The 288358-nt window shown below is 38.7% G+C and overlaps 6 protein-coding genes and 1 long non-coding RNA gene across 10 annotated transcripts in view; 4 read left to right on the forward strand and 3 right to left on the reverse strand.

The window, feature by feature from the left end:
* LOC133848143 (farnesol dehydrogenase) overlaps positions 1-1353 on the forward strand; it is a 1637-nt gene extending 284 nt beyond the window's left edge. Inside the window, exons 1-2 of the mRNA XM_062283568.1 lie at positions 1-372; positions 1127-1353. The exon at positions 1-372 is cut by the window's left edge and continues 284 nt beyond it. Coding sequence (XP_062139552.1) covers positions 1-372; positions 1127-1294 — 540 coding nt within the window. The 3' untranslated portion in view covers positions 1295-1353. The remainder of the gene's footprint in view (positions 373-1126) is intronic.
* Positions 1354-52334: 50981 nt separating this feature from the next.
* LOC133847168 (chaoptin) lies at positions 52335-222120 on the reverse strand. Of its 2 annotated transcripts, XM_062281994.1 has the most exons (8): positions 222018-222120; positions 195240-195292; positions 127740-127764; positions 73163-74459; positions 71487-71749; positions 57934-60868; positions 56947-57425; positions 52335-56108 (listed from the first exon to the last, which is right to left on the reverse strand). In XM_062281994.1, exons 4-8 carry the CDS (start codon positions 74193-74195, stop codon positions 54849-54851), a joined length of 5970 nt encoding a protein of 1989 aa, XP_062137978.1. In that variant the 5' UTR covers positions 74196-74459; positions 127740-127764; positions 195240-195292; positions 222018-222120; the 3' UTR covers positions 52335-54848. The 2 variants fall into 2 exon arrangements, with proteins under 2 accessions (XP_062137978.1, XP_062137979.1); XM_062281995.1 differs by lacking the exons at positions 127740-127764; positions 195240-195292; positions 222018-222120 and adding an exon at positions 97585-97624.
* Positions 66357-67161, reverse strand: LOC133849070 (uncharacterized). The gene has a single exon (XM_062284921.1). It carries the CDS (start codon positions 67044-67046, stop codon positions 66507-66509), a length of 540 nt encoding a protein of 179 aa, XP_062140905.1. The 5' UTR covers positions 67047-67161; the 3' UTR covers positions 66357-66506.
* Positions 68264-69339, forward strand: LOC133848832 (integumentary mucin C.1). The gene is made up of 3 exons (XM_062284527.1): positions 68264-68416; positions 68501-68965; positions 69030-69339. The coding sequence occupies exons 1-3, from the start codon at positions 68335-68337 to the stop codon at positions 69257-69259; spliced, it is 777 nt and encodes a 258-aa protein (XP_062140511.1). The 5' UTR covers positions 68264-68334; the 3' UTR covers positions 69260-69339.
* On the reverse strand, positions 69776-70211 carry LOC133848833 (uncharacterized). The gene is made up of 2 exons (XR_009895303.1): positions 70092-70211; positions 69776-70036 (listed from the first exon to the last, which is right to left on the reverse strand). It is a non-coding gene; the product is annotated as an uncharacterized LOC133848833 (long non-coding RNA).
* Positions 92584-136114, forward strand: LOC133847170 (protein folded gastrulation). Of its 2 annotated transcripts, none has more exons than XM_062281996.1 (4): positions 92584-92692; positions 93863-94690; positions 111203-111412; positions 132079-136114. In XM_062281996.1, the coding sequence occupies exon 4, from the start codon at positions 132152-132154 to the stop codon at positions 134813-134815; it is 2664 nt and encodes an 887-aa protein (XP_062137980.1). In that variant the 5' UTR covers positions 92584-92692; positions 93863-94690; positions 111203-111412; positions 132079-132151; the 3' UTR covers positions 134816-136114. The 2 variants fall into 2 exon arrangements, with proteins under 2 accessions (XP_062137980.1, XP_062137981.1); XM_062281997.1 differs by having other exon boundaries at positions 92653-92686.
* LOC133848404 (uncharacterized) lies at positions 145816-148111 on the forward strand. Of its 2 annotated transcripts, XM_062283961.1 has the most exons (2): positions 145816-146288; positions 146319-148111. In XM_062283961.1, the coding sequence occupies exons 1-2, from the start codon at positions 145907-145909 to the stop codon at positions 148025-148027; spliced, it is 2091 nt and encodes a 696-aa protein (XP_062139945.1). In that variant the 5' UTR covers positions 145816-145906; the 3' UTR covers positions 148028-148111. The 2 variants fall into 2 exon arrangements, with proteins under 2 accessions (XP_062139945.1, XP_062139944.1); XM_062283960.1 differs by having other exon boundaries at positions 145816-148111.
* Positions 222121-288358: the final 66238 nt, after the last annotated feature.

The following is a 288358-nucleotide window of genomic DNA, read 5'->3' on the forward strand; positions in this document are numbered from 1 at the left end:
GCGTCAGTGGCCGCCGCCTTCGATTGGATTGAAGCGCAGCTGGGCGGCATCGATATACTGGTGAACAACGCGGGGCTGCTCTACTCTGGCCAATTGCTGACCATGGAGGTGGAACAGCTGCAGCATGTGATGCAGGTGAATCTGATGGGCGTCATCTACTGCACGCAGCGCGCCTTTCGTTCGATGCAACAGCGTGAGGTGGGCGGTCATGTGGTGCTCATCAACAGCCTGACCGGACATCATATCATCAATCCGCCAGGCGATGAACTGCAGTGCCTCAACATGTATCCGATAACGAAGCATGGCATCAGCGCGTTGCTCGAGGTGATGCGACAGGAGCTCAACGGTTTCAAGACGCAGATCAAAGTGACGGTGAGTTGGGATTGTGATTGGGAGAGAGAGAGAATCAGTTTATATCCTCTATTATACCCGCTATCCATAAGGTAGAAGGTTATTATCACTTTGTGCCGCAAGAAAACGTATTTAGCAGGCAGAAGAAAGCATCTCCGACCCCATAAAGTATCTATATTTTTGACCAGCGTCAACAGCCGAAACGATCTTGCCATGTCCGTCTGTCCGTCCGTCCGTCTGTCCGTCCGTCGTAGAAGTCATTTAAGAAATACTTCTTTATTGCAAGTAACGACTACTACTATCGGCTTTTTGCTGATATGGCTGATAATCCGGTATAGTTTGACCTCTATGGTGTATACCAAATGTGGTCATTGGTATATTTTCGGATTTTGCGGTATATTATTCTGTATATTTTCGAATGATACCGCAATATCAATGTATCAATATACAAACTATAGCATTAAGTATATTTAAGTTTTATTTACCGTATATTGTTTAGTATATTTTAAGAAAAATACCGCACTGCTTTGATTTTATTAAAAATGTTGGTATATTTTCGGATTTTGCGGTATATTATTCTGTATATTTTCGAATGATACCGCGATATCAATATATCAATATACAAACTATAGCATTAAGTATATTTAAGTTTTATTTACAGTATATTGTTTAGTATATTTTAAGAAAAATACCGCACTGCTTTGCTTTTATTAAAAATGGCTAGCGGGTATCTCTCAGTCGAGCACACTTTACTCGTTATTCTTTTCCTTTTTAGAGCATCAGTCCTGGCGTCACCAATACCGAGATTCTGCCCGGTGGCTACAATGCGCTGCCCATGCTGCAGCCCGAAGACATTTCGGCGGGCATCTTGTATGCGATTGGCACCCCACCGCATGTCCAAGTGCATCAGCTGACCATCAAGCCCATTGGCGAGCCGTTCTAAGTAGCCTCTATTAAATGCGGGCGTGGTCTCAGTCTCAACTACTAAGAAAATTGTGTTCTTATTTTTATTCTTTTGCAAAGCAAGGGGGAGTTGGGCTTTGGTGTTGGGGTTGGGGGCACTTCCGGCATAGCTGCCAGGCATGCCAAAATACGAAAATAAGTTAACATTAGCTTGACATGCCGTCGCGTCGCAGTAGTTGCAACCGCCCCGAAGCGATCCCGGACCCGGAACAGGTGGCGTCCGCATCCGTTTCCGTGCTCCTCTTGCTTCCAGATGCCGTTGCTGCTGATGCTGCTGCTGCAGCGTCTGTCAATATTGAAAGCGTGCGCATTTGACATGAAATGTAATATAGTCAAAGCCACACACACACACTCGCACACACACACACACACACACACTTGTATACTTGTGCACTGCAGACTGACAAAGATGCTGCAACAGCTCTGGCACTTTTATGCAAAGAAGCTGCTGACTGCTGCCGCATGCCACACGCTGAGAACAGTTGGCGCAACTCAACAGCAATATTTGAAAATTTCTTCTTCTGCTTAAGCCATGAATTTAGTTCAATTTTGAATTTTTAAATATATAATTTTAATTGAATTATTACTAAATATCTTTTAGTCGTTTTAAGTTGAGCTTTATTTATTCTTGTTATTTTTATAAACATATTATATATTGAAGCCATTTTGATCATTGCATTGGAATTTGAAGATTAGTGTGCTACTTAAAGTGGTTTGATAAGATCATTTTATTTTAATTATTATTCAAAATTTTGTAGCCATATTTAGCTTTATTATAAGTAGTTTTGGTTTTGGTCTTTTCTATTGACATATGCGATTTATTATTAAATATACATACATATAGCAGGTATTTTTTTTATATCTATTTTCCATTTTTATTAATGTAGATTTTTGAAAAATCATTTTATTCAATATTTTGTTGCTTTTTATCAGCATTTATTTTCTTAAGTTTATCTATGTTTAATATATTAAACACAATCTGTGCTTATTTATTTTAACATGAATCTGCTTATCACATATGTATGATTTACTATGAGTATTTGGCCGATAGTCCCACATTTTTCATACGAATATGTGTCTCTAGATATTATTAATTATTTTTGTTTATATCATACTTTTTTTTTTAAATTTGCATTTTATTTAATTGCATTTTATTAGTTTTTTTTTAGTATTACAATGATATTTTTATTGTCGGTTTGCTACGCAGTTTGTTCACTGTAATATCAGTATTTATTATTGCTCAGTAATTTTTAATGGGCTTAGATATTATTAATTTTATTGGCCTACTAGCTTGGCTATATTATGCTATTTTTATCGATATTATATTAATTTTTATTTCATTTCTTTTATTTATAAGCAAGTATACATTACCTGTTTTTGTTAATATTTTCTTTTTATATAGTTTTTTTTTTAAATATTAATTATTTCGTATTTAATGTTTTGTTTTGTTAACATTTTTTTAATGTAAGACGTTAATTTATGCTGTCTAATTTTTTTTAATATGTTTTTGTTGCAGTGCATTTTACATTTGCCTCGTATTTTGCATTTCATTTTGGGATTTTTAACTGGCGTACACGTTGCGGCTGCAGTTACTACCTGCATGCCACACCCAGCGACAGTACGACAGTCTAAGCCAGAAAACTTTTATGACTTGCCTGTGAACAGCAGCAGCGAGAACTGCGGCAATATCAGTAATGGGCATGTTGGAGTAACGGGCAACTTGCAACAGCAACTTGCAACAGCAACAGCAACAGCCATAGCAGCGGCTGTGGCAACAAGGAGCTGCGTTGTGGCATCACTCGCGTCACGCCAAGTTGTCAATGTTGCATATAAACACGGCGTTGTCAATGTTGCTGCTGCTGTGCGTGTGTATTTGCAATGGGGGAGGGGGGAGGAGGAGACTGGTGGCAAGTTTGAAGAGCCAAGAGTCGATGCCTTGGCATCCCTGGCGCCGGCAGCTCGTTTACTTGTCTGTTTCAGTGGCAGCTTGAAATAGCTAATAATGTCGCACAACCAAAATGGTTGCCCCTGCAGGCGACACATTTGCAACCAGCACCAGCAACAGCAACAGCGACCAGCCAAGTTGTCGACTGTCAACTCTAGATTTTGCCTCTTTGCACTTGCAGCTTGCAAGGATCGTCGCCAAATAAGGTTAGATGGATAGATGGATGGATGGATTTTGCGTAGCTGCACTTTAAACGTTTAGCCAAAGTGACGCTGCTTTAAAGTTTGCTTGGGTGGCAAGCAGCGAAGCGTTCAGGCGGCAATCGTTTTGACCTTCAGCGTTAAACGTTTCAATAAACACCTTGTATTATTATTTGTTGTGTAGTATTTTCGGGAAAGTGAAGGAAGGCAGCAAACACAACACCGCAGTTCGGACAGCTTCCGTTCATGTTCCATTTCCGTTTCCTCATCAGCGAAAGTTCCTTCCCCCCTCACCCCTCCCCCCTCCCTCTGTTATCGCTGCCGGGCAACTAGCAAAAATTTATTTAGTACTCGACACTTGAACTTTTCCTTTTTATGCGCCACTCTTTGTGGCATCAGCAAGGTGCAGGAGCAGCCGGAGAAAAAGAAAAGAAAGTCTGGGACGGGGGGCAAGTTAACATTTTTGCGTGGATTTATTGCTGGGCAGTTTTGTAAATTTGTTTTAAATTGTTGTTAAATATCCACGCAAAGTTGACGACGAAACGAATTAAACTCGACAGCAGCTGCAGCAGGTACTAAAACCATTTAAGAATTATAATATAAATATTTTTTCCTTATTATTACTTTGGATGCAAGAATTTTTCATCAAATTTCACTAAGCTTATTGCCACTTCAGTTCGAATAGCTGACCTGGCCCATAAGAGCCATAAAGTATGCTACGCAAAAAACGCAAAAATCACCCAAGAGAGTGAGATGGCCAGCAAGGAAAAAAAAAACCTGAGAGAGACAGAAGATGCTCGTGACTGCTGTTGCTTTTAATTTTGTTCGGCAAATGTTGTTGGGCTTGAGGGCGTGGCGTGGCGTGGCGTAACGTGGCGAGGCGCGTTGGCCGCGTGCTCAAAATTTGCATTGAAATTGGCCGCGCTGTCGCCTTTGGCCTGATTACCGCTAATCAGCATGCGTACGATGACCGTGCCATTAATTTGTTTGGCCTTTCGCTACTCTAGCATCTTCGACTGACAGTTATGGGGTATGCCAGACTAAAGCTGAATATTTATGTCAAGTTCACTTGACTTGCTTTAGTATAGAATTTGTTCTAGGATCTGCAATCATTATCAAACATATAGTTATATTTCTGTCGAGTATCGCTTCCATTTGATTTGAAAACTTCTTGAAAATTGCTTTCTTTAAACTATTTTTATACGCCTCGTGTGTGCTCTTCATAGTCTAAATACTTTATTAGGATTCGCAATATTCTGCACATAATAATAATATAAAAATATCTTCTGGTTGTCTTCCATATTCATTATTTCATTGAGATAATGCTTGAATATATATATAAATATTTTTTATAAGTTTTTAATCTTAATATTTCAAATTCTTTAATCTTTTCCCCATATATTATTATTAGATTTCTTCAGAGTGTTCTGCATTTTTTTATTGGAAAACTTGTTGAAGATTGCTGTACTAAATAGCTAATATAAGCTACGATCTTGCATTTTTTTTTTTATAATACAGTATTTTATTTGTTTAATTATTGGGCTCAGAACTTTTTTCAACATTGGATAATAAAACAAATTAATATACAAATTTTAAGTTCAGTTAAACAATCTTTTTTTAAGCTTCAATCTTGCACTTGATTATAAAATATTTCAAAGTGTAATATGCATCTATATCAGATATATAGTATTTAATTATTTTTATTACAAACTATTTGAACTACATTAAGCATGCTGACTCAAGAGAGTCAATAAATAAATCAACTTTCGATAAGTTTATTCATTTATAAGGTGTCGCCGCTAATCTCATTACGAGCTAATTATGTAACTTGAAAGGAGTAAAACCGCGCTTCTTCTGTCTCTCTGTCTCTCTTGCTCTCTGTGTATGTGAATTGCTTGCAAAGAGTATCTCGTTAAGACTCAGCTCGCTTGTTTATGGTAAATCGGGCGGGGGGGGAGTAGGATGGAAGGTGGCGGAAGGTGTCATTGGGGAGCGAATCCTGATTGATTTGCGGCGACGTTTTTCGGTTAGGTTGTCTAATTAGCATAACGCTGACAGCTTTTAATAAGTCGCTGTGAGCAGCAGGTGCTGCAAATGTGTAGCTTAAGCCTCTTGCTACTTGCCGCTTTGCGCCTTTTGCGTCTCGCACCTCGCGAATGCAGTTCGCTGTGTTGTAGTGTAGTTGCTTTTAATTAAAACTTCAATTGGAGCAGGTGAGGCAGCTGCGTGACTCAATCCGCAATCCACAATCCGCAATCCTCAATCACGCGGCGCACATCTCCGCTGAAAATCTAATTAAACAGCCTCGTAGACGTTACGCCCAATAAACATGACTGTGGGAAGAGCGTTCTATTCAAATATACTATATATAGTATATTCTTTATATAGCTTTCACATCAAGCTAGACATTATCCGTATTCGTTCGCTGCACTCTTCTGAGCTTCTCTAAAGGCAACACCTGTTGAGCTTAATGCCAAAAGAGCGCTTCAATTTGAATTCTAATTCGCATTAATTAATGATAGTGTTTAATACGGATGGTCAACAGATGTGATCAGTAGACGCGCAGTGGCTGACAGTGTTAAGATTGATAATTCTAATTAAAGAGAAGTATTAAGTAAGAAAGTAATAAATTTTTAGTGAAAGAGAGGAGCGTACAGTAATTTAGTAAGAAAGCTATAATCAGCTGTAAGGAAAAGCGAAGCAGTGCGGCATTAATATTACAATATACTAGATTAATATACCGAAAAAATATTGAAGATATACCAGATGTATATTCAAAATACACCACAGAGTGCAAAATATACTAGATTGTCACCCAAAGTAATAAGAAACTTACCAGAAGCGAGAGAAAGACATCAAGACACAAAGTCAGCCGTGTTTTGTTTTTCACTCGGAAGTTAATTCGTTTACGGTCGATTTCCTTTTAATAAAACTAAATTTCGCCCTATTTATAAAGGATATTTTATGAAATTTGCATTTGGTCACACAAAATTAGCTGACTGAGTAGAAGCGTTTGCTTTGTCGAAGATGTGAAGTCTTAAGATTGATCAAATCTTGCCCGAAAAGAAGCGTTTGCTCTGACTCTGTTTTGAAACTTTGTTCACATTTTGCACGCAATGAAGAATAAGTGCTAACAATGTTTGTGAGAACAGCAGAGTTGTGTTAAGAAAGGGGCAACAATTTGTCACATTGGCAGCTAATAGTTAACAATCTTGCACCGAATGAAGAGTGACTGCTAACAATATTTGTGAGAACAGAAGAGTTGTGTTAAGAAAGGCCCAACAATTTTTCACATTGGCAATTAATAAACAACAATAATTGAATAACATACATTGTTATGGGACTCGACATGCGAGCACATGCGACACGTAACGTTGCAAAGCTCGAGTTATTCTATGCACTTATCTGCATGCTTTGGCTTATCTGCGGCAAAAAAAAGGGGCAGTGAAATGCTGCAACATTGAGGCGTCACTTTGCTGCGTGCTGTAGAATGCTGCAGACAGCACAGACGAACGGACAGCAGACCGTGGACAACGCGACTTTGTGGCAGCCGCTTAACTTACACAATTTCCGCAGTGCTTTCTCTACGTTTTTCCGCTTCCTGTTGCACCGAGAGTGTGCTAAGCTGAGCTGTGCTGAGCTGTGTGATGTGCTTTCTTTTGCTGCGTCGCCCCCATGCCAACTAATTATAAAGTTGGCAACGGAAACATTTACAAAACATTTAGCGAAAAATGCACATTTACCAGAAACGTGTGCGGACTGCGTAATAGAAGGCGAGAGCAGTTCTCTCCCTCTCTCTCTCTCTCTCTCTCAGTCTCAGTCTCAGTCTCTCACAGTCTCTGTGTTTATGGCCTAGACTCTACACTCAACTAGCTAGCGAAATCAAAAGGGCCAAGGACCCGCCCATTTCGCCCATGGTCTGCTTACAACTCCACCTCGACACCGACACCGACACAGACTCAGACTCAGACTCAGACAGAAGCGGAGACGGAGACACGTTAAATGGCCAGCCGGGCATGCAAATGTCGCCGACGATGTCGACCACAAAACGAGCAGCGACGGGATGTCAGCCAGCTATGTGAGGCCTGCCTTCTCCCCTCTCCCTGTATGTGTGTGTGTGTGTGTACGTGTATGTGGGAGAGTGAGAGAGAGAGAGAGCTTTTTGGGAAAGACGAAAGAGGCCACAACTTCATTTTGGGCCAAACCGGCAGATAATAAATGTCAAGCCTGGAGAGACGTGGCCATTGTGGCTTATGGGCTTGAAACTTTTTAAACTTCATGCATTGCTGAATACGTAATCTCCGCATATACACCATCTCGCTCGCACACACTCTCTTTCTCTCTCGCTCACTCGCTGTCTGGATGGGCACGTATGTAGGTGCAGGAAATGCGGCATTTTGTTGAATTGAGCGGAAAAGTGCCGGTTTTCATTTATCGCTGCGGTTTTAAGCACCAGCTAAAGATCATAAAGCTAACGATCCCCCCTCCCATTACCGTTCCCACTCCTGGTCGCACCCCTTGCGACAGTTCCGATTTAGATTAAAAATCAACAGTTTCGTGTGCGAAATGCACACATCAAGTTGAAGATGCTCAAGCTGTTGCTGTAAGATGTTTGGCATTTGCTTTCATTATTTAATGACTATTGAAAAATATTAAAGTTTTTATAACCTCCACTATCATTTCTCGGACTAGACACAGAGACTACAACAAACAGTTGGTGTATACAAAATTCTTTTTAATTTTAATGTTAGCAGGATTTTTATCTGGTTGAGTTTTCCAATAAGCTTACATAGAGTATACTTGATATTTTTGTGCCAATCGTGATTGTCAATAAAATAGCCTAGATATTGCAATTTTTTTGACTTTTGAAAAATTTGTTGTGTACCAGCTTTTGAGCTAATTTATAGGGCTATACTTAAATTACTTGACTTTGAATTGGTAGAACTAATCCGATGTGGTAAGTATATTAAATGAATGTATAAAATTCATATTGTTTGAATACACATATAACATAATTCTTAAAATTGTAAATACGTAAATTTTATTTTTAATCAATAAGAATGTTTAATGTTTATTTTGCAGTATTTAAATTGATAAGTAAGTCAGCTTATAGTAGACTTTAAATAATAAAGTAATATTTTAAACAATAAAACATTTTTATTTCGATGTTGTCCAAAATATGATTTCTTCATTAATTTAAACATTTTTTGTAATTCTGCTTTCGCAACTGACCAACATTGCTTTACAATGTACATTATTGTACGATAATTTGTCAGCCCAATTATTTAGTTACACAAATGGTTTGCTCTTCGCTGGATGGCGAACTTAAACCTCGCAGATAGAAAGCTCAGTCGTGCATCGACGTTCAAAGTAATATTTCCGCTGTGTAATGAACCCAAGCGAGATTTAAACAACTTTATTCGCAAAGCTATATACGTGCATATTTGTATGTAATAGGGTGGAGAAAGCGAGAGGGACATTTCTCTCGCCCTTGTTACCGACTAAGTTGTCCTTGACTAGAAGTGCTCAGCATAGGAAGTAGATACTAATGCTGCAAACATAGCAACCGGTAACAGTAACAGCAACAGCAACAGCAACAGCAAGAGCAATAACAATATGACCATATTATGGTAACCAGCATTTTTGCACCCATTAAATCTGTCAGGTAGAATCTGTGCAACGCCATGTAGTAGCCAGTTGCCAAATGCAGAAAGACCATTTGCTAAGACAACAACAATAATACTGTAGTAATAACAACAGCTCTTCTCGACAGGAAAAATGGTTATTAAGCGACTATAAAATATGGCCTTGCCATTGCCATATCCAATGAAAAGTGCTGTTTAATCGAGCAGGACATGTGCCGAGAGCAGAATGCGACGCACACACATTTATATGCGCATACCTTAAAGAGAGAAGTTCACAACATTTTCGGCAATATCATTTATATTCAATTTACATTCTAATGCAAGTGCGCTACTTCAAGTCTAAAAGCTTTTTTTATGGTAAAAACTAGCTAATGTATTTCCGGTAGAAATTATCTCGAAAATTATAGAAATCTTTTATTGTCCGTGAGACGTGAAAAAACCTTCAAATATTATTGTGAGTTCTGATATTAGTTTCACTTAGCAATGGCAAATAATTAGGGAAATGGTTTTCAAGTTGTATCTAAGAATAATATTAATTTCTTTATGTAGATGTCTGAAAATCGAACTAAAAATAAAGTATGGGAAAAGGTATTGAGGTTATTATTAATTTATTTATGTAAAAATTTTAAAATCCAACTAGAAATAAAGCATACAAATATAAATCAAATTAAGTTCTAAGAATTTAAAATAAAATGTATTGGAAGTAAAATAATAAGTAACATAAAACAAAAATGAACTAAAGAAACAATTTTTTTTAAATAAAATTTGAGTATAAATTGAAATAATAGAGAAAACTACAAAAAAAAAATGCTAACCTAAAATGAAGCAATTTTTCGGTATCCATTCGGAAAGATCTAATCTATAATCGATTCATTTAGAAAGTGATACAAAAAGAAGAACACGAATGAAATCAACTCCAGCAGCGGACCATCGAAGAGGGAAAGAATAGTACACATCATGCCATAAAGTATCGTTTAATAATAATCAAATTAACGATTGTGGTAACGATTGACATTCGGCTAGCGCGTTGTCGAATGAATATGAGTGTGAATGCGAGTACGAGTACTCAGCATTGGAGTTTATACTGAAGCTGGTTGCGAAGAAAGGAAGGAGAAACAATGGTCGATGATGATGATGACAGTTGGTAAATGGCAGATAGGAGATGGGAGATGTGAGATGAGCAGCTGGGCAGCTGGGTAGATGGGCAGTTGGGTAGATGGTCTGTTGTCGACATCAAAGGCGGGAGCATCGCACTGAGAGACTAATAAAAATGGCAACGAAATTATGCAATTAGTGGCGTAATATGAAGCACTTTACGGGCATTGTGGGCGTTCTCGTTAATAACAGTTGTGACCCGTGTTGTTCTTGCCACTGTTCTGTCAAAGCCTGGGCTATACATAGAAGGAGTCAGCAATTGGGAGTTGCGACGGGGACGGGAACAGGGACGGGAGTTGAGGGCGAGTTGCGGGGCAGTTGGCAGCTACTTCAATGGGCAATAGCAAAGTTGTTGGCCATCCATGACGCTGGGATTCACCAGCAAAACGCTCGAGAGATGCGGATAAAAACGGAACTTGACGGCGATGAGGCGTGGCGATGCCAAAGCCAATGTCCTTGTGAATGTGACCGGCGATTCTCATGTTGATGTTGCTGTTGCTGTTGCTGTTTCTGTTGATGCTGATGTTGCTGTTGATGGGTTAGTGATAGCCTTGTTGCTGATCGGATTTACGCTTTGTTGTTTTGCCTTTAATGACTTTAAAATGCTATGGCACGGCGAATACATTAAGCTATGCTACAAATTGACCCAATATTACGTATACGCACGGAGTCTGTGTTTGGTAATTACTTCCAACAAATTGACGCAACGCAAGCTTCAGTTCTTCGCATAAAGCATTTTAAATCAAAAAAGCAGGAAGCCAGCAAAATGAAAGCAAATTAAATCAGTCTGTCAGTGGCAGTAAGTCGGCGAATTCATTGGAAAGCATAAAAGAAATCCCAATTGAAGCGTTCAATTGAATTTTAAAACTTCAGTAATGTATATGACGACATCAAATACACACAATTTATATACAGCTATTGGCAACTAATTAGAAATTAATTTATAATGCGTAATATATTTACAAAAATATGAATCAGTTATGTGGAGAGTAGCTTCCACTTTGTAAAGGAAGAAGAAGATTTCCCAGTTTTATTTACTTTTACATGGCTAAACTTTGTTCTTTGAATGTTTTGAAAGGTAAATATTTCTCAGAAACTTGCTCGTCGATACTAAAGTTGTCATATTTGGAAAAAAAAAGATAATATTTTTATACAATTATCAGGAAATTAGAGTATATGGATAAAATATTTTCTTACAAACAAAAATGAATAAATAAGTTAGTAATATTACACAATTTATTCATTTACTTAATATATACATATATTAATATATTCTTTATATACTTAATATACTTAATATAATCCGAATTTAAACAATTTTTATATTTCCTATACTTAATTTACCAACAATTTTGCGTATATTTCATATACTAACTACACTGCATATATGCACATATGCACATATATATGTACATATGTGCTTCATATATAGAGTAGAATTAATGTACCATAACTGCGTATATTTTATATACTAAATATTTTATTTTATGTAAATATACTGCGTATACTTGATATACTAAATAAACTGCGAATAATTTATATATCAAATATACTTCATGTATAATATATACTAAAAATGTAATTCATCGACTAAATATACCAAAAATACTGGTTATGTGTGCACTTTCCACTCACTAGCGATACTGCGTATACTTAACGTAATACAACTATTGTGTACCATATACTTCATATAATCAATATACCGCATATACAATATACCATAAATGTATTGCTAATACTTGATATTCACTGACTGCATGTTTATATTTCGTATAAGTTATAAATATACATATTTCGAATATTTCATATTGTCTACGTATACTTAATATACCATACATATTACGAAGTAAGGGTGGATGACTTTTTAGTTGCGGATATATATTGCATCTGCGGTTTAAATGAAGATTCCATGCCATTTGCTGCGTATGCCAAACAATCAGACTGCCAAACAAGTGTCTTGCTATTTTTGGCATTTCCAACAGCAACAGCAGAAGCAACAGCAAATGCAGCAAGGAGACGAGCCTAACGAGCGAACATTATACATATTTTCATATTTCATCTGTGTTTTTGTTTTTCGTTTTCATATTTTTGCATTTCTGCTCGTACTTGTGCAATGTGCAACGTGCAGCGCGCGTGTCTTTTAGTTACGTCTGCCACATGCCACATGGCAGAGCCCTTGGCTAAAGGGCAGCGCTGTTAGCCAAGAAAATGTGAATATTGTCTCATGCTTGCAACGTGTGCGCTGCTGATGCGGAAGCGAGGGCAAGGTGTTTGAGTGTACCTCGAGTGCGCTGCATAAGTATACGTATCTATACGTATGTAAGTATATATTTATGCATGCATATGTCTATGTGTGTGTGTGTGCATGTGTAAGTGCATAGTTATAGCATGTGTATGATATACTTGGTTGGGTTAGCACAGGTAACCTTGACGTCGGTTTCTTTTGCTTCGCATATCGCCAGGCACACGTTGCCTTAGCTGTTGTGTGTGCGCAGTGTGTGTGCGTCGTGTGTGGTGTGTGTTATGTGGGTGTGTGGGTGTGTGTGTGTGCTACCACAGGCAGGCAGCCGCAACATTGCAGCACTAACACAGACAAGCGTATCGGTGTATGTTGCATGTAAATACTTGCGAGGCGTGGCAAGATAATGCACTGCAACAAACTGCAGGTGCAATTCTATTTTAATATTTGTTGGCGATCAATGCGTTGCAGTTTTCATTAGAATATATATTCCTATGATTATCTCTTTCTAATAAATTTAACTGCAACTTGCAATTATAACGAAAGATGAATTGACTTTATTATTTAAATGCTGAGTTTGAATTCTATTATCAGAAAGTAGCGAGTTTTATTAACACAGTTGATTTGAAGGTCTAATTAGTCCCTATTAATGGAATTTAGTATTGTTTTTAGATGTATAGATATTATTTAACATATTTAGTATAGTTTAAAGTATAATGAGTTTCTTCTTTTCTCTTTAATATTTAATATTTGATATCATAGTTTAATTTATATTTTAAATAATGAACTTAGAATTCATGAAATCTGACAGTATATATTAATATAATATTTTGTATTCTTGTAGGATTTTTAATTCATGTATTACCATAATACCTTACAACAGATTTTTTGTCAGTGCACAATTAATTCGCTTTTGGCGAAAAAATGTCATAACATGAAGAGTGATATTCCACGCTCCAATTACGAGCAGCCGTGCAGCAGTGTTGCAAAAGAAAAATGCGCAACATGACGGACGGCAGAGAGGATAGAAGAGAAGAGTAGAGGAAAGGAGAGGAGAGGAGGATGTGGCTCTAGCTGTGGCTATAGCTCCAGCTTCTGCTCCGGCTCTGGCTTCGGCTCAGCTGTGCGTTGGGCTTAGCCCAGCTCAGCTGCCGTTTTGGTTCGCTTCGGTTGGGTTGCGGAGCGGAGCGCGGGTGTTGCATGCATTTGCGCTTATGTAACCAATGTCATCGTTATTTTTAACTTAATTTACATGCTTAACTAAAGTTGTCAGAAAATTATGTTGACGCATGCAGCTTTCAATTATGTTGCATACACGAGAGGCCTCCGACTGCCGCCGCCGCCGCCGCTGCCATGCAACGAAGAGTGGCATGTCCTTGCGGACTGTCAGCTGGAAACGGGGAGTCGCATTCGCTGTCGCTGTCGCAGTCGCAGTCGCTCTACGCGTTCGCCATTTGGGTCCACATGGCGTATGAATTCATCGTCTGTCATGTGCAGCGCACATCACATCGCATTACATTATCATAATTGTAGCAGTCGTGGCGAATTGCACATTGACATCACCTGCAACCAATAATGATCATGCTCGCTAACTAAATGATCCAGGTTGAATATAACATGTGTGATTTTGTAGCATACTTTTTGGGGCACATCTTTAAGTAGTACAATTTCAGATTAGAGTTTGTCTTATTCGAATAATTTTGTACACTTTTAACTTATTCATTTTTCACAATCTGTAATCAATTCTCTTAATTAATTTAATCTTATGTATTTTACTAATAAATTTACGTATGTATATATTATTTAGCCTGGATTTGTTATTATACGAATAATTTTATTTTTATGCATTTTTAATTTGTTCTTTTTTGTAATCTGTGTTACTTATTTGTTTTATTTTATTATTTTATTACATTTTTTATTAAATCCATTTCTCTACAACTTCTCTTCATTTCCATAATCTCAGCACGATTAACTTACATGAAAAATTCTTTTATCGTTTAACCTCTGTATAAGTTTTTTTTACATGAATGATTTTCCATTTCATATGTCTCTATTTACAAAGTACTTTTGCAGCTTTACTTTCACTTTCAATTACGTGAAACTTGCAAAAGGGCCTTCTGCTTTATTGGGGCTGTGTTTTTTTTTTGTTGTTTTTTTTTGTGGAAACTCGAACTAAAGGTCGTTCTTACGATTCATTTGCATTTGTCTGTGAAATTGATACAAAAGTGAAAGCTCTTCTTGTGATTCATTTCGTAGGACGCAGGCAGAGAGGCAGGCGGGCAACACATACTCGTATTGAAAGTTTGTTTTATTGCAATCTTTATACAAGTTGTGTGCTGTAAATAGCATTGAACCTTAATTCGGATTCACGGCTGAATGCTGAATGGATGCAGTGAATGCCTTTGAATGCCATTCATTTCATTTACACTCGGCATACATTCATCTTAATGCCACACAGCGCGGCATTCAGGTTTTCCCCTTCTCTCTCTTCTCATTTTTTTTTTGTGCCCCACAAAGTATACGCTAGTGTGTGTGTGTGTGTGTGTGTGTGTGTGAGTGGTGAACGCAGCGCGACAATTAAATTTAATAGCAACGCAATTAACTCTTAATTTCTATTTGGCCATCGTTTTTGCCTTTGCTCTTTGTATACTTTTTGGCTGCGACCTCTGGCTGTCTCTTTCTCTTCCTTTCCGTCTCTCTCTCTCTCTCACTTTTCTCTCTCTCTCTCTCTCTCTCGCTCTCTTTAAGGCTGCTGGCAACCTGCTGACCCATTGTCTTCAGCTGAATGTGGCGAATTGTGTGTAGCGTGTTTCGGGGGCGTCTGTAAGCCGAAAAGGCGACACTAAAAAAGTGTAGAACTGCGACAGAGGTCATTTTATTAATTAACCAACAGGCTAAAGTTGTGTCTGTCTACCACCACCACCACCGCCATCGCCACCGCCACCGTCAACGCTATTGCCGTGCTGTGAGTTTTGGGATTGGACTCGAGCTTGGTCAACGCGTTGGCCAAAATGTGCGGCAAATTGCGTGAATTATTTCAGCTGTGTCTCTCACTCTCGCTCTCTCTCTCTTTCTGTCTTTCTAGTTCGCTTGCTGTGTGTGAAGGTGTCGAGCAAACAGGGGCTTCTAAATTAAAATGAAATGCTCGCTCTGGCATACTCATGCCATCCCCCCGCTTTTCTTCCCTTTCCACCATTCGGTTTGACCCTTTGAATTACTTCATTAAATTTGCATATTAGGTGAGGATTTGGTTGTTCGTTACCGCACTTTTTCAGCTCTGCTGACCCAGTCTGTGCTACGACCTACCTCACACCCACACACACACACACACACACACATTCAACTGATAACTGCCGCTCGGGGCTAAATGAAAAAGTGCCGCTGCCGCTGCCGCTTCCATTGCCGTTGCCATTGCCATTGCTGTTTGGTGTTTTCAGTGCGAGTGCGAAACGCACTTTGATAAATGCGACGATGGGGCCAGTAATAGCCGGAGTCCCAGCTAATGAGCAGCATTAAGCGCTTGGATCTCACTTTAATAGATTGCCATGGGCATCATGTGTTTAGCTACGATTCAAACAATTTCAGCTATGATTTCCGTTTACCCACCAACAACAAAAACAAAGGCAACTCTATTCAAATTTCGAATCAATGCAAGACTGGATTCAATCTACGAGTATGCAAGGCAAATTCAATTCGTTTCAGTTTTTTTTTGATATGAGCTACAAATAATTTATGGGGTAGCTGGCTTAAATGCTGTTTAAATTTGTTAATTTAAAAGCAAAATACTAAGCTTTAAAATTGTCCAAATATTTTTAATAATAATTTCAAAAATACATTCGGCAGTAAAAATTTATGGATTGATTTAATTTCTACATTTTGAAATGAGAATCCAAATAAAATTTAATATATTATATAATTATTTAGGCTTGCTGCTACGACGTGTATTGCCCCTGAAAGCTGACTGATATGATACTTCAAATGCAATAAAATATAATTTTTGCTATAGCTTAGCTACAACGACTATTACACCTGGAAGCTGACTGCTATGACACTTCGTTGGGTTCTAGTTCAAATATTTAGAGCATTTTATGAAATTGCACGGCAAAATCATTTTGATTTAGCTTATCGTAAAACTAAATGTTAATTTAAAAAATTGATTTAATTTTTACATTTCGAAAAGACCGAAATCTGCAATTTCTTAGTCCGCTCTGCAACAGCGTATGCTACACCGGAAAGCTGGCTGCTTTGAAACTCAACCAACATTCTTTTGATATGTGGCTTCTAGTTCGAATATTTGTATTATTATTATTTAAAGGTTAGTTATAATTAAAATTAATACTATTGCAATGGCAATGTATTTATTTAATATTTAATACGCTCAATTATACAGAAAAAATCAACTATTATTTATTGCAAAATCAAATATTAATTTAAAAATATAACCAAAAACAAAAATTAAAGAAATGATTTAAATTAAAAATTACGAAGTGACTTACAGCATTTGCTACACCTGCAAGCTACGTGCTATGACAGTTAGCTATTGATCTGCATCATCTCGTTCAATTATTTAAATCGCTTGTTGTCACTTTCGCAGTGCAATCGCCTTGGCGACCCGTGCGCTAATCCCCATCAACTGACACGCTGACCCCTAAAGCCGAATGGTAGACCTAGTGCCACTTTTTGTTAGCCTTTGTCATTGTTGTTGCTGTTGTTATTATTATTATCATTGCTGGTAGCTGGTAACTGGTTGCTGGCTGTTGCTGGTTGCTGCTGCCCCTTCCGTTTCCACTTCCACTTCCAGTCGATGCCTGCGGCAGCATATTCGTGCAGCTGTTAAGTTCACGCGGTTAACGGCACAAATGGAAATGGCAGGCGGCTAGACTATCGCCATTTCGCATCGCCATCATCATTTAATCATCATCATGAGCAGCAGCAAAATATCTTCAACAGCAGCAGCAACAGCATCTTCATTTCGAGCAGCAGCAGCAACTTCTTCATCTTCATCATCAGCATTAGCATCATTATAGGCAGCGTCTCTTTCTATTGTCATCATGCAGTAGCAGGCATGGAAAATTCAGCGCTGTTTGCCGCTTACGTTGCTGCTGCTGCTGCTGCTGCTGCTGCTGTTGGTGCTACGGCTGCTATAAATTAGAAAGTGTCAGGTTCGTTACGTAAATTACCTGGCCATAAAAAACGAGCGAGAAAAAGGCGACGGCGTCATTGGCATCGGCGTCGTCGTCGTTGTCGTTGTCGTTGCCGCTGTTGCCGTCGGCGGTGACTGGAACGCCACTTGAGGCAGTGGCAGAGGCAGTGGCAAAGTCAGATTCAGATTCAAAGCGAATGTGGCAGTGGCAGTGGCCCAGTCTGGTTGCTCTGCTCTGCTTGCCAGCTGTGGGAGTTTTGGTAGCGCCTGCGAAAACTGCGCAAAACTCACCCACACAACGACGACGACGACAACGACAACGAATTAATGTCTTTTTATTTGCGCTTCGCGCGCCGAAAGGGCAAAAAGATTTGTCAAGGATATTTACGGCAGGGCAGCAAACGATGGGCGGTCAGGCGGGGAGCGACAGGCTGGAGGATGTGCGACTAGCGAATGCTTTGCATGCGACGATGGGCAACAAGCAAAACTGGCTAAGAGGTAGGCAGAAAGGCAGCTAGAAAGGAAAAGAGTGAGATAGCGATAGAGAAAGAGAGAGAGAGGGAGACAGCCAGTAAGCAGCACAACAAAAACAGAATGAAAAAAAATAAATAAAGATGCTGACCCAGAAATAAAAATGAGATTAAGTGTGATTAACACGCTGTCGAGCTGAGATGCCGCCATCTTCCATAACTTGCTTGGCACTCGGTGTGTGCGTGTGTGTGTGTGTACTGTGTGTGTGTGTGTGTGTGTGTGTGTGTGTGTGTGTGTGTGTGTGTGTGTGTGTTGCTGTCCAGTATTCTGCGTTATTTTCACTTTCAGAGCAGGCCTCAGCGCTCGACTCTCTATCTATGTATCAACTTTGTTTTCGCGGATTTGCTGCTGCTCTCTCTTTCCCTCTCTCTCTCTCTCTCTCTTTCTTTCTCTCTCTCATTCTCGCACTGTCTCGCTCACTGGTGGGTTAATTTATTTGGTTACAACTTGATTTGCATAAAAGAACATTTACTTTTTAATTAGGTGTAAAATTTATGCACTTCACTTTCGCTTCCCCATTTTTTAAATGTTTTTTTTTTTTGTTTGGTTTTGTTTTGTTTTCGTTTTTTTTGCTGGACTTTGGCGGAATGTTGCTTAAGTTGTTGTGGTCCGAAGTGAACGAAGAGTCGTCACCAAAAAGTTTCATTAATGACCTGCCCCGAGTTGCTCTTAAGTTGGTCAACTCAACCAGTTAAGGTCGCCGAGGCCACTTAAACATTACGTGACCTTCGATTGGCTGTCGACGGAGCACAAAAAGGAAGCTTTTCTTTCCATACACTGCAGACTACTGGGTAGATGGAAGAGGTGGGAAAGGGATTAGTTGTTGCTTTTTACTGAAAGAGCTGCTAATAATTATGAAAACATTAAAATGAAATTAACAAAGTGTTGCAGAAGTTAAAGAGAAAAGTTGATAAAGCTAAAGAAGATGAAGTGGATAAAATGAAGCTAATGCGGATGACAAACTGTGAACTTTTAAATAGTTGTCAATGAGGTTAAATGAGCATAAAAAGGAAACATACGAAACCGCGATTTAGTTAGAGTATGATTAAACATGATTATAAATTATATTACTTGAATTGCAATAATATTTTGTTTAAGTGTTTTTAAAATTAAAGATAATGAGACAAAAATTTAGATTTTCTATGAAACCAATTTTATATAATCTACAATATTTTCTTTGTATGTTTGAAACAAGAATAAAGTAAGAATTTTGAGTTTAAACTAAACTCTAGATTACTTTATTTTTGCAATCATTTTTTATGTATATATTCTTTACAGTAATATTAAAGTTATTTTGTTTATAAGTACTATTTAAAATATTTATTATACATTATTGCTGCTTTTTTATGAAAGTTAGTTAAGGTTGTTATTATTATTTTTTATTTACATTAGTTGCATTCAAAAATACGTTCGTAAATATAACAACTGAATTTGATTAGATATCGTTGTAAGCTCAACTATGATTCGGGGCAAACCTCTGACTCCCTTTACTTACTTCACGTTACCTTTTGGCCGCCTCATTTATTTGCACCTCAGTTGCCAGTCCGCAAGTGGCAGTTGCATAAAAATCCTTTAACTATTTCCACTGGCATCAGTCAGGGACTTTCTTTTCTCCCATCTTTTTATTTTGTGTGTGCAGAACTTTCATTGCTGCTCACTGACGGAGCGTTGAGCGAGAAGCGTGGAGCGTGGAGCGGATAACGAGAGCCGCAGCACGTCCAAGATACATTTGCCTCTCTCAACACGTTGCTGCTGGATGATGCTTGCTTCTTGCTGCTGTTTGTTCCTACCTCCTCCCCCCACACACTTCCCTTATCCTCTTCAGCCCCACCCCTCCCGCATTGTCCCTTGGTTGTCCGCATTTATATCGCTGTCGGTATGTGAAAATACTTTCGTGTTGACGTTGACGCTGGCGGGTAGTTAATCGGTCGCTTGCAACGCTGGCAACGGTGACTTACCTGCCACCATCCAACACCCTCGCTCCCCGCTCCCCGCTCCACAATCCCTTGTGCTTCACTAACAGTGCTGTTGTCATGTTACACCCACTCACACACCGACACACACACACACACACACACACACATGCACACAGGTGTACGTGAACGTGCCACAGGCCCACTTAATGCAGCACACTGAGGTGCGATAAGGAATTTCCAGATTTCTTTTGCCTCACATATACATTTCAGTAGTCAGTCAAATACAGGGTGCAACAGTCCAAGCGATCTTAGCGAGCATTCTTTAATAATATTAAGTATACGCACGATTCGCATTTGTGTATTCGGCTTACGTTTAATATTACATATAAAATATTGGGTGTACGATTACGTTTCTATGTTTCTATGTACTAATGTTAAGTATACGTATATCAGACATATGTAAATCATTTGGAGTATGCTGAATATTAAGTATACGTACTCATGTGGGGCATTTTTTTGCTTTCTACCTAATATTAAGTATACGCTTTATGCATTTCTGTATTAGGCTTATGCTTAGTATTACATATACTAATATTAAGTATACGCAAATCATGCATACACAAATCGTTTGGCGTATACTTAATATTAAGTATACGTTCTCTTTGATTTCAGCAAAATGCATTTCTGTATTCGAGTTATACTGTATACTAAGCTTAAGACTTTAATTATGCAACTTCTTTTCTATGTTGCTATACTAATATTAAGTTTACGCAAATCATGCATTCCTTTATTAGACGTCTGTCTAATATTAAGTATACGGACCCATTTATTGCATTTGTTTGGTTTTAACCCAATATTAAGTATACGCAAAGTTGCCATTTCTCACTTTGGTGTTAACTTAATATTAAGTATACGCCAAGCATGCATTTCATTGTTAGTCGTATATATTATCTGACTTTAAAGCTTTAAGCTTTCATCTGCAGAGTTCTCTATATTCTTTTAATAATCTTTAATAAGTTGGATCTAACATCAAAATCGAGAATGTTGAAAATCATGTGTACTCAATACAAAAATATACTTCATTCATAGTTTTACCTTACCTTATAGTAAACTTGTTTCAAATTTGTATTCTAGAAAATAATTTGAAGTGCAAGAAAATTATATTAAAAATAACAAATAAATACAGAATATGATTCACATTCTTTTAATGAACTTTTTAAATATTTATTTATATTACTTATAGAAGTATGTAACTTCATTTGAGCGATCTCTATCACTTCACTTCACGCTCTATTTATTGTCGTTTTACTTATAAGACACCCTGTAAGTCTTGAATGCGCTTCGGTTTTTATTTTTGTGCCTTTATTCGGGCAACTTTTGTTGCTACTTTTGTGTTTTGTTTGCACATTTCTGCGCCAACAACTGTCAATCTTTTTTTCTGTTTTTCTTCTCTTATTTTTTTTTTCTTTGCCTGCTTGCTTGCTTGCTTGTTGCCTGATGAAGCCTCCTCCAATGACATCGTCTCCAGCTTGGAGTCGCCTCGCAGTCAGCTCATGTGTTTTGATACACATATTGTATCGTTTTGTGGCACAGCCAGCGACAGCAACAGAAACAGCAACAGCAAAGGCGACAGCAAAAGGGGCTGTACGTGAGCGGGCGGCATCTCAAGGTGTGTGTGTGTGTCTGAGCGCGAGGCAAGGCAAGGCAACGTTGGTTGGTGTTCGGCATAAGTGCCTGTATAAAAAGAAGTCGACATTTATTTGCGAGCATGCTGTAAATTGTAAATTACATTCCTAATCTTTGCAAGGCGCCGCACTCACTCGCACACACATTTGCACACACACACACACACACACATGGGAAGCTGGGACACAGCACTAACTACACTTTAAGGCCGCTCCAGCCGGTCCAGGCACAATTCAGGATCCCCAGTGACGCTAAGAGACTGCGAGACAGTTGGACGGACAGCGTGAGCGTCACGCACTTTTGCTCATTTGTGTTTTAAATTTCATTTGAGACAACAACAACAACAACAATAACAACAACGGGGACAACAAGAGCAAAGTAATGTTAAGTAAAGAAAGTTACAATTTCGGTTGGCAAGTTGAGAACGAGAATGAGAACAAGAAGAAGAACGAGTCGTCTTCCTCCGTCTTGCTCCATTCCCATTGGGGGACCGACTGCTATTCGTTGTGCCTTTTGTCCTTGCCGTGATTTGTGTCTGTCGCACAGTCTCTTTAACTGTGTCGCAATGTGTGTGTGTGTTTGTGTGTTTGTATGTGCTAGTATTTGTATGTGTGTATGTGTCGCTTAAAAATCTGCGGCAGTGACAATGTCACGTTTTGTGTTAATTTAATTACAAGAAACCATTTGTAAATATCACGACGTGATTTGCAAGGCACGCATGGCCCCCACTCTCACCCCCTCCTCCCACCCATAACTCACACCCCTTCAGCACACACACACACACAGATACACAGATACAGATACAGCGAGTGCTTGCTGGTGGAAATGATATACAATTTTCAGAAGTTTTCATTTGCATTTGCAATTCATACGCAAGCAAATTGTCTTTGCGCATTTTGTTTGCACACACACGACATTCTCGTCCCCTCTCCACCCTCTTGTTCCCTCCCACACATAATACTAACTAACAAGAGGCAGCAACAATAGCATCGCCATCGCTATCGCCACATTCTCAGTGTCGTGCTTGCGTTAACCGCAACGGGCAACGGGCAACGGCCAAAAGAACTCTCGTTCGCTCAACGAAATTATTTCCCTCAACTCAACATGTTGCTCGCTGAGTCTGCGCGCGTCTGTTGAGCAGCGCAGCATGTTGCTAAAGCAGCGCAACATGCACTGGACGCAACATGTTGCTGCTGAATCTGTTTTGGGGCCGGCTAAAAGTGAATTTCACTTTTGTCGAGGTTTGGGGCAAATGTATCACACACACACACACACACACACACACGCATTAAGTGGCAAATCCTCGGCAGAATTGCAATTGCTCTTCAATTATTTCAATAGCTGATAAGCCGCTTAATATCCCCATTTAATTACTGCACAGTTAACATATTCGATAGCTAACAAAAAAACACAAAAGGGTTGAGCACTTATCTGCATTAATTCCCCACACACTCACACTCACACACACACATACACACTTGACCCTTAACCCACAAATTGTGACAACAACAACTACAACGAATGCCAATTAACAGTCAATAAGTTCAGTTGTCTATGTGAAACAAATTGCGTTGATATGGCTAATAAGCTTAAGCCGGATTTAATCAACTGCTTGCCCCAAACATTAGAAGAGCACAAACGTGTGCCTGTGTGTGCGTCGCTCTCGATTGAAATTGAGCACGAAAATCATTGAAAGCACACACACACTCACACATCCAGATAAAGACTTCAGATATGGCCAACCTTAAGTATGAAACATTGTGATTAAACGGGCTAATAGAGAAGTTTCTATTAAAGCCAAGCAGACACGCGATCATCGCTAATTGTAGAGCAGATGCAGACATTGGAATTTCGTGCGTGACACGCAGACGTCTTCGAAAATATATAATTATCTATTTAGAATTCACAATAATACAACAGAAAACATTAGCAACATCAGCCATCAGCTCGATTCATTTATATATTTACATTTGTAATTTGATTATAGCAGAGTCGTGCGCAGAACTTAAAAGAGACAATAACATTATCGATCTATCGATACTTATTGACTGTGCTCCCAGATGAAGACTTCAAATCGAAAAACTTCTTTATATATTGGTATTTGGATTTGTATGTTTATTTTAAGAATTATAAGCATTATCTTAAAAGAAAAGTCAAAACAAAACAAAAATAACAGACTTAATTCAATTGATTTGATTTGTGTCTTAAATTTACGACCATATTATATATACATAAACTACTCTTATATCTTATCTATTAAATTAAAATCATTGCTTTTATTTTAGAAAAAAAAAACTTTAAATTATTTAAGCTTTACTTTTGAAGTCTACACAAAACGCGCTTCCGTCTCTAATTTCAACTTAACTTTGCTTAGCAGCAGAAACTACAAGCCTCGATCTGTAAGAGAAACGGAGATATTAGTGAGAGAGAGAGAGAAAGGACAGAGAGAGCGAGAGCGAAAGAGAGAGAGACTGTTGGCGAAGTCTTGACGCTTTCGTGGCAGCTCAAGCAAAAAGCGGCAGTCATTAAAAGTTGCAATAAGAAACTACTTGGAGTGCACTCCGGGTCGCCTCGCCTATTACTTGTCCTAATGGCGTGCAATTTTAGCTTGGCTCGCACGCCCTGCCCCTGCCCCTGCCCCTGCCTCTGCCCCTAACTGCTGCTCATGCCACATGTGGCACGGGGTCAGGTGTTGCTGCGACTGCAGGCGAGGCAACGTTTGGCTTTTGACGGCAAACGGCTAAATCCACGGCATATATGAAGCAGAAGTGTGTGTGTGTGTGTGTGTGTGTGTGTGTGTGTGTGTGTGGAGGGAGGAAGGGAAACGAGGATTTGCGGCGCGTGGTTGGCGCACACTTAAATTAAACACCCGGCAGCACTTTGGGCAATTCATTTCATTCTGGCCATTCAACAACAACAACGAGACTAACAACAACTTCTTTTGGTAGCAACACGGAAAATCTTCAAATGGAACATCGTGACAGCTTCACTTCACTTCACTCTCCACTCAACTGAACTCAGCTTCACTTCACTTCACTTTTAGCTGTTGCTTTTCCACTTTCTGGGGATTGTCCAAATGAAGTACACACTCACAATCACACACACACACGTACGTAACATACATACACACCTGCAGCTTGCTGCCAACAGATTCCACAGATGTTTTACTAAAATGCCATTCAACTGATACATTTCTTCTACACAGTTCTTTTGCCACACATTTTTGATAGGAAATCGAGTTAAGAGCGAGCATGTGGAGTGCTCTTAATCACCATGAAATAGTGTGATTTTCTAATGCGTTCATTCGAACAGATTGAAAAGCATTTTAGTTGCTCAGATTGAACGAAAAAAACAGCGCAAGTTCATTTCCAATACGGAGAAGTAAATTGGAATAACAACAAATTTTTGTTGACTAACACTTAATTAATTATCTTAAGTTTGCAGTACTGGAAAAGTGTGAATAAATAAAATGAAAAACAAAATACAGTTAGTTAATAAAAATTATATTACAAAATTAAAACAAGTAAGAAAGCTACAGTCGAGTGTACTCGACTGTGAGATACCCGCTACCCAATTTGATTAAAAGCAATATATTTTGCGGTATTATTCTCAAAATATACCGAATATACTGCAAATATACTTAAAAAATACTACGAATATACCAAATGGTATGTTTGGAATATCGATATAGTACACCATTCAAAATATACCATAGACGGCACAATGTGCTAGATTGTCGACCAAAGCAACTCAGACCCCTAGTAAGTAGGCGTTTTTGCCCATACAAAAGTATTTCTTTAATAACTTCCACAATTTTTATCTGATCGCAACCAAATCATAATCATAACTACTATAGTAATTATTGTATATACCAAAATTTGCAGCTTTAGCTTTAAAATTACGCTTGTTATTCGATTTTTTTTGATTTGCGGGGGCGGAAGTGGGCGTGGCAAAAATTTGAAACAAACTTGATCTGCGTCCAAACATAACAAATGCTGTCGAAAAAAAAAATTATAGCTCTATCTCTTATAGTCTCTGAGATCTAGGTGTTCATACGGACGGACGGACAGACACACAGACGGACAGACACACAGACACACAGACGGACAGACGGACATGGCTATATCGTCTCGGCTGTTGACGCTGATCAAGAATATATATACTTTATAGGGTCGGAGATGCCTCCTTCTACCTGTTACATACATTTCCTGTCGGCACAAAGTTATAATACCCTTCTACCCTATGGGTAGCGGGTATAAAAATAATAATAATTAATTAAGTCAATTTACTTACATTATTTATTTGCAATATTAATTTTACTTCATTTTATGTTAATAGCCCATATTTAGCTTCCATTTTGTATAACTTTAACTTTAATACCATTAAAATAAGTTTCACTTTATGGTGAAAGGTCCAGTGAAATTCTGATTTTCTATATGTATATATCTTTCACAATCATACATATTTAGTTGGTATATTTATATCCCCTACATACAATAATAACTACAGTATTTATGATTGTGAAAATTTGGTTGAAATCAGATACAAATTGTACTTGATTATTTTTTTTAAGAACTAACTCTGTGTGGCTAAAAACGTCTACTTTAATTGAGTGTTAGTTGTTTTGTATGATAGAAGTTATATTATATTCTATGGAATATTTTGAACGTAGTACTATATCGATATACCAAATATAGCCTTTAATATATTTTAGTATTTGTGCGGTATGTTTTTGGTAGGTATGTAGAATACAATATCGATATACCATATACAGCTTTCGGTAAATTTGAGTATTTTTGTGGAAAATTGTTGGTATATTTGTTAAATATAATTTTAATGGAATCGAATAGCTGGTAATTCAACAACGTTCCCAGTTGTTTTTAAATCAGTCTCATATCTCTTTAAGTACCTAGAGTGCTTACTCCAACATTTTCGTTTTAATACAAATAGCCAAGACGCAATTGTAGTGTTAAATATCTATTTATATTGCTTTTCTTTATTTCCATTTCTTATTTGTATTTTTTAATTCAACCAACTATTATATTTTCTGAATTTTAATAAATAAAATGTAATGTAATAAAATGTAATATGTAATTGAATCACATAGCTATAGGTATACTTTATAGTATCGTGGGTAGAACGATTAATAAAGTCGTTAGCTCATTACTTTGGTTTGGCTTGCAACTTGCAGCTAATTGTGTGGCTGTGGAATGTGGCAAGTGCCACTGTGTCGAGGTCATTTAATGTGGGGCGACATTTTATCACTTTGGACAACGCGTTCATTACCAAAAAAAAAAGCGAAAAAAAAGCGAAAAAAAAGCGAAAAAAAAGCGAAAAAATAAGAAAAAGGTGCGGCACATTAGCTGCCATCGTTAGCTGCACTTGCCACGCTCCAAGTGCTGTGCAATTGCGTGTGTGTGAGAGTGTGTGTGTGAGTGTGAGTGTGTTTGAGTGTGTGTACTCTAGCCCATTGATTTTCTTGGTTTTCGTAATCAAAAGTTTTGTTCCCCCTGGCGCATTTACTACACTGATTTCCTTGGCACAAGAACACACACATTCATTTGTACACACAGAGTGCTGTGCGCAGTGTATTCGCTGCTTAATTTGCTGCAGTTTGTGAGGACAACGACAACGACAACGACGACAACGACAACGACGACCACGATGATGGCAAGCAAGGACAACGTGCACAGAGATGAGGAGACGTTGGAGTATAATAAATTTTTGTGTGTTACCAACACTCTGACAAATTAATTAAAATGATTGGCCTGCTCTCACTCGCTGGCTGCCGCTGCTTCTTCTGCTTTTCGTCCAGGCCCCACAGGAGCAAGGCACACACACACACATACGCACAACCGCTATGTTATGTAGATAAGCGTGTGAGTGGGTGTGTGTGTGTGTGTGTGAGGGTGGCTTGAAGTGAGTGTTCAATTTTCACATGCGCTTGCACAGCGAGCGGCGACAACGGCGACGACGACGACGACGACGACGTGTCGCTCGCAATTAGCAAGTAAGCTTAATGTGGTTTCACTTGAATTACTTACGAGTGTCGCTGCGGTGCACACACACACACACACACACACACACACACACATAGGGAAAGTGGCGAAGAAAGGCGCAGTGAGGAGGAGAATGTGCTTTCTCTTTAGGCACCTCAACTACTACCAAAAACTGAGCTCATCAATTCCAGTTGCAAGCGAAGCCAAATTCAAGTTCATTTCATTTACACACAATTTTGCCAACTGCAACACACGTAATTATCATCACCATCACCCCTCCCCCCCCTTCACGAAATAAGGATGCTTGAGTGGTTGACTCAGTGGCTGAATGACGCTCTGTAGTTGCTGCCACCAACCATTTGACGTCCTTCTTCTCAACGTAAATGCTGCAGGTGCAATTTCTAGCGACAAGTCTCCGGCCAAGAATATTACGTAAATTATTCACAACTTCTTTGTTACTTCACTTTTACTGCATACAATAATTGAAACCCACTTTAATAATTCATAGTTGGCATTAAGCATTAAACATTAGCGACATTTCAATGTAATCACTCGACATTTGAAAAAAATTATTTTACTTTGAAATAAAACGAGCAGAGAAAAATTGTAGATCGTATTTAAGAAATACTTTTGTATGGCAAAAAACGTCGAATTCAATCGGGTCTGAGTTGCTTTGCCTAACAATTTGGTATATTTTGCACTCTATGGTATTTTTGAATGGAGTATCAAATACATTATGTAGTATACTTTAAATATTTTTGTGCTATATCAACTTGGAATATTTTAAAATTAATACCACACTGTTTTGCTTATATTCGACTTTACTTGTTTTTTAGAAGGTTGAAGAAGAAGGTTGTTCTAGAAGGTTTATGAATATTATTAAGTTTAATATTGGTTGGTTTAATTTAATTTTCTTGAAGAGAATATTGTTACATTATTGTTAGATAAATATTTAAAAGAAGCATTTAGAGGAAAATAGCATCTTGCAAATAAATTCTCATTCGTTATTTAATTAAAAAGCTACGTTTAAATCTTTCCGAAAATGCTTAATTTTTGCAAGTATTTTTATTTGTGAAATGCATAAATGCACAGCAAACAAAAATGTATTGAAAGAGTGCCCTCCTTTCGAGAATTTAAATTTGTGGACTATCATTCTTCAAAAACTCTAAAATATAGTAAGAATAATATAAAGAATTTTATATTTTTTGCAAATAACAAACTGCATTGCCATATTTTTTAACAAAAAAAAAAAAAAAGGTTAAAAGCTTAAAAACTTTTTTTTTTCTTATAAATTTCGCCACAATTAAAATATTTTTTTTTAATCATTTCATACCATAAAATCGAAAGTGACAACACTGACCCGATTGTGCACTGGCTTAAGTAATAATTGAAGTGATTAACGCATTAAATGAATTTCGAAAAGTGATGAGAGAAATGGGTTCGATCAAAAAAGGATTTTTTCGATTTAAATGCAAATGACAAGTGAGAAGACAAGTCCAAGCAAAGCCAACTTCAACCGAGAACTTAACTTTACACACGTGCATGAGTCTATGTAAAGGTGTTAAAAGAGAGAGAGAGAGAGAGAAACGAAAATAGAGGGAGATAGAGAGAGAGTGAGGAATGTGAATGAAACACGTAAGCGGCAAAGTTGTGTATCCAAATTGCAGACGTGCAATCTCCTTGGCCCTGAATCCCAGTTGACACACGGGGCACACGATGAGGCGCCACCTGGCGGCCGTTTAAGAAAAATGTCTGCCCCCTGTCGCTTGGCATTGTTGTTGCATGCATAATGAGCAAAGGCAAAGGCAAAGGCGAGAGACCAACACACACACACACACACAGCTGAGAGAGAGGAAGGAAGGGGGGCAAAAGTCCCAAGTGCACTTTGACGACAATTAGAAAACTTTTTGCTCTCTTTTTTTCCCAGTATATATATTTTTTTTCTTCTGTGTGACAGCATGACTGACTGACTTACTGTCTCGGACTAGCTGAGCGAGTGCAAAGAGACAAATTAGTGTAATTGTGTGTGTCACTTTCGCTTTTGCATCCTGGGATTACAGCAGCAGCAGCAGCAGCATCAACTGCAACAGTGCCAACAATCAGTGCACACTCATAGTTATGTGAATGTCATTCAAACATGCATAAGTCGAGTGCCATTTGTATTGATTGCGAGACGTAGCTCAGCTTACATATGTATATAGTAAACTGCCGTCATACATAGAGACAAAACAAAAGCCATAATTTATAATGGGTTTTAAGGGTTCGCTCAAATTGATATAAAGGTCAAGAGTTTGCACGTGCTCGCATAAGAACAAAACGCTATGCAAAACTAGAAAAGTAGCAGCAACTAAAGCTGAAGCTCAAACTGAAACTGAGGCTGAAGCGTTTCTGAACCGGAAACAAGGCCAGTGTCCAGTTCATGTGTGTGTAGCGCTTTATCTCTGTGTATGTGTGTGTGTGTGTGTGTCTGTCACTGTGCCTACTGCTGCCACGCCACGCACCGACATTCATTACTGACCTCGAGCAGCACCTGAGCATGGGCACGTGCTGCATTTGCAACTCCCTGGCAGCTGCTTAAAAGTTGGTCAACATTTTTGCGAATGAAATTTAGTGTGCTGCTTCTGCTGCAGTTTAAGTACCTGCTGCCTGCCCATTGCCCATTGCACTGCCATTGGATTATGGCCACCATCGCACACACGCTTCCCAAAAAAAAAAACAACTACATCAGAGCAACTTTAATTTGTTGAAAGTGCTTAGAATGCTACAGTGGTCACTCGACAATTAGAACGATTTAACTTTAGATAGTGAAATCCCTTTTAAATCTGTTGAATTTCAGTAAATCGTTTAAATATATTCTGTCATTACTTAACATTTAAATATTATTAAATTAAAGTACATACATTATTGAAATAAAACTAAAAGAAATTGTACAAGTCAATTATAAAATAGTAATAGTAAATAAGAACATCTTAGTACAAAACATATTCCAAGTTATTCAGCTGAAAATGCTGAGGAAACAGTCCTTAAACACTTTAAAGTAAAGTAAAACAGGGCAAGACAAAACAAAAATATGTAAATATTGTAAATACTAGATTTAAATATAGCATAAGGTAACATTAAGAATTAATTGATTAAATATCTTTTGATAGTTAGAAGCCCGATCGAGAGGTGTATCGAGCGGGCACGAGACGAAAGTGCGATCACTATGTAGAGAACGTGAGGAAAAGAACAAGTTGTGAAATAAACCGAAATAAAAAAATATAAAAATCTAATAATTACAAATAAAAACTTTCAGAATTATAAATTTAAATAAACGCCGTTTACTTTTAACATTGAAATTACTTCTAAGGCCAGCGACCGCTCGAAATCATTTTTATTTTAAAAGTATTGAAAAAGTATTTGAAGGGAATATTTATAAAATATTTAAGGACTGTTTTTAGTTAAAGTGTTGTTCACATTTCATTTTAGACTTATATGAGCAAAAGGAAAATTTCAATTTCTAACAAATTTGACACAACAAATATAGCATACTAATAAGGCCAGCGTCTGCTCTAAATCATTTTAATTTTAAAAGAATTCTTTTTAAATATTACAAAACTGTTTTCATCTACAGTTTTATTCAAATTCAAATTCAATTAAGTTTCAGTTGCAAGTGAAATTTAAATTTCCAACAACTGTTATAAGATAAGGTATTAAATCGATAGCTTAAATTAGATCCATATTCAAATGGCTTCTTGCTATTCACCAAATCATTTTGTATGCTATTTGTTTGAATTTGTGAATAGTCTTTAAAGTTAATGATTCTGTATTGTGTTGTGGCGTTTCTTTCGTGCTTACTTCAATGTTCATCATTAAGTAAATGCATTCGCTATGCACTGACTAATATTCCAACACACACACATGCCATAATCATCGCATTATCAGTAATAATAAATGCGGTTTTTGTTATGTGCTCACAGAATTTGCGTATTTCCGTTTGCTGAAAAGTGATTATCACCGCAAAAGTAAACCTCAAATTTATGCAATTGCAATTCAAAGTCTCAGTACTAATCATAATCATGATGTTTGGCAATAGTAATATACAATATAATATATGGTTACTATTAAAGTAAACTTTGCCAAATTTGTTTGCGCAAACTAAGCACATGGCCAGCATCGATTAACTGATTGTGACTCTTTCAGATTTTGGCGGCTTTTGCAATTAGCTAATGGCCAAATGCATCGACTGTTTGGCTGTTAGTTGTTAGTTGTTGGCCCTCGGCTATTGGCCATTGGGTGTTGACTGTTCACTGCTCACTATTGACTTTGTTGTAGTCGTTGTTGTTTTTGTTGTTGCCATTACAAATTTCATTTCATTTACAGTTGGACAGGTGTGTGTGTGTGTGTGTGTGTGTGGAGTCGGTCAATTGGCCTTGTTTGTATGCGGTTGTGTTAGACTCGGTTACGTTTGATTGACAATGCTCACACAAACAAATACACACTGATGGCCACTGCTCTAGATATTCACTTTTACTCGCTGCATTAACTTTAAGTATTCAATTTTATTTAAAAGCTTTTAAGCATTCAAAACAACAATCATTCTATTCATACATTCAAATACATTCAGCTGTGCTTAAAATTGATTTAGCAATTTTATTTCATCATATTTAAGCTTTTATAAAATGTTTTATATTTTCTAGAGCAGAGTTTTTGCCCTTTAAAATGACTTTCGAAATGTTTATAATCTTCCAGTTTTAATTAAATTTGTATAAAGCAGAGTTTTTGCTATTCAAAATTGAGTTTAAAGTGTTTTTATCCTTAAGTTTTAATAACATTATTTTGTACATTTTTTAGAACAGGGTTTTTTTTTTGTATTTTTTATACTTTCAGTATGAGTTTGTAATCTTTCGCATTGAATTTTAAGAGAGGCTTTCTTAATACATTTCTGATGCATTCTTGTTTAAAACATTTCAATAATAATCTAAAATTATCTGAGTCTTAATATCGGCTGTCGCTTAACTTGATAACTGCGAATGCAGGAAATGCCAAAATGATACAATAAACAAAAAAGTAAGAGCCGCAGGAAAGTTCAAATGGAACGAAGACATTAGGTGATATGGCTCTTGTCTAATGTGAAATGTGTGAGTGTGTGTGTGTGTGTGTGAGTGTGTGCATGTGTGTGGCACTCGTGTGTGATGGTCGCTTGTACCTTGTGCAAATGGGGCAGTCAGCGAAATTTTATTTGAATTGAAAAGGCTTCTTCTCCGTGGGGTCAATGTGAGCCAAAAAAAAGAAGCAAAAACAACAGCGGCAGCAGCAGCAGCAGCAGTAGCAACCGAAGTAGCAGTCAAAGTAGCAGCCGCATCACCGCATTTGGGTTAATCTGAATCCGAGACGAGGTTGTAAAAGTCATTCAGTCAGGAAGCAATAAAATGATTTTACGCCAATGCCATGAAAATGCTGAATTTGAATAAAGGTTTGTGGCGCTGTTTTCCACATCCTTCTGCTGCTGCTCTTGCTCTTGCTCTTGCTGTTGATGATGATGATGATGATGATGATGATGATGATATAGCTGATGATCATCGTCAGCAGCATCGATGGCGTCTTGGCGGTTACTATTGCTGTTGCTTCGTCCTGCGGCCACGATGATGATTTTCTGCTGATGCAGCGACCAAAACGTGGCGCAGCTGGCGACAGCTGCAGGACTTTTGCGCCAATTATGCGTGTGAGAGAGCTTGAGTCGTCTTCTCTCTCTCTCACACACTTTCTTTCTCTCTCCTGTGTGTGTATGTGCACATTTACGCAAAACGAGCGCCAGCTAATGCACAACGCATATTGAAGCAATTTGACTTGAAATGCTTATCCATTCCATTGCACAAGAATGCGTACGTGTGTGTGTGTGAGTGTGTGTGTGTATGTATGTTAGTCTACACATACACACATTCACATATTTGTACGTCCTGCCATTTACAGCATCAACTTTCGGCTTACGGGCGAAAGAAACTGCCCAAACTCCTCTACTCGCATTTGCTTGCTCCTGCAACTTCTTCGTCTCTGTCTCTGTCTCCTTCTCCATCATCATCATCATGGCTTAGCTGGCTGTGCTTCTGGTCTGCATTTCCGTTCAGCACTTTGCATTGCACTCGCTTCTGACTGCCATTGTCGTCAATTGCATTGCAATGGTCATTGCCAGGCTGCGGCCCAGACAGTCAGACAGTTAGATGGATAGATAGATGTTGCTTCTGCTTCTGCTGCTGCTGTTGCCTCCAAACCCCAAAAAAGCCCAGTGACAATCAACGGCATAATGTCTTCGTCGTCGTCTCAAACTTCAACTCTATCTGCATCTGCATTGAGAGTTCCTCTTGGTATTATCGCTTTGCTAGTTCTCAATTCACATTCACATTCGTTGCATTTTCGAGCACATCCTTAGCGCGTCAATTTCATTTGCGAAACGATTGAAGGAATCTTGACTTGAGTCATTTATGTAATTCCATCCGAAATGCCAACAGATTTTGCTCAAAATAACTCATATCATACTATTTCCCTCTGTCTCTCTCTCTCTCTCTCTCTCTGTCTCTCTCTTTCTCTGTCTGTCTGCTTCATACAATATTCATATGCGCTACTAATGCATTACCAATTATTCAGCATAATTGTACGCTAATCAGTTAAGTAATCCACTTGCAACGAGTATACGCCCCGTGCTACCGCTCGCTTTTGCCATGATGCCACTTTTAAAAAATGCTTTGTTCGTTGGTAGTCGTTGGTTCCAAAGCGTGGCATTGGCAAAATACTCCCAAAGAACATCAGACAACAAAACAGACAACAGACAGTGAACACCGAATGCCGAATGCCGAACAGAGCACAACAACAGAACTTCACTTCCATGGATACTTGGAATTGGAGTTGCAAAAGAGTTGTCTGGCTTGGCTTGGCTTGGCTTAGCTTTGGGCTTCCCGCTATTGCTCCGACTGGCTGACTTTGATTATGCAAAGTGTTTGTTGCTCTCAGCAGCAGCCAGAGCAGCGGAAAAGTGTGGAAAAAGCCGCGAGAGAGGAGTGCTGGCAAAATAACTACTACTAAATCTAATAGGGATTTGTGCTATGTGCATGTTAACTATCTACTTCTGGCTGCTAAACCAGTTAGTTCTTCCATGATTTCTTTGCCTTTTTTGGCACATAAAAAGAAAGAGCAGAAACACAGTAGAGACAGTGAGCAAGTGAGCAAGTGAACAACAAAATTCATTTCGGTTAAAAAGTACAGTAGTTAAGCATTTAATGAAAAAATCCTGAAAATCCTTGAGTGTCAATCGATAGAGCTAGCTATCCTGATAACGGTAACGGTCTTGGCAAGATTCTAAACATTTTGGTAAAGATATGACAACAAAAAAAAATAAACAAAAATAATAATCCAAACAATTAATTTTGGGTTTTAACGGTTTTCTGCTTTTTCTATCTATCGGTTACTCTGAATTTTCAAATTTGTATAGCATACTTTGGGGGTGCACTAGGGGTCCTTTTTCGAAAATAAGCTGTGTCTCGGTGATAGCCTGCCATATTTTCAAAGTACTTATATTGCTAGCATCACAAGGATCTATCGATTACCATTAAACAATTATGGAATCATCTAAGAATCAATTACTTGTAATTTTCCAGTCTAAGAAAACATGGCAAAATTCAAAATTATAGGATAACTCAAGAACCAACAGACCGATTTGAATGTTCTTTGGCATGATGATAGCTTTCATCATAGGACTTCGTCGGACAAAGGACTTTCAAGGATCAGACAGCATATGGCCGATATATACGCTATTTTTTGTATACGTGAAAGTCTTTTTATTTCTAGTCCTGTAAGGACTTCCGTCCTGTTATGTACACCAATGGACATCCCGATCGTCCTTTAAATGACCGAGATACAGTTTTTTTTTTTTTAAATTTTGGATCACTTTTTTACACATGAAAAATTTTCATGGGTATTTCTTGAAGGTTAAATAAAATTATTAAATGAAAATCGTTAGCGCTAGCTACCCAAAGGATTTGTTAGAGAAATAACAGGAAATCCAATGTCGTTTGTCGAAAAGAACCATAAATAAAATTGTAAAATTAAGATACATATTTTCAAATTTTAGCGAATTGTTTGTCTGTGTGTAGGTTGCATTTGAATTTGAAATCTGAAATAACTATTCAATTTTTATTGCCAATTATGTTGCCAATTAAAAACTTTGTATTATTTCAGTGACCCTAAAATTATTCACCAAAATTATTACAAACAAGAAAGTCAGCCTTCAGTTTAAATTCTATTATTTTGCTGATCCTACAAATATGCCACATAACAGATGAATTTTCATATACTTTCTGTATTTATGTGGTGCATACTTTTAGGATCACATACTTTAATAAATATATCTGAATGTCTGTATTTCCGTGTGCTACTGACTTATGTTCGCCTGGTAAAAACCTGCTGACTCGGCAATTTTTAGCCTTCTATGGCTTGAACAAAACAGTAAGTATATATTCAAGTGAAGCTATTGAATGTCAGATTATTTGACTTGCTACTGACTCATGTTAATGAAATATGATTATTCTGGCTGATTAAAAATCTAACTTAATTACTAAATGAGTTTTTAAAGATGAAAGCTAGGTTACTTATATCTGTATTGAAAACAATAAATTTGAATACGACTTTAGAATCTCGGACTTCAACTTTATGAAAACATTATTGTTATGATTATTTAACCATCAAAAAGCCATAGAACGAGAGTCGAGAGTATCGTGAATATAGTTGAACTATGATTTGGCAGAATATCTGTTGGAAATAGGCAAACATTCGTATTGAGAGAAAGTTCTACTAAGCAAGAGAATTGCTGTAACGTTCTATCCCATTATTGAAGCTGCTGCCGTTGAGCTCATCATCAGGTGTGATAGCAACAGAGCAGTGCTAAAAGTTGAACACGTGCTTTGTGGATGCAACAACAAGCATCAATTTTGGGGGCTACCTTTGAGCTGAAGTCGTTGTTGGTTGTTATTAGCATCGATGCAAATCTCTTTTAGCTGTTTATGTTGGCCGCTTTCACAGGCACGTTTGCATTTCGCAGTTGTTGTAGTTGTAGTTGTAGTTGCAGTTGTTGCTGCCTTTTTGCTTGGCCAAACAATGATTGCATACGGCCAAGAATATTGGCCACAAATTTCTGTTCATTTGTTGCATTTAAGAAAGTGCCAGGCAACAGTTGTTGTTATCGGTTTCGTTCGTTCGCTCGTTCGTTCTGTCTGAGTGAACAACTGGCCAATAAGCTGCTCATATTCGCATGCATTCATTTGGTCCAGGCACAAGTCAAATTTGTGTTGAACACAGAGCCGGCAAACGCTGCGTATGAGTAATATTTGTTGCCACAAACACACACACACACACACACATATTTTTAAAGATGTGAGTTAGAGATATGGCCAACAAGTACAACTGCAAAGATACACACGTTCAAGCTTATTCGCATGTCGTACACGAATATTTGCATGTTCATTGCACATTGTGTGTGTGTGTGTGTGTGTGTGTATGTGTGTGCAACTTGCTACTGCAACTGTATTTATTTCTATTTCTATTTCCAGTCGCATATCAATTTTTACTTACCATTTGTAAGGCAATTTAAGGTTCCGAGTTCAAAATGCACTCAAATCTCCCTTGGTTACCCGACATTGTTCACCAACCAACAACGCACACAAAGAGACCCGAGCAAGCAATGCTCGCATGTGTGAATGGTGTTAATTTTATATTTTCTAGTTATACATCTAATCTCAAATATTATCTTCTTTGCCACTGATATTGTGCAGGCAGAGTTGAAATGCTATTTGAGCTGTATATGTGAAGGGGTATGCTTAAAAGCAAATATTAAGAGTTAAATATTGTAATTGTACTTATCATTATTATTTTATTAAATCCAGTATTAAATACCAAATTTAATTTACAGAAAAATTGATTCTGGTTGGTTAGGCCTTCGATTAATTATACTCGTACTCATTATTTTCATATTTGGCTGTCCGTAGACGCAAATGAGATTTTGCCAATTTAATCATATAACCTTACTTTTTTTTGCTAATTTTACATTATTTCATTTATTTTCTTATTTTTTCTTTAAATAAAATTATTTATTATTTTTGCTTACAATTAATTAAAGTTGATTGAATTGTGTTTTATATGTATATAAAAACATGCTCAATTAAATTTGATATTAATTATATTATTCAGTTTTTTATATTATTACTCTGTCATTTCAAAGAAGCGTATAGGATTATATTATTTCTTTATATATTCAAAGATAAAAGAGAATCTATAAAATACTATAAAATTGTTATAAACTTGTTAAAATTACTAAAGTATTTAAATTTAAAAAAAAAAAAAATGTTAAGTTGTAAATTAAATTAAACTTCGTTTTAATAACTCTCAATCTATGTTAAACATAGAAAACATACTCAAATTATTCTCAGCTGCGTATATACCCCATAATAACTTGGCATTTCCATGTGTCCCATGCAGTTCCTTGGTCGAAAGCGAATCTATTGTGCTTCAATAAATGTCTGTACAGGATATCTGGGCAAATGGTATCCGATTGAGAAGCAGCATTTCCGCATCTGTTAGTGTTTTCAAATGTAAATGATATCAAGATTACATGATTGCCATTTCTTTACCTAGAAAATTATCTATTGTCTTTGCTTAGAGCCCCAAAAATCTCTCTCTGGCCATGCTGAAATACAGCATAGTATTTTCCAAAGACAGAGAGAAAAACGAGAAATTTTATTTCGTTTTATTTTACATTGACCACATTTTGGTTCTGTTTTCTGTGGTTTTTTATGTTTGCAATTTACATAGATCTCTGCTTCATTTACAATATTTTCATATTCCACACAAAAGCGAAAAAGATAGAGAAAGAAAGCGATACACAGAAAGAGAGAGAGAGAGAGAGAGAGAGAGAGAGAGAGAGAGACAGGGCACAAGGCAAGCGTAAGCTAAGGTTGGCTCAGACAACAGGCAGTCAAATGTAATTTGCTTTTTACATCGTTTTCCAGTTTCCGTTTCCGGTTTGCATTTCGTCCTTGCCACGGCGCGTTTCGATTTGCCCTGCAGTGTGGCCAAAACTTTATTGAAATTGTTTCTTTTCATTTATCGTTTATGCGTTTTGCTTAGCTTAACAGCGCACCAGACACAGAAGTTCCCCCTTCCCTTCCCTTCCCTTCCCTTCCTCCTTTCAGGCTACTCTAAAAGGGACAATATTCTATTCCCTTCGCTTCCCTTCTCCCCCTTCCCCATATCTCTGACCATTTTGTTGTGGCAATTCCTTATCATTTGCCATATATACTCATACTTTATACGCTGGCATTTTGTGCATATTTCTTATGAAACTATCAACGCCATAAAAATTGGCAAGGTACAAACAAGACCGACTGCGAATACGAGTTGTGTGTGTGTGTGTGTGTGTATTCGAAGAGGCAAACAAATCTTCGATTAGTATATCCAAATTTATGCATTTTCATTTACATTTGTGGCCAGTCGAGAGCCATAAATAAATGGAATGCTCAGATACAGAGAACACACACATACAATTTAAACAGCCCCCCAAATAAAATATGGAGACAAACTAATACGACATACAGTCAACATTTATTAAAATTGCAATTTTGTGTCCGCACAAGATTTATTATTATTTGATCGGCAGTTTAAATCAGCTTAAATCATCTTCTACGGTTAATTTTTAAGAGCAAATAGCCAGAGAAATGTGTTGTTAGCGATACTTTACGCTTAAATTAAGTCAATAATTTTATATTATATAAATAATAATATAAATTAAAAGAAACCCCACGAATTACTGCTTAAATAGCATAAAAAGTAGTTGGTTTATTTTGTGAATAGACTAAACTTATCTTAACTTTATCACGTAGCGAATAACTCTAATCAAAATTCTTTAAGCTGTAAAAAGGTAACAAAAAAATTGTATTTATTTTGTAAATATTTTTATTTTATTTTATTTTATTTGTTTGTTTCATACATATTTTAAATAAGAATTATATTATTATTTGTTGATAGCTAGATAGACTTTGTTGCAAAACTTGGGACTTATTAAATACTCAGAATATCTTAATCATAGGGAACTTTAATGATATACGATTTGAATTTTGTGGAACATAGTCAAATTTTAGAAATTAGTTAAAGACACTTAACGATTTGTGAAAATTATAAACCTTGTATTGTTGTATAGTCTGTTGGTTTATTTAATGAACTGCATTAAGGGTAGCTCTAAGTGTGCCCATATTATATATATCATACATAATTAGCAAAACAAAAGTGACCGTATTAAGTTTTAAATGTCCTTTACTTAGTTGTATGGTCACACTTGATCCTAACTCTCTTTTTGTTGTGCATTCGATGTGGTTAAATGCGAAAATTCATTATAAATATATATTTAAAACTAAATCGATATTGTTTATTTAATTTGGATATGGATATTGACAATCAAATCAAGATTTAATGTGAACCACTGCAAATTTTGCAGTCTCCACTGTATGGGGTCAATGGGGTCACATGCATCAAGCTGTAAGAATGACAAATGCAACACACTTTAACTTAATTATAATTATGTACGCATTCCTAACCTTACCACACAAAAAGAGATGTCAATTGAGTTATTCTGGCGAAAGGCATTTCGCCAAAGTAGGAAGAGAATTCAAACCCCAATTGATGGCTATGGACAACGCACTAATTCCAATGCCAGCCTTTTGCGATGACGGCACTTAAGTATTTTGAAGAGGTTGAAGGGGCAGAATATATGTGTATATACACAGAGAGAGAGAGAGAGAGAAAGAGTTTGGGGCAAATGCAATAATTTACATGCAAATGCGTTTGGCTATAAATGTGCCACAAGCAGCAGCAGCAGCAGAAGCAACGACAATGGGCGTGTGTGTGGGGGGCGTGGCGGGTGTTTTATCCAAATCGAACTTAAGTATTTGCCATATATATAGAGAAAAAGAGATGCGACTGAAACTGGAAATTCATTCGCGCGCCGCAGCTGTTTTGCCATTTGCCTAAATCTGTAGCAAGCTTTTACTTTTTATCAAATACTACACTCTCTCTGAGTGTGTGTGTGTGTGTGCATGTAAATGTGACACATTGACAAAATGCGAACATGACAGCTCGCTGGTTCTCTCATTCGCTTTTAGCTCCCGCAAGGCACAAGAACACTTTGATAGCAGACACACACACACACACACACACTCCTGAATTTTTGGTCGTTTGCGCGGCAGAACGAAAATCCTTTTGACATTTTATTTACAAAACGCATTTGTCGCCAAACGGAAATTGGCACAGAACACAATAATAAAGCCGCACACACACACACACACAGGAAGAGAGAGCGACAGAGCTGAATGAGATGCCTGCCAATGGAGTTGAAATAGTTGCAGATGCGATGTATATACCTGAAGATCTAATACAGCAAACAAAGTGAATTGAAAATTCAAGAAAATCTGTGACGTAATTTGAAGCAGTTTGAGACGCTGAGACATTGCCACAAGCCGCAAGCAAAGTCGACTGTGTCGCGATAGCAGCTAATGAAGAGCTCGGGTCACCTCAAGGATTGACTGAGTTGGCAGCAAAAAAGGCAGCAACTGGAAATAAAGCCAACGGGAAGTAATACCAATTGATGTAAAGCCACAGCAACAGCAACAGCAACCTGCGCCTGTGGCACTAACCAATCATAAACTAATAAGCAAGCTCAGCTATGCAGACAAAAGCAGGTCGACTGAGAGTTACTCTATATACTAGATACATAATTATACAAAGTAGCTTACTATATATTGTAGATACATTTTAAAGCAGCTCGTCGCCCTGCTGCTGCTGGTGACGCTCTCGATACCTTTGCAACTTGCGCTCATCAAATTGAACGCTGCCAGCAAAAACCGCCAATGGCTGCCGTTGCCGTTGCTGTTGCTGTTGCTGTTGACATTGACACGAAGGCAGCAGCATTAATGTTGCAAGCAACAGAGGGCGAAACGCTACTGAAGTCATGCTGCAAATGTGCAAATCAATGCGGCAAGCAGGGCTTACGACCAGGCCAGCATAATGAGCACACAGCTGAACACTGAAAAAAAATTCCTAAAATCAAAAACATTTGTCTTAAAAAATGTGTTCTTAAAATACGACCATTTAAAGAACAAATTCTTAAAACATTAGTTGAAAAAATGCCAAATTCTCACAATAAGACCAAAAATATATATTAAAAATTTGCCAATTCATTGAAGCTCTTAAAAGGTTTCATCTAGATTTGAATGTTTTCGTTCATAGCTCAGTTGCTGTGTTCAAAGACAGCGCGAATCGATGATAAGTGTTATGTGAGAAAACGATTAACAATCTGGTTTATCTCGAATTATATGAAATATTATTAAAACATAAATATATCTACATACATATATATATACCAAATGTGGCGCTTGATATATTCGAAATATGTCAATTTGGTTTATTTCGGCATATGTATTTGGTATATTTCTATTGTAAATGAATACCGCTCTATTTGACATATATTCACAATATGTAGTAGGTATCTCACATTCGAGCACACTCGACTGTAGCACACTCGTCCTATATCAAATGCACTTCAAATCAAGATGTGTTTTCTAGCATTAAGACCAAAATTCGTAGTATTAAGAACGTAATCTTGATTCCATAACATTTTTCTGCAGTGTAGAATTATACGGCAGAGGGGAAGAACGCAACACGTATGCAAATTTCATTATTGAATTGCATGCAAATAATGCTGCTTAGTTATATATACTATATATGTGGACAAGCAGCACAATCGTGTCGTTAGGCAGTGAAATTCGCCAAGGCAAAAGGCGAAAGGTCAGCAGCGGAACAGCAAACTAATGTGCGACAATGACGATCAATCAAAGGGACAATTCGTCAGGCGGTCAGTCAACCGACTAGCCAGTCAGTCAGTCAATCGATCAATCAATATGGGAAGCCCCAACGGTCTGGTCTAGAAGCCCATGTTAGTTGTTAGTTGGCGGCCAATTCGTGCAACAATCAATAACGCCAAACGAGCCGTTGTCCTCTGCCCAGCAGTTGCAGTTGCTGCTGTTGCCTTTTGTCTGCCGTAATCTCTGCCATAGCATATATGTATGTATGTATATATTTTATTTTTTTGCCTGCTGTAACTGTCGAGTTTGTATATTTAAAGTTTAGCTAAAGGCACTTAAAGTTCTTTTTTGGTTTTTTTGGGCAATGTGTGCACATAGTTTTGGCCTGTACTGTTAAGTCCTTAAATCCGTTGCTGAAGCTCGAGTTGTAGTTGTAGTTGTAGTTGTAGTTGTTGTAGTTAGTGTTGTACTGCTAGCTGCGGCTGCTCAGCAATCACGACGAGGCCTGTGGCTTGCTATCGTAAAGTTCACGTTAACATTTGCCACTTCCTTCCACTTCAACTCTCCCACCACACTCGCTATCTCGCTCGCTCTCGCTCGCTCTCTCGTTCACTCTATCTATCTATCGCTTGCTGACTGGAAAGTATTAAAAAAGTTTTCAAATTTTCGTGAGCCCAAGAAAGTGCAGGTTGCTCTTTATTGCGTTAAAAATTTTCGCTTTCACAAAAGGACCAACGATTTTCCTCACTCACACACACACACACACACACACACACAACTCCACTAACCATTCACACACACACACACACACCTCGGTAGCAGCCACGCCCAGCAACGCCTTATGTCTTACGTCGCTCTTCCCATTTCTACTTTATTTTTTTTTTTAGCTTCCACCGAGCACTGTAATTGATTTATGTGCGCAAACGTGCGTGGAGCGGCTGCTTACAATTTACTCTCAACCTCTCAGCCTCGAACGTTCTCGCTGTACTGAATAATAACAAATACACTCACACTTGCCCAACACGCCCACGCGGACAAAAAAAAAAAAACGAAAATAAAAGCCAAGAGACAACGCGACAATGACCGCAACTTGAAGGTGTCCTTTTGTGTCCTGCCAAGTCGTGCCAGCCTAACTGAACTCAAATGGCCAACGCAAGTCCATTTGGCACAATTCCAAAAAAAAAAACAACGAAAAAACGAAAAAAGACATAAGAAAAAAGAAAGAAACCAAACAGGAAAACGATTTTGTCCGTTAAAAATAAACTGCCGCCAACCAAAAGAAAAAAATAATATATATCTAATATACGGAGCTAATAAATTAGCAGTTAGTATTATTTAATGAGCTCATAAATACTTTCATCTTTAACTTTCGCCACAGCAAAGACAACAACAACATCGAATGGGAAATGTAAGTGAAAAGAGCCTCTTGGTTAATGGAATTGGCTGTTAATTTGTAACTGTTAGCTACAAGGCAAAACATTAAAAAAAAGTAGCAGCAATTCATTAACTATTTATTAAAAAAGAGTAGCTTATTTATTTGGAAGTTTTGTCCTGTGTACACAGGACAAATTGCAACGGGAAATATAGTTATTTAAAAAATTAATGTGGAGTCTATAGAATTCACATGAAATTTTAAGCAAATAGCAAAGTATTTATAGTTACATAGTAAATAAAAATATTTGCCTGAAAATACGACAGAATTACGTGGGAGGCAAATGCCTTTTTCTTTAACAAGCATTCCTTGTATTCAGCTTACCGATCCGGACTGATTCCGCTCGCTCAAAATTATATATTCTGAAGTACAAAGTCGAAGCAGAGATGAGATAGTAATAAAGATAACATAACTAACATCATGAGAGAGTTCTTATATTGTAATACCTGAGTTCTTATATTGTAATACTGAGATTGTGTGAACATGTCGTATACGTAATCTAGTCGGAACTGTAGCTGGCTTCGAAGATGCCGGCATTAATGCACATTTGTTTTACTAAAAACTATAGTCATCGCATAGTTTCTTATAGATATAAAATATATGTAGATATTTTATATACTATAGATATAAAATAGTGATGAAAGTTCTGAAATATCGGTAGTTATATGGTACAATGCCTATGTTTTGTGAATATAAATTTATTTGTTCTTATTAAAGACAATAACTTATTTATTTATTGATTATGATTTATTCTTCTATGTCATACAAAAGCTTGATTATTTTATTTAAATTTGTTGATATTTACTGAACACAGAACTTAAGTTTCAAATATTAGTAAAATTATATTCCAAGTAATATAAAATAATCATGATTTAATATTTGCTGTAACTTTATCTACCTGAAGAAACAAACTACAAAGTGATAACAAAATTACCTAGAAACTGCTGCGTATACTTAATTTTTTTGATATGCTAATAAACCACACTCTTTTGATGTTAACTCCTTTAGCAGCTACTTTTATCAATCGAAAATAATGCTGCCACGCAAAAGTGTTGCCCCAACATGGTGCATGCAAATGCAAGAAAGATTTCTCTTAATTTCGTTTTCGCCTGCAGCAAATTGAAGTCGACAAATGCGGATCGAAGTGGCAAATTGAAATTGCGCCGCAGTCAAAATGAATTTGCAGCTCATCAGCGGCTGCCTTCGATACACACCGATAATCGATATCAACGATGACGATGACAGCGAGAAAAGGGAAAATGGAATGCAATGGAATGAGGACGAAGGATAAGAATGTTGTCGCCTTGCGCTGACAATGCCTTAATTTATTTGTGTCCCACTTGATGACGCCGCCGCCCCTTCTTCGCTACTTATCTATCTACCCCCAAACCAATGTCGCCCTGACTGACTGACTCCCTGACTGGCTCCCTTGGCTGGCTGGCACCCAATCAACCATTCGCTGTAGCTGTTATCTTCACTCCCACCTGGCAATGCAATCAATTTACATGCTTTCCGACTCGTCAGCTGCTTGGATACCACTGGATGCTACCTATCAGAATGGAAGACAAACAATTTTGTAGGGCTTAAGCAGGACTTGGACTGGCTCTGCGGACAGAACTGAACTGAACTGAGCTGAAGTGAGCGTCCGTTGCTTCTCTGTGCTCTGTGCAATCATGGCCCAAAAGAAAAGTGCTTTCCACAGTGGCGGCCATAAAACTGACCAACAGCAGCAACAGCAACATCTGCAACAACAGCAGCAACAACATAAGATTAAGCATGAGATTGAGTTGAGTAGAAATAAAAATTTATGGAGTGGTCATTTATCACAAGACGGGCAGTTTCTGTTTGTCTTCTTGCTGGTTATTGTTGTTGTTTTCTTTTCTTTTTTTTTTTTTTTGTGTTGCTTCCCTTTCTTTTGCCTTGCTGTTTTTTTTTTTGGTTTTGGCCCGTTAAGCGAGCTACCTAGCAACTTTGCTATCAGTGTTGTGAGACTGTTCGCTGTTTTAACCGTAAGCAGCTATAAAAACAGTAGCAACAGCAGCAGCAACATCTCTCCCTAACAGCACTAACAATAACAATAACGAACACGCTGTTGCTGCTCATTTGTTGCTGTTGTCTTTAGCTGTTGTGTGGTTTATTTGCAGTTGTTGTTGATTTACTGCCATTGCTGTCGCTGTTGCTGTTGCTGTTGCTGTTACTGTTGCTATTGCTGGTGCTGTTGTCGCTGCCGTTCTCTGCAAATTTAAAACTTTCATTTTTAATGGAATTTCCTTGTCAAACGCAATGGCAGCGAGCTCCCTCGTTGCGTACATCAGCACCACTGGCGCATTTTCCCTGATAATCCACTAATGTTATTTTTATTTTGATTGTCACACACACCAGCAAAAACAAAACACAAACGCGTTGGCACGTTGACTCCTGCTGCATATGATGAACGGCAACACACAACTAAAAATATATTTACAGTACGAAATAAGACACGAAAAAGTGAATCGCAATCTCGCCTCAACGAGAACATCCGAACATCGAAAAATATAAACTAAGAGACCTTTAACAAAAATATAATACATGTCTTTACAAAATTAAAGAAAACAAATTTTGAATATAATGCAAATAAATCTATATAAAATTATATATGTGTAGTGTATTAATACTCTTTCTCAACACACAAAGACAAATTTGTTTAAATCAAAATAAAATGTTAAAATTGATGCAAGAAGATTTTTTCTTAAATCAATATCAAAAATCTACAAAAATTCTAGATTGTTCAAACTTGTTACAAGAATAAAAAGTTCTTATATTAAAGGAAGTGAGTTCCAACATTTTGAGAAACAAAAACAAAATTCTTGAATTTGAGGTCTTTTCGATAATAAAAGAAGATTTTTTAATCCCAAAATGATAATTGAAGGACAACATCTTTTTTTAAGATTTTTTCAAACTTACAAATCTTATTTCATGGTTATATTTTAAAATCAGAAAGTTCTCAAATCTAGTTTGCAATCTTGTTTTTAATTTAAATATTTTTCTCACCTTATAGATTTGCCATACATTGCCATGAAATATTTGGCAATAGAAAATAATATGGCATGGAAAGCAATCTTAAATAATGACCAGACAAAGCTAGGAAAATGACGCAACAAACGTATTAAACGAGCTTTCAACAAATATATATGTTACTATATATATATTAAGTATAGAAAAAATATGAAAATAGGAAACACATTAAAAGCGAAAGGAGATTAGAAATTAAACCAAAGAGGATGAAACTTGCAATTGCAAATAAAATTCAGCCTTTATTTAATGTGAAATTTTGCTGCTCTCTTGCCTTCAAATTTTGACGCATTCTTCTCTGCATTGTTAAATATGAAAATTTAATTTGGCAATATTTGCCTGACTTGAGTAAATTGCGCAATTAGTTTATGCGAATTTCAATTAATAATTCCCATTTTCAACAACACTTTCAACAGCGGGCGAATGCGACACAAAGTGGCCAACAACAAGTGCAAATACACACACGAACACAACCGTAACATACACAAAAAAAAAATAAAAATAATGAAAATAGAGAAAAAAATCCAGTAAAATATGAAAAATTATATAAAAAATTGCCCAAAGCCTCCAAACGAAATTTATGACAAAAATTTTTACACGAAACGTATGTTTTGTCATATGACCATTCATTGTCCTCGCGTCGCCGCTGTCAGTGTCCATCGTCGTCGTCCCTCCTGTCTATCTTTGTCCACAGCGCTTTCCCTTCTCCTATATATATATGTACTATATATGGTATGTCTCCCTTGCTGACAACTCTCTCTCGCATCTCTTTCCCCCTGTCATAACCATTGTTCCTCTTTGGGCCATCCCTTACCGTTGCAACTTTCAATTGGCTTTTTGTTCACTTTTTTGTTCCAAATGTTTTCCGCAACTTTTGGTGCATTTCATCTCTTTTTTATTTCATGTTTTTCCTAGTGTTGGTAAAAAACGTGGCAAAACTAGAAAAAATCGAGCTGTCAACACACACATAACAAGTGCAAATTTGAGAAGCGAATGTGCTCAACTTTCAAGTACTTCGTCTCTTGAGCTTAAGTCGACCTACTAACACATGTTTGTGCTTATTTCATTTTGCAGCAGTTGAACAAATTAAATCGAGACACCATTGCATTATCTATAAGGATTTGCACTGTATACTTACATTATTATTGAATGGATTTAATAAACTAACGTAATAACATGATAGCAATGTATAATCAATATAATTCAAAATTAAAATTCTTACGTTTCTTATTGCCTTATTATATGAAGGTACAAGAGTATAATAATAATATTTGAATATAATTAAACTAATATGAATTCATTTTGTAGAGATCCCAAATTAAGGTAGCAAAGGTATCAGAGTTCAGAATGATTGTCCTTTAAAGTCCTTTAATGGTCTGTGGCAATTATATCGGACATGAATTTGACTAGGGACTCTTCTATCTCATCTAGGAATAAAATATTGACTTACCCAAAATGATAAAATTGTTGAATAATTCAAAAGTAAGTTTACAAATAAATTTTCTATCGAAGATGCGTTTATAAGATCAGTTTTGAATTTGAAACACGTAAGTCGTAAGAACTGCTATTTCAATATACAGCTTACATTTATATGCATTATTATAAGTATTTAAAGCTGACATCCGAAGGAAGCAAAAAAAAACCATCTATGCATTTTGCTTGCAGCTGGCAACAGTTTCCTCCTCTCAATGCAGCATTTGTCAGGTAAATCGGATGAATGTCTGTGCAGCCATGTGAATAAAGATTGTGTCTTTGAACGCAACCGCACAGAATTCACTTCATTCATTTTGCTTATTTCGTTTTTATATATCCATCATTATGCGATATTTTATGAATACACCTGTACCTAAAAGGAAAAACTGACCCAAACACACAGCAAATCAAAAGTTTTGACTACTTTCGGATCAGGCGTGCAACAGTAACACAGTTCTCCATGACTTATAGATACAGTTCCACACAAACATATGTATTTTATATATAGTTACTATACATCTATATATATACTATGCTGCTGACTTAATGCTGTCGTTTGGCGCGAATATTTTGTACGCTTCATTGATTTAATGGGAAAACTTTTCGGTCAGTTTGTTTGTTTGCCTGCCATTCTTTTTTTTTCGCCTTTGCTTTTTCTTTATTTCGATGTGTGTGCGTGTATGTGTGTGTGTGTTTGCTTTGGTTGTTTTGTCGACACACAAATCGACGGCCATAAATCGAATGGGTGGTGGCGGTCAGTTTCATGGCAGTATCTTCTCTCTCTCTATTGTTATTGTCGTTGTCGTTGTCGACTCCATAACATACGCTCGCCGTAGTAGATGTTTATAGTAATTTTCAATAGTTTTCAATAGTTTTGCGGTGCTCGGTGTGAAAAATATGTTACAATTTTTCCACTCGCACACAGCACACGTATTCGTTTTTTTCCCTTTTTTTTTTCTTTTTGTTGTCATTGTGTTTGCGATACTCGTACTCTCGATACTCGTAACTTAAGTTTTAGTTTGCAGCGACATTGATTCATGGCTGGTTTACACACAGTCCACAGTCAACTCTCGTTGGCCGCAAAACAAGTTTTGCTTAATTGCCCAAAGATTTTCGGCGATTTCTAATTGTGCAGTGTCTTCACGTGGAAATCATAAAATATGCCATCAAGAGAGCCAAGCAGTCATGTAATCGCTTTCAATTTGGACTACATTGTTGCAAGAACGATAGAGAAAAAAAATTAGAACAAAGGCAACAGTCTGTGTAGCAGGTGGCTGCTGGTAGAAGTGCATTCATGTCCTTGTCCTTGCCATGCAATTAAGTCGCAGCCACAGCGAGACAGGCGAAGGAAAGGCAAACCATTGACGTGCCAAGATGACGACAATGACAATGATGACGATGACGATGACGAGGACGGGAACGATGATGACGACGATGATGATGATGATTGTGATGATTGTGACTCTGACATGGCTTGACTTGTGGTCGTTGCCACTTGCTCCAGCAATTGCTATAGCTGTTTCAGTTGCTGTTGCAATTTGCGCTAGAAACCGGCAAACTGTTTTAGTAGCTAAGTGGAGCGGCAATTCATTGGGCCGTCAATATTGTCGTGTATCTTTTTCTCGACAAAACATACACACACATAGTACTATATAAGATACACGAAATGCAGACATTAGTAGACCCAAGCTCCAAGAATGAGAGCAACGTCTCCTTTTTTCTCTCTCTCTCTCTCTCTCTCTCTCTCTGTCTCTTGCTTGCGACACGAGAAAATTTTGCCAATTAAAGTTTGTTTTAATTAAGTAACTTATTTAGTTACCTACTTATTGTTGCAAGTAATCCATGTGCAGTAGACGGCATCTGCATGCACTCAGCATCAGCATCAGCTTCAGCTTAAGTTGCAACTCCTTCAGTTCCTGATGCAGCCGCTTCTCCTGCTGCTTCACCTTGTGCTAACTGCAAACATACTTGTGAAAGCATCTCAGTTTACTAGCCAATTTGAATTGGAAGCGACGCACCAAATGCCTACCGCTACTCCAAAAACAACAATCTGCCTTAAAAGATGTTTAGATGAAAATATAATATTATATATACCACAAAAATGTGTTTGGGAAACAAAGAACACATTTGATTTATATTAAATTCACCTGTTTTTCACTGAGCAACTTATTGATAAGTCAACATTAAATGTAAATATAATATATTATAGTTTTAAGCTAAGAATGTGCTTGTAAGTTAAATATACTTTAAATAATAATAAAAAGTTACAAAATAAATGTAGAAAATGTAAATAATAAACATAAAGTTAATAGATTAAAGCTTTAATTTACCCATTTGGGTGAAAGCTTATAATTTTGTGTTTAGAATGTATTAATAAATGCTTAAAGCTCTTTTAAAACATAAAGTTAATTGGTTAACGCTTTCAGTTGATAATATGTTTTTACACTCCTAAAAGTTAAGTCGAGTTACTCAGCATAAAGTTGAGTGATTAAAGCATTAATTTACCAATATGCTTACATTTCTATAGTTCACATTTTAAATAATGCTAAAAGTAAGCTAAAGACACTACAGTTAAATCATTAAGTTCATTGTTTAAAGCTCTCAGTTAGTTGTGTGCTTGTAAGATTACATTACTAAAAGTTAAGTACTATTTAAAAGGAAAACAAAATTAATAATAATTAACTCAAAGCTAATAGATTAAAGCTTTAAGTTACCAATGTGCTTACATGTCTATTGATTTAAATGTAACTACTTTAACACATAAGCTCTATAGTGAAATAATAAAATACATTTATTAAAGCTTTCAGTAATATGCTTGTATGTTAATATTTTGAAAAGTTAAGTTTAAATAAAAAGACTAAAAAAAAATACTAAAAATCCAAAAAGGCTTAAGGCTTTTATGTACCAATGTAACCTTTAAGCTCTGCTATCTATGCATCAAGTTCATTAATGAGTTAATAATGTACTTACAATATATGTATTCTTGAAAGTTAAATGCATAAGCAATACATTTAAATGTAAGCTTTAATTAATGGAGCTTTCGGCTGAAAGCTTTATTCCAGATTATACTGTTATATTTCTTCGCGCAGACTACAGAGTATGTGTAACATATGTATGTGTGCTGAAGTCGCCATATATGGTATGTTGATGTGCTCGACTCGATTGCAATTGTACTGCAAATCCTGTTGCACATATACACACACACATATACACTGACAAGCATTACACAAACACGTCGCGTTGGGTCGCATCACGTGGCGTCGTCCCCTTGTTTCAGGTGTGTGCGAGTGTATCCATGTTATGTGGCACGCTCTTAATGCGAGTGTGTAGTATGTGTACTTGCCACAACTTTCCCCGTGGTCGCTGGCTGCGTGTGTGAAGTACGTGAAGTGTGGCTGTGGGTGTGGGTGTGTGTGTGTGTATTTGCAAGCCTAATTAAAATTCCGCATTGCATTTAATGCCGTTGATGAGAATACGTGCTCAAGACAGCGGAAATTTCCATTTAATTAAAATTTTCTAAATAAAAAGAATCAATTTAAAATAACACAGCTAAGGAAAATACTCAGTTTGTCTTATAGCAAACTGCAGATCATCGATCAGTCAAAGTCGAAATTAAACAACATTTATTTTTGTAGTTTGTCATTTATTTATATTTAGTTTTTGTTTGCTTTCCATACAATATTTATTAGTAATAATTTTCCTTTTATTGTATTTGTTTAAGTGTGTTTATTTTCTTCGCTCTCGCTGCTTCTTAAATATTTTGCATTTGCCTTGAGACTAAAACTAGTTTAGCAGAAGGGGGAGACAGAGTCCTTCCACAATAGACACTGTATAGAGCATTGAAAGCTTTCCTAATTCGGCATATTCTTCTTATATTTATTATTTCATTTTTGGTTGTTTTATTCCTGTTTTTTTTTTTGTTTGCTTTGGCAAAATAATTAATGCTCTGTTTATTTGCTTTTTGTATTTTAAGTTCGATTTTTGATTTTGATTTGCATTTGCATCTGCAACATGTGCAGCTATTATTTTTTCTTTTTCGTTTTTTGGTTTGCTCTTTCCATTTGTGTGTTTCGTGTGTGTATTTCTCTATGTTGAAACGTTTGCCCCTTCATCGCAGTTATTATTTTTAACTTGCTGTGTCTATATAGTTGTGCCTTTGCTTGATCAATTTATTATTGATGCCCCTGCAGACGATATTATAATTATTAAAATAAATTTCAGATGTATGCTAAGCTAATATACATATCTTGAAGAATATTGAAGAATAGTTCTATTAGTGTATATCAAAATTTGTTCTACTTGAAATAATATTTGCACTAGCTACAGACAAAAAAAAAATAATAATTGCATTTGCATTTATACAATAGATTCGCACATCGTCTGCAAGGGAATTGCAGATTCGGTATGCCGAAGATTTTTAGTTTACTGCATTGTTATCGCTTTTTGTTTGATTTGATTTAAACAAATGTCCAAGCTGTGTGAATAAATAAAAGAAACACAACTCGGTCTATATTCGAGTGGGGAAAGCGGAAGTGGAACTGAAACTGGAAGTGGAACTGGAAGTGGAGGAAGTTGAGTGTATGCATAACATTTTTTGGGGGCAGCAACATTTCTTATGATTTGATTTGTTGTTTGTGTCTCTCTCTTGCTTTTTTTTTTTAGCTTACGAGTAGTTTTCTAACAAAATTCTTGAGCAATATTTGCATTTGTGTTGTTTTTTTGTTTTTTCATTTGCATGTTGTTGTTGTTGTTGTTGATTTTGTCATTATTTAAATTGTTGCAGTGTGCCTTAAATTGGTTTTGACTGTTTGTATGTTGTGTATAGTACGTTAGCAGCTCGTTTCACTTAGTTATCGCATTCCCAGCTGACTATAAAGTAATTGTTATACTCATTCTCGAACTACATGACATTTTATTATTTTCCTTTTTGTTTCTTTATTTGCCATATATATAAGTAAATATGTTTATTTCTTATTTCGATAAGATGCCGTTCAATTGTAGTTGCATTTATTTCTCTCTTTTTTATAGCTAATTCTTTGTGACTAAAGCTAGAAATTATGTATTTAATAATCAGTATTTATTTATAAAACCCAAATGAAACGAGTCGAGATTAAAGTTAAATACGAAGACAAAAAAACCATTAAGAAAACATTATGCATTTTACAAATGAAACTCTTTGAGTTTTGCTAACATTTACTGCATGTTGCACGCTTAATTAATTTAATTTAATTTAATTTAATTGTATTTATTATTATTATTATTTGTTAATTAGTTAGTTAATATGTTTCTCTTTCAATCTTTTATGCTACTATTTTTATTTGTTTACTCTTCTTCTTCTTCGCATCTTTGCTATTTACTTAGTATTTTTCACTTACCGCGCTTCACTTCTAGAAAAAAATTTCGATTAACTCTAAGTATAGTATCTCATTTTGTTTTTGTGGCAAAAAAAAAGTCATTACCTTGATTACAAGTGTGTGTTTATATGTCATATGTGTTAGTGTGTGTCCATGTGTGTGTTTTTATATCCTACATATTCAAATTTAGCTGTAATAACTGGCATCTGGTTTGATTTATCTGTCATATCCGACATTTCGCATAGTAATCGGTATTTATATTGTGTATTTTCCATATATGTATTTATTAATGTAAGTTATTTATCATTAATCTAAAAACGGATTTATATTTATTAATTCATTTGTCGATTTCTTCCTCTCTTCTCTCTTTTTGGTTTTGTTTCCTTTCTCGCGCTGAGTTTTCAATTCGATTCAACTTTTATTTACATTGAATAAAAAAAAAAGGTTTTTCGGTTTTTAAATTGTTTCATAACTAAACGAACGTTGAACGCAACATGATGATTATCACTAACCTAGTTTATGTTTTTCCTTTTTTTTTTTGTGGTTTTAGTTTTTGGTTTGTTAGTTGGGATTTTTACTCATAAATTAAATGCATTTTTGGGCCACATTGGAAAACATAAAAATGCTTTTGCATTTTCTCTATCTCTCTCTGATTGAAAAAGTTATGCTAAATGAATGAATTGAATGCCATTTGAAAGATGAAATATATGTACGAGAGTTTACAGATCAGTTTTTTGGACACGTTTTTCTTTTTTTTTCTTTTTTGTGAGGGGGAATGGTGGGGGGAGGTCAAACACGTTACGACTGTGTATGATAAACGCATTCTCATATTTCATTTGATTTGAAAGCAATCGAATAAATTGAATAACTTTTTGAATGCGAGAGACTACTAACAGACACTCAAGTGATTCGTATTGAGCACAACACCAGCTGCCATATAACCGCCGACAACTCCGCCGTTGTTGTTGTTCTGCTGTCGATGCGCCGCTGCAGCCGCCGCCGCCGCTGCCTGCTGATGATTGTGGCTATGATGATTGTGATTGTGATTGTGTGCGTGTGTGTGACTGTGATTGTGTGTGTGTGTGTGACTGTGAGCATGTCCACCATTGCTACTGTTGGCCGGCGATGCTGTGGAGACGGCAACAACATTGCCCGCTCCATCGGCAACAATGTTGTCGGCAACAACCAATCCCGCAATGCCCGCAATGGGACTGCGACTGCCGCTCTTCACCATCGGCAGCGGCACTCCGCCAATGGGTGTTGTGGCCGCTGTGGTTGTTGTTGTGCCGGTGCTCAAGCTGGTCCCGCTGATGTGCCCACTGATGCCACTCGGCACACTCGACATGGTTGTTGCCGCTGTCGTTGATGTTGCAGCTGCCGCTGAAGATGCTGCTGCGGCTGCTGCTGCTGCAGCCTGAGCTGCTTGTGCCGCAGCAGCGGCTGCTGCTGCCGCATTGCCAACGTTCGCTGCGGTGCGTGTGAGCTCCTCGTTGGGTATGCTGAAGTGACGATAGGAAATGTATTCGGGCGGCATTGCAGCCTGCCGCTTGGCGTTCTCGATGCGCTGCTTCTTCAGCTTCACGTAGCTGAGCACCGAGATCATCACAATGAACACAATAATGCCCAAACAGCAGCCAACAATCAGACCCAAGCGACGTGTCAATATCGAGTGTATGAATCCATTGCTCGACAGTCCGTTCTCATCCGTAATCAAACTGGGCGTCGAGTCGAGTGTCTGCACATCGGTGCAGGCTGAGAAATGTGAATTTTTGAGCACCTCGTGCAGTACATTGTCCGTCACAATGCTGTTCTCGATGAGTGCTTGCTGCTGTTGATGCTGCTGTAGATGCTGCTGTCCGCTGTCGTTGTCCGCTTCGTTGAGATGGAGATACGGTGAGTAGGCTTCCGGCAGCGGTTGTGAGGCAGCTGCCAATGAGACATCATTGGAGCTAGAAGCTGAAGCTGAGACTGAACCAGACAGCAGCAAGTCGTCCCTTGAGTCGTTGTAGTGCAACCTTTGCAGCGCATTGGCCAAAGGCTCCGAGAGCCAATTACCGGTGCCGATGACGCAGATGTGATAGCGCGTGTTCGGGCTCAATTTCGTTAGCTTTGTCGAGCTGGCCGTGCCGTTTAGACGCTTGCCGTGTATCTGTGGAATAAATTAACCAAGTTGTGCAAGATTGTTATTGTCGTTTTTCGCTTCTCTCGCTCAACGTTCACGTCAAGCTACCTCAACGGGCAACGGGCACGGGCAACGGACAACCTTATACCCAATTCATAAACCTCAATCCCCAATTTTCACGTTCCCCATCACCGTCACCGTCATCATCATCATCATCATCATCATCTTCGTGTCGTTTTATTAAAATTGTCTCTTGCATGGCCTGCGGCCTTGTGTCCTTTTCACTAACTGGACAGCACAATGGCTAAAGTCTAACTAAAGCTGACTTATTGAGTCTGATGTTAACTTGTCATTGACGCCAGTAGCTGAAGACATAAATGCTGTTAATTAACAACATCGATAGCATATCAAAAAGACTTTCGCTTCTAAAGGAAGCAAACTTGTAAATTTATAAATGAGTTGTTATTAATTAAAAAAAAAATGTTTTATTTATGTTTGCTTATTTGTAGTAGTAATTGAATTGTAAATACTTCATCGAGTTTATTGGGCTTTTAAACGGCAACTTTGCCCACTGTGCCTGGCATCTTCTAGTCAATGAGAACCCGGGGCAACGTGAAGCTTAAATTAAATTTTGTATGCACAAAGTTGCGCCAGTTTATCGCCGATCGAACGAATGAACCTTTCCGTCCCCCTCCCTTCCTTTCCTTCCCCCTAAGCGTTGATTAAGCGTTTATTAAAGGAAAATTACGGCCCCAACACGACAGGCAACTTGCGACTGCGACTGAGACTGAGGCTGCGACTGAGACTCGGCATTGGAGTATTTACCATCAAATTACTTTCAAATTTGGGCGGGGCTGAAACTCACCTCATCCGTGGCAGCAAATTGGGCCAGACGTTCACGTTCTCCTCGCTCCCTATCCCGGTCGCTGCTCTGATGCAGTCGCTCGTAGTCTCTATCGACATCCTGGTCGCGTTCCCAATCGCGATGAATATCATGATGATGACCTTTGGCCTGGTCGCGCTCGGTTGGCCCAGAGCCGAGTCCATCGCCGGTGGCATGGTAAACAATTTCGAATCCAGTGAGACCCAAATGTTCGCGACTCTGCCAGGAGACGACCACCGAATAGGGCTGAATGTCCTGTATGGCCATTTTGGGTATTAATGGGGCATCGCAAAATTGCTGCGGCTCCATGCGGCCAAACACCTTGCCACGCAGCTCCGTTGGGTGTTCGCACCTCAGATAATTAATGTTATCGCCGCCCGTTGGCGATAGCGACCATTTGCGATGATCCCGCAGCCATTCCCACAGCTTTTGCGCATCGCAGCTGCAATGCAGTGGATTCTCTGCAATGCACAAAAATAATTAAATAAATGAAATACCATTAACATAAAATGACAAAATGTCAGCAAATTCATCAAGCAACCGAACAGAAAAAAATGAAATAAAAAATTCAATAAAAACAAACAAAAATAAATAATAAACAGATGCTGGATACAAATTACTAATAAAATAAATAAAAATATAAACTAAAATTAGCTAAAATAAAATAGATTCTATGAAAATGGTGAAGTAAATAAATGCAAAATATATGTTATACAAATTAAAAACAAAGACTAACAATTGCTAACAATAATCACTGAAACTTGGCAAACAATGTAATTTAAATAATATAACAATTGGAAAAAAGCAAAATAAAATAAACCGAACTCAAATAAAATATATGAATTCTTAAAAGATGCTCAAGAAAAGGTATAATTCATATTAATTAAAAGTAGTTTCTCAAATAAAACCAATTAAATACAATAGAGTAAAATTAGTAAATAAATAAGATAAGATACTATGACAACTCACCTTCTAGCTTGAGCGTACGTAAATTGGTTTCCAGCGGCTTCAGCGGATCCAACGGCACCAGCTCGAAGTAATTCTTGCGAAGATCCAGCAGATGCAATTTGCGCAGATAGCGGAAACCATCGTGGGACAACGCCGTCATCCGATTGCCCATTAGCAGCAGCTCCACCAAGCCATGAAGATTGCGGAACGATTTCTTGGAGATGCGATCCAGCTGATTGAAGCTCAAGTCAAGCGTTTGCAACTGCGCCAAATCGCCGCTAAACTCATCGAGATCCTTGAGTGTATTGTGTGAGATATTGAGTAATCGCAGCAAACGCAATCCCTGCAAACGCTCTTTGGGCAGCATTTCCAACTCGTTGACACTTATGTCTAGAGTCAACAGATTGGTCAACGACTTGAAGGCACCGGGCGAAATGCGTGTGATGCGATTGTTGATCAAGTGCAGATGTTGCAGTGCCTGGAATGCCTCGAAATCCTTCGAGGTGAGTATGGAGAGATTCGTCTGGCAGATGTACAACTCCTTCAGATACAGATAACGCTCCTCCTTGACCGTATAGATCTTGTTGATGGGATTCCCGGTCAAGTTGAGCCACGACAAACGCGGTATGGAGACATCGGACAAAGCAGAACTGGGAATTTGCAGAAAGCGATTGCTGGACAAGTCGACGCGTTGCAAATTGATCGAGTGCCGCAAAAAGTTGGCGGGCAGCGACAACAACAGATTCCCACTGAGATCCACATTATCGAGTTGCGTGAGGTTCACCGCATTGAAGCCACTTAACGAGTTGATCTTGTTGTCACGCAAAATGAGTTGACGCAAATTAAGTGTGCCACTCAGCTTGAAGAAGTCAATGGAGATCAGTTGATTACGCGCCAAATCCAAGGTCTCCAATGTACTCAAATTGTACAGAGCAATGTGCGGGAATTCGACGAGATTATTGCGACACAAACGCAACTCCTTGAACACATTTAAGCCGCTGAAAATGTTGCGATTCATTTCGGTCAATTGATTGTCACACAAATCGATGCGCACGAGGTTTGTGTTCTTGGCAAAGAGTTGGTCCGGAATGCTCGTCAGACTGCAGTTGGCCATAGACAACTGTTGCAGCGAGCGCAGCTTATCGAACATGCCCGACATGATGCCACCCATGGTGCCGCCCATGCCCACATGACTGAAGTTGTTGTGCGATAAATGCAAACGCCGCAAACTCTGTACATCCAGTTTCTGTATGTCCGCCGGATTCAGTTGATTGCGCTCTAGATTCAATTCGTTCAGGTTCTGCAGCGACTTAAACGTGTGTAGTTCAAGCTTACGCAGCGAAGTGTTGCGCAAATTGAGCGTGATCAGCGGAAGTTCCTCCAGAAAGATGTCACGCGTTAATTGCACAAGCGGATTGTGGGACAAGTCCAGTGATTTAAGTTGCTTTAGGCGACTGAACGCATAACCCTCAATGGCCTCAATGTGATTGTGTGCCAGACTCAGCTCCTCAAGGTTCTGCAGGGCCGCAAAGTAATCGCGACGCAGTTGCCGCAATTGATTTCCGCTCAGGTCGAGAAACTTCAACGCCCCCAGACTGCCAAACGTGTCCTTCTCGATCTCACGTATGAGATTGTTGCTCAGGTACAGCCTGCCCAGCTGTGGGGTGTCCACGAACAGCGATCGATCGATCTTCAGCAGCTTATTGTCGCGCAGCCACATGATCTGTATGCGTTGCTGCTGGCGAAACGTGCGCTGATGTATCTTGTTCAGATAGTTCGATTCCAGTTGAATCGACAGCAGCGATGAGTTCTGCTCTGGGAAGATGTCCTCCAGCACGGTCAATTGATTGTCCTGCAGATTGATGTGTTGCATGTTACGCAACGTGTGAAATGCTCCTGGTTCAATGTCCTCGATGTTGTTCTTCTGGATGTGCAGCTCCTGCAACGAGGGCAACGGCTCAAAGACGCCCTTGCGCACCCGGCGTATGCGATTGTTATGCAGTCGCACCTCACGCAACTGCTCCAGCTTGCGAAACATGCCAATCTCCAGATCCTGTATCTCATTATTGTCCAGCGACAGCGACGAGAGCTTGATACACTTGTCGAAGAGCGTGACGGGCACCAAGGGAATGAAATTCGAGCGCAAATACAAATGATCCAGGTTAGCCAACGTGCTAAACACATTCGGATCGATGTGTGCAATGCCATTCGACTCCAAATAGATGACATCGACCAGCGTCGAGTTGGTGAACGCATCCGCCGGCAACTCGAGTATATTGTTCTCGGAGAGAAACACCTCACGCAACTGCGGCAGATTAGAGAAAACGCCGCTGATGGCGTGAATGTGATTGTGACTCAAGTCGACAGTCTGCAGTCGCTTGTTCTTATCGAAGACCTTGGGATCGAGTGCAATGATGCGATTGTGTGACATATCCAATGACATCAGCTCCTTGAGACTCTTGAATGCCTCCGGCTGCACCAGTTCAATTTGATTCGCATAGAATGAGAGCGTCTGCAGTTGGGGAAAGGCGCGAAAGCAATCGTGGACAATCTCGCTGAATTGATTCGAACTCAAATCGAGTAAAATGAGGGAAGGCAACTGCAATGCCGCTGCTGTGGCCACCGCAGCCGAAGCATTGTTCGTGGCCAGCTGTATGTCGCCATAGAAGGTTGAGATCTTGTTGTTCGACAATCGGAGTATACGCAAATGTCCGAGTTTGCGCAGTGCGAGCATGGGAAAGGTGCGCAGTCCGTTCTCGGAGACATCGATCTCTTGCATGCAGTCCTCGAGACCGGTGAAACCATTCTCTGGTATGCTCTGCAGGCGATTGCCTTTGATGTTCAGCTTGGACACGCGCAGGCCATAGAAACTGTAGTCGTCGATGCGCACGATCTCGTTGTAGTCAAAGTCCAGAGCTGTCAGCTTTTGCAAGGAGCTCAGGGCACGTGACGGCAGCTGCAAGAAAGTGGAAGAACACGTATTATTATGTGACAATTGCTGACTGCTATGAAACTTCCTCTGCGTTGAAATTGCCTTAAAACATCAGTTTTTTTACTTTATTTGCGCGTTCATTGTAATTAATGCCAGCGTCAACAATTGTGTACTCGAAAAAATAAATATACGCATCACTCTGCGGTTGCGTCATTCAATATTGCATTTAAACAGAGCTCTCCTTCCGCACCTACACCCTGTGACTATCAATTAGTGGATGCAGACGTTACACTTCTAAAGATGTACATATGTATGTTCATATTGCCTAAAATACATACATACATACATACATGTACATATGTATGTTGTCCTTTTCAGGCACACAAACAAATTTTTCATTATTTTCCCAAGTTGTTGACTTTGTTTTGGGGGGGCAGAGCAACAGCACTTCAACCAGCTATACATTGTCTATCAAAGCTCTTGCTTTCTTTCTGGTCTTCCCACACATAAAACACAATTGTTATTGTTGAATGACCAGATTAAACAAAATATTTCGGAGTCCCCTGATACTCCTACCCCTAGCCAATTGCTAACAAAAGTTAAAATAAACAACACAAAAAAAAAACGCGTTGAAATAGCTAATAAAATTAAGTGTCTAAAAATAAGGAAATTTAATTCCGAGCTAAGAATATTATAAATAAATTTAATAACAAGAAATAATTAAATAATCTATGTAAACATTTTGTACAGGCAGAATACAGGGAATCTCTTAGCTAATCATTGTTTGTTGTTCTGCATTTATTGCTTTATTTGTACACCTGTTTCGGTCTGCATTACCTGCTGCCTGGCTATAAAATATTTAAATTCTTTTTGATAGCAATTAATTGAAAAGTTCGTACATTTTTCATGCATTCTACTAAAATGGTTCAAGCACAACAATTACAACTACAACGACAACCAAATTGCAGAACAATAAATTGTGACGAAAGCTTCAGACCCTTTCCCTACTCTCTCTCTCTTGCTGTCTCTAGGAACAATAGAACACTGTCAAATGAAAGCAGCAATGCAACACAACTCGCTTCGTGAATTTGCAGTTGTTTACATATGTATTTTTTCATATATTTCACATGCAGTTCATAAACTGAATTCACACAAAAATTCAATAAAACGGGATAAAAGCGGAACGCTACAATAAAAAATAATGCTGTCATTCAGTTGTTGCCCTTTTTGACAACTCTCAACAAAAAACAAAAAAAAACAAAGAACAGAAAGGGATGACAACTTGCCAAAGATTGTTGAGAACTTATTGAAAATACATCACAATATTTAATGTGGGTTCGACAATTGCTTAATTGTATGATAACTCTAAAACTTGAAATGTTTTATTAGCTTAGTTTCATTTGAAGACATTATGTTTCTGCTTAGGTTTTATTTTGTAGAAATTTCAGTCTTCAGCATTTGGTTAATATGGTTTATGGTTAATTGATTCATAGTCGCATATTTGTTTCTGTTCTAATAGCGATAATTTGTGTACGGCGATGGCCTACGTCGGCGCAAGGACAAATTCAACTTTCGGGCTTGAAATGGGACGACAATAATGTGCTTGCCATCGATCTTGCCGCCGTTCATGTGGCGGCGAGCACGCGCACAATCCCTAGGATTTTGGAACTCGCAAAATGCATAGCCACGTCCGGTCTTCCTATTGACGCCCTGTCCGTAATTCTCGATGGGAAAATCGACATTGGTCAGGGGGCCAAAGCTGCCAAAGATTTCCACGATATGCGCCTTGGTTACCTGCGGACTCAGTCCCTTGATGTACAGACGCACTTTGCGCAAGTGTTGCTCATTGGGGTGATAAATATTCCTGCCATTATTCGAAAAGGACGCGCGTCTATAACGAGATCTGGCACGATGCGAACGTTGTGACATCGAACGGCTCGATGCCGAGCTTCTCTCTCGCTCTCGATCACGATCACGGTCTCGATCACGATCTCCTTTGCGCTCTCTGTCGCGATCTTTGTCTCTCGGATTCTTAGTGCCCTGTGCTGCTGAACTGCGTTCCATCATGTTCATAGCTCGCTCTTTAAAGACCTCGGACTTTAACTTAACCTCATCTAACTTCACTGCTTTCACTGCCTGCTCTTGATCCTTTGGATTGGAGTGCTTCTCCTGCTCCTTGGCTGGCTGATCGCTGCCATCTGCGTCAGTTAGCGACTTGCCACTGGAGACCGCATGGGAAATGATGCGATGCTTGTTCTCCTCCGATGAGCGACGACTCGACGACTTGTGTTCATGGTGACGATGACTGCTCGACTTCATCTGCTGCTGCTGCTTTTCGCCGTCAACTGGCGAAATGCTAGGATGCTTGTTCTCCTCCGATGAGCGACGACTCGACGACTTGTGTCCATGGTGACGATGACTGCTCGACTTCCTCTGCTTCTGCTGCTTTTCGCCGTCAACTGGCGACCAAATCTCAAATGTTGGCTGCTTTGGCGATGCTGCCAATTCCGCTGATGGAGCTGGCACTGGCAACGGCATTGACAACGCTGGAGTTCGCGAGGCGGACGCTTTTCGACTCTGCTTCGCCAAGGATTTGGACTTGATTTTTGACTTTTGACGTTGGCGCTTCTTCTTCTTCTTGCGCTCGACATCACTTGACGAGAATGATGAGCTGCTGGCGGAGGAACCAGAGGATCGGCTCGATGAATCGCTGCTGCTGGAATCGCTTTCGCTGTCGCCAGAGCTGGATGAAAAGTAGCGTTTCGACTTCTTCCTCTTGGGCGCCCTTGAAGCACTCGACTTGGCGGAGAGATGCTCGCCCTTGTCTTTCTTTTCCGGCTTGACCTTTTCTTCTTTATTCAACACAGTTCGCGGCATTTTCAAAAAAAATTATTTTAGTTTTTTAATTTTACGAAAATCAAATACTTTGGTGACTGACGAGCGACTGTGCGACGTTGAATGCCAACTGAATAGACTGCGAGCTTTGCTAAGTAAAATGCACTGCCTACTGTTTTCTTTAACATTTGTTGACAGTTGGAAGTAATCGCCACAACTTCTACTATATGGCATCCTTAAGGCACGTGATATACCGACTCTTTCGTTTCAAGGTGCAACCATGTGTATGTTAGAGACGGTCAATGCAGCAATCGATAAGAATCTGTGCTGGATATCGATAGTCGTAATAAGAATAGAATCAATTTATCGCGCTAAAAAATCCAGTTTTCCATTTATATTATTAAATTAAATTCATAATATTTATATATAGATTTATATATAAAAACCAGTGCTGGCTATCGATAACTAGGCGTGATGAAAATGGAGTCAATTAATCGTGTTAAAAAAGTTAGTTTTGAATTTTTGTCTACAATTCTATATTTAATCAAATTTATCTATTTATATATATTATGCGCAGAAGAAAAACACTTTAATCATTTAATCATTTATACAAATAATACATTTTGAGATAGGGAATTCGGATGTTTCTCTCGTTCAATATGTGAAAGGAGTAGAGAGAGTTTGAAAAATCATCATTACTAACGGTAGATTCCAAGCTTTGAATATTGACGGTATTAGCGAACGCAACTATTAAATTTACATTAATAATAATTATAGTGTATTTAGCTTAAAATTAATGACAAGGTTGGCAAAATTACTATCTGTAATATCAGAACACGAAATTGCCATTGAATGAATGAGTTTTGGCTTTTCAATTCCCATTGCATTACAACTGCTGCACACTGGCCGCGGCTGAGGAGGCAGCAGGTGGCTGTGGAACGATGATTGGACATTATAAATAGTGGAGGATGAGAGTCCGAAGTCGTGGAGCCTGGAGTCCAGAGTCTGGGGATGTGCCGTGTGACATGGGCCAGCGAATTACGGCCTTTTAATTAATGTACTGACATCGAAATTTATGGCAGTCGATTTTAATTTATTGAACATTTGGCGATGTCGCACCGCCGTTTTGGGTTCTCGACAGTGCTGCCGCTTTCTACTTGGCGCCCTGGTGTAAATTTATGGCCAAGTCATGCGAGGCTGCAAAATGGAAAATATCGGATGGGATAGAAGAGGGGCGAGAACAACAACAACGGACAGAGAAATCGCCTGCGATAAAATGATATTTATTTTTATTGTCGGCAAACAATATGAAATATTTGTGCATATTTGGAATTTGTTGTCAGCCTTAGATGACACGCCCATTAGTGCATCATCAGGTGATTCACCTGTTATTGAAGCGATAAGAAGCCAGCGTGACTCCTAAGAACAATATACAACATAGTACATAATAAGCATTGCTGCAATGCCAAAGATTTTAAAATTAAGTCTATGTGGATTCCTTTTTGCCTAAATGAAATGGAAAAATATCGTTGAGAAAAAACCATGATACAATTATAGAAGGTAGTCTCGTCGGAAAAAGCTTTCGTCAGTACGCATTCGTTTTTCGACGCAAGAGGTTGTCTGGGGACGATTTTTTTTCTGCAATTAACCCTTGTGCCAAATGACATTTTGCAATGTATGCCGTAGACACGGATAGAATAAAAACATTTAGAGAATTAGAGAATTCTCATATATATTATTAATATTGTTCATAAACAATTTCCATTTTAAAAATATGTCAAGGAGACATTAATATTAGCTTCAAAATACGTAAATATTAATATCATCATCTAAGGGTTAATGCGCATTTCATTGTCGTCTCGCTCACACTGCTGTGCTGAGACTCTTTCACTCGCACTCATTGGTATGATTATGGAGGTTGTGCTTTTTCCGACGAGACTACCTTGTATTATTGTATCATGGAAAAAACGAATCTCACCTACAATCGAACACCTAGTCATGATACAATTATACAAGGTAGTCCCGTCGGAAAAAGCTTTCGTCAGTACGCATTCGTTTTTCGACGCAAGAGGTTGTCTGCGGACGATTTTTTTTCTGCAATTAACCCTTGTGCCAAATGACATTTTGCAATGTATGCCGTAGATACGGATAGAATTAAAACATTTCGAGAATTAGAGAATTCTCATATATATTGTTAATATTATTCATAAACAACATACATTTTAGAAATATGTCAAAAAGACATTAATATTAGCTTCAAAATATGTAAATATTAATATCATCGTCTAAGGGTTAATGCGCATTTCATTGTCGTCTCGCTCACACTGCTGTGCTGAGACTCTTTCACTCGCACTCATTGTTATGTTTAAAGACGGACAGCTTTTTCCGACGGGACTACCTTGTATTATTGTATCATGCACCTAGTTAAGTTGGCTGCGTTTAATCGATACTTATCGATACTTACCGAACACTTGTTCGGAGTTGCATAACCACAAAAAAAGCCTTTATTTTATTTATCAACCCAGTTTCAATGTGTAAAATAAAATATTTTTAATTTTCACTGCATATGAATATTATTTTTAAACGTCTCTTTCAATTTTAGTATTCGAATTTCTAGTGTTGTAAAATGTGCCTTCAAAGCACGTCATTTTTATCGATAGTCGATATATCAAGCAAGTTAGTTATAAAATGTATTTTTTATTGACTTTAAACGAAATATAGAAGAATTTTGCTGAAGAATTATAAACTATGAAAAAAAAAGATTCTTATATACTAAAAGTTGCATTCGGTCGTCTAGATTGCCGGTTGATCGCATTTGTCGCTGCCCTTAAACCTTGTTGATGACGATGATGTCCTTGTCCTTCTTGGGGCCACGGCACACCCAGTCAGCGGTGCGTGCCAACTGAAGGTCTGGACGCCTCTTGTTGCGGCAGTTGCGCTCCCGAGCACTGCAGTCGCTGATCCACTCGCTGCGACCACTCTTTGTGCGCCAGCAGCTGTTGGGCTTCTGGCGTCTGCAGTTGGCAATCGCACAGCCTCTGGTGGGGCGAACGGTGCGACGACGACGAACTGCCGCACAGCGAGCACTGCCAGTGTTGCCCTTGACACGGCCGCAGCGAGCGAGCGATGTCTGGCGCAGCTGGGGCAGGCCGAGATCCCTCAAGGAGCAGTTGCGTTGGCGCAGCTCGCAGGCACGCAGCTTGGTGCAGATGTTCGTCCTGGCATTGCGTATGCAGACTGTGCCTCGGCCAGCCAAATCCTTGCGAGTGCAACGTCCTGCACAAGGTGGTGTCGTTGGCTTCTTGCTCGCCTCGGCGATGGCCACAAGGGCGACGAGTAGTAAACAACAAGTGGTAAGCTTGAACATGATTGCTTCTTCGCTTTTTTCGGACTGACTTGAGTGGATCTGTAGCTGTAGCTGTTGCTGTTGCTGTTGCTCTAGCTGTTGCTGTTGCTGTTTGCAGTTGCTGCTGATGATGATTACTGAGAATTGCGATTGGGTATTTATACTCACAACGAGTGACGAGTGCCACATTGTTTTTGTGTGGCATATGTTTTGCATGGGTCAACAATTGAATATGCTCGCATTCATTCGACGCATTCATGTATTCACTCATTCATTCATTCTGTGCGAATTTGAGTTTAGTTCGTAAACATCAAAACCGAGTAATTGTTGTTGTTTACATGATTATTCCTAATGGATTTGGGGCACTGCAACTGCTGCAAAATCTTGCCTTCAAATGACCCCCAAAAATTCTCATGGGTAGATATAATTTTCTCTTTATTGTACTACTTTCTACTTTAAAATAGATTTCTAGTTGTTGAAATAATATTTGTAACAAATTAAATAAGATCTCCTAAAAGATGTGAATTTATAACTAACTGAACTTTTGTTGTGTTTAATAGTTGATCTATGGTATTTCAAACACAAATATTGGTTCTGTTAATTACTCCTATTTTTTTATAGCATTCTAGCCAATTATTTTCCCATATTTTGATTATGAATTTTATAAGTTTTATGCAGTACAGCAAAAGAACACATTTTAACATATTATATAAAGTTTGTTTAAATCCCTATTGAAATATTTATTTTTAAATTATTTTTATTTTTAAGAATTTGCAATTTACGCTTAGAAGTCGTTTTTTTTATTAAATAACAAATTCAAATGTTTATCTTAGAATCTCGATTCATACTCTTTTATAGCATAACATTCAATAATTTAATTTAACTGTATTTATGATATTAACTTTCAAGCAAATGCAATTTATTTATGTATTTAATACTTGAATATTCTTTTCCTTAGAAGTTAAGTCTTCTAAATAAGTGTGAAAGTCATAACCTTTCATAACTTTACTTTTTCTTTCTACAGTTAGTGAAAAGTATTATATTGCGATTGGCTAATAACTATGCATTTGAAGTGGTCTTTAAATCATGTTTCATTTTGCCCTGGAAATTACTCTGGAAATTTCCCGAAAAATGCAAGTGACGCCTAAGCAGCTTCATTTGTTGGGGGAAATTTAGTCAAGGTTAATGCCCCGCTTTGACGCAGGCAAAAAGACGTAACAAAAGTGGCGCGTGCCAAGCAAGAATGTGGCAAGTGCTATTGAAACTGCTGTTTTCCAGCTGAAGCAGCTCTTTTGTTACCGCTTAATGGATGATGAGCTATAAAACCAACGCAACCTGTTGTGGGGGCAACAACAAGTGTTTGAACAACATGCAGTTGACCACGTTAACAGGTGAAGCAGACTCCTTATTGACTCCACTCCGCACTCCGCACTCCGCACTCCAACTCAAGTGCATTTTCTTCTCTCTTGTTGCAGGCAATATGCTCGCCTTGATGCTCCTCTTCACGGTGGTCGCCACGCACACCACGACGACTACGAGAGCACCACCGGAATTGATCACCATTTCGCCACCGCATTGGCCCATCTGCCGCTTGCCTCCGGTGTGTGTGGCACGGAGTCCTCGCGTCTGTGGCCGCACCTCGGATGGCATGTGTCGCCGCTTTGCCAACATCTGTGAGCTGCTCGAGACGAATCGTAGCGAGCCGTTGGGCTCTAGGACATGGAGACATGCGCCCGCCAAGGATTGTCGCCGTGTGCGTGAGATTGGAGCTCAACATGAGTATTGGTGCTACGAGGATTGCCCGAGCGCTGCAGTCAACTGTCCACGCACCTCAGCTGATGCGGAGATCTGTGTGCGATCGCGCAATCAGCAGGTCTGCAAGGTGGTGGCCAATCGCTGTCAGCTGCTGAACAACAATTGCTTCTCGCGGCCACGTCATAGTAAGTGCAAGTGTGCGAAAGTGAATGAACTTACTTTCACTAAGTAATCTTTGCTTCTCTGCAGACTGGGAACAGACGGATAAAGGTCGTTGTGATCGTATGCAGCTGGGCGACAAACCGCACCGCTGTCGTGCCTTGCCCCAAATTGTGGTGACGCCAGCAACAACAACGGAGTCCACCACAACAACCTCTACAACATCCACAACAACAACAACAACAACAACGACGACAACTCAGCGGCCGACGACTTCAGAGCCACCGAAGGATAATCGCACAACTACAGTCAGATCCTAGATTTTTAGACTGCTTTTTCCTATTGTGTTTTTTTTTGGCGTAAATCAATTTTCATAATAAACTGAAAATGTAACAGATTATCGTAGATCCTTAGATTGCATTTCGCATATGCTTTGCGTAAATCAATTTTCATAATAAACTGAAAATTCAACACAATATTCTGTATATTTTCTGCGTTTCTTTTTTTTTGTTGGCAAGCTTTCGTCGGTCGGCAATATTTACACACTTTAATTGCAGCTCTGTCTGCTCCAATTCTGTCTGCTTCTGCTCCAGTTGTTGCTCCTGCGACTCTGTGATGGAGGCTGTGGGTTGTGAAGGAGGCGTGGCAGGCGCAGCAGCGCCTTTAACACATGTTTCCGCCTGGCTGGATTTCAGCTCGTCGCCGTCTCCGTCGCCGCCGCTGCTCGGCAAAAATTATTTTATTGAACGGAATTGTTTTTGGCTTTGGCTCGTTTGTTATTTCGCGGCGGCAAATTACTTTTTATGGCTGCCGAAGCACCGCTTGGTGGTGCTTGCTTTGTTGCCTCTGCCACTGTTTGTTGCCATCGTTGCTGCCACTGCTGATGCTACTGCTGCTGCTGTGGCGGCTGTTTTCCAAATTTAATGGCTTAGAAAGCCATTTGCATTTTTTCGGTTGCCCAACTTTGTTGAACATTATTGGCGCCGTATGTTGGTGCTGCTAATTAGCTCTGGCTGCACCATCGCCACCGCCACCGCCACCGCCATCGACACCGCTCCTCCACACCTCTTCTTGTTATTATTTCCCATAGCATTCACCTAAGCTTTGGATAATATTGAAGAGTCCACAAATGTTGTTAAAAGTTATATTTACGATTGAAAGAATGCAGCTTCATATAGCTATTGTATAATATGAAGTAGAGAATTTTATAAATGAACAAATGCATAACTTTTTGTAAAAATAGTAGTAGCAAATGAAACACTACGAATTAAATATTTTCTATATTGTTCTAAGGTTATAAAATGACAGCTATTGCAGACCGGGTTCAAAGAATAACTAAAGGCGAGTGATTAAAGTTACATTATTCAAACTCCAGCAAATTGCAGTGTTTAACGAAAGCAGCATTAAAAGAGGGCTGAAAAATTAAGAGCGCGATGAGCTTTGCAATCGTTGTGTCATAGTTGTTTTTGTGTCTACTGGTGAACGAAACAAATACAAATATAAATTCTTTGATAAAATAAGATAATAAAAGAAAGTATACAATTACATATTACTTCATACAGGAGAATATAAATTATATTTCACAATTATGTTTACGCTTCATAAATGATCTAGTTTATCATTCAATTAATTTGCATACTCGAATTTCGAAATCAACTGAATGTTTTTGGTTCTATTCGCAACATGTTAGCAGGCTAATAATGCTGTTGACAGCACGGTCACGTTTTCTTCTCCCAGGTTGAGTTTTTAAAGTATGCAATGTAATTTTAGCAAACGCTGAGACATGTCAAATATAATTGCATACTTCTAGGCATAATCTGTAAGATGATTGAATTCATTTCTTTTGGTCCTCATATGAGCGTGAAATTTGTAAGATGCTTCAGTTCAATTCTATTACTCTTCATGATATGAAATTAAAGTTGCCTATAATTTATTGTTATGGTACTATGTTTTTGTTGTACTGGATCAATTACTTAATTAATCTTTAAATCTAAAAAAAAAAGTAATTCTTCTGTACCAACATTTGTGGCAGGCAAGTTTTACTTTTACCTGCTCGTAATATATTCAAAGTAATTTGTGCAGCTGTCTTTTTTTTTTTGCTTTTTGTTTGCGTGATGCAACGCGAGCTGGGGTCACAAATGATTGTTACACCGTTAGTTAGGTTACGACCGCATTTCCGGAGCGTCTTTGAGTGGGTGAGTGTTGCTGCCAGCAGCATGACACTAAGCATATTGCACAAGTGACTGGCAGCAGCAACGGCAACGAGCAGCAGCAACAGCAGCAGCAGCAAATTGTTGTGAAGAGCCATAAATTTGCATGCAATTATTTTGGTGTCTGACTTTGCCCCATTTTTGTTCATTTTTCACTCCACTCAAGCGACAGTGCTGAGTGCTGTTTACTCGCTATCTTTCTGAGTGGCACTTGCCACCGCACACACACACATACACATACACACACATACACACACATTCGCATATATTGCTGGTATGTTACAAATGCAACGAGTCGAACGTGGCGGATACGCAATTTGATTTATTAGCTGCTTACCTGCGTTAATTTGCCATTGACAATGCTGAGCGACTCGAGGCTGCCGCGCAAATTACGCAAACTGCTCTCCTTGAGAGCCTCGAGGTGCGAATGGGAGAACTGCAGATGCCGTATATGCACACCCGGCTGGATGACGTCCTGCGAGAGCGAGGTCACCGATCTATCGAAATCGTAGATGGACAGCGAGTGTATCGGAGCCGAGATGCGTTCAAGTGTTGAGCGCAGCGACAGCGCCGTGGTGCCCGGACACTCGAGGAAGAGGCCTGCAAAAAGGTATACGAAAAGGAGAAGATGAACAAACTGGATCAAGATGCCAAGCACAAATCAAAATTGAGCAGGCTACTTCACTCTATGTGCCTCGCATTTCAATAACGAAGCTTGAGTGGCATTGCATAACAATGAGCAGATCATTGTAATCTATTGCATGTTATTATCCTTGCAGCAACTTGTTATTAGTTAATAGCGCCCCATGCAACAACAACACAAACAAATCGACAGCCCAAGGGGAGTGTTGGGCATATTTGAATATTGACTGGCAAAAACTGGACAAAGAAGCGCCTGAATAAACAGACACAAGTGCGAGGGTGTAAGATAACAGATTATTGTGTATATATACGTAAATCTTGGAGGATATATAAAGCGACTAAAAGCACATTAAAGTCAGCTATGCTATTTATATGTACATATGTATATATTGTTAGTATTGTTAGTTTAATTTATATTTATTTAATTAAGAAGATTAAATATAATTTAAGTTAACACTAACGTATTTCTAAATAATTTAAGTTAACACTAACGTATTTTTAAAACACTCAAACACTGGCTAATCTAAAGTGTTCCCTTTCTCTGGCTACAACTAATGTTTAAGAAATAAATATTTCATGAAATGCATTTCATTTACTTTCTGATAATTCCTTAAGTTTAAACTATGTTATTTACTTTTTGTGAAGTATCTCCTTAAAGTGCTTTAATTGTCAAGTTCTGAGCAAGTTACTTGAGCTTACCCCCAAACTCTGGTCTATGTCAGCTTTTTAGTCAGCTAGAATTAATCAAAAGCTTTAGTTGCCAACGGCAAAAGCTGCACGACATATTAATAATGCTGTAATCTTTAAACGGCTAAAGCTCATGCTTGTGGGAATTCTCTGTTTTAGAGGCGATTAATCTAATGCATTAGGTTCGGCTCGTTGGTTAACTATGAGTCCATGTGGTGTGTTTATTCAACTGCCAGTGCATTTCCTGGCCCAGAGGGACGATACTAGACGGAGGAAGGGACGTTAAGCGGTGGAGGCGAGGTGTGTGTGTTAGGACACATGCTGATGTCACTGCTGATGCTGCTCTGGTGTCAAAGTAAACAATCTTGGCATGCAGAGCATGTGTTGGTGTTTAAATGGTGGTCAATCTGCACACAGACAGACAGACAGACAGACAGACGGACAGACAGGAGGGAGACACGGAGACAGACAAGTGACAGGGGGTAAAGCTGTGGATCAGGGGGGGGGATGGCCATGTCGTGATTTGTTATTGTGCTTGTCCACACGTTTTGGGTGCAATAAACTTTGCTCTGGCTCTCCGGCTTTGATGCGTTTAATTAGTTCGCTTGGTTGCTCCTTCGTCCAGTTGCTCCCCCCCATCTTCCACTCCCTTCTCTCTCGTCTCTATGGCACATTTGCACTTACCATCCTCGAACTTGTAGCAAGGACAGGCCGAGCTATCATCGAAGCTGGGACATTCGATGCCCGTTGCTCCACCGCCGACGCCATTGCCGCCGGCTCCAGCTGCTGCTGCTGCTGCTAGATTGCCGCTGCCGCTGCTCAGCTCGTAGTGCAATTCACGTGCATTGCCTGTCTTGCCACTGGCAATGCCACTGCCACTGCTGCTGTGGCCCATGATGCTGCTGCTGCTGATGCCACTGCCAAGACCATTGTGACCGATGCTTAGCGAGCGGGCGGAGCGCTGAACAAGTGTTGCTGCTGCTGCTCCTGAAGGTGTTGCTGTTGGTTTGGTTGCTGTTGCTGTTGCTGTTGTAGTTGTAGCTGCTGCTGCTGCTGCTGTCGCTAGCAGCGTCAACCACAGCAGCATCGAGGGACAGCTACGTTGCTGCAGCTTCAAATGATGTTGCTGCTGTCGTGGCTGCTGTCGTTGCTTCTGCTGCTGCTGCTGCTGAGGCTGCAGTCTGGTAACATTATTGCAATTTAGACGACGTTGTTCTTGGTCTCGTCCAAATTCGTGTTTGTGTTCATGTACTTTGGCTGCCGCAACGGCGACTGCCTCTCCATTTGTCCCCGCTGCCATTTGCTTTATTTGATGTCCTTGTTCCTGACGTTGTTGATGTTGCCGCTGATTATGCTGCTGCTGCTGCTGCTGCTGCTGCTCTTGGTCGTCCTGCTGCTGCTGCTTCTCTTCCTGTTCCTGCTGCATGTTTTGACGTTTTGCTCGTTGTTTTTGTGGCTCTTCGTTGCCGCCTGCCAGCTCAGCAACTCCAACTGTGACTCCGACTCTGACTCTGACTCCAACTTCAGCTCCTGTTGGCACTTGCATGCGACTTCTCTGCTGACAATTGCTAGCGTTGATGCTGCCAATGTCGTTGCAGTTGTTGTTGTTGTTGTTGCTGTTGCTGTGGTGGCTGCTTGTTGACTTCGTGCATTTCGCTAATAAGTTTGTGAGCGTTGCAGCAGTTGTCGCCGTGTTTGGGTTGCTGCCGTTGCACATTTTCGATTTCGATTTGCCCACTCTTCTTCCCTTTCTCTCAGTATATTTCTCGCTGTGTGTGATTTTAGTATTTTCTCTGTGTTTTGTGCTGTTGCTGCTCTCAATCAGTGTGTGGCTCCATTGCCGTTTTTATATTTCATTTGTTTTTCTATTATTTTCTTCTTCTACTTGTTTTTTTTTTGTCTGTCGTTTTTCACTCTTTCCTCCTCTTGGCTGCTGTCACATGTCGCGCGCGTTTCCCGCGCGTTTTTAAACGCTCGCCATCTGCAAGTGAAAGAGCAAGTGAAATTGTCATTAAATTCAGCTATTAAAGTGTAAAGTGTGTGCATTAAATAAAAGTGCTCGCAATTTTCAACGCTGCGTTCTAAATAAATTATTTCAACTACTTTGTTGTAGTTGCTGAATGAGAGAAGCGAGATTGTCGTGAAGTTGTTTGGCCAAAGATATAGAAAGAGATATTATTATAGAGAGAAAATTATTCATATATTTTACAAATATCTATTCTTTACTCTATTTGACTGTTAAAATTCAAAAAATCTTCTATTTTCTTTTATTTTTTTTTTTAATTTTATTTATATTTTACAAATTTTTATTATAGAAAATTATAACAAAAAAGTAATAGAGCTAGTTTCAAGTATTACAAATAAAATGTTGTAAAAAAAAAACAATATGAGATATAATTAAAAAAATAAGAAATGAAATGATAAATTCCTTAAAATGAATTTGTTATCTTACTGCAATAATAAACTGTGATTAAAGTAATGCCGTTTTCTTTTGTATTCTATTTGTAGTGCAAATAATTATTATGCTGCTTTATTTTCAAAAACAATCAACAGAAACGCCCAAAGAAGTTTAATTTGTAAGAGAACCGCTTTGGGAAACTGTCATTGAATTTCTTATTGTTTTACTTATTTCCTCTGCATTTCCCTTGTTGCGTCCCCTTTGTGTGCACTTGCTTCTGCATTTTGGGTTTACGTTTCGCCTTTGGCTTGTTTTCGTTGCATATTTTCCATTTATGCAGTTAGGCAATTTCGACCGACGCACTTTCAACCCATTTAAGGACATTTTGTTCCTTGAGTTTGGCTCCTTGGCGAATCCTTCTCCTTCTCCATCTGCTTGCTTTGCTCTTCTCCTTGTTCTTGTTTTTGTTGTTGTTGTTGTTGCTTTTGGTCGTCTGCCGTTTTCTTGGCCAACATTTTGGGCTAACAGCGTTTTGTCATTTGCGCGCACTTCCGCCATGGCGGTCGCCATTTTGTCCTGCCACTCAGCTACAGCCACTCAGCATTTCTACAACAGCTCCCCTTCCCCTTCCCATTCGTCACCCGCCACCCACTTTTCTCAATCTGCAATCCCCGTTACCATTCCGAATCCCATTCCAAATTCCAGCGCCAGTTCAGCATTATTATGAATTATTTTCTTGCGTGCTTTTACCGCACTTTTTGTGCACTTTTCGTCCTTTTATATATTACACCCCGGCAAATGTGGTGTGTAGGGTATGATGTGCTAATTAATTTGATTTATTAATTAAGCTATTGTGTAGGAAATGAAGAGTTTATCCTGCTTATTCTACTATCAATTCACTAGTTATTCTCTGAGTCAAAGTTTCAAATAGTGTCTGAGAATTCTTGAAATTTAATTACGATTGTTAGTTGTGCTGGAATTCATTCCAAACAGAGCATCTTTAGAGTTCTCATTACGCTCCTGAGCGCAATCCAACTTGTTATTATAATTTTATTTTCACTTTTTTTTTTTCAATTTTAATGCCATCCGCCCCAAAGGAATTTGTGTCAAGTGCGTGAATTTCGCGGGTATTTAGTCTCGAGCGCCTAATTTACTGCCTTTCTGGGGTGTCCAATGTTGGTCCGTCTGTGGGCGGCGATGTTGGGGTTTTTCTTTCGCTTTCGGTTTTTTTTTTGTATTTTTTTTCTTTGGGAGGAGTGTCGTGTCGGTCACGTTGGCATGCTATGTATATTGTTATTATTTTATTACTTTGGCTTTCTCTTCTTTCCGCTTCTTCTTTTTTTGTTGTCCTTTTGCTCCTATTGCTGCTTTCCATCATTTGCTTTCCTGCTGCTCGTTTTCTAATTAATGCGTTTTTTTCTCTTGCTCTGCTGTTGTTGCTGTCGTTGTCCGCCTCATCTTCGCCCGTCTCGACTTTCGACATTCGCATTCAATTCCTGCGCCATTAAACGCAATTAAAATTATGGCAGCTAATGCCGTCGACGGCTTTTGGCCAGGCTACCAAATTGCTAGTCGCCTTAGCCGGAAATTTCGTTTTTGCACAATAAAATATAAAAATAAAAGCGAGTGAGCCACAGCGAGCAAATGAAGTAAGTGAGCAATGGAAATAAAATAAGAAGACGTAGAATTGCAACAACGAACCGAATATTAATTATTCCATATTTCCGGTAGTCGCAGCTAAAACGCCAGAAAATGCACATAAAAACATGCCACGAAAAACACACACACACACACACACAAAATATAAATAAATAAAACGAGAAAAATGAGAAGCGAGAAAAAAATGCAATGCAAAAAAAAAAAAAAAAAAAAAATGGAGCATGTGAAATGAAAAATAAACTGTATAAAATATTTGATTTTCGCCGGTCGTCGAAAAACACACTCTACGGAAACCTGAGACTGAACGCGAAGGTCGTGTGCTGCCAAATATTTTATCCGCGAATTTTCTCTCCCCCCCACCCAAAAAATTGGGTTGCACAAAAATCTGGTAGCAAAAACCGCAAAACACATTCTTTAAAAACGAGCAATAAAACGTTGCGAATTTTAAAGATACAACTTGAAGCTTTTAAAGTCGGAATTTTTCCAAATATGTATATTTTACTTGATTGCCATAGCTGCTTTATTGAATATTTATTTTCGACTCTTTCAGAGAATTATCATTAACACAAGCATAGACCAGCACAGGTTAGATTTGAAGCTTTAGATACAAGAAATGTTTGCTGAGAGAGATGCCAGTTGGTATTCAGATTATCGACAAGCAAAAAGAAAGAGTTACTTACTCAAAATGAAAATGAATGAAAGGCATTAATGGAATTAGTGTTTTGTAAGCCAAATTGGAAATTGTGCATTTGTCCCAGTGCCGTGCCGTGTGACACGACACCTGCCCCAGGGGAGGAATTGGTTGAATTTGCTTTCGCTTTCAACGAACTCTCCCAGATGTTCAATAGGCCTGAGACTTCAATTCAGTGTTCAGTGTTCAGTGTTCGATGTTCAGTGCTTAGTGTTTGTTGCACAGCTGGTTCAGTTGGTAGTTTTGTCTTTTCTCGTTTTGTGTGTGTTTTATTTTGTTTTTTGTGCTTACTATTATGTCCTGTTTATCATCCCCCGCTGGCACTTTCAATTAGTGGCCATGACAACTTCAGTTTTGTTGCCACAAAATTTCTGCTGAGAGCGAGACTTGTTGTTGTTGGTCAGTAGTTGCCGTTGCCGTTGTCGTTGTCATTGAATGGGTCAGCAGGTTGGCAATTCAATTGTCTGACCAAAAAGATCTCAGCATCGACACACAGCATCGATGTGACTTCAGTTAATATCTCTATACTTGCAACATTTGTGCTCTGTATCTCCTCTCTCTATGTGCGTGTGTAATTAATTGAATGTTAATTGTGTAACGAAAATGTGCAATGAAATCGTAACGAATTGCGGCAATTGACTGAAATCAAATATTCAGTGTCGATTCATTTAACACTCGCAAATAAATAAATAGGCATATGCATTAATAAATGGCCAATGTGGCCACAATTCCAGTTAATTGCCCAAACGTTATTAACTGTCCAACGTTTGGTGTCTTTTGTTTTGTTTCAATTGTTGCCCATGATACGTTTCTCCCTTTCATTCTCTCAGTCCTTCATCCCTCTCTCGCTCTCTCTCTCTCTCTATCCACATCTCGGCAGCAAATGTCTCGCCCTTTTAACTGGAGATGCGCGACTTTTGGATAGAACTGCTACATCACAGTAACTGCTATTCTAAAAGTAACTGCTGTATCACTAACTCTTATTTTGTTGACGTAAAACAAGTGAAGAATTCCTATTAGCAACCAACTCTTTGTGACATAAACTTAAGCTCATAATTTACTAAATGAAACGGAATACGAAGATTTTAAAGTTAAAGTCAAAAAGTTTTCTAATAATATTTGCGAAGCTGTCATATCGGAAAACAAAAGCAAACTCATGGTAAGTAAAGGCTATTAAATAATATAGTATACAATATGTTAAGTTATTTATAATAACTCTTTCGTTGATTATCATCATTATAAGTCACAGTGGCTGTGCAGAGTCACAGTTTCACATTATTTTATGCATATGGAGAGCATCTCTAGTCACGGTTGCTCACGAACAACTGTTTACAGCTTCTTTTGTTGTTTAATAAATGTGCATATTACATCATATTTATGCCAGGACACGCTGACCCAGGGCTATGAATGCAACCCTGAGGCTCACACTCGCCAGCTAACCAGACAGCCATTCAGTCAGTCAGTCAGTCAGTCAGTTAGTCAATGGAATGAATTTTGTAAATTTTTATGCATGTTGCTCAGTTGAATGCATCGTTGCACTGCATAAGCCAAAATGTGAATATGAATATCGTATAGTATAGTAAAGTAGAATATCATAGAACAGTGCAATTTACACACTGCGAAGAGAGAGAGAGAGAGACAGAACGAGAGAGAGGGAGAGAGAGAGAGAGATGCACACAAATATGCAAATTAATTGCAGCAACAGGAACAAAAGCATTGCATGTTGTATATTAAACCCTTTCATTGGCATCCCATTTCTAACCGATATTCAATATCTAGGATAGCCTCATTGCTTCTCGATGGCACCCAACTGTGTGTTAATTAAAGTATCTGCATGTCACATACGAGTATACCTGTGTTTGTTTGTGTGAACGTAGAAGATGCAAATTAGATGACGGGTAAGCAAGGCTGGCAGAAACTTATGAGTGTGCTATCGATAACACAGTCTACGAAGTTTGTAGGCCTCCTCTTTCATTTAATTACAGCTCATAAAGAGCAAAAGAAAAGTTATTGAATTCGATATTTAAAAAATATAGTATAGAATCGATAAAAGTGTGTGTTGAAAGCGTTGCTCAAACTTCAATTGAATTATTCATGCCAGAATCAAAAATTTGTGTACTCAATGAATTTCTTTTAAACGATAACAAGCAGCGTTGAAAGTAATCGATCTTACTTTCTATACATATCTCAGCACTCTGATCTAAGCAGTGAAAGTCATTAGCTGCAGCTTTTTAGCTGCTGCCCAGTCCAGTCCAGTCAAAGTCCCAGACCTCGACACTGAGTCAGAGTTAGAGTTAGAGTCAGAGTCAGACTTGGAGCCAGAACGAGGATGAGTTGGCAGAGTGAATGAATGAAGCACAGCGGGGCAAAGCTTGTGCTCTCGTCGAGTATGGTATGTGTGTGTTTGGATGTGCCCACAAGACTGACTCTCAAAATTAATTGCAATTACAAATCCAGTTGCCCTAGGCAAAAGCACTACAACAACAACTGGCTATAATAATGACGGCGATGACGATCTCTAATGTCGACGATGACGTTGGCAATAACACGCAGAGCAAAAGTGAGTTGCGGCTGCAATTGTGACTGTGAAAGTGACTGCGACTTAAAAGTGATTCTAATTGCGACTGGGCATTGAAAATGTTACTTCACAGTCAAGGACTGCGACTGCAGTGTGTAACTGTGAAAATCGAGTTGTAACTGTGACTGACTATTGTAACTGCGACTGTGATTTCGTTAACTAATTGAAGAGGGGTTATGATTACGGCTAGATTTTGTAAATTAAGTTGTAACTGCGACTTGCAAATGTAACTGTGACTTGCAAATGTAACTGTGACTACGACTTAGTTAAGTAACTGTGAATTGGGGCTCTGATTTTGGCTACATTTTGTAAATTTAGTTGTAACTGTGACTTGAACTGTAACTGTGACTTGCAATGTATCTGTGACTTGAAATGTAACTGTGACTTGCAAATGTAACTGTGACTACGACTTGGTTAAGTAACTGTGAATTGGGGCTCTGATTTTGGCTACATTGTATAAATTTAGTTGTAACTGTGACTTGAACTGTAACTGCGACTTGAAATGTAACTGTGACTACTACGACTTGGTTAAGTAAATGTGAATTGGAGCTCTGATTTTGGCAACATTTTGTAAATTTAGTTGTAACTGTGACTTGAACTGTAACTGTGACTTGCAAATGTAACTGTGACTACGACTTAGTTAAGTAACTGTGAATTGGGGCACTGATTTTGGCAACATTTTTTAAATTTAGTTGTAACTGTGACTTGCAACGTAGCTGCGACTACTACGACTTGGTTAAGTAAATGTGAATTAGAGCTCTAATTTTGTCTAAATTTTAAAATTTAGTTGTAACTGTGACATGAACTGTAACTGTGACGTGAACTGTAACTGTGACTTGAAATGTAACTGTAACTTGCAAATGTAACTGTGACTACGACTTGGTTAAGTAACTGTGAATTGGGGCTCTGATTTTGGCTACATTTTGTAAATTAAGTTGTAACTGTGACTTGAACTGTAACTGTGACTTGCCACGTAACTGTGACTATAATAATTAAATTTATGTTTGCAGTTATGTTACTACATATTGTTGTAACTGCGACTCTGCTGTGTCACTGTAACTGTGACTGCTGCTCTGATCTGTCACGCCAAATGCAAGTACAGCATAGTTGTGGCAGGCTCAAAGCTTCAGCTCGGAGATAACATTAGCGTTGACAGCGCATAAAGAACAAAGGGAGTAAATCATAAAACAGATAGCAAAAAGAAGAGTTTAAAGGAACAGAGCACAAAATTAGAGAACCGAAACGACAACAACAACAACAACAACAACAGCAGCAACAACAAACAACTTTGTTAATAGTAGTAAGCAGCTCATCATTCACAGCAGGGACAGCCAGCGCGAGCGAGATGGAGAGTGAGTGAGAGAGAGAGAGAGAGAGAGAGTGGGAAAGAGGAGGAGAGACAGCGACTGAGCACCTGTGTTTGCCTTTGCTGTGTACACTGTGTGCCCAACTTTGCTGTTTGATGCCCTCGTTCTCTCTCCTGCTACCAAGTGGCTTGTCAGTCTGCCTCTCCTGTCCCCCTTCGTCTCCTTCTCAAGCTTCTCTATCTGCTGCCCTTGCTCTCTTTCTCTCTCTTGCTGGGCTGCCTACTGCTATTTCATTTTAATGACTCACGTGACTTTCACGTATCTCCACAAGCAGGCAGCTCCAGATCCAGCTACAGCTTTGGCTGTACCTCCATATAGGAGCAGCAACAACAGCAACAGCCACACGAAGTAGCAATAGAACAGCAGCAACAGCAACAGCAGCAGCAGCAGCAACAACAACAAACTCATGATAGTTGAAGCAGAAGCAAAAGTATAATCATAATAATAAAAGTTATACACGTAACATGCTATTACATAACAGATACTGACTGCACACATACACACACACACACACATACATACATGGACAGAGGCGCTTGTAGTGTCCCAGACCACGCCCCTTGGCTGCCCGCCCATCACACACACTCACACTCACATTGGCAATGCCTTGATATGGGTTTTTACTTAATTTGAACAACACACGAAAGCAACAACTTGCCAAGGGGGAAGAAAGGCAGCGGGTTGTTGCAGCTCTAACTGGATGTTGGCTGCATATAGAACTAGAAGTTGAAGTAGAAGTTGTGGATGCAGCAGCAGGAGGAGGCAACAGTTGGGGTGCATGCTGCTTACCTACTTCAGCAGCGCTGGCAGTCAATTTGGTCATGTTGAGCAGAGCATCATCAACAGCTTTGGCAAAGTGATAACAGCAAAAGATTTCCTTGAATCGCTGGCGCGTGCAACACTGTGTGGCATGCAACTGCGCCTTGATCTTTGCTCTCTTTCTCTCTCTCTCTCTCTCTCTCTGTCTCTCTTTCCTTCAATCTGTTTGTGGCATTGTTTTGACTATCGACACCGGCTAGATTTGGCAACCCTGGCAGCAGAGTGACAGCCCATTCATCAAATTGAGGGGGGACACAACGCATTTCGGTGAAAAGTCGAATGTTGTATACTGAAAGTTTCGAACGTGTGAATGGCCAAAGCAAATGATGCACCATGGGCAAATTGGCAAACTTTAAAGAAAAGAAAGCGTCTTTCTGCTATCAAGTCCTTGAAAGATGTCGACTTTGGACTTTGCTTTTCTCGTTCAGCGATTATTTGTAGAATTTTGAAATAGAAAATAAATAAAACAAGTGAGAAAGCGACTGTCGAGTGTGCTCGATTGCGAGATACCCGCAACCCATTTTTAATTAAACCAAAACAGTGCGGTATTATTCCTAAAATATACCACATTTTTATACCACATTCGAAATATGGTAGAATACTAAAATATACCAGATTGTCAGACAAAGCAACTAAAACTCGAAGTAAATCTGGAATTATAAATATATTCCCTGTGGATAGCGGGTTTAATTAATCGAATTAAAGTTTTGTATTAAATAAATGTGAAATGGGAGTTGTACAGAATAAACTATAAAAAACACGCAAAAAATGTGCAAATTCTCCATTCTGAAATAATTCCGAGTTACAACCAATAAATACATAGTTTGATTCTCCAATTACATTTTTTTAACAATGTTGAAGCGTATATTAAGTAACATTTTAATTAAACTGGAAATATATAAATTTGTGGATGCGCTGTGTGAAATGAAGATATGAAAAACAACACAACGAATATTTAGAAATAATTCGTTGCATTAGGAAATTATTAAATTACGTCAAAAAATGGTAAAATAATTGCGAATGAAATAATAATAAATCAAATGTCAAATGTCATTTTAGTAGTTGCAAATGAAGCATATATTAAGCAACATTTAAAAAAGAAAATAATCAGTTAATAAAAGCGAGGGTGATAAGAATTACATATATTACAGGATATATTAAGTAACGCTCTACAAAAAAAAATCGATAAATTGTGATGAGGGTGGAAAGAGTTTTAGTCCTATTCAAGCGACTTTAATTGCAAGTTAATAATTTATGCAAAAAAGTGAACGAATTCTCCATAGTGCAATAGGTTTCCCTATCAAGCATGTGTGTGCGTATGTGTGTGTGTGTATGGAGTGTGGGTAATTGGCCAGCTCCCTGCTCTGACAGGAAACATTAGCGCCTGGTGTCTGCGTTGGTTTTTTGTTGTTTGCCAGCCTGCTATAAATTCCAACATCAAATCAAGTTCAAATGGGTAGGGCGAGAAAATCGGCTTCCCTTTCTCTCGCTCTCATTCTTTCTCTCTTTCTCTCTCTCTCTCTGTCTCGCCTCGATCGAAGCCTGGACCAAACGGGAAGTGAGTCACATCAGCCGTGATTGACAGCACCGGAATGCCAGCCGCTGTTAAGACAAACAATCTGGCGGTTTTTGTGGTTTTTAAGCGAAAATGAAAAATGTCAATTTGACAGCGACAACGCATGAGAGGGATGAGGGATGCCACCCCAACCTCTCTCTCTCTCTCTCTCTCTCTCTCTGTCTCTCAACCCCTGCCACCGTCGAGTTTTTGGTATCCTCATCCTGACGCTGTCAGTGTCCATATGCGGGTCGCTCTTTAAGTAGATTGTCGTGTTAAACTGACACATTGCGGTTGCCCAATGGGTTCCAATGGCTTGACTTTGACTTCCACTTCGACTACGAAGTGCGTTTGCGACTTCACTTCACTTGGCTTCTGTTGGAGTAGCTTCTGCTAGATTTCTATTGAAAATACTATCTGGAAATGCTTTCGTTTCATTCCGTTTCGTTTCGTTTCGTCTCGTTTCATTTCATTTTGGCCATGTCGTTTCGCTTTAAGGCCATAAGCAGCTGCTGTTCAAAATAGAACCAAGCGGAAAAGCCAAAAGCCCATAAAAACAAAATGCTACTGAAACTGGCAAAGCAAAAAAAAAAATCTATATATATAAAATAAGCAACGAAGCTTAAATACCCTTGCAACGTGCAGTTTACTTATAAATTGGTAAATTTAAGAAGTAAAATATTATACAAAAAATCGGAATCATCATAATTTTAGATTTTTATATTGTTTCAATAAAATTTAGTTAGAATATATAAATGTGACTTTGGTATATAATCTGTCAGTACTTCATGCTATCATTTGACAGTATTTAATTTATAATTGATTTTTACTATGCATGACAATACATCAAAAAACTCAAAAGCCTTTTTTAGGGTTTACTTACTAGGGAATTTAATTGCTTTGGTTGACAATCTGGTAAATTTTTGCACTATATGGTATATTTTTAATATAGTACTATAACAATATACCAAATGTGGCCTTTAGTATAAATACATTTTGAATTTTTGCGGTATCATATTTTAAGATTAATACAGCACTGTTTTGCTTTCATTAAAAATGGGTTATCTTGTTTTTTTTTTTACGAAAGATAAATGATTGCCATAGCTATGGAAGTTGTATGCTAAAGTTCTGGTATATATAAAACATTTGATCAACAGCTGAAGCTATGATATGTTTTAATAATAACACTTTGCCATTTAAAGAATACAAAGGCAGAAAAAAGCAAATGCATTGTCTAAGGAATAAATACTCGTATTAAAAGATATTTGTTACACATTGGACAGCAATGTAAGAATATATTTCTTCGATAGGGTATAAAGAAGTTACGTGCACATACTGAAGAGCCAAACACAACAGCAACAACATCTCGAAAAGGCCAAGAGAAGAAAAATCGAAATGGCCAACTGCTGGTGTTGTTATTGCTGTTGTTGTTGTTATTGTTGTTGTTGTTACTGATGGTAAGACGTTGGTGGCGCGTGCGGCAATTGCAGCCAACTCCTGCAAGGCGGAAGCCGCAGCACAGCAGCAGCAACAACAGCAGCAACAACAGCAACAACAACACCACCTTTTAAAGTGCGGCCCAGAAAAGGCAGCGACTTCGTGTAGTAAAAGCAGCAATTTAAAGGCGATTAGAATTGATTATAATTAGTTGTTGACCACAACAAGTGAAGCGGCGTGACCACGGGAGGGGAAAGGGAAAACAGCTCCATTGCCTTATGGCCATGGGGGCTGGGCCACGCCCACGTTGGCGCCCATATTAGTTATACCTATTAACAAGAAATGAAGTTATTTTTACTTAAAATGACATTTATGCGCATCAAATTCATATTATTATTTTGATTATTATTGTTATTGTTATTATATCGTGATGTCGAAAGGTCAACAGCGGCATGTTCTGCTCTAGGCAATATAGTATATCGAATATGGAATATGCAGAGGGAGCACACAAATGGAGATACTTAAATTGGCTTAAAGGAAAATGAAAATTCATATTTCCTTTGACTCCGCCGAAAATAAAAGAATGCAGAATGAGGGAAACGAAAAGGAAAAGGAAGCATTCATTCCGATTTATTTTGTATTTACTTTTCCTGTTTAGGAAAGTCTATGGGAAATGATTGTACAAATATCCAAATAAATATGGGAAATGTTTCAATTAAATAACTTTTGAACAATTTGATTGATTGCCTGGCATCATTTTGAATGATTCATCTGCTTTTGGAATATTTTCCAGACATCGCACTTACATACATGTGAGGACATTTCAACTTGATGCAACTAAAAATGTTGTATAATAAATAAAATCAAGAATTTCGATTACAAAAATGTAAAAAAAATCTTGAATCATATTTGAAAATATTTCCAGAGAATATATTTTTGGAAATTCTGCTTTCAATTGTGCACTCTTGGCAATGCTTAATCAAATGAATACTCTTGATTAAATGAATTTCAGAATTGAAAAGCAGTTCAAAGCAGCAAAACAATTGAGCAGATAATTGAAATAATAAAGGCCATAAGCAAGATCTATGCATGCTGTTAAAGATGTTTTCATCCAAGAGAATGAAAATGAAAAAAAAGGCGTGCACTTGAAGATGTTTTTTTGGAGGAGAATGCCTAAAACTCTCAGACACACTCGAAGGGCATTTGAAATGGCTAAACGAGAGTAATGACCAGATTTTCAACTTGATGGGATTTCGACTTTCGACTTTATTTGCCGTCAATTCTCGAGTACTCGAGTGTCCCAACTGGACCAACAAACAAACAGCTTGATCGTAAATCGTATCGTAAATCGTACAAATGGAAAATAGAAAATACAAGATGGAAAATAACAAAAAAATATGTGAAGTGACTTATTAATTGGCAGCGGATGAGCATAACAACAGCAAGAACAACCACAGAAGAGACTCAAAGGGATGTGGCACGGGGAGTGAACGATGTTGTTGCTGTTGCTGTTGATGTTGCTGGACTCTTCCAGCAAATTCCTGGAAGGTCAACGAAATGCTGTAACAACAACAACAACAACAACGACGACGATAGCAACAACTATTTTTTGGGAGAACCCTCTGCAAATGCCCAAAGTAGTCGTATCTTGTTCTTTACGTTTTTTTTTCTTCCCATTTTTTGTTTTTTTTTTGTTTTTTTGATTTTGTGATGACTCATTGCCAAGTTCAAATGTCAGTGCGAACGGGCGAGACATCGACTTAGACGGAGTCGAAGTCGGAGTCGGAGGCGATGGCGACGCCACTTGGGTTCATGTTTCCACGATTTTCTTGGTATCCGCCGCAGTCGCAGTCGCAGTCTCGACTTGTTCGGTTATCAGGCCCAACAACAAAACATTCGCCTGTCTCCCTGTCTCCCTGTGTCTCGCCTGCTCTCTGAAGATATCATGCTGAAAATATTTCACTTTGTCGTCACTTTGGTAACGTCATATGGAAAATGAAACCAACACAAGTCCAAATGTCTTGCAAAAGTGAGTGAACGACTATCAAATACCCCGTAGGTTATTAAGAAATAATATTCTATATTTTTGGGAAATAAATTCGATTTAGAATAAAAATAGAATACAAATTTATTCAACTATTCTTATAATATTAGAAATTCAGTTTTGAATTGTTTTTTCTAAATTAAATTCGATGTGTGAGCTGTTTGAAAGTAATTCTAATTATATAATTAGATAAATACCAAATTAGACTTTGCTCTTTTTCTATAATTTATAGCATATTCACTTGGCAGCATTTCCTTAGTTAGCATTTCCATGTCTCTTATCACAATTAAGAATTTCAAGAATTTAAAATTTATTTTTCCTATTTAATAAGTTCTACAATCTTATGGTATAAGTTCTTACTATATAAGTAAGAATGAATATGTTTTCCCGAAAATGTTATTGTACTTTTTTATTGTACTGGTTCAACTATTTAACAAATCCCAACAAACTAACTTATATTTTCGAGCTGCAACTTGGATATACTATCAAAATTCGTTTTGTTTTTACGTGACCAACTTCAATGACAGATAGTTATATTAACATTAAATGAGATGCCACCCCACAGTGAATTTGGTAATTTTAGAGGGTATATGAATGCCCAAAAGGGCCGATTTGAAATGCAGGTCGCTCGCTTTGACATGGGACGCCAAAAAGTGCCGTTAGGGGACACTATCAGAATTGGGCCAGTGAGTTCTTAAGTAGATAAATTCATTATGCAGTGCCACTAAATATCCGTAGTTCTGCTGGCTAACCTGTTGGGTGGGGGGGAAGTCTTTTGATCGTGAGCGAGAGAATCTCTTTGACTGTCCACACACACACAAAATATGTGCATTACATTTGCTTCAACTTTGTATTTGAGAATTTTCTTTCGTTTTTCACAAATGCTTTTTTGGCAATACAGAAATGAGAGGAAGCAAAAAAAAAAGAAAAAGAAAACGCCTGACGACTGGCAAATTGCCGTCCACTTTTCATGTGGCTGTAACCCAAGTTTTAACCTTTTATCGCTGCAATTCATGTCGTTGTCAGCGTCAGTTTTTCTTCTTGTCAGTGTCTCTTCCTCTCTTCCTCTTTTTCTCTTCATCTTTCACTGCGATGCTGCTTCTGCTTTTGCTTTTCTTTTTTTGTGGAGCATGTCCATGTTTTCTTTTGCCTTTATTCGATTTGTAGGCCCAAAGCATCAGAATCCTAAAAATGCTGTTGCCCTTTTCTTGTATTTTTTTCAGCTTTTTTTTCACATATTTTTTTTTTATACCCGCTACCCATAGGGTAGAAGGGTATTATAACTTTGTGCCGACAGGAAATGTATGTAACAAATAGAAGGAGGCATCTCCGACCCTATAAAGTATATATATTCTTGATCAGCGTCAACAGCCGAGACGATCTAGCCATGTCCGTCTGTCCGTCCGTCCATATGAAACACTGGATCTCAGAGACTATAAGAGATAGAGCTTTAATTTTTTTTCGACAGCATTTGTTATGTTTGCACACAGATCAAGTTTGTTTCAAATTTTTGCCACGCCCACTTCCGCCCCGCAAATCAAAAAAATCGAATAACAAGCGTAATTAATTAAAGCTAGAATTGCGAATTTTGGTATATATAATAATAACTATAGTAGTTATGATTCCTGAAAATTTGGTTGCGATCAGATAAAAATTGTCGAAGTTATAAAAGAAATACTTTTGTATGGGTAAAAACGCCTACTTACTAGGGCTCTTAGTTGCTTTGACCGACAATCTGGTCTATGGTGCCGTCTATGGTATATACTATATCGATATACCAAACATACCATTTGGTATATTTTTAGTAGTTTTAGTATTTTCGGTATATTTTGCAAATGATACCGCAATATTTTGCCTTTATTAAAAATGGGTAGCGGGTATCTCACAGTCGAGCACACTCGACTGTAACTTTCTTACTTGTTTTTTTTTGTGTTGTTGGCGCTGCGTATCGGCATTTGGCATCTGAGCATATATGTGTAACATGTTACCCTCCTGCATCTCTGTATCTGTATCTGTTACTGCTGTAGTTGTATCTGTATCTGTATCTGTGTCGAAGTCGGTATCGGTGTCGGTGGCATGCATGCATGTGTGTGTGTGTGTGCTTGTGTGTGTTGGCGGCGGCTTCCAGGCCAAGCCCAATGCTGTCGACGTGTTGATATGTTTATCATTGTTATTATTTATGTTTAGATTTGAATGTCAATGTCGATGCTGCTGCCGCCAACGCAGTCGAGGAGGGTCGGTGGCGGGAGCGGGGGGAAGGGTGCGATGCCAGGGTGACGCATGTTGCCGGGGTTTATTGTGCGCACTTTGAACTTTGATGGCATTAAGTTGTCAATTTGCGTTTTGACTTACGAAAGACATGAATCGAGAGAGCCGGCATGCCGCAGCAGAGTCCCCTTTCAGATCCCCCACCACCATCACTCTCGACGAACTTGAACTCGTATCGGAATCCCAATTCGAAGTTGGGAAACAACATTGACAGTCGAGAGCCAGGCGAGAAATTTCAAATGAAAAGGATTTATCATGTGAATTGTAAAATGTTTTTCCGCCTTGTTTGCCCTCGATTGATTTCACCAGTTTTTGCCTACTTCATTTTTAAATAACATATATGAATATAAAATATATATTCATGTTCAACAGCATTTGTTTTGTGTTTTGTTTTTTTTTGCTTCAAAATTTATAATTAATGCGCTTTGTTGTCGTAATTGCCGAGCATCATGAAATCGAAAATCAAATGATTTCCAATCAAACAAACAAATTGAAGAAAACTTTTGCCTTGAAAGTGAAAACGAGAACATTAAAACTTACAAAATACAACAACAACAACGACAGAGAAGATGTTGAAGAAGAAAAAATACCAAAAATAATAAAAGTGAAAATCAAAATGTAGAGAGGCGAAGGAGGGGGTCACGAGGAGGAGGAGGAGGAGGAGGACAAGACAGCTAAAATAAAAAACAAAAGAAAGAAATTAATTTCCATTGAATTCCAAATGCCACTTGGAAGATGCTCGGCACCAACGAAGTCAAACATTCGAAAGACAAAGAAATTTTTTAATTGATTTCACTTAAAGTACCAACAACAAGACAAAGCCCAAGAAGCAGCTGAAGAAGCAGGAAAAGTACCAGCAAAAAAAAAAAAAAAAAAAAAAAAAAAAATGAAATAAAAGTTTGTTGATTTTGTTGCTGTTGTTGTTGTTGTTCGTTTTTTATTTGGATGCGCAAGTCTTGATTTTTGGGAAAGGCCTGAGCCAAAGCCAGAACAGACATATCCATCCGAAATACACTTGACCATTAAAAAGCAAACTCAGACAAAGGCAGTCAAGAGAGGGAGGCAGGGAGGGAGAGAGAGGGGAGAGGGGAGAGACTGGCGTTATGTCCGAATCCAAGTGGGCATAATTGGCCATTATGTGGGCCTAAAAAACAGCATCAACAACAGCAGGCGCAGCAATGAAAGAGAGAGAGAGAGAGGGCCACTTGGGAGGCGGCTAATTAAAAGTAGCGTGAAATACAATTTGGCAATGGAGCAACAGCAGCAGCAACAGAGGCAGCAGCAGCAGGGAGCAACAAGGAGAACAGGAGAACAACAACGAAAACAACACTACATGCCATTCATAATAACCATAATGGATTCGAACATGTTCAAGTTGAAGTTAAGGATTTCAATAAACTGAAGCCCTCTCCAACAGAGCTCCCCTCTCTCCCGCTCTCTTCATTCGCCAGCGAAATGGAAACTGAAATGAAATTCCAATTCCAGAGAGAGAGAGAGAGAGACAGGAAGAGCGAGTGGAGCAGACGATGTGTATTTTGTATTTTGTATTTCGTATTTCGTATTTGGTTTTTGTATGTTGGGGCATTGCGCAAAAAGTTAATGTAAGCGGATGAGCTTAACGGTGGCTTGGGAATTCGATGGATGGATGGAAACCAGAGAGGTTGCTCTTGAGAACACGGCGATTGTGATTTGAAGATATTCGCTAAGGTCTGGATTTACACAGAACAGCAGTGTAAATGTCAGGGGATTACTACGCTAAGCATTATGTCAAGTTTCCTGACCTCTTTCTGACCTGTCCCAATCGAGCTGACTGACTGACTGACTGCTTGACTGACCTATGCCAAAAAAATCGAAATTCTAAAACAATGCAGCAACTGCATTTCAATGCAATGTTCCAGCGGCAATTTGTCAAATTGAGAATGGGACAAAAACAAGAAGAGAAAACATGTGAAAATGGAAATTGATTTCTTTGAAAATGCCACTGGAAATTTACCAAAGAATTTGAGGCTCGCAACAAAACATGACCCCATACTAGGTGTGTGTGAGTGTGTGTGTGTGTGTGTGTGTGTGTGTGTGTGTGCGGCTGGCTATGTAAATTTCTCAATTAGTTGCACAAACAAAAGCAACGAAATCCATTTCTCGGTGTCATTAATCATGAGCAGCTCAACTATCGACCAAGTGTCTAGCTGTCATACCCATCGTAGAGCCATCAGCAACAACAACAACAACAACAGCAACAGCAACAACATCGAAGCAACTCAGCAAGAGTTCAGTTGCAGTTGCAGTTCCAAATTTGTTGGCCAACTAATGCGCATAACCGAGTCGAACACACGCGCAGAGGTTAAAACTACATTTTCCCAGAAAAGTCTTATCGATAAATTTACGAAAAATTCACACACACTTTCCTCTATTAAACCCGATAACAAATTCGCTGCTCTATTTAATTCAGATGTGACTAAAAAACACTAAAAGAAAAAATCACGTTGTTAATAAAAATATTTGTAATTCAATTTTTCGATCCACTTTGCATTATTCAGATTCATTTGACCCCAAAAAAGAAACGGCGTATGGAAATATTACTCATACGACAAGCTTTAGAAATGTGGTAGAGACTGCGTAAAGCAAATTATTTTAATTTACTGTAATTTCTGTTATTAAAACAGCAAACAACGATTAGACTAAAATTATAGAGAATTTCATTTATACTATATAGTCTAAAAACGGAATTGAAATCAATAAATGTCAAGGAAAGATAATAGAGCTTACATGACAAAAAAGTAAATCGAATTAAATAAAATGCAATAGCTGACAAATAATTTTAAATTGAAAATCGAAAAGGTCATTGGTTCATAATCAATTAGGAGGGCGCCATCAGCTTAGTAAGAGGAGTCGACTAAAATATGCCCGGTAGAAACTTTATCACAGCTTTTATTTGGTAAGTGTGAACTTTGCTGTTGGTTTGTTTTGATTGCGATGCGAAAAGTTGAAGCTAGCGCCACTTTTGGCATGCTTACAGAAACAGCAACAAATGCAACTAGCAATAAGAGCAGCAACAAGAGCAGCAGCAACCACAAAGGCAGCATCGACTCTGTCACATAGTCAAAGTCGTTGCGCTCTCTTCACTTCAGTTTTTACTCTCTCAGTTTTACTCTCTCACTCACGCGCGCTCTCTCTCGTTGTGCAGTTCTGCAGCGATCGTTTTCGGCTGGTGACTCTTGGCGCTCTTGCGCTCTCTTCGTCAGTCGCACTCTCGCTCACAGACACGATGACGACGTCGACGACGACGACAGTGGCAGCGGTAGCGGCAGCGGCAGCGTCAACTGCGGGCTCGGGGCCACGACGCCCGCACACATTTTCAAGCCTCATTCCATAAACAACTGTGAACGTGAACGGTAACGGTGCGTGCAGTGTGTGTGTGACTTAAAACTCAGATCCGATCGTCGGCGATCGCTACGCTTCCCATACCCACAGTATTGCCATCCCCCATTCGAGTTAACCTAATCCCAGCTAAAACTAAAAACTGAAGCATCCAACACGAACGAACAGTGGTGACAACAAGTGCCCAACAAATGTGACAAAACGATCAATAATTCTATTTTCATTTTCGATTTGCTCCATCTATTTTTATAGTTTTCTCCTTGTTTTTTTATTTTACACGTTGTTTTTTTTTATTATTTTTATTTGTGTGTTTGTGTGTGTGAGTGTCACAGAAGAGCAACATTTTGGGTAGTATTAAAAACACACTTTGGCATTGTTGGAATCATAGAAATTACTAATCGCGTGAAACGTGCTTAATTCATCATTTCGATTAATTACATTACAATTTTCATATGTTTCTTTGCTGATTTTGTGTGTGTGTGTGTGTGTGTTTTTTTTTTGCGATCGTGCGCCAAAAAGTCTAGCGACAAAACGAAATGTACAAAAGTAAAATAAAAACGTTTTTTCGTGTGCATTTCTCTTTTGTAGTGGGGAATCGCTTTGGTGTTAGTTTGACCCGATTCCGATTTGAATTTGGACTGTGTGATGTGGTGTGGTGTGGTGTGTGTAACCAGCAAGTGACAAAAGCAACAGCAACAACAATAATACGAAACAAAAACAAAACAAAACAACGAAAAACATGCGTATCTGTGAAAGGAAACAAAAAGCGGGAGAAATAAAATCAAATAAAATGCACAAATAATACTTAATATTCCATGTACATGCATACTATATGTTACTATACTATACTATACTATATATATATATATATGTATATAGACCGATGTTATCCGGACACATACACGCACAATTGTATGTGTTGTGAAACACGCCGCTATTGTTACAACAGCAGCAGCAACAGCAACAGGCGCCGATAATTTATAATCTTTTACATTGTATTCATATGAGCATCGTATATAGTCATATATATATATGTATATGTGCGTATTTGTATGCATGTTCACATAGCATGTTGAAGTAATAATAATCTTTTTTTTTGGTTAATGTTACAACGAAATGATAATTTATTCAACATTCATTTATTATAATGTTTTCTTCTCTCTTTCTTCTGCAATTGCATTTTTCAACAGTTATTGTACCACTGTGCGTGCGTTTTCTGCCTCCTTTATTACACTAGTTCACATACATAATACACATATATACATATGTGTGTTGTATGTGCATATAATTTGTTGTTGTCGTGTAAATTGTGACGATATTTATTTTTTGTGTGCGAATCTTTCTTTGTGAACGCGAATTATCTATGCTTATATACGGTATTTATATATGTGAGCGTATACGTGTGTGTGTGTGTGCGTGCCATGTGAGGCACTTGCAGTGCAACAAGCAGAGTAACAACGAGCTGTTGTCATAATGCCAACAACACCAACAACAACAACAACAACAACAGCGACGACGAAAAAATGAAAGGCAACAAACGACAAGAAAACTTCAAGCAACTAAATAAAATTTAGATAAAACACAGAAATCAAAAAAAAAAACGAAAACTAAAACCAAAAGCAAAACTGGCCAAGTCCACAACAACGATAACAACAACGATTTAGAGCGCGGTTCTCGAAGCAACAACAACAGCAACAACAACAGCAACAGAAACGCGAGCAACAAACGAATTCGTATTTAATATTTATTTGTATGCTAATTTATTTTACAATAATTTGGTATTAACCCAAAATCCAACACCAACAACAACGACGAAAACCAATAAAACAACTGTGAAAGATAAAACCAACAGCAGCAACAACAACAACAACAACAACAACAACAATCGCTGTGTTGACAACACCAGCAACAACAACAACAACAACAGCAACAACGCATGCGCAACGACTTTTCTGCGTCTCTTTCTCTTCCACTTTTGATTGTCATCTTCTTTCGCCTGGGATATAAAACAGCAAAATGTAAGTTTTTTTTTTTGTGTTTTTGTTTTCATTTTAAGTATTATCATAATTTGTTAAATTTGTTGTTGAAAACATGTTTTTAATGCAAATTCAATTGAATTTCGCCGCTGGCAAAAGGGGAGCAAAAATCGCAGTAGAAAAATCAAATGAAAATAAATATGTTAGTAGTAGACCATCGAGTTGTCGAGTTGGCTTGACTGTTGTCAGACATTTAGCAGTCACTGTCGGGCATATCCTCAACATTTTACCACAGGCCTTGGGCGCGACCAAAATCCTTGGGCTTTACCCAGCATCTGGCCGTAGCCGCAGGGTTCTTCTTCAGCCAAACCATTTGACTTCTCTTTAATTGAGGGCAAGTTGCGCCTCTTTTCTGTGGCTGCGACTGCGACGCGGATGCGGATATGGATGCGGATGCGGATATAATGTCGTATAGTAAGGCAGGCGACAGACGGTCGCTCGATCGGTCGTCGATTTGGTCGTCGTTGGCCGGTTTCGCTTTCGGTCGCAAAACGAAATCCGCATGCTACTCATAGGTGTTACTTTCGATGATGATGATGATGAGCCAAGCAACGGTTTATGAGAGGCGCTTAACGACAACCACAACGAGCTGAGCTGAGCTGAGCTGAGTTGCGTGGTCACATGAAATATCATTTTAAGAGTCACCTACAGTCATGCCTCCCTTTAACAGACTGTGATTTAATTTCTTGTTATATACTATAATTCTTGTCTCTTTCATAACTCATTCACTTCATACTCTACACATCGACATCTCAATTAAAAAGAATTAGCTACGATTTTGTATAGAACAACAACAATAAAATTGCTAATCACGTTTTCTAAGAATACGCAACAAAAAGAACAACGGCGTGCCGTTGAATATAACAAATAAATAAGTAAGCAATAAAACTAAAAATGAAATGCATTAAATTTTCAAGAATATTTTGAATGAATAATTGATAAAATGAATAAATTATGGCTCAATTTTCACTCATAACTTCAACTTAAAAAAAGAATAATTAGTGGATTTGTAAAAATGAGTGGAATTATAAAAAATGTTTTGCTACGTACTATATCAATATACCAAATATAGTCTTTTCGAACTTTTAGTATTTTTGCAGTATATTATTTTGGTATATAATACATACGTATATGTAGTAATATACCAATATACCAAATATACCCTTCGACATATTTTAGTATTTTTCAGTATGTTGGTATATCATATTTTTGTAGTACTATATCAGTATATCAAATATATCCTTTTGGTATTTTTTAGTATTTTTTGAAGTATATTAATTTGGCATATTATACATATGTAGTAATATATCAATATATCAAATATACCCTTCGGTATATTTTAGTATTTTTTTTTAGTAATTTGGTATATTCTACATTTAGTACGACAAAGGTATCAATATACCAAAGATATCCTTCTGCATACTTTAGTATTTTTGTGGTATATTAATTTGGTATATTTTAAGAATAGTACCGCACTGTTTTCCTTTTATTCAACATTGGTAGAGGACACACTCGACTACTACTCGAAACTACAGAGTATCTAAAATTCGTATTATAAACTATTACAGAAATATAAATTGAAGCAAATTAACTGGTGAATTATGTGGCTAAAGAATATAATTAAGTTGGTTACGAACTGCAATTATATTTAATGGCATATGTTAAGCTAGTTTATACCAGTTGGTACTTTAATATTTTTGTTATGCTTAGCTCAATCCTTTCTCTTGGGTTTCCCTACCAAATGACAACGTGTTTTTTGTTTTGTCAGCTGCGAACATTCGCACTCAAAGTCGAAAGATTTGCTAGATGGAAGAGGTTTTTAATGGCCCATTGAACTGTTTGACCTTCACATTTTGGCTTATCAGTCAAATATTTGGCAAAACAACAAAAGCTCATATGTTCATAATATTGCGATGCTGCTAATGATCATGGCGATGGCGATGGGAATACGAATGCGAATGCGAATGGGAATGCTAATGATGATGTCAGGGGCGTTATCAGTTAAATAAATGTGCTTCAGACCACAGGCAAACCGATCATTTCCGTTAATCAAATGCCAGCCCCTATCTAATATAAGAGAGACAGCAACTGAAAAGAGGGACACAACGTGTAATGGTATTTAACATTTGGCAGGCAGTCAAACTGTGAAATTGGTGACATCCGATGCGAAGTTTGAATGCCACCGCGAGTCGAATCGAATCGAATCGAGTTGAGTTGAGTTGAGTCGAGTGTCGACTGTGGGAAATTGTCCGCGTGGTCACCAAAATTCATTAGACGCATTAGAAAGTGTTACAAACAGCACGCAAATCAAATTAAGTACTGATAGGCGGACACCACACACACTCACACTCACACACACACACACTCAGCACTCACACCCATACTCATCTCACACCCATACTCATCACTCAGAGAACGAGACACTCAGACACATTTGGAGTAGAGTGTGAAAATAAATCAGCAACGACGAGACACGAAATTCTCATTTTCGTGAGGCTTTCAATTGCCGTGGTCTATTCCCTCCCCGCATTTTAACCCCTCCCCTCCCCACCACAAAGCAAATAATTTGATTTAAGCTAAAGGCGCTAGCTTCGAGGCCCTAATCAGCCAATGGAGCACATTCGAAATGGCCATTAGCAACTCGACGAATTTCTGGAATTCTACTTCGACAACAGCAACAGCAACAGCAAAAGCCGAAGGAATGCACAATACGTGCCTTAAGACTTGATATCAATGACCTCAGCTTCCATCTTATGTTACTCCCGCCCCCTCACTCCATATCTTCATCTCAATTGCTATGATTTAGACACGAGTATTTTCATTTTCATTTCGTTTTTATTTATGGTTTTATGGCTCTTTGCATTCCAAGTACTCACCAAGTTAGATGCTAAACACTCGACTTTCCAGCTCAACTGCTGCAAATAGAAAGAGTTCGGAAAAGGAAATATGAGTTTAGTTGAATTTAATCGCAGGATCAATAAGAAAATATTTAAAATAGTTGTTAAGAAAATGTATGCACACATTTCAATTTTGCTCTTGAAACTTGTTGTGCATTTAAAAAAATGTAAATACTTAAGGGAACTCTTCCGGTTGCATTGTCTTGATTTATTGGCTTGATAGTTTTTCAAATTTTTTCTTTTTCATAATTTCCCCAGAGAATGAAGTCTTTGTAGCTTATATTCTAATACTAATATATTAAAATTTTTGCATTGTTATTGAACAGAGCTTTGAATTGAACGCTGAGCGTCTTTTTTTTATTTTGTTTGTATTTCAGTAGAGAAGATAAGCTTTTAATTTACTTGCTAAATAATCGAAATAAACGAGAGTGCGTGATTTAAATTAAAATAACCAATTTCCAATGGCTTCACGTATCAAACTGAAAGCTCAACTTTTGTTGTTATTTTATTCATTTCAATACTACACTTAAGCTTTGAGTTGTCATCAAGGAAATTGTACTTTTAACTTGGAGATTTGGTTTAAACTAAATGTAAATTAAATAAATTGTCAACTCAATTTTGTTATTGATTTCAAATGTGCATTCAAACAGTGAGTTGCCATTTAAGATTTTCTAATTTAAGTTTAAGAAATGAAAATTTGGTTTATTTGAAATGTTAAGTAGTGATAAAAACACTTTTTTTTTAATTTTTGTCAGTTTAATGTTGTCATTATTGTTTTTTAATTTGAAAGGTGAACTTTACTAATTAATTCCTATTTTTCTTGATAGCGTTTACATCCAAATTGCAAGCACAACTTTTTTATTACTCTTGAGTTGCAGTTTAAAGAAAAATTTGATCTTAAGGAATTGAAATTTGGATTTGGATTTTTATTTAAATTTCAAAGCAGAATTTAGGGCTAACAACTTTAGTTTCAATTGGAAATGGAGTGGAAATCCAAATTGTAAGCTCAAGTTTTGTATTTATTTTATTTATTTAAAAACTAAACATTGAATTGCCGTTAACGAAATTCAAATTTAAGCTTCTAATTCCCAATGTGTATTAATTTAAATGTAAATGAAAGTATAAGGTCTAATTTTTTATTTTCAAAGCAATAAATTGTCAGCTTAACTTTGTTAAAATTTTGTTAATTTCAATGCTGTATTTAAAGGGAATCATTTTAGTTATAATTCATAATACAGATTAAAAGTTTCGTTCAGTTTTATTATAAGTTTATTTATTCCAATACTGCTTAAAGAAATTTTCATTTAAAATCTAGAAAATAGTATGAAATTTAAATCCTTTTCTTATGCATTTGAATCAAAGTTAAAGTGCCACGCTCCAAGAGCAAACTTGTGGCATCGAAATTAGTTTCACTTTGTATTAAAACATAAAAATGTAAATTTGTTGGTTGGCAAGACAAGAATACAGTTTGTTTATGGTTTGATTGTTTGTTTGTTGTAGGTGGAAACTTAATAAGCTAAACTGTACACGAATGTTTTTTTGGCCTTCCAACCGCCAACCGCCAACTGACCCAGCTGAACCACCTGACCAGCAAATGTGTGCGAGTGTGTGTGTGCAAGTGTGTGTGTGTGTGTGTGCAAGTGTGTGTGACTAAATGGAAATGCCAAAAGGTAGACAGGTTGGAATATACCCGTTAGCGTAGCATAGAATAGCTCCAAGTTCTGTGCACTGTAGCGTTGCATAAGCCGCGCTTCTGCCCCTCTCTGCTTGCCCCTTTCTCCACCCCCCGCTCTCTGACTCATCTCTGTTCCTCTCTTTGGCACTGTGTTGGCCAGTTATTTAAGCATGAAATGCCGCCACAGGGTGGCTGCCTGGCCTGTGCCGCACTCTGAGTCATCGTCATCATTACGATCATCGTCATCATCATCATCATCATCATCATCATCATCATCATCGTCGTCGCAGTCCGCCCGCTTAAACGCAGCGATGCGTCAAAGTGTCGACGAACGTCGCACCGTCCGCACCGAACCCGGGGGCAACTTCGACCACTGGCCAAAGGGGAGAGAGAGAACAATACTCGCGGCGATTTGATTGCGGCAGCGCATGTTACGCTTTTGTGGTCATCGTTGTTGTTGCTGTTGTTGCTGCTGCTGCTGGCGGGCAAGCGGAAGCAGTAAACAGTTTGGGGCAACAGTTGGTGGCACGACGGAAAGGAGGAGGGGGCCGGTTGCGGGAGGAACAGCGTCTAATCACCGCCGATCGCTGGACTTGAGTTCTCTCCCTCTCTCTCTCTCTCTCTCTCTGGCTACAGGTGCATTATTTTGTTGGTCTGGTCGCTTGCTTGGCTGCCTCATTTGATGCGTCTTCTGCCTTCTGCAGCAGCAGCAGCAACAACAGCTATTACAATGCGACTTTTTATTGTTCTTGTTTGCCTCCGCTCGTAATTTACATTACACTCCATGGCCGACAGTCGTCGTTTGTCTTTCTTTATGATGCCTCCACGTTGTCGTCGCACTAAGAGAAAGAGGGAGTCAGCAAGCGACCAAGAAAGAGCGAGAGAGAGAGAGAGAGAGCGAAGGGCGAGGAAACCTTCTTCTTCCGCTGCCAACAGCAACTACTGCTGTTGCTGCTGTTGCTGTTGCTGCTGTTGCTGATATAAGCCAAAGCTCAGCTCGACGTCACAGCTGAATGCGTCGCTGCTACTTCCGCTTACAATTGTTTTTTATTATTACACTTTATTACACATTTTATATTCCGTTTTCATTTCTATTTCTGCTGCCGTCGACATTGTTGTTGCTGTTGTTGTCGCTTCTGTTGGTAAATGATTTAATTATTTTAAATTCTTGTTTTTGTTTTCGTTTGGCTTTTTTGTTGTTGTTGTTTTTTTGTTCATTTTTCATTCGCTGTTACTTATTTCTTGTTGGAGTTTGGCCACATTTGCATGTGCCAGCGGCCACGCCTCCTACGCCCTACACTCACACTCGCACACTCGCTTTTGGCCGCGCTTCTGCTTGGCATATTATTTGGGGGAAAAGCATAAAAATAAACTGAAAATTAAACGTTGTCAACCGCAAATGTGACAAGCACTTAATTTTCATGCATGTAAAGTGCGCTCGCAAAAGTGGAAGTGGATGGCCAAAAGCAGCAGGAAGGCAACCATGCAGGCAAGAGCCTGGCTAGGATTGGCCAGCAGGATATAAAGGCTACTACTAACTGTCACAGCGTCAAGCCACAGGCGACACACTATTCCCATTTACTACGAGTATTTGCCATTCAACAACCCGCCGCAAGAACTTGTTGGTTGTAGATCAGCATCGAATTGGGATAAAGACTTTTTCTTATACACTTGTGAACTCTTATTGGCTATACATTTTTATAGAACAATAGTAAATTACATTGTATAAGCTAACAGTGTTTTATTTCTATGCTAGAAAATATACCACAAATGTTCTGTATTAATTCATGTTAACAAATATTCAGTATTTTACTACTTTTTAGTATTCTATTTCTTTTTTAACTATTGTGAACTAGTATTATTGGCTATACATTTTTATAGAACAATAGTAAATTACATTGTATAAGCTAACAGTATTATTTTTATGCTAGAAAATATACCACAAATGTTCTGTATTAATTCATGTTAACAAATATTCAGTATTTTACTACTTTTTAGTATTCTATTTCTTTTTGAAATATTGTATTTCTTGTTTACAATTAATTTCCAATTCACAATTCTTATTGTACTAGAAAATATATTAAACATATTCTATATTACTCAGTATTTTAGTATTCTTTTCCCTTCGAAATATGTTCTTTCATTTCTTTTTACAATTAATTTTAAAGTTTTATATTAAATGAATTTAATGAAATTTGTTATAATAGACTTCTAGAAATGTAAGGGAAATATATTTTTGCAATAGCGTTTAACAGACAAAATCTAGAATATTCTGTTTGTTATTTAAATGATAATAAAATGCTGCCTTAAAGAGCTAATCTAATTTAATAATTAATTTATAATTTCATTTATTGTATTCTGAAATCAATTCAAAAGTTTACAAATGCAGTAAAAAAAAATGTAAAATTTATTTATTTACATTGTAAATTATATATTCTCTAAGTTTGTACTTATATTGTTGAGAATCTATAATTTATAATGATTATATTTTCATTTAATTTGTTATATATATAATATATTTATGGAATATGAATGATTTAACTTTTACTGAGATCTTTTTCACATATCCCTTTGAAAAATAGATGATTCTCTTCGTAATTCTCTTCGCAATTCTCTTCGTCATTCTGTATATTCTATATTTATATTTTATAATGATTTAATTGGGCAGCTAGTAATAAAATAATTTTTCATTTATTTTGTTATATATGTATATGTATGTATATTTATGGAATATGAATGATTTAACTTTTACTGAGATCTTTTTCACTTTTCCCTATGAAAATGAGCGATTCTCTCTTCTCAGTTCTCTCTATTTTGTTTATAGTTCTTTACCCAATTAGCTGCTGCTCGCGTTTTTTTCTGCTGCATGTTGACAAATTTGTTGGCTGCGCCATCGTTTCCATGAGTGCTGTGCACCTGTTCTAGCACTCGCCCCTCCAACGCTTTCATCCCCTTTCCCCCTTTGCAGCCATCAGCATGCATATGGCATTCAGGTGTATACGTAAACGTGTGTGTGCGAGAGTGTGTGTGTGTGTGTGTCAAGTGTGAAAGCATATGTTTTTACAATGGGCAACGTGATGGGCGCTGAGTGGTGAGTGGAGAGAGCAGAGAGGAGAGAGGAGAGAGGAGAGCAGGACGAAGCAGAGCAGAGCAGCGTGTGTTGTGGCTTCTGAATGGTACTCGTTGATGGTGCGGCTGAGAGCGGGGGGATGATAGTAGGCAGGGGAAAGTGGGCGGATAGGACAGTGCAGGGCGTGGCAGGTTAAGGGTCCACGAGTCCACGAGTCATGGGCGTTAAAGGGAAGAAGGTGAAGAAGGGGAAACGAGGAGGAGGAGGAAGCTGGATTATTCACATTGTGCAATGCAGTTTTCGGTGTATGCAAAATGAAAACGCGTGTTTTTGCTCGCCACACTTGTCGTTGTTGTTGCAACGCGTTGTTGCTGTTGCTGTTGCTGTTACCATTCGTGTTGCTGTTACTAGTGCCAGCGGCAACACCGACGCCTCGTTGCCTTAGGGACAACTGCAAGGGCTTTGAGCCGGGGGGGCGAGAGGGAGGAAGGGGTGTTGTTGCCGCTGGGTTATGGTTGTTTCGTTGATTGTTTGTCAGCCGAGGAAGTGATGGGAAGAGACGTGAAGAGGGAGGGGGGGCAAAGAGACAACAACGACGTTGGCATCCGTTACAGCTGTTTGCGGTAGCCAGCGATGTTTTGGTTGACAATTCTCGTTTGGATTTTTGGCCTTTTTATCATATTTTGTTGTTTGTGAATGCTGCTTGCCTACCTCCCTTTCCCCATTCCCCTCTTCCCATCCCTCCACGCCCTTTGCTGCCATTGTCGCCTGTCGCTGTCGATGTTGCTGCTGCTGCTGCTGCTGCTGTTGTTGTTAGGGTTGTTTATTATGCAGCATGTTGCGTTTGGGGTTTTCCTCTGTGTGTGTGTTATTTTTTTTTTTAATTTTATGACTGCGAAAACAACAACAATAAATGCTCGACAACAACAACAACAACAAGTACGGCAAATAACAAACAACATAATTCCATGATCTCATTACCAAAAATGGGATGTGGTCACACTGCCAGTGGCATGCCTCAAATGCGCGTACGTGTCGCCGGCGAGATAAACATTTATGAAACTGTTGGATCAACAGTCGCAAAGCGCCAAAGAATTGCGTGCCCCGATAATGCTGTCCATCGCTCTCTCTCTCTCTCTATCGGGAATGTTGTTGAGGTAATCTTTGGCAATTTGTTCCTTCAGTTACTTTTACTTGCTGTCAAAGTAATCATTCTTATGCTCTGATTAAAACAGAGCTACGCATTTTTAATAAATGCAAAATAGTGCGGTCTTATTTTCAAAATATACTACAAAAATACTGAAATATAGCAAATGTTCTATTTGGTATATTGTTAATATATTGATACTTCATTCAAAATATACCATTAAGTGCAAAATATACCAAATTGTAAGTAGACGTTTTTGCCCATAAATTTAAGTATTTCTTAAATAACTTCTGAATTTTTTTATATACTTTAAAATACTGAAAATACACCGAATGTTATATTTGGTACATATATTGTTAATATATTGATACTTCATTCAAAATTTACAATCGAGTGCAGAATATACCAAATGAATATACTACAAAAATACTGAAAATATACCAAATGTTATATTTGATATATTGTTTATATATTGTTACTTCATTCAAGATATACCATAGAGTTCAAAATATACCAAATTGTAAGTAGACGTTTTTGCTCATACAAAAGTATTTCTTAACTAACTTCTAAATTTTTATATATACTTTAAAATACTGAAAATATACCAAATGTTATATTTGGTATATTGTTAATATATTGATACTTCATTCAAAATATACCATTGAGTTCAAAATATACCAAGTTGTATGTAGACGTTTTTGCTCATACAAAAGTATTTCTTAAATATCTTCTGAATTAAGTAAAGTTTTTATTGTCTGAACAAAAGTTCGACTCCAGCTTCTAAATTATATCGTTTTACTTCTTTATGCAAAGCAAACATATATTTTCTACATTTAATATTCCATATAAGTATGTATATGTTTATTTGTTTCACTGAATTTTCTTTCTGAATATTTTTATAATTAATTAGTTTTCTGTAATCTCTTGCCTGTTTATTTTGCATTCGCATTGTCTTTGCTTTTCTTTATTGTACTCTTCAAAAGTAACATTCTCCCCTATTGTGTGATGATTTATTAATTCTTTGTTCAATATAACAATATTTTGCATTCCGCACTCACTATTTATTCAATTCAATTCAGTGGAAAATGTTAAAATGCATTTCTTCTATTCTCCTTAATTCTAGTCTCTGCACTTTTGTATGGTATTCATCGCCTGATCGCTGCTTGTCATGGCATACTTGACTCGACACCAACACCAACCAGATGCTCAGGCTCAGGGCTGTTGCTGTTGCTGTTGGGTTGGTTTTGGGGGGCGCATAGCGAATCAGATGCAACAACAATGCAACGATACAACGACAACGACAACGACAACGACAACGACAACGACAATCGTTGTAGGAATAACAACAACAAGAACAACAAGACGAAGAATATCTTGTGAGCAGTTGTGAGCGACGGGGCCAAGAGTCGAATTATGTGAGAAATGTATTAAAATTTGTTGCGACAGCGAAATGCAAGCAAGCAAATTGTCAGCAACACTTCCCCCTTCCCTCCCTCTTCCTCCTCTTTTGTTGTTGTTATTGTTGTTGTTGTTGCTCTACAACTATCACTGCCGCCCTCTGCTTTATGCTTCATTCCTCATTCTCGCGCGCTTCATGCTTCATTCTTCATCAGCAATCGCCCACACCAATGCCAGCGATTGCAGCGGGGCCAAAGTTGTTGCAGCTGCAGCTGCAGCTAGTTGTTGCTGTTGTTGTTGTTGTTGCTGCTGCTGCTGCTGTTTGATGCTTGCTGCTTGCTGTGTGGCATCTTCTGCCGCAGTTTCCCATGAACCGATGGCGCCCTCTTTGCTGAATGGGCGATTGGCCGTGTGACCGATGCTGACATGTTGCTGATGCCTCAAAGCAGCAACAGCAACAACAGCAACAACAACAACAACTATGGCAGCCGCATTGTTGCCAGTTGTTAACTTTGTGTGCTGTCAATGATTTTGTGGTTCAAGCAATTCAATTGAAAATGCAATGGCATTAGGCGATGACGATGACGATGACGCGAACGCTGTCGACGCTGACGACGACGACGACGACGACAACGTTGCTCATGATGATGAAGATGATGATGATGTTGCGCACGAAACAATGCGAGTCATGGGTGGGCCATGGATCGAACCAAAGCGGGCCACTGATCACGACAAGTAAGCAACCAAGCAAGCGGCAGCCCTTCATTGTTGTTGCTGCTGCTGCTGCTGCTGCTGTTGCAGTTGTTGTTGTCGTGCATTGGAACGTGAGATGGCAGATAAATCAATGCCGGCCACAGCAATAGATGCGGCATTGTTGCTGCTCCACATTCAAAATCATTGAACTAATGAGCGAGCCTGCCACTCGATTGCAGTCGCAGTCGCAGCCGCAACAACGACAACACCAACAGCAACATGTTGCTGCCGTGTGCCGCCCTGCTCAGCAGCGGCAGCCACTGTGATAAGCACAGCCATAGAAAGTTTAATGACTTTACAAAGGCGCTGAGTGCAAGCGAGATAGATGCAGCAAGGCAAAGAAAGAGAGGGGGATGGTGTGTGGGTGAGACAGAGAGAGAGAGAGAGAGAGAGAGAGAGGGAAGAATGCAAAGCGAGAGCGTGCGTAACTTTGTCTAATCGAAATCGAAAACAAACCGCATTAAAAGTCGCAATACAAATACATAGACAAGCAGGCACACACATACACACACACACACTAACACACACACACAAAGAAGTCGCTTGCTCGGGGGGAACGTTGACCTCCATTAAAGTGATCGTGCAACGGCCCCAACGCCAGGAGCGGGAGGAGGAAAAAGAGGCGAAAAAGGCGGTGGTCGAGTGGGGTGGGAGGTGGGGGTAGTGGCGTAAGTGCATTTGTGGGAGTGTCAACGGGAAGGGGCGAGTTATGCTGTCAAGCAGATTACGACAAAGCTTTAGCTTTAATACAGCCATAATAAGCAATAGCTATAGCTTCATACTACACATACTTGGCTTTATGTTCGTTGATAATGATTACACAGAACTCTGACCCACAGCGCTTGCCTCCCCTTCCCCTTCCCCAGCTCCCCATCCCCGTGCCTTGCCTGAGCAAAGTTCTCCACGTAGCTGTGTCTCGTTTTTTCTACTTATTTTTTGTTCTTTTTTTTTTGGCTGTCCCTGACATCACAACATCACAGCTCAGAGCGCGCAACTCCAGCTGAGAACTGAGAGTTGAGAGCTGAGACTTCTCCTTGTCATTGTCAGTTGCAATTAATTGAGCTTTAATCATGTCTTGGTCGCCCGTCAAGCAATCACTTTTGGTTTTCGAACTGTTGCAATCGTCGTCCGTCGCCGTCGTTCACCCCCAGCTGCATTCAAGTGCCAGTTATGAATAGTATACAAATTATGCAGTCAATTCGAATTCGAGTGCGAGTGCGAGTTCGAGCTCGAGTTTGCGTTGGAGTTGACGTTGACGTTGACGCTGACGTTGTGAATATGTTAAATGATGCTTCTTTCTGATTGCATTTTGAGCAACGTTAAGTATTTCATAATTAATCAATCGCAATCGATTTGATGCGCCACGTTTTCGATGCATTGCATTGTCGTTCGTTAGCACCTTTTTAGATGCTGCCTGCTGCTGCGCTGGGTACAGTTCGTGAAGAGCTATTTAGCATAGACACAAATCCAGGGAACAGTTGAGTTCTCTGCCTGAGAACAGTTGTGCATTTCCGACAACGCTAGCAACACTTTGATATAAACACAGAAAGAGAACTCTTACCATTCTGATCTATTGTATGGTATCAATATAAACAGGAATCCTGGGAACAGTTGAGTTCTCTGCCTGAGAACAGTTGTGCATTTCCGACAACGCTAGCACCACTTTGATATAAACACTGAAAGATAACTCTTACCATTCTCATCTATTGTATGGTATCAATATAAGCAGGAATCCTGGGAACAGTTCAGTTCTCTGCCTGAGAACAGTTGTGCATTTCCGACAACGCTAGCAACACTTCGATATAAACACAGAAAGAGAACTCTTACCATTCTCATCTATTGTATAGTATCAATATAAACAGGAATCCTGGGAACAGTTCAGTTCTCTGCCTGAGAACAGTTGTGCATTTCCTAGAACGCTAGCAACACTTCGAAATAAGCACAGAAAGAGAACTCTTACCATTCTTATCTTTTGTATGGTATCAATATAAACTGGATACCTGGGAACAGTTCAGTTCTCTGCCTGAGAACAGTTGTGCATTTTAGGCAATTACGAGTGCCTTTGCACTTTGTTAGCAACTGGTTAACTGTTTTTGTGTGGTATGCTTGTAGTCATAAATCTTGGGTTCACTCTGAGAATAAGCTATTTTGAGTGCTAGATAAAAAACCTCTTGCCCTTCCATATCATCTTTTGTGTGGTATTAGTATAAACAAGAATCGTGGAAACAGTTCTCTGCCTGAGAACAGTTGTGCATTTTAAGCAGAGTTGTGCAATAAATTTCAACACTTTAACAAAAAAACTCTTGCCCTCTTGAGGTCGGCACACTCCATTCTAATGTTTAGCCATGTTAGCATCTGGTTATCTGTTTGTTGTGTGTGGTATTCCCCTGGGACCTGTTTGCCAGCCTCAAGTAAAAGTTCTAAACTGCTCGCCAGCCAACTGATGAATGGCTTGATATATTTATGAGCATGTACTCGTCGTCGACGTGTATTTTATGTAGCCGCAACTCGTTATATTCCGCAGTACACACATGAGTATTCCCTTCTCCTGTGCGACTTCGACTGCGATTGCGACTGTTCCCGGGTCGTAGCACCCATCCGGATTCTTTTCCCTCTGCACTGCAGTCTCAGCAGATGCAGCAGCGAAAAAAGTTTTCATTGTTCATAAATTTTAACGCACTTTGCTATAATGATATAATAATCATTTTATTTCTCATTGTTGTCCCCCGGAGTTTTGCAGCAGTTGGTTTCGCGCTTGGGTTTCTCGCCTTTTTTTTCTTGTTTTCTTATTTTTTTTTTTTTTTTTTGGTGCTGGATTGTCGCCGTTTTATTGCCACAAGAAAACAACTACAAATTTGCGTTTAATTTAAAAAATATATATGTATTTTGTTGTTGTTTTTTTGCATAAGCGCAAATTATGAACAGCAATAAAAAGTAAAAAAAAACAAAAACACTGCAAGGGAGATCGCAACGGCAACAAAAAGAAATCAAGTAAAAAGAGCTCTCTACGAAGTAACAAAGATTTTATACACTTTAAAGATTCAGAGTTATGAAAGCGATTGAAATTAAAAGTATTACGCGAAATAAATTTATTATTTCGATACACTCTAAATCAAGTTTTGTTTTTTCATTATTCATTAGATATATTTTTAGTTTGCCATCCTGTTCTACCTAATTTATGCAGTGTTCTATGCAAATCGAAAGTGTTTTTTAAAACCTTTTTTTCCTCTTTAAATTTGTTGCATAATGCTGCTGATAATTGCGATGCTCGCTTCGAAAGAGTATGGCGAAAAAAATGCCAAAAAATTAATAAGAAGACGACAAAACTGAAAGATTATTGCAAAAGTCTGGAAGTGGAAGCTGTCAGCAACAGCGGCGTCGACAGCGACAGCAACAGCGACAGCGACGTTGACGTCGACGTTGGCAGAGGCGACATTGCTTGGCGCTAATTTGATTTTTTTTTTTCTTATGCGGCGCCTCAGCGACTGCAGCTGTTGCAGTTGTTGTTGTAGCTGTTGTTGTTGTTGTTGCTGTTGTTGCGGTTGCTGCCGCTGCCGTTGCTTCAGTTGTCTGGGGAGTTACATTTTGACATTTAAACGTGTTTTTGGCACTTGACGGCATTTTTAGCTTGCGGCCCGTTATTGTTGTTGTCGCCGTGTTTTTTTTTCATATAAATTTTTTTTTTTTTGGCTTTTTATTGCTCAATTTTTATTATCTTTCTTGATTTGCGCTTTGCTGTTTTTATAGCGCCGTTCGTCGTTCGCCACTCGCCATTCGTCGCCGTCTGTTTGCCTTTTGTACAAGTTTTCACCAATTTGGCCCACAGCTGTAACCCTTCCCCGCACGCCTCTTGCCCATTCCCCGACAATAGGGAGAACCTGAAAATCTGGTGTCCACTCATAGGCGTCATAGAAATTTCTCGCCTGAATGCAAATTTTACTTTTATTGTTTCATGTTTTAGCAATAACAGACAACAAAAGAAGCAAATTGATTGCAGCTCTGTTTGTTTGGGGCACCCTCATGAAGGACCCAACAAACACACACACACACACACACACACACACAAAAGGAGCACACACATACGCTTAGAAGGGAAAAAAAAAATAAAGTTCCTTGGCAGCGGGCCGAAAATTGAATGTCAACTTGAATGGCAAAACCTGTTTGATTTCCAAATCAACCGAATCCAAATAAAGCAAACGCACATCACAGATTGAAATAGACACAAAATATTGCTCCAAGAAGGGACAGAAAGAGTGCGAGAGAGAGAGAAAGAGAGAGAGTGAGTGTGTGGGTGGGAAAAAAAGAGAAAGAGGGTTGAGGATTGAGCATTGAATCGGGTTCAGATATCGATTTGGGGGGCAAACGCTCATCGAGGCGTAGAATTAAACTGTCAAATTCAACAAATAACTGGATTTGTTACATTCAATGCCATTACGTATACGTACCGTATGCCAGTGCGCAAAGATGCCTAAAAAACATTTGGCCTCATGATGAATTCTTTCGCCTCCTCACTTAAAGGCAAGCGCACTTTCAGTGGAAAAACAAGCTGATAACCAGCTTAAAACACAAAACAACTTTAATCGCTGTCGGAATTTGTTGTGTTAAATTTGATGTAAAGCAAAATGAAACTAAGTCTTATGGAATCATTCTATATCAAGGTCATAAACACAACCGATAGACGCCACACATAACGCCCACACGCTTCCTCTCCACAAACAAAAAAAACTAAAAAAAAAACTTCCATTCCTATCAGCAAGTAATAGCAACAATAAATTCACTTTTTGCGCTTTCAACATCATTTCGGGGCACACATTAACCAATTCTTCGCTTTAATCTTGAGAAAACAGGAAGAAATAGAACAACTCGAATAGTTTAATCTCTCCTAAAAACAAATAACTAAACCATGTTTTGAGACTATTCGAAATTTGAAAGTGCTAGAAGAATTTGCAATTGAAAGGCATCATTTTGTAAGTTAGATCAAGGATTAATCTTATGTTGAAAGCTTAAAACTTCTTAGCAATTGATAATAACAAAGTTTAAGAATTGCCTTAAAAATTATGTAATTAACTTTAAGTTACACGTTTATAATTCAAACACGATGAGCTTTATGCAGCTTTAAAAGGATAATTCGTATATTGAATGAGGGAAAAGAAAACAAGCTTAAAGGTTCCTTAAAAAACAGGCGTTTATGACCTATAAAGTTTTTTCAAAATGAGTAGAAATCGATAAGCTATACTTTTAAAATGATATACTAAATAGTAGATATGAGCTGCAGAAACATTCTTGAAAGCTATTTATTACTTTAATGTTTAGCAGGGAAAATTAAAAGAAGCTTAATGCTGAGAGATGACCAGAAAAAGTATTTCCAAAATTTGATATATCAATGCTAACTTAATTGTTGTGCTGAAATCGTATATTAGTTATTAGTTAAAGTGTTTACTTTATTGAGCTTTTAGCAGCTTTAAAAGTTGCTAAATCTCAGTCGACATTTATCGTTTGATTAATCCAATATTTGCAAATAAACCATTAATTTCTCTCCCTTTTGTTATTACAGCGATCCCGCAGCTGAGAACTGACAGCGAGCAGGGAAGCAAAAAGGGAATCGGGAATCGGGAACTGGGAGTTTGGAGCTGGTTACAGGGCGCACCCACATCCTGTCCAGGGAGGAGCAAAACTGTTGGCGTTGCATTTGTTATTCCTGTTTTCCAAGTCTTTTTTTTTTTTTTGTTGTGTCGTTCGTGACATTTATGTCGCCTGCATTGGGGTGAGTACACGCATTACAATCAAACAAAAAAAGTGGTACAGTAAAGCAGCGCTGCAACGAACTGCATACATGCAAAAATGAAATGTGTAAATTGATAGGTTCAATGTAGCGTTGTTCGACTGTAGCACATAAATAATTTTGATTTTTGTTAATTTGTTGTTTTCGCGCATTTTCTGCTGATAATTTTCGAGCCCATAAATTGCATAAATATTTTGCCGACATTCGACTTTCTGGAGAGCGGGGAGCGGGAAGCGAGAAGCGAGAGGGAGGTGTTAGCTGTTCGCTGTTCGCTGATTGCGAATGGGCAAACTTCCCATTTTGATTGAATTTCATTTAATTTTGTTTTATTCTTTAACGCGTTGCTTTATTTTCGATTTTTTTTCGTTTTGTTTGTTGTGGCTTTTTTCGCGCTGATGTTTTAGTTGATTAAACACAACTGTTTACGCGCTGCCCTTTTCACTGTCCCTCCCCTCCCCCAACCCCTCGCCCCAGGCGTCTGCCTTACGTTCGTTTTACGCTTTTTGCTGGAAATGCATTTCCCAGTTTTCCAGGCAGCACTTTTCCACGACGCGGCTGTTTCTTTATCACAATTGCCATAAATTACGCGAATGCGCGCATCGAAAAATCGTAATAAAAAAAAATTGCTGAGCATAAATATTGGCAATATTGTCGTTGTTGCTATCGCAACTTGTTGTTGCTGCTGTTGCTATTAATGTTGTTGTTGTTGTTGTTCTTGGCGCTGTGCATTGAATAAAAATTACAAAATCCAAATTAATGAAGTCGCTGTTGTTAAATTGGTTCAATAACATTTCAATTGCGTTGACATAATTTTAATTAAAATAAAATCGCTTACAACAACAGCAACAACAACGAGAAGAAGATGAAGGAGCGCAGCTCGGAATGAAAACACACAATGAATTTTAAATCGAGCCGAGCTGTCGAAATTACCGGCAAACGGGGTTAATCAACCAACGAAGTAAGCAACGATCGATCGATTGACTGATCGACCAACTGATCGCGAGCTAACGAACAAAATGAAGCTTATCGCATCGCAGGGGGTCGCAATTTGCATTTAATTGCATTTACCAGGGCTGCATGCCTAATTCCCGCACCTAAAACAAAGCATTTGCCACCTTCAGCCAGCGATTTCGATTGCGATTCTCTCCGCCCCCCCCCGAATGCGTCTTCAATTTCAGTGCTGAGACGGAGACTTCGACTGCGACTTTGACTGAGACTTCGACTGAGACTTCGGCTCTGGCATTGGCGTTGGCGGTGGAACGCACCCGGAAGCGATAGCGAGGCAACCAAATGGTCGCAGATAACTTGACCATGGGGGGAAAGAACCGGAGGGGGGAAGAGAAAGAAACAGAGGCATCGAATGTACCAGAGAGGGACTAAAAAAACAACGTAAGAAGTGGGAGAAGAAAAGAATTAAAATATATAACAGAATACTACGAAGTAAACAAAAAACAAAAAAAGAAATCACAGATCGTTGACGCACTTGCCACCAGCTTTGGGTATCCCCTCAGCCTCTTCCCCCCACGATCAACCCCCCCTTGAGCCAATCTTCTTTAGTCATGTTGCCCCTGAGCAAAAAACAGTTGGCGCTGCTTGCATTGCAAATCTCTCGAAATCAGCACAGAATGCCAGCATACAGACCGTGCTTACATATGTAAATACAAACAGATATATACAGATATATACAGATATATATATATATGTACGTATATCTGGTAGTCATCATGTGGCATCTGCATAAATGCATAAATGAGTTGGCTTGAGCTCAAGTGCGATCATATCAGCGAAAGAGCGAGAAAGAAAGAGATCAACAGATCGAGACTGCGTCAGATGTGTAACAAACATATTCTACATACTGTATTTCACTATAAATAATCTGGAGAGAGTATATAAATAGTTTGCTATGCTCGTGATCTAAGCGGAAGTGAGTCAATTTTGTTGTTGTTGTTATGAAATTTGCTGTGAAATAAGAGCCTACAGCTGTGTGCTGTGTAATAGGGTTGTCAACGTGTGCAAAGGTTGCCATATTTTCGCTCGCTGCCAGGGTTGCCAGCTCTGGCAAAAAAACTTGCTAATTACCTTTCGAAATATTTTGCAATTAATTTGATATGAACTTGTTTTTTTTTCGCTTCCGCAAGTGTAACACAAAATTTGCTTTCAGTTTAATTAAAATGTTTCATTTTTCATTGCTAAATGAGTGTGCAAAACTTTTCTACAAAAAAAAATTATAGTTTTGCACAAACTGGTGTAATTGTGTGTGGAATACAAACGATGATTCAATTAAATAGTTACGAGTGTGGAGTGGAAAAATATTAGTTTGCATATTTCACAAAATTATGTAAATTAAACAGAGGAGTTTCAAAAGTATTTTTTTTATGCTTGTTGTTTGGCATACCCAGTTTAGTCATGCATACCCAGTTTACAGGGTATGTGGCGTGCTTATCATGAACTTGGCTTGATCGTGACTCGAAGAGAATACTTCGCATAGCAACGTAATTCGTTGTAATATTTACACAAATTGTGCAATAGAATTTCGCCTAATTTGCAATCACTTCAAATCAGAATGAAACATAAATTGAGCATCTTTGGAAATTGATTCGATTTTGTCTCGAAGTGAGCAGTTATTGGCATTCTGAAGAGCAAACAGAAGTGGACAGACAAAAGAGAGAGAGCTTGTGGCCATTTGGAAGTCACTCGATGCAATAATAATAATAATAATAGCAATTATTTATCAATTAAACAGTTGCATTTAATTTAATTGAGCGTTGAAGTTTGCCTACGAGTAAATGCCTACATACATACATACATACATATGTATGTATTTATTTATATTTTATTTCTTCGAATTTGTTGCGACTAAATTTATGCGTAAAAGTTCAATTGCGTTCAAAATGCCAATAATTTCCTGCGGTTGTTGTTGCTGTGTTATTGATATATTTTTGTTGCTCCCTGTCTGTCTGTCTGTCTGTCTGTCTCTCTGAGCTCATGCATATTGCATGTGACAATTTATTTATTGATTTACTTTAAATTCCAACAGCAGCAACAACAACAACAACGGCTTTGAACTAACTAAACACAAATACAGCGAGTGTCATCCTGCCAAATGTGCCAACAGCAAATTGAGGAGGGAGAGAAAGGGAAGGAGAAATAGTCTAAAAGAGAGAGAGAGAGAGAAAAAGTCTGCTCGCCATTCTCCATTCCCATTCCCATTTGCATTTGCTTTGGCTGCACATTTCCATTTGCTTCACATGGCAAAATGAAAACGTGTCAAAGGTGTTTGCAATTTTGCAGTCAATTGGCATTAATTGAGTGTGAACACAAAAATATTTTGTAAATCGTCGTTTCATTGTACAAGTGTGTGTGTGTGTTTGTGTGGGGGAGGCTTCCTCCTCTCCTCTTCTGTCTCTTTCGCTTCTCTCCACCCAACGAGTGGCCGCAAAATGTGTCGCGCAATATGCAAATTGATTTGCCGAACAATTCATTTGCAAAATGTGTGTTGCATAAGCCGCAATGAAAATTGAGGCCCAAATGGGAAGCTTTAAATGCAACCGCAATTGCCACATTTTTGTTGCAGTTGCACTAAGCCCAAAACAGCATATCTATACGGATCTCTGATTGTTTGTTGCTCTTGTTGCAACAAACTGCAAACTGCAAACATTTCTCCTTCATTTTTTACTACTGCAAATGCAAAGTGTTTTTATGGCCACCATTCGAAATTGCCACAATTAACCCAAATTTTATTTTTGCGAATTATTTGGCATTTTAATGATTTATTTATGAAATTATAATCAATTTCATTTCATGCAAACCAAAACATGATTTACCCATAAAAAAGAACCCTCGGCACATTCCAAATTATCATATAGTTTTATGTTTTTTATATTTATCTGTTTTTTTTTTGTTGGTAATGCATAAAATATTTGTAAAATTTGTAATTTCATTTGCATTGAATAACATTTGTAATCGCAAACATTCCAATATCTGCATGCAAAATGTGTTTTGTAAATTGCTGAAAACAAAAATATATGTAATTTGAGAATAAATATTTTCAGTTGCAAGAAAATTGCAATCAAGCTCTACAATTCTTGTAATAGTTTTCATGTTCAAAAATGTGTACACTCATAAAATTCTAAAATAAAAATCGATTTCAAATGTAAATGAATGATATATAATATGTACATATTATATATGAAATAAATGTTTCGAATATTATTTGGTATATTTGTTACTCAATGGTATATTTTGAATGTAGAACTATAACGATATACCAAATATAGCCATCGGTATGTTTTAGTATTTTTATTTGTAGTTCTGCATCGATATACCAAATATAGCCATCGGTATATTTCAAAATTGTTCAATATATTTTTAGAATATGGTTTTACTGAAAAAGAGTACCGGGTATCTCACAGTCGAGCACTCTCGGATGTAGCTTTCTTAGGTGTTCATATTAAATCTAGTATTTAATACTACATTGAGTTATACAGCAAAGAGAGTACTGAAAAAGAGTACCAGGTATCTCACAGTCGAGCACTCTCGGGTGTAGCTTTCTTAGTTGTTCATATTAAATCTAGTATTTAATACTACATTGAGTTATACAGCACAGAGAATACTGAAAAAGAGTACCGGGTATCTCACAGTCGAGCACTCTCGGATGTAGCTTTCTTAGTTGTTCATATTAAATCTAGTATTTACTACTACATTGAGTTATACAGCAAAGAGAATACTGAAAAAGAGTACCGGGTATCTCACAGTCGAGCACTCTCGGATGTAGCTTTCTTAGTTGTTCATATTAAATCTAGTATTTAATACTACATTGAGTTATACAGCACAGAGAATACTGAAAAAGAGTACCGGGTATCTCACAGTCGAGCACTCTCGGATGTAGCTTTCTTAGTTGTTCATATTAAATCTAGTATTTACTACTACATTGAATTATACAGCAAAGAGAATACTGAAAAAGAGTACCGGGTATCTCACAGTCGAGCACTCTCGGATGTAGCTTTCTTAGTTGTTCATATTAAATCTAGTATTTACTACTACATTGAATTATACAGCAAAGAGAATACTGAAAAAGAGTACGGGTATCTCACAGTCGAGCACTCTCGGATGTAGCTTTCTTAGTTGTTCATATTAAATCTAGTATTTAATACTACATTGAGTTATACAGCAAAGAGAGTACTGACTTAGTAAATTGTTCTATTATTTGCATTTCAGTATAATCAAACTATAAAATAGTATAAATATTCCATATATTTTCCTAATATATTTCATATATAACCCCAACAATTTCTTGTTAAATTCTGAAATGGTATCGTCTGTTAAACATGTTATGTACTATGTAATTTATTTGTCAGCTGTCCCATTCTGATCTTAAGTCTGAGCACTTATCCACTCAGAGAATACTCAAGACGTTTGAAGCACCCTATCAATTTATTTGTGGTGCGCTACTTTCACAAGCTAAGCAAATAGAAATCTGTTAGATACTTCTTCTGTAAGAGAGAGAGAAAAAAGAGTGAGAGACAGAGCGAAAGAGAGTGTATGAGAGAGAGAGAGAGGGCGAACAAAAACTATTTCGTTGAATTGAATATCGATTCACACCACGTCCCACCCACGATACAACAGTTGAGCGGTTAATTTGGCAATTTTCTATTATTACATGCCGCCCACAAAGCAACCACAAGTCAAAAAAAAAAAGAGAGAGAGAGAGAGAGAGAGAGAGACAAAAACACATGCACGTACTAATCAAATATGGCACAAATAAAGGTTTGGCCTTGAATTTTGCGTAAAGAAAAAAAAATTTAAAAAAAAATAAAATAAAATAAATAAATGTGCCACAGAGCTGGGGTGAACAACAACAGCAAATAATAAACAATTGTTTTCTCTTTTTTTCCATTTATTTATTTCATTGATGTTGTTGTTGTTGTTGCTGTTGTTGCTTGTGGCTGGTCACGAATCTCCGTTTGACGCTGTTTGCGCATTTTGCGGCCCTTTGCGTTGCGAAAATTACATAAAATACAATTGACAAAAACGCGCTAAATGGAGAATTCAAAGCAAACCGTAACGCAGCACACGCACATTGCATTTGAAATTGAATTTGATTTAATTTTCGATAGCTGGCAAATGCATTTCATCAAACGCAAACGCGGCTTATTTTAATTAGTTGGCTAATATCCACAGACGGAAGGTTGAAAAGACAGAGAGAGAGAGAGGGAGAGCGGGAAGCCCGATGTGTAGGCGGGTTTTTCAGTTGGGTTTCAGTTGGGTTTTGGCCCCAAGGCCATCCGGGGGAAGGGGGAGCGGAGGGACTCACAAAAATTGAGCTGCGCCAGTTCCGGCAAAAGTCGCTGTCCGTTCGCATGTTGCCAAAAGTTGACACTACAGTATACTATACTATATACATACATCAATTTGAGTGTGCGTCTGTTTGCTTTTTATGATTACTAAATCTACTAATTGGTCTGGCATTTTATGGTCGCCTGTCGCTTGTCGCTTGTCGTTTGCTCTGTTCGCCCCCTTCTCTCCGTGCCCTTTACAGAATTTTGAATATAATTCAATTTGAGAATAAAAAGTATGAAAAAAAGGGGCACAGCTTTTTTTTTACGAGTGCCTCTCTGTTCCGGCACACACACAATTGGAATGTATCTCGGGGAGTTATAAAAACAAAGAGAAGTGTCGTTAAATGTGTTTTTGTTATAAATAGAATTATACGAGTAGCTTAAGCTCAAATAATTGTTGTCCCCAAAAATACTACAACTACTTTTATGGCGAGGGAGGAAACTAAGTTCAGCCCGTGCCCCCTTTTGAGTTGTTGCCCCCAGAAAACAAAAACAAAAAAAAAAACATAATGCTGACGCCTAAAACTTATCGTCAAGTTCAAGTGTCGCTAGCCCTCGCTCTCTCTCTCTCGCTCTCTCTCTCTCTTTCTGCTATCTCTGTCTGTCGTCTGGCTAACGAAATTGATGTATCTCCAGTCGACCTTATCGATGCTTATCGGTCGGACTGTCGACCGTCAGAGTTGCAGCTTGCTCACGCTCCGTTCATGCAATGCAATTAGACGCCATCCATTTGTGAGCTGCCCACAATAATAGCACACACATGTACACATGACCAACACACACACACACACACACTTTCTGTTAAAGTTTGTTTCACATGCACTTGCTTCTGTTGCTGCTGCTGCTGTTAGTCATGTTGCTGCTGTTGATGCTTGTTTGTGCAGCGCTTTGTGTGCTGTCTGTCTATCTTTAGAATTTGGCCAGACAATGGCCAACAGCAGCAGCTGGAGTCGCGAGCTGTCTAACACTTTGATAAACCACAGACACCCAACAGCAACAGCAACAGCAGCCAAAGCAGCAGCAGCAGCAGCAACGTCGATCATAAGGCCCGCCGACAGCAACAACTACAAAAGATACAAACGTTAACACTGAGAGATGTAGATATATAACCAAACTGAGATACAGCTTGAGATAGCGAGCCAGAGATAGACGATGCAGTGCAGCAGCAGCAGCAACACCAACAGCAGCAGCAGCCACATCAAACACGGTCGCTGTGTTTGTTGGTCGCCAGGTTGTTGGTCTGCTGATCTTGCAACTGCCGCCGTTTGCCACTTGCCGCCAGCAAGCAAAGTAACAATAACAAAAACCCACAACACAACAACGACGGCGACGTCGACGGCGACTGCGGCATCGGCGTCTGACATTGACAGCGTTAATTGAATTGCAAACAGCGAGCAGAACACGTCGAGTTCGCTGTGTGTTGCTGAAATGCCAAACGAAAGCTTCTTCTTTCTTTCGCGCTTCTCCAGTTGCAGCGTTTTCATTTTTTCTGTGTTGTTGTAATCGGAATTGGATCGATTACTTCAAGTCACATACACACACGTCTTGTTGTCGCTCCCTTTTTGCCTCGCCTGACCAATTACAATTACTGACCTATACCATGTTCGCTTTTGCTTTTTGTTTTGGTATTTTCGCAAATGTATCTCTGAGATACACTTGTTTGCCCTGCGATAACACGAAAACGCGCCAAGTACTTATCGTCGGACTAGATTAATTCTTCTTTTTGCCGGAAAAACCGAATGACATTTGTCAGTTTTGTCAGTTTTTGTTCACCTTTATCTATCACCAACTTTTTATCTGCTAGTTGAGCTTCATCTTGAGACGATGTGAGCATGTTTGACAGCCAAGCGATCGTGTTCAAGTATTTCACTTTCTATCTCAATTATCTTCATTCACAACAAAGCAAAGAAAAAAAAACAGACAAAAGCCAAAAAACACACAACAAATTGTTTGCACAAAAGTTGAGCGTAAGAAAATAAAATGATTATTTGTTTATCGATAAATTGCCATCAAAATGAGAATACTTCATGATTGCAAGACTTGATGAGTGCCGAACGATAAATTTTGAAAGTGCAAGTCAGGAATTGCACAAATTTTTGTTATCATTATAGATTGAGAGTGACGATTTAAATTGAAGAAATTGAAAGATTTTTCAAAAGGTTGTAAAGTTATAGATTAATAGATAATGATAGCCGAAGAAATTGTATTCGTTAAATTGTATTCAATAATATAATAGTAATAATAAATACATAATAACTAACATATTACAATATACAATATAATATTATTTATTATATAGTATATAGTACAAATATACAAAAAAAAAATTTGATGACATTATGAAGTTTTTTAATGCTCTGTAAACATTTCTTCTCAATACTCTTAAAAGGTATTGATGTCTTTCTATGATTTATATCGAAGATTTTAATAAAAACAAGTTAAGCAAACCTGTGCGGTATAAATTTTAAAATATACCAAATTAATATACCACAAAAATAGTAAATATATACCGAAGGCTACATTTGGTATATTGATACAGCATTACATTGCGGTATTACATTAAAAATATTTACAATTAATATACCGCAAAATACTATAAATATACCAAATAAGACATTTAGTATATCTATATAGTACAACATTCAAAATATGTCGAGAATTTAAAGATTTTGTTATATCCGTAAAGCTCAGTTTTTTAATTTATATCTTAAGCCAAGTTTCTGAAGAATTTCTTTGCATACTTATATAATTATTTCATTATAAAATATAAAGAAATTATATAAATTGCAGTGCTGTAATTACAAGTCAAAGAAATATGACAGATTTAAGCTCAGTAAATATTATTACAGCAGCCTCTCCTCAAGGATGGTTGCTGAGTGCTGAGCTTCTTGATTGCTGACTGTCTTATCAGGCAATTGCCTTGGCGAGATCAAGTGCAGCGCATGGTAAATAATCGCATCAAGGTATCTTTGCGTTGCGTTGTTATCAGCGTTATTATCACTCGCAGTGCACACGCACACGCACACGCAGAGCCAAAGATACTTTTTCTCCCAGATACATTTCACCTTGTTGCAGCGATAACAAGCGATAATAAGCTGCTGCTGCTTGGTTGCTGTTGCTGTTGCTTTGGTTGCTGTTGCTGCAGATCGCTTAAGCAAATAAAGGCAAGGACGCGGCACGTACGTGAGAGTTGAGACTTGAGTATTCGGTCTTATCACCAGCTCAGCTCAGCTCTCGCTCTGCGTCTCTCTTCCTCTCTCGCTCTCTGTCTGTGCGTAACTGTAACAATTGTATCTGTCAGATACATTTAGCACAATAAACTGCTGTTGTTATTGTTGCTGCGACTGTGGCTCAAGGCTGCAATGACTGCGCAGGTAAGTGACAAGTGCGTTGTCTACCTGTTCAATCCACGTTCCACACTTGTCTCTCTCTCTCTCTCTCTCTCTCTCTCTCTCTCTCTGTCTGTATTTCGATGTTGCCCCATTCTCTGTGCATCTGTTTATCTGCTACTCAGCGTGTGTGTGTGTGTGTGTGTGGCAGGATCGTTGTTGCAAGTGGCAATGATTTGCCGCCAAATCAACAAAACAGAAACAGGCTGCTCTTCTCAGTCTCTCGTCGCTTCTTTTCAATATGCCATGCGATCTCATATATAATCGCCGATATTGTGGCCATAAATTGTTGCGCTTGTTGCCTGCAACACAGCTCAGCTGTTGTTGCTGTTGCAGCGGCTTCTTGTTGGCCGTTGCGTAAGTTTATCTTTTACTTTTTTTCCGGCTGCTCATCTATCTGTCTGACTGTCTGTCTGTCCGTCTGTCTGACTGTCTGTCTCTGCTCAGTTAGTCCGTTTGTTCTCTGCTCTTTCTACTTCAACAGATATCTTTCTCTCTCTCTCTCTCTCCATGCTCGCTCGCTCTTTCTCCAGCTCTCTGTGTGTAGTTCTTGCTGCTCTCGGCGAATGTTTTGGTTCGGTCAGCGTCGTCGTCGTCGTCGTCGTCTTCTCGGCGATTTGTACGTCTATTAGTTGATACGAAAATTTCGTGTATTTTCTACTCAGTCTGCATTCAGATCTCCAGCTAAACAAGTCGTACAACGCGCCCAAAAACCCAACCGAAAAACACTTGTAAAAATATATTACAAAAATCAAAAACGAAACAAAAAACAATTATTTAACAAATTAAAAGAAAAGAAACGCTTTTTAATTTTGTTTATGTGTGGTGTCTGTGTTTCGTGCTGTGTAATGTTTTTTTTTTTGAATTTTTTTTGGCAATGCCAGTTGTGAGTTTATAATTTAACAAACCCCAGAGAGACAGAGGTACAAAGCGAGGCAAGTGCAGCCAATAGATTGAGATACATTTTGTTAGCCACAGAAAAACCTTGCACTAATTGGATACACTTAACTGCTGCTGCCACTGTCGGGGCTAACGCCTTGGGGTCTTTCACACACATCAACAACAACCACAACAACAACAACAACAACAGCAAAGATAAACGAGTAAGTGAACGCAGAAGAAAAGTGGAAAATCTTTTTATGTTTCTATGTTTTTGGGTGATCGTTGAAATTGCGTTGCGGGTCAATAAAATAGTTTTGCGCACTTGTTCATTCAAAAGTGCGCAAATTGAAATTGTATATAAAAATGGCAAAGTAATTATCGAAAAGAAGACTAAAAATAAAAGATACATCCAGAACTAAAGAATAAGAGAAAGAGAGAGAGAGAGACAGATACACATTTGGTTTTGAATGGTAAACAAACGTTGTCTTACGAGTGTTTTGTAAATACAACAACAGAGCAAGTACAATAGCCTAAACTCAGGCAAACTCAGGCAGTAAGAACGCTCGACAGGCACAGTGAAAGAGTGAAAGAGAAAGAGAGAGAGAGAGATAGCGTGTGGTATGGGGCATGTTGCAAGTTGAGGAAGCTTCAGGTTCTCACGGACAAGCAACCTGTTGGGCTGCCTCACAGAGCGTTCGGAGGGGTGGAGGGGGGAGGGCAACAGCTGAGCAACATTTCCCATGACTGGCGGCTGGCTGCCAGCTTTCCGCTTTTCCTTCCTTCTTCGTTTGCTCTAAAGGAGGTGGTGGAGTGGAGGGGCGAGGGGCGGAGTGGGCCCCCGTGGGTCATCTCAAGCCATGACCTCTTCAAGTTCTGCCACACTTTGGCATTGTGAATGTGTAAATGTGAATGAAGTGAGGCGAAAACGAAAATGAAAAGCACATGCAAAACAATCAACAGCCGCAATAACAATAACAACATTTCATGCCACCAACATTTTAACGTTTTTCTGACTCTCTGTATGTTAGTGTGTGTGTGTGTGTGCTGCAAACAGTAACAGAAACAATTACAATATGAACACAGTGACTGCCAAAAACAAAAAAAAAAGTTCCCCTACATTTCGCCAGGCATTTGGGAATAACCATCGACGATGACTCGACACAAAACGTAACAGAAAACAGGAAAAAAATAAAGGTTAAAGGGGAAAACAGTAGCTGGGAAATAATGCTCGCCAGTTAAGTCATTTCCATTCTTCATTCTTCATTCCTTTTTCCATTTTGAATTCCCCGTTGCCCCTGCCGACAAAATACCAAATATGTCTATATATCAGACTTAGTTGCGCGCTAAACAAATTAGCCGCACGATCTTTGGTTTCGTCTCTAATCACATCTTATGCAAATGCACAGCACACGGGGAGCATTTCAAATACACTGACGAAAATCGGTGTAGTATTTATAAATATAAAGTAATTTGAAGCGGGAAGGACTTAGATTGAATATACATAAGCTCAAAATGGGATCCAAATTCAGTTTAAAAATGAAATATAATATACGATAAAATACGTCTTAAAATATTTCGATATTTTTAAAAATAATTAATTATGAAATTAGTTAGGAGATCATTTAAATAGATATTCAAATCATATTTTCTTTAATTGCTATGCTACATAAATATTTTTATTGAACTTTGGGCAATTTTATAAATTTTCATGCCACAAATATGATTTTTATTTTCGTGCATAAATGTCTTTAATTTTATGTATTATTAGAAATGTTCATACCATGAATACTTTATTATTTTGTGCATCTTTAAAACAAATTTATTAAATACAAAACATTTTTAAGATTATTATTTGTTTAAATCCTCGATTATTACGAGTACTGATCACTGTGTAAATATGTTCTCATTTAATATTTAATATTTTTGATTTTATCTTACTCCACATTTTGTTGCAGTGCATAAGCTGCTCGCATAGTTAGTGGATTATGAATGGAGTGCTTAAGCTGGGGCATTCAACCTTAATCGGTTTACATAATATCGGTGTGGAATGTTAGTAGAGCATTTCGAATTCGACGCTTCTTTCTCTCACTCACTCACTCACTCACTCTATCGCTCTCTCGCTCTTCGCTCCGTTTCTCCACATTTCTCTCATGCTGTCCCTCTGTGGTTGTTTTGTTTGATTGGTTCTTGGCGGTAATTCGCGCTGTTGTTTGCTCTGTGTTGTTGCCTTTTCATTTCAATTGAGAGCTCAACTTTCGTGCCTCGCTTCGCATGCGGCGGGCTTTTGGCCCGGCCTAAGTGCGACTAAATGTAAATCGATTCGAATGCGTTTTTATGAATTCGGCACGCGTCTGCGTGCGCATTTCAGAGCTAAAGCTCTGCCTTCCACTCCCCTCTTCTGTCTGTCTGCTGCTCAGTGCCAAGTGGCAGTCTGCTGTAAGTAGTCGTCACACCCACCAAAAAGCAGAGCCCACGCTCCTCCTCCTCCTCTTCCTCCGCCTCCTACTCCTCCCCCGCCTCGTTCGAAGTGTCATAAACAATATTCAGCTGGTCAGCAAATCAAATGTTGCTGGCCCCAAAAACGAAATTGAGGAAAAAGCAGGCTAAAGTCGCCTCGCTGCCAAAATGGCCATAACTCAATAACAACAGCAACAACAACAGCAACAACAACAGCAACAGCGACGTCTGCCCGCGATTTTGGCGGATCATTTTCCAAGTGCCTTTTTTCCACTTGTTTGTTTTGCAATTGTAAACGATTTTCCGCCCCACAGTTCTTTGCTTTTTGTTCGATAGAGCTGCGCCACCTGCTGCGTGGTAAAAGAAGAAATCAAAGTGTTATCGAAGTAGTGAGAAAACAGAGAGATAGAGAGAGAGAGAGAGAGAATCGTAATTGCGTTTTTCACACGCAATGCGCATTTGTTTGGAAAAATCAATTATGAATTTTTCAATTTTCAATTTATACAAAGATCATCACGTAGGCCACAACTGAATGAATATCATCTTATAGATATAGATTTTGTTGCTATACTATGTTATGTATATATGTATATATGTTTGTCTTAGATCATGCCTCATTTAGATGCAATTTTCAATTTTCCCTGTCTGAGTGCAATTTGCACTTGGCGAACAAACGTTGTCGATTGTTTGTTTGTTTGATTGTTCGCTCATATTCATCATATGATATTCTCGTGCTCGTCTTCTACTATTAGATAAGTTGATAGTTTTGCTCAGTTTTCCCTCTGGAATTCTTAATGGAATTGTCAGCGAGTGGATGGATCATGATGATGTCAGCCCCCCAAACGCTGTCCAATGAATTGGCCCAATTGACTTGTTCTTATCTCGTTTATTTATTTATACATACCATATACCATATATTATATATCGTTGTGTGTGTGTGTGTGTGAGTATTTTGTTTATTAATTATAATGATTTTCGCATTTAGTTAATGCGCATGCAAGTCTTCAATAATTGTTGTTTATATTGAAAGGGAGAGAAACAACAACATCGATTGATTTATGTGCAAATTAATTCTGCGAGTATTTCCTGAGCTGCTAATAATAATACTTTTTAGTTTGTGCTGATCTCATGGTTTGGATTGCTTGATTACCTTTGCCAAGAGTTACTTTTAGTTAATGCCTGTCGATCAGCATTGTCGATAATTGCAGTTGACACAGTACAGAGCGAGCTCTAAAAATAGAGCCCAAAACATTGCCAGCTTCACTTTCCCCCGGTGTTGGTTGCATGTTGTTGCTTGTTGCTTGTTGCTTGTCGCCTGTTTTTAACAGTTCCCCTGAACTGTAACGGTTCTCCAGTCTGTTGCCAACAACAGCAACAGCAACAGCAATAACAATAACAAAATAACAAAAGCGTCGACAACAGGCGACAACAACTTGGCGTCTAGTTGACCATTGGGCTCTGGGCCGCCTTTTGGCAGCTTGGCCAACTTGATCAACACTGCAAACTCGACTCTGACTGATTGTTGTTGCTGCTGCTGTTGCTGTTGCTGCTGGCAAAGCAGTTAAACGACTATGAAAACTAAATGACACCACTTGAGGTGAAGGCAGCAGCAGAGGCGGAAAGAGTGGCTAAGAGGAGAGGGGTGGAGAGGGGAGGGAATGGCAACTGTGCCGCCCGCATCGGCAATAAATAAACCACAAAAAGCGTTCCAGTTGCCTGCTGAACCACTTCACTCTGATTGCCTCTTCTCTGGCTGCTGTTGTTGTCGTTGTTGTTGTTGCAGCAATTCTTCTCTCTCCCTCGCTGTGTTTGTTTTTAGTATTGTTGTTTCATTTGTTTAGCTGACAGTTTTGCATTTTCAATTTTTACGACACTGTTGAGGCCCAAAAACTGGTTGTCGCTCGAACTACTTACAGCCAATACACCTAGAGCAACAACAGCAACAACTAGACACGTGCGTAGGCAAGAGGAGGCAACAACATTGAATCTGGTTTCGACTGCGACTCGATTGTATAATTCTTGGCCAGACATTGACACACTCGCAGTCTAATCTTTGTGTGTGCGGCTCGCTGAATGCATAATAAGCCACTTCTAATGCCAGCAGCAGCAACAGCAACAGCAACCAAGAACAACTGCAACGGGTTGCTGTTGCCGTGGCTGTGGCTGTTGCTGTTGCTGCTAATTGGACTACTTTGATCATTGGCCACCGACTAATTGAATGCCCAACAGTTTCATTTCGAGGTCTCTCTCTCGCTCTTTATCTATCTATCTATCTATTTCTCATCGCTAACAGTAAACGGTTTGCTAGTTGCCGATGATCTCACTAATAATGCAATTGAGCTGCGGCAACCATTGACCAATCTAATATGTTAGTTCCTATCGTAGACTCACGTCGAATATTACAAATTCCCCTTTTGTTTCCTCTACAAATAAGCTTTGAAAAAATACATTTTATTGCTGAATAGCGAAATGAAAAATGTATAAATTGATGGTGACTAAATTATGAACGAGCTTCGCTGTTCTTTACACTTTTTAATTGTAAAAAAAAGAGATTATTTAGCTTTCATCTGAAAACGTTTAATAATATTCCTTTTTTTGCTCAGAGTCAATATTTTGACTTTGCAACGCTTAAAATTATTGCTCAATAAAAAAGATAACTTAGCTTTCATTTGAAAACGTTTAAAATGATTGCTGAAAGACAATATTTGGTGATAACTAAAATTACTTAGCTTTCATCTCTAGACATTTGGCACATACAAAAATAAAAATTAATTACGCTGTCAGCTTTGGCATAGCAGATAAAACAAAGCATTTTTTTTTGTTTTCGTATACATATAAAATTATAAGCACACAATGGATAATTAATTGACTTGCAGCTTAGAGAATGTTTTGCTTGAATTCAATTGCAGTCAGTGCAAAAAGTTCTTTGGAATTCATTTAAGCCACAAGTATTTACTTGACAGCGCACAAAAAGAGTTTCTTTTGGGATTGTCACATTCAGCCAGTCTCATTGCACTTTTCATAATAATATTGCATTTATGTGACAGCCTTAAGACTTAAGCAGTCCGCATTAAATTCTAAATTACGGAATAAAAATGCTATCACTTGCAGCCGATAATAATAACAATTATTCGCGAATGCGAATTGGTAAATACGAGTAAATATTTTGCAGCTGTATTAAATTGGTTAAAGTGCTGGCTGAATGCGATTAATTTGGCTTAATCATTGATTTCATTTACTCACCTTTTGTGGCCGGAGAGAAAGAGTTCTGCAAATAAAAGAGGCAGGAGAAATATTTATAAAAATTGTTGTGTGAAAATTGTGCAAAAAAACATTAAGCGACATGACCGGAGCCGGAGTTGGAGCTGAAGCTGAAGCCTGAGCCTTATGTCCGAGTGCTGACAGAGATTATGGCAAACACACAGAGCAGATGAGCATGAGATTGTGCATGTGAATGTGAATACATTCCGCGGGCAACACACACACACACATGTGTAAAAAATGGCAAATGAATAGCAGGACATTCGCACACACACACACACACTTAGATCTGGTGTGTTGTGTTGGATACCGGATTGGATTGAATCATTGAATTGAATTGAATACGTGCGAGCACGAAACAGAGAGCATTGCTACGTGTCCTCTACATGTTGTTCTCTTTGTTGTTGTTGTTGGTTTGCTGTTATGTATTAGCAGGATGTCAATGTGTGTGGCATGGAATTATGTATGTACAAACACCCAAGCGAGCACGCCTAGCCGTAGGTCTCTGGTCTCTGGTCTCTGGATCACACGCGTAAAGGGCATCAAATGTTGTCCGAAAAAGCAAGCAAAGCACATCAAAAACGAAAAAAGCGACAGGAGGAAAGCAAACAAACAACGCTGGACACTCGCATACGTTGGGTTTGGTTTGGTTTGGTTTGGTTTGGCTTGCTTTGGTTTGGTTTGGTGGCCCCAAATTGACATCAGTTGCTGATTTTTAATTAAAAATTTGCGACGTGTGAAGTTGATTTCAATCTTTTTGATGGGGGCGGGGCGGGGCGGTCAGCGGCCTCAACTGACAGATGAGCAGATACAAGATAGAAGATACAGATACATAGATACATCCAACAAAAGATACAGAACTCAGCTGTTTAGTCCCAGATTTTTCGATGTGGCTCGCTTCGCATAGAAGATGATATATAGAGAAGTCTGTTCGTGACTGACCACATGACTAGACAGCAAAGGGGGCGAAGCGGGGGCGGGGCGGTGGGCTGCAGCTGATTCGCTGAAATAACAGTTGATGCCTCGTGACAGGGCACAGAACGGAACAGGAACAGGAACTGGATGTGCAGGAGGAAGAGGAAGACTAACACACGAACAGCGACAGGCAACAGCAGTCATCACATGTCAGCCACACTCACACACTCACACATACACACACACACACAGATTCGCATCCAAAATGGATGACGTTCGCTTCATAAATATAGATTAAATAGTCAAGATATATCTCCACATCGAAGCTGAACGAACGAATGGACAGTCAATTGAAATGCCAACCACAAAAATGTATATACTATATAATGCACTCTTTGCAGCAGCTGGAGATTAGCTTTTGAATGCACTCATGAGTGGCCGCAATTGCCAATGAGTGTGCTTTGATTGAGTCTCCTTTATAAAATAAATTGTGATTTGGTATTTAGATTTTCTCGAACTGAATACGCTAATAAGCATATTAGTTATTGCCAAAGTGAATCTATTCATGAGTGTATTCATGAATACATTTTAATTCAAAGTCAACATTAATCTATAGATTTACTTTACTTTGAAAGCACTGCTTCAAAACACTCTCAATTATTTAAGCCATTGGCAAAATGAATCTATTCATGAGTGTATTCATGAATACATTTTAATTCAAAGTCAAGATTAATCTAAAGATTTACTTTACTTTAAAAGCACTGCTTTAATGCACTCTTAAGTATTTAAGCTATTGGCAAAGTGAATCTATTCATGAATGTATTCACGAATAAATTCATATTCAAACTAAACATTCATCTAAAGATGTACTTTACTTTGAAAGCACTGCTTTAAAACACTCTCAATTATTTAAGCTATTGGCAAAGTGAATCTATTCGTGAATGCATTCACATTCGAATTCAACATTCATATTATATAAAGATTTACTTTACATTGAATGCACTGCTTTGATTCAGTTCTCAAAATTTGAAGCAACGAACAAACATTCGAGTGCATTTAAAAAATACAGTAGCAATTGATTCGTTTGCTCGCACTCATTGCCACCCCTTCCCCCCTTGTGTACTGCCTACCCCCCGCTGTGATCCAATTGCATTATGAGAAGCACTTCAAATGCTGCGGGTGTCAAAGTCATTGTCTTATATAATACCGTTATGACATTAACCTTATCAAGCAGCCAGAGTGTGTTTGCCTCTGTGAGTGAGTGTGTGAGTGAGTGAGTGTGTGAGTGAGTGAGTGTGTGAGTGAGTGTAAGTGTAGGTTGAGGTACTTGACATTCACACGCGCATTCAACACGCATAGCCCAAAAAGCAAAAGCAGAGCAGAGCAGACTAACGAAGGGAAGGGAAGGGAAGGGACGTTGTCCAGTTTTATGACCGATACGCCGAGTCAGGCCCACTAAAAAGCTATTAACAAGTAATAATGACAACAACAGCAACAACAACAACAACGGTGGCAGCCATAAACTTGAGTGCAACAGTTACGGACAGAGACAGACAGCAATGGGAAAAGTCGCGGTTGCAATGTGCCACACTTGAACTCATAAATTCTAAGAACCCGCAGATAACCTACATATATCGCCCTCTTCTTCTTCTTCGTCGTCGTCGTCTTCTGCTTTACCCCTTACTTCACCTCTCTTTGCATCTCGCTCCCACTTCTCTTTATAAATAAACATTGTGCGTGCTTGCTGAGTATACGATGTGTGTGCGTGTGTGTGTGAGTGTGTCTGTGTATGCTTAAGCCAAGTGCAACATCAACAATGAATGTGGCTGCTGCTGCCGTGGCTGCTGCTGCGGCAGCAACAAGTTGATGCAGTTGTTGTGCCTGTTGTTATTATTATTATTGTTGCCGTTGATTATGACAACACCGATGACTGATGTGAGTTATGCATGTGCCTCGCTCTCTGTTTGACTGCCAGTGTGTGCGTGTGCATGCGTGTGTGTGTGTGTGTGTGGCACCGTCGATATACCCATTAAAACATTAAAAACGCTGCCCAAGTTCACAATCTTTGTGTGCAGCGACAACAACAAAAGCAGCGACGTCGCTGCCAGCGCGCACAGTGGCAACAATGCCATTCAAATAACTGAAACAAAAATGTTTACTGCAATATTAATTAACTGCACATATAATAGCATATAATCCAGCTAATTAAATACATTTGTTAAGTTATTTCAATAGCATTGTTGCAACTTTTGTGTTACATTTTCATTAGCTGCACTTACAATGTTTTGTATTTAACACATTTTTGTTTAGGAATTTGTTGTCAAAATATAGCAAATAAAAATATACATATATAAAATATGTAGATTCTTTTGAATTTGATGTTTTTATATAAGAACATTATAATATAATAAAACATTGAAAGAGTAAAACATATTGTAAAGGTAATCTATAATATTCGACATCAAAATCAAGTTAATCTTTAGGTTATAATAAATAATTTGTGGTGGATTTTATTTGATTACCTTAGAAATAGTAACATCATAACTTTAACGTTTCCTTTGTGCCAAATCGTACACTTAATATATTATATATATTGTTGTATAATATTGTTTTTAATTTATTAAAGCACATTAATTGACATAAATGTTTTTATTTTGTGAGTCGATGCTACTTTACGACAAAAAAAACCTTCAACTATATTTGAAGCGAAATTATAGCTAAATATTTCTATATTTCATTAATTTGAGAGTAGGAAATTGTGACAATGGAATTTAAATTTAAGACTAAAGATTGCTTGCTTAATTTCGAATTTAATTTTACCAAGCGTTGCTTTCTAAATTCAGGAATTTTTCTTAGGGTTGCTAAGAATTATATTAATGTATGTGAATGGTATAAATTTCTTATTACCTATTATGAATTTTGATACAGACTTGGCAATCAGCTTGTTGTTTTATGCTTTTCTTCCAAGTAACTATAAACTTCAGACTGAATTCACTGCACTGCAGTCATTATGTAAGGGCCATTTGATGTAGCGAGTGACTACTGTAGTCTGCAGACTGTTTGCAGTTCTTGGTAAACTTTATACGCAGAATTTCTCATCTAATAATTCATTGATTTCTAACTAAGTCGAGAGCAGAGAGTAGAGCAGAGAATGAATGGCTTTGGTGTCTGGCGTTGACAAATGCTGCTTTATGTGTGCCACTGTGGCACGCTCTGTGACTCGCGTGTGTGGCATGAACAAAACCGGTATTGTTATGCCACAAAAGAGAACTCCAACCCGAGGGAGCAACAACTTGGGGGGGGAATCAACTATCCAAAAAGATAAAGAAAAGAAAACAAAGGAAAAGAAAAGAAAAGAAAATGTACCTGACTAATCCGCAAATTGTATTTTCATTTTTGATTGCAGCGATCACACGGAGCAGTAAAGAGTGAGCCCAAGGATTGGCGTTGCAGCCACAAGGGATTGTTCTGCCGCCGCCATGGCAACGAGATCAACAACAACAACAACAGCGAGCGGCATGCTGCTGGCGATGGCGCTGACGTTAACGTTGACGTTGACTGCGCTGCAGATGCAGCTGGCAAGCGTTGAGGCGCTGCCCATCACATCGCGCCCCATCGAGGGCAACGCCCAGTTGCTGGCGTGGGAGGAGTGGCAACGCTTGACGCCCGATCAACGCACCCTCGAAAAGGAGAAGAAGGTGACGGCGAAATCGATATTCACGCTCCCATTTCGCCACTGTCCGCCCGATCACAAGCGCTTCGGCGATCGTTGCATACCCCAGATCAACATCGATCCCACCGATCTGATCAAGCAGGAGCTGCTCATCGAGTTGAGTCCCGGTGGCAGTGCGCCCAGCGTCAATCTTGACTATGACTACAGCGACAGCGATGGCGATGGCGACGAGGACAGCGACGAGCTGTTCATCAATGTCCCGCTCATGCAGAAGGGACAATTGCTGCCGCCGCTGCAACCAAATGGCGCTGCCGAGGATCAGGCGTTGCCCAGTGAAGATGCGCCGCTTAAATTCAACATATTCGAGAACAAGTATCCCATGACACTGGACACGGCAGCCAAGAGCACAGCGACGACAGCAACCACAACATCAGTGACAACAACGGAGACAACAACAGCAGCAACTGCAACAGCAACAGCCACAGCCACAACGACAGCAGCCACTGTGCAACAGACGAGCAATCGCATTGCAACCCAGCTGGATGATCTGCTGGCTGACTCGAGTGTTGCTCTGCCCAGCACCACGACGTTGAGCATCAGTCTGCCTCCCAGCAGCAGCAGCAACATTGATGATTTTGGCAGCATTGAGGCGATTGTGGTGCCAGCGGGATTGCCAGTGAATGAGAAGGCCTCCATACAGCTGGTGACCAAGGCGGATGCACCATCAACAGCAACAGCAACAGCAGCAGCAACATCGGCAACATCGTCAACAACAGCCATGCTCAATGCGGATGCCGATGAGCAACAACAGCAGCAGCAGCAGCAGCAACACAATGAAAAGGAGCTGCAAATGAATGAGGAACGAGTGCAACCGAGTGAGGATGATGGCGAGGAGGCCTTGGCGCAGTTGCTGAAGGTCGACACCCTGCTGCCAGCAACAGCTTACGGCAGCAGCGTTGATCTGTTGCCGCCGTTCAGTCATCGTCGTGTTGCGCCGCTGCTGAGCGCCGATTTGGACGATGCCGATGAATCGGCGGCCACGGATATGGCACCAACTGCAGATGCGACGCCCACAACAGCAGCAACAACATCTGCGACAACAGCAACAGCAACAGCAAAAGGAGTGCTAGATGCACAGGGCGAAAATCGAGTTGTGTTGAAAAAATCGAAAGTGCAACCGGTTCAGCTGAGCTCAACTGTCGCCACCACAACAACAACGACAACAACAACACCAACACCAACAACAGCAACAGCTACAACAATAGCAACGCCAACAACAATAGCAGAATCATCATCAGCCACGACAACGACAACAACAGCGGCAGCAGAAGTCGAAGCAACAGCGACAGCAACAGCAACAACAACATCAGACACAGCAGCAGTGACAACAACAACAACTGTTGCCGCTGCTGCTGCTGCTGCTGATGATGATGAAGGCGAAGTTGCTGCCATACATCAAGATGCCAATGGCAATGCGAAAGATGATGACCGGTTTTATTATCAGCATTCAGACAGCACGACGAGCAGCTCAACAGCAACAGCAACAGCAACGAGCAGCAGCAGCAGCAGCAGCAACACTGTCGCTGATGCTGTCGACTTGGATGAACTGAACTATATGGCAGCCAGTGACAATTTAATGACAAATACAATTGGTGGGCAGGGCGACAGTGAGAAGGCGGCTGGCGAAATGAATTTCGAACAAGAATTGAGCATTATAAATGAGCTGGTTAAGGGCAAATGGCGATTATCGCAGCTGCGACAACAGCAGCAACAGCAACAGCAACAGTTGTTAAACAGCAGCAGCAGCCGCAGCAGCACAACTACAGCAGCAACAACAACGAGTGTGGAAAGCACAGAAGTAACGAGCAGCACACCAGCAGCAACTACAGCAACAGCAGCAACAGAAAACACGACATTTTGGTCAAAGTTAATGCCAATGCTGAGCCAGAGCTCAACGGAGGCAACAACAGCAGCAACAACCGATGAGACAGCACAGACAATACCAGCAACAGCAACGGCAACAGCAACAACAACTGCACAAAGCAGTGTTGCAGACACTTCAATAGCAACAGCAACAACAGCGGCAACAACAACAGCAGCAACAACAACAACAGCAGCAGCAGCAACCACATCACATTTAAGTATTAATACAAATCGTAGCAATAGAAATAGTAAAATAATTCGTATAGATAGCATAGTCGAAAGCAGTACAACAACCACAACAACAACAACAACAACCACACCGACACCAACAGCAACACCAGCAACACCAACAGTAAGCGGCAACAGCAGCAATACTGCAGCTTATACACCATTCTGGTGGCTGCCGAATTTTGGCGTTCGTCTCGATCGTCAGGTGGATGAGAACGGCGAGGATCGTTCGTTGTTGTTGCGCTTCTTTCGACCATTTCGTGCTGGCAACACAGCAGAAGATGCAACAAGAATAACGACTTTGCCGTCGCGTCGCTAGATGTGTTGCAGATGCAGATGCAGATGCAGGTGTGACAGCAAATAAGCTTTATGCATTTCTAGGGCAATCTCTTAGCTGCTCTCGCCCATGTCGAGAGTCGCTGGAGTTGATCAGGCACAGTGGGCACCAAGGCACAGTGGGCAGTGGTCAGTGGTCAGTGTCGTTGACGTGTCGTGTCATGTCGTGTCGTGTTGCCATCTCGAATGCCGTTAATAATGCCGGCGGCAACAACGTTTCAATTTCAATGTTGAAGTTTGTTTTAATCAGTTGCAAATGGCGTCTATAAAATGTTTCAACCCACCTCCAACGTCTCCCCCCTTTAAAACTCTCCCCCACACAATTAAATCATAATTATTTAATTATAATTTTAAACATTCTCTCTGTGTAATACTTTATGTAAATATGTTTCTATATTTTTTTTTTTTTGCTCTGTCAACTCAATTCCGTTTCAACAATTATTATTATTATTATTATTATTATAATTACAAATATATAAATATATATGTATTTTTTTTTGCGTCGTCGTGTTATTCAGATTGCTGCATCTTTTAAGTTGTTGATTTAATTTTAATAGTTTTTTTTTGTCATGTGCGCTTTTTACGAGTACAATAGTTTTATATGATTGTGCTCAAGTGGGGCATCGCCAACAACAACTGCTGGTTGCTGGCTGCTGTTGCTGTCGCTGTTGCTATTGCCGCTGTTGCATACCTTAGCAATATTTAATTGTGATTATCTAAAGTTATAACTAGTTTTTAGTCCCTCTCTCTCTCCACACAACCACGCACAATTATTATGATATGAATCTATTTGCAAATTGTGTTTACTTTCCCTTCCTCCCCTTTCCAAACAAACAAAATATTCTGTACACATAAATATTTACTTTTTTTTTAATGTAAATCATCATTGTAGTTGTCTCTGTGTAAATATATATATCAAAAAGAAATATCAAGGTGAAAAGGCCATTTGTTGATGATCTTTTAAACGAAAGAAGAGCGAAAGAAGAAGAAGAGTCGCGCTGCTGCTCAAGAAACATTTTCAAAGATATACGAGTATAAATAATAAACAACACTATTATTAAGCGTAATATTTATGCTAAACACACACACATACATATACACACTTATATATATTATTGTAAACTAAATGTAATGCATGTAAATAGTTGTAAACCTAAATTTTTTTTGTTGGTGTCTTAAACAAACGAGAAACAAAAATATTTAAAAACAAAAACAAACAAACAAAAAAAAAAACGTAAAAAATACAATCGAAAATATGAAAATATACAAAACGAAAAACAAAAATAGTTGATGCAATAATTTAATTAAGATAAAACTTGGGCATTACAGCTTCAAATTGAATCTTAACTACAGCCAAAGTTTAGTACGAAAGACGAATTACAAAAATGCAAAATGTGGTTTTTATTTACACACTCAGATATCCTGAAGCTCTCTCGCTCTCGCTCTCTCTCTTTCTCTTGAGTGCTTTCATTTTCATGTGATTTAATAGTTGGCCGCAGTTTGCGGCTGCAGAGTTTCAGCCTCGTCTTTCCTTTCGCTTTTTTGTGACTGTGATGCCCCCCAGCCCCCAAAAAGTCGTCTCGGAGAATGAGAAATTGTCGTTTGTGTTGAGGCTTTGTGGTAAGTTTTCTAACTATGAATTGGTGCGATTATGCGGGATTAAGTTGGACACTTGGCCAGACAATCGGACAGACGGACAGACGGTCAGACGGACAACGGGCAGGCAGAAACTTGCCCAAGGACACACTTGGACAAATAGTAGCAAAAACTCATTCAACTCTAATGAAGGCGGTGAAGGCGGCGGGGGACAACCACCAACTACGACTTGAGGCCAAGTACATTTGTCAGTTTAGTTTTTATTGCGCTCGACTGCATGGAGAATCGGGTCTGGGTCTAGAGTCTAGACCAAGGTGAGCTTCAAGCCGAGACCAATTGCTGTTGTCCACAAACGTAAAAAAAAAGAGAAGAAAATGTTGTCGGGGAATTACCTCCCCAAAAACTAAAAAAGAACAACGTCTCAGCTGAGTTAGCTAAAGGCAAACATAACTTGTACTACAGCGAATATGAATGCGGATGCGGATGCGAATGTGAATGCAGATGTGAATGCCAATGTGAATGTGAATGCGAAAGACAGCTGTGAGTGAGGACGAGTGTTAGGATTACCCGAAAAGCCATGGAAACAAAATCAGCGACAGGAAACTGGCGCTCATGACGATGCACAAACAACACACACACACACACAAACACATACACTGACACACAAATACTCCTACAACTGTAATATGGTAAAATATCTGTCACACTTGCCTGCAGCCGGCGTCGAGGTGTCGATGTTGTTAGTGTGCGTTTCGTATGTTTGCCTCGTGTACCAAATGCCATTAGGAAAATTTAACTTTTCTTCGTTTTATTTTCTTTTTTTTCATTTTTTTGCGCCAGAAATTTCTTTGGTAAACATATGCAGACGGCATGTTAACATGGCGAATAAAATACATAACGAAAAACGAGAGAGAGAGCGAGAGCGATATAGAGAAAGTGAGCGGGGGAGCGCAGCTAAGAAAAATTGGCAGAAATTCTGAAATACGTGTTTGCCTAACGATCTGCATTAGGCGTTGATTGCAGCAGCTGAATTTCGGTGAGTGTGACTACGAATGTGTATTGTGAATGTGAATGTGAATGCGAATAGGTATGCACAGCTGTTTTTCTCGGCCATTTGGCTTGGTTGTCTCGCGTACGTCTGATAACGTTGCATTTTGGTTGTGCAAAGCGCCATCTAACGGCCAGTTGCAGTACGTGTACGGTCGTTGTGCCAGTTTTTGTAGCATACTTTCAGGCAGATCAATTTATTATGGACTTCAATCAATGGCAATTCACACTTGATGCCCCAATTGCTGCTTGCACACAGTTTGTACAGTTAAAGCAAACAATTCCCAAATGATCCAAATTAAAATTGGAAATGCTGAGAACGTTGAATGCTGAATGGCTGAATGCTGTTGTGTGTGTGGAGTGCAGACAAAAATTGTAGCTGGTGGAAATAAATAAAATATTTCAATTACAATAAAGAATGTGCTTGTTCGATTGTGCAGTTCGATTCGCTTGGCAAAATGGCAACTTTTGCAACTGCTGTTGCTACTGTTGCTGTTGCTACTGCTGTTGCCAGCAGAAGGAAATTGCTGTTTATTTAACTATTAAGCTCAAATGCACACTGAATTCAGGACGATAAAGCGACGCACTTAAACATTGTGTCCCTGGGAATGTTTGTATGTGTGTGCGAGTGTGTGTGCATAAAATATAAATGAAACGGCGCCTAATGCTATGCAATACAAAGTCTCAATGTGTTGTGCAGTATTTTAGTTTTCAATGGCTGAGCTTTTATGCAAAGTAAACAATACGCTGATACACACACACGCTCGCACACACACACACGCACAAGCACATATTTACATACGTACATAATTCAACTAAGAGTGAGTGCGTGTGTGTTGATGTTTGTGTTTGTATTTGCCAGTTGAAGCATTAGCTATTGTCTGCCTACCAATGCGTGGGATGAGCACACTGAAAAGGGGACTTTGCAGAGCCACAGAGAGGATGAGTGGGGAATGTGGAAGGGGGAGAGGGGGAGAGGGGAAGTTAGTCAGTCAGTGCCGCATCGCCCGCGTGTTGCCCAGAACTGAACTCAACTAAAGAGAGAAGCTTCACAATCTGCTCAATGAATCTCAATAAGTTTGTCATGGCTGCTGAACATGTGTGTGTGAGTGTGTGTGAGTGTGAGTGTTTAAGCTTTGTTTGCATTTGCGTGTGCGTGTGCTAAATCAAGCGGTAATTGGTTCTTCTTGCCATCGCTGCCTGCCGCTGTTGCCATTGCCATTGCCGTTGTTTATATAATTGAAACTAACACAAATAAAGTGCAAAAGCTTTCTGATTATGGGGATTTGCGCCTGCCACAAAATGAGCGTGGCTAAAAGCCCAGCCAACTGCTGTCTTCGTTGCTTGCTTGCTTTCTCTGCCTCGTTACCATTTCCATTTTCCTTTTGGCAGTGGCTCAAACAGGACACCGCAGACGTAAACCCAAACGCAGTCGCTGACACATCGAATGCGGCAGATAAACGCCAACTATCAACTCACAACTCAAATGAATGCAAGATCTGGCGTATTAATGCTGCACAGTGGAGCAAATGGCATTGTTATGGATTATTTTAAATTATTTTATGGATCATTGTGCTACAAATGCTAATTCACGTATAGTATGTTTGATTGTTTTCCTTTACCAGAACTAAATTTCCCTTATTTGTCAAAGATATTTTATAATTTTCCCATTTAAAAGAAATATTATTTTTTTTAGGTTGAAAAGATAAAATAAAATTATTCCTTTCTTAACACTGTAAAAAATAAAAAAACATAATAAAGAAGATTTAGCTTGTTGTTTTTTGCTTTTTAAGACAGTCAAAAAAAAAAAAATAAAACATACATAAATAAAATTATTCCTTTTTTATGACTGTGAAATATAATATAAAATAAATAAAAATATACATTTTTTTATATTTGCTAAATTAATATAAAATTGATAAAGTTAGTGCTTTAAAAGGTAAGAAACTTAAAATGAAATAAATTAATAATATCAAATAAATAAAATGATTCATTTTTTAAGGAAGGAATAGATCAAGTTCATGCTTGAAAAGATTGTTAAACTGAATATAACAATAAAATGAATTTAATGTAATCCGAAAATATATAAAATTGTTGCTTTACAAGATTATGAAACTGAATATAAAAAGAGGAAATTCATTTAATATAATCTCAAAATAAATACAAGCATTGTTTATGCACACGCTTTTAATGTATTACACACCCACTGTGCGGTCCATAAAACTCAAGTTGCCTCAGCACAAGTGCGAAGGTGTGGGTGTGTGCTTGATTAGTGTGCGTACGTGTATGCGAGTGTAAGCGTGTGTGTGTGTGTGTGTTTGCGCTGTTGTTTAAGCTGTTGTTAACTTAAGTATAACAATGATAAGGATAACGTCAGGCGATTGCGATTTTGTTGGCATTTAAGCTTGCCAACCGGCTGAAGGCAGTAGACAGGTGAGGCACACACACACACACACTTCCACACACACCCACATACACAGATGGGTAGATAGAGAGTGGCAGACAGTCGTGTTTACACCTTATTTATTTGGCACTTTCATTACGAGCACTTCTTGCCACACAGCGAGTGGCGAGGCGCCTCAAACTTGGCCACTTACTCAAACATTCGTGTTAAGTAATTGGAATGTTTGCGATTTGCCGCTTAAATAGCATTTTTTTCCCAGCTCCCATTCATTGTTGTCGTTGTTGCAATTTACCTAATGACAGTCTTTGTAAATGTATCTGTATCCGCATCTATGTATCTGTATCTGTGTCTGTATCTGTTTGAGTTTGCCATAAGCAGCTATCTTATGAGCCTATCTGAAGCGGATTTAGTCAGCACTCGGTTCATTAGTTAACCATATGCCGAAAGGCCTGTTTGTTGTTGTTGTTGCTGCTGCTGCTCAATGAAAAGGCTTAAATGCTCATTTGATGCCATTCATTCGCCTGTATTTACACACCCACAAACACCCCACACAAACACCCACACACACACACACACACTCGCGCACAACGAGTTGTGCAACTCAATTAATGGCAATAAATGCAAATTACATTTAAATGTGGCGCATAATTTTGCATTTGGCTGCCTTTTCCTGTGGCTCTGTGGTTGCCATTTTAGTTATTTACGAGCCGTCGCTTCCTACACCACAACCCCCTTTCCCCTTCTCCTTTCACTCACCCAACTTAGTTTACTGGGTCGAAAATGTTGTATCAGTTAAGCTGCAACTGTCAGTCAATTTAGCAAACAAATGCGAAAGCTCTAATTCCAAGTGAACTAATATGATTTAGAGAGAGAGAGAGACAGAACAGCGACAGAGAGAGAGAGAGAGAGAGAGAGATGAAGAGATGGAAAGAGCTACAAATTGAGAGTTAATTTGAAGAGAGTTTTTGTATTTTTTTGGGAAAAGTGGCAAGATTCTTGGAATAACAAGTTGATTTAAGCCAGAGAGCAGCTTATGAACTTTCCACTTTCATTTCGATTCATAAATTATGCACAGTTTTAAAAGTGCAAAAACTATGTTATAGAGATGAACTCTGATTCTGATTCGTTGGCAAGCTACAGTGAAGAGTTAAAGTAGTAAATTCAATTTTGTAACATAATTTAAGTAAAGCCAAAGTTCGGGGCAGATGTGAACTTTGCAAAGTTTACAACAGAATATTGCAACAAAGTTTTCATATTGTTAACTAATTATCTAATAATGAATTGATACGTGAAATATCTCATTAAATTTTACAAAATAAGTATATCATATTTTAAGAGAGCTTTCAGAGTGCCAAACCTATTTTATTGTATTTAAATGAATTTGTTATTTGATAAAAATTTGCCATTTTGAATAAGCTTTATAGTTAGATAACTATAATAATTGGATTCAGATATAAATATAAAAAAAGAAAGAAACATTTATTTTAAAGTCGAGTGTGCTCGACTGTGAAATACCCGTTATACAATTTGGATATAAGCAAAATTGTGCGGTATTCATTTTAAATTAAACCATACTAATAAACCGCAAACTAACTAAACCAAAACTACTACCCAAGACTACAAATATACTAGATTGTCAGCCGAAGCAAGTAAGATCCCTAGTAAGTATTTCTTTTATAACTCCTACAGTTTTTATCAGATCAATTTTGTAGATGCTTCGTTTTATGTCTTTATTTGATGTCGGATCAAATGACACAACTATTAAATATTTTATTTTGTTTATATGAAATATAAAATATACTCATATAATTAGTTTAATCTTTGTTGTAAGTTCTGTGCTCTCATTTCAATTAAGGCCCCGACTACATTTTTATGACATCCACCTTGGCAATTAAGTCTGAAGTCTCATCGAGGAGCAGGAGGAGGGAGCCCAACAAAGTGTTGACAATAAACGTTAAAGGCACCTTATGCTTCCCCCATTATGCGTTCATCGAAGTTGAAGTTGAAGTCGAAGTCGAAGTCGAAGTCGAAGCTCAGAACCAATCAGCTGGCCAATGAGCTGAGTTGCCATGTGTTTTGTGTAATTTGAAAACCAAACCAACAATCGCAATTGCAATCGCCAATCTGCAATCGGCAATCGCAATCTCATAATGCGCTGTATTCATTGTCATTGTCATCGGCGTTGTCATTGGCATTGTCGTTGACGTAGTCGTTGTTGTTGTTTTTGTTGTCGTTGTCGTTGTACTCGTTGCTGTTGTCATTGGCCATTGTCTGTTGCTTGTTGCCTGTTGTTCGACGTCCGCTGTCCGCTCTTGTAGGTCCTGTTTTGGTCCTGCATCCTGGCCTTGTTCATGTAGCGCCACTTGTCATAAATAAGCAGTGCAGCTCGACGCTCTCTCTCTCTCTCTCTCTCTCTCTCTCTCTCTTTCGCAACTCTCAGCACTCAACACTCAACGCTCAACTTTGGATCTGGTTCGGGCTCTGGGCTCGCATTGAACGACTGAATTCAATTTAACGAGAAATTGCAACAATCAACGCTGCTCAGCGCATCCTGCGTTCAGCATGTCCTGCGTGTCCTTTGCGTTCAGCGCTCAGTCCATGTCCAGTGCGTCGTCCTGCTCGCTGTTCTTTATCCCATTTAGCCTGCTCGCCTTTTTTCTGCTTTTTGGTGGCATTCCATACACTTTTGCATGGAGCATTTCAGCTGCGAGCTAAGACTTCTTCTAGTGTTTGCTTCAATTAACTTGGCATACTTAGCAAATATTAATCATGGCAGAGAATTCTAATCATAATTCAGTGTAAACTTTAAACAAAAAGTTCTTAGCTCTTCAACTACATTCAGTAATTATAACAAATATATTTACATCTAAAATATACTTTAAAAGAAGAAGAGCAACGTTTGAGCAAATTAACAGAAGCAGAATTTATTTAGATGTGATATATATTTATCTAAAGAAAAATTAAGTTCATCTTACTAAAAAAAAGAATTAAATAAGAATCAATTTATATATGATAGTTACCTAAATAAATATTATCAAAATACATATATTTATATTTAAATACAATACAAAAGATACCTTAACTTATATTAAATTACACAAAAAAAAATTAAAAAATCGTACGCAAATCTATTTTTTTTTGTTTTATTTTAAACAAGGTAAGTTTTAGAACGTTTAAGAATTTACCTTCTAAGTTCAATTTTGAGATATTTTCATTCATGAAACAAGATTATAAACTTGAATTTCAAGCTTGGGCAACATAGAATCCAAGTAGAATTTTTATCTTGATTTAAGAATAAACTTTCTAGGTTTAATTTCGATATCATATAATCTTTATTCAAGATTTTATTCTTGAATTGAATTTTAAAAAAATTTAGCTAAGGAATACAATATTTTAAGGCTGTCTACTGTTCAATCTTAAATAATTTTGAATCTTTCCTTAAATTAAAGTAATATTGCACTACAATGAGGTGTAAAGTAAATTTGTAATGAGTAACTATTAAAAAATGTATTGAACAATCGTAGGAAATTAAGCAACTTGTAATTAGCTGCCTCAAATTTGACCAATATAAATAAAGAAATGTTTCCTTAAGAAGTAAGATTAGAGTATTGCAGCTTCGGTTAATCGCCTGCAGAGTGTTTTAAGCCGTGTTTTTTTTTTGTTTTTGGCTTTGCCGCCCACATTTTGCGGACAGCCGAAAAACGAGCAACTGAAGCAGACCAGACAATGGCCTGGCTGGTTGCTTGGTTTGCCCGTACGTCTGTCTCTCAGTCTCTCAGTCTGTCTGTCTGTCTGTCCGCTTGTTCGGCTGACTGGCAGCATGGCTGGCAAGGATTTCGAGGTGACCAAACGGCAGCAACAGGAGCCGCAATAACAAGAGTTGCTTTTGCACAAAAAAAAAAAACAAAAACAGGAGAGGGAGAAAATGCTGCAGCGGCTGCGAGATGGCGGAAAACAGGAAACGCAAGGCGTGCCAGTTCAGGGCGTGCAGCGAAGGGAAGGGAAGGGGAGGGAAGAAGGAGAGGGTACAGGGGGCACCACAGAAGGCACAAAATAAAATGTTGGCCAGCAGCGAATGGCGCAAAAAGTTGCACAGCGTATGCCAACAATGTAATTTTGACGCTTGATCTCGGTAAAGCACACACACACACACACACATAGGGACAGGGGAGAGGGTGGGAGAGTGGAAAAGGGGCGGGGTGACGCCCACATGCACGGCGACTGCCAAATGGCAGATGGAAAAAATGCTGCTGGATAATGGACACCGAGGAATGCAGCAGCAAAAAATTCTCCACATATGTGAGAGTGTGCGAATGTGTGTGCGAGTGTGTGCGAATGTGTGTGCGAGTGTGTGCGAGTGTGTGCGAGTGTTTACAGAACAATGGTTGCATTGAGCTCTGCTGCTGGTGCTGCTGTTGTTATTATTGTTATTCTTGTTGCTGCTGCTGCTGCTGCTGCTCGCTTTGCGTGCGTTTTTTCAGCAATTTTGTTTGCATTTTCACGCGTTTGCTCTGCTCGCTGCCAGTTTTTCCCTCCCTTATACCCCCTTCCCCTTGCTGCTTTCTACTTCCGGTCGATCTCACTCTCTCTCTCTCTCTCTTCGACGACTTTCCGCTGTGTTTGTTATTACTGCCAAACCGCAGCCGTCTGCCAAGCGGCCTCATAATATTTCATGGCTGTTGCCAGTTTGTTGACATTTTTCGCCTGCTGCTTTCTTTAGTTCTTTGGTTCTTTGGTTCTTTAGCTCTGGCTGTGGCCGTGTCGATTATGCGGCAACAGGACACGCGCCACATTGCACCCTCTGCCTCCCGCTGCACCACCCACCTAACGACAACTGCAACGGATGTCGCAGCAGCAGCAGCAGCCAGAGAATGGGGCAGGTGGCATGTGGCATGCGGCATGCGGCCTCAAAATGCCGTAAGGAAACATCCTTTTGACATGACATGCGCGATTTGCCATTTTGATTTGAGTCAACAATTGTCGATTGTCGATTACACTTAAATTAACTCGACACAACTTAGTTAAATGTCGCACACAATGCGTTCACACTTCGTTTGCCACATGAAACGATGATTCAGTTATTGATTTGCTCTCTCTCTCTCTCTCTCGAGCTTCAGTTTATTATTGACAGCGAATGTTGTCTTGGCAAAGATAAATATTCCATGCAAAGTTCAGATGAACAGCTCAAATTCATGCAATACAAATAATGCCTTTAAAATTAAATGTTTAATATTGAGAAGATTTCTAAAACATTTACTTACGAGTATTTATGTACTTAAGTTGATTTAATTTTAAATTTTCGACTTAAACATTGTTGGGCAAGTTGTAAGGTATTTATGGAAAATGATGGATCTAATTTCCGACTCATTAAATCAATTTTATTACTCTTTTTCTGTGAGATATCCGCTACCCATTTTGTATAAGAGCAAAACAATGCGGTATTATTCCAAAAATATACTGATTTCATATACCGCAAAAATATTAAGGTACACCGAAGTCTATATTTGGTATATCGATATAGTACTACACCGAAAATATACCATAAAGTACCAAATATACCAGATTGTAAGACAGGCAAGAATCATAAATACTGAAGTTATTATTGTAAGTACCAAAAATCGCGAATCTAGCTTTAAAATTATGCTTGTTATTCAATATGGTATATAATATTTTGAATGCGGTACTATATCGATATACCAAACATGCCATTTGGTATATTTTTAGTATTTTTGTAGTATTTTCGGTATATTTTGAAAATGATACCGCAATATTTTGCCTTTATTAAAAATGGGTAGCGGGTATCTCACAGTCGAGCACACTCGACTGTAACTTTCTTGCTTGTTCTATTTGAGGGGGAGGAAGTGGGCGTTTCTTTTTTGATATGCAGTTGCTAGCTCCAATTATTGATAGCTGCTTTGCCTTTAGCTGAGGCAGCTCTGCTCTAACTAGCAAGTGGGAAATGTGTCTCACATATCGATTCAATACACAAATTTCAAGTGAATACTCAACGTGATACTCGAATGCAGAATGAATGCAGCTGTTTGTGTGATGGTCACCGTGCCCACCGAGCTGGAGGAGAAGCGTTGCCTACAACCGCATCTAAGACAAAGGATGCGAGACAGAGAGAAAGCGAATGCAGAGCAGCTGTCAGCAAATGCGCCTCTCGAGCAAGTGCTGCGATCGATTGTGGAAAAGCTGCGGCTGGAGCAAGTCTTTTGGTCACAGGATCTGGCGGGATGTCAACTTCAGGCACGCTTTGATCTGCAGCAGGACGAACGCTACGAACGCTTGCTGAGTACGCTGCAGGATTGGGGCATTGGCGAGAGGGCTGGCACCCAAGTGACTGCCATCAATTGCCTGGAGACGCGACTGAAGCGGGGCGCAACTGGAGCTGGAGCTGGAGCAGCGACTGAGACTGCAACGCAACAACAACAGCAACAGCATCAACAGCAGCAGCAGCAGCAGCAGCAGCGACAACATCTCGGTTGGCAGAGCTTCATGGACTCGGTGCGCTGTCGCCTGAATGTGAATCAAGTTGTTCGCTTGGTGCGACGCGATGCCACCATCAACTTTGACTTTGTCGTGCTCCTCGTGGCTGCCGCTTTGCTCTCCTGCGTGGGTCTCGTCGAGAACAGTTTCCTCTTCCTCTCCAGCAGCATGCTCATCTCCCCGCTGATGGGTCCCATCATAGCGGGCATCTTTGGCTCCGTGATACGCGATCGTGGACTCCGTTGGCTGGGCATACGCAACGAGCTGATTGGCATTGCCATCTCTGTTGTCATTGGCTTTGCCTTTGGCTGCGCCATCTGCTTTGGTGGCCTCTCGCGTCACTTTGTGCTCTCCGGCGGCTTCACCGAGGAGATCATCACACGCTGCGACACTCATTCTCTGGCCATTGGCCTTGTGACAGCGTTGGCTTCGGGTGCGGCGGCTGCTATTGGCGTGCTGGGCGGCAACACGGGCTCGTTGGTGGGCGTGGCCATTTCGGCATCGCTGCTGCCGCCGGCGGTGAATGCGGGACTCTTGGGCGCCATCGGAGCGTGCATGCAACTGTGGCACGTGGACGCGCAGCTGTTGCAGAGCCTTTCAAAGCATCGCGACTATTCGCAGCAGCTGCACATTGAGCTGTTCATCTGTGCAGCAGTGAGCATGGCCTTAACCCTTGTCAATGTGCTGTGCGTGTGGCTGATGGGCGTGGTGGTGCTGCACATCAAGGAGGTGGCGCCGACGGTGCAGCGACGGGATCAGCACTTTTGGCGGCACGATGTCCGGCTGGCACGCGAGGTGGCGCTGCACGATCCCGAGCTGCACAGCGCCATCGATCGGCTGGACAGCGATGAGCGGCGACTCATTGATGTGGAGGCCACGCAGTATCAGCACACTTGGTCGCCGGGCATGTTGCATGTTGCCACAGCAACGGAGAGTGAGACGGCGGAGGCGGCCAAGCAGGAGCACAACTATCACACGGTGCACGGGTTTCAGGACTTTTGCATTACGCTGCACAAGCTGAAGCGGCCGCAGCTGGCAAGCAGCGTTGCGGCACCGTTGCCCAGCTTCATGGAGGTGTTCAAGCCGCTGCCAGAGAAGCAAGAGATGGACGTGATGGCAAGTGCAGAGAGCTGCCAGCTTAACGTGCATCGCAGTTTGCCTGATTTGCGGATGAAAGAGCATCTAAAGCTGCCGCGCTGCGTGCACTGGCAAGAGGAGCAGCAACCTAGTCACAGTCGCAGTCGCAGTTACAGTTACAGCAAGAGAAGCAGTTACACTCCATGTTATGACTGTGATAATCAGAGCGCCAGTTCAAGTCACAGTAACATTCCAAGTCACAGTCACAGTAACAGTTACAGCAAAAGTCACAATTGCAATCCCAGTCACAGTTTCAGTCACAGCGACAGGCCCAATCCCAATCACAGTCACAGTCACAGTTACAGCACAAGTAACAGTAACAATCCCAGTCACAGTTACAGTCACTGTCACAGTCACAGTTACAGCTCCAATCAAAGTCACAGTGCTCGACAAAGATTCTCGCACTCGGGCCAAGTGCTGCTGCCTTTGCCGCCGGATCGACGTCTGCGTTTGCTTCGCAGTCGCAGCAACAACAACAAGAAGAGCGAGGAATGCGACTACGAGCACGAGTTCAATGTCTAGCCAAATGCTGTGTTCACTCTTGTCACATTTTTACTCTGCTTGGCCAATAGACGAGACGACAGCAAGACAAACATAAATTCTGCAGTTCGAGTTTATCTTTTCTTTTTTTTTTTTTTCATTTTTGGTGCGTTCGTTGCTTTGATTACTTCGCGATGTCCTTGTTTGCCCAGCACTTCAAAGTTGTCAGCTGCCCAGTTGCCCAGTTGCCCCGTTCACCATCCCACCTCCGTTTGTCAGGGCTGCCTTCAAAGCCAAGTTTGTTGTCGGCACATAAACAAACACTGTTGGCTTCCAGTTGCAATCGCTGCTACTGATATCCTGGATTAGCTAGCGAGCTGCTGCTAGTATCCTGTTTACAGCCGACGCGCTTTGCATGCTTCAATTTGCCTGCCTCGATTGCTATTGAACCTTGCTGCTTGTTGTACGAGTCTCACTTGGTTTCTACCATTCGTTCTTGGATACATGTGAGTTCGTTCTTGGATACAGTAGCGTAATTTCAGCTATTCTTTACTTCTTACTTTGGTGCTCATCGTTATTTCATTTTCAAGATTCGGAATATTCTGTTACATTCAAGTCTTTACTTCATTCTTTGTTGCTCATCGTTATTTCATTTTCAAGATGTGGAATATTCTGTTATATTCAAGTCTTATTCAGCGATTCTTTACTTCTTACTTTGGTGCTCATTGTTATTTCATTTTCAAGATTTGGAATATTCTGTTATATTCAAGTCTTATTCAGCGATTCTTTACTTCATTCTTTGTTGCTCATCCTCATTTCATTTTCTTCAATTTTTCTTTAACACTGATTATTTCATGTTTTGCTCATCTTAATTGAGCTTTATTTATTCGGTTCTTATTCATTTAACTTGCTTGCTTCATCTATTTTTATCTCCAATTTATTTGCTTGTTTATGTTATGTTTTAAACTTGTGCTTGCTAAATCAATTTCTATTAAACATATTATTCATTTTATTTCATTTGGCTATCACATTATTGCAGCAAGTTTTCTATTACCTTTTCTTTATTTTGCTCATCTTAATTCAATTTTATTGATTTCTCTTGTTTTTCTATTGATTCACTGCTTATTTGTCTTATGCGTGAGCCTTGCCAAATTGTTTTTGAACTTTAATTGCTTAGGCGGCTGTTGATTGCCTTTGTATTACTGTAGTTTCACTCTTTGATTGCCAATTGATCCGTAATGCTTGCGCTCTGATCGGCACTCGCTGTTTTCAAACACATTGATGTCCTTTTTTTTGCTGACCATATCCTATTGATGTTACGCCTTGCGCCTGATTGCTTTCACTTCTATTGTTTTTTCCTCTCTTCGCTTCTCTCCTCGTTTTTTCTTTTTTTTATTATACTTTCGATGAGGCTGTTGCTCGTTAGTTGCTATTAGAGAGCGGCAACAATTACGTGTTGCGCTTTTATTGTTGTCTATTCCGTGTGGCCGAAAGGATGCGCTGCGCTTTGCTCTGCTCTGCTCTGCTGTGTTGTTGCCCCAATTGGCTGGCAGGCAAAAAAGGACCCTTTGATGTGACGTTGCTATTGGTATGTGTTTGCCGTATCTTTAGTGTAATGTTTATTTGCCATTTGGCTGTTGTCGATGTTGTTGTTTGCCTCGGCCACGTTTACCGCATCCCATTTAGCCGAGAGGTGCGACATTTGTCAGGTTGCCGCAATTAGCGCCATTCCTCGCTTCGCTTTCAGTTCGCTGTTTCTCTCTCTCTCTCGCTCTCTCTCTCTCTCTTTCTCTCGGCGCGATTAACTCGTTTTCACAGCCTGCCCACTAACGACCACCAATGCCTCGTCCTTCGCTTGCGAGTGTCATTTCCCTCGATGCCTGCTGCCTGCTGTGAATTCCTCAAGTGCCAGAACCCATATAATTTTATGATACATGCACGAGAAAGCGAGAACTCGCTGGCTGCTAAATTTGCGAGTCAATGAGATGGGCGAGAAAAGAGTAGGAGTAGGGGAAAGGGGAAGAGGAAGAGGAAGAAAGTCGCAGGGTCACGGGGTCGAGTGCTTCTCATAGAGGTGCTAACATGTTTATATGACCATTTTAGAGCCTTGTTAATGATGTCTGCGAGCGCGTGTGTGTGTGCAAGTGTGTTTTTGGGCCATTTAATTAACAGTCTTTCTCTCTCTCTCTCACTCTCTCTTTCTGACTCTTTCTGATCCCTGTCACAGCTCACTTTACGAGCAACAAAACTCTCGCTTCAGTTGCGTTTCGTTTTTCCTCTTTATTTTTTGCCTAATTGTTTTTCATAATTATTTATAGTTTTATTTATCACACTCTCTCTCTCTCTCTCTCTCTCTCTCTCTCTTCTGACATAATGCTCAAGTTTTTACGGCACTTTTTCGCCAAGGCTTTAACTGCAAATTCACACAGTTTCAAATAGATTTAACAAAATAAAAACCTAAAAGCCAACTTAATGTGAACTTAACTTTTGCTAGCAGCGAAGCTAGACAAGCATTGAAATTAATTGAATTAGACTTTTCTTTATAATCTGTTTTGATTAATAATGCTTATTTAAGAAATAAATGCTATTTAATTTGAGGTTGTAGATTTTTTTGTTTAAAGAAAATGATGAATTTAGAGCCACAAAATGAGCGCATAAAAGGTAAATTAATGCATACAAAAGAGCTTAAATAAATAATGCAATAAAACACTGTGAACTATCATGTAGAGCTTTAATGTGTCGTTCTCTCCCTCTCTCCCTCTCTCCTTCTCCCACTCTACTTCTCTCTTTCTCTCTTTGTCTCTGCTTTCATCTGCGTTTTGCCCTTTTTGGCCCCGCTGCTAAGACATTTTGGTTTTTTTTTTTTGTTGTGCGCTGCCAACTTCAGCTGAACTGCTTTCTTTTGCAACAAATTGTGTTGGCTTTGTTATTGTTGGTTGCAGTTGCAGTTCGTTTTAATCCTGTCGCTGTTGACGCTCTCAGAAGAGACGAAAAGAGAAGGGATGTGGATGTGGATGGATGTGTTTTTTGTAAGCTTCAGCGGCATCTTGGAGGGACTCAACTCGACTCGTTGCCAGCCTGGTTCTTTCATACAGTTTTTGAGCTTCTGGTTTTGCTTGTAAATTATGTGTTTTAATATTTCACAAAGACTCAAAACTGAGCACTTTGTTTATAATCTTTTCTCCCGTTTTTCCCTCACTTTTGATAGCCATAATGAGCAGCGAGCAGCGCACAAACAGGAACAGTAACAGCAACAGCAGCAGCAGCAGAGCCACAAAAAGGAGTTGTGCAGGAGCAGGATGTCCAGCTGCAGTTTAAACAACGACAAAGGATACGCCCGGCACAACAACATCAACAACAACATCAACAACATCAACAACAACAATAGAGAAAAAGTTACAACTAAATGCTTCTAAGTATTCGTAACTTTTCATTTGACAAAAGACGACAAAAATTGCACTTCGTTTGTGCTTCATTTTTTTTGTACTTTACATTTTATTTATTTTTTGTTTTTTTTTTTTTTTGAGTTGAGTTGACCTGTCCGGACAGGTCAAAAGTTTTTCTCGTTATTATTTTGTTAAAAGATAAAGATATTTATGCTTGATCTGAACAAAGTCAAATTTATGAAAGCATCGTTATTGTTTGCTCTTTGCAGATTTTTTATTATTATTTTCCTTTTTAATGTTTTGTACTTTATTTATGTGAGTACGTTTAAGATTTTTAGTAACTCGCATTAAATTAGTTTGGATGTGTTAAGAATATTAAATCTATAGCAAAAGATTTCACAATTATTAATAATTTGTTGATATTCAATTGATTGGTTAATAACTAAGAACTTTTATGTTGAATTTTGTTAAATTTTAATTTATTTTTCTTGTGGAAAATGATTTCCCAATTATCGAAAATATGTTCCTTTTCTATAACTTTATAAATAACATTGTGTTTTGGCAACACACGTTAAATTAATTGTGAAGTGTTGAAGGTATAGAAATAGTTATACATATGATTTTACAATTATTAACAATTTGATGCTATTTTAACTTTTTGCCACTTATTTGCAAACAATTTGACAAATTTAGCTGCTGTTGTGCAATGCAAAAAAAAATGGGAAAATACATCGCATTTAAATGGAGGAGGGATTCGAAGAGGGCGACAACAAGTCGCATCCTGTCTGAGTTAGAAGTGCTTGCAACTTAATTATCTGCGACAATTACAAGCCGGCAACAAATCTAAACTGGAATGTCCTGTTCAAAGCGATGTCCTCTGTGTGTTGCTGTGTTGTCCTCTGCTCTATGCAGTGCTCTGCTCTGCTCTGCTCTACGTGTCCTGTCAGCACATTTGTCTACGTGGCGTATGAATAATTGCAAATGCCAACAATTGGAACATTTGTCGTTGTCGTTGTCGTTGTCGTTGCTGTTGTCGTTGTTACTGTTGCTCAAATTCCATAGTTCCACCCGTTGATATGCTCTGCCCATGCCAGAGATTTCTTTTGCACACCTGCATGTGCGTGTGTGTTTGTATGTGTGTGTGTGTGTGTGTGTGTGTGTGTACGACAATTTAGATAAATAATTCTGAATGTTAATTGAGTGTAAGAAATTTAAGTGTGGCAAGAGTTTTAGACTTTTCCTTTTGTGTGTGTGCAAATTAATTAACTAAATTATTAAGTGAACAGCAAAATACCACACACACACACGTACACACACAGACACGTACACACATTGTGAATATTATAAATGATGCTTTTATTATTTGCTGTAAGTTGTTAAGAACAATAATGATGATGTCCGGCCATGTGCTGGCTGGCCAAGCAACCGCAGACACACACACGCACTCGCATACTCAACATACTCGTGTTTATGCCTGTCTCTTGGCATTTGGCATTAATTGCGGCCTAGCTCCAACGAAAATTACCTGCCACCTCCCGCCAGAAGGTTGAACCGAAGATGGAACTGGAACTGGAACCTGCTCCCGCTACCCCCTCGGTCACACACACACTGACACACCCATACACCCATTCACGTCGACTGACCAAAGCTCGTGCATTAGTCAAAACACAAACACATAATGGCACCCGGTGCCTGGTGCCTGGTGCTTGGTGCTTGGTGCCTTGTGTCTGGTGGCTCTGCTTTGCTCTGGTGCTCAGTTGACCAGCCGAATGTCCTGAGTGTCCTGCCACGACGACGCCATTTGGCTGATGCCAAACATTAAGCAATATTTATGACACAGTCCTCCTCCTCTCTCTCTCTCTCTCTCTTTCTCTGTGGAGACTGCGAAATGGCAGGACAGCAAATTGCAAATGCAAACGCCAAATGCTTATTTAATGAGTTAATTATTTTTTGTATTTATTGCAACGCCCAAATATGCGAATGAATAAACGTGAAAATATTCTCAATTAAATGCCAAGAGTTGCCAACGAGTGTTTAACGGGGCGACAGCTACGCAATTAACGCAGCGCCTGCAAGACAAAACTGGCTGGCCAAGGAAAGAGCTCTGGCATTTTAGTTTATTTAATGGGCATCAATAACAAGTTATTCGCTTTTAAATTTTGCCTTAACGGAGTAGTTTTTAAATTATAACCCATCGTTAAAAATTGTTTGTTATCTTTTACATTGAAAATATCTGTTTGTCTATATATTAATAATAATAATAGTATTAATAATAATAACAATACTAATATAAATAATAATAATATATTCATATACTTGGCTGGCCAAGGAAAGAACTGGCATTTTAGTTTATTTAATAGGCATCAATAACAAGTTATTCGCTTTTAAATTTTGCCTTAACGGAGTAGTTTTTATACCCGCTACCCATAGGGTAGAAGGGTATTATAACTTTGTGCCGGTAGGAAATGTATGTAACAGGTAGAACGAGGCATCTCCGACCCTATAAAGTATATATATTCTTGATCAGCGTCAATAGCCGAGACGATCTAGCCATGTCCATCTGTCCGTCTGTGTGTCCGTCCATCTGTCCGTCCGTCCGTATGAAACACTGGATCTCAGAGACTATAAGAGATAGATCTATAATTTTCCGACAGCATTTGTTATGTATGCACGCAGATCAAGTTTGTTTCAAATTTTTGGTATATACAATAATTACTGTAGTAGTTATCATTCCTGAAAATTTGGTTGCGAGCAGATAAAAATTGTGGAAGTTATTAAAGAAATACTTTTGTATGGGCAAAAACGCCTACTTATTAGGGCTCTTAGTTGCTTTGACCGACAATCTGGTATATTGTGCCGTCCATGGTATATTTTGAATGTGGTATATCTTCGGTATATTTGGTATATTTTTAGTATTTTTAGTATTTTCGGTATATTTTGAAAATGATACCGCAATATTTTGCCTTTATTGAAAATGGGTAGCGGGTATCTCACAGTCGAGCACACTCGACTGTAACTTTCTTACTTGTTAAATTATAACCCATCGTTAAAAATTGTTTGTTGTCTTTTACATTGAAAATATCTGTTTGTTTATACTAATAATAATAATAGTATTAATAATAATAACAATACCAATAGTATTAATAATAATAACAATACTAATAGTATTAATAATAATAACAATAATAATATATTCAAATTCTTGGCTGGTCAAGGAAAGAGCTCTGGCATTTTAGTTTATTTAATGGGCATCAATAACAAGTTATTCGCTTTTAAATTTTGCCTTAATAAAGTAGTTTTTAAATTATAACCTATGGTTAAAAATTGTTTTAAAATATCTGTTTGTTTATACAAATAATAATAATTATAATACTACTACTACTAATAATAATAATATATTCTTAATTTCTTATTACTCTTAATTTCACCACAAATTTCTAACCCTCTATTAATAGTCTTAATTTTAAATATATAAAAATGTGTTCATTAAAAATTCAGCTGCATGCTTTGACTTTAGCTTGTCGACAACATCCGACAACAAGTGCTCCTTTGACGTGAAAGGGAGAAACTTGACTTGACTTTAACATAAACGCAAGTTAACGTGGCCTTGACTGAAATGTGAAATGTGAAAAGAGCGTCGCAATATACTGCGAGTATACGAGTATATAAAATGCGCTGTACATTCATATCAAGACATACACATGGCATAAGTATGTACTTAGCGAGCTCTCATTGGCAGCTTGTCGCGTGTCTTGAAGCGCATTCTGACATTTTTGACTGACAACGAACTTAAGTTCTTTGTCAAAAATGAGAGTAAAATGAAACTTATGGCTGCTTGCGGGTGACAGCTTGGGGATGACTGCCAAGCTATCGATATATGAAATATTTAAACAAAAAAAACAAAAAATGATATGTGTATAAATATAGCTCTCGAATGTGAGCATAATTAACTTATAATTCGCAAATAATTGAAAATGAAAATGTGTCATGAAAAATGATATAAATTGAAATGTTTATTGCCATCGAAGGAAAACGAACGAATCAACGAACAAACTGATTGCCAGCCACGCCCATGCGAAAGGCGAAAGGCGATGGGAAAAGTGGGTGGTGAACTTAACTCGGCTCTTGGTCTTGACTCGTCCGTCAATCAATCAGTCAGACAATCATTCATGCAAACATTAATTTATTCATTTTAGCGAATCGCTCAACTGCCTCCGCTCCGCTTCACTTCTCTGCCTCTGACTTCTGACTCTTGCGTCGTCGTCGTCGTCAATCGTTGTTATATTTTTGTTATTTGTTATTCGTGATTCGTTAGTTTGTGAGTGAGTTTGAGTTTGAGTGGAGATGCGCCGGTTGAGAGCACACGAAATATGTTTGCTATTTAATTGCTCTTTTACCAATTTCCGTGTCGAGCGGGCAAAACGCTTTTAATTACTTAACCGGAAATTGGCAATTAAAGCGATTTAACGGCCCACATGCATGACAGCGCCAGCCTGCCAGCCTGCCTGCTTGTCTGAATTTCTCATTTGCCTCAAAAGTTAACCATTCGACAGCAATAACAGTCGCCGACTCCAGCTCCAACTCATCTGCCCCTCATCGAGATGCGTCGTCGCCTTAATCAAGTTTTAAATGGTCGCCGCAGCGCTGAAGTCAGTTCCCATCCTCCTCCTTCTCCTCTTCTTGCCAGCTATTAGATTCAGCATAACCAAAAGACAACAACCACAACCCTAACGCGCAGAGTTGCCAGCGTTGTTGTGAAAGGTGCTGCCAACTCGTTCATTGTTATTTATTGTGTTTGTTGTTATTGCCGCAATTTATTTCAATTTCGCTGAGCTGCAAACTTTTGTATTGTCATTGCCAGCGAACGGACGCGCGTCTTTTTCCAATTAGAAGTCGCTGGGCGGGGTCAAAGTGCCAGGCCAAAATGGGAGAGGGAAAAGTGTGGGAAAAGTAGCAGAGCGAATGGAGAATGGAGAACGGAGAACGGAGCCTGGCATAAAAACTCATTTAACTTTTTTGGCCGGCAAACGTCAAATGCTTTTGGCTTGATGAGCGCGCCGCGTGTAATACACAAAACTTTTTGGCAGGTGGTTAAGATGGAGCGTTAGGGAGGTAGGTGGAGAGGCTTTGCCGCTGATAACTGTTGCATAGTTTCGGGCGCTGCATAATTAATTATTTGCCAGCCAGCAGCCGCAGCCACAGCTGAGACACTTTGCCAAAGCCAACGCCAACGCCAACGCCAATGCGAAAGCCAAACGAAGCGAACCAAAACGAAATGAGATGAAATAAGACACGAGTCGCGATGAGTTTGAAATGTGTTTTGCCATTCAGCAGCAGCAGCAGCAACTGCGGCAGAGCAAAGGGAAAACCAAAGAGCAGGGAGTGAAAAATTTTCGAATTTGTGGCCGCAAGTTGGCAAGCAAATAAAATGGAAAATTGTTTGCTTTGACTTTTATTTAGTTGGACATGTTCTCAAGGGTCGCAAGTCGCGAGTCGCAAGTCGCAACTTTGCTCTGAATCCTGCGGCTGGCCGCTTAATTTTTGGCGCGACTTGCAATTTGCCGCCACATTGCAGCCAAAGTTATGCGCGAAACTTTTGCCACTGGTCGCCGAACCGACAAACTAAACTCGCTTCTCCCTCCCTCTCTCTCTCTTACTCTCTCTCTCACTCTCTAGGGACGCACTCTCTAATTTCAATTGCTGCTGGCTAATGTGACACGGTATTCCTCCATCCCTCCCCTTCTCTATCCACAACTGCCCTTCTATCCTTTTTGGTCACAACACCTTCATCTTCACGTAGCCAATAAAAAAAAAAAAACAAAAAAAAAGGCAAGTAAAATTTCACAAATTTATAGCGAAAGTTGCGCGCAAAATGTGAAATGAAATTTATACAAATTCCACGTGAAAAACTGTCGAGAACTTTTCGAGAGGCAAAAATAACAAGAGCCAAAGAGCTGAGATATCAACTTGGCCAAGTTTTGCTGAGCTTCTGCTTAATACAACAGATCCGTTGATTTAGCTCATTGCGCTTCATTTTTTTGTTTGTTTACTTGCTTGTTTTTCAGTTCTATGAACTGCAACTGACAACTTCATAAATACGAAATTCTTAAGTAATTAGCGGCTTCTCACTGGATCTGAGACACCTACAAAATACAAAAGTAAACAACTCTAGATGATTTACTGGCTACTTTTTAGAGTGATTGCAGTCCTTTATTTTTTACTATGCTTTGTTTTGTTACCAAGATCAATAAAGGAAATTATTATGCAAGCTTATCTTCTATCTTTATTATTAAGCACTTCTCAAAACTATGAAATAACATTATACATATCAAAATCCCAATATTCGGAAAATTTAATTTGACCAATTTAGATGAACCTAAAAGTATGCATATTAGTTTTCTTTTGAATTTAGATTATTTTTATATTAATTTGTAGAAAACTATTGGTACCATTATTGGATGTACTCACAATATTTACTTTTTAAGATAAAAGCACGAAAATTGCTTTAGCTTCTTTATTTAGGTGAACCTAAAATTATACACACCATATATAAAAACGTAGTAACTTAGCAATATATTTTACGCTACTACTAAAACGCAACCTTTGAATTCAAGAATTAACAAAATTGAACTTATTTTAGAAAGTCCTTAAGGGTTCGATGCATAGTGCAGATTTAATTCAGAGCTAACTCGAAGACAAGAGAAATATTTGACAATAATCTCAATATATTCTTCTTTATAAAATGAACTCTATTTGCCGCCAATCAGTAAGAAATGAAAGAACATTTTAGATAGATGTACTATATGTTATATCCGACAATCTACTCAACTTGGATATCGATAGTTTGATACAATTCTTTTTGAAGTTTTTAAGTCTCTCTTAAGTTATGCGCACGACGCAACATGCAACTGAATGAAATGTTATATAATTTTAATATATCAATTAAAATTCTGTTATTATCAAGTTACCACAGTCATCAAATTATCAGAGTCAACAGCAAGAAACCATACGCAGACGTAACACCTGTCTCTCATATGCTGTAGTTACTAGAAGTAATGACTAATGATCCATTTATTTCTCTATAATTCTCATTTCAATACTCAAAGTTAATCCAACTTTATTAAGCGATCTATATCAAGCAGTTTAGATAGGCAAGCAAAGCGTTTAAAGTTCATTTAATGCGCCAAGTGCTGCAATTGTTTTTAAAGTTGAAGTTGGCTGAAAAAATAAATGGCATTTCGGGTTGATTGTCAAACAATTTGTGAGTGGATTCTCGATGGTTAATTAATCGGGTAGCCATTGAAAATGTTTATCTCATTGTGGCTATCAAACTGCCGCCCCCTCATCGCATCCCCCGTCGTCTTCCCCAGTGAAATGGCAACACTCAATGTGCATGATGCACAGAGAGGCGCGCTGTGGAGTGTTCTCCACTCCCCCCCGCTGTTCTCAGTTAACTTTTCACGCTGTTCGACGTTGGCAATTTACGTTGTGTTTTTAGCTAGTTTTATTCGGATTTTCATTTCGCTCTTTTATTTTAATTTTATTTGTTGAAATCGTGTCGTTTTTTGTGCATTTGAATTTGTTGTACAGTTTTTGCATTTTGTTTTATTCACTTGCGTTTTTCGGACATGTTTGTGCAACCGATACCCAAACAAATGCAGCTGCTCTCAGCGTGTGTGTGTGTGTGTGTGTGAGTGTTCGTTAGTTTTTTATCTCTCGAAGAGCAGCAGGAGCTGGGCAGTTGCCGCTGCGTGCCGAGTTTTGTAATATTCCCCGATGTCTGTTTGACGCGCAAAAAACTTTCCAGCATCAGCGGCAAACAAAATAACAGCAACAACAACAACAACAACAATAACAGAGAAAAGCGCACAGAAAAAAGAGAGCAGAAACTTTTTGGCATTTAATTGGAAAATTAAATTTAACGCTGTTGCTGTTGCAATGCGAAGCAGTCCGGGCGCAAACAGGGCGTATACGTGATCCACGTTACGTATACGCTACGTTCTCAGTCAGAAGCAATTTGCGGCGCAATCAACGCGCACCTGTCAGGCCTCACAGAGGTAATATCCGAGCATAATACATTTAAAACATTTGCAACACGACACCGACTCCGACTCCGACTCTGACACCGAATCGCACCCTCGCTCCAAGCTGACCAAAGACTCCCCTCTTTGCACTGTCTCTTTCGTCTCTTGAGCAGTTGTTGGGCGTGTCAAGTAAGCGCGCGCGCTCAGCTGTCAAGTTCTCTAGCCACGTCGCGGCAAAGTCATCAAGCTGGCCAGTTGTCTGTCGGTCTGTCTGTCCGATTGTCCCGCTGTCCCGCTGTCCGTCAGCTGTCCGATTGTCTGCTTGTTGTGCAATTTAGTGAAATGACTTGAAATTCATTTGACAAATTGCGCTTTTGGCGCAGTTGCAGCTCGGAATTGCAGGGCAAAGTCAAAGCAGATGCGCTACTGCTGCTGCGTTTGCTGTCTGGCTGCGTTTGGCTCTCTGTCATTGGTTAAACAAGTGGCAAAATTAAATTTAACAATGTGCAATGCACAGAGTGGGGAATAGAGAGAAGGTAGAGAGTGGAAAGCGTGGAGATGAGCTGCTGCCGCATTGTTTAAAGTGCTTAACAAGCAGCTGGACAGCTCAACTTCAGCAAGAAGCACTGCGCACTCCTCCGCCTCCTCCGCCTCCTCCTTGCCCCTTGCGGGCATTCCCAGTCAAAGAAATAGAAGTGTGGCATGAAAAATGAAATGAAAACCAACAAGTAACCGCAATCATTGCTCGACTCGCCACTCGTTAGCATAGAGAAAGCGAAGAGTGAGAGAGTAAGAGAGAGAGAGTTAGAGAGGCTGCCCTGTTGTGATCTGCTTCTCTTTCCCCCCAGTTGCTGACTCGTCTTTGTTCGCCTTTTGCATCCTGCACTCTGCATCGTCTGACTGATGTAATAGGACGCTGAACTCATTTGGCTTTTGGTGTTGCTATCTGCTACGAAAAGTGCTACAAGTGCAGCCCCAAACCGGACCGTCAACCGGACAGTCAGTCAACCAATCCTTCCGTTCGTCTGTCAGTCCTTCATTCGCTACTTGGCACTCGCCACTCGCCAAGCTTCATTCGCCACTTGGATCTCAGTCTGTCAGTGCGTCAGTCGCTCTGTCACAATGTCCGTCATCAGTCTCATCCGCTTTTGCAAGCAACGTTGCCTGACTTTGGCTTTTGGCTTGGCTTTGGCTTTTGATTTGTGGCACTGACACTTCCAACAGTAGCAGCAGCAGCAGCAGCAGCAGCAGTAACGGGGCTTTGATTTTGTGGTCAGTCTTTCGACTCAGTCATTGGTTGGGCCTTCTGTACTCATCGTCATCGTTGTGCATTAAGTAATTACTCCTTTGTGACGTCGACGAAAGTGCAAATTCATTAGAATGATGTACTGCATCTTCAATTCAACTAAGTTTTTGTTTCGCATTTAAGTTCCGTTCACTTTTGTTGAAACACACAACACGCAAAATACAAATCCTAATGCAAATTAATGAGTGTCAAATTGCAGTTTCACATTTGAATTTGATTTGCTTTTGTCCGCATTATCAATGTCCAGCCCTCATAATAGGAATTTTCATTTCGATTTTGATTTTGATTTTGGTTTTTTCGTTTGTTTCGCTTGTTTCAAACTTTTATTTGGCGCTTGCACAATTGTAATTTGCCGCATTCGCATTCGCATTCGCATTCGCTGTCCCATTAATTATACGGCAACTAATTTCAAATACTTTGTAAACATTTTGAATATCAGCTTTTTGCAGTCTTGTGGAAAATGCAATTAATTTTCACATTTTTTTTTTTGCGCAAAATGTTTCTACTCTAATTATTATAATCTAGTTGCTTGTTGACAGCATTTTTCAATTGCTTTATTTTTAAGAAATTTTTAAATATGATTTTCGGATTATGTCTTTGAAAGGGGGAATAGAAAAATAGTTGAACAATTTAAATATAAAGCTAAAGCTGAAAGGCAAATTATTTAATTAAATCTTGCGTAAACTCGCAAATAAGAAAATTCTTGAATTAGAGCATTAAATTTCTTTCAACTAAATTAAATCCAGCTTCAAAACGAGATTTACCAAGAGCCTTTGAAATCTAATATGCTAAAGTTTCGCACATCTCTGCAATATTTCACAATTAATATACCCAAAATGCATATGCTCGACACTTGAATGCCTTCAGTTTTCAGTGAGTTTTATTGTTCACGCGTGAAATAATTCACACACATATAAAGAGAATTGAAAAGCGATATGTTTGTAAAGTATTGCATAATATTTAAAAAGCAAACAGCAATTTTCGCTGGCATTTTATGGCCAACTCGGGCTGATTTTATAAACAGTTTTCAACACATGCAGCAGCAAAGGAAGTTTGTATTGTATTACGGCTGCAAATGCGAAACAATTTGTACTTGAACAGCATAGCGCATAAAGATAGTACTCGTAATCGTGAATGAGTGAAAGATGCCTGTGAAAGAAGAAAAAAAAAAAAAAAAAAAAGAAAGTCAATTGGCAATGCAAAGGCAAAGGCAAAAGAATAACTTTGCTTATTGCATTGAAATGCAATTGCGATTTGTAACTTCTGCTCAGAGTCAAAAGGAGACTGAGACTGAGGTGGCCATAATGCAAAGGCTCAACAATTTCTGGCACATATTTCGAAGCAAGTGAATGCGAAATACATTTTGCCAAAGAGCGGAAATTTTCAACATAATTTCGTTGGTGTATTTTATTATAAATATTATTATTTTGCTGCTGCTTTCGAGTTGGTTCATTTGTTTTTTTGCTTTTTTTTTATCAAAATTGCAAAAGAAAAGCAGAAAAGCAGAAGGAAGCGAAAAAGCAGACACAGTTGGAAGCAGCTGGATAGAGAGGGAGAAAGAGACAGATAGAGAGTGAGACAGAGACTGGCCAAAACTTATGACCACTCAATAAGATGTTGAAGTGAAAACAGACAGTAGAAGGCAAGAAGGCAGCAGCAAGCACTGCCACAATGATGAAAATATGTGCGCTATGAAGAATTGGGAAAAGGGCAAAGGGCGCCAGAAGTGGTTGGTGGAAACGGGGAAACGGGGGAAGAGGGGGATATGCTGTGATGCTGAGCAAAATATAAATAAATATAAAGAAAATAAGTGCATGCCAGAACCAGAAACACTCAAAGTTTATGAAAGGCGCGTCGCCGCCAAAGTTTCTTTATTTTTTGCTCTCTGCTTCGCTTGCTCTTTTCCCTTCCCCTCGCCATAAGACAAAGTGCTGGCCAAGGATCACAACACACATGTGTATCGCTGTGTTTGTGTGTGTGTGTGTGTGTGTGTTGGTGTATCGCCAATTACTGTGTCTGTTTGAGCGTACAAAGCGTTTTATGAACCAACTCCAGACCCCTGATATACACAGCACGGTATACACTCTCCGTCTCCCTCCTCCTCCTCTTCCGTTCCCCTCTTGTTCCTGTCTCATTCCGTTGACCAGCTCGCTGACCGCGTCGCATTTGGGATGCCAGACACGCCGCCTGGACTTTGTCGAATAACTTTCGGCCATCCTCGCTCTATTTCTTCCCCTCCAATCTCTTTCTATTTCTGCTACTTGCGTCTACTGTTGCTCTTCAAGTTTTTTCGCTTTTGATTTTATTGCCAATTGACCAAGTTTTTGGGTCGATTGGCCTTAGAGAAAGGGGCGCTTGCTCAGTGTGTGTTTGTGTGTGTGTGTTTGGGACTAAACAACAAAAAGAAGGAAGAGAAAAACTGCCAACCAAGATGATAAGCATTGCAGAGTTCCGCTGTTGGACAGCTTACCTGATTCGCAATGCACACGTCGCGCCGTTTGCTCTAAGAAAGATGAACTCTAAACTGAATGGAAGCTCACGACATTGGCCATAAAACACACGAAAACTTCAGCGGACTTTATCATCATCATCAATTTATCGATTAGCTGAATTCATCAAAAACATCTTTTCGATAAATAAACTAAAACAGAAATGGGGAAGGGGGAAGGCGGACTAAAAATACCCTGTATTCTTTGAGCGAATTTAAATATGGGTAATTCGATAACGGAATTTGTTCCGTGCGAGACTCTTTAAAGTGAAAATAACATCAACTAAAGCAATTTTAAAAATAAGTGAATGCTATTCTTAAAGCTTTAGATAAGCTAAGATTGATTTTAGGAACTTGTTCTGTTTTACGATCAAATATATAAATTCGTTCATTTTTTTTTGGCTTGCGTACGAATTTGTTAAGTTTTGCAATTATCAGAACAGAAAACAGAATACAAAGAAAATTCCAAAACCATTCTTAGCTCTAATTAAAGTACTTATATAGAGCTATAAAAAAACCCTTTTTTTATATTTAAAATTGTTTCAGTGCTGAATACATTTTATTTCTTTATTGCCAATTATAATGCACTTTCTACAGACATTGTATTCAAGTAAACACAGAAAAAAAAAAACAATAAATAAGCAGTTTAAAATTATTGATATAGACAATATTAAAAATGACTTATGTGTTGAATACATTATTGTATATGTTGCCAATTATGATAATAAGTTGACATAAATTAAAATAACAAACACCAAAAAGTAAAGCAAGTTTAAATATTCATTTCAAAATATATGAAAATTTTCATACTTAATTATTGATAGAAAAAAATATGTAAATTTAACTTAGGTGTTAAATCAATGATAGCAATACACTTTCTATTCAATTTAAAAATAAAGACAAAACAAAAAGCTCTGTAAATTTAATTATTATTTAAAAATATATTAATATATATATATTAAAACTAATGTATGTGTTGAATGAATTTTCTGCCAAATGTAACCTTTAAAAATATTTATCAAATTAAACTAGAGAATGCATTTTAAACCTCTTGTTTGATTTTAAATAATATTAACATTTTTGCAGCTATGTTTTTTATATCATGGCATTGCGTAATTAGCTTGAAAGTATTTGCAGTTAACCGCATAAATAGCTTAATTAAAGAGCTTTGTGTCTTGCGTATGATAACAAATTTGCGTTTTGATTCAGCACTAAGCTGCCATAATGCAAATCAAGTAGCAATTATCGACTTAGGTCAACATCTTGTCTGCCAAACTAACCAATAACAATCTTGGTCGTAAAACATAATCCCATCGCTGTGCCATGGCAACAGCAGCAACGAAAAACACAAAGAAAAGAAAACAAAAGAAAAAGAAAAGAAAATAAATAATAAAATTAAGCAGCTCATGGACAGCTGGTTGAGTTGGTTCTTGGCTGGTTCTTGAGCTCTTCAAAGGCCTATGAGTAGAGAGTGTGTTGTTGTTGTTGTTGTTGTCGTTGTTGTTGTGGGAGGTGAGATTGCAATCCCTAAAGATGGCAAATCTGTGTTGAATAAGGCTAAGACTGTGGGGCAAAAACAAAAGCAAGAATTTTCATTATAATGTTAATCATAAAGGCGATGGCAATGTGCACAAATGCGAAGCAGCAGAACGAAGCGAGCAAAAAAAAGGGGGCGAATAACAGGAATTGGAATCAGAATCCGAATCAGAATCAGAATCAGAATCCGAATCAACAGCAGCAATGGAATCTCGAGGGCAGCTGGAGCTTAGAACAAAAGACAAGTTGCGGCAAATTTGTAACATTTTTTCCCTGGTATTATATGATAAACGACAACAATGTCACATACACATAACCAGCAAGAGAGAGAGAGGGAGAGCAAGGAGCGAGGAGAGTAGCATAATAAATGCGTGATTATTTGTAGCTTTTATTAGGTGAGCGCACAAAACGCCAGCGGGTGGCAAGCCACAGCAAATGGGGCAAGTGGCAAGCAGCAAGCAGCAGGCAACGAGAGGCAACCTCACAAACATGTAGCACAACCGGAAGCCAACAGCAGCAGCAATAGTAGTAACATGAGCAACAACAACAGCAACAACAATAGCAAGCAGCAACCAGGAATTGAGGTAATCCTGCCAACAAAGTCCTCAGCACACACACCCACACACACACACACACACAAGTCGCAACATGAATTTGCTTTTGCATGTCGAGCAGCTGAAGCGGCGCCTCAAGTGCCAGCTCAGACAGCGTCTCCCCCCTCTCTCTGTCACGTCCCACTCCACTTTCGACTGCAGACAATGCAGACATTGTTTATTACACAAAATAAGTTATTGTTAATAAAAATGTTACCTGCGACTTTCCTCCGAATTCCCACTCAAATCCAAGCTCTATCTATTTACCTCGTTATCTCTCCGCCTCGTTTTGCCAAATCGCCTTACTCTCTATCTGGGTGTGTGTGTGGGCGTGGCCACGCCCCTCTCCAATTCTAAGCTTGTTTGTTTGCACAATTTGCGTGTGTGTGTGTGTGTGTGTGTGTGTGTGTGTGTGTGTGTGCATGTCTCTGGCTTTGTTTTGCCTAAGCGCCATCTAAGCGTATCTTCCGCGTCTTCCTTTTTCCTGTTCCCCTTCCCCTTCTTCTTCTTCTTCCTCTGCCACACTTCATAAATCCGAGCAATTGGCTGCCGTCTGCAACTGAGCTTATGGCTCTGCATTAGCGCTGAGCCGGAGACACCTGTTGTTATCTGCCTCGCTCATTGCTTCTCCTCCTTGCCCCTCCCACCTTTGCCACCTCTCTCTCTCACTCCATTAGCCGGCATCTGGTCTGTCCTCGCACCCTTTATCCCATTTATCCACTCGCAGCTTAGACGCCTTGGCGCGTCAAATTAACTAAGCTTCTTGTCGATTCCCCACACTGTTTATTTCCTTGCCACACTCACACTCACCCTCACCCTCACACTCACACTCAGCATTCACACTTGGCATTCACACTCATTTACAGCTGCAGCCACAAGTTGTTGCTGCCACAATTGTAGCTGAAGCTATCATCATTCCTACTTCTGCTATGATTGCTGTTTTGATCATCTTTATAGTTGTAGTTGCTGCCACTATCACGTGGCTTGATGAAACATTTTCTTGTCCCAAGTACAGTTTGCCTTTCCTGTATTTTACAATACAACTGTTACTGTTGCTGCTGCTGAAAGTATTACTGTTATTATACCCTCTATCCATTCTATATCAGCCGCAAAAGCCGAGTCGATATAGCCAGTCTGTCAGTCTGTCTGATTGATTTCCTAGACCTGAAAGAGATAAAGATCTGATAAACATTGTAAGTTTTTAAGAAGATTTAGCTGCTTTGGCTGGCAATCTGCTTTGTTTACTACTCGATTTTGAACGTAGTACTACAATTTTAATATCCCAGATGTAGCTTACTGAATCAAGTATGTTCAAAACTCAATGGTATATAAATTTAAATGTAGTACTATAATAATAAACCCAATAGAGCCTTCGGCATATTTTCGTATTTTTGCAGTGCATCAATTTGGTATGTTTGTCTTGCTCTTATTTAAAATGGGTAACGGGTATATCACAGTCAAGCACACAAGTTTTCTTACCTGCATTTATTTCTACTAGTGCTGCTATTTATTACTGCAGTTCTTTCCTTTCAGTACTTTACTTGATCTGTTTTTAATGCTGCTGATATCACAGCTGTTTCTGTTGCTTTGAACAATTTGCTTTTGCTGTTATTAAATCAATATATGCACTTTTAATGAAAAATTACTTCATTTTTCTTTTGTTTCATTTATAATATATATTATATATAATATTAATATTTAAAATTGATCGCTATTAAACAAAATGTCGTCTGCTTATCTCAATACAATTTTACAGAAAAATTAGCTGTACATAGAAAGTTATTTGTAAGAATTTGCATCTTTGCGTAATATGTATATAACAACATATTATATTAAGATATACTTCACGTCGTCATCAATCAAGGTTTCTTCACAATTACTTAATTTTCGTCGTTACTTTTGCTACATTTGCTTACTTACATTCATTTCAGTTGAGGTTTCTATAAATTTCATTTTTATTGTGACAAATTCTGTTGTCGCTTCTCTTACTATTTCTGCTACATTAAGCTTCTTTCTACTTCTCTATTTCATTTTTCCTTTGGCTCTGCTTTTCGTCTCTTTCCTTCTTTCTCTTGTGCGTTCTTCTCGCGAGTTCTCCATTATTCATTCGTGCTGCTCCTTTATATCAGAAGACTTATCGCAACTGTTATTGCACTTTTAGTTAAGTTTTTATAGCTTTTCAGCTTTTAGCTTTCAACGCGTTGTCTTTAACTTAAGTTTGCTGCTCTTGTTAGCCCAGATATTAGCACACACTCACACACACACACACACATACACCTGGACCTGCCTCGTTTCGTCCTTCGTCATTCGCCCATCTCCTCAGTGTAGAAAACTGAAACTACTCTTGACTTAAAAAGGCCTCGGGCGTAACATGAAATTAAAAATTTTGGCAGCAACAAAAACTGTGTGTGTTAGTCTCTATACGTGTGTGTCAGAGTATGTGTATGTGAGTGTGCGTGTGTGTGTGTCAGTATGTAAGTGTGTATATGTGTGTGTGATGCTCAACAGGAGCCTTCAAAAATGCGCGCATGTCGCGAGCACAAAGTTTATTGCACCATATTTTCTCGAGCGGCATACGCACAAACACCCATCAGCCAGACCGAAAAGGGAAAGGGGAAAGAAGAGAGAGAAAGAGAGAGAGAAAGAGGAAGAGGAAGAGAGAGAAGCGACACACACACATGCACATTTGCAGTTTTTATCACACAAGCAACGAAAATATTTGTCTTGGTCCTTTTTGCACCGTGCCAAGTTTGCTGGCAACTGGCAAAAATTGTAGGCAAATTTCGTCGAAAGCCGACAACACGACGTTGTCGGGACAATTTTTGGCGATTTACGTTGCCAGCAGCATCGCAGCACACACACACACACACACACACACACACACATGTTGAAAAATGGCTGGCAATGCAGTTGGTTGAGAGGGGGTGGGGGGAAAAGAAGGGGAGAAGATTGAAGGGCTTGTTTGGGGGTGTCTCTGAGATGCGATTGCAGCAGTGGCGCGCTTTGTTGCCGGTCGCATTGCGACAATTAAACACACACACACACCGCAGCATGCAGCATGCTGCACTCTTCTCCCCTTCTTTCTCTCCACCCCCAGCGGCGTCTCCCTTGTCAACACTTTTCGTGTGGCGCGCGAGCTGCCAACTGGAAACGGGACAGCTGGCAACTGGCAACTGGCAAGCGGCTGAGAGACTAACGACAACTAACGAAGCTAAACGCATGCAAACAGCAGACATAAATGCATTTAAAGGGTTGCGCCGCAGCCTCGCAAGGTGCAGACGACGAGAGGAGACGAGAAGAGAGAGCAAGAGAGAGGGGGCAGCTTTGGGCGCACGCAAATGAAAGTTGTTGATATATCGACTGTGCACACATTGAAAAAAACCAGCAGAACATGTTGAAATCCACATGTAGATCTGCTGTGTGGAAAACAAAAAGTGAATGAGAATGAGAATGCGAATGCTTCTAATACGCACACCTCTCGCACTCACACACACACACACGAATAACCGTCAGTTTTTTCAGTTTTTCCCTCATTCTCCTTTTTTTTTGTCGGCACAAAATTGCAGTTGTGGGGGCTATTTTCATTTTTTTCCTTTTCTTTTTTTGGCTGTAGGGAAGCCGCTGTCACCCTAAGCAAGAAATATGGTTATGGCGATGCTATCATCATCATGTCATGAGAAAACCTTTTATTACACTCAACTCTCAACTCTCAATTGGCAAAACTGCGCAACCAAATCGATGTCAAAATCACGCCTCTCCTTACGGTAGAAAATCTTTCTGTTATGTGTTGTGTTTGAAGTCAAATCCAAGCATCTTTAATTAAATTCGTTTGCTAGGTTGTAAGAAATAAGCAAGTTAGTTCTATTGTTTGAAATAATGATACTAACAAAATCACGAGAAAGAACTACGAATTTTATAGGAAGTAATGAAGATTTATGTTTCGCTGCAAGAAGTGAAAAATAAATGCGCTAGATTCTTCACTTTCATCCTCTATTTTTTAAATTAAATGAATCTCCTTGAGTGTTTTCCACTTTTAATTTATAGAGTAGTAAAAACATACATTTTTCAGTTTTTGTAACTATTTTAATAGTGATTTATAGTGACTTTGTATATTTGATATACAAACGTCATACATATCGCATATACTTAAAATATTACACAATGCGTTTACTTCGATTGTATTACGAATAATTCATGAACAATGTTGCTACTTATACGTAATGTGCAAAATATACTTATAAAATTACGTATGTATACCTAATTTACTGAAGAAGTGCGTACTTTATTTATATCGGAATATACCGCATACTTAGTGTACTGCAGTACAATACTTCATAAATTTTAATCACAAAATTTACTAAATAATCTATGAATACAATATCTACACATTATTCGTTAGAAGCACTTCATATACAATTCTACACATACTTAATACTTTAAAATGCTGCGTATATTTTATATAACATATTACTAGTTCAACTATTTCTACCAAAATATAACGTATACTTAATATACTGCACGATTGCGCATAATTTATTATATATATATTATATATAGAAAATACAACAAATAAGCTTCGAATACATTATTGACTGCATATGTTGGAATAAAACCTTCTCATTCAATTGACATATATCTTATACATACTGCGTATACTTCATATTCAAAAATACTTCTTATACTTTATATACCATAATATTACGTATACGCCAAATACAACAACAACTGTATGCACTGTGTAAACTGTATACACAAAATGTATTAAACGGGCTGCGATTGCTTTATCTACTCTATATGCTGCGAATACTCTTCATACACTGCGTATACTTTATACATTTCATATATTACATATCAGAGAACTGAGTGCACATTTCGAGTGTGATTAACGCTTAGTAAATCCTGTGTACACTATTAATATGAGCTTGTAATTGACTGCTACAGGGAAATTAATGCGTTGTACGTTTACAGCAGTTGAGTGTGTTAGTTGTAGTTGTTGTTGGTGCGTGAGCCAGAGGCAGAGATGATATGAATTAACATAAATTAACATAAGTGAGTTCGCAAGTGTTAAAATAAACGCCCCAATCAATTAACAGTCGGTGAAGTCAGGCAGTCAGACAGTCAGATAGTCAGATAGTCAGATTGTCGGACAGTTGGTCACCCGTTGAGGGCGTGGCAAGAACGTTTGTTTGTTTGGTTGTTTGTTTGTTTGCCTGTCGGGAGCAAAAGGAATGATGGAATACCATTTTGCCAGAAGTCGACAGACCGACCACATTGTTCCACATTTGGCTGCATTTCGAATTGCATTGCGCTGTCAAGAGCTGCACCTAAAGAGAAAGCGAGACGGAGTCAAAGTCAGAGACAGGGACAGAGACAGAGACAGAGACAGAGACAGAGAGTCCTGGCAATTAATCTTGGCCTACTGACAGTGTTGCCTCACATGCGGATTGCGATTGCATCGGCGATTGGATTGCCGATTGGCGATGCGATTGCGATTGCGATTGCTATTCGAGATTGCAGCTTTCGAGCTTCGAGTTTCGAGATTCGCATCAATGTTTGTTTGATGCTCGATGTTTGCCCCGTTAACAGTTTGTGATTTCATTTAAGTATTTCATTGGGATTTCAACTGCAGTCCAAGGCAAGTGTGCGTTTGTCTTTGTGTGTGTGTGTGTGTGGCACATGGACGAGTGGCTTACATATGTAAATCACAAACGGATTTCAGTCTCCAGTGTTGCTGCTGCTGCTGCAAACTGTGCTCCAAATGGCCATTTGGTGTTCAATGTGGCAGCCACAGCTTAACACGCAAATAAAGCAATGCTTGTCGGCAGCCCAGCCGTAAACTCTACACACATACACACACACACACACACACACGCGCATGCACTTGAGTGTATGTGTGTGTGTGTGTAAATGAATGACAACTCATTGACATCTGGCTTGAAAGGCAAATGATTTTGGGCAGCGTGTTTGAGTTTCCTTTTGCTTGTTTATACCTCTTATTGGCATTGCCCAAAGGCAGCAGTCATACAAGTATTTATTGCACAGCAGCAGCTTACAGTCAGACAAACACTCGCATTCATTCGCACTCATTCATTCACTTGCATTCCCTTCGCCTATAAATTGTTCTACGTCAGATACTTATCATCTCTTGCTTATGTTAAATATGACTCTCAAATATTTAGTTAAGCTGCATTATAATTTGCATTTTTGCAGCTGCAACTTCCTTGTGGAAATTGTGTGAAATTGTGAGGCAACAGGCTCGCCTGATACACATATATACAAAGTATTGTGCTTGGCTTTCCCCTCTGTTTCTCGCTCATCAAATGGGCAGGCATTTAAGCCGATTGATTGCCGCTAATAAAAATGTACAACACAAGCGCACAACAATGCTGAATGGGCGTGGAAATAGAGTGTGACGCTGGCCCCTTCGGTCCTCTTTGGCTGCCTGTTGACTTCCGTTTTCCGTTGGCACTTTGGCAGCAGCAACAACAACAACAACAACAATGAGCGAATGAGGTTGCCCATAAACGACGCACGACGCTCAACGCCCAACGACGGACAACGGACGACGGAAGTGAGGCATAAAGCGGCTGCCTTATTGAAGGCAGCTGCCAAACCAGCGGAAGCCCAAGGCACTCTGATCGCAGGGGAAGCAACAAAAGGCTGAGAAAAGGAGGGAGCTGAACTCTTACTGCACTTTCACTGCAAATCACATAACGACAACAATAAGGAAATCGCATGTGAAAGGCCGCCAGCGGCAGCAAACGATGAGACCGAAAAGAAACACGAAATGATAAAAGCAGAAAAGCAAAAAAGTAAAAAGAACTTCATTGTGCTGGGCACTCACTGCGGTTCACGACTATTTATGAACTGTAAATCGTATACAACACACATACACACACTCACAACTACATAAAACACATGCAGAGCACAACAATGCATTGGAGCTGAAGACAAGGCGAAGCAACTACATTTTTGCCTTTTGGGCAATTTCCAAGGCGTTGAATTGAAGTCAAAGTCAAGCGCAGCTGCCACGCCCATCTCTTGTCCAGCCTCCATACGGCGGCTGCTTTAAAGTAGAGCAGAGGTTTTCGTTTCTTTATTTTTCGTTTGGTTGCTCGCTCGGGCAATTCAAGTGGCGTCTGCTAATGAACGAGCGAGAGCTCACAGCTTGAAGCAGAGAATTCTCACACACACACACACATACACATAATGATATACATACACTCGCATTCAGTTGGGTGGGCTGGCGCACATTTAATTTCATTTGTATTTCTCGATTGCAAAATTTTTAACTTTCTCTTATAGGCGAGCGCCTAAAAGTATGCTATGGTAAATTGCCAGAGCTCGTTGGCACTTTGATGTTTTGCATGAATGGCTTCCACAGTCCGCATGCATGTGTGCATACTTCTGCGTGTGCGTGTGTGTGAGTGTGTGCGTCTTTGCTGGCTTTCTTTCATACATTTTAATTGCATTTTTCGTATCAAACTCATATTTATTATATGTATGTGAAAGGCTGAGCAGGAGCGGGGGAGAAAGAGCGAGCGAAAGAGAGTGAATCGTTTTTTCCATTAACAGGAGGAAATTAAAACGAAAAACTCATAAAATAACCCCCACACACACACACACACACCCTCACACACACACACACACTCGCAGCGCGCAGCAGACAAGCAACAATTTATTAATGCTCCAACCAGCCACTAATTGCGTTATTTTTGTGTGTTTGATTTTCATAAATTGTGCGTTATGTGTACATTGATATGTGTGTGCTTGTGTGTGTGTGTGTGTGTGTTGGTGTTTGCATATTATTTTTACACTTGGAATTAATACGGCTATCGGACTATGAGCATCTACATATACATTTGTATTTTTTTGCTCGTTCACTGCAAAATGATAATATTTGAAAATTAATTACCGTGGCATTATGAATAATGCAGAAATAACCAACAAAGTGTCAAATAATGCGCTCAATTTCTAATATATAAATTCATATGTTTAACAATTGCTGTTGGGCTTTTAGCAGGTTGAGCCTGGATTAGCATAAAGTGCATATAAATTTATACACTGCGTTTTAATGTGATGTACAAAGATAAAATTGTATACAAATTGCAATTAAAGTAATGCTTTAGACTTAGTCAAAAATCAAACTCAAATTCAAGATATTGATTTAGTAAATAAAATATATTTTTAATTTAGAGTAAGAGTAAGCCTTATTGGCCTTCGAATTAAGAAGAAATCAATTTAATTAAAATAAATTATATTTTGAGCACAGATCAATTTTCTTTAGGCAGATAAAATTGAATACATTTAGCTTTAAGCTAATTTTGTTTTTAAGTTTCTTTTTCTTAAGCCACTTGATACCTTGGCATTTATTTAACGCGCCTTAAGAAGTGAATTGACTTTGGTAGTAAATCGTTGCAGCAAAGTTGCTGGCAAAACTATTCAATATCGAACAGTTTGCAGCATTGTTATAAAATGCGAATGATTTAAACAAGTTTTGGGCGCCTTAAGACCTCGTTCTCAAATATCATACTTATTTTGGTCTTTGGGCTTCAAGTTGCTGCCACAAACCGCCGCTGAAGCCGCAGGCATCAATGCCTTTGTGCGCTAGACCCAAACAAGATCTTGCCAACGCCAACAGCAAGAAGTGGAAGTGGAAGTGCAACTAGAAGTGGAGCAGGAGCAGGAGCAGGAAGAAGCTGTCTTAGCAGTAACTAACCGCGTGGCAAGAAAAAGTTTTGCTTTGGGATTTTGAAGCTGCTGTTGTTGCAGTTGCACTTCAGAGACGCCACACAAGCACCAGACGGCAAGCAGGAAAGCAGATGCCTCGCGCCTGCTGCCTGCTGCCTGCTGCCTTGTGCCTTCTGCCTGCCACATGCCGCTTTGCCGCTTGCCGCTTGCCGCTTGCCTCGCCTGCCGTCTGTTGCTAATAATAGTTGCAATACGAGACGGCCAAATGCTCAGCAGGCCGAGGAATGACGACGAACAAAAACGATTTACGTTGAAACTGGCAACAATGCCCCAAAGTTGGCCCGCTCTCTTTCCTTTTTCCATTCGCATTCACATTCTATTGCCCTTGCACATCGCGCATACGCCAGGTTGGCCCACCCACTCGACCCTTGGGTGCATAGCAAACTTCTCAGCGCTCAGCGTTTTAATTTAATACAAAAACTTTAGCATTTGCTCGATCTAGGCCGAGTTCAAGCGCAAAGCAGCGCACTCCTCCCTCTCTCTCCACCCTCTCTGCTTCCTCTGCCATGAACTTGCCCAAGTGCATGGCTGAGTGCATTTGTTTAAAGTCAAGTTTGTTGATTCGTCGTCGCCCAACAAATTCTCTGGCGACGTCGTGTCTCGTTTTTCCCTCACTTTTTTACCTAACAATTAAAGGCCACTCACTGTCGCTCCCCCACTGCCACCCGTCTTCAGTTCTTCTTTCACTTATTCTTTGCTTTTTTTTGCGCCCCAAGGGAATATAAAAATATATGGCAAGCGAAAAAAAAAACAAGCTAATACATCACAAAAGTTTCCAGTGCGGTGGTTGCGGCATTATTTCTAAAGATGCCAACAACAATATCAAAGATATCGCAATTATGATAATTACTTATATTATATTTTCTGAAAATGTATTTCATATTTCCGAATGTGTTTAAAATATTTTTAAATTAATTGGATATTAATGGCTTAGAATTTGAAAGTTTCTATATAAATTAGAAAAATAAATATTATATAGAAAATTGAGTTTGAACTATCATTAGCATTTGTTTTGAACTTGCATTAGAAGGAAACCAAGCAGACAAATTGATAACCAGCACAAGATGCTATCGCATGTCACGAAGAGGAATATGTTATTTATACTTGACAAGTTGTAAGCTGGCGCAAACGAAAAAGGGTTTTTGTGTGAGTAAACTATTTGATAACTTGTCATCTGTTGTTTCTCACCTCCGTCGTTGTTTCATCTGCTTTCATTATGCCCACATTACACGCCCATGTCATTTATCCCAAGTCATCAAATCGACCTTTTTTTTTTGCCTTGCCTCGCCTTCGTCCATGCCAAAAGACACTCTCGAGTGGACACTGAACAGAACGGAGCAGATGAGCAGATGCGAAACAGGTGTGTGCTTAAGGGCAACAAATGCCTAAGGAAGGGCCGCTAACGGAATAAAGGACAAAATACCTATAGCTGGACTGGGGATATGTTTGCTTGTGCTTATGTTTGTGGGGCTGGACGTCCACTAATAAAATTCGTGTTCGAGTTTTACGACTTGCTGACAAATAAATGCGTAGACAAATTTAATGAGCGACGGAAATGTCTTTTCATTCTCGTTTTTCTCATTTCTTTGCTTCTTCGAGTCGTTCTTCTGTCCGGCCTGTGCGAATTTATGAGCCGAAGGAGACAGCTACAGCTGCCGATGAAGATGGCGATGGCGATGGAGATGGAGATGGAGATGAGGTCCCATTCCCGGACCTTTTTTAAGCCAAAGGCAATAACGCTTCGTAAAAATTACGGCCCGGATAGAAATCAAACCGAAACAGCAACAGAAACAGCAACAGCAAAACAGTAAGAGAAATAAATGCGAATACAAATACAATGCGCAAGTGAATGCGAATAGGAGAACGAATACTTGTACATATGTTTGCTCAACTTGCCGACAAAATGGGAAATAAAATAATGCGCACTTACAGCAAGAACCACAAACCAAAAGGCAAACCAAAGAAAGCGCAACAAAAAGTGAAATAAATGATAACAATAAAATATAAATAAATAAATAAAATTAACTCATAACCACTTAGACAACCGCAGCGGGTCCCAGAGCCTCGCCAAATGATGTCCCCCATGTTGATGTTGCGGCCCGCAGCGGCAGCGGGTAACGTGCCCCTTATCACAGTATATGTATGTGTGTGTGTGTGTGGCAAGGAGTCGAGTCGAGTTGAGTCGAGTCCAGTGCAACAAACTAACAACAACATAATTTAGTGAGCGACCACAAAACGACTGAAACGGATGTGTGGAGAGCACAGAAAAAGGACACTGGACAATGGATGTTAAATGTTGGACAAACGCTAATGTGATCCTTGTGTGTGCGTGTGTGTGAATGAATGTGCGAGGGAGGGAAGCGAACGAACGAATGCCAAACAATGCGACACTTTTTGGGCTTCAAAAATGCCGCCAACACGAACGACTCCAACTTCAGAGACTTGGTCTTGGATGTCGGGACGTCGGGACTAGCGGCGAACCTTCATTTATCAACTTGACATTTTAATTTATTAAAACAAAATGAAATGAAATGAAATGGAATGAAATGAGATGAGGAGACGCAGGCAATGAACAACGACAACGGCAAGTTGGGATTCTTTTTTTTCTCGTTTTCTTTTTTTTTTGTTTGTCGTTCGTAGGGAACTGCTTAAAAGCAAGCGAGCTGCCTCGGCTGCTGATGTCCATTTTTGAGTTGCACGCACACTGTCGCCGCCATACTGGACTGTGTCCTGAGTCCCGAATCCTGTGCCCTAGGGGTTGCTGCGGCTAAAGAGCTTCGCCAAAGAAGGGAAGAAAGGGAAATGGGGAAAAGGCAAAAGGCACGCACTGAGCCACATAACAGAAAAAGGCGTCGCAAATGAACACGTTAAAGATGACAGGATTCTCGCAGGATTTGGCTGGCACGCAGCACACACACACACACAAAGACACAAACCCACACACACACACAGCGAACTCACAGCGGACAGATAATTATGACTGTGAGTGCCGGAAAGAAGAGCACAGACTGCCGTCGCGAACATCAGTTCAGAAGAATGAAATTGCTAAAATACTTAGAAAAGTGACAACCACACACACACACACACACATACACCCAAACACACACACATATATTTATGCTATGTATTTCGGGCAAATGGTGCGGCAAAATGGTCAATGTCAGGATGTGGCACAATCACATCATTTTTATGTGCGATGGAACTTGCAGCCAGGCGAAAGGATTAGGGTTAGAGCCGAGCCAAAGCAGACAGAGCATTAAGCAGCAATTAATTAACCTGAGGCTAAGGCTTTAATGTGCTTTCGAAGTTAGCCACTAAATTTGGGGAGCTTAAGGTCAAACGGTGTTTATTAAACTACTAAAATTGCAATAGTAAACTTTGATTGAATTTCATAAATTTTCCTTACTATCAATTAAATTTTTGTATTTTCTTTTATACATAATTTCAATCAAATTTGCAACACCAACACATTGAAGTTACTAGATATATGTATGTAGTAAGCTTAGGCCAAAGCCTAATAAAGTGAATAAAATAGCAATATTAAATATTTTATTGAAATTATTCAATGAATTAATATTCCAATATACTTTTTGACTTTTGAATTTAATATGAATTATAATTTGATGCCGTAAGCTAAATCAAATTACAACACTAAATTCTAAAATATAATTGAAATCATTGATTAAATTCCCAATTTTATAAATTTTCATTTCTTTTTGAGTTTGAAAAGACTTCTAGCTTTAATTACTTTATTACACATTTCAAAGGCAATTTCAATAAACCTTGCTAGAAACATTAACCAAAGACCTAAGTTTATCAAAAAAAAAAGGAAAAAACACAGTCTGGCATTGTTGTGTGTGTGTGTTGTGTTGTGTGCTTGGATTAACTTGGATGGGCCATAAAATGATGATGATGATGTGACGTGGCCAGCCTAGTGAATGTGCTTCAACTCCAACTCCCAACTGCCAAATCAGTTTCTGGGCCTTTTCTTTTCTCTTCTCTATTTTGCATTTGCATTTCCTTAACCATAAATTCCACATGCTGTGGCAAGCACAGACGGAACAAGGAACAAGGAACAAGGAACTGCGGTTTATGGGTCGAATGGAGCATTTTTAATTTGCATAAATTTTTATAGCGAAAATTTGTAAACGTGTTCCTCTGGTTGTATTCATTTTCTTTGCTTTTCTTTTCGTCTTGAGAGGCGGAAAAGAAAAGAAACGAAAAAAAATGAACGAAATGTGAAATAAAATAAAATGAAATAAAATATAAATTCCAGAGGCCAACAAAAGGTGTGCGACCGCAGCAACGTCCCCAGCGAGCTAACCTCTTTTACTCCCACTTGCCACTTGCCACTTGCCACTTTCGAGTTGCCACTCGGCGAGTGCTTCGATTTCGTTGCGCCAAGTTTTCTGCGGGTAGAAAGTCGCTTAAGAAAATGGTCTTATTTATGGCTGCTGCTTGAAGTCGAGTATTTTCACTCTATGTGGCGTCTCAGTCGCAGTCGCAGTCACAGACACTCGGCTGAGCAATGGGCGCCCCAAGGCCGCGCCACTGACTCTGACTCTGGCTGTGGCAAGCATTTTGGGCAAAACATTTTAATATTCAAAAATGTTGTCGACCATTAAAGCAGCTTAGAATGTTGTGTACAAAAGGCAGCAACAATGCAGAAATGCGACGACAAAAGCAGTCGAGGTAAAGGGAACAGTTGGCAATTGGCGCCACTAAATGTGGCAAATGCTTTTGAGCGAAATGCTTCGCTCTCTACCTTGATTCACTTTACCCTTCAACTCTCCCCACCGCCCTCTCTCTCTCTCTCTTTTTATTCTCTTCTCCATTTTGTGTGGAGTTTTTCCCGCCGTGCACGTCCGGCGCACCTTCTGCGGCGTAAATTGCTTTTCATTTATTGCTGGGGGGCACCGACTCCTCCACTTCCTCCTCCCTGTAAGCTGCTGTCCGGCAAAACGAAGCTGCGAGGTGACGTCAACAGCTGTCATGTCTGAGCCGGGCAACTGTTTCGTCTGTCGCTTCTCGCTTCTCCTCACTCGACGCCGTTTAAAAATATGAAATTTACCACGTCGCCAGCGTCGACACAATGAAAACGTTTTACAAATTGGAACGAATTTCACTCGAGCACCGCAGCAAAAGCACCGCTGCAGCTGCAGCTGCAACTGACTGCTGCAACGCCGCACAGTGGCAGAAAATCAGCCGAAAAACGCGCTTGAAGTTGCATCGAAATGCTTTATTGATAAATCCTTAAATGAAGACGCAATCGAAAATACCAATGGCAGCTGCAGTTCACACTTTGAAGTGCTTAGCTTTAATATCGAGTCACGAGTCGACAATATGAATAAAGTGAATTGTAAAACTGTATTGAATTTCGTTACATCAAATGGCGTAATATCATTTAAAATCAACTGAGTAAATCAAAAAAAGACATACAAGTCATAAAAGTAAATATAATAAATAAATATCAATGCATACACCTAATGTGAGCAATCGGTTGTAGTTACTAAATTAAACGAAATTGTGAGATGAACAAGTAAAACAAGTGAGAATGCAAAGCAACAAAGAGTGCGGTATTATTCATAAAATATACCAAATTAATACACAGCAAGAGTACTAAAGTATACCGAAGTACTAAATTATATTATTGTACTACGTACAAAAAATACCATTGAATACACTTTACAACGAAGCCGATGTCTTATATGTAGTATGTGAGATCTACGTGTTCATACAAACAGAAAGACGGATAGACGAACATGGCTATAGCGTCACGAATATTAAAGCTGATGAAGAATATGCATACTTAATATGGTCGGAGGTGTCCCTTCTGCTTCTAATATATATTTGCACACTATGGCACTATGTTGAATTTGATCCGTTTTTGCGGTCAAAATTAAAATTTTTGAAATTAACAAGATTTTTGAATGCAGGTTTCTTGTATAATGAAGGTTATTACTATAGGTATGTATTTTAGAAAAGAATTCGAAGAAAAAGCGAATATCTTAAGCAATTTTCAAGTTAGTGGCCCCAATTTTGGAACACAGGATGAATGTCTTATATCAAATGCGTCCTGCAAATTATTATCCAGATTGGATAATAAATATGGAAGTTGTTCAAAAACAAAAATCGCAGAGACTTTACCAAGGGCTTATTTACCATTTTGCGAATAGTGACGGTTTTTTCAGGGTTTAACGCAAGTAATCTTAATAGGACAGCAAGATCAAAAAGTTATGAAAGTGTTTCTCGCAAAAGCTCCTTGGTTACGCCACACTTCTAGCAGTTCTGCAATTCTGATCAAAATGTTGCTCCCTAATCATTCAAATTTCGCAAAAAACTGCAAAAAACGAATAATAAGCTTACATGTTATGAATTAAGAATTGACAAATCTACAACATGTATATGAACACTTACTGAAGAAATTTGAACATTTTAGTTAAAACCTTTTGGAAAGTTCAACTTTCTTTCCAAAAGTGAGAAGGGGACAACACTTGCTAAATATACAAATTGTTAGAAAAATACAAACAAAACACGCAACATAATAGTATCAACACATAGTAATAATCTGAAGAAGTAATATTCCTTTTGAATTTTGTAATTTAATGATTTTTTGTGGGAGATATGCCAATTTGAAATTGCACCGCAAATTTAACATTTAACACAGCACAGTTGTTATTTTAACATTAAACTGTTAAGTTAACATTTTAGGTGTTCAATATCATGATTTGATCATTTCTCAACATGGTAACATTAAAAAAACGGAAATTTGAATACTTGCGAAAAATGAGTTTTGGCCACGAAAACGGGTCAAATTCAACATAGTGCATGGTAGCAATTATAATAATCATAAGTAAATAAAAAAAAGGAAAAAAAGGGGTTATCTCATTGACTCATTTTGATTATTTCATATACTCGTATTTAATTCAAGGTACTGTTTAAATTTATTGTTTTAAAGTGATTTGGCGAATGCCAAAATGCAATTTCTCTAATTCATAAAACCTATTAAACATTTTAAGTAACGCGGAGCAGCAGCAACTGGCTGCAATCAGTGGTTGCCAGCTAAGTTGGCAGCATGTTCGAATGTTGCATGCTAAATATGATTGGCAACGAGAGTTTTGAATGCAACGCTTAAGCTGCAACTGCAGTTGCCACACAAAAACATACACACACACATACACACAAATAAAAGCTTGCCACATCCATAGAGTTGCAACCTATTTTACCTGGAGGAATGCCGCCGCAAATGCTTTAACAAAAAAAAAAAAAAAAAACAGAACGAGAGATGCAACAACAACAAGAAAGTCGAGCAGTGGCCCAAAATGAATGCATGCCACGGTCTGCGGCAGCCGTGGCCGTGGCATATGGACGATGGGGCATAACCGTGTCCATGTCCAAGTTTTTCTTCTTGTTGTTGTTGTTCGTGTTGCGTTGTGTTGTGTTGGCTGTTAGCGATATGCTTTTACTCCAGCTGTTGCAGCCAGCCGAACATTAACCAAAGTGGTCGCGTTCCATTTGCAACTGGCGGGCGTTCTCTTCCACATCCCCTCCCTCTTACTCGTTCCGTCTGCGCTGCTTTTGATTTTAATGGTTATGCTACTTATCATGTTCTATAACGATTGCAAACTGTAACTGGAGCAAGCAACAGGAGCCAAACACGTGGCAATGTCCATTTAGAGAGCGAGAGAGAGAGAGAGAGAGAGAGAGAGAGAGCTACGAAAGCAGCGAAGCATTTCTTGCAACACTTTTTCACTCGCTTGCAGCACTGTAATGGCAGCGTAATGGAAAAGGTGTGCCCCAACCTCCTTCTCCTCTTCCGAAAATATAAAAAAAAGCAGTTGCAGCAGCGCAACTGACCCAAATATGTTTCCCACATTTTTTTTCGTTTTTTAATTTTTTACTGGCGGCCATTTAATGATTTGTTTGTACAGCTCGAAATCGAATTAAGTAACCGGCAACCCAAAAAACAGGCGAGAGGCAGACAACTGAAGCTCAAGCTGCCTTCAGGTGGACATTGCACGTATGTAATTTGTCGTCTGTGGCGGAAATTTGCACGGAACTAACACAGAGCAGCAGCAGCATCAACAAAAAATGTTGTAGAAGAAGACACGACTGACCAAGGCAGCTCTGCTCTCTCTCTTTGCCTCTTAAAATTCTGTCTATAAATAAATTAGCATGGCAAACAAGTTGCCAACTCGACGCTGATCTAAGTGTGTATGTGTGTGTGTGTGTGTGCGGCGCTTGTTACGGCTAAAAAGCTGTTTCCGCAATGAGTTTGCTTCCTGTCCGCAAGGACATTGCTGCTTTTGCTTTTGCTTTTGCTGCTGCCATTGACAACTCAGCTAAAACTAAATGTGTTCGTTGCACAAAAAAAAAACAAAAATATATGTATGAAGGCGCGCACGTTGCTTCACATAGAGGGCGTGGCAGCGACAGAGTGAGTGAGCGAGAGAGAATAAGAGAGAGAGAGAGAGAGAGAGAGAAAAAAAATCTAATTTCCTGTGAACAACATAAAGTAAATGTTTCAAAAGTGACGCCCCTGGGCAAGAGGCAAAGGCGGGCTCAGGGGTCAGAGGGCGCACAAAGGCCACATGTGTGCGTGTATGTGTGTGTGTAAAAGTGTGTGTGTGTGTGTGTGACAACGTTGCCACTGCCATTGGTGGTAACAAATGCGCTGCGCTGCGCTGCCCGCCATTTGCCCATTTTTTGGGGCCAGGCACATTTCTGCCGCCTCTGGCATAAGTTATGAGCCGAGGCCCCAGCCAGAAAAGGGCAGTGGGGGGGGGGAAGGAAGGTAGGGACACTATTAGGGGGGCGCAACGCTTGCTCGTCTTCCACATGCTGTAACTGGCATGAAACATGTGACCAAAAGCTGCCGTTGCCGCGACAACTCTCTGACCAGCAGGCCAGGCCAGCACACTGCCGCCCCCTGTCGCCTGCAGATGAAACCACAGACCAGACCAGTGGCTACAACAATACCAAAAAAAAAAAAAAAGGCAGAAGAAAAATACATAAGAAAAACATACGAAAATCGCAACAGCCAAGGCAACCAAAAAAACGGGGAAAAAAAAACGAAAAAAGAACGAAGCCTGTTTCAAGTACAACGTAAAAATGCCAAAACAAAAGCGAAAAACGTTTAACAAAAATGAAAACGGAAAAAAAAGGAGAAGCAAATTGCACAAATTATTTAAACACGAGGCAATTTCTGGAGTTGTATACGGCCCCCCAACGAGATGCCATTGGCAGTGCAACCACTGAGCAGCTCCGGCTTCCATTTCGAGCCCAAAAGACTGCGCCACTGGGTGTCATGTGCCAGCCGAGTGACACCGCAAACGAGGCACCATTAGAGCCATAAAGAGAACTGCAGAGTGCAAGGGACGGCTGGGAGGGGGAGCTAAAGAGCAGCGACTGCACAATAATCGAAAACTGAACGTGGCAAATGCGGATTATATTGAGTGCTCATATATTGTTAACAATTAATAAAAGTCGATTGAGAAGTCGTCTTTACATTGAAGCAGGTCAATAAAAAACAGAACTGAAAGTAATTGATAAACCAAGTGATGCCTTTAAAAAGAAAACTAATGTCTGCATCTTTAAAAAATATAATCAAATTTGTTTCCACTCAAAAATACGGAAAGAATTTTATAACTTAATATAAATTCATTAAATTTTTTAAAATTTGTTTGTTTTCAAAACAAATTAAGAACTTTGAAGCTTTAATACAAACTTAAATTTTTAATTTCAATAAATTCTAAAAATGTTGAAAACTTTATAAGTCGATGCAATCGAAATAAATCTATAATAATACAACAAAAAATTACTCAAAATTATTATTTAATTAAACTCAAGTACTTTACTACGAAATCTGTTATACCTCAATATAATTTTAAGTATTTTTTTAAAATTTTTTGTTTTAGCAAAATTGGCTGGAACGTTAGAAGAATGAAAAACTTTAAAACTTGAAGATAAATTTAAATTTTTGCAATATAATAAATTCTAAAAATTGCAATATAAATAAATGTGAAATGTTAAGCAAAATCATGAAAAATTTTATTATTAAATTAGAGAAACACTAAAAAATTACCTTACTTTACTAAAAATTTATATTTTTATAAATTCTGTACGAATATTTCCGAGCACAATGGCAAAAACGTTAAAAATTCTTTCTGTGATCAACTCCGAGAGCACAAAAAAGTGAAATTTAATGTGGAATCAAAGCAGTGAAATTATCGAGCAAAAAAAAGCCAAACACATCAACGATCGTTTATTTATGTGGGGAATCGCAAAAGAGGAAAGCTGTACCAAAGGAAACAAAAAAAACAGGCAGGAGTGAGTGGTAAGGGGAAGGGGAAAGTAGGTGATGGAGCAGAAGTGGGAATGAACAGAGTCCCAAGTGGGAAAACGCAAAAGGAAGAAGCGAAAAACCACAAGCTGTGGCAGCAAAAAGGTGTACGCTCTGCTCTCCAAGGACATTAGCACGAGTGTGTGTGTATGTATGAGTTTGTGAGAGTGTGTGTGGAAATTGGCTAAAACGGATTTACACAAATTTATCAACGTGGCAAAGTCAAAGCCAACGAAGCAAAGCCGCAGCCACGAGCCAAAGCGGAAAGAAAGTGTCAAGTATGTGAAGCAGACACACACACACACATACAAACGAACACACACACACTCATACACACACATGTATGTACAAATAGAACGGAAAACGGAAATGAATCATTTCATTAGAGTTGGCAACGCCTACGACATGAGCATGAGACATGAGAACTTTTGTGCATCTGGGGGTTGGCCCAAGGAAAGCGACTAAAAGAGAGAAGGAAAGGGGCGTGAAAGCGGTGAGGAGGGGAAGCGGAGGCCACCTCGATGAGCGACCCAAGAAATTGCCAAAGCAAAATGTGTTTGACACTTAACGTAGGTCGCCGACGAAACGAACCGAACGAACGGATGGGGATCATGATAAAGACGAAACGAATCCGCTTGACCGGCATGTGAGACGCCAACAAAGTGGAGAAAGGGCAAGGGGAGAAAGCGGGAAAGGGGGAGGGAAACTGAGGGCTCAGGTGATGCACTTAAACACGTGTTTTGATGCCAGGCAAAAGCCAAAAAGGCGGAAACAGAATTCAACCGAACTGAGAGCTGAGCTCGAACAATAAACTTTAAGTTGAAAATGTGTTTTTTTTTGCTATTTTGGCTGGGGCAAAGTTAAGCAAAGTTGAGGCTGATGTTGAAGTTAAAAGTGGCAGCAAATGAAAAGTGTCTCTGTGGTAATTTCCTTTCGAGTTTGCCAATGATAAATGTAACTTTCACTACATACATGTAGTTGTCGTCATCGAGTCAAAGCAATTTTAGTCATTCTCAAATCCAAAAAAAAAAAACAATAAAATGTCATTGACATAAATAAAATGTGACCTTGTTTATTAATTGGAATTTCGGTTTGTGATTTATGATTTAATAGAAAACAAAAAAACATTTGTGATTTCCAAACGAATGCAAAACAAGAGAAAGACACAAGCCTCAAGACTCAATTCGAAATCGAATAACTACCAAATTTAATTATCTATTTCGGCCATCAAGCCCTTGAATATTTTAGTTACCTGCTGGGCCCATGTTCAAAATAAATGCTTTCACTTTTGGCCAAATGTCAATTGCACTTTGAAAGCAATTTGCACTCGCTGCTGAACTCTGCCCTCAAGTTACGTTTAAGCTTCCAGCTCTTGGCTAATACGAGCAGCATGTGGTGTAGAAATTCTTTCAATTTGATTGCGATACTGTTGCTAATCAAATGCCTTTTTCTCTTGCCCTCTCTTCTTTTTGCTATACGCTGCGTATGAGTAATATTCAGTTTTATGCGCCTCCGACATAAAACATTTTCTTTTGTGCTTGTCAATCGATTGTTCTCTGTGTGTGTGTGTGTGTGTGTGTGTGCATGTGTGTGTATTAAATACAATTGAATTCTTGATGCTCAGCGCGATAAGAAGCCAAAACGCTTTTATGTTTATTCATAACACTGGCGACGGCCTTCACACACATACACACAAAAAAAAATGCAGACAACAACAAACGGCAAAGCGGACGAAAGGCAAAAGCGAAAAAAATGGGGAAAAAATACACACATATGTATATGCGTATATGTAACATATATTGAAGAAAGCAAGTCGGCATCCGTATCCGCATCCGCCAGCTCATCGACATCCGCATGCCTTGACTCACACAATACAGTCGAAGAATGTTTCCAATACTCTCCCAATACTCTGCCTAATACCCAATTCCCAGGCCCCAAAGTAGCAGCTACCCCTTTTAGCCATTGTTGCAAAATGGCTCACACACACACACACACACACACACACATGGTAACATACATAAACAGGCATTGGATTAAACATTCGTCGGCTTACTTTGCATATTCTCCTGGCCATATACTACATTCTATTCTCTTCTCTCTGTGTGATTTGAGTTTGCTTAAAATGAACGCGATTTCGCAAGCACGTGCCAGGTGTTTGTCAATTCGCTAAATCCGTAATGAACGCGTATTCGATATCCCCCCACCCCTTCGACTCCCTCTCAGCCACCACTTCACACCTTGTTGTGCTCGCTTTAATAACGTCACATTGCAACGGCGCCTCTGCATTTGCTGTGTCTTAAAGCGACGCCTCGCGGGTTAAACAAATATTCCTACGATACCCTGCTTTCTGCTTTCAATTGGATCGTTGCAATATAGGTTTTAGCTTCAACTGTTATTTCACTTCAAAGTTATTTCGCTTTAATTCACAAATTAATGACAGTCATCAAAATGTTTACACACATCTTGTATAGCTTAAAGTTTTCTAAGAATCATCGCGATTTAAATGTAGAAGCGCCATCTATGTGTCAGGCCGGGAACTTTTCTATTGACCGGTTATTTCTATCTTTGAATTTCAAATTTTTTTTTAGAATAATTTCAATTCTTTTGTGTTCTACAAACTCAATGTGAATTCAATGTTTTCAGTTTAAAAACTTTATATAATAGTTACGATATTTTTGACATATTTAGCGCTGAGAGTGCAACAGAATTGAAAAAAGGCGAGTTGCTTTTGAACTGGAACTTCATTGCAGTTTTATTAATTATTTGAATTTTAGGTCTTTATTTAAACTACCTTCAATTATATTGTTTATATAGTTTAAGGAGTGCCTTTAATTTAAATTACGTTTATTAGATTGTTACTATAATTCAGATTGTGAGCAAGTTGTAATAGTTATTTTAACAATTTGGTAAAAACACAAAATTGCTTTTATATTTGAACAGATTTGATTAAGATTTCTGTATTTCATTTACTTAATATGTAATTTTTCAATTGAAAAGATTTTCGCAATGTGAATTAAGTTTGATTGCTAAGACAACACAAAATGTATATATATATATATATTGACATATTTTTTGATATTTAAGCGGTATCTCCTTGCCGTGCATTAAAGTCTAGCCAACGGTGTGTTTGTCATTTAATGAATCATGCATGCCACAAACGCTTTTACGAGTAGAGTGTGTGCCAAAGGGATAATGGGCCAGGCATTCAGGCAGTCGCAGGCTCACAGGCTCACAGGCTGGCAAAAGGAGGCTGAGGACACGAAGAAGGTGCGTCCTTGCTCCTGCTGCTGCTGCTTCTGCTGTGGCTCGTGTGCTCGATTCAGAAAGGTAAATGCAAGTACAGTTACTTAATCTATGCAACCAAACAAACATCTTTCAATATAAATTTCAACGGCTTGTCAAGCTGTTTCCTGCAGCATTCCAGCGTTGCGAGTTCTGTTGCCTCTCCTTCTATTTACCTCTCTCTCTCTCTCTCTCTCTCACGCTTCTGTCTCTCACTCTGACTCAATCTCACACTCGCATCGCATCACATATTCGTGCCTTTTCCAGTCGATCCGTCGTTCTGCCCCAGAGGCTTACTAAGGCAGCGCTGTCTCGTCGTCTCGTGCCTCATTCGACGGCATTTCTATTACATTACTGATTGTTTTCGTATGTGTATCTGTCTGTCTGTCCTTCTGTCCATCCGTCTATCCGTCTGCCATAGCGTCTGTCTATCTTTCAGTCACTCCATCTGTCTGTCTGCCAGTTTGTCCTGTCGTTGGCTTTCAGTCGTATTTCTGCAATATTTTGTTTGCTATTGCTACGGCTGCTTCTATCATCAATCCATGCCCTCATCTGTGTGTATGTGAGAGTGTATGTGTGTGCGAGTGTGTGTGTGTGTGAGTGTGTTATTCCAACTGTCGTTTACCATTCATTCTGGATAAATACAAAATGAAGATGATCCTTTGGGAGCTTTAGTTATTCAATTTCAAATGTAGTAAATTTAATCTAGCAAACAACTGTGTGTGTCTCCAGCTGTCTCGCTCTCTTTCTGTCTATCTATCTCTCTCTCTCTCTCTCTATCTACCGCTATGAAAGCCAAGACATCGAGCGTCTCTCTGGCGTTATCGCAGTAGCTCTTCTGTTTGGCCGAAGCTCATATAAAATACCCTTCAACTTTCAAACGAGCCAACTATTTACTATTTTTGTTGTTATTTGCTGACTTTATTCACCTCCCCCCCCGACTTCACCCTATACTCTTCTCCTCCTCCTCCTTGCAGCGTCTGCTGCTGCTGTTGCATTTCTAATTTCTTCTTTTGCAAAATCCCAGCTCGACGTCGTCGAAATCTATCTATTTTCTTGTGTCTCATGCACATGTCCTGCTGACAGGCTCAGTCACACAAGCGGACAGTTGGCATTTTTATGTGACTGTATGAGTGTGTGACTCCCTTCCCCTCTCCACCTCTTTACCGCTGCATTTCCAAATGCGTTTCGCCGCCTTTGGCGCTGTCCTGTTTGCTCAATGCTTGCCAGCTTCAGCAGCAGTCCTTGCCAGGCCAGGACAAACATGCAAAAAGTGTGGGCAGGAAGCAGTTGCTAGAGCAAGCTCTGTAGTTGAAACTGAAGTGCAATCGCGTCAGAGCACAGAACATCAAGAAGAGAGAGAGAGAATGAGAGAGAGAACAGAGCCATTCGTGGACATTTGTTTGCTCATCTTGTTTGCCTACTGCTGCCTATTTATCTTTGGCCAAGCTCGTCGACGAGCTCGTCGCTGCCACGTCCTGCTTCACGTCCTCGCCATCACTTTGTTATTGCTGCATTATCTTTCAAATGGCATATTTATAGGATTTCACTTTAGGCCTCTTCTATCGTTCTCCCGCTCTCTCTCTCTCTCTCTGTCTCTGTCAACTCTCTCGAGATCAATGTGAACACACTCGCATTGCGTTTGGGAAACAGAGACAAAGACAGAGACGGAGACAGGCGCATGGTTTATTGGCAGTGCCTCAGAGCGCTTGATGCGCATTTCCTCAATCAGCTTCACTTGCAGCTTCAACTACAGTTGCTCTGGCTATGACTTCGATTGCAGCTACAGTTCTCTGGCTCCATCTCTGGCTCTGGATGTGGCAATGTCCGCCACGACAACTGTAAGCGTCATGCTCGCACAGTCAACGCAGTCAGGTGCAGTCAGCGGTGGACACGAGTTTTGCCAGCAGCACTTGTCTGGAGTCAACAGGAGCAGCCATCAGTGCGCTTGGCAACTCGAATTCGAGGTATCAATATGAGAACTAGATTTGCGAATTTTGTAAACACAGTGTGATGACATCGCTTAGCTCAAGCTATTTGCATTTAAAATGAGCTTCAAAGCTATCAATTACATTAATTTGTAGCCCAAGTTAACTGCTCACGCATAGCTGCTTTAGGAACTGAGCAGAAACAAAGAAAGAATGAAATGACAATAAAATAGAAGACGAAGAGAGATGAATTCTTTAGCTGCATTTCAAATTTTAAATAATGTCTAAACTATATCAACAATTAAAACAGAAAATAATAAAGAAGTTTTTGTATACGGTATACTTAAATTCCATTGTAATTATTTGCTTAAGACAATGAAACTTTTATTGTAAAAGTGTTTGAGAAAGTCTTTGAAATAATTTTAAAGAAATCTGTATTGAACTTTTCTTAAGGGTTTCAAACAATTTCATTATTATTATTAATTACTATTAAAACGAGATGAACTAATTTATTTAAGTATATTAATTATATTATTATATATACTATACTAAATATATAATATAGTATATTATTGCTAAATTATTCAAAATTAGCTAACTCTCGCCCTTAATTTTTAAGTCGCATTTTTTTAATAAAGTTTGTTGCATTTTTATTTGCCATTTTAAATGTAAACAAATATCCAGCTATGTTTAATATGCACACATTTCATTCAGATCACAACTAACTAAATTATAAAGCTTGTAACTAAATAATTTGATAAAAAAAACCTCTTCGCTCAATTAGAATTTAGTTGGCATTGATTTTGATATCGTTTTCCGCTCAAATTGCATTGGCTTAGCTCCACTATGCGGTACTTTAACATGACAGTTGCTGTTGTTGTTGATGTTGTTGGTGTTTGACTTTGCTGCTGTCTCAACATATTTGTACTTAACCATTTCGTACATAGTAAATTCATTTTCTCAATTGGCACTCGTCCATTTCGATGTAGTTGTCCTTATCGTTGTCATCGCTGTGCAGCGCTGCGCTGTGCCATATTTTATTTGTGTTTATTTATTTGTTTGTCCTCTCGGTACTCGCATGTGTAAATATTTCATTTTCTTTTCATTTTTATTATATTTGCCCGACTGACCAGCTCGTTCTCTTTCTCTCTTTCTCTCTGGCAATCGTCATTTCCATTTCCATTTTCATTCGCATTGGTTTACTGTCCTGGCTTTTCGAAATGTTCTCCACATATCCTTCTGCTTATTGATACGAAATTCGTTTGACTTATGCGCCACATACGAAATCAATTCGAATGAGTGTCCAATTCATCCAGCGACTACTCGACTGCTCAACTGCTCGACTGGCTCGACTCTTTGGCAGCCTTTTTATGACAGCACAGCACAAAAATCAAAGCGCCGTGGTGCACGTGGCGTATGAGTAATGCGGCATTGGCGAATTCAAAACACAAACGTCGCAACTCCATTTCAAGTGTTCAGTCGGTCTCTATTCGCTGTCGTCAAACAAGCACTCTCTCTTTCTCTCTCTGTTTTTCACTCTCTTTCTCTCTTTTGGTCAGTCTCATGTCCATGTCACTTTATGCATTCAATCAGCTAACAGCGCAGAAAGTTTTACTTTCCCCAGAGTTGGCATTACAAATGCGAGCGAAGCGAAAGCTTGAAGCTCGCAAAAATTTCATTAATTTTCATTTATACGATAATGGGAAATTCAATTTCCCATGCATAGCGTCTCTCACTCTCTCTCTCTCTTTCACTCTCTCCCGCTCTCTAAGAGAAAGGGGTAATGGAAATGACAATGGCTTGTGGAAATGCTAATGGCAATACGTACACACACACACACACACACACACACACACACACTGAGAGTGTCATTGCGGCGTCTGTGTCAGTTATCGTTTTTTGTTTTCGATTACTTAGCGATATCGCATGAACACTTCTCCCCTCTCCCCCTCGTCGTACAGACTCGAGTTACTCAAACACACTCACAAAACCACTCAACTATTCTAATAGTTATTCACAGTGTAGCAAAGTCAATAAAACCATTTGAGAAATGTTTGACAGCTTGGTAAGCATTTCACAATGCCAAATAGCTCCAAGGAATTGCCCCATAAAAGGGATCAGTCGAGTAGCAAAGTAATAATATATGTTGGATACAGACAAAGAGAGAGACAGAGAGAAACTGAAAGACCGCAGAATGTGAATGCGTTCAAAGCATTAAAGCTGCATTTCAATGCTCCAAATATAATGCACTAAATATAGTGAACATACTTATTTAACCAACTTTTACGGTTAGATTGTAAGGCAATTAGATGGGGATATATAGAAGAATTTTTGAAGCTTTTAACTGTTGTTTTAATTTAAGAAAGAAGGCAGGCCTTCAATAATATATTAAGTTTTTAGAAATATAACTAAGTTTTTTTTTTAGATTAGGATTTATTAAGTAATATAGTACCATAATAGTACATTATATGAAACTCTTTCAGGTCAAACCTCAGCCTAATATCTTGACGACGTTATAGAATATAACAAAAATGTAATTTTGAATAACATTTTGTGGTTCTGATTGAAAAATATATGTAGAAAATACTATCAGCATATTAAAGCATCTTTTATTCAATCTTTTTTTGAATTTCTATTTCAAACAAAGGTGAGGATGACAGAAAAATATTATACATATATAAGTGAAAGCATACTAAAGCAAATGTTTTAAAAGTGACAGTTAATATTTTATTGAATTTTTACAATAATATTGGCGCACCTATTACAGTAAAAGCAAATGACACTATCATTTGAATAACTAAAAAATCAGGAATTTTTAATATTTATTTTATTTGATTTCCTACACATCTCTTCAAAATAAATAAATGAATAATCAAAAGGTTAAGAATTTACTTTATTTTTTCCAGATAACTCTTTGAAATAAAACAAGAAGTTGGACCCTTTCAATACAAAATATATCGACCGTAATGGAATGTTTGTAAAGTAAGAACAACTTTTTCTTTACTAGGGAAAGTAAATTATTTGCTGAGAAAACTCTTTGCCTAAGCAAAGTAAATCATCTGCTAGTCTGAGTGCGTTTTTGGCCCCACTGTGCGAACAGTGTGCACTCATTCATATTTCTGGCAGCGCTTTTACATGCATGAATGGCATTGACAACGCAATGAAACACCTTTTTAATTTAATGTTTAGTTTTTATTATCGCAACGCGCATTGAATTTATTAGCTTCGCCGCTTCCTCGACTTTTATGCTCCTCCAGTGTCCTGCGTGCTGCGTTCTCCGTTCTCCGTTCTGGGTCCTGCTGCGAGCCACGTCGTCGAATCTGAAATCTCGACGGCCAAACAGCTTCAGACATTCGTTTTGCGCAATGAAATTATCTATCCGAGATATATACATACATACATACATATGTATATACAGACATACATATATAGTATATACTATATAAATTAGAGTGTGCGAAGGATAAAGCATTAGCTTTGGGCACGGATTGGATTGGAACAGATCGTCGTCTGATGATGGTCAGTAAATGCAGCCTCAAAGGGATGGGGATGGGGAGAGGGCGCCAACAGCGGCTGGTATCGAGTGAAACCATGAATTATTTATTTGTGTGGACATGAATTATTGTTATGAAGTTTATTGCAAACAAATTGCGTCCTGGGACTGTGGAAATCAATAGCAAATAAATAAAAGCGCAAACAGTTTTTGTGGCTTTCACTGAAACAACAACAGAAACGTGAAGCGCGCGATATGCCAGCCAAGATACGGGGCCAGCACATGGTCAGAAAAGAGCCCGCGAGGGTCCGAAAAGAGCGAGCGAGCGAGAGAGAGAGAGAGTGAGAAGGGAGGATGAAGGGATGCGAGAGGCATAGGGGTCGCGAGATTCGCTGAGTTATATTCGCATGTTCCAGCCAAAGCTGGCAGACAACAAAGCGTAGAGTGCGCTCCCTCTCCCTCTCCATCCCTCTCTCTCTCTCTATCTCTCTTGCTGTGTGTGTAAAGCCATCAACAACATGCACAGGATATGGGGTAACGCTGCGGGCGATTCATGAAATTTAATGAAGCAGGCAAGCTGAATGGTTTGACTGAAAGCTGCGATGCGGAGGAGAGCAGAGCAGAACCGAGGAATGGAGTGGGAGCATGGCTTCTGGCTGGAATGGCTCCTCGATTGGGTTTGCTGACTGAGATCTGCATGGTTGGCTGGTGGCTCGGCAAAAACAGTTGAAGCGGCAGTTGTTGTGGCAGTGGCAGTGGCAATGCCAGTTAGCTGTGTGTGTGTGTGTGTGTGTGTGTGTGTGTGTGTGTGTGTGTGTGTGTGTGTGTGTGTGGCTGTCTGTGGCATTGCCCAAAACGGATGTGGGTTATGTATTTGAAGTTGCTTTTTAATTAAAATAAATATTTAATTGAAATTATAATTAGGAATTAGTTGCGGGCAATAAGTCAAAAGCACAGAGAAGACGACTCCTCACTCACACACACCAATACACATACACATACTCATACATAAAATAACATACATATGTTGACATGTGTTGTCCAGTCAGCCGTGTGTGTCTTCTTGTTGCCTGCGATTATAAAAGATAAACCTGGTGAGGCAAAGCAACGCAACACAACACAACACAACGCATCGCTGAACAGCCGCCCATAAGTGGGTGCGGCTGCTGTTCGATTTCAATAACATTTAGTGGCAATTCCTTTGCTTGCCGCACTTAACGACAGGCGACTAATGTGGCTGGCTATTAAAGCAAGCAACTCCACTTTTGATTATATAACAAGTAAGAAAGCTGCAGTCGAGTTTGCTCGACTGTGAATTACCCGCATGTTCAATAAAAATAAAACAGCGCGAAAGTACTAAAATATACGGATGGCTATAATTGGTGAATCAATACAATACACTAAAAAACATACTGAAGTCTAGGTTTGGTATATCAATATACCGTAATATTTTAAAAACCCATAGAGTACAAAGTATGTTATATGTTTACATTTATAATATACCAAATCGATATACTAAAATAAAAATATACTAAAGTCTATATTTTGTATATAAATATAGTGTACAAAAGAGTGCAAAGTATGCAATATTTTTACATTTAAAATATACCAAAAAAAAAATATTTTGAAAAATACCGAAACAAACCAAAGGCTATGCTTGGTATATAAATATACTAATACATTTAAAACATACCATAAAGTACAAGAAATGCCAAATTTACAAGAATTTTAAAGAGTGTAGTCATGATTTAATGTACCAAATAATATAATACCCTTTTACCGAGTGGGTAGCGGGTATAAAAACACGCATTCAAATTTACATTCACATTTATACGCACATCAAATGCCGAATAAAAAGAAATGCTGGCGCATTAAATAAATGAATAAAGACTTCGCTCTCTTTCTCGATTACCATAAATTCGCATAAATATTTTTGCAACTTAAATTCGATGCGAGCTCATTTTGTATTTGGAAATTCGCGTTTTTCTTGAATTTCGTTCGCAACAATTTCACAATAAAACGCATAGCATACTTATTGGGGAGGGAATCTGTTGTATTCCTTCATTTAATTGCATTTGCTATCGACACGGTGTTTTAATAATTGTTGCAAATTGTTCGCACTTACCTCGAAGCGACGTCGTCGTCGTCGTTAAGAAACGCAACTCAGAGCGAGCTTAGCTGCAAGGAGAAGAAATGCATTTAAATCAATTATAGAATTCATTTTCATTCAGTTGTTTATTCTAAGATGAATGTGAATTGTGTACAACAATAGTGAGTGCGAGAGTGAGAAAATGCGGGGCGAGGCGAGGCGAGGCAAGGTGGAAAGCAAAGGTGGAAAATGCTAAGTGGCTTTGCCGTCGAGCTGCTCGTATTGCATGTAAAGCACAAGGATAACGAGACAGGATAACTCTGATGAATGCCACTGCAGCTCGCAATTCCTGAGTGAGTCTGGGTGTGGCTCACTGAGTGTTCTTGTGGGCGTGGCAATGGCAATGGCAAACTGCAAACTGCAAAAGCAATTGCAACTGCATTTTAATGTATTTTCATTGCAGCTGCTGAGGTGAAGCAGACGGCGAAAACGGAAAAAGGAAAAGACGAAGACGAAGACGAAGACGAAGACGAAGACGAAGAAAACAGCAACAACGCGAGGACAACGGCAAAGTCTGTGCAACGTCTGCGGCTCATGGGAAAATCGAAAGTGGGCGGCGGCTGGAGCGGGGGAAGCATCCAATCATGGGCGTGGCAGCTCAGCTTCGACGTAAGAATTCCATTTTGGCAATGGCACAAAATAACACGAAGAAATCGCGCAATGAATTTCGAACAAATTTCACGAGGACTGAGGACAGAGTTTGATCGGCAAGTCGATGGCTCGATGGCAATTGCAAATGAGTTTCGTGGGGCGCGGAGTGTGCAGGGGGAGGAAGCGGAACAGCAAGACAGAGTCTGGCTCTTGGGAAATGCGATTAATGGGTTTTTCTTTTTTTTGTGCGCACATTCGACATTGCAGATTATTGCATTCATTAATGCGCGACATACGCAGCGGAGTATTAACCACAATAATTACACGATGATTATACAAACTTAAAACTAATTGTAATTGCATTTACTATTATTGCTTTATATAGTTGTATTCTTTTGAACTCATCTTCTGTGAATCTAGAAATATTTTTATTGCCACTGTCTGCTTATCTAAGGTAATTTTAAAGTTTTCGCTTTTAGTCGCATAAAAACTACAATTAAATTGCATAAATTTCATAGTTTGCGTTCATACATATTTTTCTCAATCATTAGAAAAATCTTATTTGACTTTGATGGATAATTAGTTAAATTTGAAATGAACGTATGCGCAATTGTCTGACAAAATATTCTTCCATAAATTCGTAGTTGTACAAAACAAGTATTTAATACACAAATTTTGGAAGATAAATTGTTAAAGGATATATATAAATAAATTGACATTTTATATTTTCATTTTAGCATCTTAAACTTCATATAAAATATTGTTATTGTTTCATAATTAATAGGCAATTACATACAATTTTAATAGCTAATAATTTTCAAAAGCATAAATTTATGTGTATGCGAACTTTCTTTAAAAATAAATCACTAAAAAATGTATTATTTTCTTAAAGAGAACGATATTTATTATTATTTAAATTTTATATGTAAAGCTTAATTGTTTTTTAGCATTACCCAAAAGCAAAGCTATAGCCAAAATTTCGTACATCAGAAATAAGGTCTTTGACATCTTATAAACTTGTTTATTCACTCGTCAATGGTGCTTTTATTTATTTATTTTTTGTTTTGTTTGTTGGGGTTGAGTAAATCAGATAGTTGCATTAAATGCAACCAGCACATCCTGCTGCTATTATTGTCCTTGCCAATCGGATACTCGTGGGAGCAGCAGCAACGGAGCAACAGACCAACAGAAACAAGAAGCTGCCGACAGAAGACAGGCAACAGAAGACAGGAGATGCAAGATAGAAGATGGACGGAAGGGGACAGAGACAGGATACAGGAGACACGAGACACGAGACAGGAAATGAAAGACAGACGCGGCCGTGAGCTTAGATAAATCGTTGGTAAATTTTATTTAATCTAATAAAAAATTGATGGCTTTGGAGTGCGGCACATATTGAGGCTGCCGGCTGCTGGTTGGCAAATAAATACCAACAGGCAGCTCCTGGTATGTCCTTGCATGTCCTAGCATGTCGTGACGTGTCCATGGCCCTGCAAAATGAATCTCAAGCCGAGCGAGTCGAAGTCTCAGAGTCTCAGTCTCAGTCTCCGTATCAGTATCAGTTTGAGTCTGAGTTTGAGCCTTCGTGTCAGTTGAACTCTAAGCTGATTCTGCCTAAGGCGAATGTGTGTGAAAGTATGTGAGTGTGTATGTGTGTGTGTGTGTGAGAGTGTGTGTGTATCGACGCGTATGTTGCTGCTGCCAATCCGTTGAAAAGCGCTTGCCAATAAATGATGAGGCATCTCGACCGTGGAGAGAACGAGCAACAGCAACAGCAGCGATGTTGCAAGCTGCAGGGACAATCGATTGTGGCGGAAGGAGGTGAAGAGGCACGCAAGCTGTTGGAGGAATCGTTACAAGGCAGCAGCAACAGCAACAGCAACAGCATCGGTAGCGCATTAGCTCGTTTTTTATGCAGCTGTGAGCTTAATGAAATGAGTTTGTCGAACTTATTGCTCAGTGAGGCATGCAACATGCCAGTCGCAGCATGTGTGATACACAGCGAGCGACAGAGAGACAGAAAGAGAGAGTGAGAGGCAAGGGAGAAACGAGGAGCAAGGGCAACGCGTATATGAAGTGTAAGCTTAAACAGCCAGCTATACTATATGAGAGAGTTGATGGCAATTTATCAGCGAATAAGAGACAGAGAACGCCAAAGAAACAGCGGGTGAGAAAGAGAGACAGAGAGAGAGAGACTTGGAATATTTGAAAATTTGCGATGGCAGCGAAATTGAATTTTCAACGTCGGGCATAAATTTAAAGTCGCGACAGTCATTTTGCATTTGAGGCAAACTTTCCTCTTCTTAATGCTGTGGTTTAGTTGACGAACGCATTTGCGAGGATAACATCAGATCTCAAAACTGTGGCAAAATAGTTTTACGAGCACTGAACAATTAAGTCTGCCGCGGGCCATTGCCAAGTCAATCAGCCAATCAAGCATGGCCTCAGCTCCAAGCTCTCTAAGTGCTCGCAAAAAGGGGTCGAGGAACAGGGCTAGGGCCAGGAAACTTGAATGCCATTGTTACATGCGTCCAGGAGCAAAAGTTTTGCCTCGCCCGCGTTTTGTTATCTGGCAAAATTCGCAGAAACTTCGACAATTGGAGCACAGAGAAAGAAAGAGATATAGCTAACATGGGCAACCCCTTTGGGCGAATGTAAACAGTTTCAAATTACAACAACTCGAGAACTTTTGCTTCTACTATTAACAAATTGGCACGCTGTGTCCAAAAACTCGAACTTTCGACTTGGCTTTAAGCAGCGAGCATTGTTCGCGCCCGACTGCTTAAAATGTTAGCCAAGGAAATATTTATTTATGAGTAAACTTCGCTGATCCCCGAGTGAACTTCTCATCCCATCCGCCTGGCATATGTACGTTAATGTTTTTATTAGCGCGGGTTGCTCAAGTTGAAACCGAAGCTGAAACTGAAACTGAAACGGAGACTAAAGTTGAAGTCGTCGTGAAGCGGCAGTCGAAGTTTATGCGCCGTTTTATGCGAGTTCATCTCCTGCCCCACAATGATGATGACTGCTTTTGCCGATAATGATAAAGCGGGAATGGCGCACACACACATATGTGGAAAGCAGGGCGTGGCCGGAGCTTAAGCAGTTTGCCTGATTGCCTCTTGCCTCGTTTCCCAACCTCAGATATTGACTTAAAAAAAAAAAAAAGACGCAAAACCAGGAGGCATATATCTATTTATATATGTGTGTGTGAGTGTGTATGTATGAGGTCGTCGTTTTTTTAATGCGACTGCTTTGGCTGGTAGGCTGAGGCTCAGGCTGGCAGAGAAGGAGACGGTTGCCCGAATTGGGCAATCAAGCGAAATGTGCCAAGCGGTTTGGGGCCTTAACTGTCTCCAGCTGCTGCTGCTGCTCTCTACACACAAATCAATGGCAAAGAACTCGGCAATGAGCATTGGAAATGACATCGCTGGAGTTGGAGTTGGAGCTGGAGCTGGAGATGGAGCAAGGAAGAGAGAGCAGCAAGAGCAATGGGAGCGATGCCCGTCAGATTTGAGCAGTCACTCAACATACGTGTGCTGGTCTTAGCCACCCAACTCCCATCTGCCCCACACTCTCACACACACACACACACACACACACTCGCACTGAGGCCACTTGAGCTACGCTAAAGAGGCACTCAGCCATGACAGAAGGCACAGTCAGTGCAACGAAAAAATAACAAAAAAAAATCAGAAAATATGGTAGTGTTTGGGGACTGGAGTCAGCACACTCAGCAAAGCAGAGAGAGAGAGAAAGAGAGAGAGAGAAAGAGGGAGAAAGGGAGAAGCGAATGTAAGTGCCACAATCGGGGGCAAGCGAAATCGCTCAACAAAAACGCCCTGGCACTAGAGAAATGCTTAACTGCCAAAGCGGCGCGTCGTCGATCGAAGCCAAAAACCCAAAATGCAATGATGAAATTTTCAAAACCCAGGCTGCCATTTGCCAGCCACACACAAACACACATGCACACACTCTAAAATACACTCTTTACAGAGGGAAAACTGCAGCTGTTGGCAGCACAGTTGGTTGCATCAGTTTCTCTGTCTGTCTATTTTTTTTTTTTTATATATTTTCATTCTACATTTATAACTTTTTTTATTTCTATAAATTTTCAAATGTTTTTATGCCCCACGAAGCGTGCATGTGTGTGTGTGTGTGTGAGTTTGTGTTGTTGGGTCAGTTGTGGCGACAAATGAAATTTTTGTGAATGAACTAAGCAACAACAAGAACAACAACGAGATCAAAATGGAATTTAAATCCATGTGGAGCAATGAAAGTGAGATGCCAACAATTTACTATATAAATGCGCTTTGTGTTAATGCATTAAACGTTCTGGCATTCAGCTTAATAAGCGATGCAATTAATCGATTTTATACATCCAGCAGCATTTAATGTGCTTCCAGCAATAAACTGCACAAAATCCGCGGCTATCGAAAAGTATTTATATTTAAGCAAGTGTTAAACTGTGTATTTAATTTTGCATTTAATTATTTACTTGGTTAGATTTCAGGTAATTGTTGGTAATTGTACACGATAAATATTTTAACTTATTTTACAATCTCTCACAATCTTTTACTCTTTACTATCGAGATCCCGATTTCTTTCTAACGATAATTTCTGATGTTATGTGTACTGTACTAAAAATTGTCAAAATATCGATGATATCGATGACACGATAGATCGTTAGTATATGACGAAGCCGTCAAAGGGAAGTGGCTTAAAGCCGCGAAAGTGAACTGAGGTGCTTAAAGCACTAAGATGTAACATTTAATCGATAAATCTTTTCTGTAAATAATTGTAATTTAAAAATAAACTAAAATAAAGACTCTGGGAATATAACCTAGTGAAATTGATTACCTAATTTAAGTGTTGATTAATGTGAAACGGTGTTGTGTGGTGTATAAATATGAATGTTAGTAGGCGATGAATATTCAAAGTAATTTTATGTTTATTATTTTACAATATTCTACATTTAGTCTAGATGTTCGTATAGAGTCGCTTTACTATCGAATTCACGATTTCTTCTTTTCCATACTTTTTGATTTTATGTGCTGTGTAGTACAAACTGATTATTTAACTTAAGTGCTGAGTAATGCGTAACGGTTAGTTAATTTAAGTGCTGTGTAGCGTTTAACTATGAATGAAAAATAAATGAAGCAACTTTACATATTAGTTGTAAATATATGAGCAATATTGATAACAAATGCATTTTGTTCATTCATTTTGTAATATCGATAAATGATTACACACACAATTTTTACTTTACAACTTCTATTATAATTAAATTACACTGCTGTCGAGAAATTAATCTGGTCAGCAAATTGTAGTAATCTATAAATAATCGATTGTTTGTTGGGAGCGAAAAAAAAGCGTAGCATACTTTTGCGGGTCATGCAAACAAGTGCAAATGCTGGCCATGCTTCTCACATTGTTTTACAAGCAGACATTTACACCCCATCAACGACAGAATCGTGATGGTGTAGCACTTGAAAATGCATTTGAAGCTTATTGCGAATGCAGCTGAAACTCAACTAAAAAGTTGATTGTTTCGGCATTTGCATAAAATGCAAAGCCAGCGGCATCAGCTTGCCACATGCCGCATGCCGCACGCATACCGCATGCAGCAGCATTCTTAATCAGCCAGCTGTCCAGTCAGACACTCAGTCTGTCAGTCAGTCAGTCAGACAGTTCAACAGTTAGTCAGTCAGTCAGTGAGTCGATTGGCATGCTTGTTGATCTATTGGCAGTCGCGTTGGTTTTTGGTCATGCCAATGTCTATATCGAATGCTTTGCCACATGCTTTACACGATGCCGACACACACTCACACTCGCACTCACATCGATGGAGACCACACCCACGCACCAACACACGCACACACTCTACACACACGCACACACACAAATCAATCGGTTAGACACAACACAATCAGTGTCTGAAAATCAATGCGAGCGAAAAAAAAGAATGAACCGAATATTTTTTTGCTCTTCGGTTTCATTTTTTTTTTTGTTTTTTTTTGTTGGTACGATTCGCAAACGTTCGCAATGAAAGGGAAGGCTAAGGGAGGGGGCAGAGTGGAAGTGGAAACTTTTGGGGGCAACCAGCAAGTGTGCGTTGTTGTTGTTGGTGTTGCCACGCCCACTGATGTGGCAAGCACGTCAACGATGGCGGGCAAAAAGTCAAATGGATTGAATACATATTGAGTTTATGATGTTGTCGCTGGCAATTTTCGTTGGCTTTAAGCGGTTTGCGCGTTCGCCTGTCGCTTTTGTGCTACGTTGCGTATACGCAATGTGGCCATGTCCCTTCTCCTCATCTCTCTGTGTGTGTGTATGTGTGTGTGTGTGTGTGTGCGTATTTGTCGATTATATGCTTCACAGAGCTGCCAACACACACACACATACAGCGCAGCAGCCGCGTTTTGTTTGCCGCCTGCCTCAACTTGCGCTTGTTGTAGTTGTTGCTGCCACTTCTTCTTGCCACTGCCGCTCCCTCTCTGTTGTTGTTGTTGTTTCTGTTGCTGTTGTTATGTGCGTGTGCTTATGGACTCAGGCAGTAAATTGAATTTTGCCCACAACAACGACATTAGCCATATCGCCGGCTCTGAAGCCTGTGGCAAGCGAGGGTTTTGTGTATTGGACTCGCATCACTTCATCTCCCTCGCCACTCCTCCTCTCTACCTCCCCTCTACCCCTTCGCCCTTGACCACGCCTCGATTTCGGGTTGAGGAAGGATTCTGGGTGCTGCCGTTAGTTGCCATTTCAGGCTCTGATTTTCCTTCCTTGTTTTTTTCTGTTGCTCACCAAAAAGTTTCGCACTTTTTTGCGTGCTTCACTCTTTGCTCTTCACTTTCCACTCGCACATTTGACATCATTTCATATGCCAACGCGCTCTCATCACATTAGCATATGTATGAGATCGTCTCGAATTTTGGGGCGCAGTACTTAAATCGAAATGGACACACTTAATTTCAGCTGCGTTGAGGCAAAGCATTTAAAATACTAACAGAGAAAGGGAAGGAGAGATGGAGAAAGAAAGAGTAAGTGACAGACAGAGAGGGAGATCTTTATATCAATTCTAGATGAAACACTTTGCACTAATGTTTATTTTATTATTTATATAATTGACTTGAAAAATACAGCATAAATTCAAATTACATGGATAAATATCGAAAAATGAACTGCTATTTGTAATACTCTTAGAGTTGTCGCTTTGCAGCCTTTGAAATTTGATTCAGTTGTTAATAGTGAACAGGAGAACTTGCCTGTGAATAGTCATTACTTTTTTTTATCTCTCGCTTTCTCTCACCACCTTTTTCTCTGCCCTAAATCTCTCTCTCGTGTTTTTTAAGCCACTCTCTCACATTAGCTTGGGTTGTGTTTGTCCCGTATTTGTCAAACAATCTTGCAACTTTTCGGCCAAGTACTTTGCGCTTTTCACTTTTCAACATCTTTTCCGTTATTGGAGCTGCTGTCGACGTCGCTGCCGTCGCCGTCGCCATCGCTGACGTTGATTTTGACGTCAACGTTTAGGTAATTTGAGTCAAACTTTATGCGAAAGTTGCAAATTTTGCGCCACAATTTGTGCAAAACTTTTCTCTCTCTCTCTCTCTCTCGCTCTTTGTATTTATTGCATAAAAGAATTCAAAATCGATGTGCGATATAGAGGGTGGTAAGGAGGGATTGAAGACATGTGGCTGCAGCTAGAAAAATCAATTTGCAATAGTCAAAATGTTGCCAAGTGGCGAGTGGCGAACGGCACATTTAAAACTATCTTCAATGACAATTATGTCAACATCAACGTCAGCGTCAACGTCAGCGCCAACGTCAGCGCCAACGTCAACTTTAACGCCAATGTGCCACGCCCAGGGTCCAACGCCCACTTAACGCTCATTTGCATTTGCGCTGCAACAACTCTAACGTCGTTTCCTCTTCCTCTTTTGTTGTCACTTTTCTTTCCCGTCCGCGCTGACTTTAATATGAGCATTTTGTTGTCGTTGGTGTTTGGACCAAGTTTTGTTAGCGCATTTCACAGTCCATTGCTGATTGCTGGCGATGTGCATACCCTAGAAAAAAAAGTCGCTTGTTCGACGGTCCGTATACGTAATTTGTGGGCAAATATGGGAGTGAGCTTTAAAAGTGCTTAAAGTGCTTTAGTTATGAAATTGTGTTATTTAGATATTCATTTCAATGACTAACACAAAAGAAATAAATTTAAAGGGTATTTCATATTAAAGCAAAGAGCTCAGCTTTGAAAATCGTTTCTATTTTTGGGGCCAGCTACTTAAACTTGTGTTGAAAGTTGAAAACAGTTTTGTTTTGTTTTGTTTTGTTTTTGCCTAATGATTGCAGCTTGAATCCATTAAGCGTTTCAACATAAGAAAAACCTCACTGATATTTTAGGCGACAGGTCATGACAGGCACACACACACACACACACACACACACACACACACACACACACACACACACACACGCTCACACACACAATATCAAAGCGTTTGAATCACATTTAAAGAGTTCATTTTGCATGCGCAACGCGTTTCGAAATGCGACTGAAAACGCGTTCAGTTTTTGGTTTTTGGTTTTTCCACACAATCACACACACACACATACACACACACACTCATATACTAATACATGCAAATATGTTTGGGTGTCTTCGGGGCGTCGTCTGTTGAATTACGCGCTTTAAAAACAATTTTGTCGATTTTTTAATATTTTATTGCGCATATCAAATTCGCATTCAAGCGGAAATCCCTAAGCGCAGACAAAACGCCTCACACACATGAGAGGGTGTGGGTGTGGGTGTGTGCAGACAGACAGATGGATGCACGTGCTGCTGTCAGTCGGTTGTTGGTTCCGGGATTTTAGCTCTCATGTCGCCGGCGATGTTTATGAATACATTTCACAGCTGGCAGCTGCTAAGCATGGCGAGCTGCTTTCGGCATGCGGCATGCGGCATGCGGCATGTGTAGTGTAGCATGCCCCACCTTGAGATGTCGAAGCAGCGTTCAACGTACAGCGTTCAGCGTTCAACGTACAACACTCGGCCTCGGGCCATACACAGAGAAATCAGCACGCAAAGTTATATTTTATTGATTCTAAACTGACTGTGATATATGCATATACACTCCACTGAGGATGAGAAGGGAGTTGAGAGTTTTGGGTGCTACGCTTTGCATTGCGGCTGCCTCTGAGTCTTCAGCCAGCGCTGCGCTGCTCTGCGCTGCTCTGCGCTTCACTGCCCCGAATACCATCATGATGCTGATGTTTAAGTGCGCACGTGACGCTGGAAAATATTGTGCGGCGGCCATGGTAAAAACCAACAAGCGAGCGTCATCTATTGGACAGCAGACAGCACTCGCCAAGCAAACCAGCTTCAACTCTGCTGATGGCTGCCAAGCACCACCACAGAGAGAGGAGACTCTGTCTGTCAGAGTGCAGAGTGGAGGTTCAGCATTGACGCCAACGGCAGCAGCTACGTCGAAGTGGAGCAATCAGTTCCTCGTTTTTATTTTTATTTTCATTTTCATTTTTCTTATCCTTTTTTTGCGTTTGCGTTTTTGTTTTTGTTTTTTTTTATTGAGCAGCACATAGAGCACTTTTCGTTTCGTTCTCTTTTTTAGGTCTCGATGCCTTAATACGTTGTTGATGCGTTAGCATATTTATGCTGAACCACATTCCAGCTCTGACGTGCTCTATAACTGCTTGCAAGATATCTAACTTTATAGATTTATTGAACTTTTCAACAGCTGAAAAGGATCACCGTATGAAATTATGCCTAAAGATAAATAATAATTTTGTTGAATTAATGTTCTATTTATATAATAAACATTATGTCTTAATAAATTCTAATATTTTGTATCGTAATATAAATATTTGTAATTTAAAATTTATTCTTGCAAGAAATCGTATAATATTCTATATTACATTGACACAATTTTAGTGTGCAATATTAGACATTTGTTTTATTATATTTAAATAAATGCATTTTTAGCTTAGGAATTTCATTTAATCTCTATTTTGAGCTCATATATAGATATAGTTTTCTCATCGATCAAATTCTAATTCAAATTTGAAATTTTCATAATTGTTTATATATAATATCACGATAGATATATTTATCGATATTTGTTATGCCATCATTGCCATCTTTGGAGCAAAGCATAAAAATTACTGTTGAAATGCAGGCAATTGAATAGAAGCTGAGCTCTAAGCTGCAAGCTAAAAATTCAAAGCTCTAAGCTAGCTGTGGAATGGAGTTTGTCTGTTGTTGTTGTTTCTCTGTGGTGGTCGTGACTAAAGAGCAGTGCACGAGCAGAGGGAGGAGTGGGGAGCGCTCGACGATTGACAGTTTAATAGTTTTCGTAGTCAATATTATGCTATTTCGTGCTGCAGCCACATGAATGGGCTCGGCACATTTTGCGGCTGTGCTGCTTTAGTGGGTTAAAGGGTGCGTGGCAATGAAGGGTGTGTGTGTGTGATGGGCCTGAAATTCAGTCGCTGCTGCTGCCGCTGCCATTAGCAGACAGAGACCGTGTGTGGCTCATTTGGTTCTTTGAAATTTGATTGCACATGCGATTGGCAAGCTTATGGGCCCTAACATACGTGGCACATGCCACACGTGGCAAGCACACACACACACACACACGCACACACTCTGACACACATAGTTATAGTGTTGCAGCATTTGCATATGGTGTATAAATTTTGGTGCATTAATGCCATTATCCCAGTTTACCACATTACGCATACGCTGCGTATGCGCGATATTACTTTGAGCCAATCTCACAACCTGTTTAGGCATCGGCTTAAAAGCTTTTCTGTGAGCAATGCATGCACATTAGTTACGTCCAGCATTAAGCAGGCAAGCACCAGGGCTCTTAGTCTGCAAAACTGTTCTCGCATTTATGTATTTCAACTTGCATCCAACACAAATTTGGCATTTAATTAAACACAAAAGATTTCAATTGAATGTTTGATCCTTTTGAAAATATATACTTAATTTGCTGATGTCTGTAAAATTAATGCTAGACTCATTTACACAATCGTATCGATTACAATAAGAATGACTTTTGTGATTTACAATTTATGCTCACTTGAGATACAATTTGTACATTTATTTTCAAATATGGCTTAGCTTAGGGCATCTGTTTCGTGCTGGTTTATTTTCAGCTCATCTTGTATAGTTCTTAATAAACATATCTGCAGACAAGTAAGCAGTCTATGCACGATATTCCTTCGTGCCGATTTGAGCTTAAGTACTCCTTTTACACCCGATTAAAAGGCTATTGTGAGTTTGTATCTTTAGCAAATGCATGTAAGTGGCAGCAGGAAACATCTTCAACACCATAAAGTATACTTATCGATATACCATATATAGCTTTTGGTATATTTAAGTATTTTTCGGTATATTGATTTGGTATATTGCATGTAAAACTCCACAAGAAAATGTGTAGCGGGTATCTCCCAGTTGAGCACGCTCGAGTATAGTTAAATCTTCATAATCGTGAGTGTTGCTTCATAGCTGTATTTTAACATTGTTAATCCATGTAATAGGCAGAAACACGCATCTCTAGCACCATATCTAGTATTAACCGAATATAGATTTCGGTATATTTCAATATATTTTTTAGAATATCAATTTGGTATATTGCACTAAATGTATCGCATGGTAATCGGTAGTAGGTATCACATAGTCGAGCACACTTGACTGTAGCTTTCATACTTGTTATTCTTGTTGTTCCATTAAACAACTAGAAGAACATGATGTGTTTGCCTGATTTCTCTAATCCCTGATTATCCTAGTGTATATTTGCGATGCTCCTTGATTTCACTCTCTCGTCTGGAAGACGAAGAGGAAGAGGAAGAAGAGAGAGAGGAGGAGGGAGTGTGGGTCCAACTATGAGCTATTATCTACTTATGCCGTTTGGCAAGCAATTTTCAGGAAACGAACAAAGTCACTCGCATGTTTTCCCCTTGCCCAGCTCCAACACTTTCCTCGTGTTGCTTTTTGGGGCTAAGCCCAAAAATAAAAATGCCAACTCGGTTGCTTTTTTTTTCCTCTTCATCGTTTTCTTTTTGTTTGTTGTTGTCTTGCCTTTGTCCAAGCCAAAACGACTTTGAATTACCATAAAAATATGCGAGTGTGCGTGTGTGTGTGTGTATGTAGTGTGTGTGTGTGTTAGAGTTTTGGGCAACGAATCGCAAAATGTTGGAATCGAGTTATGACAGCACAACAAGCAAAAGTTGCTGCTTCACTTCAACCAACAACCAACCCCTTGCTTCCTATCCTCCGCTCCCCTTCTTTTCCCCTTCCTTTTGTCACTCACATGTTGTGTTGGCACGTATGTGTGTGTGTGTATTTTGTTTGTGTGTGTGCATAAAATCAGATATCAAAAATTGTTTACAAATAATTTAATAGCCACAACGCACGCACGCCACGCATTCGAATGGCCCACGGCAAACACTCACACACACACACACATATGCACTCATAAATCGGCTTTGTTGACCAGCACACACACACACACTTCCACCAACATAGGGAGATCGCATCGCTTGTTTGTGTATCGCTGGCTTATGCCAACCGACGACCGACGACTGCGGTCAGAGGCAACAAAAGGACCCACTGACCAGTCGCCTCCTTCTCTCTCTCTCGCTGTCTCTCTCTTCCCTCCGCCTCTGTTAGTTGCTCATAAATAAAATGCTAGTCCGAGAACAGTTTAGTATGGCTTTTTGGTGGCTGGATGGTCAGAGCGGAGCACGGTGGGAGCGGGGGTGGGGCGGTAACAGGATGCGACTACACGACATTAGGCCGAATTAATGCGCGCAAGGACTTAAGTCTCAAATTTATTTCTATTCAACATACGAGACAAAACGACAAGCGAGCCGCAAAACAAGTAGATCCTCCCTCTTACCCTTACCCTCTCCTTTTCCTGTTCTTGTATGTGTGTGCCACAATTCGGCATGACAGTGGAAATCCGGCGATAAATGTTAGCAGCCAAATGTGCGTGCCTAAAGCGAGGCGAGTGGAGCACCCCAAAAAAGACAGAGTCCAGTTGTCCTCAGTATATGTGGTGTGGTGTATGTGTGTGTGTGTGTGGTCCAAGAAGGACCTGCGCACCCCACAAAAGCTCAGGCCTAAATGCTAACTAGAACAATTTAGGTGCCTGCTGCTTGTTTCCTCTGCCGCTCTGCCGTTGGCACTGCCGCCTCTTCACATTGTGCTCGGCGCTTTGTGTTAATTTGTGGACAAATTTGTGCGCCGCAACGGAAGTTGCCAAGGACTTGAAGAGGGAGGCAGGGAAACAGGGAAGAGGGGGGGGGAGGCAAACGCCTTGTTGCCATTGTCTACTCTAATCCAATGGATCAGCAATCGATAATGAAGTTGCCGAAAAACACACGCGCCGGCGTCATAAGTTAGCAATTCCCTCCCGACAGTTCACTTTCCGCCCCACAAAATGATTGGCGAGGGGAGGAACGGAAGTGCGGGGAGTGTGATTGCTGCGTGGCGTGTTCAAGTGTGCCGTCGATTTGTTTGCTGCAAATCCAGTTATCGATGAGCTTCGACAACGTTCACCACGATGCCGATGATGATGATGTTGTCAATGATGATGATGAAGTTGACGGGACTAGCTGGGCACAGTTTCAATTTATGTTAAGTGCCAAAGGGAGCAAGAGGAGTGGGAACCATACGCTACACGCTTGGCTAGCTACTACTGTATTGCCATTGCCATTGCCATTGCCATTGCCACCAATATCATCATTGTTGGCCAGTGACAATGCTCCCCAAAATGCGTTGCCCCAAAGCTGCGATGCGATGCGATGCGATGCGATACGGAGTATTAGCACATTTGGTGCATTGATTCATGCATTTGCTCACGGAAGTCAATGTGAAGATGTGGCGATGTGGCGATGCGGCAATGTCGTTGTGGAATTGGCTGATTGGAGGCCCACAGTTGCCCACAAAATTGCCTAATTTATTGTATGCTTAACCACAAAATCGAATAAGCCTAAGCAACTGAGCTGTGTGGCGCAGCGCAAGAGCTTTACAGGATTACCACGAGACCCCCTCAAAGCATATAATACAACGTCGCATCTTGAGTGGCAACATTGCCAGAAAGCGTAGCATATTCAATAAGCGTAGCTCATGAGAATGTCCTCAAATGAATTCTAGCATCGACTGCCTTCGTAGTTCGAATGAACTCATTGATTTTAATATAAATGAATATCAAATGAAACAAAATTATATTCAAAGTAATCATATAAATATATTCTTATATTTAACTCAATTGAAAATAATATTATGTGGTTTCCTCAATTGAAGTCCAGAAAAGAATGTTTGTGGCAAATAAAAAACCTTTATATGCATTAAAAAATTATATTCAAAGCAATCAAGTAAGAAATATATTAAATAAATTCTTATATTCAAATCAATTCCAAATTATATTAGAAATGTTAAATGAATATTAAATAAAATAAAATTGTAAGCAGTTAAAGTCAATTCAAGAAGAGAATTTAATATTTGATTGCAATATAAATAAATATTTAATAAACTATCATTCTATTTTAATTAATTAAAAATTGTATTAGCTTAAGAAAATGTGTTCAATTCTATAAGAGAATAATATAGAGATCGAAAATATGATTAATATAAGTTATAATAAAAAGAAATTTAATTTCAGTCAACGTTATCAAATAACTTTTTATTTCACTTTCTTTTTCTTGATTGATGAATTTAACATTTTGTAAACAAAAAAACTAATAAAAAAATATATACTTTTTATTATTATTGAAGGGAAAGCTCGAAAAGCTTAAATGATTGTATTGATGTAATTGGATGATTATCTAATTTAATAATGTTAAAATCAATCCAATTAAAAACGTACGTATTTTACATACTTTTTTTACTTGTATGTCCTAAATTAAAAACAAAAATGTACTCATGGTATAATTCGAAATTTCTTAAATAACTATATATATGTATATTCCATGACTTATTTATTAAGACAAATGAAATTATATTAAATAATATATATTCCACGAAGGAATTACAAAATCATATCATTTAATCTGTATGAATTGATGACAGAAAAAAACCACGTAAGCCAAAAATTAAAAAAGATTTTAGTAGCCACGAAATTATTCAAGCTGCTGGCTATCTCAGATATATAGTTTTAAATATTTGCTATGTTTGACTAGTGCAACATTAAAGAGCAGTTGCTATTGCAAACATTAAACTCGTCGAGTTCAAAAGGAAGGCCAGAAAAATTTGATTAACACGCCAAATAAAATGTAATTTGGCTACGAAAAAAAGGAGACAGCTATTCCTAGCCTTAGGAAAATGGTGGCAAAATGAATTTGCTAAACTTTGAAATAATATTTTGTATTTATTTGCAACTTGGAGAAAGCAGAGCCCAAGTCAGTCAACAAGGCAAGCAAAAGGGGGGACAAAGGGAGCGGATTAATGCAATAACAAGGCGAAATGCAATGAAAAGACGAGCAAATGAATGAATGAATGAAGAAGGCTCGACTGGAAGTGGAAGTGGAAGTAGAGGTGGATGTGGAGGTGGAGGTGGAGTGGCTTAACTTTCAATTCATTAGGCCGCAACAACGACGTGACAACTTGCGCCCGGGCCAAAAACAAAAGCTAAATACAATCAGCTGTAAACAAAAGCCAAAGTGACACATGAGACACGAGCAAAAGTGGACAGTGGAATGGAAAGGATAAAGATGCGGGAGTTGCAGTTGCAGTTGCCAAGCCACGCCCCAAAATGAAAAGCAAAGACAAATTAGTTGCAAGTTGCAGCAGCTTCTTTTCCAGTTGCAACTGCAAGTGCCTCACTGACTGTTGCCCGCTGCGAAAAGTTTTCTAGGCGCTGCCAAAGTTATCCGCACTTCGCTTGCTCTCTTGCTGTTGCTGTTGCTGTTGCTGTCTCTATCGCATTGTGGGCATTGTTTAAAGTTTGTGCAAATGTGAAATAGAATTGGATTGCGAGGCAGCAGGCAGCAGGCAAATCGGGAGCAAGGGTGAAAGCAACGACGACGCTGCCACAAGGCGACGCGCCGGACGCCACTTGGACAGCAAAGTTTCTTTGCCACGTTTTCCTCGGTTTCTCGTTCTTTTTTTGTTGTGTATTTTATGCTCGACTTTCCGCTGTTTCTTCTTTTCAATGTTTTGCTTTTGCTTTTTTTTGCTTTCGCTAACTGTTGTTATTGTTACTCTTTACTTTTATATTGTTATTGTTTGAAAAGCCACTTTGGCAACGCGCGAATTAGCCAAATAATAAATAAGTGCACGACAAAAGGCGGCAAACTATTCGAACAACAATGAAATTACTTGAGTTCTGGATGATTGTTGTTCTTGTTGCAGTTGCACTCGTAGTTGCACTCATCGTTGTTGCCCTGACACTTTTGCCTAATGCTTGGCAACTTCACGTTTTGCCACTTTTTATTCAATTCTTTTTTCTTGTTTTTTTCTTGTTTTTTTTTTTTTTTTTTTTTTGTTGCTCTTTTGCCACGCCTGTCAACAACGACAACGACAATGCCATCGAGCACAACCGCAAAACTTGTTGTTGCTGTTGTTGCATGAAGGACAAACTTTGCTTTCTATGCCCATGCATGTGTGTGCGTGTGTGTGTGTGTATGTGTCGTATGTGTTTGTAACTAGTTGATGATTCTCGAATTTCAGTTGAACTTTTTTCGTAGTGTTGTATCCTTGAATTTAAGCAGCTTATGTGGGGTAGTTTTGATATTATTATTATTATTATTATTATTATTATTATTATTATTATTATTATTATTATTATTATTATTATTATTATTATTATTATTATTATTATTATTATTATTATTATTATTATTATATTATTATTATTATTATTATTATTATTATTATTATTATTATTATTATTATTATTATTATTATTATTATTATTATTATTACTTAAATGTAGAGTATTCTTTTCAGTTATCTTGCTTTCTTTATATATTGAACACAACTAAGGACAACAATGAAGTCTGTGTTATGGATACGCTTTCCTTTGGCCACGAACTTCACGAGCTGACCAAATGGGAGTTCTAATTATTTGCTTGGCCCTCATCTCACGCTCTTTCTCCGGCTTCATTATAAACTCGCCTGTTTCGGGCAAGACTTTGATAAGAAGTTGCAGTGCAAAGTTTGACTCATAACAACAGCAAAAATAGCAATAGCACGAAGTGTAGTGCACACATTTCGAGCTGAATGCACTTCACAGCATAAACTGAACAACAATCTAGAGTGTGTGTGAGAGAGAGAAAAATCTGACTGATAAAACGAGACACTACTGTTACATAGAACATTAGAAGAGATCACAAAAGTTTCTCGCATTTCGGCATAAGCTTTAAGTTGCTTTTCCAAATGTGACAATAACAGTTAAAGCGCAACTTGAAGAAACATTTAAATGTTTATTATTGTCATACACTTAACGCCAGCAGATTAAAGTTTCCGCTCTCTCTCTCCCTCTCTGCAATGTCATCTACTAAATAAGTATCTCAATCTCTTTCATTAAATGACACAATTCACACTGATTTAAAGTTGTTTTCGAAGGAAAAGTTTTTAAAGGAGTAATCTAAATATTTAGATTATACATAAAATGTTAATATATTAAGCATAAATATTATATCAGTTGCATTTTGTTCTAATATAGTGCTAATAAAAAAACGTATTTTATTTAACAGAGAGTATTACAATAAAGTTATTGTATTAGAATTATTTCCAAAGTTTCAAAAGTTATTTAAATAATAAAATATAACAGTTGCATTTTTCCATGCACATAATAAAATGTACTACACTAACAATATAATTTACAATTGGCATTTAATTTAAATTTAACTTTTTATGATTAAATTGAGCTGTTTTACTAATTGAAATGATTTTTATTTATCTCTAGTAATATCGAATAATAGTATGGTTTCGGTTTCAAAGAAAGCTCCCAAACAAATCAAATCACATCAAAGCAGCAAAATGATAATCTAATTTATACACGAAATCTCTTTTCTATTACTTTGCCATAAGCTGGCGACTTTAACATTTCGAAAGTACAATGATTCTCGAGAACTTTAACAATAGCTTTACCTAATTTCAGTTAATTTAATGTGCTCAGCTTTTAGGGTTTTTGTTTCGCCCAACTTTTTTGCTTATGCGGGCTTATTCCCAGCAATTTGAGTTGAAAGTTTTTTGTGTGTGTGTCGCATAGCGGGATGAAAAAGATGAAAGGATCTTTCACTTAAGAGTTTACTCAATCCCTTGGTCAAAAACCCAGGGGCAATCATTGGCGACCACAAATCCATACATTTGCCAGTTACCCGTTGCAAGTTGCCAGTTACCAGTTGAGTTCAGTTGAGCTGAGCTGAAGTTGCAGTTGCAGTAAGAACATAATGTGTATGAAGTGCAGCTCTCGATATTGCGAATTTGATAGCATTTGCATGTGGCAGCTGAACGTCAAGGTTTCAATACTTTGCCGAGCACTGACCCCAAGTAGAGAGAACGAGAGAAAGAGAACGTAACGAGCAGAGGGTCGAGCAGAGGGTCGAGCAGAGGGGCGAGCAGAGCGGGAGTTTTTTTGCTTTGAACGCAATGCCAAAACGAATGCTAGCTAAATATACAAGCAGACAAACATTTGTATCATATCGTTGTCCTGCTGTGTGCATCCTGACCGCATTGAGTTCACTTTTCATATGAACACAACGATAAAAAGAAGTGAAAACAAGAGAAAGAGAGAGAATAGGAGTGTGGGGGAAGCATGCTTTAAACGTCTCTTTGCACAGGTAGCGGTTACTGTTTTGCGAAATGTTGCACGACGTATGATAAAAACTAAAAGCGGAAATACACAATGTCCTTAATGAATGTTTCATGAGCATCCTGTGCCAGCCAGCTGGCTAACCGCGCAGCTCGACAGAGACCGAAAGAGAGAGAGAGAGAGAGGAAGGAGAGAGACAGTCTGGCTGTCTGACTGTCTGACTGTCAAACTGTTTGCTAGTTCGACTTGGCTCGCAACGCGTTTAAACGCGCCACTTGGCTGCCAAGTGGGGCTTCAGTCATAGTCGTAGTCTCAGTTGGAGTTTGGCGATGGAGTCACCTAAGTGCAGCACTAACTTCATTTGTGCACGCAAAGCCGCAGTACCCAGACGTCGTGGCGAACGTGGCGTATGCGTAATGCCAGCCTCTGAAGGTTGCGTCAAAACAACACACACACACACAGACACACACAAAGCAGTACACTTCAAAGCACACACTAACACACACACATGGTGCCGACAATTTGTATGCACTGCACTGAAACTCTTTCTCTCTGCGTATATCTCTTCTCTGGCTTTCTAAGGGCAATTGCAACGTTGATGCGTTTTGTTGAGCGGAAGTCGAGTGCTTTGGTAATTTGTAGCGAATCCTTCCAGCCCTTTCAGCCTTCGTTTGAGCGCAAGTCTCAGCGTAGTTTTTGATTAGAGCTGGTGACTGCTGCAGCATTCGGCAATGCATTTTAAGTGCTACGCTCTGCCATCTACGTATATGTACATACATACATACATAAGTGGCAGGATATGCAGGAAACTAATAATTGAAACTGCGCAGGCAGCTGGTATCAATCTTTTGCTTCACTTCGCTTCACTTCTTCGACTCTATTCTAAGCTGACTCATTGGCAAATCGATTGAGCTTCTTTCAGGGACATCTTCCAATTCGAAGTTGATGTAATTTTTTAATTTTTAAATTGAATAAAAGCTAAGCATGCCAAACAACACATAAATGTGCATTAGTAATGCGTAAAAAACCATTCAACTCTTTGAGAATCTCATGTTGAACTGAACTCGTTTAGCGTATACGTAATAAGTATAAAATTTGTATTATTGTTGTAGAATTTTATATAATTTCTTGATTTTTTTGGTGTTTGCTTATTTAATTTTTTTATTTGTTGCTTAAGTTTTTTACTACATTTGAGAAACTATTATATAAGTTCTTTTCGATTTAAGTATTCGTAATATAATCAAAGGGCAATTTCTATTTATTTTGGGAATTTATTATTTTAATATCTTTATTTAGTTGATTTGTGTATATTATTTGTATAGATTTTTTATCTCACTCAAAACGATTTCAAAACTTTGAATTTCTTTGATAATTTTAGGGTATTCATATCCTGGAATTGCTTTGCTTCATTTAGGGTATTTCTTAGTCGAGCATTATACTCCTTTTGCTTTCAATTGTTATTGTGGTGTTCATGTTTTTTTGTGTGTTGTCTTATTTTCGTTTTCTTTTTGGTTGAATCTCTTTTTACTAATGCCGAGTACTTGCTACTTGTTTCTGGAAATTAAGCTTTGAAAAATGGCCAGCACACTTACAGGGAGACTCACACACACACACGCACAATGGGTATGGCATACATGTATGCATGTATGTGTGTGTGTGTGTATACCTAAGTATTTAGAAAATTACTTTCATTCGTGCTACGTTTTGCTCGTTATTCTGAATGCTCCTCTCTGGCAACTGGTTGCTTGCCTTGCCTTGTCCTCTACTCTGCTTCGCTCTCTTTCCCTCTCTCTTTCTGCTTCCCTCTTCTCTGCTGGTTGCTGCGTAGTTTTTGTGGCATTACAAAAGCATTTTCATTTGTATTTAGTTGGCTCCTCAGTCTCTCCATTCTCCCTCCCCTCCCAACAATGTTTGGCTGGCCCATTATCAACGTTCCCTTGCACATCTCTTTTTTCGTTGTCCAACTAGTTGTTCTTGTTGTGGTTGTTACTATTGTTGTTGTTGTTGGTGTTGCTGTTGTTGCGTTTGTAAATTACAAAAATGAAATTAAGTTCACACTTTGTCATGTGGGGACATTTACGGTTTTTAATTGTTTTGCGTTGAAAGCGACTGAGAAGCAAGCATCTTCCCCCTTTGGAGGACGGAGACTTCCGTCGAGAGTCGAGTGTGGAGAGTGGAGAGTGCGGAGAATGGAGACTGACTGCGACTCAAGTGGAGCACACAACTCTAGAAATGTTGCGCACTTTTTGGAACTAAGCAAACCTTCACTTACTTCCCTTACTTTTATTTCATTTCCTCCTTTTTGCACTTCTTCACGTTGTGCTTTTCATCTTGGAAAATGAGTAATGAATGCTTTCATGTCTTCATCTTCATCATCATGATGAGCAGCAACATCATTATCAGCATCAACGTTGAGTTTGTTATAAATTTCACTTGTGTACATTTATAATTTCGTTAAATATTTGTTGTGCCTCTGCAAATGAATGTGTGTGTGTGTGTGTGTGTGTGTGTGTGTGTGTGTGTGTGTGTGTGTGTGTGTGTGTGTGTGTGTGTGTGTGTGTGTGTGTGTGTGTGTGTGTGTGTGTGTGTGTGTGTGCCAAAGGGGTGAAAGGCAAATAGGATTGGGGTTGGTTAGACTGAGTGAATAGGGGGAGTGAGTGAATGAGTGAGGCGGGGGTGGGGACAGGAGACAGGGGTAGAATGAAAATGTGGTCGTTTTGCTTTTCTAATTAGAAAGTATTCTCTGCACATTTCATTGCACTGACTAAGTGAAGGACCTCAACAAGGACCTCTTCACTGCTACTCTGAATCGCTCACCAGCCTTTTAAATATGCAACTTGACAGGGCCAGAGATGAGGGGAGAGAGAGAAAGAGAGTGCAGTCAGTAGATAGATGGTATGCGGTATGTTGCATGCCTTAATTGTTCCTGCGGTTAATTAACTACTTTAATTGCGAACTGACAGCAACTCTGGCCTTTAAGTGCAGCGGCCAGGCACTCCAGCTTAAAGATATAATACTCGCAAGTACTTCTAAGTTTTGCCTACGAAACCTAAATCCAACTGCTGCTGCTGCCAATGCCGATGCTGTTGATGCCCTCCTTGCCACAATTTCCCAGTTTGCAACCTCTTTAAAACTTTACCTCAAGCCAACCCTTGTACAGTGGTCAAATAAGCATTCAAAATTTAAAATTAAACTATTCAAGTGTAAGACTAACAATTTGTTATATTTGTTAGACCCTATATATGTTATATATACCAGTAATTTAATGAACATCATTTGTAGATCTCGTTTGAAAGCAACCCCTTCACTAATAAAAATATATAAACAATGACCAACTAAAACACAATTTATTAGTCATTTGCAAATAAATACATTTTCAATTAGAAATTTTCTTTTTAATCAATAGAAAGCACAATTCACTATGGTGATGCTTTTATCCAACATTTTGTGTGAAGACAGATCCGAAGATAAACATTTAGGAAATAAATATATCATGAGAACTTCAGTGTATTCTAATACACATTTAATTTTTTTTAGAAGTAGCTTTTACACATAAAAAAGTATATATTTACGTTGAAATCATCAATTATAATAATACCACTGCATTTAATCGTATGCTACTCAGACTTTTGTCCACTGTGCTGCGAGTGACATTAGAATTCACCTGGCAGACTGTGTCTGCGGCTATTTGAAATCATTTGCCACAAGTTGCATGCAAATCATCTGATTACTGTCCCCAGTCAGAGAAGTTGGCCATGGCCCGCTGTCTAGCAGAGCAGAACTGAAGGAACTGTCGTTGGACAAGGATTTGAACCATTTCGAGTTGCAGATGCGAGACGAAGATGGAACTGTCGCAGCTCTGTCTCATATTTATAATTTATGGGATTCCTTGCCAGAGAATTCTCTCTGTGTGTGTGTGTGTGTGTTTGCTAAGGGTGGAAAATGTGACAACGAAGCTTAAATAAATGGATTACATTCATTTTATGCGCCTCTACAAGTTTAGCGTTATTTCGTTAAGCGAGATTTGGCCATAACTTTGATCTTGTCTGTGCTTCGTAATTCGGTAACTTGAAAGAGTTTCATCTATGATGATAATATGATCCGTTTGCCAAATGATGGAAGTGTTTTCATATAGTACTTTCCTGGCACTTGTGCTCAGCTTATTGCGGGTAATTTTTTGTTTGACTTTAATTTTGTTTTTGTGATTTTTATATTTTTGTGTGTATTTTTATGTTGCGCCCTTGTTGAGCTACTTTTGGCTGCCACTGTATGGCGGCTCATCAAGTTGTAATCGCATTTTCAAAAGAAGAAACCAATTTTGCAGCAGATTTACATTCGCCTGCCAGACAGAAAGAAATGTAAAGAAAGAGAGAGAGAGAGAGAGAGAGAGAGAGAGAGAGAGAGAGAGAGAGAGAGAGTGGAAGAGACGTCTGTATATGGTAGTTGTCTGGCCGCTTATCTGACGCCTCTGACATAATATATGGCACAGTTTTTGTTTGACTTTTGCCGCAAATGCCGAAGCCACAACGACGACAAGAAATGAGGTTTGCCTGCCCAAACAGCAATTACTTTGCCACCCCCCCCCTTCTCCTCCTCTCCGTTGTCTTTCCAATTCCATTTCCATTTCCATTTGTATGTCTTTTGTTTTTGTTTCTTATTTGCTACCTACGAAGCCGATGATTATGTTTGGCTTTTTGGATGCGTTTGCCAAATGGAAATTGGGCAACTAAAAATCTACTCTTCGAAAATCGCATGCGAATTTCATTTGAACATTTTTGCTGCTGTGCCAAAACGATTTTTGCTTAGCTGGCTATCGCCATGATTAGTTGCAGTCACTGTCTGACTGCCCCACAAAGATATCCAGTAAACACAACGAAAAAAAAAAAATAATAATTAGTAAGTTAAGAATTAAAAGAAAAGTAACAAAATTGAACAAAAAAAAAATTGTATATAATAAAATAAAATGACAGTCAACAATTTCCTGAATGTCAAATGAAACGGAAATTGATAAGGACACATCAATTTGCTGCCAGCTGCCTTTTGCCCATGCCCCATGCCCCATGCCACAATCACAGCTGCCTCCAGGCAGCCTCAAGTGTGTCTTGGTTCCGGGCATTTGTACGACCAAAGGCGATTTCCCGTTAAGTGTGCCACTAACAAATTTAATTGCACAGCAGCCTCCGTTTCCCACTTCATGCTTCGCTTCGTTTTCTGGTGGGAGGGCAACTGTTGCCCATGTGGCATGTGGCACAGTGGGCAACAAGCTTGAAGCCAAAAACCATTTAACAGCTGCTTAATTGTTAACGCTTTTTAAATACAAACGAATGTCGCACAACAAACATTAAACATTGATTTAGCTTTAAATAGAAGTTTGCATCGTTTCACTGAACAACACAAAATGCCACTTAGATAATATTAGCACAATAAATATGCTATTGGCTAAGACATTGAATTATCGCATACATTTCCATAAACTTAAAATGCAGCTTTGCAATTTGTCAAATTTTAACATATTTTTGTAAATTTATAAATCGATAGCATTTCGATAAGCTGTTGCACTTTAAGCCAATTTCAGTCTCGAAAAAACACAAAATCACAAACAGCAACAGCAATAGCAACAGAAACAGAAACAGTTGCTGGCCCTAATGACAGGGCTCAAAACATGGCCTAAACAACAGCTGTTGCTACATGACTCGACACGACTCAGCATAACTAAGCATCCGTTTCCTGTGCTCCCTCTTCATCGCATTTGGTGTGCGTAAACATTTGATTTTAGAACATTTTAACAGTGTTGTTAGCAGAATACAAAAAAAAAAGAAGGAAAATACCAAGAGAGAGAGAGTGGGAGAGAGAGAGGACGGAGTCCAGGGGTCCAACATGGCAAAGCCTGTTGCTGAAGCTGCTCATAAAAATGAAATGGAGAGGAGAATGAGAATGCGAATGCGAATGAGAACCAGAACGAGGCCGAGTATAAACCGCTTATTGTGGCACGTTGTTGCCCCTCATTTCCCCCGCGTCCGCGCGACGCTTCATGCTGTCAGACGTCTTGCAATGATTAATTTATTGAAATTTGCGCTTATTGCGATTACAAAATTTATGCATGCGCTTTATTTGGACAAGCCATGCCGATAATTTGTCAAAAAGTCGTAAATTATAATATTGTACATCCCCGCTCAGTCAGAGCAGCGCTTCTATATAAACATTTAAATATGTAAACACGATATATACATACATATAAATAACAAGAACAAGTACGAAAGCTTCAGTCGCCAACCACTTTTTGAATAAAAGCAAAACATGATAGCATTCAATTCTTTAAATATACCAAATGAATGTACTGGAAAAAGTACTAAAATATGCCAAAGGCTCTACTTGGTATATTTTTGTATAGCGTTATCAGCCCATGCATTATAGATATATCTGTCTGATTAATGTACTGAAAATATACTAGAATATCCAGATGGCTATATTTGGTATATATGAAAATTTTTACCGAAGTCTAAAATATACCGAAATCTATATTCGGTATATACTAAAATATATCGAATGCTATATTTTGAATATCTTAGTTATTTTTGCAGTATATTAAACAGAGAGAACGTGTCTATATCGACTTAAGAATATATATGTATACTTTATAGGGTAAAAATGGATTTCTTAGGCAGGTTACATTCCGGAGTCACAAAGTTATAATACCCTTCTACCGTATGGGAGCGGGTACAACAAGAAGACCAAATGGTGAAATTGTCTGCGGTTTATAAAGTGTTTTGCAGGACAAAAGGTGGAGCTTAGCTAACCAACAGCAATTACAAAGCCGTCGCCAAAGTAGACGAAAACAAATTACCATTTTGTTTGCTCTTTCGTATTGAGCTTTCTTTTTGCGGTTTGAAGACATTTCGTTTTCAATTTCGTAGAACGTAGAAATGCAATGCATTGATTGTTGATGTTGTAACGTGGTCGGAAGCGAGTGGCCAACACACACACATACACACACAGACACACAGACAGAGAGAACTTGGGGCCATTTGGGGAGAGCGCCTTCAATTATTAATTATTATCGTTTGCCACAAAGCCAAATGTAAAAGCTTCAATTAAAGCGTACGCATACAGACAGACGGACAGACGGACAGACAGACGGACAGCCACAGCAGACATCGATTTCACCTGTGTAATCAGTTTTAACTTTATTGAATTGAATTTGGGTCGTCGTTGTCGTTGTCGTTGTCGCTGTCGCTGTCGCCGTGCCCTTATGCCTATATCACAGAGAAAAACGAGACGTGAAAGCAAGCCAGAAGAGATTTCCCAGCCAAACATCTCGCGACGAGATGTGTTTTATATTTTTTTTAAATGATTTATTCATGGCTTAATTTATACTCACTAATGGATTTCGCTTGGCAATGTGCTGCATTCAATATTATCAATTACGAGACGCCACCAATAACTCAGGCTGCAGTCGCAAGTTGCCGCGTTGCGTCGTTGCTGTAAATAAAATACAATAAATTTAATTATCGCGAAATAAGCAACATTTATATTGGTATTCATTTCTGTTTTTCCGGGTCAATCGATGGTGCGATGCTGCAAATTGTTAAGCGGTTCGCTTGGTTTTTCTTTTTTTTTTTCTGTTATTTTTTGTTATTTTTTTTATTGATTTCGAGCTACTCAAATTACTCCTAACCAGCAGCCATACTATACTAAAGCGACGCCTTCAATTGGCCATCATAAGACTTGGCAATTTAGCAACTAAACGCACTTCATTTTTCACTCGAGGCTGCCAAATCAAACAACATGAAAATCAACTAATTTGCACACTTTAGCCGCCAACTGAATGCAAAGTCCTGTCCAAAGCCAAGGCTTTTGCACCATGAAAAACAGCACTGAAAATAATAGACAAAGAGTCAGGGAGACAGAGAGTGAGGAAAAAACATGAAACGCCTGTCAATGAAATAAATGAGCGGCCATTAAGCAGCAGCGCACAATGATGAACACTTGAAAGTGGAGCTCACAGCGCACACAAAATATTGACTGTGCAAATGGTCGAGGAAGGAATCGACAGCAGATAGTGTAGTAGACTCAAGACTCAAGACTGATATGATAAATATATGTAGATACAGCGATAAATGTAGAGATGGAGAGGAAATTGAAATGCAGATAGTTTTACTCAAGCTAAGATACAAGTAAATTGACATATAAAAATAAAAAAATTGATTCTAATAGAAATACAAATAGATCTAGAAAACAAAATACAAATAGAGATGAGATTGTAGATAGAATTACAGAAAAACAGTCAGATTTATAAACATAAAGATACAGATAAAATTATAGAAACACAGATAGATTTGCGATTACTGTTTAATTTATAGAAAAGATAAAAATAAAGCTGACATTACAGATATAAATACAGATCGATCAATTGACAATAATACAAATCCAGACTGAGTTTCGATTGCAGATTTATAAACATAAAGATACAGTTGAAGATTAGAATTCAGATTGAAAGATAAATTGATATTTAAACAAATTTATATATACAATTAGAGATGCCAAAACAAAAGTGAAATTCTGATTCTGATAAAGATACAGATTCAAATGCGATCACGGATGAATGCAGAGCTAAAGCTTAAGATTGAGATCAAAATAGAAGCAATGATTGATATGAGAACAGTAAAGGATACAAATATGGATAGCAAAAGTGCTGCAGACAAAACTAAACATGATTCTAGGCATGAAGATACAGAATGAAAACAGAAGTAAAGATAGATTTCCATTTAATTTCCAGCACAATTTTCAATACATTTGAATATGAAAATGCGGCTACATTTGCAATCAAAACTCTTTTCTATTCACATGTCTGTCGAAAAGATGCCGCAACACAGAGCTGGCAAAATGTGTGGCAGAATGTTGCATGCCACATGCCACTTTTAAGCCAAGCAACTGCTTGCATTTGTTGTAGCTCGTTTTTGTGTGAGTGTGAAAAGGTTGCTAGCTGTGACGTCCATTCCATCAAAGGGTTAATTGCAGACACAGACACAGACCCTGACACACACAGAGAGTGTGTGTGTGTGTGTGTGGCGCTATTTGTGGCAGGTTTCGCCTGGTGGTGCCACGCCTGGTTAACGTATGTTAAGTGGCGCACAATTATGCAGGCCATTCAAGTAGATTTTTCTTGCGGTGCGTTTTACACGCGCCGTCAAAGTATTCCTATGTGTTACATGCGGTCTACGAGTGTCAGCCTGTCTATCACTTTGCTTTTCTGTGAGTTTGTAAGTGTGTGTGTATGTGTGTGTGTGAGTGTGAGTGTGTGTGTGTTAAGTGTTTAAATAAACGACAACACTTGAAATAAATTGCAGCAAATCAAGTTAAATAAATTGCGCGAATGAACGAAACATCAGCGCGCCGCAAAACGAGAAAAGGAAAAAGCAAGGACAGCAAGGACGTGGCAGCCGCAGCAAGATATCTCTGTGTGCGAGTGTATGTGTGTGTGTGTGTGTGTGTGTTTTGGCATACGAAAAGAAAACGGAAGGCAACTGTTGGCAACGCAACTGCGTTTCGCTGCCTTCGTTCGTTCGTTCGTTTCGTTTCGTTTGCATGGCAAACATTTTGAGTGATTTCTTTTGATTTGCCGCGCTGATGAAATGCAGCAGCAGCATCAACAGCAGCAGCTACCTGCTGTCACCCACCCCCCGCTCCGGTAACCAACTCATTCTCTATCTGGTTGCCACATGGCAAATATGCAGACAAGCTGCCACCGGATGCTACAGTCGTCTGTGTGTGTGTGTGTGTGTGTGTGTGTGTGTGTGTGGCAACGGAACGTGCCCGCTTTCAATTACATGCAACAATAGCAAAAAACAAATCGCAAACTGGCAACAACAAACAGTCACGTGACAAAACGGACAACATTCAAACAACAACAACAACAACTAGAAAAACTTTGCTCTTGTGTCTATATAAATGTGTGCAATTAATTGTGGGTGTCTCTCTCTCTCTCTCTCTCTCTCTCTCTCTCTCGGTGTCGGTATGTGTGTGTAATCATTTCGATTGAATTCATTCACTAATTACCTTATCAAATGGCTCAGCACATTTGGCCATTTGCTTGTTGGCACAGTTCTCGCTTAATTTGCAAGATAAGCAGCAGCAGACGGCAAAAACAGCTGAATATTTAGCTGCGTGATTTCAATTGTAAGAATTGAATAGAGGCGGCATATTTTTGGAATACTGTCCAAGTCATGGGTGCTATTTACAAATACAAATACTATCAACTTGAGTTGAGTTCCTTTTGACTTTAATATTACAATTAAATACAACATTTGACTGCTTCTTTATCACATTTATATTAGTATTCTCGCCATATTGTTTTACTTGAAATTAAATTAAATGAAGGAATCCTTAATTCACTTGGATGAATTTTCTCTCTTATTTCAGCCAAAACATTTGGCTGCTGCTAATACAACTAACTATACTTCATCAAATAAATATATTTTTTATTAAATATAATCATGTTGAGTTGAGTTTCTTTTGCCGTAAACTGACATTCAACAATAATATATATTATTGCGTTTGGGTTATTTGAAATGAAAATCAATTGCATTAATCTTATAGAATATTCCTAAACTTTCTAATTTTTTCTATAAACACTTGACAGCTAAAATAAGGCAACTTTAATTTGCCTCAAGTTTTTATTTTTTTATCTATTAAAAAGAAAAATACCCAAGCTTAGATGAATTTCCTTTAAAATAGCTTGATTTTAAAAATAATATTGTTTTAGCTTTAAAAAAAATGAAAAAGTAGTTTGCGACTTTGCTTTATTGATATTAATTTTTATTGCATGATTTTTTTTTATTGTAACTTTCCAACACGTCGTATGCGCAATTTGAAATGAAATTAAGTGGCTGCATATCAATTTTCCGCTTGACGTGCTCCTCCAACACGTGTCAAATGTCAGTTGATGTTAATATTTAATTAAAGAGAAGTTACAAGAGTACAACACAAACCACCACAAAACAAAAAAACCAAAAAACGAAAAAAATATCGCATTCATAAGTGGAAATGTTTTTCGGTTTTGATTACACACGTCGCCGCGACGTGTGAGAAGCTCATTAATTAATGACCGCAAAAAGGATTGACAATTGACAGTCGCATTATAGACGTTTGTTTAACCCACGCTTATTGTTTTTCTCGTTTTTCTTTTCGCTTTCTAATATAATATGAGTGTGATAGGAGAGCGCAAAGTAAATATTGTAATGGGCAGGCACTTTGGGGACTATTTTGTAAGCTGTAGTGGAACACTTGTTTATGCCAGAGACTGGGGACTGGTTAATGCATTAACTCGTCTCAATTTATACATCGCTCAGTCTCAGTCTCAGTCTCAGCCTCAGTTTTAGTCTCAGTCTCAGTTGCGACCTTAAGATTTTATTTGTCTACTCGTCATTTGTTTGCTTATTTGCATTTGCTTTATTGTTCGCTGTTGGCTGTCGGCTTATTTATTCTGTGGCAGCAGAATGCGAAAGCGTTATTCTTATTCTTGTCTGTTTTTTTTTTTCTGTTTGTCGCTAGAAGAAGGACAACAACAAATCGCCGACGCTCTAGAAAGTATGCTTTGATTAAGTGCGTGTCCTTGTAGATGAATCTCTCTCCCTTCGCCTCCGCCTCCGCATCTTCCTCATCTTCGTCGCCAACGCGAAGATTGACTCATTGCCCATTTTGATGAAATGTCGCCAACTAAAATGTTTGCCTACATTCTCCCTCCGCACACACACTCACACTCACACACTCACACACTCACATTCCGCATCCCCTTATTACGGAGGCAATGCTGTTGGTTGTCGTGCTCTTGTTTGCACTCGCTCGCTTTGTTTGCCTTTTCCGCTTTGTCAACACAGTCGGAGGAAAGCAACAAAAAAAAAAAAAAAAAAAGAGAAAAGGGTTGTAAAAACGTAATGGCGAGTTAAATAAAACAGCGAACGTGCTGAGGGAATGGCGCAAGACATACGAAAAATACTATATATGTTATGTATGTATAAAGTATGCGAGGCCCGCCAACAGAAATGTATAAAAATATATTCAAAAGTGTCATAAATGTAATACAACTTTTCCTTTATGGCAGTTCCATATGCGAGTGTGTGTTTGTGTTTGTGTTTGTGTTGGCGCGTTACTCAAGTGGCGCTCTAGAAAGTTGTGTCGTTGGTTGGGCGGGGCCAATAAAAATAAAAATAGAGTTCAAACAAAATAAAAGAAGCAGCCAACTAAAAAGACACAAAGATGCAGGCCAAAACTTCACACACACACAAACTACAAGCGATAGAGTGAGAAGGGGGGGAGGAAGCGCAAGGGAGAGGGAGATAGACTGCAGATTGGAGAACGGGTAATGCGTTTTCATATTTTGTTTCGGGGCAATTTACCGTAACGTATGTAAGTTCAGGTGAGCACAGCCGGAGTCAAAGTGGACGAAGCCGGATAAAATGCTTTTTATACTCTAGCCCCAGCCCGAAGGGACAGCGGGGAGCGGGGAGCGAGAAAGGGTACAGGGGCAGTTGCACTATCTCTGTGTGTGTGTAGAAGAAGCCTCTCTTTGCACCGTCGCCCACTGCAGGAAGTGTTTAAATTGAGTTTCAGTTGCCGCCGGCAAAAGTCGAAACCAGAATTCTTAAATAACCAGCAATTGCATGCATATTATTAGATCTGAAGTCGGTGATTCAAGATGGTTTTTTCCTATTTATGGCATTCACTTTTGGGTTACGGGTTACCACAAACAATATCTAAAGTAAATTCACAATTTGCACTAAAAAAACATAATTCTTTTAATGCGAAGTTTTGTGTGCAAAGAATTCTATATAAATTATGTAAGCACAACTTCTTTTGCCCTGTGGGTTATACAAATTACAAAAAACAAATATAGTTTTGTACTATGTTCATATTGTATGGTAATATAAATGGATTGTAGGCACCATCTTTGTTTCATTTCATAATTTCTTTACACATATTTTAAACTTTACTCTTTTTTTAACCTGCTGCTATTAGAAATTAAAAACTAAATATATTCACCACAGTTTATTGAACTATCAATCTTACTTTTGTTCCTTTTATACATTTTATTACATTTTAAGCAAACTCTAAACTCAACTTAAAAATTATTCCACCATGTTATTAATGGTTTTTAATAAAAATTTCAATGAATTAAATCATTAATAGATTAAGATTAAAAAATTCTGCAGCGACATTCTTATTAATGTTATTCAATTATGTGTTTTTAATTTGCAAAAATTTCTGGAAACAACTGAAAAGTTGTCAATATATTTTATCGAAGCAAAATACTGCCGCTTTATTGTCGAATAAAATATGGTTTATGTGGTGCATAAATATTATCAATAATTTATGGTTTTGCGATGCTCGAATGCTCTGAGTGTAGATCAGCAGTCTGCTAATTGTTTTAAATCTTTGTGCGGCTAAGTGAAGCGCATAAGAGATTACTTTTGGTGAAGACTTTGTTTCCATTTTTGGTATTTTATTTTATTTTATTTTATTTTCGATAATTTCGAGTCATAAAATGTTGAGTTGCAGCTGCCGCAAGACTTAAGCTGGCACAAAGCGTATGGGAAGCATATTTATAGCTGCCCTTTTATGCCTCCCAGAGATCCGATTTGAGTAACTCTCTGCACAGTGTGTGTGTGTATGTGTGTGCTGTGTGTGTGGCGTATGCGGTAAGTGCTAAAGAGCACTTACTAAAAGGCTGAAAGCAGTGCAGATGCAAAAACCAAAATTGCAAACACACACACACACACACACGCATACAGAGAAAACACACACTCTGATACCCACACCCGCATGCATGCACATTGAGCTGGCAAACATTTTGGCAAGTTGTTGCCGAAACTTAAAAATAAATTTAAAAACACGTTGCATGCCAAACAAAAACATTTTTGATGTGTTTTTTTTTTGTGGCATTATTGCTGCTGCTGCTGCTGCTGCTGCTGTTGTTGTTGTAGTTGTTGTAGTTGCTTTATTTGTTTGTTGTTATCGAATTGCTGGAGCCGAAGCAAAAGAGCAGGTGCTGTGCACTGCATGTGGCAGGCAGGCAAGCGCTGGCAAAAGGGGGAAGGGGAAGGGGAAGGAGGCGCCTCAACGGGCCATGCAGATTGCCAAAGCTGAAGCGCGCATCGAACATCGGCATCGGCATCGACATCGACAGCCAAAAAGAATAAGCAGCGATTGTTATACAGTAGGAGAGGAAGGCAGAAGAGCAAAGCGAAAGGTAAAGCAGAAGCAAAAGCAAAAACGGAAACGGAAACCGGAAAACGCCGCTACTACAACTTCCTTCCCAATGGCTTTTCGACTGGCTGCAGGCCACACACTCACAACACACACACACACACACACACACACACACAATACATACACGTGCACAATCACATTCACATTCACATTCACGATCGCATTGAACAACACATCGCACACATAGATGCGCTCTTACCTGTCGCTGTTGCTCAAAGGCGCAACGTTGTGGCAGCAGATGAGAGGCAACATAATACAGAAAAAGAAAAGCGCGCAGCAAAAGAAATTAAATCGAGTTCAGCCAGAGAGAGAGAGAGAGAGAGAGAGAGAGTGCAGCAGCATAGAAGTGCAAAAGCAAAATAAAAATGAAAATGAAAATGAACACGAAAGGGCAAGAGGAGGGAAGGAGATGTAACGGGGGAGTGAGCTGCCGCGAAACGTATGCATGGCATTTGGGCCTCAAGCCGCCCACAAAGTTGTGAGAGGAAGAAACCCAGGCAGACACATAGAAAGAGATAGAGAGAGAGAGAGAGAGAGAAAGGGCGTTCGCTTCTTCACGCTCAAGCTGTGGAAGATTGCTTAAAGTTTTATTGGTTGTTGTTTGCAAAGCAAAAACTTTACTTTTGCGCGCTTTTCTAACGGTACACAAAACTGCCAGCGAATGTGTGGCAAAGTTGCCTTTGGTTTCTGTTGCCCCAGCCCCCGTCTTAGCCCTCTTCCTCTCCCTGTGCCACTGTCTTTCTCCACTGCTGTTGTCGTCATCACCTACTGCGGGTCCAACTTGACTCCTTTTGCTTTCATTTCGCTCTTTTCCGCTACTTTTCTCTTGCTCTCTCTCTCTCTCTCTCTTTTTTTTTTGTTGCCTTTTCTTGACGTTGTTTTGTGTTTTTCTTTTTTCATTTACTTGCAAGTGAACAATTTTTGTGTTGTTGAAACTGAAACTGAAACTGCCGTTAGTCAGTCAACGAGGCAGCCTGAGGAGCGTGTGGCAAGAGGCGATGGCAACGTCAGACAGTTGCCACTTTTGAGGCAAATACAGCTGCCGCAACGGAAGTCGTCGAAGCGCCAGAAAATGGCGTTGTTCAACTTGAACATGCAACTTCAGCATCAGCATCAGCTTCAACTTCAACTTGCAACTTCAACTTGACTGTGCGCTGGAGATGTAATTGAAGTTTTAGCCTCTCCAGTTGAGGTCATCATCAACATTTATGTGTAGGTTCACCTCGTTCTGCGTTGACTGCGTGTAATTTTCATAAACAAAATAGTTAAACATCTCTCTAAGTTCTCTAATAGTCCGCTTTTCTCTTTCCCGTTTCCTCTATCCCCATTTTCACTTGGTCACTTCAAGTGCAAAAGTACATGGAAAGTTTTTCTCCCTTCGTCCTTGCCTTGATGTTGGCTAGTCATAGATTTAAGCATCTCTTCTTTGCGAAACTTGCAACATTTTGTGGCGAGCACATTGTGGCAGCTGAATGCCTGATAATGCCAAGTCATTTATGTGTACTATTCGAATTGCTTTACTCCATTATCTTCTCTTCCTTCTTGTTAGCATTAACGTTGTCATAAGCTCTCTCTCTCTCTCCCCCTCTCCCTGTCTCTCTCCCTCTCTAGCTCTTCAGCAGTTGCAGCCGCAAGTTGCTTTCAAATTTAGCTTAAGCTTGTGGATTTTGGTGACAAATATTGCATACATTGCCACATAGATTAAATCAAGTCGAGTGCTTTGTTGCTGCTTAGAGCTTTCAGGTGCTTCTACTGTAAATTAAATGATTACGAAAACGATTCTAATTTGACTAATTCTCAAGTGTCGACTCAGAACAGCAATTAAAGTTCACTACAGTTTTCTTAGGCCATAAACTGAGCTTTCAGTTGCTTTTTAAGTTACACTATTAATTTTGGATAAGCATGCAATCAGTTTATTTTGAGCTTAGTTATTTTATGAAATGATCGCCGCTTTAGTTGTGCTTACTTTATTTGTTATATTTATATATTTATTTTAAAAACTTAATTATTTTTCTTTTTGTGTAAAAATACTTGACTAAATTTTTGGTATTGTTAACTTTTAGATTTTGTAAACGTTTAATTAAAATTACTCAAGCCATACATTGAGCTTTTAGCGGCTTTCAAAGTTGTATCTGTGATTTTTAATCAGCTTTGCTTTTAAAGTTTATTCTAGAAAGTAAAGTTTTTGAATTAAATAAACTGGCTTTCAATTGTTTAATCAATTTTTGGAAGACTTCTTATGAAGATACAACAAAAATTGTATATGATAACTGATTAAAAGTTTTCATTTAAAGAACTAAAAATAGATTTCCCAAATGTTTTTTAATTTAGTCAAGCAAAAAGCTGGTATTTTCAAAATTTCAAAGCTCAAGCTTTTTAGCTTTTCAATTTTTCTAATGTTCATTGAATATATTCAAGTAATAAACTGAGATTTTAGTCGCACTTTAATTTTCAGTTGAATATTATTCAATAGCTTATTAACATTATTTGCTAACTTTCTGAGATGTGTTATTAAAATTAACTTTTTAGCTTTTATTCGCTATACAGTTGCTTTTCAATGTTACTCGAATGTTCAATGCGTCTCATTCATTGCATAGAATTCGTTTCATTTTATAATCAGCTTAAGCTGTTTGTGATTTGTATTGAAGTATATTTTGTGTGCACGAGTTATGGTTATATTCAATTGCCATCATTTGATTCGCTTTGCTACGCACAGTGTCTCACATTGATACAGCAGTTTATTATGCTTTTCATTAGCACAAAGCTGACATAGAGAGACTAAATGCAGTGGCAGCTAATGGCGCACACAACTTTGCGCTAACTTTTTCCACACTCACACACACACACACTCATTATGGAATGTGTGTGTGGAATGTCATTGGCGGAAATTGAAACGCACATGACAATCCATTTCATCAGCAGTTTAGTTGCTTTTAGAAAATTTGTTGGCCACCGTCCACACACACACTGTCGGACACCAGAAGAATGCTCCTCTGCCTTTCATCCTTCTATCCTGCCATGTCCTTTCACTCACTCCTGGCGCCACACACACATACACACACACACACTCACACACATTCATATGTATGCATTGTGATGTGATGTGTTGTGATGTGAGTGGCAGCCACTAAGCCAAATCAACAAAAATCAACATTTCAACAACAAAGTCCTTGACTGTTAAACTTAACCGGACAGGACACGAGCAAGCGAGAGAGCGAGAACTGAAAGACAGGACACTCACTTTGTCTGACTTGGCTGTCTGCATGTGGGCACCCAAAAAGACAACAAACAGGACGTCAACTAAGACGCAAATGGAGATGGAGATGGAGGATGGAGACGACGATGACAACTCTCGACAGGCAGACAGACAGGCAGACAGACAGACAGACAGACAGACAGACAGACAGACAGACAGACAGATGGAGGGAACTTGCCACATCAGAGCATAATAGAAAAACTGTGTCTGCTGGCAACTTGGGGCCATAAGCCCCATGTACAAATACATTCAAATATGTAACATATTTAAGCCCACATCACACACACTCGCACACACACACACACACACAAACACTCATGCTTACAGCAAACGAGTATAATCAATGTCAGTCAATATTTTGCATTGCTCTTCAAAAAAAAAGAAAGAAAAGGGTGCAAGAAAGCAAAGCTGAAAGCGAATCGGAACGAGAACGAGAATGAGATTGTATTTGTGTTTTGTGGCAAAAAGCAAATGAAAATGAAAAAGAAAAATCAACATGGAAATCAACATGAAAATGAAAATGAAAATGGCGTGCAATGAGCAGACAACAATAACAAAGCAAATTACATATGCACACAAATACTTAGGCAACTTTTTTGTCTCCCCCACAGTCTCGCTCTCTCTCTCTCCTCTCTCTCTCTCTCTCTCTCTTGTGCCTTCTCTGTGTTTTGCTCGTTATATCGAATGACAACAGCAAAGAACAGCAACACATTTTCTGATTAGTTTCAGCGCTGAAGCAGGCGACATTAGAACCATTCTCTTCATGCTGAATCCCATTCGAGAAATATCATTGGCAGTCTACTTCCACGCCTTTCCCGTCGCATACTGCTTTTTGGGATATATCGACAAAAGCAGAAAATGCTGACGACCCACAACAACAACAATAACAACAACAACAACAAATTGACAACAAAGCAAAGCCAAAGGTCGAAAATATTTACAAGAGATGACAGCTGACAGAGAGATGAACATATTTAAGGAGCTAAGCATAGGTATATGAGAGTTATACACATGCTGATCACACACACACACATATAAATGTACACCCACACACTATACACACATACACACACACAAAAGCCTACACTGTTGCAGCCTGAAGGCAACACAAACTAAGCCGGCTGCTGCTGTTGCTTTATTCAAGCATATTCACATGGCTGATTCATGTGGAATAAGCCATCTATTGGTTATTTAATACTTTTTAATTGAAAATTCAATACGGCTACTCAAGTAAAATTGAAAAACACAAACACAGGCGGAGACAAATACGAGACCAAAAGGCTGAAACCAAGATGCAACGTTGCCCACAGTAAACATTAGATTGTGGAAACATGATACTGCATAGGTAAGAAATCACTTATTGTTTATACATGCTACCCAAAGGGTAGAAGGATATTATGAATTTGTGCCAGCAGGAAATGTGTGTCACAGGCAGAAGAAGGCATATTCGACCCTAAATACATATATATATTTAAGATCAGCGCCAAGAACCGAGACAATATACTCTTGTCCATCTATTCTTCCTAGATCTTAGAGACTATCAGAGATAGAAATATAATTTTTTTTCGACAGCACTTCTTATGTTCACATGCAATTTAAGTTTTTTTTTTTCTAATTTTGCAAAGTGCTCTTCCGTCCTTGCAAACCGATAACAATCGAATAACAAGCTAGAGTCAATAGTAACGACAATATTTATAGTTCCTGAAAGTTTAGTTGTGTTCAGATGAAAAGTGTAGAAATTATAAAAGTAATACTTTTTTTAAGGACAAACTTGCTACGGGTTTCAGTTGCGTTGGCTGTTAATCTGGCATATTTTGTAAACTTTTATTTTGTTCGATATTTTCAATATTAGATTAAGCTAAAATAAATATATTTTATATTTTAAATAAACACCGCACTGCTTAGTTTTTAAGCACAATGGTTAGCTCTTCAGCTTTCTTGCTTGTTAGAACGTATTATTATTTTGTTGGATACTAAAATTCATTTGCATTTTTTGAAATATTTTCAAGTGCATAAAAACAAACATCTTATTGAAGAATCCATGTTTTAATTTAACAACTTCAAATTTCATTGAAGCATTGCAAAACAACTGCAATCTCAGCTAGCTCTCTAATCCAATAAAAGCAGCTGCTGCAGCCAGTTTCAATCAATGACAACATGAAGCGAACAGCATTAAGAGGAAATGAGTTACAGCTTGTATTAAAACTCAAGCCACAAATGCATTGTTAAGCTGCTCTCAGCTAGCTTGAATTTTAATCAAATGAATTCGTTGCGTTCATATTGATCTAATTGCGAGCTATGTAGTTCATAAGCCAGGATTAAAAATCCAATTGAGAGCTGCATTTATGACTGCCAATGCATTGTGCAATCAGAAGAAGAAGAAGAATTTATGCGCATTTTGGGCAGAAATTAATTAAAACACGAGGCACATACTTCCACATTAAATGATGATGCATTAATGGCTTTTAATCAAATGTTGTCCAGCTGTGAGTGCATTTAGCTTGAATTATGATGCAGCAACACACACGATTATTGTTTAATGGCATTAGGCAGCAAACATTCCATGTATTTCTCAAGCTTTTGCTCTTTCGCAAAGGCTTTTATTAATAAGAGACAATCAATGTGTTAGTCGAGAGAAGCGCCTGGCTAATTTATAAATCATTAACAAAGCTAACCACATAAATTCAAAGCTCTGTCGATTTGACTGGTCATTCCGGGCGTCAAGGACAACAGCAGACGTGGCAGGACGATGGCGAGGAAGAGGACGAGGACGAGGTTACAGTGGCAGCTTCCTCTTCTGCGCTGCGGAATGCTGACCAAAAAGGGACACGCGCGAATGAATTTCTGCTGGCGTATGAAATTTTTACGCAAACACAACAGCGGACGTGTGTGTGCTGGTGTGTGTGTGTGTGTGTTGTGTTAGTGTCTGTGCCGACGTCAGCATTTGATGAATAACGGGAGCACAACAATAAAAACAACTGGCCACAGGACACCGAACAGTGCCGAGGCTAGTTAGACAACAGGCAACAGCCAGCAGCTTTTTTGCCAAAGTTGAAAGGCTAAAACAGGCAAACAGGAGAGCAAACGAGATAGAGATAGTAAAAGGAAGAAAAGAGACAGAGCTACAAATGCTACCTAATTGTTATGATGCGAATGTCGGCGCTGCGTGGAAAAAGACAAGTTAAATTCTAGGCGCGTTTTCGGCCCAGAAGCAAAACGAAACGAAACGCAACGCAACGAAAGCAAAGGAACGTGGCCAAAAGGCGAAATGAGGAAGCCCAAAAAGGTTTTGAATAAAACGAAGCAAATTATAACGGAAATTAGGCGCAAAATGAGCAAAGGCAAACGATGGAAGGCAGCTGAATAAGTTGTTCAACTCGAAAGTGGAGGCAATAACTACACAACAACATCAACAACGTCTGCGAGTGGATGGAATGAAACACGTGGCGAATGAAGCTGGCGAATGGCAAATGGCGGCGCTAAAACTTGGGACAAATTAAAATGGCGGCTTCAACGGCCCAAGACTAAACCGCAAGTATCTGGTCGGAGCTGGTGGGAAAGAGAGAGAGAGAGAGAAGTGGCGAGAAGTCGCCGCAAGTTTTTATCAAGCAACATCGAAAAAAAAAGTTGCGTCAAGGTGAAAATGACAACGTTGGCTGCCAACTAATTCAAAAGCGTGTTAAAGACGAGCTCATTAATATGCCACATAGCGAAGACACAGCGAAGCGCCAACGTCGTGGCAAAGCTCGCTCCTTCTTTGCTATAACAAAAGGAATAAAAAAAAAAAAGAGAAACAGAAGAAACTTTCATAAGGCAGGTGCAAAAAGGTGCCGGCAAAACAGTTAATGCGTGCGACAGCCAGAAAAGTAGAAACAGCAAAACTGAAAATTAAAAACAAATTAGAAAGCTTGTCAAATGTTTGTCCCCTTCTCTCTCTCTCTCTCTCTCTCTCTCTCTCTCTCTTCATCGCTCCTCCATCTCGCTCTCGAGTTATCACCATGACGTTAATAATGAGTGAGCGAATGGCAACCACAAAAACCCCAAACTAAGCACAGCAAAAGAGACTGCGAACAGAAAAAAAAAAACCAAAAACGAACTTTTGCAATTTACACTAATTCTACAGAGCACTTTCTCGAGAGCGCGGGCAGGGGAAATGGTGAGTGGGGGGGTGGTTAACTTTATGCCAACACAGCAGAAAGATAAGCATAGACAGCGAGTGAAGCGATGGCGGCGTTTAAAATCATAATGCGCCTAAAAGTAGGCAAAAAGTAAACAGCTCACAGCTTCCTTGAAATGGCCGCGCCCTTGAAACTTTAGACAGCTTAGTGTTAAAAACATGATATCATAATGATATCGTGGTACAGCATATACAGAAGCATAAAGCATTTATCTGTTTGCCAAACTGTGTTGTAAAACACAACAAAATACAAATTTTTTATTATTATTATTATAATTGTGTACTATATTTCTGTTTTCATTATTTTTTGTTAAATTTTTATTGGAAGATAAAGCGTAAATTTTGTATTATTTATATAATTCCCTTTCCTAATTTTTTAAATTCGTATGGTTTAATAGATTTTTCAGTTATTGTAGCTTGTACTGTAATAAATATAAAAAAATCCACAATAAAAATTCACTTTTATATGGCCTTTTTTAATATTTAGTTTAAACAAAATCAATATATTAAACCTAGTGACAAACCTCGTTTTGCTTTGCTTTAAACATAATTTTTGTGACCTCCAAAGAACACACAAAATATTAATTATTGTACAGCAAATTTTAGTATTTATTACCATGGAATTTCATTTGCCAATTAGCACAAGATGTATCTTTAAAATGCCGTTGCTTTAAGAAAATCATCCACAATATTTTGTTGGCCTTGCAAACTGAGGAACACACAACCCGGCGTATGCGTAATATGAGATATTCTTGATGGCCACAAAAAAAAGCAATATATGTTAACACATTATGCACAAAACAGAAACCAGAGTTCTACTATTTCAATAACATAATCATTTATCGGAGGCCTTGAGCTCAATTTATATCAAAAATACGCAACACGATATATATGAGCGAATTAATAGATATATGTTTAAAGTATAATGGCGAGAAGCACTGCAGAAATATATGAAAGAAGAAATAGAACAAAAGTTTGACCAACTGGTTATAAATCAGTTTTAAATTGAGTTTACAGTTTTGATGTAGAAATCTTGTGCTACAAATCAGAACTAGAAAAAAATGCAAAAATTAAAAGTAAATTATTTAAAAAATTACAATGAAATTAAAAACTGTTCTCAATTTGCATTTGGTTTGCGGTGTTTGTGCTCGACTCTGGGGATTGTTTTCAATTTGATTGAAAAGTGTTTTCGACTAATAGAAATATTATTAGCTGTAACTTTACACAACACAATTTTGCTTTCCTTACAAATATCTACAATATGTCTGTGTGTGTTTGATAGTATAATGTGTATGTGTGTGTGTTTGGTCAGCCTTATTACGACTGGCAGTTGGATGGCAAAATGGGCACTCAAAAAGCAAATATGCCAAACATTTTAAAACAAAGTCGAAAATTTCGTTTGTACATAAAAATGAAGCTCAAAGCCAAAGCAAAGCGCAAGGCAGAGTCGGAGTCGGAGTCGGAGACAGATAGATAGCAGGGAAGAGAAATATGAGAGAGTCAAAAGGCAAAGGCAAAGAAAAATGTTAAAGCAGCTAATAAAATTGTGCTCATTAAAGCAAAGCCAACTGCCTTTTGGCTAAAAAGTAATAAAGGTTAAAAAACCAAAAAGCAAAGCGGGTCTGCATGCCAGCTAAAACTGTCTGTCTCACTTTTTCTGTTTCTCTCTTTTTCTCTCTCTCTCTCTCTTTTTCTCTCTGTCTGCTGTGGCGTCTTGGTTACTTGGTCTCATTACGAGCCCAGTTTATAGCCAGCGGCAGGTCGAGACAACAGAATGCGTCGAGCAACAGCAAGAACAAAAAAAAAAGTAAAGGAAAGGAAAATCAAAGACAAGAGCGAACCGCAAAAGAAAAATCAAAAGTTCAACAGCAAGAGAAAAGCGCACACAAAAAAATCCGACAGAACAAAAACATACAGAGAAAGAGAGAGAGGGAAAACATAAAAAAAGTGACCCACAGCATGGCATGTCCTTGTGTCCAGAGACCGAGTGTGTGTACATGTTGCCATGAATACGAAATGCATTTCGTTGTCAGCCTTGTTGAAGGTGCACGAACTGCGACTGCGACTGCAAGTGCGACTAAGCTTGCCACCATGAGACACGAGATAAGAGACACTAGTTTGGCCTGCAATTGGAGGCCTGCAAGTTACACTCAAGTTGCAGAAAGTCAAGTTGAAAGACAAGGCCGAGGGGTCAAATGGTTGCCACAGTTGCCACAGTTTGCTGCTGAGCAAGGACAATGGCCAGCGGCAATGGCCGAAATGGAAGTCAGCACACACAAGTCTATTCAGCCTTAGGCCAACACACACACACACACACGCGCACGCACGCACAAACAAAGCGTTCTGAATTGGCATAAAAAAGGGGGCAACAGCTGAGAATTGTAGGCCGAAACCAAGGCAAAGCAAATAACACAGAGAGCCAGAGAGAGAGAGCGAGTGAGTCAAATAGAAACAGAAAAACACGCAAAAGTGAACAAAACGAAACAAAGTAAACATTAATGGTTAGATTGTCTTCCCCCCCAACCGCTGTGCGTGTGTGTGTGTGTGTGGGCGTGGAAACTTTTCACAACTTTTAATAAAGACAAGGACAAAAGCGTTGAAAATGTTTTGGGCACTGGGCGGGCACAAAGTATGCAAAAACATTGCGTGCTCGAAACAAAAATGAGAGCAGCCGAAAAACAACCGACAGCCATAAATACACATACGCACACTACTGCACTCCGTCCGTGAACGTGTGTGTGTGTGTGTGTGTGTGTCTCTAAATATGAGCATTTTTGAGTGGAAAGTGTAAGTCAAAACAAGCGGAAGGCGACGACTGCCAAAGTCGGGACAAGCCAAGCACCATGAAAGTAACAACGTTGTGCCTAATGAGCGCAGTCAACCATGCGTATGTGTGTGTGTGTCTGTGTGTGTGTGTTAGCTAATTTTGCACGCTCTACCGCTCAGACTGGCAAAGAGACAGAGCGACAGAGCGACAGAGCAACAGACAGCAAGCTGAAGCCATGTCCAAAGAGTCAAGTCAGGGTGCTTATGTCGGCCCCCAAAAAGTATGCTACAAAATGTTTGGCATATTTATGCTACATGCCCACACACACACACACATACGTACACAGAGATACTCACACACGCACGCACAGACTTCAACAGCAGCAGCAGCAGCAGCAGCAAATTATGTGTAATTAAATAAAGCCAAAACACACAAAACAACAGAGCGAACAACGAAATGAAATGAATGCCAAAAATATTGTACACTCTCTCTATCTCCCTCTATTTCTCTCCCTTTCTCTCTCTCCCCCTCTGTCTCTGAACATTTTTGGCTTTTGCTGAAAATTTTACAGTCATAAATAAGTGGAAAACATTTGAGCGATTCCGCACACTAACACAAAGTTAGCATGTGTTCGTGGCTGTGTGTGTGTGTGTGTGTGTGTGGGTGGCTTAATACAAATAGTATGTGGGTGTGTTTGTATTTGTGTTTGTTACAGTTTGCGGCATGTTTTGCAGCATTTGCTGGTTTGTCTTCCCAGCGTTGGTCAGTTAACAAAAAACATGCTAAATTCGTGATTGCAAGGAACAATTTTAGATCTCGCCAACTGGATGTTTAATTTGAAGACCTTATTGCAACTAGAAATCTTTACTTTTCTATCTTTACTTTTTAGCTGAAACATTATTTTTAGGTTTTGTTTTCTATTCAACATTAATTTGGTATAAAGTTACAATTTCAATTAGGAATATTTTTTTATGAGCTATTAAGCTTATAGAACAACTTGATTCGTCAGGAAAGATCCTCCAGGAAAATCGTCTATCCGCTTTAACTATATTGTCAATGTTAGCTTACATAATTTGTGTAGTATACATTTTAATGTTAATGCAGTGCTAACATTGGTTATCGATAATTATAATCATCACTAATATTCAGTTTAATCCCTCTATTAAGGACTCGTTTAGTTTGTAGTTTAAAATGAAATTTTAAATATTCATTAATGAGTTATTTAACTCAATACCTACAATGTCCAGTTAAGAATTGATTTCTATTTTCTTACTATCTCTTATGTTCAGTTTAGTCATTCTTTTAAGGGATTCTTACATTTGTAGACTATAACTTAATTTAATAACTTAGTAAATGCAATGTAAAACTAATCTTAGATAAGTCTCGATGTCTCGTTTTTATTTTAAACGGCTTTTCAGCAGCCTCAACAATATAAAATTCATATAAATTCATATTTCTTCCTAAAGTATTTTATATGAAGTATTTATATTGTATATTACACAATATGCAACAAGTTCTGATAGGGAATAAATGCATTTGCAGCTGAATAAAATCATTGATTGCTATTTCACTCTTCCCTTCATTGATCAAACATTAAGTATACCAAATTCGATATCAACTTCATATCGAATGCATAGCTTTTCTGGTTATCATTTCTTTAGCAATATTTCTATTATTTTCCTCCTTTTTCTTCGAGCTAAACTTTAAATTACACTGCTCACAAATCCGATTTATGGCATGTTGTGCAGTGTAAATCTACTTGATTTACGAGTACACTCAAAAGACTCACCTAAAAATTCTTTTGGACTCAGACAATGTTCGCTCGTTGCTTTAGCTGGCTCTTCAGTTCTCTTTGCTTTTTCATTTTTTGAGGCTCTCAAATACTGATTAAAGAGCAGTTTTATAGCACTCAAAGCACATTGAACTTGAAAAGATACTCGTAGTCGCATTTCTCCAGCTGACTTCTCTGTGTGAGTGTGTGTGGGTATTTTTTTTTTGTTATCCACGACTCAAGTGCAAAGGTAAGCTTCAGGCAATAAATAAGATAATATATAGTATGGCTGCTCAGTGCACATCGATGGGATCGAGGGGCAAGGCAAGAGGAGTGGCAGAGGGAACAACATGAGTAACAACAAGAGCAGCAACAACATCGCCCACGCACTTTGCCTGATGGGCACAAGTGGTCTGGCTCTCTACATGCTTGGCTGCATGTGCGAGTGTGTGTGCGAGTGTGTGTGTGTGTGTGTGAGTGTGTGTTATATTTGTACAAGTTAACGGGAATAACATTTACTTACTGGCATAATAAATAGAGCTTGCTATGAAAGTGGACGCAGGACACACACACACACACACACACCAAGGCAGACAGTCTGTGTGCAAGAGTTCGAGTGTGTGTGTGTGTGTGTACTTGTATTGCAGCTCTGTAAGTTCAACCATTTGTTTATGCTTCTGAGCTACCTACGTTATTTGCTTAGACGACCCAATCAAATTGAAAAGTAAACTAAGTTTGAGTTCAAAAGCTACAAATCGCATCCCAGACCACCAGAGTGTGAAGCACACACACACACACAGACACACACGCACACTCGAAGTGCTTGTGTATGTGAGGATGTGGTTGTAGTTGGTGCGTGTAAGTCGATTGTAAACTGATTAGTGTCGTGTAAGCTAGACTAGGTCAAAACTTGCACACAACTTTTCAATACAAGCAATTGCTCGGCACAAACATAAATCTTATAATCGATAATTATTTGCAAAAATATTTATATAACTTTTAGTATATATATTAACTTATCATTGCCTTTTAAAAATATATATTTTTGCTTGAAAAGTAAATCAATTAATAATATAAAACAAGTAAGAAACGAAGATACCCGCTTCCCAGTTTGAATAAAAGAAAAACAGTGCGATATACGAGTAATTCTAAAATGAATTAATCATTAACTAATATACCGCAAAAATAGTGAAAATATACTAAATAATATATTTGATATATTGATATAGTAATATAAATGTATGTACCACAAAAATACTTCAAATATGAGAAATTCTGTATTTGGAATATTGATATAGTACTATATTCAAGATATACCATAGAGTGCAAAATATACTTCAACAACTAGAACTATTGACTTGAAAGCAAAACTAATTCAGTTTACACAGCAGCTAACACTCTGCTTTGTAATTGGGGCTAAGACTTAAGCCAGATTGTTTGCCAGTCGATACATATGTAAATTGCGAATTAATCGCATTAGTTTGAGCTGCAGTTTTCTTGACGCCATCATCACTCAGTGTGCTTTGGCAATTCAGCTGATTATCAAAGCAGCTGCTTCGCCATTCTTCGTTCGAATTGTTTTCGATTGTTGTAAATAGATTTACAATGGGGTTGATCATAAATATTAAGTAGAGCTCAAGCAAATGGCATGAATAGAACGAAAGGAGAATGGGCACAGCTGTATTCACCTGAGTGAGTCAGAAAGGAGACCGAAAAGAGAGGAGAGAGGAGAGAGAGCGAGAGGTGGACTGTTGAAATGCCTTGCATACTTACACAACAAATGACAATCCAAATGACTGTCAGGGCCGAGAGTTGAGTGAGTCTTTGACTGGCTGGCGTGCTTAGGCAAATGACATTGACAAAATAAGCAGAGAGAGAGATACAAAGATACAACGATACGAAAGCAACACAAAGAACAAGGACGACGACGACGACGACGACGACGACGACCTACAGGGCACAGAACAGAGACAATTCCCAATGTGAACGAGAGATGCGGAGTTGGAGAACCAAAGACAATGGCATTAACAAGGATGGGGGCATAAAAGAAATCGTCTTAATTTCACTTTGTTTATGCTGAGTAATAACGAATTATGCAAATTATTTTATAATAAATTTATGCCAAGGCGGCAACAACAGCAACAGCAACAGCGACAACGAATCGAACGCACAAACGAGCACAGAACGAGGAAATAAAACACAAGGCAACAGCGAAAGCAAAAGCAGAAGGCGACAGGCGACAGACGACAGACGACAGACAGAAAAGGACATGAGGACAGACTTCAGACGGGAGACAGATAGAGGGAATAAGGCAGATAACAACGTTTAGCGCAAGGCGAGAAGAGTTGGCGCTGACTTTGGCCACGGGGCGTGGCATGCCAGCCTGGCTAAGTTCCCTCTTCTTCCCCCCGCCTTTCTTCTCTTCTCTCTGGCTCCGTCTCTGTCGCTGGTTTTTGGCCATCTTTCTATTGCTGGCTTTTTGGGGCGCTGGAGCGCGCGTGTGACCAAGTATGCATGAAAATCCAATTTGCCTGCATGCGATGCTGCTGCTGCTGTTGCTGATGCTGATGCTACGACTTGGGGCAGCATGCGACAACACGTAGCAATCAAAGTGAAAACAAGGCTACACAGGACAACACAGAAATGTGGCACACGAAAACGCTACAGTTATATTTATGTATCGTATTATTTTGTACTTTATTTCTCTTGTTCTCCTGCACAGATATTAAGAAATAAAAAGCGAACACAGACAGCAAAAGAGAAGAAGACAGAGCGAAAGAGAGACGAACACACATATGGACGCCAGGCTAATCAGAATCAGAATGCCTGCAGAGTTAGTCACGCTGCTTAATGTTTTATTGGTATGTGTCAGGACATTGCCAGCCGAGTCCTTCAAGGGGCAAAAATCACTCTGGCGGAATTGAGTGGGGACAACTCACTCTCTCGATCTGCAAATAGCAAAGCAATTAATAACACGCTATATCTGCATATTATAATCCAATTTATTAGATTGTAAATGAATTTTATTTTAAAGCTCATAAATCAATTCATTTGGAATCTGACTTAATTTTTGTTCGAATCCAAACTAGATGAACTCACTTAGCTGGAATTTAATTAAGTATTAAAAGTCGAATAAAATTGAAATTTCGGAATTTACGCAAACAACAACAAATTACAAAATTACAAATTATTATTAAAGTTGAGCTGTCGATTATGCTTGCAAATATGATTTATGCTGCAAAAGATTACAAGCAAAATCTTGCAATAATTTTTATTTGTTTTACACGTATTTAACTTATGCCAACAGAATTTGCTAACGGAATGCAGCCAATTGAGAAAAGCGAAATACATTATTAATAATGAATATGCAGCATATTTACATATTTAAATGAAAATCTAAATTGAAAGCCAGATTGATTGCCACTTTTTTTCGATCTCATTTTACTGTAAAATGTTTAAGAAACAATTTAGTGCGAGTTGGTTTTAATTGATGATTGTAAAATTGATACAGACATATTTAAGCAAATAAATTAACTTTGCCAGTTGGCATTTGAAGTCGATTGAAATGCCATAAATAATGCTGTGCAAAAATCTGTGTGTTCATTGCGTCAATATTTATGGGGCAACGTTTTTGATGGTGGAAAATTGCGCAAAACTTTCACTCTGTGTAATGCTGACAATGACTTTGGCTACGAAATTAATTAATTGTGTGTGTGTGTGTGTATGTGTGTGTGTTGCGACAATATGCAAACTGAAAGGTGAATTTCATATTGCTGCCATTCGTTTATAGTGGGAGTGTTTACTACAACTCGTAATTGGAGCTGCCCCTGACAGCCTTCATACACAACAACAAGCCAATAAAGCAAGAGTCACTTTTCTCTTCTTTTTTTCTGTCTTGTTTTCTTTCTCTCTCTCTCTCTCTCTCTTTCTGTTGAAATTAATTATTTGTCAAGTTGAACTGGCAGCCAGACAAGTGACAGTTTCTCTTTATTCCCAAATTGTCAGCTACAAGTTTTGTATTTGCTCTTTGAGTATTAAATATTTGCCTCTTTGGATAATTTAAAATAAACACCCAAATGGAGAACAAGCTGTGCTCGAATAGCTTAGTCAGCAAACTAAACTAGTTAATTTATTCAAGTGTAATTTAATTTTGTACTTAATAAAGATTTGTGTAGTGTAAGAAATGGAAAAAAGACAGACACTGCTTTTTTGGTTTTTGTTTTTGGTTTATTGATATTTGCTCATAATTGTCGTAAATAAACACAAAAAACTTTCGACTGAGTGTGTTTATCGATGGAGATATTCACTTAAACGCTTTGCGCCCTCCCAATTTTGCCCACTTTTGGCATTCATAAAACAATATTTTTTATGAGCATTGATGGCATATGCCATAAAAGCGGAGCCAGCGGAAAATGAAGCGCTTTAGGGCGGTTTGGCGTTAAACGTACCAGAAAACTCCAGCTGCCCAATGTCCCGTCTTCATCGTGAAAGTCGCACTAAAGCATGGCGAAAAGAAAAATAAAAATAAAGGGCTGAAGCAATGGCAATCCTTTCGTGTCTATTTACATTTTTATTGTCGGCCGGTCGTAAAAAATCTGATTAAATACCACGTAATAGATCCCTTTGGTGGCAACTCCGAGGGGCCGGCCGTTGGCCAGCATTATGTAGATCCCCAGCGAGAGAGCCAGATGAGAGTTGTCTGCCTTTCAGCTTTTTACTGTGATTGGCCACGGCTTGACTCGCATTGCGGATGCTGATGGTGGAGAAGGGGGTCGACGCGTTGAGCGGGTTAACTGTTGTTAAATTACATTCAATAAACAAGCAATGAATATTTTATTGTTGCCTTCAACAAATTTCGCTTTGGCAACAAGGTAGGCAGAAAATAATTTATGATTTAGGGGCGGGCAAGCGATGAGAGATGTGGGAGATGGTCGATGGAAGATGGGAGATGGGAGATGGGAGAGAGTGTGCAGCACTGTTATAGCTATTGCTATATAGGCATGGTCATGGCCATGGCCATGGCCAAAAAACACGATAACAACGTGAACGACAACGACAGAAACAACATGAAAGCAGATTGATTTACGCATGAATGGCACAAATCTCATTTTAATAGAATCATTTGGTTTTATAACACTCTTCGGTTTGTTGAATGCTGGCAGAGAGCGAGCGAGAGAGAGACAGAGAGAGAGAGAGAGGGAGTAAGGGAAAGCCCTTAGCAACAGTCAAACCCCCTCGCAACAACTCCTCTTCGTCCCTTTTTATTGAGTCTCAAAGTTATGTTGCTCATAAATTGAGTAAATTGTTGTGTTGAATTTTAATCGCTTTGCTGCGGTTAGCGCTCGTCTGATTTAACTAGAGCTCACACACTTAGCACCCCCGGAGTGGAGGGAGATGAGAAACAGAAGAGGGGATGCGTGACATCCAAACATTGTGCACTGATTTGCCACACAGCAAACGAACGTAGCAAACATTGCACGCATTTAATATGCAATTGTGGTGCGTTTTAATGCTGATACTTAAAAATAAATAAATGTTATATTAATCTTAGCGAGGAATAGAGTAAAACAGAGCTGGAGGGTCAGTGAAACTCTAAGCAGTGATATTGATAGCTGTATATTACGTATACGACACGTTTGGACGCAAAATGCATGGGATAAAAAAGAAAGAGAACAAATGTACAAGATGATATTTGTTAAGTTATATTAATAAGAAAGCAAGCAGCTAAGAACGTATTGAATAAATATTAATATTAAGTATACGACATGTAGAAAACTATGCGCATACCAGCAAAAATCGAAGCGGGAAGTGTAAAAAAGCTTTAAGCGTAAAGCAGAGCAAAGTGCAAGCTACGACGAGAAGATTCAATGAGAATTGATAGCTGTATGTAATATTACGTATACGACACGTTGTATACAAAAGTCATAAGGGAGAGAAAACAAGGGAATTCACGAATATCTTGGAAAATATTGGATTTTTTTACATTTTCAAATTTCTTTTAAATGAAATTAAAAAAAAATCAAGGAGATTTTATTGAAAGCGTATGTATAAATATTATGTATACGACATGTTTGATTAAAAGAGCATAAAAGAGTCCTCTAAGAACTAAGCCGAAAATTTGAAAAAGCTTTAACCGTTAAACAGAACAAAGTGTAAGCTACGATGACCAGATCGAATGCGTATTAATAGCTGTATATTACGCATACGGCACGTTAGAAGCATAAGACATGAGAGATAGAATGAAAGAGAGCAAACGTTGTTCTCAAATTTGAGAATTCTTGCTATAAACTGATATATAACAAAAAAAAAGAAACTAGCAGATGTGATCAGATTAAATGTGTTTGAGCTGATATTATGTAACACCACGAATAACATACTATCTAAAATGCTCTACATAACTAATAATTCAATCATTTGAACTAATTGGCATTTAATTGAGTACGACTTTGTTGCTTACAAGCAGCAGCTCAACTTTTTTTCATGGCAAGCTTAGCTGTTAAAATAAAGACAATTTTCACAGCGACCGCAGCGAGTTGAAGAACTGCAGTTTTTTGGTTTGAGTGCATTTTAGTTGCTGTCCTGCATCCAGATACGTGCATTATGTCATTTTCTACTTTTTGGAATTTTATCTCGTTTTACGACAACCGAGCAACCGAGCAACGGAGCAACAGAGTTGCCCAAATGCATCGACAGTGTTAACGATTTGTGTGCATTGTAAGTGTGTAGGTGTAAGGGTGTGTGTGTGTGTCGCCAATCAACCAATCTCTTATGGGAAAACTGCAGTGAGAGGAAGTGGAAGAAGAAACGATGGCAAAGTGGTTTTTGCTGAGCGTTTTTATGGGCTTCGGCATTTGCCATTTTTAATTGCTGTTGGTTTTCGAACATTTACTGCTGCAAATGAGCCGAGACTGAGGCGTTCAGATTTATGGCTTTTTCTCTCCCTCACACACACACACACACACACATACTGGGAGAAAGCGACTGCTGTTGATGTAGCTTGTAATTTATTCTGGGCAACATTGTCGTTGGCAACAACCAAAACCACTAAAACTCACAAACATTTTAATTCAAACACTAAAAACTGCAACAGCAGCAGCAGCAGCAGGACATAAGCAACAAACTTGTTACCACTTGCAGCCAATACCACAAGGATATGACTCTATTAAATACACAATTTTTTTCAATAAACAACTTTTGAAATACAAATTGTTCACAAAAAAAAGTGCAACTTTAATTTATTGCCGTCGCAATTAATGCAGCTGAATTTATTCTTTATTTTTATTTAATTTTAACTTCTACAGCATTTTCGCATCCGATTTAATAGCATTACACATGAGCATCGTCTGACTTCCATTCGAGTTATTTAAGTATTAAAGACTTTTGTTCATAGTTCATTAAAATCAATTGATTGACGACGTTGCAATGTTTTAATGCTCTTACCTTTGCAGAGTGCAAAAACATTCTCGCATTTCCTGAGCACATTCGCATTTTTTGTTGTATCACATTACTTTGCTGTTTCCCTTTTTGCTTGCTACCAAATTCACGAGCATTACTGCAGTTGTTGCTGCTGTCATTCAATTATTTCGAGTCAACCACCAATTGGTCAACGATACTTTTGTCTTTGCCCCACGCTTTGTTATCGCACTGGTACATCAAATATGCAAAGAGCTTGGAAACTGGCATTATGCAGGGCAAATTTTCAGACGATTCTCTATTCTCTGAATCAATTCGAATACATAATTCTATATTCGTGGGAAACATCAATATTCAAAAACTGGTCATAATATTGATATTCGAAATTGAAATTCCTAAAACGAACTAAATTCCATTTAAGTAATATAAGTGAAAGTAAAACCATTTAAGATACATAACAATGGTGTCATACTTTTACTGAACACTATTTTTAAATTCTTGTCAATATTTAAGAAACTGTTTCGAGGAAGCAACGACTGTTGCACACAATCGATTACCAGCAGATTACTTTTTCCACGCTTTGCAGTTCTGCCTATCTCTAAACATAATATACAATAAGACGAGATGCAACCTCACTTATTACTTATTACTTAATAAGTATTATTATATTACCTCTATAATAGTTATTTTTATTACTTTTGCAGCTTTTGAAGTTATTTTCTTTTACTCCATATCTTGGACACACTGATGGCACTTTTGGTTGCAATAAATATTGAGGAGTTCTCAATTTAAAAGAGCTTTGCCATTGCGAGTAAGTGAATAATATATTTGTTAGAGCTTATGTTGCAGCAGCTTGTTTCTTGTAGAGACTGCATTTAAAATGCAGTAAACTCTTTCAATCTTGTGCTAGTATCAGACAGTAGGCAGACCTTTTGGGAGCTTAAATGCGCTAAGTAGTGACAAGCAGAGAAAGAGCGAGAGAGAGAGAGAGAGAGACAGAGCAGCATACATGCTGCCACATCGCATTACGTATACGCAGCGAGATCCTAGCCGCAATTGCCAGCTGCTCTTTCAATGCACCCGCCACTTGACGCTCCGGCTGCTGCTGCTTAAAGATGTCTATGGCATGACAATGCAGTTCAGCTCACTTCACTTCACTTCACTTAACTCCCCTCGCATCTGCAGTGGAGTTGTAGATGAGGAGGTGAAAGACTCTGGGTGAGCAGACAGCGAGTCTTTCATATTTAAACTGACAGTTTATTGTGCTTTTCATTACAATTTTGTTTGTTAGTTTTATTTTTGCCAAACAAAACTCAACGATGGCTGTTGCTGCTGCATTGTGCAGCTGAGAGGAGGCAAAGTGCATTGGTCTGGCCTGGTCGGGTCGAGTTGGGTTGGGTCGGGTTCGCAACGGGTCGGGTGTGGAGTGGTGCGTGTTTGGCTGGAAAAGGAACAATGGCAGGCGACGCACTCGAGCATGGAGTCAAAATGTTGAGCTGCAGTCGCCGCTGGGACCCCGTTTGGCCCCACTGCGCCATTTTAGACAAACGGAAGTCATAAAAGACGCGCATTTTCCTTGCCTTTTTCGTACTTGGTACTTTGGTACTTTAGCGTTTGTCCCCGCCTTCCTTTCGCTCTCGCTCTCTGTCGCTCCGTCGATCTGTTCACAGTTCGCTTTTTGATGGCATCGCGCGGCAAAACGACAAGAACAACACCAATAACAATAACAATGCCACCATAATTTCTCGTTAAAAAGCAAAAGCCCACAACGGAAAGATGGTGATGACAAGAATAAGGATGAGAACAACAAGATGAAGATGAAAATGGGATGGAAAACGAGCTTAAGACTGAGTACTAGATAGATATAGATGCTGAATGCTCGAACCCACAGAGAGAGTGCGAGAGAGAGTGAGAGAGAGAGACAAAATGTGGAAAGGGAAAACGTCTGCGTTAGATTTTAATAACGCGCCGCAGATAATGCCGATAATTTAGATAAATTTATTTCGCGCCCCGCTTAATTGAGTGGGAGGAGGCAACAAGAAGATGTGACAAGATGACGAGGAAATTGCAATGCCACCAAACAGCTTAGCACAACTCAACTCGACTCAACTCGACTGAGTGGAAAAACTATTTATAGTATTTCCTCATAGTTTTACCGAGATGCTGCTTTATGGCACCGATGAAGCGACGACGTCGATCATTAATCAAAGACCCAAAGCCCTTTGAGAGATGATGTGGCAAGAACATGAGCACTGTGCCCCACCAGCTCCCTCTCTCTCTCTTTCTGTGGGCGTGGCAACGGCTAATAAGCATTTAAGGCAGGCGGCAAAACTATGGCCACTAGCCAGAAAATCTTCAAAGAAACTAGAGCAAGGCGCAGAATGCTATATATTGAGAACTACACAAAAAAATAAATAAGAGATATAAACCAGCTGAAGCTGAGCACAAGAGTTATAGTCGACTTGCTTGAAGTATTGTAATAAATTGTCAAAATAAATTCACAGTTATTTGACTTAATTTACTTTAAAGCAGCGTTAAGTATTTGTAAACTCATTTAAGTCTTATTTTCCATTTAAGTTCAAAAGTGAAATTGAATATTGATTTATGAAATAATGTTCAATTATTTTGTTTTTCAAATGATATTCAATATGATTTTCATTTAATTTTGTTTATGACATCTGACTTAGAGGAAACTAAAGTATTAAATTACGACATTTGTAATTTAATGAACATTGCATTAAATATCCATCACTTTTTTGTTACAGTTCATTTCAATCGAGTTATTGCCTAATACACTGCTTTATCTCTGTTTCGATGGAATTTTTTTGTTCTCGTGGTGGTAAACTATTAAAGCTCTTTCAATGAAGCTGCCACATGAATGAATGAATTACAGAATGACTAAATGATGTTCCTTCGCAGCAAAGGTGGCGTCTGCGTTTGCGTCTTTTGTTGTCTTGTGCGTTTTGTGTGCGATGTCGAAAACAATCCCAATTCACAGCACACATTCCAGCTCACATTCTCAATTCGTTTCTCCATCTAAATGTCGTTTTTGTTGGTGCAGCTTGAGCTTGAGCTTCAGCTTCAGCTCAGCCATTGCTCACGAATAGAAATGGATAATGATGCGTTTGTGTATTGGGAGTTATCGCAACATTTCAAGCGTTTTTATTGAACCAACACACACACTGTGAATCTGTGCGTAGCTCTCTGAGGCTCTCTCTCTCTCATTCCCTCTACGCATTTTAGCACTTTCTTTTTGCCACTTATTATTTTTTTGAAGTTAAGTTGAAGTTGGTTTTTCGTTTCTCTTCTTTTTTTTTCTCAGCCCGTTACACAAAAGCTCGTTGCTAACTGGAAACTTCAAACCCCGGAGCTGGCGTGTTTCCCTTGCAATTTTCCCTTTAAACTGTCAGTTTTGGCCGCGCCTTTGTGCGCTATGAAGTAGTATATGTATGTATGTATGTATGTGTGTATGTGTAGTGTTGGCCAACACACATACACACTTTAACAGCCTTCGCTGGGCGTCGTCCTTTTGTGCTCAAGTTTACACGCAGCTGTCAAATCACAATAGTTGCTAAGAATTTCCATTAACTCATTTTCTTTCACTCATTTTCACACACAACTCTGTGTGTCAGTGCGTGTGTGTGTGTGTGTGTGTGTGTGTATTGATTGTGCTAAGTGTTTGGTTGCAGCTATAGAAAATGGGCCAAAAGCGGGCGGCAGCAGCTAGCAGTCAGTGTGGTCGAAACTTTGCCATTGTTATAACAAAATAATGGCGTTCATACACTCACTTAGTCGCACTCACACTCACACTCGCACTCAGACTCAGACTCGCAGTGTAACACTCACCCAGTGTGCCACTGAAGCATAAACAGTTTAAAAAGCCTCAAACTTGCCTTGCACTTGTCGCGTAATTCAATATGCACAAGTCCTCTTCACACTTTTCTTTTCTTTCTCGTTTTTTTTATTTTTTTTTTATTTTACTTCTGCTGCTGCCTTTTGTTTCTTCGCATTGTCTGGGATGCCACGTCACACGTTTATTCTTCATCTCGTCTTTTCATTTTGTAACTCCTTCGGCCTGACTGCACTTAATGCTGCCACAAATGGGGGCATGCCTCCTTCCATATCTACTGTGAAATGATAGCCTGGACACACACTCTTGGCCGCACAGAAGGCCAAAAGGCTTACAAATACGACGCCCCCAAAGTTCCACGTCAACTCTTTGCTCCCTTTTGCTCAGATCATACACAGTTGAATAACGTTGACCAAGCGATTTGACTTTTCGCAGGCATTCGCTTTTCTTTTTCGCTTTTTATTGTTCAGCATTCATTCATCTCACCTTTTGGGCAATCTGTAAACGGAAAAGAATTTAAAGTTATTCACTTGTTTGACACTTTGATTTCTTAGGCAAAAACAGTAATTAATTTTAATTATTAAATAAGTTTATAAACTAAGTTGGTAATATTTTAAGAAATTGCTCTCATTGCTCTTTACATATTTAGTTATAAATTATTACATAAGGTGTATAAAATATTCTTTATCCTGGCTGATGAAAAGACTGTACTAAAATCAAATTAAGAACAAGCAATGTGGAATTTGTTCTTTAAATTCATCAGATATAGATTTATTAATTTTCGAGTAACGCAAATATGAAATATATATTTATAAAATTTTAATAATTAAATTTGCAAAATAAAACGATTGGCAGTTTATCAAACGATTTTATTTTTGGTGCATTCTTTTACGGCCAGGTAAATAAAAAAACTTATTTAAGCAAAATGTTAAGTTGCATAAATTTAGGGTCACATATGTTATTTTAAATGCAGCGTTTTCTAAGCAATTCATATGTTGCATACTTTTAGGGTCCGATATTAAATAGATAACACAGTGCAGTTCTGCAACTAATAGTTGCGATAGAAAATAAAGTATATATCGGTGATATCCTGCCACACGTGTACATATTACTAGGATCGCAAAAGCCAACTTTATCGGCCTACATTTAAAAAATATTAGGTCATCTAAGAATTCAACACTTGATATTTTTCAGTCTCAAGGCCAAAGGAAAATGGCCGAATTCGCAAATTACAGGATAACTCGAGATCTACAAGGACGACTGAAATGCAAAGGACATTCCGATCATCCTTCAAATGGTCGAGTGGATTTTTGAAAGATTTGACCATTTTTCTTTGCCAACCCTTTGAAAAAATTTCAGGTGAATTTTTTTAAGGATAGTCATAATTATTGAATGCGAATCGATAGTGTTGAATATCTTAATAACAAAAAATCATGTCCTTGCCAGAACCTTAAGGATTCGCCTGAAATGTGACGAAGACGAAACGTATCCCGTAATAATTGACTTGGTCAGCAAATTGTGCGAGTTTAATCAGCGTTTCAGCAAATGCTTTGGCAACTTTGTGCGATAAGACACAAATTAAAGAGGATTAATTGTTGTATGGAAATGAGAAGAAAATGAAAAAATAAAAGAATACAAAAGACTTGACATCAAACATGGACAAAAATGTTTTCGCTAATTTCTTATTTTTTCTTAAATGCTTGCGGAAGGAAAGAAACCAATGAGCACACATTTCTTTTGAAGTTCTACGAGTATTCTTTGCTCTTTATTAAATATATATGTATATATGTATGTATGTATATATATTGTTGTTTTTGTTGCGTTTTTTGTTAAGCTGAGCGTTAAAGCTGGCACCAGTTTTTTTTCTGCGTTCATATTTTGTGTTTTTTATTTGTGATGTTTTTTGTTGTTGTTTTTATTTCTTTGCAATTTTCGGTTGTGTGCACTTTCCTTTGCAATTTGGCTAACGAAATTTTGGACTGCGGCGAAATGCTTAAAAATTCGAAATTCAATCAATCCAACGCTTTGTGTGTGTTTGTTTTTGTTGCTGTTTCGTTTCGTTCCGTTTTTCTTTTTTTGTTTTTTTTTTGTATTCTGTTTGTTCGTCTTTGGTCGGTATCTAGCGTTAGCTCAGTTGTTGCCTCTTTGTTTTTCAGTTGTTATTATTATTGTTGCTATTGTTGCTGTTGCTGTTGCTGTCGTTGTTGCACTGCAATTGTATCAGCAACGTTCTTTGTTAAACAAGAACCAAGTCAAATAAGCAACGCTGCTCCCGATCAACTCGACTTTTTGAGACCCTTTCGTATAGGCAAAATAATAAAAGCTGATGCTAGACTCGACTAGTTTCATTCTCCATTCGACAAACCTAATAAACTCGCTTTGTGTTGCTCAGCCAGAGGGTCTTAAAACAAAGAGACGAGCGGTTGGCTGCTGTGTGCGAGGCAAAGGCAAAGGTAAATACATTGAGCCAAAAGCCAAGGGCCGCTTAACCCGTAGCAAGAAAATTAAAAACAAGAAATAAAAAATACAACGAGCAACAGCAAAAAAAAAAAAAACGTGAAGAACAGGTACCGCAAAACGCCAAAGAGAGCAACAAAAGAACGTGGGGAGTACAAAAAAAAAAAGTAATATATATTGTGTATAAAGTATATGAGTTCTTTCAAGAGAGAAAGAGAGAGAAGGCGCACAACATGCTGTTGGAGTCTATAGAAAAAGGCTACGGGTTTCTGCGCTCATCAGATCTAACGCCTTTGCAGAGCCGTGAGCTGTTTGCGTATTTCGCGTTTTACGTTTTGCGTTTCTCTGCTGTTTTCTGCTTTGCCGGCTTTTTGGCGCTTTGCGTGTTCAACACGGCGTATGAGCGACACGAGCGCCAGAGCCACTGGACGTTGAACGTCGAGCTAGAGTGTATAGTAGAGCGTAGAGCGTTGGCAAAAATGTGCAAAACGTTAAAAGTGCGCTGCTGCACAAAAACCAGTTGCCACAAACAAGGCGACGCGCAATTTGCATGCCACGAAACGCTCCCGAAACTCGCAGCTAACACTGAGCTGGTAGTGGATGGAGGGAGGGGGAAACCGGAAGGTTAGTCGGATAAGCATGACAAAGGCAACGTGCAAATCCTGCAGTAAACCAAGGCAGCGACTAAGAGAGGGAGAATGAGAGGGAGAGAGCAGGGCAAAGGCAAAGCAGCTTGAAGGCAGCTAACATAGAATGTGGTAATAATTCTTGTTACGCATTCGCCTCGCCCAGCCAATACTGTAGTCCCTCGCAGACACCTCGCAGCGCTTGTTAGTCGCCATTACCGCTGCCAAAAAGTGCTTAAAAAAAGGGAAGAGGAAAAGCGAGAGAGAGAGAGAGAGAGAGAGAGAGAACGAGCGAGCGCAAGTCGTGTGCAACGTAAAACCAAAGCAAACGACATGCAAAAATCAACAACAACAACAACAACAGAAGCAGAAGTAGAAGCAACTCAGCGGCAGAAGGAGCACAATAATAATGTGCAGCAGCCATGCTGGAGGCGCCCGCGCGTGCCAAGGATAACATGTTAATCCTTGTGAGATAATGAGCAGCAATATGCTTTGCATAAGCACATGGCATGGCACGGCACCAACAACAACATAAAAGCGGACAACGCTCCGCCTCCTCCTCCGCCTCCGCCTCCTCCTCCACAGACATAAAATGCAGTAGAGTCCAAACTGTGGCAAATTACAGATAAAATTATGCAATTTGCAGCGAGTGTGTGGAAGAATTTAAATAATAGATTGTAAGTGACCCTTGAATACTCTGTGTATCAAATCGAATCGATAATTATAAATCGATAGATAAGGAAAAAAATTAAATTAATATTTAATTTATTTACTTTAAATTCTTTCATTTAGTTGGAGTATTTTTAATTTAAGCAATAATTTGCATTAGAGAGAAGAGAAAATAAATAAAAGTAATAAAAAAAACAGTAACTTTTAGTTCCTTCCTTTTTTCTCTAATATTCTACAAACTCTTGCTTAAACTATAAATACAAGTTTTCTAAAGCTATATAAACTTGCTATTAGCTTAGGAAACAACAAAAACAAAAAAAAAAATCAACTCTAGGATTTTCTTTATATAGTTAATAATGTATATACAACCAAATAAAAATATTTTTATTTAAAAAAAAACTATTACTAAACTTGCTTTAACTTATGTATACGCATAATTTATTTATTATTATGTATTGTGAGTTTTTTTTTTTTTAAGTATTATCAACATAACAGAAGAATAAATGAAAGCATCAAATGTTTGTAATAACAATTAATTGAATAAAGTATTGAAATCTGATTTTTCTGCCATTTTAATACTTTGCATTTTTTTTTAGACATAAAAACTATTACCAAATTCCACACACATATAATTTGAGTGTCATTAACTTTAAGAAAACATAAATTACGATTGAAAACAGTACAAAAAGTGAATTGAATGAAGCAAATGCTCTCGATTTTTCCTGTTCCTAACTACTAAAAATGTTTTGCAGCAGCTGAGACTTATTTAACTTTGATTGCAACTTCAATCACTCTTTGGCATTGTAGTTAGCTGTAGTCTCTCATATCAGAGTATTAATTCGATATCGAACGAAATTTGTTCAAACTGTCAATAATTCGAAATCAGTTGTTGTTTGTTTGGCTTCGGCTTCTTTCGTAACATAATTCATCTCTCTCTCTCTTTCTTTCTCTCACTCTCTCCCCTCTCTCTCTTTCCCTCATGCTCTTTTTTAGTCTGTCTCTGTTGGGTTTTCAATCGGTTTGATAAGCTTTGTTCTGTTCTTTTCCAGCTGCTGCCAAAATTGTACACACATTTTCTTAAGCCTGCTGCGTGTGAATTCTGTTACTGCTACTCTTGTTGTTGTTGTTGTTGTTGTTGATGTTTCTCTGGTTGTTCTTCTTCTTGTTGCCACTGATATGCTCTTAGTGTGCGTGTGCGTGTGTCGAACGAGATGTTGGCCAAATTCTCAGCTGCTGTCGCTGCTTGTAAGTCCTGGATTAGCGTTTGGCAAGTCACATGCGATTCGAGCCTTCGAGTTCGACGCAAGCAGCAAGGCTTAAGAATGGAAGCCAAATTCAATTGCAACTCTCCGTTGCTGTCTCTCTTTCTGTTTCTCAGTTGTTTTGTATTTTTCGGAATTTCGCTTTCGCACAGAAGGAAAACTAACAAGAACAACGAGGCAGAAAGAGGAATAGGTGAAGAGAGAGGCATGGAATTAAATCGAGATTATGCAAATCAAAAGCGGCCTTGTGGGTTGTTGCATCCATCCATTGCTTGTTTGTCAGCGACACAACTGTGAATATGCCACAACATACTCACACACATATACATACACACACAGGTACACACACACACACATAGCTCTTCTAACTACACTTTCGCTGCATCAACATTGACTTCAACTCATGCATATGCATATGTGAGTGTGCTGCTGTATGAGTGTGAGTGTGTGTGAGTGTGTGCTAGTGTGTGTGTGAGAGTGTGTGCTAGTGTATGTGTGTATTTGTTTATGCCCCATGCCCGCCATCTTGTTTGATCAAACTCGAACACAAACACGCAGCATTGCATCACAGCCGAGCGCAATGCGGCGGTGTCGCTGTATATTTATGAGCTATCTATGAAACAGCTTGCAGCATGCCACACCCACCGCACCGCCTCTGCCTTCACATCTGCCCCACACTCGCTCCCTGCTGCATCGCGTAACTTTGACCCGCTGCTGCTTTCAGTGAAACTCGAATTAACCGCATCTGCCAATGTTACGCCACTTGAACCAAGTGTGTGTGAGTGAGAGTGTGTGTGCAAGTGTGTGTGGGAGTGTGTGTGTTGATGCCTCATATGTTGCCACTGCTGCTGCGCTGCATATGCATGAATTTGTTCGGTTTGTTCATGTATTTATGCAGGACCTTGCAATGCATGCATTTCGATTTACATTTTAGCTGAGCAAATTTATGCGCAATTCTAATGCAACTTTATTGAATTTGATTAGTGATGGATCAAAGCTGCACTTTGGCAGCAACAGCAGCAGCCACAGCAGCAGCAGCAACACGAAGGTCATTCATAATGAAAGTGACGAGCGAGTCAAAGTTGAACATTCAATAAACTGACACACTAACAAACTGACAATTTGACAGGTCGACAGCAACGAGAGAAGCCAACAAGTTTTGCTTTCTCCATATTTGGATCAAAGGCGCAGCACTCAAGCAGCAATCACAAACAGAGACACAGAGCTCACTTTCTTCTGACATGTACAACGAAGTGCAAAACCGCCGAGCACACACATCTGTCAATTGTTAGCCATTGTGATTATGCACAACGATGCGTATACGCAATGCACACGCAAATACACACACACGCACACACAAGATTTTGAATTGCGTTGGGCGATTGCATCACTCATAATCATATTAAATTCTCCACTACGATTGCGTGATAAAAGTCCACAGCGAAAATAAAGGCGCAATCATTAATTATTCATTTACGAGTGCTACCTTAAGAATGTGCTCATAATAGCAAGAGTGAGCGAGAGCGAGAGTGTGAGCGAGAGCAATTCAACGTAAGAATATTACGCATACGACCCGGGGCACAACGGGCAATAGCTGTCAAAATATTCAACATTAGCATGCATGAAAAATGAAGAAATTCGCAATGTTGCCAAATTAGGTAGGAGAAAGACGCCAGCGACGCCAGCCAGAAGTCAGAAGCTCCAGCCATACAATAAGTTTTGTCAAACATTGTCCCACACACACACACACACACACACACGGAGTCGCTGGCTTACACATGTTTATGCTTGCATTTTTTTTGCGTTGCGTTGCCATATAATAAAGCATATAAAGCATATAATGGGGCGCGTGTGCCACAGACACGCATACACACTTCACTTACACTCTCTCGCACACACACGCACACCGAAGCAAGTGTTTGACGTTGGTGTGTCAGAGAGGGAAGACAGAGACGAAGGGGAAGGGGAAGGGGAAGGGGAAGAGAAAGAGGAAGGCGACGCCACATACACTCAGCGTCACTTGCAACTACTTGAACAAACACAGTGTTTATTTGGCTGCCTCTGCTGTGAGTTAACTTTGCGCGCTAAAAATGAACTTGCCAAACACGTAACGAAGGTCACACACAACACAACAGAGCAACACACACACACACATACCCAGGGACACACACACACACATCAGCCAAGCAGCATACTTGAGCACACCATTAGAGCATACTAACAGCAACAGCAACAGCAACAGTAGTAGCAACAACACCAACAACATAGCTCAGCACACATAACAAAAAACAGAACGAAGAAACAAACTTGAGGCAGGAACGTCGAATGTGAAAGACTGTGACAAACAGTGGAACAAAAAACAACCCAATAAAGCATGAGACATAAATGGAATTACCATTAATATTTATTTCAGTTTTAAACATAAATTAAATAACAAAATATATAAACTATTTTACTTAAACAGTGTTTTAAAATATTTTTAAAAGTCTGAATCCGAATCCGATTCGTAATTTTATTTATTTCATTTTAAAATAAATATAGACAAATAGATATTGACTAAAAATCTAGGTTAATTTGAAAATTTATTTATTTCCCTTATGAAATATATTAAATAAAATGATATATTCACTATTTGAAGTAAATTATGTATAGAAATAATTCGAAAATTCTAGGTTAATATACAAAACGAAAAAAACATATTTTACATTTGGGATTTGCATTGTGAATTGTATACAGTTTGAAACAATATTTGAAACACACATTTCTGCATGTTGTTCAAGGTATTAAATTATTTTTAAAGACAAATAGTGATTTAATCATATTTTATTACTATTTTCAAAAAAATAATTATTTTGGTTTGCAACTAAATTTACATTTTTGTTACATTTTATTTTGCCATAACGGGCATCTAAAATGATATATTCACTATTTGAAGTAAATGATGTATAGAAATAATTAGAAAATTCTAGGTTAATATACAAAACGAAAAAAATTAATAGCTTCATAGTTAAGCAAAAATTGCTAAGCAATTTTCTACTTATTTTGATGATATAGTATGTTAACTTAGATTTATTCGTTCAATTTTGTAGCCAAATTAAATGGTGACTTTCAATAATGACAATGAGACAACTGTAAATAAAATATCTATTATATTTAGGCATATTTTTATTATTTTGAAACTGTTTTTCTATAGTTACGTTAACGTTAAATTTTGTAGCCAAATTATTTGATTACTCTCAAAGTAAGCTTCGCTGAATAATGAACTACAATGCCGTACAAAAAAATAATCATATTTTAAAAAGTCTAACAGCTTTTTTTTAATAACTCATTTCAAGTCTTAAAAGCACTGCGATCAAGTCGTGAAAGTTTCACAGCTGAAAGACATACTCTTTAATACCCTTTGCGAGCATACATCTCACTCAGCACGAAAGAAGAAAGTCAGCGTCGTGTAGAATGAAGGAAACCTGTGACACCCTCTCGAAAAGAGTCAAAGTGACTGCAGACGTTGTCTTTAAAACTCGGCAACTCTCACACTGCGTTAGTTTGACGGCTCTTTGGGCTGGGCTGGTCTGGTCTGGTCTGGGCTATGTTATAGTATTAGTGTCAGTTTTAAGTTGACTCTTCATCTCTCTCATGAACTCTTGGCAATATGTATGCAAAGAAATGCCAAGCGAGAAGAAAAAAATTGAAAAGCAAACAGCAATAGCAACACAACAAAAAATCATGTGCCAAGTCAAACAATATGAAAATAGCAAAGAACAGACATGTAGAAAACGAAACGAAAATAAAAAACTATAAAGGAATGGCAAATACTAGTCGTAGTCGTAGTCGTAGTCGTAGTTCTTGCAAATAAAGTGAAGAACTCAGAGAGTCAAACGGAAGAAGATGAAAAAAAAACGGAACAAGCTATGCAAAACTGCTTTATTCAGTTGATGCCCGGCATCAATAAATTGATGATTTAGCTGTTGGCACAGTGAGCAATCGGAGTGAACATTCAGATCAGTTTTTGTCACTTATCTTATATTTGATATTGAAGAGTGACGAACGCATTAAATATTTATAATGAGCTCAGCGAGATACTCTCTATATTCATTATTATTATTTGTGTATTCATAAAGGTTGCCGTGGCCAAATGAATTGATTACTTTAAGAACTTTCACTAACTTACACATTCATTTGCCAATCTGATTATGCGGCTAAAACTTTCGGCACTCACTGTTCGTGTGCGTGGGTGTGTGTGTATATGTGTGTGTGTATGTGACCCGGATTCAATTCGATGTTTGCATTTTATACACATATGAATTGGAAGTGTTTGCATGATTTTCCATCCTACTTCGATTTGCTGTTGCTATTTGGGTTTTTATACCCGCTACCCATTGGTTAGAAGAGTATTATAACATTGTGTTGCGATTTTTGTTACAGACAATGAATGACTGATATGATACATTGATGATTCCTGGTTGGTTGCCATCGAATAAAAGTTTTTGAAGGTATTTAAGAAATACTCTTAGATGACAAAAAACGCCTACTGCAATCGTGTCTTAGCTGCTTTGGCTGGCAATTTAGTATATTTTGAATGTAGCACTCGAAAGTCTGATATATTTTGTACTCTATAGAATATTTCGTACTCAATGGTATATTTTGCGTTCTATGGTACTATTTGGTATATTTGTATTGTAGTACTGCAATGTAGTTCAAAATATACCAAATTGTCTAGAACTACATTCAATATATACCATAGAATACAAAATATGGTCAATATGGTACATTTTGTATATAGTTCTAGACATTTTGGTATATTTTGAACTCTTTGGAATATTTTGTCGCCTATGGTATATTTTAAATGTAGCGAAATATTGATATACATCGAAAGTATTTGGTATATTTTTTAGTATTTTTGTGGTATATTATTGTGGTATAATTTAAGAAATATGCAGCACTGTTTTGCTTATACCCGCTACCCGATATCTCATAGTCGAGCACACTTGTCAGTAGCTTTCTTACTTGTTCTTTATTGAAGTTGTAATATGCGATGCGAGTTCTTTGGCGCTACACACAAATGCCATTGAGTGCGCGTGTGTGTGAACATGAGTGTGACTGACAATATATGTATATATAGTATAGTACGAGTACAATATATATGTATATTTGTGTATGTATGTCTGCTGAGTCAGCCAAAGGCAATGGCAATGTCCGAACGCTGTCTCGCTGCCTTTATCCGTTTCTCTGTCTTTCTGAGTTTCTGTCTTTTTGTCTTTCCGTCTCTCAGTCTGTCTGTCTGTCTGTCTACATCTCCTTTTTGTTTATCAAACGATGCTGTTCATATTGCTTGGTACAAGTTAAAAATTCCAATTTTATTTGGCATTCGGATGCGTGCCCTGTGCGTTGTGCTTTGCTCGAGGTCTCACTTGGCATCCTTGAATCCTTGCCTCGTTGCGTATCGATGCTTAGTTAGGCATTTACTGCACGTCTTCATTCTTAAATTTCAAAGGCTCTAAACTTGAGCTTAAGCGAAATGAAATGAAAATCTATTTGTGCCAATGAACCTACACAGTAGAACAACAACAACAACAACAACAACAATGATGCTCGGCTGCTGCTGCTGCTGTTGCTGTTGCCACCCGTGGCTAACACCCTCAACCAATTTGACCAGGAATCACGCGCATTGCGGCACGTTTAACCTCCATTTTGCAGCCCCAGACAGAGAGACAGACAGACAGGCAGAGTGTCAGGCAGCGAGACTGCCTCGCGGTCGTTGGCGTTCGGTTTCTGCTTGCCACCGATTGTCACCTGTGCGTCGCTGCACGCGTCACCAGCTAAACACAGCCACCTCGGCCCCGCCCCGAAGTCCCTCGATAACCATTGTGTGGCAATGTCCCAACGTTTGCTAAACTGTTGCTTCCACAAATAGTTTGCATAGCGGCGCGCGAAACCGAAGCTCTAGCTGAACCTGAAGCCTGAGCTGCTTGGCCAGGTGCAAATGAATGCCTAGATTTATGCGTAATAAATTTCAATCTGTTGCCAACAAGACGCAGATTAGATGCTGCCGCAGTGGCAGCCAACAGCCAACAGCCGTTGCCGCCACCGCCGCCGCAGTGGGTCTTGTGGTAAAATCCGGCTGCTTGGCATGCGGTCGGTTTGGGGTTTCGACTTGGGACTCTATACTGAGACTGTGTTGACTGTCGACTGGAAACTGGAGTAACTGTTGGTTGGGCACTGGGCTGTGCTGGGCTGGGTTGAGTTGAGAGCGAGACCCTTGCGTGATAAATTGCAAGACAGCTGCTGCTGCTGCTGCTGCTGCTCCACTGACCAACACGATGAAGTGGCAAAAGAGATGAGACCAGAGGCAGCAAGCACTCAACATTTAGCATAAAAAACAAAGCAGAAAAAAAATATAGAATGGAATGGAATAGAATAGAATACCAACTGTTAAGGAAGCGCGCGTTTAATGAAGTCGAATATGCAAATTGTTTGTTTGTGCGTGTGACTTGGGTGTGGCAAAGGCACAAAGGGAAAGTAGATTGAAGAGCTGAGGGACGGGAACAAGCTGCTGCCAGCGTGCCAGAGCTTGCCTCATTGTCGTCATCTTCGTCCTTGCGGTCAGTGTTGTTTTTTTTCTTTTTACGTTTTTTTGGCAGAGTGGGAAAATGTCTTGTTAAATGAGTTGTAAAAATGCCTGATGGCTACTTCTAGTTACTTAGTTAGTGGCATCCATTGCCTTGGCATTGCCTTGTCACCATCATCGATTGAGTGAGTAACTGACTGACTACACACTTCCTCCCCTCTCTCTCTCTCTCTCTCTCTCTGTCTCTCTGACTGTGTGAGTCTTACTTTCATTGGCAATCATTAGCGCTGGCTGTGAGTATCCTCCTGTTCGATGCGCACCGAAGTCACATTTGGACCCAAAACATTTGCAGCTGTCGCAACATTTCGTCGCACTCGCAGTTGCAGTTGCAGTCGCAGTTGCCATTTCACTTTGAAAATTGCCATTTCCGTTCAATTTCGCTTGCAAATTAGAATTCCAGTGATACGCTGCTCTGCTCCCGCCATGCATATAAAATGAATGCACCACACACACACACAAACATACACGCTAGCACTTTTATTCACATATGCGCACTCACACACTCGCATACACTCTCTGAGTTTTGTGGGCGCTATTTTGACATTTGCTCGCATTTGTTTTTCTCTCTTTAAACGGTTGCACTTTTCTCACTGCATATAAAAAGCATGAAAAGGCAAAGATACCGAGCACTATGGCAAAGTGGGGATAGAGGATATTCAGGTTATTGGTACAAAAGATGAACAAATTTTTATATTAGACCATTTCTTCTTTAGTGTATATCTTTATGATTCATGTTCCTTTCTTATGAGCTCAAAATATTAAGAATAATTTTATAAAATAAAAATATAAATAGCTCTACAAATTTAAATTTAATTTATATTAATAATTTAATTTTATATTATTTCCTGATTTTAACAAAACTGATGCAAAATATAGCAAAATGAAGTGACTTTTTAGCTCTAATGTATTCTATTATATTGTGTATTATTTAATACATTTTTGGTGAAAAAAATGTAACTTCTTTCTTTCTAACATTAATAAAATGCAAATATTATAGACGCAACAACAAGTGTTTTATATATTTTTTTAACTATTATGAAAATAATTAATAAATGAAACATACTTTGAATACATATAATATGGAGTACAATTGCCTATTAAAAATAAACAAATTTATTACTCAACATTCTACAGGGTATTTATCAATCAGTTTACACATCGCCAACTCCAAACTTGTGTCTTTTTCCATAAAAACTTTGCAATTTTTGCTAGGTTTTTTTTTTTGTTATTTTTGTTTGGCCAGGCTAAAATTACATTCCAAAATGTCGACGATGGCGTCTGGCCTCAGTCCGAAGGCGGTGGAGGAGGAGAAGGGGACGTGAGAGTTTTGCTCTGAGGTCTGTTTGCTGGTTTCTGGTTGTACTTATTTAGAGTCGTTTATGTGCTCGGAAATAAATACACATGTAATTTCAAGATTTTCACTCAGCGTAGAGAGAGAGAAAAAGTTGCCCCATTGACTGGCCTTAAATTGAGATTAGATTGTGTTATCCGAAGTTATAACTCGTTATGTAGCGTCACACAATTACAATTGATTTCTTGTGCAAAACGTTCTCAAATATTTTTGTCTTACGCCAAAGTGGCCTAAATTATTCATTCCTTTGGCCCTCGCCAACCCATATTGAACAGCAATTCAGCATTCAAGATTCACCCACTGCTGCTGCTGCTGCTGCCATCGCCTTGTTCAAAATGTTTGAGATGCGAATTGAACTTCGTCGCGCAATCTTTTCATTCATTCATGTTGGCCTCGGAGAAACTTTGTAATAGAAATTCACATGGTTCGTTTACAATTCAGATGGCTGTAAACAACGCCAGCGGGCAATAAGCCCACAGATGCGCTATTCGATTATCTCAAGCGAATGAATTGTCTTATTCGATTTGGCAGACAAGCAAACTTCTGACTACATGCTCTCTACACACATACATAATATATACATATATATGTATGTATAATATATATGTAATATATAGAAGAGAGTGCCAGTATATATTACAATTGAGCAGGAAGCTAACGATTCACTGACGTCGATAGTTATTTGCATGAGTTGATTGCAAAACCTTGAGACTTGCCAAGACATATGGCGCACCAACAATATTATGTAAATGCGATTTAAATACTAACTCAAATTTAAAGAATTAAACCAACATTCAAATTGGAAAGTGAAATTTGTATTGCATAGGAAAATATTATTTCTAAGATGAAGATACAATCAACAAGCTTGGTCATCAATAACTAGTGTTACCACTAAAAAGAAGTGAAGAACATTCAAATTCTAATCTGAAAATGTCTTGCCTAAGAATATTATATTTTTTTTTTGTAAGATAAAAACGCAATTAACAAGCATTAAATTACTATAATAATATCAATGATTATTCCTTTTAGACACTCTAAGCAGTCCATTATTTAAATTTCAAATTGCAAATTACATTTTATATTCTAAATATTACTTAAAATTGATTTTTGTTGTTTTATACAACCTAAACAACTACCTATTGGCTTCAGTTGCATTTGTGTCATTGACTCGATGGGGAGCCCCACCCATCTGTGTGATTCATTAAGGATGTGAAATGGTCGACGGTAAATGGTTAATTGCAATCGCGTGCGCATCTAATGGGAAGCAGAAGGCGAAATAATGACAATGTCTGCGACGTCGGATGTCTAATGTCTGGACAAGTTTCAGCGGCAACCTATTTATGACTTGGCTATTTTAGGCATCGCTGCCAGACGAGAAATGTGTGTGTGTGTGTGGTTACACCCCTTTGAAGAGCGAGCTGCAGTTGGCCGAAGCTAATGCGAAAAATAATGGCCAAAAAGTCGCAGAGCGATGATATTTCTGTAACAGCCACGAATGCATTGATTAAAGCCATTAAACTGATGGCCGATTATAAACATGGGCCAGACACGTGACCGGACAGTTTTTTCCCTCCCCAGGCAATCAGTGAAAATTTGATATTTCATAATAATGTGAGTAAAAAGAGAAAGAGAGGAGAGTCACCTGCTCTGTGTGTGGGAATGAGTGTTGGCCATAAATCAAAGCACTGTGACATAATGTCGATATTAGGGACACATCTGCCAATGAAATCAGCAAAGCGAGAGAGGGCACAAAAAAAAAAATAAAAACAGCAGCAAACGAAATGCGAAACAAACTTTCAATGGCAATCGTAATATCGTAATTTAAGCTAAGCGAGTCAAGGTGACTTTTTAATGAATAAATGAATGCCAAAAACCAATGGCTGGGCATTAAGTATGAAAATTTGCGCAATTATTGAGTGAATGAATGCGTGTATGCAAATCAGATGCCAGTTGTGAATTATGATTACACAACTCGCTCCATCATCCATACTACTATATAACATATACGATCCAAGTGCTCAACTGGCCAATATTTAAGGCTTCCTTTTGATTTCAACTATTGCTACTTGGCTCCGTCTTCATTCATCTTCATTGACAGCTGCGCAAAATGCGCAAAATTTTATTTCTGTTCCTTACTCAAGCTGCCACCGCTTTTTGCTTTCATTTTGTTTTTTGGCATTTTCTTTTTATCATAATTTTGCAAACTGCATAAAATTTACTTTACACATAATTTCAATGTCAAATTAGTTTGCTTAAGTGCAAAAGGGCGCCCCACAAGAAAAATCCAATCTGCTTGCGCAAATATTTCTTTTTATTTCTTTCATCGACGTTCGCTTTTTTTTCTGTTTTATTCTGTGTTATTTTCCGCTTGAGGCTTGAAAACTTCAATTTGCATAATAAATGAAAATGCATTGAAAAGTGGCAACGACAGCTGCTGCATTAAGTGCAAAAGCAGCGACACAAACAAATAAAACAATCGGGGCCGAGGGCCGACAGCGACAGCGACAGCGACAGTCGAGAGAAAGGGCAAAACTGAGAAAATGCCGAGAGCATCGAACGTGCAAGGCTTCAAAAATCGCTTCCGCATTTGAGAGCGAACGAGAGGGAAGAAGCGGAAGGAATGCAAAGATGGAGAGCGTATAAAAGAAAGTGGAATAGGAAGGGGGCACAACTAATAGTCGACACATTTGAGCCACTTAGATTTACACTCTGTCATTTGCCGAGGCGCCGACAAGGCGCAAAAACTTAGCATACTTATGAGGGCCTACAGGCTAGCAAAGCAAAGAGCCAAGGAAGAGGGACAACAAGAGAGAGACATAGAGAGGAAGAGAGGGAGAGAGTAAGCAAATGTGTGTGCAAAAGCAAAACGAGCAGTTAGGCGACAAACTTATTGGAAAATGGTTGTGGAAAAGCACTTGATATGCCACACACTTGAAGCCTTTTTGCTGTTCAGCCAGGAAGCTTGCTTGAAGCTCGACTGTCTGCTCGTCTATCTGCCAATCTGTATGTCTGCCTGCCTAACAGTCTGTCTGTCTCTCTGTCTGTCTGTCTGACTGGTTGAGTTCAGTTGGTCGATTGGTCGGATAGCTTGTGCTTGGGCTTTAAATGCTCGAGTTGTGTTGTTCATTTTCATTTGCGAAAATTATGCAAGGAATCTTGTGCTCGTCGACCACTTTTAGAAGTGTGAAAGCCACAACTCACTTTGCAATATAAGAACAAATGAAAACACCAGTGCTGCTGTAGCTGCTGTTGCTGCCGTTGCTGCTGCTATTGCAATTTGCAATTGCAACTGCAACTGCATTTTTGCGGCGTCAATGGCATCGACTGCCAGTTGACACACATATTTGCCAAGCCTGGGGCAACGACACGTTGTTCTAGCTCTCTATCTGTTACTCTCTCTCTCTCTCTCTCTCTCTCTATTTCTCTATCTTCCTCTTGCTTCCTGTCAACGTCAGAAATGAGGCGTCGTCGTCATCGTCATCAACGTGACATTTTAGCGTTTTGTGCCGGAAATGTTTGCATCGATACATAAGCATCGATAGTCATGCTATATATATATTCGTACTCGTTTGTAATCACAGCTTCAAACTGTCTGACTTGGGCCATAGGCCTGGCCTTTCTGCAATTTAATCATTCTGATGCACATCCATTGTATCGCCCGCTAACAACTTCAACTGAATTGATATGCTATCCTCTATCCCTCCTCTCTCTCTCTCTCTCTCTCTCTCTCTCACTGGCGTTTTCTGTGAACTGCATTTAGTTAATTTGCACAGCAAATTTCATTTAGTTGCATATAATCTAAGAAAGTGCTTCTCGATGCAGCATAATGCAGTCACAGAGGTTACTCTCTGAATGTGTTCCACTCTCGAATTGCATTCTCGTGCATTCATTCATTCATTCATTCATTCGTTCATTCAGTCAGCCAGAGTGAAATGGTTCACCGAACTCTCAACGTATCTAGTTCAGCAAATATCATTTTGTAGCAGGATTAAACCTTTTACCAATCAATGCGTAATTCGTTGCAAAAATAAACTTGATTTCAAATTGCTAGAAAAGATTATACTATGTGCGCACACACGACAACTGGGTGAGCAAAACAAAAAACAAAGCAAAGTCTTCTTTGTGTGTTTGCTTTACATTATTCGAGTATATTTATTTCAGATTACACGCTTCACACTGCACTTGCTTGACATCGAAATTGAATTCGCAAAGAAAATGCAATTTTTGTAAGATTTCTATTTAAAATTTCGCAAGCTGCTGTTTGTTCTGATTTGCTTGTGCGTAAAAATGTGCATACATTTATTTTACACTTTTAATCCTTCAAAACTAAAAGCAGGTAATGCAATTCTGTAAAATAAAATTAAAAACGAATTCAATTTTTGTGCTTTTTAGCGTAGAAGGGGCAGAAGGAGGCATCGTCTTAAATGTTTTAAGGAAATACTTTTGTGTGGCAAAAAACACCTACTGCAATAGGGTCTTAGCTGCTTTGGCTGACAATCTGGTATATTTTGACCCATATAGTAAATTCATACATGAATGTAGTACTATATCAATACACCAAATACAGTCTTCGGTATATTTTAGTATTTTTGCGGCATATTAATTTGGAATATATTAATAATTTTGAAAATATAGCAGAACAGTGCAGTATTGTTTTTAAAATATACCAAATTTTCTACCCGGAAAATACTAAAATATACCACAAAGTACTAAATATACGTAATTGTCATATACCACAAATATACTAAAATGTACCGTAGATTTGGTATACTAATATAGTATTACATTTCAAATATCCTATAGAATACTAAATATACTGAAAAGAAAAAGCTTACAAGGTATCTTACAGCTTTCTTACTTGCTTGTAGTATACATCTATTAATATTTATTTTGAATATTGTGAGCATAATCCGTCTTTGTGTTTTATTTTCACTCTTTGTCTTTGAGTTGAGCTGAAGAGATTGTCTTTGATTCTTACAAATTCGATTGAAGCCACAAAATGTTTTGGTGTTGTCTCTCTTTTGGCTTGCCTCTAAATGCGGCTAAAGTCGGTTTAATGCAGCAAACAATAATCATGAACGTAAATTAATAATTAATTGAGCCCAAAATTATGACCAACAATAATAATGCGAGTGTAACAAAAACAAATTGTGCTGTTGCTGTTGCTGATGCGCTGTTTTGTATTTACAAATGTCGCATAAATCGTCCGTCAATTATATGGCATTATCGTTCGTGTTCGTTCATGACTGCCATATATAATGAATATTTTATATAAGACCACTTATACATAGGCAGAAGGGGTCAGAAGGGAGGGGGAGGAGGAGGAGGAGAAGAAGTGAAATGTGGCATGACATATAACTTGAACAATTGTTGTTGCTTTGCTTGTTGCACTTGCGCATATTTTAATTGCGCTGTTTCCAACATAATTTCACCACAAATCGCTGCACCAAACACCGCCCCTCTTCATAACCCCGCACACCGCGGAGAAGGGAAGCACAAATGAGCAAACATATTGCCTACTTTTTGGGGTCATTTCAGCGTTGATTAGCAACTGTGACAAAATACGCATACGACCCGTTGTCCCCACTCGTCATCCCCTGGTTGCTATCACGCCCCGTCGCGTCCATGACCACGTATAATTGTTTTAGGCATTCGCGTCGCAGTTTGATAGCAAATAATAGACATGTTGTTTATTTTGCTGTGTTTTGTGCACTTTTTTTTCCTGCGTCTGCGGCTGTTATTGTTGTTGTTGTTGTTGCTGCTGTTGTTATTGCTGTTGCTTTTGTTATTATATTCTATATTCATATTGTTGCATTGTTTGCTTTCGAACTGTTATCTCCTAATTATTTACAGCTAGCCACATTTACGTCTTGCCCCCAAGGGAGCAACAATCATGTACAGTTTGTGATGCTTCCCAAACATATGTACACGAAGTGCTCTTTAAATTTGTTTAAATTACTGACAAAAGTTCGCAATGGAAGCTAAATTAGTTAAATTATCAATTGTAATAATTTTGTTAGAAAATCATCAAGTTTACGCTGCGTCTATACTTTCTATTTTTGCTACAATCTACAAAAACAGAAAGCACAAACAATAATAAATCTCATAACTTGAAGTAATTCACTTCGATCACAAAAAAAAAAAAGATTCTATTTAGAAATGGATAACAAATTGATAGCAAAGTAGATTTTCCTATAAAAAAAGTGAATAACACTTTAGCGATAATTAATAATTTACTTACATTAACTCAGTAGAAATAAAATAAACACAAAATTCTACAAGACTTTTGAGCATTGAAAAATGTGATTTGTATTTTCATCAGTTTTTAAAAACACAACAAGTAAATTAACTCTTTTCAGCATTCTATTAGGCGTTTAAGCATTTAAAAATTAAATTTGGATATTTACCAAATTATTAAAAAATAAATGAACTTTTCATTTTTTGGTGGTCCGATTCAGTTGTTGGCCAACTAGTCGCTCATTCAAGTGCTCTATACTATATATTATATATTTGGCAATAAAATAGAAATCATGCATGCGAATGAACGCTGATATGCGTATGTTTCAGAAGGCAACTCATGTGTAAGTTTGATAAAATTGCATTTAATTCAGAGAGTATCGCTCTGTCTTTCTCTCACTCACAATGTATACGAGTGTATGTGTGTGTGTGTGTGTGTGTGTAAAGCCTGATTGCGCGTAATTACAGTGCAATACAATTATGATATAATAGAGATAACCGTGCTCTGGGGGAGATAGAGTGGAATTCATTCAATTTGATTATAAAACACTTGTAAAAACGCGTATAAAATGAGTTGGTTAGTCGGTTCGCTGCACTCGATGCCAATTTAATAAAATCCAGCAACAACAAACGTAAGTCCCACCTACACACATTTAGTTGGTAATTATGAACTACGCACACTTCCGTTTCCGGTCAAATATGAATATGAACTGTAGCTGTACTGAATTCGTTTTCCAATTGCCAATTGCCGACTGTCGACTATCGACTGCCAAACTATTTGAAAGCACTCGACGGAAATATGAAATGCAAATTTGCTTACTGCGACAATGGGCGGCAAATGTTTTAGTGGGCGTGGTGCCAACATACGACTGCTGTTTGGTTAACATACTTATGCTAGAAGTTAGCTAGCTTAAATAAAGAAAAAAAAAACAAATTCTGTTGCGAGTATGAGAAATATAAAACTGTTAGCACCTTCTTTAAATTATTTCAAATAAAATTTAATTATTTTTTTAGAATTAAATTTGAAAAGAAGCCAATATAGGGTTGCAATTACAAATACGATTTGATTCTAATTTAATAAAATAATGTATTTTAAAAGCAAACTAAACACAGACAATATCTAATATTCTGTCAATGTTTTACATATATTCATATATAATATATAAACAGAAGCGTTAAGCCCATTTTGGTTAGAAAACAGAAATAAAAGTTCAAAATTATATATTAGCATCTGTCGTAAATAAAATGTAAGAATAAAATATATTAAAAATATAAAATACTTCCTAGTGCTGTTAATATGAATTTTTGGTGGAAAACAAAAATAAAATTAAAAATGGTATCATCAATGTCAACATCAAACCAAATATACTTATGTGGAAATAATTAAATTTCAATGCTGCACTTATATGAATTCTAAATTATATACTTAATTAAAATAAATGTATATTCTTTTCTGTAAATAAAATTTAATAAAATACAATTCAGATTTTATATAAATTATAATTCGAACTGAATTTCAAATTCATTTAAAGAAACAGTAAAGTTAAAGCTAAAAATAAAAACCCAATTATCATAGCATATGTATGTATGTATTTATATTCCAAACATCTGCTGTCGACTCATTAAATACAATTTAACACAAAAATATGATGATGACAGATTTATGACAATTTCGCAATCGCAACCACTGTGCAGAAATCCTCGAAAACCAGGAGAGGATTATGCGGAAGCAGAGTTAAACAACAAGCTACTCCGACCTGAAATTAAGTAGGTGACTTGGGGAACATCGCTGATTAGTGCATTTGATGTATGCCACTCACACACACGCAATGTGTGTGTGTGTGTGTCCCTTTGCGAATGATAAAAACTGTTTCTGCTTTTCTAAGGTTGCCAGTTTTGTCGGGTTGCGGGTTGCGGGTTGTGTCTGCTGCTGCTGTTGCTGTTGCTGTCTGTCACTTGGGCTTGTTTTCGGGGCGTGTGTGTTTCCTTTGTTTCGTTCCGTTTTATTGTATTATTTTAAGCCCCACAAAGAGCTCATTAATTTGCAGAAAACACAGCGCAACACGAGCACAACACAAGACTTCCGAATATGTGGAGCAACATTTTAGGTGTCTCTCTCCCTGTGTGTGCCTACTATCTAAGGGGACGCATCTGTTTTCTGGCCCGACAAAAAAAAAGAAAACAAAAAGAAAAGGTTGCATGAAATGCGTTTTATGCTCGCCGTTTGATGAACAGCTGTCACACACACACAAAAAGGTTGATTAAACTAACACTAAGTTTCTAGCATCTTATCTACATATATGATCTCCATTTGCTTTGATCTGTGATAAGCTGACATTATCATTTCGTCCCCTTTTTTCTTCCTCGCTGATCTCTTGATCTGCCTTCTGTATTCGCATCAATTTGTTCAAGGACACGCAAGATTTGCCATTTGCCACAAAATAATGTGGCACAGTCCCAAGTCTCATTCCCAGTTTCATACTCAATCCTAATCCCACTCCGAGTGCTCGTCACAGTCCCAGTCCCAGTCCCCATCTCAATCCCCATCTCAAGCCCAATCCCAATCCCAATCCAGTTGCCTAGGCCTTTTACTGTCCTGTGCCAAAAGGAAGCATCCATAAATAATTAAACAGTTTTGTGCTGTTTAAGCATATCATAATGCGAGGCGCCTCAAAGAGCATCCTTAGCCACATATAATATATAGTAAATACGTTTGTGTGTTTGTGCTTGTGCTTGTGCTTGTGTATAGCATATGCTTTTGGGCCTCCTTTTTGGCAGGCAGCCGCAGCATGTCCTGCTCTATCCTGTTTACCCCTAAAGGCATATACACAAACACACTCGAGTGTGTGTGTATGTGTGTGTGTTGCCATTTTCAACAAAAGCCCGCAAAGCTTTTTCTATGCCCCTCCAGCAACAGCAGCGACAACGACAGCAACTCTGTCATCCAGGTCCTTTTTGGCATCCCCCCCTTTTGTTCTCTCCCCGCGCGCCGTGTCTTTTATTTATTATTATGCACGCCAGCTTCAGACTCAGCCAGCGGCCTCTTTGTTGTGTCTATCTGCTGTCTCTCTATGTGTGTTGTGTGTGTGTGCCTGGCGCTGAGCCACAGAAATTATGCCACAAAATAATTTAAAAGTAATCAGGCAACAAATGTTTGCCCTGTTTTAGGCGCAACACATGAGTTGCCAATCCTGCTTCTTCTTCTCCAGTCTGTCTGTCTACATTGTAAACTTTTGGGTTCTAGCCACACACACACTCACATTTGAGAACTTACTAATTGCTATACACAATAAATTTATTAAAGACATTCACTCCCCGCTCCGCTCCGGCCAATGCAAATATTTTAGTGCTCTCGGCATTTTCTTTACACTCACGTTTTTGGAATTTATAATTAATTAGCCAGGCTAATTAAAGGCCGAAGTGGCCAGCAAAGACCACCGCCACTTGCCACTTGCCACTTGCAACAGCCACTTGCCACGCAACTGGCCTGCGGGCTATTTAAATGGGGCGGCCAAAAGATCTTTTGGCCAAACAAAAGCGAGTGCAGCTCATTGGAGAAATGCGATAAGCGGCAAGCGGCAAGTAGACACAACCTGTTGCACAATTGATTGCATACTTTTGGTCAGAGCGAGAGAGAGAGAGAGAGAGAGAGAGAAAAGGAGCTCGCAACACTCGATGAAATGCATCATAAATTGTTTGACTTCCGTTTGCTGGCTAGGGGGCAAGCAATAAAGACGTGAGTTGAGAAGAGAGTAGAGGTAGAGAGAGTGTGTGAGTGTATGTGAGAGAGTGTGTGTAAATGTGTGTGTGTGTGTGACAATGTGTGTGTATTCCTAATGACATTGAAAAGCTTCTGCTGCTCACACTCACTCTCTCTCTAGCTTTGACTTTTTAGGGTCATTGTAGCTCAAATGATTGCATGACATGTCCAAGCACGTTCGCTTTGCCTATGCGTGTGTGTCTGTGTGTGTGCGTGTGTGTGCGTGTGTGTGTGTGTGTCCATTATCCAGTGCATTAATGTGCGTCCAGAGACGCATTAATATGCCGACTGATTCGTCAAGTAGCAGCCAGCAGCAACAAAAAGACAAAACGTAAAAATGTCATGTGCCTCAGTATTTTTTTTTTTTTTCATTTTTTTTGTTTTGCCTCTGGGCGGATGCAGACGAGACGACGACACAAAATGAGGCGCGCTGAAGACGAGACATTCAGTGTAGGGGAGGGGAGGAGAGGGAGAGAACGTAACATTTACGAGTAAGTGTCTATTTATTTGCGGCCTGACAAATTGAATTAAAACAAGAGCAATGCCAGCAACGCAGTTTTGTTTTTTTTTTAAGAAGCTGCGCTGATGGCACTTAACATTCAAGCAAAGACTTAAACAAGCGCACGCAATTGGTAATTGCAATGGCAAATTGAACAAGAACAACAAAGCACACACACACACACACACACACTCTCAGGCACACACTCTCACACACATACACTTACACTTCAGCATAGTTAATAACAAAAAGGGCTCAGAGCTGCAGCAGCCACTCGAGACAATAGTGTGGGCAGACGTCTTACCATCGCCTCTCTCCCTCTTATCACTCTCTCTCTCTCTTTCTCTCGCATTTGCTCCTTAACCTCCTTCTCCCTCAATCTGCGCTGCCCTCACTCTTGCAAAAGCAATTAGTTTTACTTTGGAAGCACTCAAATGATTTAAATTTAATTGGGGTCAAGAATATGCACGTGTGTGTGCGGCGGGAGAGTGTGTGCGAGTGTGTGTGTGTGTATAGGAAGTATTGCTGTGTGCGTATGCCGGACGTGCAAAGACCGAAGCCAGGGCTGGGCTCTGGCACTGGCCAGGAAATGATGCGCTGCGTGCTGCTGACATTATCTAATTAGGCAGACGACGAGGCTGACACTGCTCTTGCTCTTGCTCTTGCTCTTGGTCTCGCTCTCGATGTTGTTGCAACTTCCCCATCGGCTGCAGCATTCGCATGATTTATTTGTGTCGTCGTTGGGTGCGTGTGGAGGGAGTAGAGGGCACGCCCGCGGCCCTTGGCTGATGACAAGGAATGCCAATGTCACGCTGCCAGCAGCCAGCAGCCAACTGCCAGCGAACAGGCGAGCTCTAGCTGCAGCTTCAACTGTAGCTTCAGCTGCAACATGCCACACAAATTGGACAGCTGGGGCTGTTGCTACTACTCCTGCTTGCTACTTGCTGCACTTTGCAGCTACGAAGCTGACTGCACATAAGTATATAAGCTGGGCGTGTGAGGTACCAGAAACTGAGAGACAGAGAAAGAGAGAGAAACCGAGAGTAGGAGCAAGAGAAAGAGGGAGAGAAATGTAAACTGCAATTGAAATTTAAGCGGATTTTGGTGACTCACAATGTTGTCAAGGTAATTGTGCGTTGCCTGATTATGTGGCCATTGTGAGTGCTCGCAATGTTGTTGCTAAAACTGAATAGAATACAGCACTCTATAGCTCACCCAGAGCATTTAACCTGAGTTCCACTTTCCATTTAAATAGCATAAAAATAAGAATTAAAGAGAAAAGATTGCTTTGAATAACTTTTCAATTTTAGTTAGTTGTAATTCAATTGAAGACAAGGTTAAACAGTGCAAGTAAAAACTAAAATAATGCATAGCAAAAAAAATTCATTAGTATGTTAGGCTAAATTAATGGCCAAAGATCGCTAAAAGTAACTGAAGAACATACTCAATAATTATAAGTACAGAAATTCGTGTACTTCAATGACTTTTCAAATAATTACTTTCGATTTAAAAAATCATTCAATTTGTGTAACAGATTTTAATATGATAATATCTTACTTATTTTATTATATTTCTTAAATCAAATTTTAAATGTTTTATTTTTAAATATTATTATACACAAACTAAAATTATACCCTATAATCAAATTTAATTATAAATGTTATTATACAAAAAAAAACCAATCTTTAAAATAAAAGTATGTTTTGGAAGAACAATTTTTTAAATTTGAATTTCCTTTCATATTTGTGGTTTTAAATTAGACTTATTAATTTTATTATTGCTAATATTAATATGTTTAAAAATATATAATGTATAAAAAAAAATGATATCATTAAATTTCTGTTCTTTGCTTAATAAATAATTAACAAAAATAAAAAAAAAAACAACAGAATTTTGATTTTAAAAATTAATTATGAAATTTTTGCAATTTTTAATTTTATAGTATTCTCATTATTCTTATAAAGTGCTCTAATTATTATTACAGAAAGCGAAAATGATAAAAGATATATACAATCAATAAATTATTTATACTTATATCGTAGATAAATTATTCCTTTAATTACACAAGTGTTATTATTTAATAAATTTTCTACTTATGTTTGAGCTTTATGATTTTAAGTTATTGAACAATAATTTTCTATAGGATTTAAGCGACGTATTTTGTTGCAGCTTTTATGTTATGTATCCAAATCATTTTATTGTTGAGCAAACACATTGAGTTCATTGTGAGCTATGATATATGCTCTTAATGGTTACTTATCACATTGTTTTTCGCATTAGCAGAGATTCGTGATTTGGATAATGAATGCACTCAACTCAACTCAACTCAACTAAATTCATGTGAACGCGACTCGACTCGATTTGTTAATTGGATAATTTAGACAAGCCAACGGGCCACTTGGCGACTGTTGTTGGCTTTAAATATAATATTAAGTGCGCTGCGGAATGAGTACGAGTGAGCGAGAAAGAGAAAGAGAGAGAGAGAGATAGAGAACGCAATGACCTCTGACACACCCATTTACACACACACACACAGCGAGTATGTGTGTGTGTGACACGCAAATGAAAATGGCGGTAACCGCAACATTTTAGTTGCATTTGCAACGTTCGCCACAAGAGGCAACGCCACAAGGACCAAGGACATTTACCTAAATTAAAGCTAATGAATTGCCTCTTCGCGTTGGCAAGGACTTGCTACCGAACTCCCTCTCCGCCACCGTCTCTTCCTTTTCCACTCCCTTCCCCGCTTTGGCGGTGCCTTCGCTTTTGCCGCCCATTGTTTTCATCTAACGTTCGCCTCACCGCATCAGTCGGCATTGCTGCCACAGCATCGGCTCATGCCACCCATCCCCCACCTCCCCCTCCTTTATAGTCATCCTCCCACTCTGTGCTGTGAGCTGAACTCGAGGCACAACGAGGAGCAGCCACTTTGCTGTCTGCTTTAATTTGCATTGCACTTGTGTATGTTTACATTTTTTATTTCATTCATTTTCACTCTTGTTTCGCCATGGTCGCCGTAACGTTTCCCCCCGTTTTCCCTCGTTCCCCTCTGTCCCAACCGCCTCGACTGTCGACTGTCGACTCAGTCGTCATTCTCTTCTACTCTTGCTATATATTTTTTTCCCTCATTTTGTATTTTAATGAATAAGTGCATTAAATGGCCACGGACACTGCAAATGACTGAATGAATGCTAAGCCTTAGACGAAAACAACTCACACACACACACATACCAGTAACACACACACACTCATACGCGAGTGCAAATGAATATGAATAAATATGCTTAAATGCAAGTGGAAAATGGGAAAACTGCAGCGGGTGTGGCTGCGGCTACGTCAAAGCAATAGCAAACAGAGCGCTGAGAGAGAGAGAGAGAGAGAGGGAAACGTAGATACACAGGATAACGCCAAACGTTGTGAGCGAAAATATAAAATCAAATATAATCTAAAAACTACATAGGGGAAAATATAAAAAAATACGAAAGAAAGCTACAGTCGAGTGTGCTCGACTGTGAGATACCTGCTACCCAATGAGAGAAAGAGAAAAACCGTGAGGTATTATTCTTAAAATATACCGAATTAATATGTCCGAAAAATACTACAAATATACCAAATTCTATATTTGTTATTTTATTGTGTGTACCAAAAATCGCCAGCTTCAAAGTTGTGTTTGAGGGAGCATAAATAGGCATGGCAAACACAACTTGAATTAAACTTGATCTAAAACATAACAATTGCTTTTGAAAATTATACCTCTATCTATTATAGTCCCTGAGTTCTAGGTTCATATGGACGGACGGACAGACAGACAGACGGATATGACTATATCGTCAGAGCTGTTTACGCTGATTAAGAGGACTTTAATGGGTTGGAAATGCCTTCTTCATCATTTTACATACATTTCCTGCAAATTTATAATACCCTTTTACCCTATGCGTAGCGTGTATAAAAATCAAACATAATCTAAAAACTAAAAGCAAAAATACAAAAAAAAATGCAAAATAAACTAAAAACTAAAGTAGTTCACAGATATTGAAATATTGAAAATCACAAAGTTGCACAAGTGTAATTAGCATTTGGAATTTTTTCCTTTAGTTATTTGTTAAATGCGAAATAACGCAAATTTGCATTATGCGAATTCAATCAGCATAAATTGTTGTGTGCACATGTTTATAATGTTTGCAAATATTTCAATTGCAGTCGGATTGTCCGATATTAACAATATATATGTATGTATAACAATTCATAAACTATTTAAAACTTGTTTCTGCATAGAAATTCAACCGAATGCAATTTTTACTTTCAAAATAAATGCAAAGTGAGAAAAATCGACATTAATTTCAATTTGCTGCATAACAAAAACATGAGAAAAAAAAATGAATCCAAAAACTTTTGCAAAATTCAATTTGTGCATTGGCCACTTTCGCTTTAGGTTTGTTTTCCAACGCAATTTACGGCTTAAATAAAGCAATTGAGCAACAAGTTATTGATATGCTCGTATAACTGTCAATTAAAGTGCTAATTGTGCAGCTTTTGTTCTGCAATTTGATTATTTCAATTAAATTAAGTATGAAACTCTTATTTCGTCTCTCAGTCTCGTTGCGTTGGGCTGTGCTTGTTGTGTGCTTCGTCTCATTTTATTTCCTTTTCTGCTTCTGCTTTAATGCACTGTGAGTTTTATTTTATTTTGAAATTCAATGAGTTGTTTATTAAAGTTAAAACCTTAAATTATAATTATATTTTACATAAAATAGTACAATTGAAATTCAAGAATGAAAAATTTAATACCCAATTAAATCAAGTTCAAAATTCTACAGTAATTATTTGTAAGCATTTTTTTAAATTTAATTACGCATAATTTTTCAAATCAAAATATTAATTTTATATGCAAATTTTGAAGTTTAATCATGCAAAAATTTTCTATTTAAAATACGAAATGTATATAAAATAATAAAAACATTGACTTTATTAAGATTGCCAATTTTCGGGTTTTAAGAAATCAGAAAAAAATTCTTTGAAATTAGAAACTTTTCAAACACAGAGCAATATTATTTACATCTCAGAATAATAATAGCAGATAGCAATTTTATTTCACCTTTTTCAATATGAAAATCTAATTTCTATAAATTAATTTCTTCGCATCAAAAAGTTTTGAAACTCAAGATTATGAACGATGATTGAAAATGGAACTTTTATTTGAAGAATTTTTTTAATGTGGCATACTATTTTGTCAGAATTTTATTTGAAGTTAAAGACTTTATTTCTTGTTTTCTCTCTCTCTCTCTCTCTTTGTATGCAGCGTTTAAGTTTGTTACATTGTGGTTTTAACTACTAAGACGTGACTTAAAAATTATTGCTTTTTAGTTTTTCGATCCCAGAATAATGATTGCATGAATTGAATTTCATGGAATTGAATTTCAATAATTTTGGTTTAAGTTAAAAAAGTTTGCAAATTAAAGTTCAGATTTTAGTTTTCTTTATTATATATGAAAATTCAATTTAAAATTACGGAATTGTTATTAGATTATTATGTTGTATAACAAATTGGGCATTTCTCTGAGTGCAGCTGTTAAGTTTGTTACATTGCTGCCTGTGCTGGCGATAAACTTTACAGTTTGCTGTTAAGAATGGACACTAATTTCAATGCATTTTCTCTCCATAGTGCAGGCGGGTGACACAAATAATTGCCTGAAATTAGCGCACGGCACAGCGATGTGACGCTAGGGGAAAAGGCAGAGAGGAGAGGGGGAAACGGAAAAGGATGCCTAGGACACGGTGTGGCACTGTGCCTGGTCATGGAGCTGCTGCATCAACAGCAGCTTCAGCTGCAGCTTCAGCATCTCTGTTGCTGCTCCTTACAAGTACTTTATGCAGTAATTGCGCTACTTGTCTCTCGACTGCTGTTGCAAGCGCTGTTGCTGCTACATTCAAGAGCAATTCTTATTTATTTTGTTGTACTTTCTTTCTTCTTCTTATTTTTTTTTTGTGTTTGCTAATGAAAAGCGCAGCGCGCAAAAATACAAAATATATATATATTAGCATATACTATATTCACAAATGCAAAATGCGAAATAAGGTTATCTGAGAGAAACTGGCAGCAGCAGCAGCAGCAACAGCAGCAGCTGCAAGAACGCGCCACGCTGCAACATTGCTGCAACAATGTGTGTGTGTGTGTGTATGTGTGTCTGTAAGTGAATAGCACATTATTCATATACTCACAGTTCTTGTGCTTCATTCTAAGCCCTGATTTGGCTGCCGCTGCTGTTGCTGCTGTTGCCGTCCCAAAACCCACTTGGCCATTATTTCGCCAGTGGCTACACAATTTCCGCAAAATTTATGTGCCACCAGCAAGACCAACAACAGCAACAACAGCAACCAAAAAGAAGCAGGCGCAACAGAAAAATTGTAAACATTTATTTACTGTCCATTTCCGCTGGCTTTTGACGTGCTGCCGCCGCTCTACTGTGCCCCTGTTGCTGCCCCTGTTGCTGCCCCTGTTGCTGCTGCTGCTAGTGCTGCACTTTCAGCATTTCCATTTGTATATCCATTTGTAGTCATTTTTTTGCAGCATGCTTATTTATTTAGCCCCGGCCAGATTCGCTCACTTGCGGGCCACAATTTTGAAGGCCACACACACATAACACAGTTACTTGCAACTTGCCACAGCGTATGAGAATTGAGTGGGTGTGTTGCAAGCAAGTGTTGCAAGAGCCGTTAAGAGTGTGCAATAACTGCACTGAAAGAAAAAATGCTTTGGTCTTGGGACTAAGAATTTTTTACAAAACAGCCTAAAAATATTGAAAAAATATTCCAAAATATGAAAATTATGCATTCGACAAGAGTGATTCGCGATAGCTAAACTACCTCACTACTTAAAAGTTAGATAAACACTTTAAAAGAATTTCGCTGAATTCGAGAATTTCGTAATACTTTATTATATTTTATGTATTATTTTGAAAATTTACGATATTTTTCTGATTAATTTTCTGAGTTCTAAGATAAGATCACAATTTTTAAGATGAATGCTCTATTTTGTTCAGTGTAAAACTGAGAGGTCGAAAATATCTATTTATGCATAATAAACAACTACATCAACTACAGAAATCATTCTAATATTTCACAAATGATATATTTGATTTATTTTTACGACATCCTCTGGTATTTTACTATAATTATTATTATTCCTTTTTTTTTTTGGATTGCATTTATGCCTCAACATAAATTATTCTTTAAAAAAAGTGAATTTGAATTTTAATTGCCTTTAATTACTTTTTAGCAAAGTTCATCCACACACTGAATATTTTTTTCCCATTCGCATATTAAAATCAAATCAATGCATGTAATGTCCTATTTATAATCAGTATCAATTGCAATGTTTATGCAACTTTTCTTGCCATCTTTTTTTCTGTTTTCTGTTTTTTTTTTTCTTTGTGTTTGTGTTTGGCTGCCGTTAATCGCATAATTTAATGTAATTCCAAATTTATTGAGAGCATAATTTAAAGCTTTATGCACTTCATTTTGCATTAATTGTTTTACATAATTAAATTAAGAAAGCAACGAACACAAAACCAAAAAATATATATATATATATTACTCTATTATATTTTTAACATTTTTCCAATATGGTAAAGTTAATTCAATTACGATAACAATAGGTAGCTCATAGAGAGAGAGAGTGAATAACATGTTGGCTCGTTATATTCAATATTTTGTGACAGTTGTTCGCAAGCTTGATTGCAATCTGATATCAAAAGTCTAGGATTTCATACACAAATAAGACGGGGGCGTCTGCTATGGGAATATGGATGGATTGATATAAAATCACTGCTTCAATTTTAATATCAATCCATGAAAAATCGCATATTAAGTATTTACACATGCTTTGTTTACTCAAAATGTTTTGTTTACTTTTGGTTGCCGCAACGTTTAAACACATTTATGCATGTTGTTTATTTAGCTTTATCTATTTTCTTTTTTTTTTTTTGTTTCTTTGTTAATAGAGTTGCTCGTGCAACACTCAATTTGCACTGTCAATTAGCGCTTTGATTGCACAACTAATTAATTACCGTTCGTAATTGTTAAAAACAATTGCATGATTGTCTTTCCCACCCGCTAAAATCATGCGACTCCGCCACAATGCCTATCAATGTGCCGGCTAATGTCAAGTGCAGCGTGCGGCATGTGGCATGTGGCATCTTCAGCTGAGATAATTAAGCCACATTATCGATGCATTTTGATCGCCTCGATTGCGCCACTAAATCGCAAATCTGACTTGATATCATTTCTGCGGTCATCAAAAGTTTGCGGCTTTGTTTATCCAAGCCAAGGCGCTTACCCGCTCACTCGCTCCCTCAGCTCCTCTGCTCTGTGTATCTCGATGTTGTTCTAGTTGTCGATGTTGTTGCTGTCAGGCTGCAAGAAAATCTCTGTTTGACTTTGGCAGTTCTCACGCACTCTGTTGGCAAAACACACTTCAGCTTCAATATTTCTTTGCTTTGATTTGCTTTTAATTTTCTTTTTTAATTTTCTTTTTCTTCTTATTATTTTTACCGCAAAAAATCACCAAAAAATTCTCGCTTGTCGTATTTGTTATTCAAAGTAAAAAAAAAACATGTGCAAAAAAAAACGTATAAAATCATAAATACAACGCGCAGCAAAAGAAATGTTTAAGGTGGCAACTACTACGAACTGAGATTGTTTTTGCTTTGCTGTGCTTCTTTGTGGCACACGCGCTGCGAAAGATTACGCAAAATTTGCTGGTGTTGCACGTACTTTACAACTTGCGGCACCGATGTTCGCTCGATTTTCGCCGTGCCGTGTGCTGGACCGCAGCAGTTGGAAAACGCGCAAAGACTGAAGCTGCTGCAGCAGTTGAAGCTGCCACAGCTGCCACACACAGCAGCACAAGATATCTATATATATATATATTCTTTTTGTTGGAGGCTGTTCGGCACGTTGCCGGCTCGTTTGCCGAACACCCGAGCCGAGCGTTTGGCGCACACGAGGCAGACACGAGCGCCCCAAAATGTGGCACGGCGATGTTGTGTGTTGTGTGTTCGTGTCGCCGGCGTGCCGCTTGTTGCAGCAACATCGAACTTACAAAAATGTTGCCGACTCCGGGAAATATTCACGCTGCGGGGGCAGCCTTTCGCTTTGGTTATTTCTGTTGCGACTCCCCTCGTTGCTGCTGCTGCTGCTGCGGCTGTTGCAAGTCTGTTGTTGCGACTCACGTGTGCGCGTAGGTCAGTGACGCTTCGCTGGGCTGTTCAATTTATTTTCACGCTGCGTCTGCGTCTGTTTGCTGTTTGTTTAACAAATTCCCCTCTCCCAACGCCCCCCCCCCCGTTTTTGACATATGCCACGCGTCCGTCCGTCTTCATCTTCTACTCCACGATTTTCCTATTTTCCTTTTTGCATTCTTCTATTTTTAGCTTGATGCCGGCCACGCTGTCGGCTTTAGGCCAGCGGCTTTTAGCTGGCGTGGGCGCTGCGCATTTATTGTTAACAGATGACAAACCAACAGCAACAACAGCATTTCGGTGGCATTTGCATATTGCATTTTGCATCAACCTGTGACGCACATCCATAGCAACAACAACAACAACAACATCTTCGTCAATATGTTTTGACACCTCGAGGATCTGCGATAACGATGATTGTCATGCACAAAATGATTGCAGCAGCTGCATTCAAGTCGCAAAGTTGACAACGTGCTGCATGCTGCATGCTGCATGCCACATGCAATCCAGTTATCACAATAATTAGCACTTGCAACTTTTCTATAATTAGATTCGAAACACAGCCCAAAAAGACATAAACTCGAAGCAAGAAGCGCATATGAACTGAAACTTTGGTTCTTGGGGAGTCAAATAAAATCAGAGAGGCAATTGCAATTTTTTTTTTAAAAAGACTTTTGGCATCATAAATGTTTTTTTTCGGGCAGTATGGAAAGTATTTCAAATACTATTATAATTACCATAAACAGTTATACTAGCATTTATGAAACAATGCTTGCATTTAATTTTGAATAGTTTAATAATAAGTGTTTTTTTATTAGCTTCAAAATGGAAAATATAAGTTTACACTTTAGGTATAATAATTATACTTAAAGTATTATAAACAAAACATAAGTATTATAAAGATAATTTGAGTATAATAAATATACTTTAAGTATTATTAAGAATTAAAATAAGGTATAAAATTGTATTAACTTTAAATGGATTTTAAATGTAAGTATTAAGGTAAAATAAGTATACTTAAAGAGTGATAAAAATAATTTTAGTAATATACATTCAAAATATTTGATGTACTTATTATTAAAAGTATAATATATTATTTGTTTTGTGCCATAAAATTAACGCATATTAAAAGCAAAATTTAAATTGAATTTATTACAACATTTGAATTTAGCAACCAGAAATTAATTAATTTATTGTATATTATTTGTGATTGCCCATTAAAATTGCCCACCCATCAACTCGCTTTAACCTCGATATTTGGTTTTAAATAATTAAATACATTTTCAATGTGGCTTGTTAATAAATAAATTTGGCTACCAATACGAAAGAGTTTAATTAAGCTGTAACATTATATTTCCAAAGTTGTTAATGTAGTTGATAATAAATTATGAATTTAGCATAGATTTAACATATTTTCTTTTAGGTTTTGTGCTTTTTACAGTAGCTAAAACAACGAATTCAATATCGTTGCTCAGAGTAAAGGTCTAAGGCAATATAAGGCTAAATATGTATATTTTTGAAAATTAATTAAATAATAAAAATAAATAGAAAATGTTATAACACTAATGATAATAAACACCCATTATTTTTACTATTTTTTGTTTGTCTTACTTACTATAACTTAACACAATTAATTTTTCTTGTAATAAGTATTTGAAAAAAATCGTTTTTTATATATTATTTAGCTATTTCTGGTAGTTTTATAATACAATTCTACAATATTAGCAATAGAATTGTCTAAGGATAGCTTTACTATTCAAATTATAATCCCTGAATTCGTACATTTAAACTTAAAGTAATCATTTCTAAACTGTTTAAGACTGACAGTCTCTAATTTTATATTTTTTTTAGGAATAAAGTAGATTTAACAATATATTTTATTTTTATGTTATTTTATATTAAAAACGTAATTAAAATTATAAATAAAAATAAAATAGATTTAACAATAAATTGCATTGTTATGTTATTTTATATTAAAAACGTAATTAAAACTATAATGAATAGGTAACAGTAAAAGTACATACAAGAAGAAGACTGCACTGTAGACTGTAGATTCTTACCTGATATGCTGAGCAAACAGATACATACATCATTATCTAATCGGCTTCTTTCTCATCATCGAAAGTTGTTTGCTACTCAAATTTGAGCAAGTTATTGTGTCCCACATTTGCTGCTGTATGAAAAGGCATTGTTATGAGTAGTCATATGAATACACTCATAAATATGCAATGAATGGATTTTACTTAAAGGTTGTGTCGTTGTCATGTAGTTTGCTTCCCTCGCACACTGGTCACCACATCGATGAGCCATTGGATAATGGGGCTGGCATTGTGTATTCATAAATATTCAAAATACTCGAGTCGTTTCACTACTGCACACACACTGTACAGTGTGGCCTGGCTAATGATACTTTCACTGGGTGGCAAGATTGCTGCTGTTGCTGCTGCACAAACTTAATTATGGCCGGCATTAAAAATGCAACTGTCATACCAGAACGACAGTCGAGGAAGGCAAACTCACTCACACACTCCCACGCCGAGGAGCGGCTGCTGCTTAAAGGATGTGTCGTGTGTGTGTGGCAGCTGAACGCTGCAGCTTCCTTTATTTTCGTTGCTTGCACAATGGACACACAGCGTTTCCCTTCCCCCTTGGCGGCAGCCAGCAAACCACAGCTGTGGCTGCCACCACCGACTCCAGTGGCTGCTTATGCCGAAACATTGGGGTAACTGGGTCACAAGGATAGCCATTAATTTATAATAATTTCAACTAAGATTTCACAATTTCTTTTGCCCATCTCTCTCTCTCTCTCTTTGCAACTCTCCCTCGCCATCACCCTCTTCAGTTAGCCTTATGCTTTAACAATTTTCGCATTTTCCATTCATCATTTCGCGACCACCCGACCGACGAAGCAACCAAGCAAACCAGCGCAGAAGCTGGCAGCCTTCGCCTCCTTTAGCAATGCCACTGTCAGCGCCCGCAAAAGCAAAGTCAATTTCGCGCACTTTGCATGCCACACGCCCCTCGCTCCTCAACTGTTTGAGTTTGAGTCTTCATTCTCCAGTTTCGCGAGTCGCGAGTCTCGAGTTTGAGTTTGTGTTTCAGTTTTGGGCAAATGCAGCAGCAGGCGGCAGTAGCTGGACCAAGATCACAAACGCTGCAAGGGAATGGGAACTCGAAACGTGGACTTGCCATGACTTGGCATTCACTTGCCTCATCGTGAAGCAACAGCAGCAACAGCAGCAGCAGCAGTGGCATCCGCAAGCCAACGCGCCATCAAATTTACAAGCGCAATGCATCAATCACTTGACGCTCAAGCGGTTTCAAGATGAACCAAAGATGTGGGTGGCAAGTTGGCAAGCTTTAGCTGCAACAACCGAATAACGAATGCCTTCGCTGTGGCGGCTGCGCTTTTCGCGCCCACAAAAGAAAAAGCGAAAAATCGCAGCAAAAAAAAAAATAAATAAAAAGAAAAGCCGTTGGCCAATTTGACGTTAA

The sequence above is a fragment of the Drosophila sulfurigaster genome, chromosome X (genome assembly GCF_023558435.1).
Source record: "Drosophila sulfurigaster albostrigata strain 15112-1811.04 chromosome X, ASM2355843v2, whole genome shotgun sequence".
Lineage (NCBI taxonomy): Eukaryota > Metazoa > Arthropoda > Insecta > Diptera > Drosophilidae > Drosophila > Drosophila sulfurigaster.

Coding starts and splice junctions, on each gene's coding strand:
- LOC133849070 (XM_062284921.1), bottom strand. CDS start 67,046: ATGTTCAAGCTTACCACTTGTTGTTTACTACTCGTCGCCCTTGTGGCC.
- LOC133848832 (XM_062284527.1), top strand. CDS start 68,335: ATGATGAGCTATAAAACCAACGCAACCTGTTGTGGGGGCAACAACAAG. Junction 68,417..68,500: donor GCAGTTGACCACGTTAACAG/GTGAAGCAGACT, acceptor CTCTTGTTGCAG/GCAATATGCTCGCCTTGATG. Junction 68,966..69,029: donor CTTCTCGCGGCCACGTCATA/GTAAGTGCAAGT, acceptor GCTTCTCTGCAG/ACTGGGAACAGACGGATAAA.
- LOC133847168 (XM_062281994.1), bottom strand. CDS start 74,195: ATGTGCAACGGCAGCAACCCAAACACGGCGACAACTGCTGCAACGCTC. Junction 71,750..73,162: donor TTGCTACAAGTTCGAGGATG/GTAAGTGCAAAT, acceptor ACCTTTTTGCAG/GCCTCTTCCTCGAGTGTCCG. Junction 57,426..57,933: donor ACGTACGCTCAAGCTAGAAG/GTGAGTTGTCAT, acceptor TGTGCATTGCAG/AGAATCCACTGCATTGCAGC.
- LOC133847170 (XM_062281996.1), top strand. CDS start 132,152: ATGGCAACGAGATCAACAACAACAACAACAGCGAGCGGCATGCTGCTG.
- LOC133848404 (XM_062283960.1), top strand. CDS start 145,907: ATGAATGCAGCTGTTTGTGTGATGGTCACCGTGCCCACCGAGCTGGAG.